At 36.9% G+C, this 242,438-nt stretch overlaps 1 protein-coding gene and 1 long non-coding RNA gene across 2 annotated transcripts; both read right to left on the bottom strand.

The window, feature by feature from the left end:
* Positions 1-56,576: 56,576 nt before the first annotated feature.
* LOC148835194 (uncharacterized) lies at positions 56,577-59,575 on the bottom strand. Its single transcript, XR_016091084.1, has 3 exons — positions 59,554-59,575; positions 59,363-59,462; positions 56,577-56,635 (listed from the first exon to the last, which is right to left on the bottom strand). It is a non-coding gene; the product is annotated as an uncharacterized LOC148835194 (long non-coding RNA).
* Positions 59,576-62,466: 2,891 nt separating this feature from the next.
* tafa1b (TAFA chemokine like family member 1b) lies at positions 62,467-222,684 on the bottom strand. Its single transcript, XM_088915798.1, has 4 exons — positions 222,642-222,684; positions 219,071-219,208; positions 83,221-83,361; positions 62,467-62,681 (listed from the first exon to the last, which is right to left on the bottom strand). Exons 1-4 carry the CDS (start codon positions 222,682-222,684, stop codon positions 62,467-62,469), a joined length of 537 nt encoding a protein of 178 aa, XP_088771924.1.
* Positions 222,685-242,438: the final 19,754 nt, after the last annotated feature.

Raw genomic sequence — 242,438 nt, 5'->3', positions numbered from 1 at the left:
GAACACTTGGATTTCAGCTTTCTGAGCTACAAAGGCTTGTATTTGTAACCAAGGGAGCACACATGCATTTTGAAACAAATTATTGTTAAATTGCTCTTGTGCGTCAAGTTGTACCATGAAATGTTTTGAGAAAGTCATTTTGCAGTTCTAATTAAGGTTGCAGATAGGACCATAGCAAATATTAAGAATTCATGTAAGATATTTGCACTAGTTGAAAATGTTTTCAGATTTTTTTTTTAATTTTAGCTATTTCATGTCCTTTTGCTGTTAATGTTATTATATCAAATTAAAAAAAAACATTTTATAAGATATTTGTTTCAGATGTCTGGGTAGAAATGTTGTTTTTTCCATCTTTTTATGTTAGTAAATCATGGTTGTTAAGCAACCAAAAAAAGTGTGGGAGCCTGTTTTTTTCTACTTTACAACTACTGTAAATGTTTCTTTTTAGCAGTTCCAGTCCCAGTTTTACATAGTGCTTACTTTCAGCAAACATATCCACCCCTCATTTAAAAAATAAATACATTGCATATCTGCTTACCTAAACCATGCTGTGAATATTTTCAGTTTTGGAACCTGAATTAGGAATGCAAGCTTTTCAATCATCTGTTTAAAATCTTTCCAGCAAAACATGGTTGATGATGATGATGATGATCCCAGTGTGATTTTCCATCCATCCATTTACTAACTGCATCTTCCAATTAAGGGTTGTGAGGGAGCTGGAGCCTATCCCAGCAAGCAACAGGCAGAAGGCAGGGTACACCCTGCATGAGGTGTCTTTGGACTGTGGGAGGAAACCCTTCCAGAAAGAGGGAGAACATACAAACTCCACACAGACAGCATCCCAGGCCCAGAACGGAACCCAGGCTACCAGTGCTGTGAGGCAGCAAGGCTAGCCACTGCACTACTGTGCCAGTCCAGTATGAGTTTAACAAGATTTATAAATACATTACAAAGTAGAAAACCGAACTAAAACCTCTTGGTGTTTTATTTCATCCCGAGGAAGCTATTTTCCTCTCTGTGCCGAGTTTGTTTAGTTTTGCCATCTGTGTGTTAGCACTGTCGAAACCTTCAGATTTGATCCTCATGATGATGAATAATAGGCTTCCTAATTTGAATATGATCATACGTAATGAATGGAATAAATATTTAATTCTTCGTTTTTCTTGGTAGCACTTTTGGGAATAAGGCATTCATACTCGACAGCAATCTTACTTTTCAAATTAAGCATGCAATTCATCAATTGTATGAATTGGTTTATACTGCACCAGGCTTTTAAAATATCTGTTATTTAATTTACACCCTCTTATTATATTACACTTTGTAAAGAATTGTTAAATTACATTTAATATGAATTAAGTTTTAGGGTGACACAGTGGTACCATTGCTGGGGCCCTGGGTTCAATTTCTGGGGTGCCATCTCTGTGGAGTTTGTATGACCTCCCTGTGTTCACAGGGATTTCCTCCGGGTGCTCTGGTCTCCTCCCTTAGTCCAATGACATACAGTACTGGTAGTTTAATTGGCTTCTGGGTAAATGTGCCCTAGTGTGAGTGTGTGTTTATGTACAATATGTGTGTGCTTTGTGATGGACTGGCATTCAGTCCAGGGTGTATCACACCTTGCACCTGATGCTTTCCCGGGATAGGCTCTAGGCCACTGGATAAGTGGTTCTTGAAAGTGATTATAATTAATTATTTTAAAATTAAAATCACTGTACCGAGCTTGCAGTCTTTTAAAAGTAAAAATTTAGCTGGTCGGGAAGGTCTCTGAAATGGTAGGGAAATTAAATGCGAATAAATGGCTTTGAAGAAGACCAAAAAAAATTGTTGAATCATTTAACCTTCCCCCCCCCATAAAAGGTTGGGGAAAGTGTATACCAAAATCTGTAATTATTATGTAAAAGGTCTGTGTATAAATGCAGAAAGTACAGAGAGAACATGTCATATAGCTCAGTCATTGTGCCTTCAACCAAACCAGAGAGTTCATTCGCTGAAATGGCAAGAGGGCTCTTCAAACCCGCTGCTTTGTGAACTGTGATAAATCTATGGCTGGTGTGTTTTCTCTGCGAAGCTGGGCCCACTGGGGACGCCACTGATACCGGCAGCTCAAAACTCTCATTACTGAAACTCGATTCTGCTATTGGTCTCCAGAGATGAATGGCATCTTTTCAGACCCCTGCTTTCCTTAACATTTGCAGCTCGAATCCTCATTCTCCAGTGGTCTTCCAGAAACATAGATGCCAAATGCCTCATGCCTTTATACACCACTGCATTTTTCATAATATTTTGATTTGTGCTATCTAAAATGATATGTGTCATGCAGTTTCTATGTCCAGTCCTCTTTCTCTGGGGCTATTTATCACAGAAACAAAATTAATTTGTAATTATGTAAAGGTCAAAATACCCTGTAAATAAAATTCAGTTATTTTGGGCCAGTAATTTAAAATGTACATAAAAATGTCTGGACTGCTGCAACATTGGCAGATTTTATTCAGAATATTATAAATATTCTGACAACTTCATAACTTAGTATTAGCTAAAGTCATGGGTGGTTACCACAGAAATGTATGTAGTAATTATATCCTGGTTTTTGGCTACATACAGTATAATTCAGCTTTCAGTAATGCAAAAAGAGTTGGCTCTCAATGAACTGACACGGATGTTGAACTCCGGCTGCAGCATTGTTGTGTAGGTTTGGAGAGCAGCAGTTATCTCTGGGGAGAAATGACAGGGGCGAACCTGGTGCCCTGTGTCATCCTACAAGAATCTAAATTGGAGAATAAATGTTATAAGTCAATTCAAGACTAGTCCTTCATGTCTGAGGGTTATTAGAAGATAGCTGAGCTTTCAGAAACTTAAAGGAAAATTGGATATCCTAGATTGTCACTTGTTTCAGTGTGTTCAGCTTGAAACTGGACATTCGTATCACCTGTATAGTCTACTACTTCACTCTGGAAGCTGCAGTTTTCCACCAATGCATTGATCTGTAGAACTAACACTTAAGATGCCGCTGTACTACAGTATGTAGAGTTTGCCAGCTAGAGCGATTCGGGCATTTAATAAAAGCATAGTGCAGAAATCAAACGAGCTTGACCTAAAAGAGCTCCCCTGACTGAAGACATTAAAAGGGTCACAGAAATGGGTGCCCTGAGTGGCGCGACCAGTGAAGACACTATCCCAGGTGCGTGTTTAGCTTTGTGATTGTGGCTCCAAACTGGGATAATGTTATAAGCTGACTATGATTGAGGTTCCTGAAGCAATGGTGTAAATTGACTGAGAGCCACTAAGAACAGAGAAGTATTAGTCATCCAGGCCTCCCATGACTCTTAGTAACACTGTGATCTCTGCGGCCTCCCAGTGCTCTTTCTGAAGGATTCTTTTTTTTTCCTTCAGTCATCGCAGACCCTTTGCTATGTGATGTGTTAAAAAATCAGAAGTTTGAAGGTGGGCGAGTTGGAGGAGTTGGCCTATACATGTACTTCCTCATTCTCCTGTGTGCAAGGTAGACCCTGTACCTGGGTGGAGCGGTGGCTCTGTGACTAAGGATCTGTGCCTGTGGCTGAAAGGTTGCTGGTTCAAATCCTACAGCTGGCAGAGGCATCCTACTCTGTTAGGCCCCTGAGCAAGGCCCTTAACCCCAACTGCTCCAGGGGCACTGTACAATGGCTGACCCTGTGCTCTGACCCCAAGCTTCTCTCAGTCTGTGTGCCTCATGGAGAGCAAGTTGGGGTATGTGAAAAAGACAAATTCCTAATGCAAGAAATTGTATATGGCTAATAAAGTGGTCTTATATAGTACAGGTGCAGGGACAGGAAAAAACAATAGGACTTCAGTGCTGATGATTACTGTGCAAAGCAGTCTGCTGGGCTCTTCTGATGTGTGCAGCTTCCTCATGCTTTTTGACATTTTTTATTTTGGGGTCACCATGTTAGCTTGCCCAAATGTGCACAGCCTTGCTGTGGTTTTAAGCCAGCTGTTGGTAGAATGCACTTCTAAGGTTGAAAAGCTGACTGTGAAGGCCGGCTGATCTCTGTCAGCTTTTCAACCTTAGAAGTGCATTCTTCTAAGGTTGTGGAGGATCTCAGTCTAGACTATTGATAAAAGCAATGAAAATGAGTCCAAGAAGATTCAAGATTCAAGATTACATTTGATCTGTCCAAGTTCCTCCTTGCCATTTGCAAAGTCTCTGCCAGTTTGTGCAAAAGAATTTACAAAGACCCCAAAGAGTAAGTGATTCATTGATGTTTTTGAGCCTTGACTAACTTTCCATTCTTGCAAAGTTCTTGCACTGCATGGGGTAGCTGGACACTAGACCAGCTACTCCATGCAGTGGTAGGATTACATTCACAGGACTTCAGGGTAATGATGATGAGGTTTTCCCAGCTTTTTCACTCTTGATCTGAATCAAGAAACCTGAACCTTTGTGATCAGGATACCAGGGTCATCAAGAGGAGACCATAGCAGAAGACAACTGCGACCAGCCAGCCATGTCATATGTCAAAATAAGTTACTAAACTTCAAAAATGTTTGCTACAGGTAAGAATTATTTTTTAACTTCCTTATTGCACAAACAAATGATGCTTTGATGTGATTAAACATCAAAATAAGAAATTATTTTGATTAATTTTATAAATGGCCTGCCAATAATATTTCTTCTTCAGGTCAGCGGCCATTTTATCCCACCTGATGCAGCAGTGTCAGTCATCCTTAAACTCTGAAAGGTTACTAGCGGCCATCTCAGTTTCTCCAAACAGCCTCCAAACAGCACAAAATTCCAAGAATAAAGGACCACAGCAGTGACTTGGGAAAAAAGGGAAGATAAATACAAGTAATTTGTCATGCACACAAACTTACAGGAAATGTGTTGGAGTACATACCATTTCTTCATGTAAAGGCTACAACCTCACACAGTATTTGCCAACTAGCTACAGTTTCACAAGAAGGAAAGTAGCACATCCCCAGCAGTCTGCCCAGTGGCTGAGCAGGGCTGTGTGTCAGTGCAACTAGGATTATACCAGTGCAATACAGGATATATACAGTAGTACCCAATACCAACATTATTATGTTTTCATTTTTGATTTCACCCTGTAAAAACATACAATTACCTGTATCCTGATTCTGAGATCTGTACTGTGCTGTGGTTTTGTTTAACATCTGTTTAAATTATTTGTTTAAATCTGTTAGATCTGTGTTGCCTTTCTTTTGCGCATCTGAATAGCTGTGATGAGATGTTAATCATAGTGGACACCAAATAAATACTGCTGAAGGCATTTTAGCTTACGTTGAAAAATGTTTCACCATTGTGTCGTCAAAAAGAGACATGACAAAACCAAAGTAAAACATAAAAAAGTTTTAAAAAAAGTTTTGCTTCAATTTAAGAGTGTCTTTATCATGAAGCGTTTCCCATTAGTTATGTCACAGTACAAAAATCCATTGCAATCCTTGGCATTTTGTAGAATCCTGATCTATTAGGTTTGGGGAGAAAAAAATGGCACATTGTGTCATCTTTTGTTGGAATCAATTTGTATTTCCTACAGCAAACCTCAAACATAATTGAAATGTGCATTGGTAGCAAATTGAAAGTGGAATTGAATAAACATATCAGTCATATAAAATGACAAACATTTTGCGTTTCTGCCTGGCCTACTGAAATATATTCTTATTTCAATGCTGTGCTTCTCATTTTCAGAGAATATCTTGGAAGACAGTCCAGCTCTGGCAGGTCAGGGTATAAACAGTTTGTGTAACCTACAGTATCATCATTACTCAGCGTTTGTCTTTTTTGCATGGAAGGATTTATTTTTGCTAAACCTTAACATTATGCAATATCACTCAGAGCAACAAAAAACTCAATTACTCAAGCTGCTTTAAAAACAGGGGAAACATTTCCAGCGCCATTGTATATCTCTGTTTCCCAGAAGCCACTAGCAGCCTAATTATTTAGTTTATTGTTTTAACATGTATTTCAATATTGTCATGGCACCTTATTAAATAATACACTCAGCTCACCTTTAGTAATGGTCCAAAGATTAATTATATTATTCATGCTTACTGCACGGCAGAAAAAATAAAGGCAAACAATCAAAAGCTTTTAATATTAATTTGTTCTTTCTGTGCAGAGTGATATTGACGTAGGACCAGCTAAACATTCATTATGCAGCTATTCTCGGAGCTGCTGCAGAGTACGCAGTCAAAGTCTGTTATCTCCCAAAAGTAATTAGTTACTAGAAGCTCTATTGACCTGAATGATTGTTTGAGTAGCCAGAAACATTAGCATGGCATCCTCCTCAGAGCTCGGGAGGCAGTGAAGGTGCCAATGTGACCACCGCTGATAAAAGAGTTCATGAGATTTACACCCCCATTCCATCCCCCACCCCCCCAACAAAAGCATATTTACGAAGCATGGATGCTATGGCAGGAGAAACACATAAATATTAACATGACTCCATTAGCATGTCCAATAAGATTTGCCAGAAACCTGAAAATCATTTATTACAGCTGTTTGCAGAAAACAATTAAACTAATTTAAAATTCATTAAAAACTAGAAACAGGCCTAGCATGGCTGCGATATTCATCATTACATTTATTAGAGACGATCAGGTTTCAGACCAGGCTCATGGCCAGGCATGGTTGTAGGCTATGGAACATGGAGTTCAGAACAAATTAATTTTCCTGGATAGCTCGAATCACTGATTCAGTTATTTCTGCTCATATATATATATAATGATTCAGCCTGCTTTTTTTCAGTTATTGTAAAATATGTATTCTAAGACCAAAAATCTTCAATCTTATATTACCTCTTCAGTGTTGATCAATGAAGCTTTAAGGCAGTTCTTGGTAGAATGAAGCACTTTCACTCTAACGCTCTGTTAGCTAGATTCTGATGATTTCATTCTAAATGTAATTAATTCATTCATTAAGCAGATGCCTTTGTGTTCTCGCAAACTAGCACCTGCACGTGTCAATGGTGAACACTGCTTGATAGTACTGAGTGATCATTTTCATCCCATACTGCGGCATTTGTTCCCTGTCAGTGGCTTCCAGGATGACCCCATACCCTTTGGCTTGCTGACGATTTAATTATCTATATGTTGTGGCCTTCTCAGTCACCAGATTAGAATGCAAATGGTTGAGGGGATAATCTGGAATGATGACGGAGACAGTGTTTTCCATTTTCATCAACCGTCTATGAGCTGATTGACTTTATCATGGAAAAATGGTACCACATCCCTCCTGATGAATTCCAGACACTAGTAAACTCAATTTCAATTTGCATAAAAGCTATACTAACCACACTTTTTGGCCCGTTAAATGATTTAAGATTAGTGTTTCCATATTTTGTTCACAACCTATATATGAGAGGACCCACTCCATCCACCACTATAGTACTCAATTAATGTAGAACTTCAGTGAGGCTAGACTATTCAAGCCCAGAGTGGAATGTAGCCAGAACCCTGGATTGACAGCACCTCATAGAGCTCAGCGCCCTCTCTTACCATATTGGGACATTGGTTTGGAAATTCTGGCCCATTGAGAAGAGCGGCACCTACTTGTCTGTCTCCACAAGTTACAGCATTTCTAATGGTTATCAATTCATACTGCACTGGCACCTTCCTATAATGTGTCTGTCAATACGGTATCAACTGGTTTGAATCTTTACATCTACAGCCAAATGATCCTGTTGTGTTATTAAGAAAAGTTCCTGTGGGAATTCAATTATCCTTTTTTTGCAAGCATTTGATTCCACTTTTTATCTTCTATGGGCTATAGAAATTAACAATAATTACTAAACATATTGACACCCTAGTAAAAATAAGGCACTCACTTCTAACCAGTGGCATTCTTTGAGGACCGGGTTAACTGTATTATATGGTGTCTTTTCTCTCTCATATTACTAACGCAATATAACTGTATTAAACACCTTGATTTGGTTAACGAGAGCTTAATTTCAGCAACCCCTCACAGAGATGCAAATCAAAATAAGAATGATACTGCAGTATGGAAACAACTGTGTCTCGTTACATACAGTATATATCTGACTGTTGATCCCTTCTTATTTAAAAGTACAAGGATTTAAATTAAAAAAGCAAAGCCCAATGAAGTAAGAGTTTGAGTATATTATGGAATAAATGTCTTTGAGGAATGAGTCTTTTGCAGGCAAAACAGATGAAACAATCCTGTATATACAATTATAAACCGTTGCATAGACCATACCTTGAGAGAGTATCCCAGATGGCATGACTTGTACTGACACTCATAAATAAATATGAAAAGCTTTATATTGCCCTGTCATTCAACATAGCCTCCTGGCTTTTATAATTTTTTAGTAACATTTGCTGAGCATTTCTAATTTGAGGAAATGTGATTTACTGTCATAATATATTAGTGTCAAATGTGTAATATACCCAACATTAAGAAAAACACATCCTGAGGCAAAAACACTTTAAAATTGAGAAAACAGAAACAAAACACATACAGAACACAGATTTATACTAATAAATGCTAATAGTTTTAACAACCCATTTCATGTGTTGGTTAAGGCACACCGGAGTAATAGCTGGAAAGGATTTGGGAGCTATTTTTACCTAAATGCAGATGTCTGTGACACAAGCCGGGAGAGAGCAGAGGCAACATAAAATTGCAAAAATGCCAAACAGTATCAACAAGAAAACAGAATGACATTTAAAAGTGAATCCAGAGTAAGTCAGCTTCCATTCCAAACCCTGCATGAGAAAAAAAAGTGCTCTTTGTGGCACTGTTATCCCTGGTGCAGAAACAAAACTATTTGTAGTGATACAGGTCTCATAGTGTATGAAGAGACCGTGACAATGCTGTCCATTCTTCGGGACTCTAAAGTAAAAAGCCAACTTTTTGGTGAAGCAGATTAAATGCTTATGCAGGCTGTGTTGGATTTGGCACTCAGCCTCTGGAGCTGGAGGGAGTTGGTGTCTTATATCTGGGGGTCTGACTGCAAGTGCTACTGTACAATAGAAGATGAGAAGGTCTTCACATCGTCTCACATACTGGTTTTTAATGCCTGTTAAGTTAAATTTTTCAGGACTTTAGAAATTAATGATTTAATGGCAACATATCCAATCTGCTGAATGGGGACTCTCCATCCATAAGCAAATGTTTACCATTTGATAACAAAATGGTTAAAAGATTCTTATGCAGATGTGATAATTTGGTAAAGCCCAGGCTGTATTCACACCAAAAAAATGAAGAACAAAGAATAAATTAAGGTCACCTTCCTTAAACTGTTTCATGTTTAGACTTAAAACCTTCTTCTTTGGAAAGGCCTTTACTTAACTGCTTCTGTTATATACCCGTTTGCTACTACCATATTCAGTACGCCCATGCGCTATCTCCTTTCATTGCATATTTTCTTTGTGTATATCTTGGATTGTTTTGTTGTTGTTGTCGTTCTGTAAAGTGCTTTGAGAAGTCACCTTTAAAGACACTTTAAAATAAAGTTTGTTATTAAAATAAAAGTGAGTGCATAAGACATTTATAATCCAATTGTTTTGCAACAATTGTAGAATGTAATGTTTATATTTATTTCCTCATTAATACTACTGCAAATTCAATTTCTCTAACAGAGACTACACCATTGCTTCAGCTCTGGTCTGACTGGTGTTTATTTCAGCTCAGAGCGTAACAATTACAGTGTCTTGTTACATACAGTACATATCTGACTGTTGATCACTTTTTATTTAAAAGTACAAGGATTAAAATTTAAAAAGCAAACCCCAATGAAGTAAGAGTTTGAGTGCATTATGGAATAAATATCTTTGCGGTTATGAGGCTTTTGCAGGCAAAACAGAAGAAACAATAAATATGTCCTGTATATACAATCATAAACCATTGCATAGACATTGCAATAAAGTTTTTTATTAAAATAAAAGAGTGCATACAACATATCTAATCCAAATGTTTTGCAATTATTGTAGAATGTATTGATAATATTTATTTCCTCATTAATACTACTGCAAATTCAATTTCACGAACAGAGACTGCACCAATGCTTCAGCTCTGGTCTGACTGGTGTTTATTTCAGCTCAGAGCATGAAAACTACAGTGTCTTGTTACACAGAGTACGTATTTATAAAAAGTGTTATAAGACAATTTTCCTGTATTAATATTCCACCAACAGTGTGTAATACTGTAACCTAAAACTGCATTTGTGGTATAATAAAGTGTGGTGGCGAACACACTGGTGTTCACAGATTCATGTGAGTTTAACCTGTGTTTGTATTACAGTGGAGGGGCGGGGGGGGTGCATTTGTTTTCCTGGGCTTACCAATGGCTTTGTCCAGGCCGTACTGTTTTGAAACATTTTGGTAGGGCAGTGTATGAAACGCTCAATGGTTTCAGGGCTCAGTCACAGTGCTACTGACTTTTCTGTGGGAGGTCAATGTACCCATACCTGTTAACATATTTATACTTGACCTTCTGTGCTGAGGATACACTCATGACAGATGTCCTGTCAAAGTACATCTCTCGGTGCAAATACTCCCACAGATGTTATCAGATAGAGATCCAAAGGGAAACAAACATTTTAACTTGCTGTGTTACCTTGTAAATAGGAACTTTTTAACAAAAGACTGAGGTAAATTATTTATGGTTTGTAACCAGATCTTGCTTTGAGGGATTCGTAGGCATTGATTCTGGCTGTGAGAAACAAAATGCAGTGGGCTCACTTTTCCTGTGGAGAAATGTTATTCATCTGCCTCGTATTTTTTTTTACTTTTCTTTTCTCTCAGCTGTCTCACCAAGACTTCATAGCAGCCACAAACTAACCTGGCACAGAAATGAGCAGCCAGTGAACGATAGAAAAACAAAAGAGCAGATGGTACAAGAGAGAAAAGAAAACCCCTGAGCCAACCAGACCTTTATGTAGGCATTCCAAGCAGCCACGTCTCTGACACCTAGAGCAGACACTAAGAAAACGGATTTTCCTGCGGGCTTTGTCGAATCCAGCAAAGAAGTCTGAAGCTCTATTTAAGAGAATAAAAAGCACGATTAATTTTTGACAGGATCTATTTGGGAGGAATACACAGTTTTTGCTTTTTGTAGAAAAAAAAGACTAGAAAAAAAGGATACTTTGCCGACATGAGACAACGTTGCCAAATTTTAGTAAGCAGTATTGAAAACAAACAAAAATATATTCATATTGAAAATACAGGCCTTACAAGGCAGTGAATGTTCATTTCTGTGACCGGAAGCAGATACATACAATCAAAATGAAAGACTAGATACAGTATATTAATTTACATTATACTGTTTCTACTTACTTGACTTAGTTTCAGTGTGCTCTTTTTTTACAGTTTTTTATGTGTTTCGAATGTTACTTCTGTAAGAGAGTTATTACTGTAAGTATGTGCAGAACCATCTACTCAGCAAAATCCTGGTGAAGAAACCCAGGCCATCCCTTTCAACACTCTGTCTAGTTTTGGAGAAAGCAGCCATCCTTAACAGAGATCAAAGCATGGGCAAATAACATGGTTATTTTGCCTTTCAGCAGGTAGTCACTATGAAGTCATTCATGCTGTTACTGAATGAATATCAAGACATGATCCATTTTCTTAGATCAGGGTCATCTTTAAAAATCTTTAGCAATCATCAGTGTATGAGTCGGACCCCTGTTTGGCCTCTGGCCTATTATTGTGCTTTCTACATGACAAAATGCACTGAGTGAGCTGAAAATACCATTCTTTAAACATCTACTAAAAAAAATCTACCAAAAAAAGGAAAAAAATAATGGTACTGTACATCATGATGGATGAAGTATAGTAATGCCGTGAAATTGATATTCAAGAAATTAACAGCCTGAAGTTCTTTTTCTTTTCCACAGTAACAGAAGTTGTAAAACTTGTATAGTTTCATTATGTTACTGGTCTTGAAAAAGAACATTAACCAAGGTACTGTATGATGTTTTATATATTCCATTAAATGTAGTTTATGAGTAACGTCTCAATTATAAAGGATTTTCACATTTACTGTGCCTCTAAGATTTTCCCCTATTATTTAACATATTGCTACACTTTAGCACTTTTTTGGAAATGTATTGCTACTGTGATCCTCGTCGTTTTTGCAGAATTTACCATTTTGTAGCTGAGAGCCATGTCCTCTGGTGTGTCACCTGGCCATCAGTTTTAATGTGGCACGACACCCGTCTAAGATAATTTGTGTAACCTCTATATCTAAGGTCTCAAAAATATCTTCAATTTAAGCACTGGAAATCAGTGTCACCAGTCCGCTACATCAACATAATGAGATGTCATAAAAGGTCCAGAACTCAGGCTATAAGAAAAGCACTCAGCTGCAAATTTCGGAGCTATCTTCTTCAAGTTGTGATGCGACATCATCATCACATGAGGACTTGGCTCCACAATCAACATTATTAGGGTTATACACATGGTAGATAAAGCATTCTTTCAATGGCTTGTGACCTGCTAAATCTGAAGCTGTAGCAGAGATATTGAGATATAACAATTTCATACACACTGGGAGAAAAAACACAGGAAACGTTAAACATGTTAAGACTAAATTTTTAATGATTGGCAGGCCATTATACAGTACTGTAAGTATCCTAATCTACGGAAAACATTTAAGAAATTCCAGTTCTCTGCCTTTTATTTTTGGTATATTTTTATTTCAAATGCAACAGTCAATTTATAGAAAATATTATATGCAGTCTTAAAATACTTTGGGATACCTGTTGTATATGTCTGTTCTGAATATTTTGAAGGCAAACATAAATCTTTAGTTTAAGTATTTTTCAAAAAGTATAGTTGGGTCACACATTTGTTTCAGTAGTTTGTAGGTTTCATACTCTAGGTTTCACACTTCACAAGTCTTTGAGCGGGGTTGAGTACTGAGAATTAAAAATGGCCTGTGGTATGTCAATTATTTTTCAGGAAAAGCCAGGCATTGTAATAGAAAAAACTACACATGCTCCATAAATCATAACCTTATTGCTATTTCACCTATTTATGACATACTGTATTTCATATTTTATTCATATTCAGTGGTGAATTTAGGTTACTAATTTAGCAAGACTGTTGATTCTTCTTCTCCAAAGATGATGCACAAAGGATCTTTATCGAAAAATGAGTGTGTCCAGCTTAAATTTAGGTGAAAAAGTGAAATAAAAAATTAAAAATGGACAATAGACTTCTTGTGTTATGGTGATAATATACAGTTTACAGTAACTAGGCCTGTTATATTGTTAATGAAATGCATTAGCTAAATAAAATATGTGTTAATTTATAATTAACATTTCCATCCTCAATCATTGGGTATTCATCCCCAGTCAGTTTATTTTCATATATAAACTGTATATTAATCTGATAAGTACCTGTTGCCAAAATTAGGTGCACACCTAGAGTGAAGTCTAAAAAGAAAGTAACAACCTAGTGCAAGAAGGTACTAAAATCACACTTGTCCCATATGCAAAGGCAACATACAGTTTATTGCAAAAAAACGTCACATTGTATTAGTTTTTGTTTTCCTCTGGATAAGTTCAGATTGCTTGTATGGGAAACAGGCCAAAGGACTTTTTTGAATAATATTCAGAAAGGTGTCATTGCCAGCCGAACTTTAACTGATAGTCATGCACTCTGCACCTTAGGTGAGCTTTTCAACTGTGAGGATTGTGATGGAGATTAGGTTTTTGCTGAGGAAGGGTCTGATGAGGAGGTGCGATTTCCTTATGTTTTCAGATCATGTACAGTAAGTGTTCATTTATGAGACTGAGACGAAGCATGCCCCTAGTGTTCTCACCGTGAATAATTTAAATTAAAACTAGAGGGCTTGCTGAAAGGTAACTGACATTGGTTTAATTAAAAGCCAGTGCTTTCTATATTACCTCGACTTTGAATTCCTCTGTGACGTGTGAGAACACACTGAGCTCTTCATTCTATATGTAATTAGACTTGGTAATCTAGCTGTCCTGTTTGCTTGGTAAACCCTGCTAATGATAAATGCAGTTGACTTATGGAGTCCTGACTGTACTTCAAACAGTGCTACTGGATGTAGTCCATATCAATTAGCCAGGGTGTAGCAATACATCATTCAGTTGCTGCAGTTTCACGGTTGCTTTCGACAGAAGCTTGTTTTTAGTGCAACCACTGGATGTCTCTACCTTCATTCATAAGAATGTTATGAAAAGTAACCAGTTTGCTTTCTTTTCATTCGTTGCTCACAGAAATGAAAGAGATTAAGTATTTAATTTTGTAGAATGCAATGCAGTTTTCCTTCTGGAAATTGTCAGCTCCCATCTGCAGGCTTTATAGGGCAACAAACCGATTCTAGAAAAGAGATTTAATCTTTGCAAACAGGGACTGAAGAAGCTGTTCTGCTGAAGTTCTGCCTATATGTGCTATTGATTTAAGATATGAAATCCAGTTCTCTAGTTCACACGCAATTGGTTCTTAAGGGACAGCCACATTTGAGCATATTTCTGAGCTGTTACACCCAAATTCACACACAGCAAATTCCAATTATACAGACTCATTTATATTTTGTTTGGAAAAATGCCTGACATATGACATTCAATCCGTTTCTGTCCTGTCCTCCATGCCAGCTTCACACAGCATTTGACCAGATGCTCAGAGTTCCTCATAATGCCAGTTGTCTAAGGAGCTTAAAGAGTTGTTCATTAGAGTCCAGGTATGCTGAATCTCAGAGTTTTTTTAATTCGAGTTTTTCAATCTCACTGCAGTACAGAATGACAAAGATGGAAATAAAATTGCTTCCAGACATGAATATCACTTGATAACAAGACAATGAAGGTCTTTTCTGGGCCTGATATCTACAGATATCTACATGAGCTTTGACTGTCTCCTGATGAAAAGCTGTGGAATTAAGTTAAGACCTGATTTTTCAATGATGTGACCAGGACACCTGTACCATCTCCAAATCAAATTTGAAAAAGTCGCTGGAGCCATCATATAAAGAGACCTTATGGAAATGTGCAATATGCTTTATAGAAGCCAAAGAAGTGCTTATGAATTGCTGCTCTCTGTTTTACAGAACAGAATCAATCTTAATTTTCTCTGCTGCTTTCACATTCACTTTTGTGTTCCTTGTATAAAGTATATGTTTTATGCATTAAGATTGAAAGTGTTATGTTCAGTTCTGACAAAAAGAAAAATGGTCCACCATAATCAAAAATGTAATTTAACAATGAATGAGTTAAATTTCTATTATAAATTAAGTCTATTGGAGCAGCATTTCAAAATGCTTCCAAATACAAATATAACATTCATTCTAGAGATACATATGCATGTTATATGTTATACTGTACATGTGTTGGTTTCTATAACTCAGTATTTTACAATGGCCTTTATTGTGAGTTCATCATTCTTGAATAATTGTTTAAGTGCTAAAAGCTTTCAATGTAATTGTAATTTTCTTTAAAACCCAAACATAAAGCACACTGTTCACTCATGGTGTTAGTGTTCATATTAAATGTTTGCATACTGTTAACAAGTAAAAACATCTGAAGCAAAGCTGAGGAAAGAAACCAAATGGAAAGGAAGCTGAGCAGTTTGTGTTCTGTGAGAATGCTATTGCAGTTTTGCACATTGGCAATTTAACAATGTAATGTTTGCTCCCAAGAAAAATAAAATCTTCAGAAAAGGCTAACAACTTTCTATGCAAACGTTTGAGCTTAACTTATGCAATAGCTGTTTTGTGATTTAATTTGTTTTTCTTTGTTAACAATCAACATTAACAAAACTCTGACAGGGGTATTGTACATCCATATATTTAAAAACAAGCCCTGTGTACTCTCAGAAGACACATTTCGACTTGAACTCTATTGCAATAATTAAACATCAGCTTCTTTTTCTGTTCTTTGTTCATAAAGATGTGCAAAAAAATGGCAATATAGCATATAGAAGAGGGTTTTTCTATTGCAACAAACTAGAGACTATAAAAAGAAAACATAATTAGAATTTTGGGGTTGGAATTGGATTAAATGAATTTAACAGTTGTTTAGATCCATCCATTTTATTAACCACTTCATCTAATTTAGATTCATGGGGGAGCAGTGCAAGGGTGCAAGGCAGGATATACCCTGGATAGGACAGCAGTCCATTGCAGGTCAGACACACACACTCATACTGTACCTAAGACCAATCTTCCCTTTGGAATGTGGGAAAAATAAATGTCAGCGATAAAGGGAGACTACACATTAACCATCCATATAATTATTAATTAAGGAGAGGTTTAACTAGGCACATGAGCACTGAGCTGATATTGTATAAGAAGCAGAATGAAATGTATCTAAATAACCTTCTTCCTGTGTTTAGTCACTAAAACTACAAATGTAATAAAGGAATATATACATATATAACATACATAAGTGAATGTAAATTATGTCCAACGTTTTTAACTCAAGTCTGACCTGTGAATTGGGAGAGTAAGTCTAGTAACAATGTAAAGCCCAGATTTTAATTTAATTCACAGTATTTGTTCTCCACAATCAAACATTATATCTGCCCTCATTTTTTGCCTCTCTCTTTTCCTGTCCTGTATTTGCAGTAGTGTGTACACATAAGGAAATTGCTTTCCAAGAACTCCCAGCTGGAAACAGGAGCTCTGAATGTAACACCATATCCAGCTCTCACTTTTGCTAGATATTTTAACACAATTAACTTTTTCTGCAAAGGCCGTCTCTGGAGGATTCCATTTTGTAATAAGCTCATCTGCACAAAAGAGGTTATTAGGCCCATCATTTGGTTCCTAGACCAAAGGACATCAGGGTACTGCATTCAACAACATGGCTAGGCACCTTGTTCTATACTTCTACATCTGTTTGAATATTAAAGTGCCTTCTCTTCACAGTTCTGAATGCAACTACACCTTAGCTTTCCTGTGTGCTTGCTTATTCATTTTTCACAGTTGATCCTGAAGAAAACTGCTGGGTTGACTTTGTCGGTGTCTTGGAGGATTTTGAATACTTGAATAAAGTACAGCTGAAAATCTAGTTTGATTGAATGGACTTGTGAGGATGTGAAAACCAGGATGTTCCATTTCTAAATTGCGTTATGATATCAGGACAAAAAAGTTTTGTGTGACAAATCTAGAGTAAATGGGCTGGTTAAAAAGTCATCTTGTAGTATTTTTCCGCTTGTTACATTTATGAATCACATACTGTACAGAATTAACTGTCGCTACATTTCCTAGTGTTTTGTTTTTGAGAAAGTTCACTCTTCACATTCATTTTTCATAGGTGTGTAAACATGCACCACCATTCTGCCTTTGTTTAGATGTATTTTGATGGAAATTAAAATAATAACTGAGAAGATGAATAGAAATACTTAATGATAATGGCTTTTGTAGTTTTTACTTACATGACAATGAAGTTTGTAAAACATTTGCTTTAATGACAGTTATTTCATCTTTGCACTCTGAATAGCAAACTCTGATATTGTTACTAGTGTGCAATTAAAAGGTGTGTTACTCTAGTAGCTACAGAAATATTTATTCTTTATCTATGTCTTTCTGATAAGGTATTTCCTAATGTAAATTCTTCAGCTCATGATAAAAACTTCAGAATTCATCATCATTCATCATCTAACAATCTCTAAAATCCGTGTTTAAAAATGAATGTTAATTATATTTTCTACTAAAGTGTGAATGCAATTAATTTAATTTAAAATTTATTTTGTGCCTTAAGAACACAACAATTAACCATATACTGTATCCTCTGCTTTGAATACTTGATTTATTATCACAATACCTGACTAAAAAGCAACCAGTAGACATTGTGTTGGACACAGATGCAAATACTTTATTACTTTATTAATGTCTAATGAGCAGTAAATACAGTACATTTGCAATTTGTGGTAATAACTACCTTATAATGCTTTGTTTGCTAGGTATGAATAATTTATTAGGAGCTTGTTACTAACAGGTAAGTGGGTAATACTTGCTAAATAGCCAGGTGAGGCTTCAAAGAAAATGTTATCCGTCATACAGAACTTTTATGTAGGTCCGTATCAATGCCTGAAGTTTGCAATATTTATTAGCTATGAGAAGTATTGTTAATTCCCTACTAGTGGATGATCATACTGAAAGGGAAGACCTTTTCAAATTATGAGGAATGTGCTTTCAATGTCTATACCCCATAGCATGGTAGCAATTGAGAAGGAACAGATTTCACAATTAACCTTTAAAGGAATTATAATGGCATGCCAGTTTTTAACAACACTGCCAAGGACTGTCAGGATATTTATGAGACACAAAACACCAGGGAGGATTAAATGTTTTATTAAAAACTTAACTGAATGTATGTCACTCAGAAACTATGACTTGAGTGTCTGTTACTGGTTAATAAAAACAACTCAGATAAAAAGAGGTTATGAGAAGAATCAATTTGCTTTAGATTAAGACTGGAAGATTCATTAGTGACAGCTTAATTACAAACTATCAGGTTGATAATTACATTACAAATTATTAATACACTTAAATCTAACAATATAAGTATTGGGAATTTAACAGTGACCTGGTTGTTTATCTATGTACTACTGAGATCAGTTTAGGAATGTGACACAGAGAAGCTAATTTTTTATCATTAAAAAATAATTTTTCAATTACTGTTTTGCTATTGCAGTAAAATTAAGAATGATCCTCATTTTATGTTAATTCAGTAATGGTGTGATGCAAGTTGTATTCTGCTTAATTGCATTTGCGTTTTCCTATGATACCTGTTGAAGATGTTGCAGAATTTGAGAATAAAAACAAACAAAAATACTGTGTTCAAATAATAGAAAGAGGCATAAAAGCTTGTATTATTTATTTTAGTTCCCAGTATTTCAGTCTTGAAGACTTACACTACATCTTGTTTAGCATTGAATATTTTCTTGGTTGATATTGTAGCATACTTGTAGGTCATCATAGGGATAAGCCTTGGGGCTTTATGAGTTCTGATCAACCTAAAATGTGTTGAAGTAAAGGTTTATTCCTTGCTGAAAAGAGAAGAAAATAAATTACGTCTGTGGAGATACCCGAAGAAGGCTCCACAGCCGAAATGTTGTTTCTTTCTTCTCTTTTCAGCTCCTGATGTCATTTCCTCACCTAAAACATTGTAAATACTTTAGGTAAACTTTATCTCACATATGTCTTTTTGCATCTCATCTTCACCCCATCTCGTCTTTGACAGCTGCCCCTTGGACACTCCTCAGTCTGCATGGAGCTTCTAGCTTCTTTGTCCTATGACCAGGAGTTTAGCCCCCATCCAAGCAGGTTAAGTCAAATTTTCTTGTGACTAAAACACTCCAAAAACCGTGCAGTACATTTAAATCCTTGGTGTTAATCTTTCTAGTGAATACGATAATTACTGAAAGAACAGCGTTAGAGAACCCCAAGAAGTGCGGATGATTTTTTTAACAAAAGATACATAACAAAGATTTGTTATTAAGAGAGAAAAATCTTAAGGGTTTGATAAATCAATGGTCATTTTTATATGGCACTCATGTCACTTTATTACAATTGTTACAACATTAGTTACTATGAATGTATTTATTGATTTACTCTAATTATCTTGCCATTTTATTTTTACAAAAGTTTAATTATGCACTGTATTCCTAGACTGAATCATTGACCTTTATGAATATACATTCATATTACATCTTTGCTATATCTTTTAAGATTAGGTTTCTGAAAACTTAAAAGACTGGGCCTCCATGTTGCAATGAGTCCGCGATTAAACACATTCGCTTACAAAATTATTCACACCCTTGCACCATTTCCATATTTTGCCTCTTTAATGCTTGCAGTAACAACACTTTGATGCAGCAATTAATATTTGTTACCTGTATATACAGCTCACAACCTATTCAACACATTCAAAGAAAAAAAAATCAAGTAATTAAAATAGAATTAATATGAAAGAAAAATGAACGTCATGATTGTATTGTTTGAAAGTATATAAAATACTTTTAAATAAAATATTTTATTAAAGACACTTTGCTGTGGCAAACCTAAAGTAATTTGGGTGAACAAAAGTACCTTATGAACCACACAATTAGTTGACAATTAGCACAAAAGGTTTTGTGTTCAATAACGTGACTCTCTGTAAGATCCCTCACTCTAGAGAAATATTCAACCATGAAGACCAAGGCACTTTCAGAACAGTTCAGGGATAAAGTTGTACTGTATAAAGGTGGATTGTGAGAAGGGTATAAACACCTCTCAAAAGACTTAATATCTGGTGGACGTCACCCTAACAAACTGTCCTACCAAACTGGGAAGCTTGGAAAGGAGGAAACTGGTTAGAGATGTCACTGTGAGGCCAAGAGTGACTTTACAAATGTCCAATCCCACATGGGATTTGCAACAAAGTGATGCTATAAATACGTGACAAACAATTCGATTCTGTGGTCAGATAACGCCAATTTGTCTTATCTGGTCTAAAGTCAAAGCACTAGATCAAACACAAACCCAACAATGCATGACTCAGTCAGTCCAGGCTCCTGTGAAGTGTAGTTCAGTACTCTCTGCAGACGGTATAATCCGGAAGTAAGTGGAGAAGGACAACAGTGGAAGGTACAGCAGGATTAGGACGGGTTGACAAACGGGGGGGTGTGACGACGGCAAACAAGTTCAGACAGTACAAGCAGAAAATCGGGGCGCAGTCAAAAGTCCAAAACTGGGTGATCCATCCAAGACAAGACAAACAAGGTTAAAATCCAGAACGGGATCCGGAACAGGAACAGGGAATAAAACCAAGGTAGCGAGGCCAGGCATTCCGAGCCCCAGACTCAGATGATCAGGATGCCGTGATGAAGCCAGTGCTGTCGGGTCTCTCCTGGACCCCCTGGTACGTGGGCTTCTGGGCGTTGGTCTTCCAATGCTGAATAGCGAGAGTGCCAGGCTTAACTTGTGGCAGACTAAACGGGGGCAGGTGCACACAATCAACTAAAATACGAAAGGGACGGAGCGCCCTTAAGAGGAGGAATGACAATCATGACAGTCAGCACCATTCCTTCTTTCAAGCATGTTGGGGCAGTATTGTTATAGTCCTTCTCATCAGCAGGGAACTGGGAAGCTTGTCAAGCCTGATGGGAACAAAGTAGTTTTCTGTCCAGCTGGACTCTCGATGATCAAGCTTCAGTGGACAGTTTAACAGCTTCTGCTACCTGTTCAGGTGCCGATACTTTAAAGATACCTGAAAAGCCTGTCAGACCTTCCAGGACCAGGATGGGAAACCTCTGTAATCACACATGATAAATCTCATTAACCCATAACTTACTTCCTTTACATTTTGTATTTATTCTGTATAGGAATTTGCTCAATCAAGCCACCTAGATGCTTTGACTTGCTCACCAGCCAGATTTTAACTTTGTTTAGACTATTTTTAACAGTTTAAGGTTCTTGTAACAGTTTGGTTGCAAATTAGCTTACTCATACAGTATATAAACTTGTGTCACACTCTGCTTCTCAGGACAGTAGGTTATAATTTACTGTAAACGTTTTTATGGTACACACACAGAGCAGGGATGAGTTTTTATTTTTTGCTGTGCAGTTTTAGTCAAATCTGCACTTAGTAAGCCGAGATGAGCTTCGGTTTTTTCAGTCTTTTTAAATTTTCTTGCAGTATCAAGATGTAGTTATTTAGGTGTTAAGAAAAAGTAGCGAGGACCCTATGCGGAAAACCAGGGCGATCTCCAAAGGCGTAGTCGATACAACAATCCGAGGTCCGAAAGCCGGAGGTAGACAAGCCGGTGCACAAGTACAAAAAACAGAAACGTAGCCGTAAGCCGTAAAGCCGAGAGTCAAAACCAGAACGAGAACTAAAGTACCAAAACTAAAACCAATAGACGTACTGTAGTCGAGAACAAACCAAGCAGTAAGTATTAGCGAGAATCACATTCGCTCTAGCCAGGAAAAACCGAAATACTGAGCACAGGGGAGAGTGTGAAGCAGCATTAAATAGGCTGGGGGTAAATGGGCTAATTGCGAACTGTGTTGGAATGCGAGGTGGAATGACGAGTCCTCCGGGGGCGTGGGGTAACACTAGGGGCTTGTTGTTACAGGTATTGTGGATTGGGCTTTTTAATTGAATTATTATTATCAATGAACTCTTGGAGACACTTGTGTTGAACTTTTGCTGCATGAAACCTGGCAGCATTGATATGAATAGGTGACTGTATGACAGCACTCAGGTGTGCAACGGGTTTAAAGTTCCTCTTGCTAAGTATGGTACTTGCTAAACTACTTACAGATTTTCCTTTCTTCTATATCTTTTAGCAGTTAATTTAGAATGACCTATAAATCCTGATGGGATCTCAATAAGGTCATGTCTTCCGTAAGGTGCTGTTCCAGACATAACTGTAAGAGAAGTGAAGTGAAGCAGTACTGTATTTATATTGTGGCGCCATCTGCTGGTGTCATACAATACAAGACACCGACTAGGGTACTGAACCCTTCGGATATGTTGAGAACCGATAATTTGGCCTTAAATCCAGTAGAAATCAGTAGTAAAAAGTGTCCCACGACCATCCTGTTTGCCAACCAACCCATGTTTCCTATTCTGTTCTGTGTTGGTATTTGAGCAAGCCCTAAGCTGCTGTCTGTATTCTCAGTCTTGTGCAGTGAGGTCACCTTGCAGAGGTCTCCAGTGTCTGTGCACCACAGTGATGTGGAGCTTTCCAGCCCCCTTGGAGTGACAGAATGAGCTGCACCCATGGAGGTGGATAGGTTGAGGCTGGGCCATATATCGCCACAGGAAGCTGCAGGTCACTCTTCGTGCCCCGAGATTGGAACAAGCAAAGAGGAAACATGGCTAAGGGCAACCCTTAAACATTCTAGTCTCTGCATTTTGCTTTTGCTAACTTAGTTTTCTGCTGGGGCTCACCAGCAAACTAGCATTATATGAGAATCATCATCTTGTCATTCCCAATCAAATTTTTTTTTTTGGGGGGGGAGATGTTAACAAATACTGCTGTCTTCAATGAATGAATATAACTTGGACATTTTGCATAGATAATGTAAGATATATAATTCAGTTTTACAGAAGAAGATTTTATATGAATCCAGTGCTGCATACCTGCTTTGGATTAGATCAATGTTGAGAAAGGTTTCTGTTTAATGCTCCATGAAGTTGTAGTTATTGTGTATCACATAATGCAATGTCTAGCGAAAGGTCTTTGCTGAAAAACATTTATAGCAGTCAAGCATACTATTTAAATGCTTTTCAGCCAGATGCTAGCTCTTTGCATGTTTGTAGCTATTTGTGGCTGCAAATCAAATTCATTTTTCTTCTAAAGAAGGTTTTTCACAAAGATCTCAAAGTGTTCGGGATCACATGGAATCACACTGGTATCACTGCAGCAACAAATTACCTGAGCAGATTAAAAGTCCTGCAGATATACAGCTTTTGAAAGCAGATAATGGCTATTCAGTTTGAATTTAACAGAATATTTTGTTTAAATACAATAGTGAATCTCTTAATTTTAGTTTGCCATGAAATAGTACTGGTTTTATATTTACTGTGCTATGTGCAATATTTCACTTACTATTAATACTGTTTTATAATAACATTACCATAGGCATATATAATGTGTAGCACTGCAAAATACACAAAACTTTAGTCATCTATAATATCTTGAAGTACACTTAAAGGAATCTTATTACTTTAATTGCTGCAGTTCTGTGACACTTTCCCTTTTTACTTAATCTTTAATCACCATTAATTCTGCTAAATATGTCAGAAGCTAATTGAAATTTGCCATTATTTTGCAGACTGACAGGCAATATTTAAACTGTGTTTTATTTAGGTGAACATTATGTGCTTGGCAGGTGCAATGTATATAGCAGCTCAGAGACAAGAAGACTAATTTATAGTTATTAACTAGAATAATAGTATTTAAGCCCACAGAGTATTGTACAGCGGTCTCTCACAGATCCCATATGACCTCATTTAAGCAATGTCATGAGTCGGAACAGATCACTATCAAGTCTGTCACGCTTGTCATAACTCTGTACATAAATGAAAGACATTGCATCCCCAGAGGAAGGCCTAGAAAAAAAGTGTAATTTAATGGAGTTCAGGATCTGTGTAGACTCCTGGAGTTTGCATACATTAACATTACAACTGTAAGTAAGAGGGAACCTGCTGGCTGGGTTTCATTTAGAACACAAATGAAGCATTTGGTCTGTGGGCTACTGGCTATTGGATGTACATTTAAAAATGTGAATTAAATCTCTGAAATAAATGGAAGTGCCAAGGAATGTACAATTCATTCCTTAAATGAAGAGTAGACAGCAGGAAATGATGAGAAGGAAGAGTTGTTCACATGATAGTGTTGCCAGAATATGTGGCTCTTGTTTGTCATCTGAACATCTTACAGCTTTGGTAAAGGATAGTACAGTTTCATAACACTGGATTTGAATTACACCGAGATCCAAAATGCTTGAAGGAAATCTTCATTAGTTTGGAGTGTAAAAGAAAAGGTACATCCAGGGCATTTACCAAGGTCTTTACTCAACAATGTATTTTCAAATTTTGCCAACTTATAAACATAGCTGTTTTAAAGCAATGTGAAACTTGAGTGGTGAAAACTAATCACTTATCATGCAACACTTTCTAGAGATAAGATACATGTGTATGAAAGAAGTTTGAATGATGCCTCATATCTTCTGTTGACAAAAGCAAATATCTTCTCTGTCAACCTTTCAGGCCATGGTACAGCATATTCAATATTCCATTATAGCTTGCAATATTTTTGCCTATTCTCCTGTGATTCTAGCAGTTTATATTTTCACGCTCTGGTAAAATTATTAGTTCTGCAAGATATCCACTAAACTACATTCCTAAAATGTTTTTCTGATGCAGTGTTAAGGGAATATTCTACTATTAGTAAACCATTTTCCACAGTCTAAAACTGTAGCAAATTTCTGTACTAGAACACTTTCACTAATGTTTTTTTTTTACTTAATAGTATTTAATAGTCAAGTCAGAACAAAGTATTATGCCATTATGTTTAGTTCACAGTGCCTTCTGTTTTCAGGTTTGTGATATTTCTATTAGTGCTGTTTTAAACAACAAGTTGACATCTTTATTTTAGTTTCAAAATGGGAACAATATCTTAAAGAAATACAAATAGATCAAGAACACTATCAGTACAGGCAAGTGTACTGTATATCTACTACAGTACATCCATATGTAGAACTTTTACTCCTACATGAACCCTCCAGAGAATTATGCAACAGTAACAAAGGCCTAACAAGTCTGAAAAAAATGGAATTTTTCAGCTCTGTGAGCTATGTCTACTAGCACCCCCATCTTCCAGTGTTATCCTCACAAATATTCACTGCATCTGTGAGGTGGTCCAATGCTAGTCATCTTCATGAATCCTTGGGTCGCAACAAGAAGGGGTGAATCTAGAACAGAAACAAAGTATATTTTTCAGAAATCAAGGAGATTTTAGTAATCTGTCATCTAAAATATTCTGGAGGTATTTGTGGGGACATTTCTTACTTCTATAATATTGAATATTAAGGTTGCAGGTGTACTCAGCTTTGCCTCGCTGTTCTCTAATGAATAAGAGATTATGTTGCTGCACAATACAAAATTGTTTTCTAGGGTGTGTCCCTTATGGAGGTTCAGTGTTTCTTGTAACATGCAATTGTGCTCACATTGTTTCTTGCACCACAGAATGAGCAAGAATTTTTTAGCCCCTGCCTCAAGAAGGCAGCCATTCTCATACACAGTGGGTGTAGAAAGTAATGACCTCTATTGTATGTTGTTGTTTGCTGGAAAACTTAATTTATATAGGCTAAAAAATAAATCAGTATAAATCAGTTATAAATAAAAACCCTAAAAATCTTCCTCTGAAAAGAATTCAGCCCTATAGCATTAATACTCTTGCCTTCAGAATTTGCACAATATGTTGATTGGAATCTACCTGTGTGCAAAGTTATTAAGCATTCAGATTGAAAATACATGTCTTTGTAAGGTTAAATACACCTGTCTGTGTGAGTACCTACCATTGCACATTACACAACAAAGCAATATGAACACAAAGAACTTCCACAACAACTAAGGAACAGAGTTGTGGATAGACACAACTCAGGTGAGGCATATAAAAAAAAATCAAAGGCACAAGGAGCACTGTTCAATTATAAGGAAGTGAAGGACACATAAAACTATTCGGAATTTTCAACAACGTGGTCGTCCTCCAAAACTCAGCAGCTGGGCAAGACGGACATTGGACAGCGAAACAGTCAAGAGGCCAAAAACCACCCTCGAAGACCTACAATGCCTCATAACTGAGATGAGAGAAACCGTGAGTCAACAATTGCTCAGGTAATCTACAAATTTAGGCTGTATGTTAGACTGGCGAAAAGGAAGCCATATTTGAAAAACGCTTATGTGAAGTCCCATCTTGAATGTAATGTAGGAGTCTCTGAAATGTTGTGGAAAAATATTTTGTGGACTGATGAGTCAAAAATTGAGTTATAGTATTTGGCCTTAATGCTAAGAGTTATTTCTGGCTAAAGAAGAGCACTGCTCATCACTCACAAAATACCATCCATGAAATATGGTGGCAGCAGCATAATGTTGTTGGTTGCCTTTCACTGGCAGGAATCTTAGCTGTGTCAAAATAGAGGGCAGAATGGATTAATGAAATATTGGCAGGTCATGGAGAAAAACCCGGATCAGTCTGCAAAGACCTGAAACTGGGACAGAGATTCATATTTAAACAGGACAGTAACCCCGAATACTAAGCCAAAGCAACCCTTGAGCAGCTTAAAAAGAAGGTGGAAGCCCTTGAGTGGCCTAGTCAAAGTGCCTCACTAGCCTGCAACAGCTGGAGTAATTTTGCAAAGAGTGGGTGAAAATGAAACCTGCAAGATGTGAAAAGCTGGTTAAAATATGCCGCAAAAGAGGCTGTAATTACTGCAAAAGTCTGAGCAAGTACATATTACAGTAAATGCTTATGGTGTCAGGGGGGTGAATACCTGTTCATGCTCTATTTTTAATAAAATTTGCTTTTATAATAAGTATTGTTACTGTATGTCCATTCAAAATGTTAAGTATGTTTGTTAATCCTACAAAAAATCCAGTTTTGAAGCTGTAACACAGCAAAATGTTGTCCGGGGGGGGGGGGGTCAATACTTTCAACACCCGCTGTAGCTCATTCCATTCCCTCACCAGAAGACCTGTTTCTGGTTTGTTATTTGTTTTTGCTTAAAGGGTATACTGTACAGAAATATCTGTTGCCCAGTCCACACAATTTTGTTCTGTTTTGCAGAGTGGTCTAAATAAGCTGCAAAATCACTTATTAAAATGAAAGCAGATGGCACAATAGGAAAGAGCTGCATGGAAGAAATTAAAGATAGTAATAGAACCAGTCCAGTGTATGAAATACAAACCTGATAACCTTTTAGGTACAGTATATTCCCCCACTTGTGAACACTGGCTATATTTCATCCAAACACTAAGCGAATTACTTAAATATTTGTCCTTAAGTCTAGAATTTAATGTACTGTACCTCAGTAATGCTAGGAGATCTTCCATTTATCTCATTCCTTCCTGAGGATCCTGTTTGTCAGGTTGATTTTGTCTGTTCACATGGAATGACAGCAGCCGAAAGCTTGGGAGAAATTAGAATCGTTTATTGTGATGTGGAGATTTGGCGTAACCCGCTTGGCTGAGGGCCAACCTCCCGGCCGTTGGACGGGGAGGATAGGACCCCCAAAAGAACCAAGCGGGACCCCCAGTCACCAGTGCAGAAAAACAAAAACAAAAGATTATTGGGCCAATTCAGCTGAGGAGAGAAAGTGCCTGCTTGAGGATACCGGGGTTAGTTTTAATGTATGCATGGTAAGCCTCGGAGGATCAACGGCCGAGTTGCTTGATGAGATACTCGGGTATGCCCTGGCGAGCAGTGGAGGATGCGGCCCCTGATCTAAAGGAGTGCCCGGAGAATTGTTTAGGAGGGTATCATGATGCGGCCCTTCTCATTTGCGAACAGAGGGGCAGTAGGCGAAGCTCCGGCAGAGGTGCGAAGATATGCGTAATGGGATAGAGGCTCGTAAGGGCTTATGTAGGAACAGAGTTTGGAATAATAGGTGAGAGTGGCGGATCTGAGTTGGTTGGTTTTGCTTTTCTTGAGATAGAAGGTCAGCGTCTCGGAAGGTAAGATGGAGATGTTGGATAAGCAGGGTTGAGGAGAAGGATCGAAGGATGTGGAATTAGCGGTAATTTCGGAGCGCCTTAGGAAGATAAAGAAGGCTAACAAGAATAAAGATTCAAGAGGGCGGACGACCCAGGGTGAGTGGTAACCTGACCTGACAACGTTGAGGCAGGATTCAAGGATGTCTGAGGTAAGTGGTGCGCGTAGGTTCGGAAGTGGTTTTCAAGCCACTGAAAGCCTTTAAGGAGAGTAATTTGAGGGTGGATAAGGGATGGATAGATTGTGCCGAAAAGGAGTGGATGCCGCACAGGTATACTTTGGCGGTGGATGCTCGTACCTTGAGTGAGTTTCTACGATAGCGAACGAAGGACGATACGGTGAGAATGTCGAAAGAACGGAATCTTGTTCGCGGAGAGGTGGAAGGATTGAAAGCCCTTCCAGGCAGTGCAGGAAGAGTTGAGAGTTCGAGGGGCGATCCCTAAGAGGATAGTTTGCTGGGCCAGCTGGAGATAGCGATGGAAAGGATGATTCAGAGGAACGTGAGTTCCGAATAGGGAGGTACTGTGCACGGGTTCAGTCTTGCATCTGGTGCCAAGTTCCTGAATTGAAAGCGAGAGAGAGAGTCAGCTATCTCATTAAGGTGGCCTGGAATGTGAGCAGCTACGCGGATGAATTGATGTGTGAGAGAAATCCATTTAAGGCAGCAGAGGAATTTCATGATGGATTGGGATGAAGACCTTCCTTTGTTGGTTATATGAACTACTGCATGGATGGCCGAATGGATGAGGACGTTTTTTTGTTTCCAATTGTGGCCCCAAAGAGAAGCAGCAACGACAATTGGAAATATTTCTAACAAGGCCGATGACTGGTTGGCGAGAGGGATTGGAAAGAAATCAGGAGGCCAAGGGGCCGCGAACCATTTGGCCTTTGTAATAGCCTCCGGAACCGACTGAGGGGGCTGCGTCTGTGAAAAGCTGGATATCCTCAGTGTCAGAGAGGAGGTCATCGTAGAAAAGAGATATGCCATTCAAGTTGGCCAAGAGAAGCTGCCAAAGCCTGAGCTCGGATTTGCAGTTGGCTGAAGGGCTTACGTGGTGGTAAAGAGAGGGCACGGAAGAGGCGAGGTCGAGAAGGTAGACCGTCCTTGAGGGATGATACGCATGGCGTAATTGAGGTGGCCGAGCGGAGAGAGAAGTTCCCTCTTGTGCGAAGTTTGGCGGAAGAATAGATAGAGATATACATCTGGATCCTGTCGATTTTGTCGCGAGGCAGGGAAGCGGAGAAATTGATGGAATTGAGGGTGATCCCAAGGAATTGGATTATATGAGAGGGGCCAGTTGTTTTGTCCATGGCAAGGGGTACCCCTAGTTTCCTAAAAACGGAAAGAAGTGTGGTGGAGGCTCTTGCAGGTGGGGTGTGAGGAAAGTCTATGGTAAGGAAATCGTTGAGAAGGTGGACGAGAAAAGGAAGATTATAGTTATTCGAGGGGATCCGGCCGAGAGCTTCGGCTAAGGTACCGAAAATGTTTTGGGATACTCCTACGTCCGAAGGTAAGGCGGACTGCGAAGAACTTGTTCCGCCAATGAACTCCGAAGAGGTGCCAGAGGTCTGGGTCAGGAGGCATAACTTTAACGGTGCTGGAGATGTTGGCCTTAGCGAGCCAGGCGCCCAGACGGACCGCTATGCCGATGGGATTGATGTGGTATGCAGGGAATGGGGAAGAGTCAAGTGGGCCAATCATGAAATCATTCTCGACTTTGGATGCTAGCAAGGAATCAACGGACTAGGGATCGGCGGTGGCAGATTGCAAATTTTTGCAAAAGACGAAGGAAGAAGGAAGTGTGCACGAGCCTGGTGAGAATCCGAAGGAAAGGCCGTCGAGTAAGATGTGGGTGGAAGAGGGGTCGGGGTGACGGAGCAGGCCGAAAGCAAGAGCGGGGATGTCGATTGGGGTAGACGGAAAAGCCAGAAGTCTTTTGGGAACGCTGAAGGTGGAGCGAGCATGGAAGGGCCGGCGGGGGCAGGCAGAGCGAGCATGAGCTTCGCCGCAGAAGCTGCGAATGTGAAGGAAGCGACGAAGGGGAGAGGTACGTGTAGAGGAATTGAAGATGTTGGAAATTTGTTGGCCTCTGATCATCACGATGGGGCGACCGCGAACATCTTTGGACCGGGAAGGTTTGAAGAAGACCTGGCGGGAGAATAGATGCTGTGGGGGAGAAGGGGTGGAGTCAGGGTTGGGCTTGCGGATGGTATCTGGGCAAAGATTTGATGAATGTGTCCGAGAGGAACAGAAGTCGCAGGAAAGGGCTTGGACATCGGTGAAAGTGCGGCAGTAAAGCTCAATGTCGAGGGCTCCCCAGTAGGTGCGCTGGTTCCGTTGGAGTAGGCGGGCAGCGGCCTCGGCCAAGAACTGCTTATGGTAATCGTAGAACAGGGAGCCCTCGAAAAGGACAGATCGGGGATGCTGTGCATGTAATCGTCGAGTTCCTGACGACGTTGGGGAAAGGCGGAGCACGTGGTGTCGCAGAAAATGCTGAAAGCCAATCAGAAGTCGGAAATTCGAAGGACTGAAGCAGAGTGAGGGTCAGCAGATTTGAGAGTAACGGAAATCGAGCCGCAGTCGACTGTTCTAGAATCAGAGTTGTAAGTGGAGGAAGAGAGAAGGTGAGCTAGATTGACGTCCGCACCTCAGAATTTGCTGCCGGAGTGAAAAGGGAATGGGAGGAGGACTAAACGTTAGTGTGTTAGGAGGAGCTGGGAGAGGAACGGCTGTTCGGAGAGGAAAGTCCTTAGTAAAGGGGAGATTGGAATCCAGGGCCGAAGGCATGGGATGACGGATGCCGTGTTGGACACCGGGGAAGGGAGAAGATGAGGAGAGAAGAAGAGCGGAAAGCAGGTTGTGGTAGGAGGGGTTTGACGGATCTGGGGCCTGAAGCTCAGTGGCTTGGGATATGGAAGCCGAAGACTGTTGAGGAATTGAAGCGGGGGCGAAGGCTGCGTTAGGGACTGAGGAGGCTGCCGAGTCGTTTTGGACGCCAGGGGGTGGGGGAGGGTAAGGGCTGCTGGCTGAGCTGGGAGTCGTTTACTAGCTGGCCTTCGGGCCGTGGAGACAGCAGCATGGGCCAAAAGAAAAGAAACCAGGGCCGAAGGCACCAAGCTGGCGGAGCTTGAGCCGTGTTGGACGCCGGAGGTAGAGACAGAGGAGAGTGCAGAAATTAGATTAAGCGGAGAAGGGGAGGGAGGGGCGTGAGCCTGTGGCCTTAGACTCGGCAGCAAGGGGGCAGGAGGCTGGGTGGAAGAGGCTAGGTGCAGTTGTTCAGCAGAGGAATGGATTGCTTGGAAGAAGAGACAGACACGGATATATCAGGACAAGACAAGACAGAAGATGCGACAGGAAGAGGCGCGGGTGGCCTCGGGGTCCTCACGTTGGGATGAGTGGCGGCGGCGCGGGTGATGTCATCAGAGGGCGCCGGGGGAAGCTGGGGAGTTGATGTTTCCTTGTGTAGACTGCGGTTAAGTACAGGGAAAACAGAGCTTTTTTTTTTTGGAAGCGTTTCTTTTAAAATGGACGCCATGTTTTCGAAGTATCCTCTGGAGGCTTGCTACGGTCCGGTTGGAAATCGCGAGAGATGATCCAGGAGAAGGGGGGGCCGATGTGCATGAAGCGCGGCGGCAGGGACATCCTCGAGAGAAGCAGGGGTTATTTGGAGATTTTGCCGTGGAGGAACGGGAAGGCTGGGTTTGTAATGAGAGAGGGACTACGACGGCGGAATGCAGTCTTCGGCGAGGAGTTGGATCTTGTGAGGACTGGCTGGGAGATGAGCGGCACTGATGCGGCACGGCGGCTGAAGGAGGCGATGAGACGGAGGTGAGGGGAGCTGTGGGGGGACCCAGTGGGCAAAAGACGTATAATATACGTCTATTAAACGCATACCTTAGACGTCTAAATGTGGTCTACAATTCGTCTAGAATGAAATTCTAATATACGTCTAAAGTTATACGTCAATTATACGTCTATGTTTAGATGTTCATTATACATAAATGGTTGGAGTTCTATTATACGGATAAATTTAGAGGACTATTATACATATATGGTTGGAGTTCCGGATAACTTTAGAGGACTATTATACGGATAACTTTAGAGGTCTATTATACGTATATGGTTAGAGGTCTATTATACGGATAACTTTAGATGTCTATTATACGGATAACTTTAGACGTCTATTATACGTATATGGTTAGAGGTCTATTATACGGATAACTTTAGACGTCTATTATACGTATATGGTTAGAGGTCTATTATACGGATAACTTTAGAGGTCTATTATACGTATATGGGTAGAGGTCTATTATACATCAAAGATAGGTTTTATAGGTGTAGAAACAAGTAAACCAAGCCAATGATTTGGTTTAGAAATTTATTCTGAAAATACACATTCACACCTGAAAAATTAAATTATACATTGTATGCAATCAATCAACAATCAACATATGGGCAGTAATCATAAAAAAAACACAACTAGTCTTAAACTTCAACTACAAATTCTGGTAACATCAATATACAGTATAGTAATGACAAACACAAACTAATTACATTAACACACTATCTAACTCAAAACCACATTTTGATTCAAATATAAATTTTAAAATGTACAACTTATATATTTCCAAAAAAAACAAATATTACAATGGAAGTTAAGACGATTTTTGTCCACCATTTGCAAACCCTGTCTAATTGTCCTAACAGGACCAGAAACCTATTATTTTCAGTGTCCAGATCTCCTGGCCCCCTGCCTTGCATATGCATTCTTCAAGTAACGCATTGCGTGCTCCTTTATATCTTTTTCTTTCGATGTAGGGTGGGACTTCAGCACTGCAGCTAGGAGAAAATTATATAATATTACTACTCAAATAAATGATGGTTAATATCTTCTTGAGTATAATCTAAAAAATGAACCATTAAGGTTTACTAAGCTCAAAGCTGAAATAAACGGATAAAATTAGAGAAACGGCAAAACGATTTTGTGTAATCTTCCCCTTCACACTATTTTTATGTGCCATTTTTTGCTTATTAACATACTATTTTAATCAAAATAATATTAAGTAAGATCTGTATGTATTCATTATTATTATTATTATTATTATTATTATTATTATATACTTACTCGTCAAAAGAGGATTGCTGAGATATTTGCGGATATACTTCTACGTTTGAAAAACGTGTCCAAAATGGCGACCAACGAATACTAGCAATGCATTGTGGTATATAACCGGAAAATATGCTGGGTTAGATATTTTCTCAACGTATGCGTTTATTAATGTTGTCGATATTATGGTTGAAATTTAACATTGATAATACATCGCGGCTATGTGCCCCCTGCTATGTGCTGATGTGCAATTTTAACGCATACAGTTAGTAAGGATCGGTCACTGTTATTATATACAGTATAATGACATTATGGAAAAGGATTGGGAACAGGCCTGGCGTCACGGGGGGAGGAGTGTCGTCCCTTCAGTTTTGGGCCAAAGGATTTACTTAACTTAACTTCCGCCCTAAAAAAATAGTTGTACTTTGTCAATGGTCAGACAACACTAAATGACACTAACAGTCACTCGGACTGTTTGATGGGCAGGAGGGCTATCCGTCCAGGAACTGCACATATCAGTGTCGTTATTGAGTGTCAACATTACGATCCTGTTTGCTCAGTTGGACCGATTCCTTGCAGTAGTTTATCATTATACTTAAAATCGTTATATAACTAGGACTAGTTATAGCAGTCTGTGCTTTCTGTTGGTTTTACAACATTTTTTTCTTAACGATTCAGAACGTCCATGTAGCTGCAAAAATGAACGCTTATGGTACTTTTCGCTCCAGGCAATACAAACCGTGAGAGTGACGAAAAATGTGAAACTGAACTTCATCGCAAATACCAGATTGCTAGTCGTCTTCTATCATGAAGCACTAACCAATGGCATAGCTGCGAGATTTCATTTGGGTAGCTGCACCGTACAGCTCCGTTTCAACCGAAATATCACCCCCCCTCAGAATTTCAGACGCCCCCCTACAGATTTTTCCCCGGGCACCGCGCACTGATCGGGGGACGGGGTGTCCAGGAAATGGTATCAACTTTTCCCAAGAAAATAAAAATAGAAACTCTATAGGCACTCAAACATTTTAGTGTTTTTTTTCAGGCAGGTGGCAAGACCCCCTCCGCAAAACCCATGTATGCCAAGCTGTGGGCATTGATTCGTCGAATATACGTATATATACGTCGCCTCGACGTATAATCAACGTCGAATTGCAACCGTAAAATCGACGACATGAATAAACGCATATATAACGTCGAAAACACATCTAACACAGTGCCTGAGGCTTTTTACAGTATGTATCGTGTGTGCCGCAACTAGGAGTATACGGCACTGTGCACAGTGTACGAAGTAAATTATTTTCGCAGTAATTAATTTATTATATTTACTATATTTATTATACACATGTAAATTAATTACTGCGAAAATAATTTACTTCGTACACTGTGCACAGTGCCGTATACTCCTAGTTGCGGCACACACGATACATACTGTAAAAAGCCTCAGGCACTGTGTTAGATGTGTTTTCGACGTTATATATGCGTTTATTCATGTCGTCGATTTTACGGTTGCAATTCGACGTTGATTATACGTCGAGGCGACGTATATATACGTATATTCGACGAATCAATGCCCACTGGGGAGGACTGGACGAGAAGGGTAGGAGAGTCTCCTGCGCTGCAGAAAAGGTCTTCATCGGAGCGGCAGATTTGTAGATCCATGAGAAGGGAGCACGGATTCGAGCTAGGCAAAAACAAACCATGCAGAAAACGAACGAGGAAGAGGAGAGGGTGACGTTTGATATTTATGGAGACCGGTTGCTTACGTCAGGATTAGTGAGAATTGCAGCAGCTGTGTCGAATGAGCGCGGCTGCCTTCATTCCTCCCGAACTTTCATTAAAAACTCCATTAAATTGTCAACAATTGTGTGTCTGGTCATTCAGTATACACACAAAAGAATGAGTAAATACACTTGGTCAAGAAATCTGTGGTCTGTGACAAAAGCTACATGAATATGAATGTGGTACAAAGACTGTTGTACCAGCATCATGCTCTGCAGGGACTTCAGCATTTCCAGGATTAGAAATAAATGTATGTACTGTATATGACATTTTGCATTACTTTAATAAGGTTAAATGTATTTGAGGACTGCACACTTTCCTGATTGCCAGATTCTATACTTTTGTGTCACATATCAAATTAACCAGACCTGTGATTAATCTTCATACAAGGCAGTATCCAAAAGAGTTGACACATTATTAATTTACTTAATTAAATCTCTTATTAGATGTTGGAGTCATCCCCGATAATTACGTGTTCTCTGACTCTAAGACGTCTAAGTCACTGTGCAAATTGTTTGTGCAAACGGAATGGTATTAAAAGGATTAAATGCATTGTACTCTTTTAATGTCATTAGCGTCATGCAAAGAAATTGCTTTTATACACCTTGTATTAACCTTAATTCCAAACTGTCATTTTTTAGATAATCTGTTACTCTTTATTCAACACATGCCAGGTTTACAAAGTGAAATGCACTGCCTGATCATGAATAGCTAAGAGTTTATATTGGTAAAAGATTAAAAGCACTTTACCTAAACTTCACGAAGTTATGAGAAGAAATATGACCAATTTTTAACTTTGAGACACAAAATTCTTAGCCTATGGGATATGACAAACCTGCTCATTGCAGAACATTGATAAAGCCAGCTTCTGTATTATTTAATAATTAATGGACACATATGATTTAATTAATATTTGTCAGGGCTAGTTTAAGAATCAAGGAACTTCTTGGATCCAACTATTGAAATGACTTGGAATGAAAAGTGAATATTACAGTAGCCCTTTTGTATCAATCTGCAGACAGCATTACATTTTTTAAATGCAAGACACCAGCTTAGTTTACTGCCTCTTATTTTAACTGTCCAAAATGCATCTAAGAGATGGTGATCAAGCTCTGTGTAATCTTAGCAGTTTCTAGACATTGACAACAGCCGGTTTAAATAAGCAGGATCTGCACATTAAGAGCATCTTTCTCTGTTTAAAATGATCTATTTAAAATCAAACTAACTTTAAAATATAATGTAATGTCTTCTCTATAAAAATAGCTACTTTTCAATAAGAAGTCTGAACCAACTAGTTTCAAGGTTGTTCAAATGTTACAGTTCTTTTTCAAAGTTTATTTCTTTCCATTGAAAGCAAAGAACACAGAAGCTCTTTCATTTATGATAGACCTAAAGATCACTAAAAATCCACTATAAGACTTTATTACTGTATGTTAAAACCAACTTGTAATCATCACGCCATGGTTATCTGTGGTGCAGTGCCGTGGGCGGTCTGACAGGCAGAAATCCAAGCTCAGGACTTCGGGCTTCTCTGTGTAATTCCGAGGAGAGTCAATGGAGAAGGTACGCAGGTGGACAGGCTAGTTGTGAAGGCCTGTCCGGGGACTGGGCAGATGGACTGACTGGAACAGGGCTGCCCAGGAAACAGATCGGCTGTCAGGTGAATCTGTGTGTATAACTATGTGCAGGATTATCAAAAGTAAGGTCGATCACTAGACAGCACTCAGTAGCTCAGTATCAGAGCACTGGTCTTGCAGTGAATTAAACCTTAAATTTGATTGTTACTTGGTAGCTTGATTAGAAGATTGACTGCCTGATGATTGTCAAAGGGACAGGGAAGCAGCCTGATCATGTCCTCATGGGCTTGGATTAAACTAGGCAGTTCCACTACCACTACCTGTGATTGCCATGGAGTGAGGGTTACCAGCTTTCTGACAGAGGATGGCGATCCTCTCCTGTCATTATCCGGTCTCCAGGAGTTTGGCCCACATGATCCGCCAATCTCCCTCCAGGTCTCAGGTGGCTCTGTTAGCGGCAGGAATGTTCACTTGAGATGTGCTGCCATGGTAGATTTGCTTTCCATTCCTCTAGGGCCATCTTTAGTGCCAGAAGTTCACATTGGTCAACATCATAATTGTGCTTTTCAGGGGACAATTTCCGGGAATTTCAGTTTCTGTAGTGTTGGGACAGGACTGCACCAACTCCCACATTGATATGTCCACTTCAACTTCAAAAAGGTGTCACGCATTCTACTTCTGTCCTGTTCTTAGTTCCCTGTGATTATTCATTTCTTTCCGGTGTGTCTTTTGTGTAGCCTATTTACTTCCTGTGTCTGTTCTGCTCCTGGCTCAGCATTGAGAGTACGGATGTCCTGAGACCCGCCTAGCACCAGATCACTCCTGTCCGTGGCCTGAGGGCATAGGTTCCTTTCCAACATCGTCTGACCCCCTGAGCCTGGGCTAATCCCTGTGTTGCCCCTTTTGCCAATACGCATAGGGTCTTACTGCTCTCCTTGTCATTCCACGGCTTGCCCTTCCGATATCAGTGACAAAAGGCTGAGTAAAATCTGGGTAGCAAAGAATTAGAGCTGAAGTACCTCGGTCAGAGGGGAAGGAGGATGTCTCCATAGCAAATTTCATTCTGCACTGGGTCAGAAATCCCTTGCAGCCATCAAGGTTGCTAGAGTACAGGAGTGGAGGGCGGATCTGCAGATCTAACTAGGCACATGCCACGGGTTGAGGATATGGTAAGTCTGCCAGGATGGTGACCTGAGGCATGGGAGCCTGAAGGTATGTACTGTAGGTGCTGACAGGGAGGAAACTCCATACATCATGTCCTACATCTCTTGCAGGACTCCCCACAACATGGCTCTGCTTGCCTCTTGTTGAGCCGCTCCTAGCCTGGGCATTACAGTAATGAAATTCAGTAATATCAGTTCACGATGATCAAGGCAGATCATTGTGAGCAATTCATTTTCATTCACTCATCAGTGTCATTGTCATAAAAATCAGGAGGCAGTACAATGAAGAATATGAGTTTGGTCTACTTCAATTATACCAATGTTCTCCTGTACTCCAGTTGACCATTGTATAAAACATACAGAATTAGTTGATACAGAAAAATGTATGGATCTTTGGAGAGCCCCAGTTCACTTTACTAAGCAGATGTTATCCAGTTCTTTAACAGCCTTACAAGTGAGATTGTAAAATCATTCATGCTTAAAACATGTGCTTATTCTATATACTGTAATTAATTAGCCTTTTAATTAGTAATATGTTAGTACACATGCACACACTTGCTGTCAATAAGCAAACTGAGTACTGCTTATCACACCACCACCACTTTAATAATTCTATATTAATTTGAGAAAAAGAACAATTTATGTCTATTGTATTACTGCCTGTGCTGACATTTTGAATTGGCTGAAGGGAAAGTTGTCCTTTTTCTCACAAAATGTAACATTGATCAACTATTTTCTGCTAATATAGTTATTTGAAATTGTCAAGGACGTCCAAAAGCACTAACCGTGGAGAGCAGGAGAGCAGATAAAGACCCATATGCGTAGCGGCGGAACGGGAAAAAGACCCGGGCTCGTTAGTGCAAAGAGTTCAGGAGTGCCGTATAGAAACCTATGCCCTCAGGTAGCGGACGTGGGGCAGCCTGGTGCTAGGCAGGTCTCAGGAAATCCGAACGTCAATGCTGAGCAAGGGCAGAGTGCAAGAGCCGGAAATATATAGCCCAAGGGAAAGAGAGGGACCAGAAGGCCAGCCAGGCAGGAAACTAGGGACAGGACAGAGTAGGAGCGCCCTCTGGCTGCAGAGGGCATGACAGAAATTGAATCTCCATTTTACCTCAATTTGTAAAATGGACAGGAACAAAACACGTTTCAACGAGTTATTTGTGAATTAATGTATGCTATCCAGCTAACTCTTATCCACAAAATGAGTCATAGCTCTTTGGCATTGCAATATATCAATCTAGCAAGTTTTTGAAAGCACTTGACTATGGTAAGTCTGTGTTACAGTATGTGTAGATCCTTCATTAGTGAACTATTCAATATTTGCTAGTTTGTTTGTGCCCTTGTACAGTAGGTTTAATAAGCATGCCATCCTTTCTGAGGAAAAAAATATTTTTAATCTTTTAATAAAAAAGTATTAAACTTTTTCAGCTATGAGAAGCCTTTCTTAAGTTCTTATTAATCTGGAGAAACCATTTTCTAAGGCGAAGATAAGGTGTAATTCAAATAGTGAGCTAGACAACCTGTCTACAAGGATGGGGCTGTCAGAATCTCCTCTCCTCATTTAATGAACAGGGCAAGATTAGAGTTTGACATCCTCCTGACTTTCTGTTTTGAAATGTAAGTGATAAAAGGAATTGTTAAACAGAAGTAAATATAATTTCATAGCATATAATTAGCACACTGCATTTGGTCTCATCACATGCACGTTGGTAGACCTTACCTTTGTCACTCCAGTACCTTATCATTCTCTCACACTTTTCGCCCTTTCAAATTGCAGTCCTACCAAAAATCCTTCTCCAAGTCAGGATGGAAGCAGCTTTCTCTCCTTCTCAAACAAGCACTTCTTTCCTATCCACAGAAAACAGATACCTCCCTATCCCAGCGACAATGTCCCTCTTTGAGTCCCATCTTTCAGATGTAGTCAACCCCTTCATGGAAGTCTGGAACAACCACAGTTGCTTCCTCCCACCCCAGCTTCTCTCTTCCCATTTGTCTTTTCCATAATCCACAATCCCTCCACTCTCTTCCTCACTCAGTTTCTGCTTAAATGCCCAACTCACTGCATCTTTAACTTGAACCTACTGTATCTTCATTCCTTTGCCTGTTGCCCTTTTCTCTGTTCCTAAATTAGCATCTATAAGCAGTCACAGTTGACTTTTCTCCCCATCCACTGGTGTCCTACTGGTGCAGTGTCTGACTTTGACTCTCCATCCCCAATCACTCGACAAGCTTCCACCCACACTTCTATCTCAAGTGCACAAACTTCTGCAAAGTAGTAAATCACTAGCAGCTCCTAATTTACTTCCACTGTTGACCTTGGCTTCTCTTTCCAGTTGGGACAACATCTTCGGCTACCAACTGCAATTTCACCTGTTTTGCTGTCTCTACTGTCACTTGTGCACTGAATTGCATTCCATTGTCTGTACTATACACGGTTCTTATTCACTCCACACTACAGAGTATATTCTCTTATAGGTGTGTCTATGAAACTTTGCATATACAAACTGACACAACAAAAAAACCTCACCTAACAATAGCTCTTTCTTTTACGTAATCTGTAGTTTGGGATTTGGTTAATCTTTTTTGTGTTTTTTAGACCTTTGAGTTAATGCCAAGCACTAAAATATTCAGAACAATATCTCTTTATATTAATCATCTCATTATGTTAATTAGAAATAAAATTTGATTGAAAAACTGAAGTGGAACTGTTAAACAAATGTTCAGGAGGATGTGACATTGTAATCTTGTAGTATGAGTCATACTTTCTCTGTTTTAAGTATAAATACTCACCTGCTGAGCCCCCTTAGGCACATCTGTTCTAGCACCCATCTCTCCACCCCATCTTCACCCTTGCAGATGCCATCCTCTTTCATTCCTATAAGTAAGGGGGGTTTGTCAGTCTAGAATTTAAAGCCAGGGATGTCATAACCTCAGCCAGGTGAGGTAAGGTCAAACACTAGAATATTCAGTATGCTATCCCTTTATATTCATCATCTCATAACACCATACTACTGAATCAGTTCCTGGAGCATGACTGCTGTTTATTTATTTGCAAAAAAAAACAGACTTATTGCTTTGAATTGTGTATATAAAAAAGGAGACCTAATACAAGAACTAAAAGCATCAATTCCTTACTATTATGACACACAAATCAGAACACCAAATTAAAAAAATAACTTTTTAAAATCTGTTGTGCTTTGTGTGCACATTAAAAGCAAAGTAAATATTGCCTCTTGAAGTCTTTTTGTAACTATAATTTTTAAATGTAGTGTATTCACTCCTTAACTGTGAACTGCACTCAATTTCTGCAATGAACCCATAGCAAATCTAGATAAATAAAAGGAAGTAGATCCAAAACGTTTTGTGTCCATTACTTTTTCTCCTTTTTTAGATAAAAAGTATCCAAGCCTAAGACACGAAAACATTTGAGTATTCATAATAGGTTTGCTTTGAAGTCATTGAAGTGTTGGTACATCGGTCACATGATTGCGCTGAGGAAAAAAAAAACCATAAAGGCCTTTTGCTTCATCAGTTTGGCTTCTGTTCTCCTTCAGTGTTACCACTGAGCTGGCAGCTAATGACCCAAGGCACAGGATTTCTTCAAATATATCTGGACAGATACAATAGAAATAATGAACAATGCGGTTGTCTTTCTCAGAAACTAACAACATTGTTTCTTGCAAGGAAAAAACGTGATACTGTACAAAGGGAGTAATTAAATTACTTTTCCCGCACAAAATGAAGCATAAAAAATCAATCATGATATTTAAAGCTGCTCTGCCATTGAAGTAATTATAATAATTGCAAAAACGTGTTTTTAATCAGGTCAGATCTACTTGAAAAAAATTGTAACATTAATTACATGTTTAGACCTAGACTGAAGAACAGAACAGGAAAATGCGTTTGTTCATTCTAAAGTATTCATGAAAGTTTTTTTTATGATTCAACACACTGTCTACCATTGAACCCTAAATATTTTATCTGTCACTAGTTCTAAAGATAATTTAATAACACAAAAATCTAAGAACCAAATTGGATTGTTGAAGGGGAAATATTAAAGTTGAGATTAAATAAAAAAAAACTAAACATGCTGAAAGTTTCTGGTGCATTTTTTTTTGATTGGAGTAAATACCGATTAAAATGTTTGAATGCTTAAACATAATGGAGAAAGGTTCAGCGCGTTGGTTTTTGGGAGTCCCAGCATGAAGCCACCATCAGAGAGAAGGCTTGAGGGTGACTGAGCTTTCAAGGTTAAATATTACCTTCCTCAAGAGAGAAGATTGCTAATACAAAGCTCACAGAAAACTAAGAAAAAAACAGGGAAAGGCATTTCTTTGAGATTGATGTTGAAACACTTTTCTCTACCATCCCCTAGAAAGCTTTTGCATGGAATTTTTTATTTAAAAGTTTGATTTTTATGGAGACTTTTACCTTAGTTTCATATAAACATATGGCCCTGCCTGCTCAACATACATCTGAAGAGGAAATCGTATCCTCAAAAAGATGTGTGAGTTCCTCGCTTGCTGATGACACCACATGTGATTGGGTTATTTTATATTCAGGAAAACATAATCAGAAGGTTTCAATTGCATTCCTATGACTTTTTAGATTGTTTGAACTGGATTCCCTGTTAGAAGTATGCATGGTTTTAGATATGGAAAACCCTGTCTGGTCTATCCAAAACAGTAAGTGGCTCAGCAAGTCAGTTTTTCTTTTGTGTTTCTTATTTGAATGAAATTTCTGTTAGCCAGAGTTTCAGGGGACCAATCTATCTGTTTAGTTTAGTCATTCTTTTTTGACCATTTCTTTCTCTTTTGTCAATTATTTTTTTTTAATTCCCAGTAGATTTGGATTAGCTATGAACCCTGCAACTGCACAAAGGGGATGTATTGGTGCCAAATTCCAATCCACCAGCCTTAGAGCCATTAATTTTTTTTTTTAACCCAGGCACCACGGCCTCTGGGGTACCCAAGGTTCAGCACTGATTGAAGAAGTGCCATGTCCCTCACTGATGGCACTACATGGCTGCATGTGCCCAGGATGCCACAGGCATCTCTGAGAGCCAGGAGAGTCCTGACATAACTAATGCCTCCTACCCTCAGTGCTCAGGGGAATCCCTGTCACATTTGTCTCTAGTGACTTAATCTAGGCTCGAATCCATGATCGTAGAGCTCTGCCTACACTCAAGCATTTACCTTTCCAGATCAGCCTATCAAAAGGCCATTTTTTTTCTTTTTTATGGTTGAGCAGCTATTGTAAAACATCATATAATATGACCATGTGGCTCCAATATTGACAACTCTCCACTGGTTGCCAGTCTGATACAGAACAGTTTTTAATGTTCCCCATATTATCTATGAAGCAAAGCTCTAAGAGGGCCAGTCTTACCTGCTTGATTGTCCTTCTAATCAAATACACAACAGGATGCCAACTATCTTGAAATCCCAGATTCTTAAAAATCACATAGGATGTCGAGGACTTAGCTGGCAGGCCACTTAATCTTAGACCGATACCAGCCCATTTAAAAGAAGCCCTGTCTCAAACTTAATATACTGTATAAAAAGTCATTGCATTTTGACATTTTTAATTTTTCTTCTAATAATTGATCCTTTTTTTCTTCATTTATTCATGGTATGAATTTTGTTTTTTTGCACTGTTTTGTCCAATATTCAACAGAAAATTGTTTAAAAGCCTTGCTTGCTGTCCTAAAATGAGTATATTCTGAATATATAATACATTGTGAATGGCTTTAGTCCTTAAAATATTTAAAGCGCTGTTGTTCATGAGGTTGTGCACCATATTCTCTGTTTCTGTCTTCTTGGTTTCATAGGACTGGTTCATTTTCCTCATAATGCACCTTTGTAGAATATTTATTTAGTATGAATTTTAAATGTGAATTTCATTGCAAAATGACTTTAAAATAAAACTTATGTAAACATTTAGCATTGGCTATATGACATGAATCTTCTTCAAAATTAGGTCCTGCACAAACAGTTAAGATCACAATAGAAAGTGACAACGATTATACACCACTGATACTTGGAGATTGTTATAGCAATGGAAAAAATGCAGAAACTAGTTATCTGAACAGTTTTAAAACAGTATGGTTTAACTGAAGTACTGAATTTCCAATATGAAGTAGTTCTGAACTATGAAAAAGACAGTTCAGGTACGCAAACTTTGATTTCCTGAACAGAATTATTTTTTATTGTAGACTTTTCTTTCAGGTCCTTTCTGAGATTCAGGTTCTTTGTGAAATTGTAGTGATTGCTCTGTTCAGCTGCCAGTTACTAAGCATGGAAATGATAAGCTAGATCTATATGGAAGTACGACTCAAGAAGGCCTTTTGGGTAGCTATCGGTTTTTAAATAAACTAACACTGACATGCCTGTTCCCAGATGCTTAGTGAAAGCAGGATTGTGTTCAGTTTGCTTTTCACTCCATTAAGTAGCAAGGTATGTCCCAGTGTGGAGAGGAGGAGAAAAAGAACAACAAAACACATTGTATGTATACATTTAGATGATTGTTTACTAGCTGTAAAATTACTAGCTGTAATTTTAAGGGTGTACTGTATACTGTATATACAGTACTGTTTTTGATGTTGAATAGTTGAATACAATCAGAGGGCAAAATGAATTGTGACTTAAAATGGATTAATAGGTGTTTGATTTAAAAAAATACTGTTCTAGCCCTTGTGCAAAAAATCTATGTTTTTTTTAAATTTTGCATTCCAAGTTAAAAAAAAAATCTCATTTTTTCAGACCACATAGCTCAGAGTTATGTGTGTACTGTACAGTATGTGTGTGGGAAGGAGATCTGTTTATAATTTCCATAAAACCGAAACAATGAGAAACAATGTTCCTAGCATTATTTTGTCTGGTCATTCCAGCTTGTCTGGATACTTTTAATGGGCAGATAAATTAGATTCAATGTTGACCACAGTGATTTGCCGTTTTACCTGAGTTCCAGTCTTTTCTGTCAGTTTAAAATGACAATTACTGTATACCATGTGCCTTACCTTATCACCACATTTCATACCAAAGCACTTTACAGAAACTGACGCAGACTGCATCAACGGGATAGGGTACGCGATCCAAATATTTCTGTGATCTGTTCATGAGAGGATACAGACTCTGCCTTTTGATTTTTGTTCTTGAGCTGTAATTTAAAGAGATTTGATTATTCTTTTTGAAGAACACAGTACAAAAAGTGTTTCACATTGTGGAATATGACAGCATTAGGATGCTGGTGGCTTGCCAGTCTGAGACAACCTTGGATTCATTCATAAAGCTTTACTCTTTGTAATTATTTTAATATACAGTACCAAAACAAAACTTCGCCTCAGCCTTATTATACATGTAGTATACTGTAAGTAACACCATTGTTTTTGAACAAAAACAGGTTGTTCTTCAAATTGTTCCATTCATCTAGTTTTTTTGCAGTTCTTACATCTTAGTTCTATGATGATAGAGTGTTGTGTATTGTATGTTTGCTGAAATACTTTGATTGGGGTAGTGCTTTTTTTTTGTATCATGTGGTATCGCAGCTGGGGATTGTAATGAAGCACCTGCATGTACTGTACCTGTGACTAGTAAAGTAGTGAGTTACACATTCATGTGAAATGTCTCTCATAAAAAATGAAGGGAAAGGCTTAATGAGCAAAGTATATATTAGGAAGTTACAGTAAATGACAATGTTCCTCTCTTTACCTGTATGAGCTCATTCCAATTAAAATCTGAACTCGGCAAAACAAAACTACTTCAAAATGTGAATTATTGGAAAGTGTTTGCATTTAAAACAAGAATCACCTGCTGTGAATTGTATCACATTCACTGTTCTGCAAGAATTGCCTGTAGTTGTTCAATGGTTTTTGGTTCACACTGGTTTGACATGTGCCACTAAAATAAAAAAAGAGATGTATACACTGCTTGTCACTGGGCTCTGAATGAAACTTACAAACAGAAACTTACTTACTAACAGACAGGCCTGCGGACCATCCTGGACTTATAAAAGCATGAAAGATGCCAAGTAGGGATTCAGGGTTGTGGGTCAGTGTAGTCTACCACCATCAGACACACCTCCATGTCTCTAGCAGGTTGATAATGGTTCAGCCAATGTTACTGAACTTTTTGATTGGGAAGCAGTTGTTTTTCCTCAGGAATACAGGAATGTCCCAGGACTTCCAAGGCACTTCAGTGATCTACTTCTGGTGTCCTCTCCAGTAAGATGAGTCACAGTTGATCAACATGTTCTGTGTTATTAGTTCTCCAAATGAGATGAGGCTAATTACAAGCAATTACAGTCATGTTTCATACATTAGCACCACTAAAGAAAGACATGTTGTGCTTCATTAAAGCCGGCCAGAGCATTTTAGAACAAGCGTACCAATGTCATTGCAAATTAAGATTGTCTGGGAGCCAAAGTCTTTGACATTTCATTTGGCTAAACTAATTATTTTTTGTTTTTAGCATTTTAGGTTATTGCAAATTTTAGGTATAGTCTAAAATGTTTTGAAATATATATCCAAATTCACCATGCTTTTTAGGTGTAGATGAAACAAGTTCTGCTCATGAGAAATAAGTTTTACCACAATACTTTTTCATAATCACAACAGTACTCATGGTTTTTGCAATGGTTGACTAGCTATTGAAAATGGATTCTGCTGATCTTGATGTTGCTTTGCATATGCCTTCTTTTTATTCTTACAATTTCAATATTTTGCAATGCTAAGGCAGTTTGCAATCAATGTGTCAATAAACAGTAAAATACATTAAAAAATCTTTTGCAATTGGACAGATGGAGCAGGAAGTGGTGAGCTGCAGAACTAGAGGAATATCTGCTGGGAAGTATCACAGGGAAATGCGGGAAAGGCATATCGCCTCCCTTGTAAGATGGAATTGAAATATAGCAGTTGAGGAAAAGCAGCTACAGTCCGATAACAACTTTTGATGAACCTGAGGTTCTGCCCCCAGAGACATTTGAAAAGCACCCAGTTTATCCATGAGCACATGACTCTGTTGTCGTCTGGCCTCCCTCACAACTCTCCCTCGCACACCAAGTGTCTCTCCACCCAGCTGGGCATTCAGTTGTGAATTTTTCACTTTAGTGTGCATGTGTGATTGTAAGGGTTCTTTTAAGTACTGTACAGTATATCTGGTTCTTTTGTTTTTTCTGTATCATTTGTGCTATGATAGTTTAATTACGAATATCACTGATTGGCACAAGTGGGGGAAAGGCAGTGTTTGGGGACTATTTTAACTTGAGCTATGCCTAAAACGGCTGTGTTCTTGTTGGGTATAGTGTGCTTTTTTCCCCTCTCTTTTTAAGGTCAAACAGCAGACAGTGATCCTAACAGAAACAAGTGATCCTCAATTCCAAAACACCTGTCAATTACTACACAGTCAAAGACAACACATTATCTGTGTGGGGATGTTGAGCCGGCTGTCTGTTTTACTTTTGTGTCTCTTTTGTGAATCTTTATTTTTATGTTCATTTCTTTAAATAGAGAGATGGGGATAAATACTTAATTGTTATTGCTAGAGGAATTAAAACTGCAGTTACATACTTTATCTGTCTTGTGCTGCTGGTCTGTGGGTGCACTGGTGGTTCTGTGTGTCAGCCAGTGAGGGGTTGTAGCACCTTAGAAATTGCTACTGTAGGTGGTGTAGGCGGCTACAATTCTGACAGGGTGGGCACTATTTTAACACAATCATGGCCTCTGAGCACAAGATGAGTGAATAATACGAAAATTGGCAGAAATAGCAAGAAATGTGATGAGCTTAGATAAGAAAAGTGTTCGATGGACCTGCATGTGGAGAGTCTTGTGCTGTGGTGGGTAGGTCAACGGGTGTAAATGAGTCAACCAAAAGTACAATAAGAAAAAGTAAGGAGTCGTTCACCAAAAGTACAATAAGAAAAAGTAAGGAGTTGTTCAAGGACAGTGTTGCGGGTGGAACTCGTCACACATTCCCCCAGACTGAAAAATCAAGCAAAGACCAGAGTTGGTAAAAAAGCCATGTTCAGTACACTCAACGTTTGTGAGTCAGGAGAAGTGAATGATTTAATGTGTTAAATGATATAAAATAATATACCGTAGAAGTCATGATATAGAACTTATTAATATAAAAGTTTGGTTAGCCATTGATACATATTGAACCATGGAAACCTAGCCCCTTATTTCTAGATGATCTACTGTAGTTGCCGTTAGCCTCCCAAATTCTTGATGGGTGAAGTCCTGTTTACTGTCAGAGACCAGCTGCTGGTTGCTGTGACCCTCACCAGGAATAAACTGCTTTCAGATAATGAATAGATGGATGCACAATTATTATTGTTTTATGGAAGTATGAATGCAATGCAAACCTGGAGTATATTAGGTAATATTATTAGCAACCTCCCCCCAAATGTCATTGTTCTTGAGGAAGCGTCTGGGTGCTGTCATAAATTTTATCTAATATATTATAATAGATTTTCTAATTGTGGATTGGAAATTGTTGAAAATGAATGTATTTTGTATGCTTGTGATTCAAATAGCAGCTGAAAAAAAAATCCAATACCTTCAATTTACTTATCCATTCTCACGTGTCACACTTACTTTCCTCTGCTGTATCCTACTGTATGTGACAATGCAAACAACTTACTTTTCATCACTGCAGTTTCTGGCACATGTGAGGAGACCCAAAAAACTCTCCAGAGCATAGATGTGCTTATACAGTAGAAGTTTCTAAGAGCCCTGCTCTGGAGCTCTTCTACTGAGCCTAAGAGATTTGGCTAATTGAGTATGAGATGGACTAGAATGAAAAGGGTGTTTTTTATGCTGAATTTTCTCTTCAAACAGTGTGGAGCCCACCTCACAGCATGTGCCCTCTGTGCTGCATAAAAATGATTCGATGAAAAGCCTTGGCCTTGAGCTCCCAAAGAATCTTGTTAGGACACACCACTTCATGACCTTGTGAAGAACTGAAGAAACTTGATTTTTAAACTTTGTTTTGGGCACAGTCTTTGAAATTTCCCCACACGTCTTTTATTTTTGTTATTTGAATAGCATCCACTGAGCCTGTTACACTCCCAGCAGAATGATGAACCGTATGCAATTGCGGGAATCAAAGACTGATTTTCAAGTGGAAAACCTATTTTTTTTCACGACAATGTCACACGCATCTAGTGGAATGCGTTCTGCAATTGAGAGCCACTCTATTTCATGAAAAAAAAAGAAGATGTGGAGTATCTTCCTTTCTGCTACCAGAATAAAAGGGCACTAGAACTGCCAGTATATAGTAAGTGGAAGTCACACATCTTTTGTTCCATAAATGAATAATGTTCCTGCCTACAGTATATATTGGGGAAGAAAAAAAAGATGTATTAAATGATGAAAAGACACAGGTACTGTATATATTGAGGATATAATCAAATATTATCACAGATAACTGCACTTACTATATGTAGTACTAATAATAGATTAGTAATAACTAATAATAGATCTGACACATACTCTATGTGCATTTATGGGAGTTTAAATTTGAAACATGGGGAAACAAAGTCACTAGTTTAAAATGTTGTCAGGAATTCATCTAAATGTTCATAATATTGAGCATTAATGAGCAAATAGTTAAGAGTACTGTAACTAGGTAAATTAATGATCCAGAATCTGTTATTAGACATGGGGCACCCTTGTTAAATTCAATGCAAAATCATTGCAGAAAATAATTAGAAACCCAGCAAGTATATTAATATATTACCTACATTTTTCAGCTTGGAAATGTCACAGTTCAGAATAAGCTAAAATACTTAAATCTCCCACAAATGACGTTTCTGAAGAAATAGAGTTTTACAGTTGGAGAGTATTTGAGCAATTTTGCATGGATGAGCAAAGCGTACAAATAGCATAGAGCAGACTATGCTTTATGTTATTCCTCAATAGCAATTCATCAATGTTTATTGAGGAGTTTAGGCACAAGAAGCTTTGGCTTAATGTAGTTGGTATGGGTCAGCCACCTGGCTGAAGGCTGAGACAATTAGGACCCCTGTGCGGATGGAGGAGTTAACCAAGGGAAGCTGCACATGTGGAGATGGGGTGGAGGAGGCATGAAGAAAGACCAATGCGAGCAAGAGAGGTTTACTGTGTTTATAGATTCTCGAGAATGTACAGTAGATGTAGAATTCATGGAGTTAGAGTAGAAGAGGTGAGGGATGCCTTGATTGTTGCCATTCCACCCGAGCTCTCATTTTAAATTCCATGTGTTCAGCTATGAAATAAAAGTTTCTAGTTGCAATTGTGTTGTCTTCTCTAGAATGAGGCTTTGTTTTCCATGTTAAAAAAAACAGAACAAAAGAGAAGGTTAGTATAGTTTACATTCACTAACATACCCTTAAGAAATAATTGAAATATTTGTATTTCTTAAGTGAAAAACATTGAGTCTTTAAACTGTTTCATTTTAACACCGCATTACTTTTATTGTGATCTTTGTCCATAAAGAGCCTGAATCAAATGTGAGGACGTAAAAAAAATGCTCATTCTACTTCCAAATTACTCAAGAAAGGTTACAAATGCAAGATGGCTATTTGGCACACCTAATGAAGGGTTAAGGCCTTAAAGGCTCAGCTATTTAAATGTATATACAGTAAGGGGTTCTTATGTATTTTACTGATTGCATTTCAAGTTCAAATTGAAAGGAAAATGCTTAATTAATACTATAAACTCTATCTGGGGGCTGTTTTGGAATGGAGACATTAAAAAGAGTACTTCAAATTCCTAGCAAGCTAGCAGAGGTGTTGGCAGTAATGATCATGAAACTGATCCTTGATAAGACAGCAGTCATCAAGGGGAAATCTTTGTGTTGTTTCGGTGGTGCCTATCTGGAATCTTCAAAGACCCCCAAGAGATCACTTGATCTTAGGCTGAGATCAATTGCCCAAGGCAACTAGTTCATAGTGATGTCTCAATCCTTTTGGAAGCCTGAGGAACTAGTGAAAAGTGCAGTTCAATCCACACATGATTAACATGATCCATGTCTCACTGTGGTGGGACTGGGCTGCATTCCCATTGGAATATATTTGCCAAACTGTTCTTGGTGCACACAAGTCCCAACACATTGTATGTTTTAGCCATTGTATTAGAGATGCTGATTTATATATTTGTCAGGTGAAAAACTCAAACTTGCGAATGCTCTGGAGTTGTTGTGATGTAATTATTCAGTAGTAATGCCACATTTTATCCCAGGAAGTTTGCTTTCTGTCAAGAAATTGGGCCTTTGCTTTGGTAGAGTAGTTAAATTATAAAAGCATTCCTTAAAACCTTTGGGATTGTGGGTTTATTGCAGCTACTGTTCTTTTTCCTTTGGTTTCGTGCATTTAAGAATTGCACCCCAGCAGTACACTAAAGGTCAGGAACGTCAGGGGATTTGGGCAGTGATGTTAAAATATATCTTGTGCTCTGTGAGCTTTAGTGTTGCAACCATCAAAGTTCATCTGTAAAGAAGTGTTACACATTTTAGAATGACTATTCATGCATAGACGATCTTTAAAGTTTATGTGCTTTGTAATAAGCATCATAAATTGCTGAATTGAACTTGGAGGTCTTTTAAACAGCACAATTACTATAACAAGGGACATAAGTTTGTTTCTAAATAATATGGGAGTTTCTGGCAGTAAACATGGTAATGCATTCTCTGGAAGAAAAGAACAGGAGAACAGCAACAATTGTATATATAAAAAAACCTTTTTTATTCTGGTAAGGCTGTATATCTAATGGAGGTTTCTGAAGATGTTGGCTATTGTTTTTTTCTCAGTACCACTTTCTCATCTTGTATTTATGTTAGTAAAATCTACCAACCAACAAAACAAAGACAATATAACATCTGCTATCAATGTCAGATGCTAAAAAAAGGAAAATCAAAAATTAATTTTTGAAGAGGCCCAGGCTTTGATGCAGTCTAGTTCAGAATGAAGAATGTTTTTGTGTTTTGTGAGATTTATCTCAGCTGTGTTTTATGTCCAGAGATAATACAATGTGGAAAGAGAACCCCCTCTGGTGTTAAAACACTTCACTTGTCAACAAATAAAAGCTATGAGTTATATCCAGTTGTAGTTTTAAAGCTTCTCTGGGCCAAAACAAATGCTGGAAAACCATCCAATACAAAGAGAAGAAATTCCTCTCACAATGTTCACTCTGGATCCAGAGCTGATTAATAGTAAAACTGTCCTTTGGGCATTGTGAAGAATTCTGGTATCTCCTTCTTGTGACTTCATGAATTGGATGAAGGTTTTGAAATTTTATATACAGAATATTTAAATACAAAGAGAGCTCCCATGAAACACACAGACCATGCCAACAGATAACTAAAGATATACTGACATTGTTTTTTTTCCAGTTTATTGGCAGAACTTGCCTGCCTTATTCCTGCAAAAAAGGCAACTTTTTCCTTGTTTTTGTTTCTTTTTCAAATCATCCAAAATGGACAGCTAAACCACTATAATGCACTGAAGATGTATGGCATGTTTAAGCAAAGCCAGCATGCTGATGTTGCATGATGGGCCAGGGTAGAGGCAGAAGGCTCTATTTCTTAAGTGTTTCCATGTTGATTTCCATAACCTCTATGTGCAGAAGATCCAGGTATGATCCAGTTTGACCTTTTGATGATCCTTTTTTATATTGAAGGCTCAACATCTGGAACATACATTTTTAAAAATATGTGATGATTGTACATCCTTGGAATAGATGTTGTATGTGTTTTAAACGAAAAAACGTTTCCATATTGCAAATGCCACACAAGATCTATAAATGCCACTAGCATGAGATGAAGTCACCAGTTCAGGACCCATTGAGCAAAATGGTCAAGTCTTGTTTTTAAAATCCTTGGCACCTTCTTTCCTCCTCAGAACAAATGCAAGTCTTTGTCTTGAATATCATCCTTTAGATCACAGCATGAAGCATAATCCATTCCTGTCCCCATGTAGGCATGGTTTTGTCCATCTTATGGAAGAGTTCGTGTTTGTTTTCTTTGAAAAAGCTTTGTTAGGTCCTGGGATGAATCTGAAAAAGATTTAAAAAAAACACTTAGATCAAAATGCAAAGGTATGCTCCATTTTGACTTAATGAGAATCACAACCAGAGGAATGCTTTTATTTTGTATTTCAGAACAAGGAAATCTTTTCAGCAGAACTATCCAAAATTCATCCCCTAACTGCCTTCTGTTGTAGTTACTAAAACAGAAACATTGCCTTTTAATGAATAACAAACATATCTAGTGCTCAGGGAGAATAAAAATGTTTAAACACGCAGTCCTGGAGCTCTTACAGTCTTGAATCATTGTGGCACTCTGTTTATTTTTATCACATAAACAAGACTGCCCTCAGGAAAACTGTACCCATTGAAACATTAGAAATCACACGAACTGTTCATGACCCTTTTGTTTTCCAAGTAATGTGTATATTTTTAACTTAATGTTGGAAGGGCTTTCAATTTTAAATCATTTTAACATATCACTTCAGAATTACCAATTTATTCCAGGTTTGGATTAAACAGTTGTTTCATTTCAGTACAGGAGAAAAGATGCATGCTTCCTTGTGAAAAGTGCTCTTGTCAGAACTGTCTGCCATAAGAACATCAGGCATGTTCTAAATAAGGGCTTATTTCTAGTTGTTTCAATGCTAGAAGCTAATTAATACAAACATCTTCTACTTGAAAGAAACAAGGGTACAAGTTCCTGGAAGCAGGGTATCATGGCTAAGCTCTTTCCAGACTACTACAACCCTAAAAAAGTGTAAAAAAGTCTCTCCTGTTTGCACTTTTAAATGCACTTCCCTGTTGTGTCCTACTGTATGTGTGTATAGCACACCCAACAGTTAAAACCAAGTGGAGGAGTTATGCAGCTTTCATTGGCAACAGTGCAAACTCATAGGTGCCAGTCAAGTACTACAAGACATTTGTGCACAGATAGCTGGCAAATCCCTTTACTGCTGTCTAGGGCTGTAGCCCAAACATAAACCAGAGATGTTTGGACTATTTTGTAACTTGTCTGCAAAACAAAAAGGCATCTGCTGGGCAAATACATACGAATAATATGGAGCTTAGCCTGCACTCTGTGTGATTTAACTTATATTGAACCATGCTTAACAAATCAAGAGAATATTCCTTGAATGAAACTGAGGTTATAACCACACATACTGTATAAAAACAAGACAGATTTCATAGCAGTTATGGCTGCTGAAAGGGGGCCTAAACTACAGTTAGAGATGTCTTTTTAAAAAAATATAGGGTTTAATATTGCTCACACATTTTATGGTAACAAATGAATAAGAAAGTAATGATGAGTGCCAGTTATATAAGAATATTGTATTACTTAAATAATACAATATTGTAAATGTATTACTTGAATAAATGGGTTTACAAAATGCAATATTCTAAAGAAAATGTTTTATTACAAATACAAGGATTGTAATCTCCAAAGAATACTTGCTTTAATTTATTTTTTCAAGTTTTGGATCTTTTCTTCTGGTTAGTACTGATTGGAGAGCTGTCATGTAAGAATGGCAATGAATTCTTGTATGGACATTTGTGATTTGACAGAGTAATGGTGAAAGTTTACTACATGTGTCACTTCCATTGCCTAACCCAGCAAGCGACAGACACATCAGAACAAAATACTATTTTTGAAACATGAGAATTTAAAACAAATTTTATTAATTTTTGTTGTGCTTTTTTACCTTATTTTAAATTACATTCATACATTTTTAAATATATGAGAATGATCGATGAAACTGTTCAAGATGTCGCCTAAGCCAAAGAAACAACATGCCAAAAAATGTATTGTACAACATGCTCTGAATGAGGGGCTGGAAATGCTTTGATACAGTATGTGTGCGTACGTACGTATATATACTGTACAAACACATCAACATTATTTGATTTATTTATTAGCCTTTCTGGAGAACTGACTGCATTTTTCATTTTTCTAAATCCTATTAGGCCAAATTAGACTCTATATTAATAACAGTTTATATTTCATATCTTAAAATTATATCTTATATAATTGTTTAGTCAATTAATTTATCTCTTTAATCCTATAATAAATGGTTCAAATCAAAACTCACACAAATAATCATATTAAATCAAATATTGAAAAGCAAACAATTCTGAAAAAAAAACACCTTCCCTTAAATGGATTCTGTTACTGTTGCCTAACCTTCATTGGTCCTGATGACAAATAAAGATGTCTTCTTGTGATAAAAGTGCAATTTTTCTGCATCACAACCTATGGTGCTATGCATATACTGATGCTAATTAAAATGACCCCTGTGGGTACATGAAACACTTTTAGCATATTTCTGACAATGTTGCATGTTCCCTCTTAATAAACAGCTAGGTATGCTTAGACTAGTCCACAGGGACTCTAATGTGAGGATTAATAAGAATGCCAAGGCCTAATCACTACTCCCAGGGAAATGTCAAACTCAACACATCTTACGGTTGAAACGAAAGAGACAACACATCCATTTACAGTCAAAAATAAGCAGGAACATGTCACACAGAGGGACAAGTCTGGACAAAGATAAATTTGTGCCACTGCTGTCCTTTTATGTTGTCATCACTGAAGACTGTGAGCAAGATGTGTTTTGATGGACAATATAATGAATTTGCAAGCTCATTTTTGCCTCTGCTGCTGTCCTAGGATCTATTCTTTTATTATTTCATTGTGTTGTAATTTCATTTTACATGACAAATACTGGGTGAAATTTGCATTCATAGTTCATTGGATAGGAGAAAAAGGACTAGCACTTGAGATTAAAAGAAGTACAGGATGAGATAGACTGGTCCTTAAATTCAGCTTGAAGGTGCTTGAGAAAGCCGAACTGCACATAAATTCTTTAATTTTTTATTTTACAGAGGAACAGTTTCCCCGACTTCTAAATAGAACTTGGCACTGCATGAGTTTGGGGCATCCTTTGTTTTTATTTTTGCTTCCTTTACTGGGACAGTATAAAGATGATCACGATCTTTAGTGTAGAAGAAAACTCCAGACAGTCAGATGCACCAAGTTTATTTAATGTGAATAGCTTACACAGAGAATAGCAAGTCAACAAACAGGCAGTGTACTGTAAGAAAGGTGTTTTCTCATCTTTAGTTTGCCAGGTGAATTGATTCTGACTGTGTATGTATTCAGGTTCCTCAGGTTTGCTTGTCAAGTAAAACTACATAGTCCTGATGTTTGTTAACAAACCATTTTTGCTCTGAAAACCAATAGCAGACGCCTATCTTAAATTCAAGGGGAACAGTCCCTTATGTTATCCTAATAGAAAACATGTAGCTTTTAAAAGAGAATTTACAGAATGTACAGAATTTGTGAAAGTCTTGTAATAGTCAAAAGTCAAAATAAGAATAAAGGGTTATTTTCAAATGCACCAATGGACAATTTACGGTTTTGAGATTGAATTTGTTTTAAAATACTTCTCAGAGATCAAACATATTTTTTACCTATGACAGTGGGATTCAAAATGTAGTCACTGGACACAGTTTAAGATCTCCTATTTTTATACTGTAAGACATTGTATTCAATTTTTAATTTATCAAATGTCTGCTTATAACAGACCTATTTTCCATTGCCAAGAAATATAGCATAGGCAATGTTTGTATGGGGCTGTGGTTTCGACATAAGATAAACAAAAATGAGGAAATTAACAATCTATTATTTAGCCACTGAAGAAGATCATGAAGATCTTGGATGGGCTTTTGATAGAAGGTATCAGCTGAGATCACTGGGACATCTCAAAATTAAGCTTGTCCCTGTATGGTGACATAGGCAAGGAAGTTCCCTCTCTGAAAGACATAAAGAAAGACAGAGAAAGACAAGGCCGTCAGGTGCTTGTTTTGAGGGTGCTAACTCAAATGCCAAAATAAAGTTTCGATTAAAAAAAAATTACTGTTGCTTTTCAGAGCAAAGTACTGTAGTTAGGTAGCCATGGAAAACTAGAGGATAATTTGATCTACAATTCATATACAAAAAATACTAAAGACAAAAGATTTTGGGCCTCCAATAAACCATGATCAATCTTGTGAGAAATCTTCAAGTGCTTTCCAAATGCGTTATATATTTAGACTGTTTAATATGAAAAATTCTTAGAGGAATGTGACTTTTGAAATGAATGATAAGTTGATAATATTTACATAAATTAAACCATCAGTCTATTTTCTTAGACAAATGGTACTTACACTTACGCCTCTGATAAATGAGGTCTGGGGGTTGTGTGAATGTCCTAAGGGTTTTGTCGGCAGGAAAGAACACCATGAAAGACTGAAATTTCATATTCACGAAGGAGGCAAATTGCTAAGAGATACCATCTAGACAAATGGTTCCATTTTCTAGAAAGCCATCTTCCTACAAACCCCTGAATTAATTAAAAATGCATGGATTAAATGTGATGGAATATGACCCTGAAGATCTGCAAGGCAGAGTTGACAAGATTGAGGAACAATTATTTTACGTTGCCAGTGGCTCGTTTCTGTTTTTGTACTTCAGTTTGTACAGGAAGAAGTATTTTAGTGTACTTCTGAACCTGCACCAGGACCACTGCCAGCATCTGATAATGTCACCAGAACAGAAGGATAAGCATAGCCTTCCCATGAGTCTTAATCCAACCATAGGCTTACATGAAGAGTAAGCATGTCAGAGATTAAGAGATTATAGGATTTGCGGATATCTCCACACATAAAAGATCAGACTGTTATGTTGTCTGCCAGACAGAACAAGCAACACTAGCAATCATCTCCTTGAAAACAAGACGTGTAAAAAAATCAGCCAAACAAAAGGACTAAGTCACATGGAGCTTTTGTTGGTCTGCTGGCCTGGGTGATATAACAACCTATGATCAATGGTCACTTGGATATGTTGCAGGATCATTTAGAAAGCATTTCAGCTGATGCTTTCTGCTGTGTAGATCTCAACATGTGAGCTGTAAAATCAAACTGAAATATAAATGAGTTGAAAATTTCTACTTAAAAAATAGATCTTACCAATAAACAAACCATTCTATCATTCCTACTTAATACAGTATGTGGAAGCTATGACAGTATCATTCTTAAAATCTATATTGTGTGCAACTAGAACTCTGAACAGTGCTGGAAGGATGATAAGCTAAGCTATAACCTGTAACTATGCATGTACTGTATAGCCTGTACTGTATATGCACCTGTATGGCTCTATATCATATTAGACAACAAATTACTGTAGTTTAGAATCAAGGAGATGACTTTCTTCATGTTTCAAGAGTGATTCACATTTTAAGGATAATGAACAGTGTCCTCTTTAATTTGTGCTAACTCAGAAATCGCAGATCCTAGAATTGTATGCTTTTGCTGAAGTTTTTAGATACATATTGGAAAGCCAGTGAAAACCACAAAGCTTCTTTAAGTGGCATCCTTGAATGTTAATGAAATCTAACATTATTGAGATGTTGGGTTTTGCAGTGCAGTCTAGTTGTTTTTTCTTGACTTTCTTCCAAAACCTGGACAGTAAGGGTTTAGGTTTCTATCTCCTGACTACTAGATAGCCAAGCATTCATTTGGGATCAAGAGTCTGATTATAGATTGATGGATTATTGACCTTCAGTGAATGGCTGTTCAGTGTGCTGTTCTGGTTCTGGTCCTAATGCAGCTTTTGCAGATTAAGCTTTTTGTGCCACAGGGGTTAAGCATCAGTGGAGGGCAGAATCAAAGCACTAGCCTTGAGTCATGTTTGCCTTCCCTGCAGGAGCGCCACAAGGTTCAACTCAAAGTTGGCTAAAGCTTTATGGCACAGAGATCTCCATCTGGACCTGTTCAAGGTGGGGGGATGTTAAGATCCCAGATTTGGTGATCAATTTTATACATGTACAGTATGTCCTGTATTTGGCCACCAGGATATCCCTACATCTGTTTGTTGAGAGGGTCTCTGTGAACCTTGTACACACTTTTATTGCAGAAAATGCAATATTTTATAAGGTGGACATTTAGAACTGGTTTGAACTGGATTGGAAGAATGCTGGCCACATGGGCTACCATGTAATTCTATGCTGTTTTTATGGGAATGTTGTGCCACGAACCTAAGTAACCAATTGTATTAAAATATGTTATCTTTAGCAAATAGGGAGGTACAGTAGGTAGATGGGTGTGATTTTTTTATAACACTGCCAATCTTGTAAGCACAGGGAGCATGATAGCTAGAAAAATACTGTATGTAAGGACTGTTCTAGTTTAATTACTTTGAGAAAAATACACCGAGCATCTCTGTGTGTTTCGCTCCCATGCGCATGAAATGTCTTTTAAGGGGAAGGGGGAAAAATGTCTCCAACATGATCAATAGAACTGAAAGCTGATACAATACATGAATGATGAGCCACGTTTCTTGGCAATAGAAACTTTAAATACAGGTACTGTAAGTACTGTGTATAAAATGTAGGTATGCCGAAATGTCATTACGATTTGTTATTATTTACCATTGAAAATGTAGCACCAGCTGTGATTCTGACGATGAAAGGAAAGATAAAATGTACTGTCTGCCAAACTAACCTTTAAGGAAACAAATGTAATGCCGCACCTCTATTTTGCAGGATTTAAGGTCTTCTGTGTTTTGCCTCCAGAGCTAAAAAGATGAATACGGCTGGGTGTTCTGAAAAGAAAAGTCATGGAGAAATTAAATTCTTTATTGCTCCTGTCAAAGTTTTTTTTTTCCTGCCCTATTGACCAAAAATTTGATTTACCTGCTGTGTAGGCAAAATTGATGTGCTTCTATTTTGTGTGCTTGGTTTAAAAAGGAGGGAAAAAGAAAAGCATGATGTTGAATGCAAGTTAAGATCTGAGGCAGGGTTTGAAAATAACATCTACTACAATAGTAGCAAACACAAAAATGCAAAGATGGGTACTATCTTTTAGATGCTAGGGTTATAATTTAAAATCTTACCTTAGAACGCAGAAATTTGGAATCATCCAGTCAACTTCTTTTCACTCTAGCTGGGCTTGGGAAAGTACACAACCAGGAAGAAAATACTTTCCAAAATCATGATAAGTATCCTTTGCCTCTTAGAATTTGTAGTTGGGAAAGAAATCGACAGCTGCACTTTTAGAGATGCTTTTGCTTTTAAATGGTCTAATCTCACTTCAGATGTGAAGGTCTTGTGTCCCCTTGTGTTCTTCCAATGGAAGTTGTTACAGTTATTTAATAAAATGATTAATTCTGTCACCATAGCATGTCGTTCTGTGCCAGCATAGGGCTTAGCATATGTTTATATGAACTTCTACTGTGAGTAACTACAGTAAATCTAATGTATATACTTTGATAAGTAACTGATATCACTGTGGTTTCAAAAAGACACTTTGTTTAATAGTGTTGTTCAGAAAACATTCTTATTTTCATTAGTTATTTCTTTGTTTTCCTTTACGTGTACAACCTGTATAAAGGATTTATAAAGCTTGCTGATTTGATAATTAATTTCTTGGACAGTTTTTAGGCACACATCAATATCATTTGCTCCACTCCTTAGTGACACAGGAAATACATACGCTAGGAATAGTCAGTAATCATGCTTTGTGTGTCCTCAGCTTTTTAAATAGTGTCAAAGCCTTGTGGCTCTGTGATTTTAGTTTCATATTTACGTTTTAGTATTAAATTTGTTTTCAAAACAGAAACAAAAATTACTGTATATTCAAAGTTGCACTTGCAGTACTTTAATGAAGACCACATCTCAAATAAGGATAGGAGCCCCAAAGAATGAAAAGCTGCTGCTTTCCCAGTTAACTTTGTCTGCAGTAGACCATGACATCACCCTCTTTAAAGGAGACAGAGATTGGGATAGTTGAGATGGCAGTCAAGGCTTCAATACAAAATTATCCAAATGTATTATAAAATAAGTCTGCTCACGGAATCTCCAGATCATTTACACTGGGGATATTCTCATTAGCTAGTGTAGTAGGTAATGATCATGCAAATAGCTACTATTCTAGTCTTTCTGAACTGACGTTGTAGTCTGGAATATGTTTCCATTAGGCAGCATGGGTCGAAAGCAAATCACTGCTTATGTCAGTAAAAGAAAACCTGTGTTGAGATATTTTCTGAAGTATTTCAGTACAAATGCAGCCTCAGAAAAAAAAGAATCTGTACCCGTTCTTGCTATTGGCGGAGTGCAGGTGTATTAGGTTTTCGAATCCCTAAAGATTTGTCTGGTTTGGGAACAATACCTCTCAGTTGCTTTTCTTTAGAACAATACTAACTGTGGTGGATGAAAAGATTAATCTTGAATTTATTTAAAAAAACAAAGAGTCTTTGCTATAGAAAGGATATTTTACGATGTTATGCACTTTTACAGAATTAAGATGGCTTTTTAAAATAATTTTTTATTATAATTCACCTACATTAAGTATCCCACTATTAATAGAAGTAATTGTTGGCCTATACAGTATGTACATTTCTTGTATATTTCAGAATAAATATGACCACCATACAGTTTAGGTAAACAGCAGTTTTTGTATACAATGGATAGCAATTAAAAAACACAGTGACTTGGAACTAAGACATTAAAAGCAGCTTTTAGGTGAAGTTATATTTTTAATGAAGTATATTTACTGCATAATAGTATTTACAGTACATTATGCAGTAATTCACACGTATGGTTAAAAGAGAAGGTTGCAGTGTGCAGTTTTCAGTGTTGTAGCTGTTATGGATTATTTTGTGGTACATAAATATTTCAATGTGGCCAAATGAAAGGAAGAATAGTCTTCCCAACCAGTTGTACCAAATCAAACCACTTTCAAAGAGAGGAAAACTGGTGCCTGAAGCACAGCATCAATAAGAAGTAGGAGGAAGAACAGATAATTATTGTATTAAAAGGTAGATCTTTGTGTTTATTGCACTACAGCTTTGGGGATTGGTAATACTACAGTACATGATGACTTTTTTTTGGGGGGGTTGGCAAAAATGACTTAATTTTGAAGGAACGCATTCATGGTGACTTTTGTTTGAACTAGAGAGCTTGAGTTTAAAAGTGGCAAAAGTGCCACTTTCCATTTAAACAATACTGTATATCAGTATCACTTTTTTCACTCACTGTATAATCTTAAATATTTCAGAGTGTTAAAAACAATAAATCAATCTTAGGTAAAATGCTAGTTTTAGTTGTAACATAAGATTTGCTCAGTACTATACTGTATATTCTAAAATATTTTAAATTAAAATGATGATAGGTCCTTCTGTGTCTGGACCTTTCTTATGATACACTGATAACGGTGCCTTTCTCTATTATCAGATAGTGCCTCTATGATGAGAACAGCAACATGCTGGGAGGCAGTTAAGAAGGATCTCCTCTAGTACTTTCCAAACGCTAGATAGCACGAATGCTGTAGACAGTTTTTGCTTGTTTTCAGAGAATATATATATGTCCTTATCCTTATCCTCATTAGCTCTGTATTACCACCATTTGAATATAGTAGAAAGCATTTTGCATATTTAACAGATACTAATGAACCCATATTCTTATTTTAAGATATATTTACTAACTTACTTCTTATGCTTTAAAGCTTGTCTTATACAGTATTATTATTATTATTATTATTATTATTATTATTATTATTATTATTATTATTATAACATACAGTGTCATAATTCACCCTTTATTTTTGGATTAGACCAGTGTTATCACAGTGCTATTAACACCATTGTTAAACAGTTTTACTTTTTTGCGATGTAAAGGTGGAAAGTTTGGAATGCTCACCCTTGTGGTCTTGATTTTGTTCCCAGATGAGCACATCCAGCCTGAATTATCAGGTAATGTCTTGCACTCCTCGCCTTCCAGACAGGGTTCCATCTCACACCACCACTTTCCGATCACTATGGATGCTGCAGGGGATGAAGAAAAGAAAGTCAAAGCTTAGCTAATGAGTTCCCTGCCCACCTACGCTTTCAGCTTACAATCTTTCATTATTTCGGCAATCTATTATTGTTGCATCTTTATGCACAGTGTTTCGTGTACCTGTGTTTGCGTTTATCCCTTTAAACTTACCTTAGTCTGATTCTGTTCCCCAGTTTAATACACTGCTAAATACAAGGAGAGCTGCCTTTCCTTTACCATCTCAGCTGCTGAGTGCTCTGTCTTGTCAATTCCTCAAGCGCAGTTTACAGGTGATGGCTAGCACTTATCATTTCAGTCCTGCAGTTTAATAACAGATATACTGTACATGTACTGTATGCTGTTGGCCATTTATTTTCACCAGTTGGTGAACAAGACATTCCGAGGATATTCTTTTCAACAAAAGTGATATGGATGCTATGAACGATGATCACCATTGCAATATTTATTCTACATATTATAGATTATACATAATTATGGTTAGTAATGATTAAAACACTATCCTATATCCAGAGGGCAATGAATAAGTTAGTAAACTATTAAGCCATGTTAATTAAATTTTAACGAGTGCTCCAGTGTTGTGATTGGGGACACAATGCTGTAGGAGATGCCATTCTTCATGTTAAATCAAAGTCCAGACTTGGTCATTAAAGATCCCATGACACTGTTTGTAAGAGTAGGGGTGATAACCCCAGCGTCCTGGCTAAATTCTGTTCTGAGTTTACACAATCTGGCTAGCAAGGGCTTAATTAACTTTACGGATCTTTGATTACATTTGGTTAACAAATTTGTAGCACATGCCATTAGGTGTACAGTAGGCTTGGGCTGGACGGAATAAAGAGCCAAAAAAAGATTTATGTATGTTCTGTGTATGAACCTCTACATGTTACATTTCATGTAATATTAAATCAGGTCAGGAAGTGGCACTTATTGTTGTAAATTAAAGAAAAATTGTCAGTACAGAACATATCTCTATGACTGTAAACTAAATAACTATCTTTTTTACACATCAAACATTGGCCTGTAATGTTGTTAATTAAAGGAAATTAATATGAAAGCCAGTGCAGAACAGAATATATTTATATGACTGTATCCTGAATGATTAAAACACTTACTGATATTATGTAACACTGGTCTACTGAAAAAGGAAAATCTTGCAGCTATCTTTTCAGTTTTTGCTGTGAACTTTCATACCTTTATCATTTTTCTGAAAGAGTAGAGTTTATCTTGTTCTGTACTGTTCATTAACTTTGAACTTTGTTATCACAGCAGCTATCGCTGCTAATTATCTTTGGCGGAATCCTTATGTTATGACTCAACAGAAAATGTAAAATACCGATTTTTTTTCATATGTCTGATGGTTCCTTCTGTACCACATGAGATTGAAGTTCGGTGATGTGTTCCGCTGCCTCACTGTGAGATGGCTTTCAGATGCATCACATTACTCTGCTTCGCACAAGAGAAAATTGCTATAAATAAAATTTAAATAGGGAGCACATTTCAGATGCTGCCGGTGAAAAAGACTTTGTCAGCTTAATGAAAAGATATCAATTTTCTTCGCTTTATTCAATAAATTGTGGTTCATTTCTAAATGGAGTAGATTAAAAGAAAGTTCAGATTCCCAGTGAGATGCTTTTGACACAGAGGGAGTCTTCTGATGAGAGATGCACCACAGAGCTACTGAAAAAAAACCTTTTAGTCAACAGAAAGGGATATAACTGCAAAAGAGTTTTGTGACCTTAGGATTACCTATTGCTTTAAAAGCAGAAAGTAACACTTTATAAAGTGAAGTACCATCTTTATGCATTTTTACAAGTTGCTGTGGTTTTCTGGGCAGATTACAAGTTCATTGGGTCAAGAGATGTCTACAATTTAATTTACGTGGTTCTCAAAGTCCTTTAAGCTGGTGCCTTTGAGCTTTTATTTTCTAAAGGCTTCTGCACCTGATCTTCTTTCCTATTATAGATAACACCTCCCCCATCCCCCAGGTAATTCAACTGGACATATACTGCATTTTCAAAAATATTGTTTTTCTAGGAAGGTATGTAGTTCTCAAATTCCCAGATAAAATCAGTACAAAATTAATTTTCATAAGTGTGAATGTAATACTGTGGTATGCACACTCCTTGTAGTTGTTTTATTAATAGTCTTGCTTTGTGTAGGGTTAACACTGTTTCAATCAAGATTTTTACTCAAATGTATACAGTATATAGGACATCCAAGAACGGTCTCTTCTTTACTTAACAGAAAGGAGAGCAGAATAAAAGAATATGTGTGAAAGGAGAAATTAAAAGGAATATGTGTGAAAGGACACTTGTGGTGTCAGTTTTCCCGCCTAAAAGAAAAAAAAAACATTTTAAAAGCTAAATGTATAAAATAACTGTTGTGTCTGAAAAACCTACCGTACATATCTAGCATTGATACTATCTTCTTTATTCTTCCTCAGAAGCAAAAATACTGTATATTCTTGCTGTTAAACTCAGAATTTATGTACTTAAAACCCCTAAGGCAGGCTGAAAAAAAGAGTTCAGGAGACAGGGATTTGAAGGTTAAATACCCAATATTTTTAAAAGAGTAATGTGGAAATCTTATGCTGACTGATCTTTTCCATTCATATTCTAATAACTGACTTTTCTACAAGGGAAAAGAATATGTAAAGAAATATATCCTGAGAGTATAACAGTGATTTTCAGTGATATGAAAATAATGTATCAGATATGTATGTATTAGAGAATGTAATTACCGTACTGTATATACATCTGAAAATAAAACTCTATCAGGCACTCTTTGACAATATATACTGTAGTTGAAACACACATGTAGCAGATGTGTTTTAAAACAGCTTACTTTAATTATAATTTCAATTGTAATTCATCTTGCTTCTTTGGTTATGTTTGGTTTGGGATTTTTATATAAGATATGCTTCCAAGATCTATTTGCTTAAATATATCTTTTCATTGTGGCAGGTTGCAGACAAACCAGGGATCAATGAGAACATGCTGTAAACAATACTTTCCTAATCCTTGTGTAATTGCCCCAGCAAACCGTGGGTTATTAAAATCTTTTATTCTGTTTGGCTTTTGATGGAAAACCAGACTATTTTGTGATTGAAATAACAAGAAGTTTAAATATCCTCCCCCACTCCTTCTTTTTGTCTTTTCATCTCTTGAGAGCAAATGAAAAACATGTTCCTTAGGTTGTCTTAATAGGCAGCCCAGAGAGATGAAGCACATTAGTCATCCTTGGCCTTCTGTTGCTCTTCAGATTCCCCAAGCCACAATACAATACATAAAGAGCAGACAGCAGTCAATTCAGGGTTCCTCACTGCAGCTATGGAGCTGTTCACCTCAGAGTCAGAATGTCAATCGGTAGAAGAAAGTAATTACAGCACATTCCTCGCTGCTAATTATGGCTTTTTCAAAATGCAGCTTTGCAAAGTATGTACTGTATGCAGCATTGCTTTACAGCCTAAATAAGATCTAAATTACTGTGCTGTGTGTAATGAAAATATGCAGTGTTTAATTACTTTAATCAGAATTCATTTCATTCAATTTTTTTTCCAAAATAATTACAGCACACATTTTTTGTTGTTAGCGAAAACAAGGTAATGTCTAAATCAGTAACCAGATAATTGTTGAATCTGCAAGTAGTAAAAATAGACAAATCTTAAAAATGACATGCTACGATGCCTAATAGAGGTAGAACAGGCTAGCAATGAAAACTCTAGCTTATAGCTGATGCATGACAGTGGCAATAATCGTTCATTCTTGCTCTGTCTTTGTCAGGGAATCAAGGTGTTTATTTGATAGAAACCTTGAGTGTTAAGCAGTGGCCAGGTTTCTAACAGAAGCCTCAAAGCCAGCTTAATTTTCTCGCCACCTGAGCAGATTCAATCTTTGAGAGTTGCCATTTGTTTCTGACACTGGTACCATGTTCTTATATCGCCCTACACTAACATCTAACCTCTTGACAACAGCCCTGGCCTACTCTTGCTTTGAGAGGTAGAAACCTGAACTTCTAGCCATAAACTTAAAATAAATTACTGTAAGGCTAGATCTAATTTAGCAGGGGAACTCTGTGTCTACTGATGCACATCTTTAAGCGGCATAATACCGGGTTAATACATTTTGTAAGAAATACATTAGAAGTAGAGGTGATGTTATCTGTCTTCAGTCTCCCAGTTGATATTGTAGCATGGTAATGCACAGGGGCTGTTTTCTATTTACCCATTTTTATTTTTTTGAAAAAGAAGCAAGGAACTTCTTTTTCATTACAATCCTGAGATGGATTTATATTCAACACTTTGAATGTGGCTTTCCTTTCTAAATTGAAAATTGTAAAGTATTACTTGGAAAGAGAAATCAATCTTTAGGGGGAAAAAAGGAAGGAGTATAGATTAAAAAGTCAGATCTCCAAAGATTTTGAAATATGAGGAGCCTGACTTTGCATGTAAGATTAATGATATGCATTGAGAGCTGCATCACCTCTTCCTCAATGCAGATCCTGTCACAAGAAAAACAACACTCATGTATTCACACATCGAACGACAAAAACGTGATATTAAACACATTGATTTATATATATATGTGTATGTTTAGGATGTTTTTTTAATTTATGCCTTTTTGTTATATTTGATATTTTCCTATACAAAGCATTTTCATCTCCTGCATTTCCCCAGAAATAAAAAAAAGAAAAGGACCTCTACAGTCTAAGACTGTATGCCTAAGGCCAAAAGGCTTTATTTTTAGTGAGTGATGAAAGGCAGCTATAATGAATTCTTAAGTTTATTAGCACTACAGAGTGTGAGAAGGACATGAAGGTCAGGAATGAGAGATATATTTATTTCATTGACTATCCCTTGCGGTTGAGGATAATAGTCATCAATGAACTGGAAGGTCACTAATAAGACCAATACAGGATCCGTGTACTTTCCAGGTTGAGCAGGTATTGTCTCAGTATATATCTGGCCTTGTACTGCATAATCAGGTCACACTGAACTTTTCATGGCTTTCTCACGGCTTACTCATTCTGACTTCCATTTGACGTTTTGACTCATTCCCTGGCTTTCAAAGAGCTGGGCATCTTTCCCAGATATTCTTCCTCTATCAGGTTCAGTGAGGGGCCGTAGTCTCCAAGGAGTTTATATCAATATTGCGTTTCTTCATCATTGCTTTTACCATATTTTGAAAATGTTTCTTCTGACCTCCTCTGGAGTGACTGTCTTGGCTCAGCTGGGAGAAAAGGAAGGCTGACGATTGGAATACATGAGCAACATGAAGAGTAGATGGTGAATTAGCTGTTAGGGAGAGAACGTTGATGCATTTGTCTGCCTACATGACATAAAAATATACTGCAGACTTGCATTGGTGATATGACCTTTCAAATGCTGAAGGATATTTTTCACCCCTTTACGGCAACGTTGTAACGATGACTGCACAACAGACCATCGGTTTGGCTTCGATTTTAATGCTGTGATCCTCAAATCCCCACTTCCTTAGAAGGACAAAGGCTGAATCTGTCAGATTTCAGGTGATGCTGGACATCGTCATCAACATCAGCCTTCTATGAAAGAAGACACTCGTGAATCTGAATCGATGGCACCAGTTTGTGTGAATTTTGAGCTTGCTGATGGGAGAGGACATGGTCTTCTGAATGTTAAATGTACAGTAAGTCCCACCTATACTGTGTGTTGACAATTGTCTGGAGATCAGTTTCTGTCAATGCTCATAATGTAGTATCATCAGCATGCTGGAGTTTGAAGATTGGAACTGTTGAGGATTAAATTATTTACCATTTCATAAATCATCAGAAAGCTTAGTCGCCCACTCATGTTCCCTGTTTTTTTTTTCTGTCAAACCTGAAAAACTAAACTCCCATCACATGCAATTCCCACTTTGGCAGTCTTAAGAGTGTGGCCAATGTCTCATGCAATGTACTAAGCAAAACTTTATTTACTCTGCAAAGCAATTGTACTGTATATATACATTTTAATTTGTTCATTTTAAAATGATGACCTTGCCAAATTCTGTGATACATGTACCCCGTATAAATGTATGAAGGCACTCAAATTGAGCAATTCTGCTCTATACAGTAGCTTCGTTCACATCGGCATTTTGACCTCTTCTCACATGAATTTCTATGCTACCTTTATAAGAAACTTTATTTTGTGTGTTTCATACTTTTGGGAGTCGTCTTTCCACGTTTATTGAAGTTTAAACTTTTGAATGTTCATCTTAACCTGACAGTTAACATGTCGGTTTTCCATTAGTGGGCTAGAATTAAATAACATCTTCAGGCTTTGTGCACCATCTATTGATTGATACCAATAGAAATTAAGAGAGGAAAACAATTAGGTTTAAAATTTAATGGCTTCCCACAGCTGTTAATTTACTGTTTGACCCAATCAATGTATCTCACTAGATAATGGCAAACTCTTTTTATATTCTTGCAGCTGTTTCGTTTTACATCAGTGTCTCACCAGCAATCAAACCAAACCATTATCTGCTCATTAGAATTGCTTAAAGATCACCATCCGCCCACTTGTAAAACTTAAGTTTGTCTTATTTTGAACAAAGTAATTGTAAACTAAATTGCAGGGGTTTTTCACTCTTTTTGAATTAATCAGGTTGCACTTCTAAAATTAATTTGTCTTATTTTCACTGAAAAATCTAAATTTTGCAGACTTAAGTAGTACAATAGTCATTTTGTGTGGACATAGTAGCTCAGTAGTAACTGACCAATCAAATGGGATTAAATCTTAATTTTGGAAACATGAGGGAAACTTTTTCATGCACTTTTGAAGAATGGTAATATTGCTCTAAGTCTGAAAATATACAAGATATATACAAATATTATAAAGATTATACAAATATTACAGATGTCCTGAATTAAAGTGCAGATTTGAATCTGATTCATTGAATAGGTTCTGATTTTTGTAACCAGCTGCAAACTGCCTCCCACATGTTCATTGGGATCCTGAAAATAATTTACCTAATTCTTACCCAACCCAAATGAAAAGGGGAAAAATCTTTCTAACCTGAATTTTCTTTTAGAGCATTATAAGAAAGCCATGTTGAGTAAATACAAATTTGAGGTGCCTGATTAAAAAGTATTAAATAGATCTGTACTATATACTGTATACTGTACATTGACATAATCTTACTAGATTCTGTCATTTAAAAAGCAGGTGGTCAAGTTTCCTGTAGCATAATACAGTGTGAGACACTTGTACATAAACATGTACTATACAATTATTTCATTTTTAGAAACCATCAGCTCAGACTAACTTTAGAAAAAAATCATTTTTAACAACTACAGTAAGTGACTCTGGGTGACTGCTGGGGCTTAAGCTCCAGTGCGATGTACCAGTGTGAATTTGAAGCTCTAATATAGGGAAAACAGACCATGGGACCATGAAACCAATGGATCTGAATGATAACCACTTCATCAACTCAGCAATATTCCTTTGAAGAACAGTTTGCTAAAAAAAACTACTGCAGTTAATAAAATGAGCTAATCATATTAGGAAATTTCCTAAGACACTCTTATAGTGCTTCTTTAATGAAATTTAATCTCTGCACTGGGTTGGCAGTTAAAAGAGTCAACCAAATTAATAGCCATAATGCTTTGTTCGGCTTTCCATAGTGCAGCGTGTAAAATATAATATATGGTTGTAGTTAGCAGGGATTTTAAAAACACATTTCTTTGTAGGTTTATGACAATTATGGTGTACAGTATTTTTTCAAATTGTAAATTTGAATTATATTCAAGCAGATAAGGAATGTACGTAAGTAGTTTTACAAAAGTCTAGTATTATACAGTATCTGAGTCCTTCAGTAATTAATCAATGTTTTTTTTAACCAAGATTGTCCATTTGAACCTTGAAAAGAAATATTAATTTAATATTTCTTCTCCCACTGATATAATTTTGCTCCATTGGAGCTGAGAGGCTCCTAAACTAAATGGGGCGTGAAAGTTTTTTCTGAATAGATTAAATGAAGTAAATAATCGTATTTAAGAACAAATTACAATCAACAGAAGACATTTACCAATGGGTGCCCCATTGATGAGAAATGACTCATTGATTTTTTTGAACTGTTAATGAACTAAATGGAGAATTAAACAAATGTGTTCAAATTTATGTTCATGCTTATTTCATTATATTTTCATCAATGCTTGTTTTTTGACAGTGTGAGCAAGAAACAAAACTGTTTAATGGATGTTTTGAACACCTCCAGCTCAGAACTACTCCAGCACCTACCTTGTGCAAAACAGTTATTTACAATACTAGCTCTCCAATGACCTGTACTTGTGCCTAGAAAGGGATGTCAATGGGTTCAGTGTGACATCTTCCTCTTTGTATACAGTATCTCAAACTTACAGAAAGGCAGAGAATGAAGTTTCTAACTATAGGTGATGCTTTTAAACCAGTAAAGGTACAGTAGCTCATGCCCTTATATCACAGGGTATTTCTTTAGCCATGAGGGAAAGAGCAATGATGAATGAGCAGTCTGAAGTGGTACAAATGCTCTCTTCAGGGAAAATGCGAGATTCATTTCGTAGCACCTACTGTTTGGCACTTTCACTAAAGTTACTGGCTTAGTAATGGTCTCTTCATAAATGTGGTGTAAAAAACCAGTCCTTCACAAAGCAATCCTCCTTTCCTTTCTTTTGTTTTTTTTGCCTAAGATCTTAGTCCATAGAAATCTCTGTGGACTCGTGATAAATGTGATCCTGTAAAGCTATTCAACACACTGCAGAGAAATTCTGCAAGTGCAAGTTATTGTATGCAAATCATTGAAAAGCACCATAACTGTGTCCACTTTAGCTAAGAAACTGCAGACTCTTAAAATCAGGACAGCAGAACAGAGGTTCAAACAAATGAAGATGGTTTTATAGATAGTGTTGAATCTTTGTTTTAAATATTAAAAAATAAAGGTAAAAAGGTATACTGTAAAAACATAAAGTTTACAAACAAGAGGAGGCAATGTTGCCCAAGGTTGCTTGTGCAATATTCCCACAATGCTTTCCATAAAGATATGCCTCCAATTTTGGGTTGGAAATGCACTTCAACAGAGTTTCCACGGGTTTCTGTTTCACTGCTCATTCTGAAGAAATCTGTTGCATTGACTTTATCAATGACTTAGAGGATTTTGAATAATGGGATCACATCACCTCATTGTCTTCTCTGTTCAGGACTGAAAAGATTCAGTTCTTTCAGTGTAGGACATTCCTATGAGTTCTGGAATGTATCCGACGGTCCCTGGTGCGAGTGTGTGCGTTTGTGTCTGCCCTGTGATGGGCTCCCTTTTGCCCATTGTTTACCAGAATAGGCTTCGGCTCTCCCCCGACCTGTATTGGATAAAGTGGCTAGAAAAAGGATGGATGGTCTGCAAACTAAAAGAGGAATGAAGAATATAACCAGTATGGCTACAGCAACTCAATCACTTGCGTGTGGTGCTTCCTGTGTCCATATTGATAAGAAATAAACTGTAGAAAGTAATGAATAGATGAGTAGAGCTCATTAGTATTTTTAGGATTTAATCCTGGGACAAAGTTTTATGTTTCTAAACATGCTAAGCACCAAACAGCATATTTGGACCAATGCTTATTTAAGTATTCAAAGGTTATCTTTATAAATCTTAACACATTGCATATTTAAAGTTATATACTACTGTACTGTGTAATGTAAGGATTTTGACCCCCCAGGATCGCTTTTGCTATCATCTGCTCCAATACTGATGCTTTGAAAAGGCAATTAAGCGTGAAGTGAAATTCCCATAAGTTAAACAAAATGTCAATCTTTTTAAAACCTGTCAATCTATCTGGTACTCTGAACATACCGAGTGTAAAATATTTTCATTACATGAGGCTATGTTTGTTAAGTAAAAAAGTACAGTTAAAGAAAAAATTCTCTACCTTGTCAAAACTATTTCCACCAGGAATACTGATGGACTGGTTAAGATTTCCTTGGCCTTTTTACTGTAAATAGTTCCATTACCATATCCCTCACATAATATTCTGAATGATATCATGCCAGTAAAAGAGAAACAAATTAAACACGAGAAACAGTCAGTTAAAGTTGAATGAAATCGTTATAATCGATACACTGATGAGTGTAGAAATGAGAAACATTATGACTGACTAGATCCTTGTCAGTCATAACTGATCTTTGAACTTTGATCCACAAAGGCTAGAAGAACTGTAAACCTCTCTCCCAAAGAGAGGTAAGAGTTACACAGACATAGCCACAAAAACATTTGGCAATGAATGAAGTAGGCCTGGTGATTCTCAAGCGAAGAGAAGAGATTCCCCAACACCAGAGACAAGGCCATAAATTTGGAGTCACTGCTTTGCAAGGAATGCAAGGAAGGACTTTTGCTAAGCTTCAGTTTCATGAAACTGTGCAACCATACCTTAAATTCATCCATATATATTAACCCCATGTACTACAAACACCATTTTTTACCTTTCTGTTGATATAAAATGAAGAAATCACGTGGTCATACTCAAAACAAACATAACCAGCTGCATTAAAACTCAAGAAACAAGGCATATCTGTGCAAATGCCCATAGATATCACTTGTTTGGTCTTGAATTAAAAAAACTATTTATAATAAGACAGATGAAACAGTCAGAATTCTGATTACAACAAGCATTATTGAAAGGATTTGGAATTATTCTGATCCATCCACATTGATTAAGGGTCTAGGTTTGGAAAACTGAGTCACCCCTCTAGTGGTGAAATAGCAAATCAGACTTTTGATCCATTAAAATAGCATCCTTCATTCTGTAATGATAAAAGACTGCATGAAGTACTGAATGTGTTGCCACATTATATACTTCATTCCCTTACAAAAGGTTAAACCCAAAATATTCCATTAAAATACAATATAAGACACCATAATTATTTCATGAACAAGAGGGCTATGCTTGTTTGGTATCCAATGAATAGGCAAAACATGAAGTTCAGAAATCTAATTATCAAACTTGTTTGTATTACACAGAAGAAGTTATGAGTTTTTATAAATACTGGACATTTTATCCTGTCTCTTCTGTACTGAAGGAGAGCTATGCAAATCTCAGATTTGAATTGGCCAACTAGAACCCTGTCAGACAAGATGTTTGAATGTCTTTGTTTGAGGTTAATAAATGGAGCAAGCCAAGAACCACAATTTAGAAGTTACCGTAGGACCATGACCACAGAAGTTAGGTCCGGAAAGCCTTGAAGAATTGGAAGAAGTTAGGCCCAAGAGGACTGGACATCAAGACCCAAAGAAGCCAGCACACCAAGGAGAAGAAATAGCAAAGAGCTGAACTGGACCAGGGACGCAAAGTCTGATATGTTGCTCCACCCTCTTCAGCCAGCAACCCATCTACTTGAGCTCCATCGCCATGCCAGATCAGCTTCAGAGCAGGGTCACAGCACTCCCCACCTTAACAAATTCTCCACAGAATCCAAGATAAAGCAATAGGGACACACCAAGCTTTACTAGTTTGCACTTTTCCTAAATAAATACTTTGCATTTACTTTGTGCTTGGGTTCAATACTTGAGAGTAAAAGGTTTACCTTGATAAGGATTTAATGTAAACCTGTTGCCTGTGTTCGAAAGTGCTTACAACAAGGTCTAAGGTTTAGTCACAAGTGCTATTCTCCCAAAATATGTTCATGATTGACTGGAGGTTTAGGTAACCCTCCTAAACATCTATTTCACAACTGTTTAGGCTGATAGTGAAGTATTATTGTAGGAAGCAGAAGATAATTCATATAGTATCATGGATTTTCTAAAATTCTTAAGGGTTCTTATATCATGTGTATAAGAAGCTACACAGTGCTGAACAGTCAGTGTACAGTATAATTGAAATCCACTTTGCATGTCAAAACTAAATGAAGGTAAAGTTTCTAACAGTCTGTAATACTTGTTAATAGTTTAATATCAATTTCTAAAATGCTCTGAATTCTAATATTTTTGGAGGGGGTGTGATGCTTTCTACAATGTCTTTTCTGTTGTGTTTTTTTGTTTTGTTAAATAAAACTCAATAAACTGAAAGTAATTTCAAACCTGAAATACTAAATATTGGACAAAAGGTTTTGTAGTAAGTGATGAAGAAGTATTTTGACTTAGTTTTCCCTAACAGAAGACAACTACTGTATGAATGTACAATGTATCCACACTGTATGTGAATGTTTTTTTTGTATTTTCTAACTTTAAATAAAACATGTCCTCTTTTTAAAATGTCCCATAACCACAATAAATGTATGAACAGCTGGAAAATCTGTAAATTTACAATACAGTCATATAAAGTAGGAAACAATTACTAATGAGAATCAGTTGTTAGCATCAAGCACCATCTGAGGATTGAATCTGCATTTTTCATTTGCCTGGGGTTTAAATGGATATACAGATAGACACGTGTACACTACAGTGCCATAACTACCCGTGCAACATGATATTTGGAATAACTGAAACAGGAGGCTGTATTCAGAACACTGCCTTAAGAAATGTCTTTGTAGTGGAAATTTTAGAAAATGAGCACACTCCAGAGACATTGTTTTGAATAAATCTTTTGTGTAAGTCCAAAAAGAAAATTGTGTACAGATGAGAACTAAAAGGCAATCAAATGTACACCCCTTCTCCTGTAATGCTGTTTTTCTACATAGAAAAAAAGGCTTTTCTGGGATTGCTACATTTGTATATACAGAATGTAAAGTGTCACTGTTTTAGAGCAGACAGACACAACAGTATACTTGTGGGTACTGTCATGAAAAAAAATGGAAAGAGCGTCATACAAGAGATTTTTCTATTGATTTGGTGTTTATGTATCAGATCATTGTATTTATAGGAATGTTTTCAATTTTCAAAGAACGTAAAATTCTAGTGGCTGTAGATGTACAGTACACAATGACAACAGTTGATAACCTCTTAGCTGTATTTTGTGGTTTTAGGTAGTTGATTTTAGCTGACTCACATTTCATCAATAATAGAAGATTAAGACAGCATATTTCTGAAATTAATTAAAGCCAGCATTATCTAAGATTCGATGGTTACATTGAACATTTGTGGATCAGCTTTTCTATATAACACATTTAATCTTTTCTGCTATCTTCCCTGAATTTATTTTTTATATGGCTGTTTTGTGAAATAAATCCTGATTATGAATAATTCAGCAATTTTCGGTATAATATCTAAGAAATTTGGATTTATATCCCTGTCACCCAGTTAGTTCCACACAACATTTTTCACTGGATTCTATCAAATAAAGCTTGACAACTTGTCATCTATGGCACTAATAGCCTCAGGCTGAACATTAGGATTTTTTTTCCATCAGTTGCTATCACCTACCTCTGGAAGGTACTATAAAACGTGGGTTTTTGTAACTTGTGTAGAGAATCCTGGGTGGTAAATGGAGGCTATCCTTACCATATTCTGTTCATAAACTGGTTGTGATAGGATACTGGTTGTGTTAAAAATGATGTTCTATAATAACAGCTATTATAGACATTTGTTGCTTCTGACAGAATTGGGACATGTTTTCTCCTTGTCAAAGGTAATAATCAATAGCTGCAGAATGTTAATTAGCTTGACACTTAAACACTGGTTTCAACACAAGTGCCCCATTTAGCTACACCATTAAATCTTATGTCATTTAATTTTAAAAACAAATGCTTGCATTAAAAAAAAACAATAAAATAAGATTTTAAGTTGGTTTGTGGCCTTTCTTTCTACCAACACTCACAACTTAGAAAGACTTACTGTAACTATATAATATTTTGTGCGTACATTTTTACAATTGTTAATGTTAGTCAAGTTACCTGTTCTGGGAAATTGCACCGTTCGACAAATATAGTCGTCCACATTCGCTGCTTTGAAAAATGTGGATCTCTGGCATTGTTTCCAGCAGTGGAGCAGGAGGATGAGGCCCATAGATTTTCCCAGGAGTGTGAAATAATTCTCCAGGCTGGCTCGTTACTCATAAAGACAGAGCATTAATAATGTTGGACCTGAATATTGCTGCTTATCTAGGCCGTAGCGGAACTAGAGGGATGAGTAGCTGACTCTTTGGATTTAAAACCACTTTTTGTTTTTCCTGAAGTGTGCAAAATCTAAAGAAAAAAAATAAAAAAGTAAAGATGCTTGTAATAATTACTAAGTCCGTAAATTAAAATAAAATAAGTACAATGTAATAGAACTTGTCTATTTTGTATACATTTTAAATGGCTGTCTGTATTTATTTTTGGGGGGGGGGGTAGGTGGGAAGATTTTATTTTATGTGTGAATAATTGAAATAAATGTGTCGATACTAAGAGGATAGTGTGCTTATTGAATCATTTTAAAATATTCATGTGATACGTATCTGTACTCTTTGTTAACAATCAAGACATGTTACTCATATGTTGCATCCAAATTTATCTTTAAGCTCTGAAATCTTCTTTATCAGTCTCTCTGATATATACTTTTGGATATAACTGTGTTTCAAAGTATGCTACTACATCTATTACAAAAATCTGGAAACAGGGAAAAGTAAGATGTCACGGATGTCGGAAGGGATGAACCGTGGAGCGGCAGGAGAGCGGAAAAAGACCCATATGCGTAGCGGCGGAACGGGGGATTAGCCCGGGCTCAGCAGTTCAGGAGTCGTATAGAAACCAATGCCCTCAGGCAGCGGACATGGGGCGACCTGGATGCTATGTGGGTTTCAGGACATCCAAACGTCAATGCTGAGCGAAGGTGAATCAGAGACCCGGAAATATATAGCCCCAGAGAGAGACACCAGAAGGACAGCAAAGCACAGGAAACTAGGGACAGGACAGAGTAGGAGCGCCCTCTGGCTTTAGAGGGTGTGACACAAGATTTGAAATAGCTGCATTATGTTACAATTTACATGATTTGTGTTACTTTGAAAAGAATGTAGAACTGGTGTATACACTTCGTAAAGGACTACTTGCGTAACTCGTGTAATTTGTAATTTGAGCTGTTGAGGTTATTTCACTGTGGTTAATGATAATAATTATTAGCCCATAATAATATTAGCCCATATTAACCCATTATTACCATTATATTCTTATTTCAAGCACAAAAAGTGTTTGATCTTTTTTAAATAAACGTTTTACATTTCTCAATTGCGTCTGTCAAAATCAAGGCCAAATTGCGTTATTCAGAAGTATCAACATTCAAGAACTAGATATTGTATACTGAACAATGTTATGTATTGTGTAGTATATTCTTAAATAGACTTATTCATTTTGGAGTTTTTTAATTTCGTATTTTAGGAATCAGTCTGTGAGATAACTTTAGAATGTGTGGAAAATTTTTCAGGCTGTGTGGATCACATTGCAACCTAATATCTCTAGAGTCCTGTGTTCACTTCCATGAGCTCCAGTGTCCCCCTATTGCGAAAAATACATACTGTACCGGTACTTGCGAACTACTGTTTGACTGGTCACAGCCCCACTTTTTGCCCCATGATCCACTCAGAATGGGTTCTGATCTGTTGCAAAACTCATCAGAATAAAAGTGACTCATAATGGGTGGTGAATGGGTTTGATCCATCTCACTCATTTCTTGTGTCTGACACTTAAATGAAACTGACAGTACTGAGCTGCAAAGCTGAAGGAGGTGTTTGCCAATCTTTAGCATTTCTAATACTGTTAAAATGTTTCTTCATGCAGGAACAGCTCCTGTAGAATGTCATGATGTCTCTGTGTCTTGTGCTGCACATGTGATGCTTTAGAAATGTCCCTCTTCAGACTCTTTTCTGTCTTTAGGACAAGCTGCAAAGTTTCAGAAATGATAGCAGTGAGCTAGATACCCTATAAAGGGCCGTTGGAATATACAGTATAAACTGAAAAGGCAAGAATTTTTCACATTTGAAATGATTATATGACCTCTTAAGAAACCTTCAGGATTAGCTGTATATTGCACTTGGATCACTTGAATTACAGGATGAGACAGAGACTTTGGGTTGAATGACCTTGTGCTCAGTTGTTCTATCCTTGTGATCCTCTCTCTTGGTCTTGCAGAGCTATAGAGTTTATGTATATAAAGCCTGCAGGGCTGAACCACTCTGTGAGGATCACTGTTCTAGGCTGTTCCTGTGCTTAGCAAATGTAGCTGCTGAATGTCAAAGGTTAGGCTCATTCCTCCACTGTTTCTTTCCAGACTGCCCTCCCTGAAGGCTCTAGCCTTTTTGACTTGGCAGTTACTTTGTTTTTTTGGAAACCTTTTAGTTGAAGAATCAGCTCTTTGATTCTCAGTAGTTATTTTGAGCTGCCTGTACATCTGATGATGACTTCTGCCAGCTTCCCAGTTTTCATAATGATGCCACCTGTGACTGCTGGATTCTTGACAAGATGGTGTTTATCCTTATTCTGTTGTGATATCACTGAATTGTTATTGTTTCTAAAAGTGTTATTATGATCTTTGCAGGTGAGCCAAATATAACCTGTGCGGTTAGCATTTGATTTTGATCCAATTTGACACCATTGCATTTCTTGGTATTTAACTCAAAAATAAAGGTATTTAAAAATCATTTTGGCAACATCAAATAAATATACCTATAAGTAGCACATTGTTGTTGCGTACTTCTAAATCATTTGCAAGTCCATTTTCCACAATGTTTTTAGATCACCTGTAATTTTTAACCCTCTTTTCTGTTGTGGTGTGACTGGTCTTTCAATGTTCAATGTCTATTATGGTGATGTCATTCCACAGGACTCAGGAACTTTCAATGTCACAGCAAGGAGCTGGCATTCTGGGACAGAAGGTCTACTCATGATTTCTCTTAATTGCTACACAGGCAGAGATAGATCACGTCACTGAAAATGTCTTTCATAATGTTTATGCAGCATGACTGAATGCAACTTTGTTTTCATATCAACATAAGAGGCTGACACCTAAGACCAGTTACACAAGTTTTTTCATTCTTTAAAACGTTTAGTGAGGATCAATCTTGAACCGATCCTGAAGTGGTGGTTTATAAAGCTTTGCAGGCAGCTTCTCTCTATACTGTTCGTTTGGAAAAGACAGCCAATACGTAACCAGAACCAGGGCACAGACCCAGTCAATAAGTTGTAATTCAATAGTTTGGGTCAGAAATATGAGGCAGGATGGACCATCCGCATCAGGGAGGATGGTTCAGGAACTGGGTTTAGAAGAAAAAAAAATACAGAAGCTGCCTGCTGAAGTTATTTTTGAAAATACTGTATTTAGGTAATGTAAATTAAGATGGTTATTCTTTACTGGAGGATGAACAGGAACACTTCTATCTATGGAGTTCAGTGGTATCTCATTTTATTTGTGTCCAGCCACCTTATGGACTATCAGTATTGTGATAACTGTGGCAAAACCTTGTCTATGTCTTCCTGATGACACCATGTTTACAGCATGAAATGTACACATTTCACAATCATGAAAAAATACAGCTCCACAACATAAAAAGGTAAAAAAGGACATAGAATCTTGAGACAGAGTGGGAAGTGACATTATAAAAACGTTTTTACATTGTAGAATACCAATATGTCATTTTCAGATTTTTGAAACATTATGTTTAAATACTAAATTTTAAATACTACCACATAAGATAACTCTTTCTTATTAACACTGGTACAGTATACTGTGTAGCTTGTTTGCTTATTCTGGTGCTCATGTTAAGAAACCTCACATTCTGACATCACTTTCAAATACTGTGTGTGCAGTGTCCTTATAGTGTTAAACAATGGCTGGTTGAATGTGTCCTCACCAGACTTTGGCCCTTTTATATTTCTCAATTCTTATGAAAAAACACACAAACCGCACATGGTACTGTAACATATTGGGTGTATTGTACCACTTTAAGAAGTGTCCTACATAATTTGGCCAGAATGTTCTAGAAAGTGCAAAATGTACAGAAGTCTGTTGAAGTTTTTTTTTGTAATCAACGTGGCAAACACATACAGTACATTTGTTCTTTCTCAACTGTATGAAAGTAAAACAATATGACAGTTAATAACAGTTTAATTTCCTTAACCACTTCATTCAATTCAGGGTTGTGGTGGAACCCAGGTCTACCCTGGTATATTATTATTTATATTCTTTATTAATACGCAGAGTTTTATTGTGAATTGTTGTGTTCATCCCTTTCAGAGCAGGGTATTTTCTCCTCCTACAAACACTTCAAATGCGTTGGTTACTTCTTTCATCACTCGGCTCACAGGTTGCCAGTAGGAGTGAAGGTATATGCCAGTGCAATGTCCTCTAGGTATTCCCACTTTTTTCCCACTCAAGAAGGTAAGATTTTAGAGTGCAACATCTCATGAGAAGTAGTTTTTCTTCCTTTTTTAAGTGTTCTTTTTTTGTTGTTTGAACAGCAGGAGGGTCATTCTCTTGAGTAAAGAGGTCAGCACTTTTTCAGTTGTGAAAATTGCTGCTTATCCTACTCCTCGGACTACATTGCTCCCTGCTGATCAGTTCTGGGTCCTGACAGGCGCTGTGGAACTCACATTTTGTTTAACCCCTTTAATTCCAATTATTTTCCCCTTAAACCTTAAACCACCAGAGATTCTTAGATTCTAATTTCTCTTTAGCATATGTACAGTATGTTCATCTTTCCTTTGGTTCAATAATTATGAGAAGAGGATATTAATATAGTTAATATTGACATACAGATGTAATGTGGTTTAGTTCATACATTCAGGGCAAGCTCTTGACTTTTCTAATAAGCTTAATTTACATTACATTTTTTTATTAAAATACACAATGAAAGGGCCCTTCAATGTTATAAATAGTGTTCCGTAATACTTGATTAAGTTTCAGCTAATTTAAAGCTCTTTAACTTTTAAAATCCAACCTAATTAATGCCGTTGATCTTTTACAGTAAGTATAATTCAGTGTGGCTGATTGAATCTTTGCTGAGTAGAATTATGTGTGTAACTTCGAAAGTGGTATCTTCAAGTAAGTGTCCCAAAAGCCCCGAAAATAGAAGTTACATTCTAGCAAGAAGTACATTTAATAACAGAACAAGAGTTATATAATGAAGATTTTTTTGGGGGGGTGAAACCACAATGCAGTATTGCGAAAGTGTACATCTCTAAAAAAGAGTTGATTTTTTTTTAGTCACGAAATTATAGTACATTGTCTTTACTGTATATCTGTGTGTCTGTGTGTAAAAAGACAGTAACATCAAAATATTTGTTCAGCCATGATCATGATCAAGTGCCAAATACAGAGCACACAGTACAGTGCCATACAAAAGTATTCACCCTCCTTGGACATTTTCACATTTTATTGTGTTACAGCATGGAACCATAAGAATTTTTGCCACTTATCAACACAGATTTCAGAACAAATACACCTGTGTCTGGGAGCTTCCCCACTTAGTTAGTGCATGTCCAAGGAAACACTATACCATGAAGACCAAGGAACATTTCAAGCACAACTGAGACAAGGTTCTTGAAAAATACCAGTCAGGGCAAGGATATAAGAAGATTTCTAAGGCATTTAATATACTGTACCTTGAAGCACAGTGAAGTCTATCATTAAAAATCCAGGTGTATTTATTCTGAAATCACGTGAAACACCTCAACTGCACACAGATGGACTCCAGTGAAGAAATTACGTGACTTGGAGAAGAGAGTTTGTTGCTTCAGAGGTAAGTTAGGTGTGTCAAAGCAAGGGAGTGAATACTTAGGCATTCAATTATTTTCTGTTTTTTATTTTTAACTAATTTAGTAAAAAAATTTTTTCACTTTGACATTAAAGAGTACTTTGTGCTGATGAGTGGCAAAAATGCTCAGTTAAATACATCATGGTTCCATGCTGTAACGCAATAAAATGTGAAAAAGTCCAAGGGGGGTAAATACTTTTGCAAGGCACTGTATGTGGCTGTCCAAAGCAACCCCTTCACATTGAATTATGAGTTGGGCCTTAAAGCCTTAAAGGTCTTTGAATATTTTTAGTCCCTACCCATCTCATTCTTGCAGTAGGACCACCTTCAGTTGGGGCTGTGATGACGGTAGTGATGTGCAATATTGAACTGCACGCCTCAGTGAAGGTGGGGATCCCAATGAAGACATCACCCAGGAGATAAATGGCCACACAGATGTGTCAGTGGCAGTGGGCACTGTAGTTTGTGTGTTACAAGCTCACAGTTAACTTGGCAGCCACCTGAACATGTGGATGCAAAGAGACTGCTACAGTGGTCTTAAACCCACTAAAAGTTTAATTTGAACTTGAATCGGAACTCTGGAGTAATACAGTCCATCCTGCAGTGTTTTGCTTTTGATGGGAGACAATGAGGCCTGGCCCACTGTGATATGTTGCATTTGACCTGCTACATATTTAGCTGTTGGTTGTTTTAATTATTTTAGGTTTGATTTTGATGTTGGTTTACTGTACATTATTAATACATTATCTGCTATTGTGTTTGGTTTCATTTTGTTTTGCATACAAGACCATCTTCCTTTAATCAAAAACAAATATACCAGAAGACAAAAACGACAGGCACGACAGACAACTATTTCCATCTTATTTATAATGAAAAAAAAATACTTGCCATCAACACACGAAGGCTTGTTTCTTGTCGTTCCAGCTACTTTCCCAGGTAGACAGGAGCACTTTACTGTCTGTGACCTTTCCTCGATTCGATTCTTGTTACAACACCTGTGTGCTGCAATAACTTCACACGTCCCTCCTTCTGTCAACAGAGAGAAAAGAGTTTGCCAGGGCTTTGAAACAGACTGAGTCAAGAACTCCAGGGTGATGCAGGAAAGCACAATTTTAATGAGCACAATGGGCACACAAGAGCTTTTGGAGTCAATGGTTGTGTGAGAATGTAAAAAGCTACTTTTAGGATTTCTCTTTACTTTGCATTTCTTTAAATGTCATTGCTTTACATCAGAAACAAAATAAGTGGATAGCAATTCCTCCTCATGACTGAACTTGACAAACCATAGGTAAAGAGGATATTCTTTTGAATAGGTTCCAGATTTAAAAACAAAAGCCATCACTGTTCACCTTGCAATGCAGATTAGCAAATAAGAAAGGTGTCCTTTCTGGAAGTCACACTAATCTGTTTCTGGTGGGGTGGCCTGAAAGGTTCATTTAAGGGAGCAGTCATCTGAGCTGTCCCTTATGCAGCATGTGGGCTCTGCACTGATACAAAGGAGTAATTGAACGACACTCACAGATCTCTGAAGTAAGATCTGAGATAGAGAGCAATTAGCTGCACTACCTTCTATTATGACACCATTATTCTAAATCACTTCTGAAGTTTCAAGCATCTCAATTGTGCATCTGAGTATATTTTAAATAACCATTACAGAAAGAGGTTACACGATTGTCACAAGAAGAAAAAAACAAAACAAACATCTGACAGCTTCTGAAAACACTGGGGAAAAAAACAATGCTTCTTTGGCATGTTGTCCTGTCCACGGTTTAGTAAAATAACTACAAGCAAACAGGGGAGTGAAGGGAAATCAACACAAAGTGCTTAGAGAGACAGGGAGATTGTGAGATTCATCAAGAAGAACAGGCAGAAGCCTCCTGGAGCCTGGTCTGTTGCTTTGAAAAATGACAGTGGGATTGGAGTGTCCCCTCATACAATTATAAGGCATAAAGCTAATTTTGCTGGCAGGGATGCTAGAAAGGAGCCTTATATCACCACATTTCTCAAGTAGGCAAGGGAAAACCTTTCATCTTAGCTTGTCAGCCATCTTCTCATCTAACAATTAAACTCGAACCATCTGACCAAATAACTTTGCTACAATTATGTCACTGTGTTCGTAGATAAATTAATCCTATTCTAACACTGTTTTAAGTTTAATAAAGACTTATCCTGTTATTTTGTGCATGACCTAATATACAGTGCCAGTTTGCGAGCAACTAATTCAGCTTAAAATCAATAAGAAGCCATAATGAAGATGGACTAAAACGAAGCAAAAAAAAAAACTAAATTGCAAATATGGCATACATTTATGGCACAATTTTCAAAAAGTGTCATTTTAATTTTTGATTCAGATAGGGCAAATTTACATCCTTATTTTCAGAAATTATTAATCACACTAAAGAAATTTCCATTACCTTCATTTTTAAACTTTTGCAGTAAGAAAGAGCACTTTAAGGAGATTTTATTACAATTGAACTTGCCAGTTTTTATTGGGAGAAGGAAACATTTTGGATTTGTAAAGATATGATTGGTTTTCATAGTTCTATTAATTTTTATTTTGTTTCTTATATAAATATATTGTATAAAGGAAACCATTTAATTTAAGAAAACAATGTTTCCATTACTAAAGGCACAATGTAATCCAAGGAATAAAGAAATGGAAATTTAAAATTCAAGGTGTTAATAGTGCATGCTTTGAAAGCCCTGTGAATTAGGTGACTGACTACTCTTGGTGTTCTTGAGGAATATTTTAAAACTGCTTTTCCAATTGTGCTGTTTTATGTTTAGTAATACCACTGCTGCAAAAGTTGTAGAAATCCTCATGTTTCTGTCAAGCAGTCTATAGAACTGAATACATTGTTCTCTTCCACTCTTAGATGAAGTGTGAATATAAAACCACAGCAATCCCAGAGCAATCTTATCTGGCAGCACTTAATATTACAGAATGAATGAGCATAGAACATGACAGCACCCTGAGCCCATATTCATAATAGGAGCTTTAAGGTAAGATAATACAAGAAGTGGCACTTGCATTGTCTATGGTTTTTGGAGTCCCTTAATTACGTTTTGCTATTTATGTAACATTCTTTGCTATGAATTTAACATTTATTGCTCTACATAATACACATCTATCTCCTAAGTGGCATCGTGTCTCCTATTCCCCTGTTTTCCTAATTTAACCTGCATTTATAGTTGTAATGAGTCTAGGTTATTTATTTCCTTCATGTCCTCACTTTCTAATTGCTGTACTGAAATACATTCTTCCCTAGTGCCAAGGGACATCATTCTTAATCACAGCTAGAGTATCCCAGTTTAAACTCGCTTGAAGCTCAGTGCTTGCCTTTTCCTGACTATTTTTAATAACGCGACTGGGAAACATCCTTGGATGTGGTACCACAGTTCACCCCATTAATGCTGTTTGCAGCCACTCACCACTCTTATCAGCTGAACTCAAGGTTATTTGCTTCTTTTCCCTTTCATATCAAGACAGTTTTTTAGTTGCCGAAGAATGTGATATCATTATAGTGACACATTGCATGAATTGAAATTAATATTTATATGCATATTAAACAGGTTTATATTTGGTTTGAACGAAAGTTGATAGCTAAAAAGTCGATATTTCATTTGGAACTTGGATAGGCTCTCTGCTGCATTGTGCCCTTTATATTCTTTTAGCTCTTGCACATTTCCAGGCTTGTACTTAAAAAAATACAGGATTCAACATTCCAAGAAAAGCTTTGTCCTTTCATGTTGGCTTCGGTACTCAGAGAATTAACAATGTAACATCGGAAACACAAACAGCAGGCCTGATTTGTGGTAGACATTGCAAAATCACCGACTGTGATTCAGGAAAGAAAACATGACTTTTTCCATTGTCATTGATGACAATTTAATAGTATTTGGCTCTGCTGAGTTACACAAAGCATCCTGCAGCATTGAGGGTGGCTGTTTATCAAAATGATAAACAAGCTTTCATTTCCTCCCTGGCTGCCTATATGTGCTTTGAAAGTCTAAGGTCACATAGAAGTCGCTTATTCTGGCCACCAGGCAGATATAAAACCACCATGACCATCTGTGCCTGAAATGAGCCTGACTTAATGGACCCTCCTCATGATTGGTCAGCCATAATGAATAGGTTTGTGCTTGAATGCATGGGAAAATGGGCATTTGGTTATAACATTATCTACACTTTGTTCACATAATGATTTTTGATAAATAAGAAGAACAGGCTTTTTTCAGAACGTGTGCATGGAATTCATTGCTTTCCTATAGAGGGGGAGGCAGCATTAAGAAGATTAAGAAATAATGGAATTAATTATTTTGGGACCTTAGAGTTTTTCCATACCTGCTAAATTTGGAAGGATTCTAATGTCTAATAACAGTAATTGTGTTTAAACAGTTAATCTCAATGTCTGCTGAGGTTTTCTAAAATATAAAAATGTATAAAACCAGTATGTGAAGAGGCTAAGGGTCCAGTGATTCAGATGAAGTGCTTGTTATTTTTTCACACCCTGTCTCAGCCAGTCACTCACCGCATGTCACCTTGATCAAGTAACTTAACCTCTTTGTGATTCTTCTGTGCTCCTTCAGATGCAAGGGCTTATAGTAAATGACTTGATTATGCAAAGCTCAGACTCTAGTCTCTCTGTAAGCCACTTTAGATGAAGACATCAACTAATAATAAATGTTATTTTGTGCACTTTGATCTTTTGATGATATTCATATGGACACTATAATACAAAAATGTAATAGAATACAGAAGATCAGAGTAATAAATTCAAATAATAGAATTATCTCATGGCGTGAAGGTCATTTATTTGGTTCAGAGCTTTAAGATGTACTGTTCTGTTTAATTTATTTTTTTTCTAAATATACTCTAACGTTTATTTGAGCTGAGTGAGCAAAGGCGATCTTTCATGAAGTTAAGGATTTCACTTAATTATGATGGTTTAGAAATGTATTCAGTTCTCTGCAGTCAACTCACAGCACTAATACTAGATGTGAACTCTGAAGCCCAAAAGAAATTTGATTAATCATGAGCATAGATAGAGCATTTGATCTCACAACACTACACAGAACTTGCTGAACTCACTTCAGTAAGGCCCACTTAACATTAATTTCAGTGAAATTGGTTGGGAAACCAAGTAAAGTCTGACATCCAGTATGGTATACATTGTTGTTTACCTAGAGATAGAATTAACAAATAATTTCATAGTTTGTACATAGTTCAATGTATTTTACTTCAAATTTCGTGATTCTTGATAACACAACAAAACTAAAGATACAGTATGACCCACAATGAACCTTGAAAACCTGTGACATTTCTGTAACAGAACTTGCTAAATTGTTCCATTTTTCTTTCCCAGAGGAATAAACCTCTGAAGACCCTTCCTTACTTATCTGAAGCAATAGCAATGTCACACACTTAATTTAAACAGCCCCCTTTGTGCATCGGCATTAGGAAACCAACTTGTCCAAGAATGAATTAGAGTCTCCCCAGAGCAGTTTTGTCATTTAAAAACTAATAACACCTGGGAAGAATCTGCATAATGAGTAAGATTGCAGCAGCAGTGTCGAATGTCTAGTACTTTTTCTGCAACTGAAATAGCCCCCTTCAGCATGACTGTCTTTGTATTACGATAACAAAGTACAAGCTTTCAAATAAAATTGATTATTACTTCCTGCTAGGACACTACTTTGCAATAACTAATAATGAAGCTAAACATGATGCATTGCCTCCTCTCCCAATATGACTTAGATTTGTTCTTTCTATGCTAGCATGATTGCAGTCTCTAAGCAGGATGGCAAATTACCTGCAAGATGAAAGTCCTACAGTATATATATATAATACATATCCAAAGGCTCTGGATACATTGGTCTCTGAATATTTTGACTGTTGGTGTTCAGTATTTGCGTTCACATAGCTGACACCTGCTGTTATTGAATGAAGATTCTGAAAAGCTTTTGTAATAATATACATGATAAGACAAAGTATGCAAAACTAAGATTGTGTTGGGGATGTTGTTGAGAAGATGCACCAGTAGTGATTGAATCAGTAGTTATAAAAGCTGGTGTTTGTACAGCTGGTAGCACTAATTCTGAAACTTGTAGCATTATAAACAGGAGTTTCACCTCCTCACCTGATGTTCTACAATTAACATTCCCTGCATTTTACGTAAGATATTTTCATTCACCTTTATTCTTTTATTCTTTTCAGACATATTAGTTTTAAGGAATGTGACATCAATGTTAAATGAGATGAAATAATTTAGCAAATTATTAATGACACATCAAAGTTTTAAAGTGTAGGCGCTTGGTGGAGGAGAGAACTATCTGAGGTCTATTTCAGGTCTATCTGAGGAAGTTATTAATATTAATTCTGAAAGTTGCATTTACCCAGAACCCACACATTACATACAACCAAAAGAATACAAGAAAATTGTCACTTGGAAGTTCTACCAAAAAGCCTTTGAGAATTATGAAAGTACTGTACACTGAAATATAATGGAAAAATAAGGGTTTCCTGAAAATGACATAGGGCTAGATACTACTTGACATTTATTTCTGAATGTCAAAATCTCTTAGCAGTAGGTGCTGAATAGGCAAGACGTCATATTCTGGTGAAAGCAAATGCAAAAAATATCTGTATCAGAGACTCTGGCTAGTTACAAAGGCTAGAACATGTGTATACAGTAAACAGTATGTGTAAATTTTAAAGACGCTCTCTACAAAGCCAATAAAGGGGAGAAAGAGAATCAGATCCCTAACCAGAATGGAAAATGTTCAGATCACCAAACTCAACCTGAAACTGACACATAAAACATAAAACCCAACGTATTCCTTGTCGTATCTGAAATAAAGCTACAGATGTAATCCAGATTCAAACATGATCATAAATATTATTTCAGTAGCATTAATGTGACATTTGAAGGTGGCATTTCACACTAGAATGTGCGAAATCACTGTTAAACCATTGTTTTAATACATTTGATTTAAAAATGGTAAAAAAGAAAATAAAATGGCTGGGAAGCGAAAATGTGTTTCTGCCACTGGGCCCACCTTGCTCATTTTGAGGCTCGCATCTTAGTGATCTAGGAATTTTTTCTCTTTCCAAAAGGATCCTGATGAGGAGGCTTCAAGCACAGGAACTGGGAGTTACTGTAGATCTGGATCCCCAGCCCTCCTAAAGAAATATCTCCTGTTTTCTCTCTGTAATGGCCCTAAACTTAATTTCCATTTGCCATTCATGTGTTACTGACAATTTTGGTCCCCTGGTTAGACTTCATCAATGCCTTTACTGACTAATGATATTTAATTCAACCGAATATCTGAATGACATTGTCATTCAATATCTATGCCAGCCTAGAAAGATTCAGTTCCTTTAGTCTGCCTGAATATGGCATTCCTTATGACTCTGGAATATTATTGCTTGCTCCGCTTCATACTGTCTGTAGAGCAGCGATATCTTGCTTGTACTGTAACATGGTGACCAAAGTGGAACTCGGTACCGCAGTGAAGGTCTAACAAACACATTGTGTCATTTTAACATGACTCCAAATAAATCCACACTCTCAACAATATGTTCAAGCATTGTACTTGTTTGCCTTTTTATCACTTCTCTACACTGTCTAGTTGAATAAAAACATGAGACAACATAAACATTTAGATGTTGATTCTTCCAGTGCAGTGTTATTACGATCATTGCAACACCATGTTTGTGTCCTTTGTGAATTTGACATTTTCGTTCACTGTTCCAGAGTTTAGAATCCTTTATAGATCTACTGTATATTAAGAATAGCCGTAGTCCTTGAACTGATCCTTGTGGTACTAATCACTTCACCCCATTGTGAGGTAACTCTCAGTATCATTATCTTAGTTTTCTGCCTCTAGTTCTTTATATACTGTATGTGCAGACATTAACATGGATTCCTGCAGCATTAAATTTGAGGAGTAGTCTTTCATGTGGCATCTTCTACACTAATAACTTGCTCAAAGAAATTTAATAGGTTACTTAGGCATGCTCTACTTCCTCTACATCCATGCTGACTAGCTCCTAGAATGTGCAGTAATTTTTAATTTAAATGTGCTTGTCTAATTTGTTACATTTTTTACATAGAGTAAGTTGTAATTTGCCTAAAACTATCTGGTCTATAATTTCCTGGCTCTGTTTCATATCTTTTATTAGCACATGTGGAATTTTCCAATGGGTGCGTGACTCCTGTCCTAAGTGTTATTTGAAATATTTTTGCAACTGTTTTATGAATAACTTTCTTCATTGAGCACAAGTGAGTAAATATTTTATAGTCCAGGTGATTTATTTGTTGGTTCATTGTTTTGAACTGAATGGGACTGACTGTTTACCTGTAGTATATTATTAATTTCCTTCTTTGTGAATGACTATGTAAAGTAATCACTGGAAATGTCTGACATTCCCTTCTCATCCTTCATATGGATCGGGTTACATCCCACAAAACACTTTACTTCTTCCCTCACTGATCTTTTGCTATTGCTATATTAAAAAAGCCCTTGAAATTAGTTTTGTGCTCATCCAGCTATATTTCTTTCTGTCTTTTTGAAGTTTTTCTTGACTTGTGTTTGCAGCTCAGTGTACTCTTTGTGCTTTGCTATATCCAGGTCCCTTTTGTATTCTCAGTAAAGAGTTTTCTTCCTGTTTATGTGCATCTGTAGTGATCTTTTAAACAATTTAGGCCAATGTCTTCAACATTGCGGTTTGTTCAATTCTACTATGATGTTTTCGTGTGCTTCTGTTTCTTTAAGTGATCTGCTACAAAATCAAGTTTAGACTGTAATCATAATGTGGCTTCACTGAGGGGATGAAATACGATGAAATGTACTTTAGTTTAAAATAATTTATGTTTTATTTAGGTTTTGCAATATTTCTTTTGTTTAAACTAACTGCTTTGCCAAAGAAATACATTTTTATGCATATTAAGCAATTATGTATTTCTGAACCATAAACCATTGTTTGATGCACATCTTTTTAATTTTGAGCTTGGAATTACAAAATATTGCAAAAGCAAGAGTTTCCCACAGAAGCACTGAAGTAGACAGTGTCCTGATTGCAAGGCAATAAGGGGCAAAAATGGAATAATGCTACAAACTTCCACATGCTGCACCCCAGAGATCCCTGTATATACTGTATAGCCCATTTATTATTTATTTCCCCAAAACCCAAAAGCAATATTTAAAGTAATCTCTAAATAATGTACTATAACTGTAATCAGATCACTGGTTATAATGTGAGTGCTTCAGTTGTAATGGATTTATCATTACCAAGATTTTCAGTTGCCTTCCTGTACTCGTTACGACGCATGAATGTGTTAAAGCAATTTTTCTGCAAACCCCTTGTGCTATTTTGTTCTCCATGGATGTATAAAAGACAAAGTATTTTTTAATTTGTTAGATAAAGGACCACTGTTTAAGGAATCAGTAATCTTTTTTACTTAGGTTTGAAATGAACTCTAAAGCCAATTAAAATTCTTCACTAAAGAGAAACAGTTGCAAAGAATAGAAAGGCTGACTGGTGGATAGCACTTCATCTTTTTATTAAAGAGAATATCATTTACATGAATTCTAACTATATATCACAGAGGCTCCAAACCTAGTGATATTTAGCCTATTTAGCACTCCGAAACTGTTCTTCAATGGTGTATTAATTACATTTTAAATGTGGAATATGGTAACACGATTAAGGATTAAGGACCTAAAAGAAACATATTTCATTGAAATATAATTGAAATGAGGAGCACACAAGCCTAGTCTCATTCTCTTAATGATTTTTTAAAAAAAGTTTTAACACTGTGTTACATGTACTGTATGATCAGACCCTTAATCTGAAATGTTTTTTCAGCTACCTGAACACTTCAGCCACACAGCTGAATCAAGTCAAACTCATTGCACCAAAAGACTAGTCTGTTGATGGGGGGAGTTAAAGTCATCTGATGTTCAGAATACAAGAACACAACAGGCAACTGATCATTGCAAGTCTTGTCTCACCTGTCTTGTATTTGAGATGCTGGTCCCTTGACATGAGGCATTGGAATACTCTTTTGAGAAGCCACAGAGGAGACATCATGGCTACAGGCCCGTTAGGGACAGCAGGTTTCTGTTAAAGTTTGTATTAAATATTCTTCACATTCATATTCTACTTAGATGGGAAATGAGATCAAATAAAACTGCGTCACTAGCCTCAAAACAAAAGATGAGTCTCTCAGGAGTGTTCAAAACCCTTGGTCCTTTGGCATAGCATTTTTGATGCCTCATTGTGACAGGGACAGTGGTACTGTGACCCAGATCAGGAAAGCCATTGTCAAAAGTCATTGTAAAGATTAGAGGAGAACAGTACGACAGGCCTCACAGTGACATCACTTCTCAGGACTCCCAAGAGAACTCATGACATGGGCCTGGCCTTTAGATATCATGGTTTTTGTAATTGACATTGCTCAGAGATCCAAGACAGTGATTTGAATCTGACCATCAAGCTACATATGCTATGTCGTTTCACTTAATAGTACCCAGTCCTACCTTACACCCATCTGTTGCACATAAAAGACCATCATACAGTATCTGCTGTTAACAATGAACTAGAGCTGGTACTATGAATCAAGGATGAAATTCACTTTTGAGTTTACAGAACACATTTACTCCTTCCTGACAACCTTTATGTACAGTATGATTAATAAATACATTTAAAAAATAAATGGTTTTCACTGGGGAAAACAGAAAATTCACATTCTTTAGTTCTTCTATCCTGTCTTTATTAAAAGAGCAATCTCTCCTCAAGCATAAAATTTAGGTATTTACATATAAATCAGATATTTATGAATCTGTGCATTTGTATCTGTAACTTAGTGAATGTTAATCACATCGGGTGTCACTTTTATTTCAACAAGCTGTTTTTCAAACAGCTAAGGACAGTGCATAGAATAAGGAAGTAGCACATTTGGAACTTGCTAAGTATACCATTGAGCTTAAACAAGTTCAAAATTACATTCCTGCGTGCTGTCTAATGATTTGTGTTTTCACCCTTTGGCATTAGTGAATTTGGAAACTGCTGGGTCCACACTTTTTAAATCTCTGTAGTTTTGACAGGAAGGCAATTACACTGTACAAGCTTCTGTCACAATAGTAATAACATTTGCTCCTGATACACTTCCCTCACCAGAATTAAAAGAAATGAAATTTATGCAGACATTGGTGATTGGTAATTATCAAGTGCCTCCGCAGCAAGTGGCTTTGAGAGACTCTCAGCTTGGCCACAGCCATTAGATCATAATGTATTGAAAGATAAACAAACACAAGGGTCAGGCCAACTCGCATAAATAATTTGAGCACATCTTATCATAAACAGCTTAATTATACTTGAGACAGGTGAAAATTGCATTTTCCATATCACACTTTAACTCTGGGTTCATTAATATTTACATGTGAAGTTGAGAACTTATTCACTCCCTCTGTATTGTCCAGATCTGTTTTTTTCTGTGTTGTCCAGTCCTTAATATTTATCTTTTTTAAATTCTGCTTCTGTTCAGAAAATCATGCATGTTTGTTTTTTCAGAAAATGTGTGGAAAATCATGTATCCACACACTGTGGTGAAAATTCTGAAAAGGTTTTTTTTTTCTTTTAGAAATGTACTTTTACCCTGGAAAAAGGGCCCCAACCTTAAGAATTTCCTGATTTAATTAGATTGAATAGTGCTGACTTGTTCTGCTTTGTCCTCTGATTGTGCAGGAATAGGATTTAACAAACTTCACCTTGCTCTCTGTGCTTCAGTTGGCTTGGCAACATCCATGAAAAAAAGGAGGTTTTAGAAAACTAAACACTGAAGAAGGCGCTCTGTTTTCAGTGTCACTAGGTAGAGTTTACAACACAGGTGACAAGCTATGCTTACAGTTTAGTCTGATTCATGGCGTATTCCCAAAGGTATTCAGACGATCGATAATATTTCCATTTCTATCCATGGCCATATTTTTTCCCCATCCACTTCTCTCAACAAGTGCACTTCAGCCTGTTAGGAGATGTTTAGCTTCTGTAGCATACATTACAGTAGGTGCCAGTCTTTCAAAATTATTGGGTGTGCTCATCTTCAAATGGATTTACATTAACAAAACATTTCTCTACTTCCTTTGGACTTTAACACAAATATTTATTATAAATGAAGACTTTATTAAGTCAGAATGTGTTAAGGAGAACGTGATCCTACTGCTATTGAAGTTATTTACGGCTTTTTCAGTATCCGGTGAAACTGAATCTCCATGAACATGGAGCACTGAAATGCATTTTGTTCTCCTTAGCAGAAATTAGTCTACGCAATTCTTTACATATCATTATGCACCTTATTTTGTTAAAACCTTTGTGGTAACAGATTTAGTAATTTTAATAAAACCTTTTGGTGGTTTGCTTTTACAACCTTTCCATCACATGATGAAATTTATTGAATCAATTTACAGTATTTAGTAAGCATGAGATAAGAGTGGTTGGAAGAACATTGCAAAACTGCCAAGCTGCTGCCTGCTTTTTGCCTGTATAACTCCATCAAACTGTGTGTTGTTGACCTCTTCCAAGTGTGTAAAAGTGAGAAATAGTTTGTCCTAAATTAAGACATGGTTTGCATTTCTGAGGTGCATTGAACCCAAAAAATGCAAATTCAGACTGCTGAAATCTAGAACTCCATGTTTTTTTGACAGATGGACATACTGATCTTGAGAGCTGGTGCCATATGCTACAGATTCATAGAATCTTGCTCCTTCACTAAGCTACTTTTGGAAAACTTCATAGTTCACGTTAATTTATTTAAGAAAAAGTGGTTCAGTAATTGAGGTATACAGTTTGCTGCAAGTCAGGCCCAGGAAACCTCTGAATCAGCATTATCACTTGTTTTAATAGTAGCGGATTTGTACAGAGCACATATATTAGAAGAAAATGAACTGCAACTTTAAACCATGGTAAATGTCACAAATAAGCAAAAAATAAAACAAATAAAACAAGCACACAATCCAAGTACTAGATTTTGCCAAGCAGGAGCCAGCTCCCCCCCCTTAATACATTTTCCTCTTAGGGTACACTCAGCAGAATCGAGTAAGAAAAGCATTTTCTTAAAAAAAGTATTTTCATACAAAACTGCTGTATTGTTTTGTTTGGAAAAGCTCCCTCCTGTTTATTAAATCCAATTCAAGCTCTAATATCCCCTGGGGGGATATTTGGGGGGGGGGGATTTGTTTTATATCTAACACAACAATTCAAGAAAAAAAACATCACTAACAATGAATTTGTGTTTGTGTTTTCAGTTTATGTACTATACAGTATATTAATTACTCAAAGTAACCTGGAGTACAAGTTAAAAGTACTCATACTGTAAGTATAATTTAGTACAATACCTACGTACCTTGTCTTTAATTTTGAAAGAATTATGAAGATAAATGACAACTATAAAGATAAAGACCTGTCAACACATGAAATTGTTTAAGAAAGTTTTGCTTGTATCATGCATTTTAGAAGTCAAAAAGTTGTGTTCCTATTTTGAAACATTTAAATTCTAAAGTGCTGTTATGTTGACTTGAATGACATTATTGTTGAGTTTATGGTAACTCAGAGTTAAACACAAAATCAATAAAACCAGAAAATAAGTTCAGAAAAAAGCCTTAATAGCTTATTCTAAGTGCATGATGCATCAAAGCAAATTAGGGAAATATGGAAAGGTTCTCTGCTACTATAAATGCGTCATTAATGATTTTCGATATTAGGCTTGCAAAGAGAGTTAGCTCATTACAAAAATATGAAGAAAGAAGTTTCCAGATTCATTCTTATAATTATCTCAGATAATGTTTAAATGTAGTACAGAGAGAGCATATGGATTCCAAATGAACCAACATATCTTTCAGACTGTTAGGTCCCACGTATTACATTATTCTGCAGTATATTGTCAACCACAATTCATTTTCTGTAAACATTCTTTCATTAGGCTGTAATATAATTTACCAGAACAAACAGAATGAGTAAAAAGGAGAATTGCAGTGCAGAATATTTTTTAACCCACAAAACACAATTAAAATATGTCTGGATTATACAAATGCAATCATTGAGGTATTATACAAAAGGACTATATACAGTACCAGTATATACAGTATCAGTTTGTATAACTGAGGCAATTAAAGACCATTAAACTAATTAAAGACTAAAGCACCATTAAAACTTCTTCACCTGGCTTGAACCCAATTAAAGATTCAAAGAGCAGGGCTGTAATTAACACTAAAAACCAGGAATGGAATTTGTCATTATATACATACAGTCATAATAACACTTTTGCAGTTTTCCATGTTAATGCCTACAGTGTTTTTATGCTGTTTTGTTTTGCCTAGGGCAATGCTAGCATTTCTCTTCCACCTTGCACTGGTCTTTGTTTTTCATTTGGTTATTTTGGTGTAGGGACACAATTGAGGCTGTAACTTTTATAAATGCATTGTAAGTATTCCAGTATAATGATGCCTGCTAAGAAAATAATTATCAGCAACTTTCTAGAAGTAGAGCAAGACAGCATTTACACCTCTTACAGGACTAACCCACACACCAGTCTGTCTAGTATCTAATTACTGTTTTTTACTCTTGTGTTTCAGGATTACCTGAAATATGTGCAATATTATTATTCTCATGTCAGCGCTTTGCTTCTTTGCCAAACACGTACTTGTCCTTGCCCTCATATTTGTGTTACAGATTCCTTTAAAATGTACAAAGAAGAAGAGGTCATTTCACCCATCTTATATAGTTTTTTCTCACCCTGAGTTATTGATAGAGAGGTGAATTTATTCCAGTTTGCTTGAAGAAAAAGGTGCTGTCAGTGTCACCTTAGCATATCCAGTTTCTTAATATTTTAGCTGACTCAGACCTAACAGCTTAGCAAAGAGTCGTATCTAAAAAGGGACTCCCTCAGTTGGTGAAACATAAGTGATACATAATGACACAGAGCCCAATAAACCCCCTTGGAATCATTTAAAGGCACACTAGAATACCCTGAGACTTTAAATGAGTCATTTGCCAAGATTTGAAGCTTTTCCAGATAACTGAAATCTCTATTGTTTTGGGGAATTAAAGGTTGACTTAAAACAAGATGGACCAAAAAGCAATTTTAGTTCAGTCAATGGCCTTGATTTATCACAGACAAACAAACTGTTAAATACACAAAAACACTCCTAAAAAGAAGCCTGCATGGTGATTTAGAAATCCTCCAAAGTGTCCTTGTGTTGAAAATTTCCTTGTCTTTATGAATGAGGCAATTTATTTTCTTCCATAAACAGGATGCTCAAATACCCTTTGATATTATTGTAAACAAATGCTTCTGCATGATCTGCATTGTTGAGTTTCTGGCAGCTTCTTGCTAAATTGTTCCTATGCCCTTGGTTTCATTAGTTTGAAATGATGATTGCCCTGTACTGTACCTGTGTACTGTATGTAACGTATTACCTGAAAGTAGCTACAGTGTTTTTTCACTTGGATAAATCAAAATTAAAATGGTATTGTTGAAATCCCTGACATTACTATTCATGTAAAAGATAAACATCATCATTTTTTAACAGCTTATTCCTGGTGAGGGTCACAGTGGTGACATGGTGAGCAGAGTAGACCAAGTACCCTCTCCCCAGTAACAGTCTCCAGTTCCTCCTGGGTGTTTCCAGACCAGCAGAGACAGAGAGATATAATTCTCCCAGTGTGTCCTGGGGGCTGCCCTAGGGTCTCTTCCCAGTGGGTCATGCCTGGTACACCTTCAGCAGAAGGAACATCATCAGATGCATGAGCCAACTGTCACGGATGTCGGAAGGGATGAACCGTGAAATGGCAGGAGAGCTGAAAAAGACCCATACAGTATGCGTAGCAGGAGAATGGGGGATTAGCCCAGGCTCAGCAGTTCAGGAGTCGTATAAAAACCAATGCCCTCAGGCAGCAGACGTGGGGCAACCTGGATGCTAGGCGGGTCTCAGGACATCTGAACGTCAGTGCGAAGGTGAATCAGAGACCCGGCAATATACAGCCTCAGAGAGAGAGACACCAGAAGGACAGCAAAGCACGGGAAACTAGGGACAGGACAGAGTAGGTGCCCTCTGGCTGCAGAGTGCATGACACCAACCTTAACAGGCTGTTCTCTATCCAGAGAAGCAGAGGCTCTACTCCAAGGTCCTCAGGACTGCCAGGCTTCTCACCATGTCACAGACAGTAAGCCCAGCAACACTAAGGAGAAACCTCATGTCTCATTTCTGCCATTCTTTCAGTCTTTCAGTCATGTATGGTACATTGACTGGAAAACCAGGAGCTTCATCTGAAAACTCAGCTCCAGCTTCAACACCACCAAAATCGGGATTACTATAGCTGCTGCACCAATCTGCTGGTCAATTTCACAATCTCCTCTATCCCCACTCAAAGACTCCAAGGTACTTAACATCCTCCCCCTGGGGAAGCTGTTCCCCCCTCACCTGGAGAGAGCAATCCACTCTTTTCTGGGGGAGAACCATGACCTCAGATTGGGAGGTCCTGATCCTCATTCCAACCATGTGACACTCAGCTGTGAACCACTCCAACAGAGATGCAGCCCTTATGTATGCAAACTGGATACACTCCAAACCTCAGCTGCATCTTAATATCCTTTCCCTGAAAATCACGAACAGGAGAGGAGACAAGACGTGTCCTTGGCAGAGTTCGACATCCACCTGGAAAAGGCTCGACTTGAAGGCTGAGAATGTGGGCACAATTCTCACTCCAAAAATACATTCTTTATATACCAGTAATGTACATATTTCTGAGACTTTCATCATCTGACTTTACACCTACTCTATAGTCTATACTTTCTAAACGTGAGGCTGTTGCTTTGGCTTCTGGAAGAGTTACATGGGATTAACTTCTTAATCCCGAATTTAAAATTCTCAAATTGAAGTCTTAATCCATTACACTGTATGATGTGGAGACATGAAAGAAGGCAATGCTTACTCATGCAGACTACTGGTTCTGACATTTGTACTTTAAAAAAACAATGAATATTTTATAAATGTATATATATATAAAGCCTCAAAGGAAACCCACAAAATGGGCTTCACAAAATAATTATCAGGAGGATGACAGAATCCTTTTTGTATTAGGTGCACTGACATTTAGTCAAATAGACATGATAAAATATGATGAAATATACATAGTAAATGCATTATGCTGATTAACATTGGTCATCAATAAATTTGATCAACAGGGGTTCTCCCCAGCCGGCCGCCATTGGATATAATGCAATCAGCACATCTGCAATGCATGCTTTGTGTTATAGGATTGTCTCATTCCTGTCTTAGAGCATGGACAAGTTCTCTTTAATGGTCTCTGAGCCCTACAGTACATATCATCCCAGCTCATCCCACAAATGTTCAGTGGATCTCACATCTGGAGAACAAGGCATAACTGTCCTATTCTCATCTCACCAAGAAGCTGTTGTTACTTGAGTAGTACAGTATGTGGACATGTGTTGTGTCACATCACGCTGCAGAAAGGGCAGAAAGTGAGGCTCAAGGACTTGATCAATATAATACCATACAGTTAGGCTGCTGTTAATCACTACTAGTTGAGTTATGTAGCAAATTGCCACACATGCCCAGTCAGTGTCATACTCCCTGATGTCCAACAAGAAGGTATAAACAAAACATTGGTTCATCATGAAAGAGGACTTAGTTCTAATGAGGTGAGTCCACCTGAGATGTTCTAACATACAATAATTGTGGCATGAAGTTGTTGTTATCTTGATAATTGGGGAGGATTGATTCATTTCTGTTTTTCTTTCTGTCTTGATTTTCACCAGGGTTGACATTCAACAGATTAAATCACCTCATCATCTGTACCCAATCAAGTCTCTCACTAATGAGGTGATTTAGTTCTTATGCAACAGTCAAAGTCACTGAAGTGTATCACGGTGAGTCATGAATCAGGTTGTCAAGAGTTTTGAATGATCAATTAATCAAAATGATGCCAAAAGCTTTAATCAATATCCAAAATCTGTACACATTATAAGGCTCTTTTCATACTCAGTTTATAATTTACACTATGGATATAAACCTTTGCTTTCAAAGCACAAAAAACTGTTGACTTAGGTCAATGTGACAAAATTCAAGTTTTATTTAATTTCCGATTTACAGTATATAGACATCGGACAATTCACTGCTAAGTTGACGTGTATGTATTGTACTGTATCTTGCATTGTAATTGACAAAGATATGACTTACCGTAATTAATTAAGAAGGTATATGTTAAGATATTTTAATGGAACTTAGAATCATTATTAGGCACTTTGCTTCTAAAAATTCAAAATCAACAGTAATAATAACATAATCTGACATTTTTTTACCGTAGTGTGGCCAGTATTTCCAACTACTTTTTTAACTAGTATAACAGCCATTCAAATTCACAGTTTTAGTTGACAACGGTTTTTTAATCATTTTGTCAATGAACACATAGCAATGTTAAGCTATTGTGTTCCACTTTGAGTAATTTTAGTGGGTCTTTCTGTAAAAACATCTTAGATAACAGGAAGAAGACACCCAATAATATAAGACAAAAGGCAGAGGCATGTCAAGTGATAGGATTTTTTTTAAAAAAAGGTCAGATTCCAAGTATGAGTTTAACAGTGTCTTCTTAACTCCCTGGGGAACAGTAGTTACAGGAAACTACAGAACAAACAGACAAAGAAGAAGCTGCAGTCTTACACAAAGAACCTGAGGATTGATGAGGCATGCCTATGAATCTTCAAGGAAAGACTTGAGCTCTACTGGCTGTACAGTTCTGTACAGTACAGTTAAAAAAAAATTAGGTCCACTGACGTGGCAGCTCCTACGATGCCGTTCATTGCTGCATTTCCAAAACAAATTCTAAATTTAACTCATTTTAAGGGTGACAATATGTTACACAAAATAAGAGAGACATTAGCCACACTAACCCTGGATTTTCAGAATCCATTGTTCCCAGACCTTATTTGTGTGCTATTGTGTTACATGTATTAATACTGTACAGTATTAACTACAGTAGTTAGGTGTTATGCTAGGGTTGTGCATCATTTGCTAAACCCTTGTATGCCATTTTTGATCCAATTCAGCGTTGCCAGAGCCTATCCCAGCGAGCAAAGCAGGGCACACACAGACCTACACACAGTCACACCAGGCCCAGTTTTCCCAGTAGCAATTTAACCTACTAGTATGTCTTTGAGTTGTGGGTGGTAACTGTAGCACCTGCCAAAAATGCACACAAACAAGGGAGAACATAGAAACTCTACTCGGATAGCACCCCAGGTCTGGAATTTAACCCAGGGCCCCAGTGTTGTAAGGCAGCAATGCAAAACACTGCACCACCATGCTGCCCCATTTCTGAACATTACTGGTACCAAAAGTTTTGTATTTAGTTATTATAAATGCTGTAATTGTTTTAGCTTTTCAACAATTGTACTGTATAATGGAATTAGAAATTAAATTCACGTACTGTATATTTAACAGGTTATAGAGTTGATAGAACAATATATAGTAATAGTAATAGTATAGTAATATACAGTATAGTAATAATAACTGCTAATTATTGATCAGTAACCAATTTATGTTTGATTTTACAGTATATACAAAAGTGCCTTTTAAAGCAATCATCTCATCTTGCTTGAATAATTCCTTTTGCTAACAAAATACTGAGGTACAACATTCTGGTGTTGTAATAGCTATACATGAAAAATGCTTAATTGAACATATTTATGAGTGCAAGTTAAAGTTTGATTAATTAATTTAGAAAAATAATTGAAGCGAAAACCACAGGACATACTATTTCCTAAGGCTTAAGCTTGGGAACACCATATTAACCCTTGATACATTGATACAGAGTTCCTTTTCCTTTGTACAGTATTATGCAGCTGTAGGTTTTGTGTTTAAGGAGTATGAGAATAAATATCATAGGTGAAAAGATTTGACAAATTTCAGTCTTTCATAAATCTTATACAGACATGAAGTATAGTGAAGATTATTAGTAAATTCTGAAAGGAACTTGTCTGTAGATATCCTTAAGATAACACCAGAGCACTATGAAACAGGTATCTCAGCTCATGGGAGGTGCTGTACATTTGCTGACGAATATTTGCTTGGAGCTTGTTGTTTGTCACGAAAACTGTTATCAGGTCCCTAGCAATTGGGGCTCCTCAGCATTGTAATTGGAAACAAAATATTGTAAAAAGAGCACTGTGGGAATTTCCTTTTCAAGATTAAAGTTTGGCTTGCTGGGATAGGCTTCGGCTCCCCCGCGACCCTGAATTGGATGAAGCTGTTAGAGAATGGATGGAGGGATAGATTAACGTTTGACTTTTCTGCTGACATTCAAATTATTTTCTCATTTGCTGTTTACAAGCATCCGTAAATGAGAGCCTCTTTTTAAAATTCATTCATCAACTGACAGTGCATGGATGTTGTTAAATTTCAGAATCATTATTACTATATCTCTTATATTTTTCATTTATTTTTATTTCAACAAATATGGATATCGTATATACTGTATTTCCCTGATTCAACAACAATATTATAAAAACTCTATTTAACACTTAATTTCTGTCCTATGTAGATCTTGTCAGTCATTGATATATCATTTTACATGAATTTCACTGTTTGGTTAGAATTTTTCCTTGATGCATTCTAAAATGAATATTGATGGCAACCAATAGCTTTTATAGTCATAAGCACATAAAAATATAATAAAGGTTGAACACAAGAGAAGGCTATTTGACTTATTTTGATAGTTTAGTAGCTAAATAAGTCAAGAATTGTGTCCAGCTGTTTCTTGAAGGAGCACAAAACTTGAGCCTCAACTTTTTGGCTGGGAAACCTGTGCCACTTAACCCACAATTGAGTATTTGAATTCTTTCTTATACTTAATCCTGTAGTTTTCACACATGACCCTATGTCCTTGTTTCACTACTGAGTACGAAATAGCCACTTGTCCTAACTCCATCAGTACTCCTCAATACTTGATATAGAGGTGTTTTGTCTACAGCACTCAGAATTTATATACAGTACTGTACTAGAATCAAATTTCCTCTAAATCTTCTTTGTTCTAGACTGAAGAGATTAAACTCTTTTCTGTACATTACATGAATCTCCCTAGATACCAAAGACCATTCTTATTGCTCTCCTTTAGACTAAAGCTACAATATCAGTTTAAAGCTTTGGAGTGAAACATTAAACACAAGCTAAACAATGTCTTATTGGTGCTTTGTGAATGCTGAGCACAATTTCCTTTCATTTAAATTCCACACTTTTTTGCTATATAACCATTCAGTTGGTTTGCTCTTTATTGCTTCCAAATATTTGTCTTGTCGAGGGCATAGAAAATCTACATTAAACCCCAGATCCCTTTCATGTAGATCCCTGCAGCTCAGAATCACCTACAGAATACAATATTTATACTGTAGTGTATGTTCCTTCTTCTTGTATGGATTACTTGAATTGGACAGTGTTGGATTTAATTCTTTCTCAGTGATCCTTAAGATAATACGATTCTTCCTGTTTGTTAACTAATTATTGATTTTTATGCATAAATTAGCTTGGATTTCTTTTATTATGTCTAAACGTACTGTATCATGTTGCATGCTTTGGTTCTATCAACAGTCATTGTTGCTTGTTCAAACAATTCTTAACTTATATGGCTAAATACACATTGGCTATGTCTTTAAATATCTTTGTTTTGCAAGTATTGTCCTAGTTTAAGCCTGACTAAAAAACTTCTGTTTTGAACAGAAAACTTGAACAATAACAGATGTAAGAGTTTTTAGTCTATAGTTTCCTATAGTTTCCGTTTATTTCCACATTTTTGAATTGGTGTTACATTTGCCAATTTTCCAACCTACAGTTACAGTACAGCTCCCATTGTAAGTGAGAGATAAAATCTGCTTGCCAGTAGTCTATCTAGTAACATTCATTTCCTTAAGTATGACTGGAGAAATACCATTAGGCTTGTGGTGATTAATTAGCCCATGAAAGTGTAAGGAGTTTTGGAGTGGTTAAAAGGTCAGAATAGGGCTACTGAAGTTTGAGGCCTTGAGGGCAACAGTCCAGCAGGTTCTGTACAGTATGTCTCTTTAAAACCATCCACGATTTCAGACCCTGGCAGGAGGGTTAAACGGCTCCAGCTAAGCCTTGATTGAGCTAATTTACCTCTCTCCTTGAGATCTGGTGGTGTTGATAACTGATCTCACACAACAGGACCTTGGGTCATATCTGTGTAGAACGTTATTGTTCTCCACGTCTTTGCTTGTGTTTCATCCAGGTACTCCGGCTTCATCCCATGGTCCAAAGACCTACTGGTAGATTAATTGGCTTCTGGGAAACATTGGCAGTGCTGTGAATGTCTGAATCAGTTTCCGTGTATGCTCTGTGATGGACTGATATCCTGTCTTCATTGCTTCATTTCAAGCTTTATTGTCCCCCAGGGGAAATTTGTTTTATGGCACAGTCAAACACAACACCATGACTTGACGAGATTGGCACCAGCAGCCCTGTATTGGATGAAGCTGTTAGAAAATGGATGGATGCAAATTTTCTGTCTGCATGCAGAAGATTTCTAAAAGTTCTACAAGTGAATTGCTGTGGTTTGAGTGAACTGCGTGAGGCTTTAGTTGTGCATGTGTCATGATCGCAAACCCCTCCTCTTAAGGGTGCTCTAGCCCTTCCTTGTTTGTTATTTATCTCCCTCACCTGCTCACTGTTCCAGCCCCTTTTCAGTTCCCCCTTAAAAGCCAGATGCTGACGCTATTCCGGGCTCTGCATTGGTTCCCGCATCAAGCGAGCCCGGGACCTGGATGCGCCTGGCCCTGTTTAGCTTTTAGTTTCTGTTCCTGTTCCAGTTCCCATTTCCCCTGCCGGTCCCGACCCGGTTCTGTTTTTTTAATCGTTTGTCTCGGATGGATCGCCTGGCCTTGGACTTTTTCTCTGTTTTGGATTTCCCTTTTGACTCATCCCTGGATTGTTTGCCTCGGCCACACCTCCCCCGACCACCGGCACTTCATGGACACGCCCCCCTGTTTCCATTCCCGTATCCTGCATGCCTTTTTCCCCAGTGTGCCCTGGATTGTGTCATCTGCACAGGGTCCAGAAAGAACTCATCTTGACAGCATGAACACTCCAAACTATTGCACTTGAATTACAGAAGGGCTTTCTGAGAGTTCTAAATAGCACCACAGATATGTCTGTTATGATTGTCTGTAAAGAATCTAAGTGAACATTTCCATGGTCATTTTGTTTAGAAAAAAAATGTATGGGTCATGACAAATGTTCTGATTCTATGATATGCTGGTCATGACAATGCTACTTTTCAGGAGTATTAAATATATGTGATTAAAAAAAATATGAGGTAGGTTAGTACATCTACAGTAGCTATCTAGTATCTAGACTAGGATTAGTAACCTTTTTTATACTGTTGATTTAATGACATTTTGAATAGAATGAAAATATTTTTTCCCACAACAATATTTTCAGAATGCATCAAAATGCAAGGTGAACGAGACAAAGCTAGGTTTTATCAACTATTAATATGTAATCATTAATTTAATCATCTTTCTTATCAGATTTACAAGAAAATCCAGTATCCTAAAAATAAATGCAGTTTGACGATCAATAGATAACAAAAAGTTATAGGAAGCCAAGTTGCAATGTTCTTTAGATAAGAGAAGGTTTTTGTTGATATCAGTATAGATAATATCATCAGACCTCTTTGTAGATGTATTGTTTTTTTTTGTTACTTTGAGGTCTAGATTAAAGTGCTGTAATTTACTTTTTATTATAATTACTCAGCATTTTCCAAATGTACTCACAACATTTTCCAATGGCAATAAATGTAATAGGTAATATATGACAAAAAAAAAGCAATTTGCATTGGTAAAAAAAGAGAATTGCATAGTATGTTGATACTGTATGTTGTTTCTACCACGGGTAAGGACAAGCAGATTGTGATGGAAAATATTGTACAGTGTAAACTTCATTCAGATACCTTGAGAGAAAGAAATATAGAATGCCATCTAGAACGTTAAAAAAAAAGTTAAAAGCAGTATTTTACAGGTGATTACTGAACTGCTCTCCAGATATGTTCCTGCATAGAACGCTGTTTTGACTATTACTCTTTTTTTAGACATCAAGACATCATCAGACTCCCTGGTTTTTGGGAAATGACTGAAAAAGGTTTCAGGAGCATAATGAAACTTTCTTCAAAGGACAATGTAAAAAGGAATGTAATTATTTTAAAAATATGCAGAAAGCAACCTACTTTTAGCCTTGGATATAAGAAAATGCTCAATAAGGTACTATAAATGATTTTCAGGGATGGTATTTTCTGCAACTTCATTGTGTCTAAAAGCTGTGTGAAGCAAATAAAATGTAAGGTAGTAGAGAGATTTCTTTTCCTTGGTACAATGGGTCTTTATGGTTTATCACGGTAAGTTAATTCTGGTGAAATTGTAGACTCACAGATAAAGATGCTCAGTGTTTTTTTTTAACAAAGAAGCCAGCTTACAATGTGATTTCAATATTTTTTAAATATACTATTTACCAGTGTGTTAGTAGGGTAGCCATCATGAACCTAAACTACAAAAAACAATATATTTCCTTCTCTAAATAGAGTTGAAGGATTACATATTACAGTACATTACAGTATGATACTTTCACATATAATATGCATAAAGCCCTAAACAACTCTTGTGATCTTGACACAGATAAGGACACCACTGACTTGTAGAGGTTTGCCCTGTGTTTTTTTTCCTGTATGATGTATTCCATAGTGGAATGTATGGAGTGTTGGGGTAAAGAAATTCTAAAATGTATCATATTTGGGATGGACTGTTAAGCTATCCTGTGTCACTTCATTGCATTTCTACTTTGACCAACAGAGTGCCTGTCTCACTCCTTTAAAAGCATAAGGGGATCTCTGGCAATTCATAATTTAAGAGGCATAATGCCTCCTTTGCCATTTATTCATTCTAAATTATGTATGCATTTAAAATCCATATACAATGTATTAAGGAATGCTCCATCTTATAAATAAACAACTCATTTACTGCAAAAGAACAAAACAACAGGGATTGGGATCACATAATAACCCTCAATTTGTGATTGAAGCTAATTAGCTCTGATCTTCTTATACACATTATGTGTGTTTTTTCCGCAGTATTTATAGCAACAAGTTAGATTCCAAATGCTGTCTGCAAAGCACATCTATTATTTACACCTAATCTTTCCTCGTAGAATCTGTTGCAGTCTAGAAGGGTCATTTTTAAACAGCTATAATAATTTGTTTTCTAATGCTTTGCATACATCATTACTGCAAACAGTCGAGTTTACATTCTGCTTGAGTTGCAACAGTTTGGTAATTGCAAGTTTTCATTTCATATTCCATTGCTCATCTACAGTATATAGTTAAAGATCGATCCATCTGCTCAAGGGATTTCCTCTGTAAAATAAAATAATGATCAATCACTGATAAAACAGCTTACACAAGTATACAAAAGGAAGCTGAAACACAAGGAAAATTCAAAGTGCTTGCATAGTAAATATTTTAAAATATGTTTTTTATAATTTAATGTTATTGTACTACACTTGTGTATCTAGAAATCTAAAACTAATTTACTGAACAGATATGAAAGAAATCAACATAAAACCTTTATGTTTGCTCTTGATACTTAAGAAATGAAATTGTTTTTTGAGTTTCTGCGTTCCACATCTTGCGAAAAAGTCAAAGCTTAAGTGAAGAGGAAAATGTAAGGTTCTGATGGAACAGCTCTTGGTTTTCATCAAGAGCTGTCTTTGCTCAAAAGACTGTATAGAATTGCAAGCAAACTATTAATTTCAGCATTTTAAATACTTTAAAAGACATGCTGTGCCTTTAAGGACAATGTTGGTGATAGACTATTATTATTATAGTTTAAACAGCCAACTGTTTATACGGTATATATTTGGAAAAAAGGTTACATTAAACCCAAGCATCAATGCTTCTTTTGCTATTCTGCTCTTTCATAAATCCCCACAGAATGACACTTCTTACTTCCTTGCAGTTATATAGCACTTTTCATTTCAAAAGATATCAAAGCACTTTTATTTAGGAATAAGCCCACTTCATTCACTTCATCTGAAGGGCAGCCCCCACCTACTGTAGGTGATGCTAAACAGCCATTATTTTCTAGCAACCCTACTACAACAGCAGATCAGGAATAGAAAGCCAAGAATGTACCATCCTGGAGAGGAAGTTAGTAAGGGCACTGGCATTAGTCATTTCTACTCTTTTGAACTGTGTCATAGGAGCATTACTCACCAACTAGTCAAGACTTCATTTTAGCTTCTCATCTGAAGGATAGCACCTTCTATAGTACAGTGTGCAAAACCACTTGCAGCAGCAACCCAGTTTTAATTAGAGGGATGCAAAACCACTGCTGACCAGACCTAATCTGGCTTGTCTACTGAGATCTGGCAAAATTAGGCTATAATGTGAAAATCCTGTGGCAAATTTAGCACAGTAAGTGATATTTAATTTCAGCTGCTCTAATTTTGTATTTTATTAAGGCTTGCAAATTGTATATTTATTTTTTTGGTCTAAAAGGAACCTTCAACTTGTGTTGAAATGAAGGCTGCTCATTATTCTATATTTTTAAGGGTTGGTTATCCCTGAATATATTAAAAGACACAAGGTATACCATTTCCATTTACTTCTAAGAGCTATTATTTCTTCCAAGAGCTATAAAACAGACACAGTAAGACCACAGTTAAGGAAATAATTTATGACTAAATCCTCCAGTCTTCAGTATTTCCATTTAAATTGTGTTAAAATATGCTCAATTCAAATTGCTATGTTGACTTGACTAGAATATGCATGCCCATGACCATTGTTATCTCAGTGAACTTCCTAATCACATTGAATTTATTCTTTTAAGTTTGGCTGGCGTGGATTTTTCAGTGTGCAAATAGCTAAGGCACAAAAGAATGTTTGCTAACCATCTGAGGAAACCATTAGGCATACTTCATTTATTTAATTAGCCTTCAATTCGTTCTCTCAAGGGGCATTGACTGCCTGCTTTTTATGAGTTCCCATAATCCTTTATTTTCACATTTCCACAAGTAACAAAGCACGTGACCATGAAAAAAATACTGAGATCAAAGTAACTTGATATGTATTCTTTATCTTCTCTATCAGAGAATGTCTCAAAACTGCTTTGAGAGTTAAGAATGATGAAGCTCTCCCTAAACTATATACTCCTTTATCCTGGTACTAAGCTCTTGTACAGTAGGTATGGTGAGGAAAACCATACAGTATGTACTCTCTTGAATGTGGAAGACTCCTGGGACTCAACAAGCAATATTTTGAAACCATACCACACATCACTAACCTCTCAAGGTGTAAAAGTGTTCAGATGTTTCATTACAGATACCAAGTTTTATTACTTTAGTGCCACAAATTGAATGAAACATTTTATTTTTGGCCAAAATATAAGACAAAAATAGAATGTTTCAGATATACTGTATCATTAACACTAGAAGTTTGAATGTGAGTTACAGTACATGATTGAATATTACAGTGCCAATATGTGTAAAATGCAAATAGCTTCTTTCAGGTAATGCTGTTGTCAGTGAACTGGTTCCACACTTCAGATTTAAGGGCAAATTCATCTTTCTGAAATGCTTAAATCAAGGTTTGAAGATTTGAGGATTTCTGCAAAATGGACTGCCCCATTGTTTCAGAAAAGAGGCACATCCCCATGTACATAACCAAAAGATTCTAAATGGTTTGCTTCGAAAGCCATACATGCTGTAAACATATAGAACAGCTATAAATGTATCCACCTCTTCCAATAAACTGATTAAATCACATACAGTATATCACTCAGGCAAAGAGCAAAGACTAATCTAATTACAGCTAAACATATTGTGAACTGGCAAACAAATATAATCAAATATAATGAAAAAAACAATTGTTTCCTGCAGGGCAGTCAATTTGACCACAGCCAAGAATTTTAAATATAATATATCTCCTTTATTTCTGCACTCTTGTGTTTCTGGCTTTGTGAGAATATTTGCTGCATATGCACAGAAAGATACTTGAGCTCTGCGAGTGTCACATGAAGAGAAAAGATTGAATTCTACAAAAATACCAAACAAAGACAGTCACAACATATTTTGCATGGCTTCTAATGTTAACAGATAAATAGTGGCTGTTTTTATCCAAAGTAAGATTCTATTCACTAGTTTTTGTAGCTCCAGCTACAGACTCACTTACAGTACAATGGTACTTTGTGCAAGAAGGCTAACTTGCTCAGGCACCTAACATTTAAGACCCTATTAGACTTACTGTATAGCCTGAGTGAACAACTTTGGCATGTCAGTGAATGCTGTACAAAATTCAAAGAGCATAATAATGATTGGAGTGAAAATTGAAATTGAAATTCAATTAAAATGTGATGATGTTTGTGCTAATGTAATCTGATAGTACTTGCTGAAAATGTATTTATCAGTGGCACATAATTCCTATTGTTATCTGGATCTACAAAATATGTGACTTTTGCAGCCTCTTATGTGCTATACATTTACCTTTGTTTGAGATTTGGTACTTTACTAAGTTAGCTGCAACTTTGACTTTTTGGTCTAGGATCAATAGGAAAAAAATATATAAAACTACATTGTTTTTTCTCTATTGTTTTTGATGCTGTATTTTTCTCCCACACACTCTGGTGATTCACTGCATGGTTGCATATAATTGATAGTCATTTTCTGTTTTTAAAGCATAAAATATTCCAAGGTGGCTACTATGTTCACTTTCCTAACAGCAGTGGTAGTACAGGAATACAATAGTTTGTATCTGCAAACTTCTGGCATTTTATGTCTTAATGGTTGCTTGTATTGCACATGGTGTATGATTCTGTGTTGTTTCAAATGGGGGAACTCATGCAAATAGACAATTTGATTTTGTTCCTTTAGATCAATTATGCTATTCGTTTCACAGGCATGACCAGAAAAAAATCCTATAGGACAACAATGTGGTGCCAACTTCCCTGCCCACTGGGCGAAGTCAAAGATTCAGGGGATTTCTGAGAAAGAAAAAAGCCATTTTGTACAAATGAGACAGAGTATTAAAAATCTTGTCTGTGAAAGTCCCTGTTGGTAGTCATCCAGTTATTCTATGGGGAAGATGATACAGAATCTACAGTGTGTTAAAGTTAAGAGTGAATGCGTTAGAGTGTTGTGCATTACACATCAAGGAAACAATAATTGTCTTTGTGAATCACTGGTTGGCTTAATATTTGGATTGTTTATTAGCAGGTCGTTAATCCCAAGGTAGTTTTAAAAGTATTTAAAAATCACTAAAAAACAAATAAGAAATGTCATAAGGGAAAATATCAGTGGGAGAAAAGTGCTTAAGCGCTAGACAAAAATGTGTGGAGTGATACCAGATTGCTTCCTCTGTATATTTCCCAACTGCAAGCTTAGAAGAGTTTTGTTCAGTAGTTCTTTCCTTTGCTCAGAAAAGTTCATAAGTACATCAAATAGCAAACTAAGCAAAAAAGAACAATAAAGAATCATTTCAGCAATTCTTTGTGGAATAGAAGAAATAAAAGAAAAATTCAGATGCACCACTGTTCTCCACTCGACTGAACCACTTGACAATGTGATCTGTGCTTGAACATTACAGATACCTATGAAATGTTGTTTATTTGCTTGTCTGAAATAAACAAAAAACAAATTGCACCCCAAAACTGGATATTCTCACTTTTGAAGAAAAAAAATCTTGAGTGAGTTATCAAACAAAACTAACAATAAATATATATAGAGTAGCTTGTATTTGCAGAGTACATCTACTGTATCAATAGTGAATACATATTAGTATTATTAGTATTAGTATCAGTATCTGTATTAGTATTGGAACAGATTCTGTACTGACTATATTATGTTTCCGTGACTAAATCTAAACAATGATAAAAATGACAGTTAGGGGTACAGACTCCACAGAACTGAAAAGACACAAGTCAGATTTCCCCCCAATCTTTAATTATTCCAGCAATTGGGATTAGTTGTATCCTCTACTTGAAGTATCTCAAATCCATTTTTTGATTATGGAGTGGGTAAGTACTGAAGATGGGAATTATCTGACAAGGAAATACAGATATAATGTGCAGATTTGTAAAAACTGGAATATGCTTTATTTATACTTGGGCATTCGACTAAAAAAAATGCATTGTAGTTTAAATTTAGATGGTGGTTAAAAACCTGCAAATTACACATATTTGTACAGGATATGTACTGGTTTTTCTTTGAGAGACATCATACTTCACATTGTCTTGGATCAATATTAGATATGGTATTCAGCAGTTTATGGAACAACCTAATTGTCACGATTGTAATCCCTCCTCTTAAGGGCGCCTAGGCTCTTTATCTTGCTACTCTGGGCTCTGCATTGGAAGACGGACGCCCAGAGGCCCACCTACCATAAAGTCACCCTACGTCCGCGGCTTGAGGGCATAGGCCTCCTGTCGGCGTCCTGACCCAGCTGAGTCTGGGGCTTGGAACGCCTGGCTTCATCATCCTGTTTTTATTCGCCTTGGCTACGCCCCACGAGCACCAGTTCACCATCGTAACAACCCCCCCCCCCCCCCCGTCAACCCCTGATTGTCGTCGTCTCCTCCCTGTCGTCCTTTTCCATTTACTTCTGGATTATACTGTCTGCATAGGGTCCAGTACTACACATCACGGGAACCTGGACTGGCTCCTGTTACAGTAATTAAAATTAAGAATAAGGGGTACATTAACAGTTATAGCAAGATCAATAGTTTGGCTAGATCCTAGTGAATGTGTGAGAGAGATGAATATGTATAAAGTATTTGGCTAGACAGGGAAAGGCAGGCTGGATAGGCTGCCCAACCCAGCCTCACTGTTGCGAGGACTGTGCTATGGAGTTTATTGCAAGGGAGTAGGAGTAGATGGATACATACAGTATGTAGATGAGCGGAAGTGGGCAAGATTAGGATCTAACCTTCCTTCCGAATTTCTGTTATAATGTCTGTTGTACAGTAACTCTATGTAACAGTATGTTTTGAATTCATAATTTGAACTTGAATGCCAGAGATACAACCCTAAAAAATGTCTCAATAATTATTAATTACTGAAAAGTCCTGACATCAAAGTCCCAAGTGTGTCCAGGAGCAGATAAGCAATCATTCATACTGATGTATGGTAGTTGAGTGGATTGATAAAGCCTTCCTCTTTAGAAATAACAATCTATCATGAGATTTTTCAGAATTGCTACTACAGGTGGTAGACAAAAGGATTCCTGTAATTTGTACCACAAAGCAAGAGAAAACTATAACATTATATAGCAGTCTGTTGACAATTAGCACTGATGCACTTCACTTCGTAGGCCATCTTTCAAAGCAAATTAGCAACACAGATATTCTGACTCCAGCCTCCTTGATTGTTACGTTCGTGAAGCAGCTCATTAGAAGGCACTTCTTTCTCACAGGATTTTCCTTTTGAAAAAGGTAAGAAATAATTGCAAATCTTGCGCTCTGTCGTGTTCATTCAGCTCTGCTGGGCTTTTGGATTGCTTCTCATTATGCAAAACCAACAGCCTTCAACAGCCTCAGTTAGTACACTTCCATGCGGGTTAACTACAGTAAGTACAGCGATGGTCCATCTTCACCGCTGAAACAGAGAAACAAATGCACGTACTACAACCTCCATTACTGAGGGAACAGACTATGTTCATGTTGAGTTTCAAGCAGAAGCGCAGCCATACCTTTCAAATGATCTATAGTTAAACAAATACGTTATTATTACTTCATTTTTTTCTGATTTACAAAACATTGTTTTTTGTTTACCTTGTAATCACTTGTCTACACTGAAGAAAATGATGAGACTACATAAACTTTTAGATATTGATTTTTCAGACCAGTACCACCCATTTGATATTAAAATACTTTATATGTTCTTTGTTCCTAAATGTAATACCTTGTCCATCCGTCCACTTTTTAACCGTGTCATCCAATTCAGGTTTGTGGGGGAGCCAGAGCCTATGCCGGCATGCAACAGGTACAAGGCAAGATACACCCTGGACAGGACACCAGTCCATCACAGGGCAAACACAGACACAAACACACACACTCCTCACACCAAGGCCAATTTTCACAATTAATCACAAATAATTTCTACCAATAAATCTGCAATTAATCTTGCAGTTTTGGCCTGGGAGGAAACTGGAGCAAGTGAAGAAAAAACATAAAAGCCACAATGATAGCACCCCGAGCCTGGAATTGAACCCATGTCCCCAGCAGTGCTAACCAGTGCATCACTGAGCTGCCCTGGTTTACCAGCCATGAATAGAAATTCAGGTTTCCAGTATGTGTCTTTCAATAGGGCAAATTCAGAACAGCAGCTCCTACAATTGCCCACAGACTCAGTGAATGATGTGTTTGTCCACTGTTTTTGTTTTGAAGGGCAGTCCATTAAGCGTTTCATTTTTCCATCAGCATGGTTTATTTTTCACTCCTATGTTTCATCAACATCTTCCAGAATGAAATGAAAACATGATTAATAATAAACATCTGTTGCATCCACGTAAATCCAGTTATAATACTGCACTTGACGGGTAGGAACAGTGCTGACAGATGGCTTTTCAGAACTACCCTGGTATAAAGCACTTACTGTTAATAATCGTTTGAGGATGAGGCTGTTTTACTTACTCATTTATTCTTGCAATCAAAAATTTTGTTATTCTACTGCAGAATATTTTTCTTAGGCTCTCTTACACAGGGAAAAATAAATGATTTGACTGAACCCAGGTTACATTATCTTTTTAGTGTCACAAAACTAAAGGTCCATCTCTTTTATCATGCACGTACTCTCTGAACAGTTCCTCCTCAGAAATATAATTAATCATCCTCTGTCATGCTTTTATAATACCTTCTGCTCTCCTGAGCTGCCTTCTTCTATTCCTCCTTTCATTCATATTCCTTTGACCTTCTTCTTTTCTCTATTCAAGCAGACCTCAGGTGGATTTCAGCAGACTACTCCAAAAATGACTCGATATTGTTAAACCTATTTGTCAACCACATTATCAGCTCAGAACACAAGATTTCTGCATATGTTGTGCACTAGCAGAACAGCTTCTATCACAGACGCTAAACTGTCTGGCATCACTCATTTTGTTGACAAAAAATTAAATACTGAAGATACCGTAAATAATAACAGTCAGGTGACGGTGATTTCTCAGGAGCACGAGAGACTGACAAACATGATTTGCATACTGTGCTTCCAGCTGTTTCAATAGAAACTGTTTGCTGTAGTTCATTAGAGTGATTTGGTTTGTCAGGCTCCTACCTTGGGTGAAAGTATAGAAGCAGATTACTCTCATCTTTAGACTCTATTACAGTAATATGAAATTCATCAAAATGTTGGATGGCCCAAATTATTTGTTAATTTAATCATCCTTTTTAATGGTATAGATTAAATAACACCACATTAAAATAGGTCATTAATGACATGATACCCAAGGTTTTAATCACAAAATTATTGATACATTTTAACTGACTCAGTGAAGATGTATGAGTACCCTAGAGCTATAGAAAACTTTAATTAAGCTGCAGTGTTAGATAAGAGCTTCAGGAAACCATTAGGAGGTTATTTTACTTTGCTTGCAAACTACCAAGCAACTGTTTTTCTTGCTATTACTACAGTATATGATGTTTGGGCAAAAAAAAAACTATTTAATTGAATACAGTCTCATTATTCATCATTATCTCATTATATTTTGTATTAAAATGTTATAGTTATACAGTTATATTTGTATGGCTTATTGCCTCTACTGTAAAAGTATTACATATTGTGTACAGTATATTTAAAATACTGTATGCAGATTAGAATGTAAGAAAACCGTAGTGATACTGTAGGTGGTTGATAAATAAAATTACTTGTTTTATGACAAGATTTAATGTGTATATCAAATTTGAAAGCTTTTTGAAATACAGTACATGGTAATTCAAATATACTTTGATCACTTTATCTGACATTCTACTGTATGTATTTGTTATTGCCTCTGACTAGCATTATAACTTAAGTATTCCGATAAGTTAGATAATTTGGCAGATGTGTTCTAGCTTTACAAGATATTAATCCAATTTGATTTTTTCCACTTGAAAAAGCTGAAAAAAATTATTTTGATATCCATTCTCTTATTTTTTCTGCAGTGGTGCAGATAAATATTACAAATGAATCTGCATTTTAAAAACAACTCTTAAAACCCAACTTTTTTTGCTTATGGATATCCAACTAAAAAAATCAAGCTCCTTTTGGGTACAAAGAATTAAACTCAGAAAATCATTTTAGATGCCAGACAGGTGTGAAGAGATTATCTGCAGTGTTCTGGAAATGGCTGAAAGAAGGCAATGTGTTAATAATGTGCTCCATAAACTTTCACATCAAGGAAATAATTTAATACCTATTGCATTTGGGAATAGTTAGTTTGTATCTTCACATTATTTGCACCCATTAATATGAAATAATCAGCATTTAAAATGTAATTTGTAAAGAGAGAAACTATCATAGACTTACTTAATCCGAACATCTAGTTTTCAAGAGACTGATCTAATACAGCTCTCACAAACAACAGGCTGAGCTAGAACAGTGGTTGAACAGTAGTTTTCATGGATGTTTTGCAGAAAACTGATTTGAATTTCCCCACAAATTGTTAGAGCGTATTAAAGAAAACAGAAAACACATGACATTTACTTTATCAAATCCAGAAATACTTAGTGCTCCAAATATTGTTTATTTTTGGTCGTCAATATGATCATACTGTATGCAAGCAGCTCTACAGAAGATAAACTTCACAATGTGCAGGGGTAAAGAGTATAATAAAACAGAACAGAAAGCAGAGGCAAGGCAAAATATCAGACCATGATCAATATGTACAAATTAATGTGACATGTTAAGTTTTTGCTGTTCAAAAAAGTAACTATGAGCACAAGATAATGAGTTCTTAAATAAATTACAATGGAAGCTTTTCAGTGGTTATTTCCCAGTGTCTTTTTTAAACAATTTTATTCTGCATAATTACTTTGTGGGCAGCTCAGTGGCATAGAGTTTAGTATTGCTGCATTGCAGTTGGGTTCAATTTCTGACCTGGGGTGCTATCTGTGTGGAGTTTGCAGGCTCATTCCATGTTTGTGTGGGTTTCTTCTGGGTGCTCCTGTTTCTTCCCACAATCCAAAGTACTGGTGTATTAATTGGCGTCTGAGAAAACTGTCCCTGGTGTGAATGTGTGTATCTGTGTACTGTATGTGTCTGTGTATGCCCTGCGATGGCCTGGCATCTTGTCCAGCATGTATCATGTCTTGAACCCATTGCTTGTTGGGATATGCTGTCTGCCATGCATCCATGAATTGGAGGAACTGGATAGCAAATGAAAGAAATATTAATTAATTTGTGAGGAAAGTTAGATATTGTACCGTATAAACATGCCTACACACAAACAGATGAACAGACACACATTTTTAGATGTGTTTGAACTGTAGCTTAATGTGTTTGGTGTGGATTGGTCTGTTTCAGAGCGTTGTTAGCTGTAAAGCTGTTAGCTGCCACTTTAAAACATGGCAAATGTGACTGAATTGATATGTGGTCACTCTAGTTAATGTTAATGTTGCATTTACAAGCAGTCTTCAAGTGTCTAATGTTGGAAAATGCTTAAGATCAATTTACTTAAACACAAATCAACAGAAGTAGGAGTCTGAAGGACTAGTTACTACACTCCTCGGCTAATAATGCCATATTTTACTGCACTCTTCCATGAAGGCAAACCTATGTATTCATTAAGGAAGCTGCATTCATTGCCTTAGGGCATAAACTGTAGTGGCTACATTTGCTAGCTAATGAGCTGTGTCGATGAGTTTTAAACTATAGTAGAAGTGGCCAAGGTCGAGTTCATATTATGTTGTTAACCCTTTTGGCGATAATGTGGTTATGAATTGTAATTGTCTGCTAATTTGAACTGCTAGCAAATAAACGAACCCCATTTGTGCCTCGCCCTGCAAATGTCTTTTATCGTGTGAAGAAAAATTTCATGATTGTTTTAAGCATTAAAAATAATTGTTTTTCGGATTAATTTTTTCTTTGTTATTATCCTGCATTTAGAAAATCCTTCATAATGTCACAAACAAAATACAGTAACACTTAAAGCATCAAACACTTAAGAAATCATTTATATGCACTGAATAAAGTTTTTTTTCAAAGCTTTCTAGGCTAATTGCATGTTAATAATGGATTTGTAGCTCTTATTCTGGAGTCAGAAATATTTGTATCCAAGTAAGGACCTACTGGCTGATTGTAAATACCTCAGAAACAAAGCAAGCATCCAAAGTGCGCTGTTTATGTCTCAAATATTCTTTAGTATTTTTAGTTCTCAACAAGTTGCAGGTATATAAAGCACAATCCATAGGCTCATTAGCAGCTAAACAAATACTTGTGGACCTTTTAAGTGATATTCATATGTAAATGAATAATGATGGTTTAAAATACAAAAGTATAAAAGCGTTTGTAACAATCTTAGCTTCATTACAATTAGGGACTGAGCATTGAACATACATCTTTATCTTTTTCCTACCGTACATTGTGCTGGAAATGTAAAACCAATGAAGAGTGACTTGCAAAACTATACTTCAAATCAGTGCTCTAACCTTCTTCTCACCCTCTATCCAATTAAAGAGCCTGACCTCAGAAGGTTTATGTTTTTTTCTTCCAGGGATTCGGAAGGCGAAACTAGGACAGGGCCTGGTACTGGCTGAGCACGCTGAGTGTCAGTGGAAAAAAGAGAATAATTAGAATTTTACTTGCTTGGACCTTTCTACATTAAGACCACGTTAAACATTTAATCATGTAGTACTACAGTATGTTCTGCAAAACCATTGCCAGGTTTCCCATATTTTGCCTCTCATACTACTCAATAAAATTAATTAGGAAGTGTCTGAAAACAATTAGCCAAATATTCTTTAGATACTATTTTTGTGAAAGTGTTCCAATTCAGACATGGTGGAGAGATCCACGTTCTATAGAGCCTGAATGCTCTTCGTGCATACAAGTGGTGACCCCCAAAGTTTACACCATCAATTTTACTAAAGTGAATGGCATCTGTAAAACAGTGTACCCCCAAAAATATTTAAAAGCATTAAAAATGTGTGTGGTTTTATATTTTCTGTGCTTGGGGCAAGATGCCACCTTAAGCCTGCTTGAGGGCCCGAGATACAGCCTTCCACACAGTCTTGGTTTCTCAACACTAATGTGCAACATTTAATGCAAATTCCTGAGACATCACTAAAACAAACTAGGAGTAATTATAACTGGACTATTTAAACTGGTTTTACACACAAAATTGTATGATGTTTTAGATCGAGAAGACCCTTATAGTTAAATATACAGTATATAAATAAATATACTGTTTTCATACAAAACACCACAGTAAAAAGTCAGATAAAGATGTGATATGATGGCACTGGCAAGTCTGGCAGTATAAATACAGTATATTGCTGTGGTAAGAGAAAATATGACTGCTAACTCCAGGCAACACAGAAGGAATAAACTCGTATACTAGTTTACAGGGTACAACCGAAAGACCAACCCAAAGTATTCTATATGCAGTTATATTGTTTGATATTTAATGACAATGTCGTTACAAACTCAACAACTATTTTGTCAAGCTCCTCATTATTTTGGCACATCAAGCAACATGGAAAAACATGATCATGCATCTTGATTTTGTCAAGCAAAGCTTCACTTTAGGATAACTTTTAATTAATAGTTGGTATTATTTTCTCCATGAGAATGGTGGGTGGCCTGCTCATGCCATTCCAGTTGTCACTTTACGCATTTAAAAGACTTGATTTCCTGCTGTTTTTTGGGGTTGTGTGTGTGATTCTCATCTCAGATTCTATGTTGCAAGTTGAGCGATGTTTCCATTATGACAGTTAAATTTCTGTAACCTGCAATTACACCCACACCTTTGTGCTAAGGTTTCCTGAGGAACAACAGAAGAGAGACAGTAAAGAATGGATAACACAAGTCTAGTACATGTGCAAATTGTATTGAGTACATTGCTTGCTGTAGAAAAAAAGGTTTGTGGTTTATCACATAGACTTTAGAAGGTATAGGTCATGAAGAATAAATGACTAGCTCAACCAAATGGTGAGGATATATATAAATCAGAGTGGTAAACACCTGTATAATACTTGAACTGCAACTGACAGGACACCACATAAACAATATATACAGTACTTTGAATCTGCAGTAAGCCTTTAACAGTATCCACAACAATTAAATAAAATCTACTACGTATTTAACTAATTAAGCCTCACATATAAGAAAAAAATCACATTGCCTGAACTGCTGCTGCCTTAAGTACTGCATCTTAACTCATTATTATGTGAATAATAACTCTCTTAATTATTTTTAACATACAGCACAAAGTTCACAAATGAGCATTAAAACTTACCATGGAAATGTCTAACCCTTATTTTACAGCATTATCTAATAATTAATTAAAAGCAAATGAGGTATTCCTTTGACTTATGTGCAGAGAAAATATAACCATAATATTAAAGAGATTTTAACTGCTAGGCAGGATGGTAATTAAAAAGCTGTCAAAGTGTGTTATGTTACCTGGTATGCTGTGTGCAGAGAATCTTTGCTATCCACTCAAAGATGGACTAAAGTTAATATGCAGCTTAAGTCATGAAAGGTTCAAAAGGTACAATTTAATTATTGCACCGTAAATTCCTAATTTTCAATTATTATGGCACAGGGGAGCTAACCTTGAGCAAGGGCGCCCAGAAGGCCTACTTCTCCCTGAAAGAAGTCAAAAATGAACCTTTCACAGCTTCTGTGTCTAAGCTGTTGATCTGCATGTCACCTTCACTCTATTACAGTATATACAGTACACATTAATGTCACTTTGTAGTGTGTAAATGCCATCCTTAGAGTTATGTACTGTACAACCATCCAGAAAGGCAAACATATGATGCTAATGCCAGATTACACAGCAATACAATAGTTTAACACAAAAAACATGCCAGGTACTGTAATTAGCATTATGAACTAGTTCATCTTCTTTTGCGTTTTTTAGACAAAATAAGCATTTTACATTTATAGTGTTTTGTATTTGCAGCTGCAAGAAAGATTGAAATTTGTATCAGCCATTGTTATAGTGATTTTACAGTATTTCGTTCAGTTTATAACTTGGATCCTTGCATTTACTGTATTTTGATTAATGGCTTCATGAAGTTAGGAAGAAATAAAAAAAGTAAATAGATCTGTGTTAAATAAGTATCAGTTAAAGACGATTACCATTCTTTTTAGTTCTACACTGTAACAAGCATCTTGAAAATAATGATGTGTGCTTGATCATAGAATTCAACACCTGTGTTTTGAAGGAATATCTCTTATTCACTTATGGTCAGCTCGGCAGGTTAGAAATACCAGAGTTTCACTATACAGGACCTTACAAGAGAAATGTGAAGTACAAAAAAGATATAACCTGCTGGACGCTTGACGTTGATTAAAACATGAATTGTAGGTTTGCCAAGTGCAAATGTAATGGAATTATGTAAATTGCATGTTTCTGTTTCTAAAACTCATACTGTATTTCAAACCCTGTTTTTTTTTTACAACTGTCAAGCTCTACTTTTAAAGGTAAGCAGCACAAAGGATAGATTTAAAATGCCTGGGCTTGAACAGCATGATTAGTGTACATGCATTTTGTAAAGTGTGGAGGGGGCCTATTTTGTCTACAATACCTATAGAAATAAAGTCACTCTTAATATAATCAATCAGAAAAAAAATATACAGTGTGTCAATCATCTGTCTAATGAGGTCATTTAAAGCAGATTTTCTTTTCCATGGCACAATGAAAAAAAAGGTATACTACTACTTCATAGTCCCCAGAAATCATGGAATATTCCATGTGCAGGGACATCCTTTCTACTTTGGTTAAAATGTGTTACTCCAGTACAACACACTGTTCTCTGATATTTTGGTTGGACAACATACCCGTATAATAGTGTTACTTGGGCTGCTTGTCCATCTCAAACAGAGTTTAAGTGAAAAGTCAGCTACTGAGAGATAGAAGAGAGCAGAAAAAAATCTATCAACAAATATGTCTCTCAAATTAAATTGAAGTGTTTATGAAGTCCACAAATAAGACAGATGGATTAAGGTTACAGAAGCTTTAGTTCGTTCTGCAAATGAAAGATGATTTGTGTGGTAAAATGACTGACACACAATTATATCAAGAACATCGCTGTTGTACTTTAAAAAGGTTGTTTTTAGTTGTGTATTTTTCTCATGCATGTAAGTATTCTTTCATCTATTCATTACACACAGAATCTTGGAAAAGCTTTGAAATCATGGTGACCGTTAGCCCATAGAAAAGTGGAATTTTTCTGTAATTGTGCTACTTCTTAACAGGGGCTTTTTCACAGATAATTTGCAATTTTATCTCGTATCCACTGTAATGTACAGTACTTTATGAATACTAAGTGTGTTGATGGACATGGGACTGCTTGTGTTATGTTTTAAGCACAGGACCTTGAAGTCATTTATGTCACACTACGGTACCTCCACAAAGGAGCCATGGTAGCTCAGGCAGGAAAGTCATCTAGCTCCTGACCTGAAAGTCTCAGGTTCAATCCCATGTAGGGCCAAGTGATGTAGCTTGCTCTAATTCCTTCCTGATAGCTCCCAGGTCCACTCAGCCCGCTTTCGAAATGAGTACTGGGGGATAATAGGCCAGCTGGAGCCTCCACCTCCAGTGTCAGGTGGTCAAGAAAAATGGTGGTCATTGCTCCCCATTCCCCATGGGCCTTTATGGCCTGGAAAGGGACCTACAGTACATCCAGAGGGCAAAGAACATGGTGAAAGACAGCCCCCTTTGTGGTGGTTTCAACTTGAGTTTGTTATCTTTTTAACCCTGGGTTCAATTCTGTATTTAGTTTCTGTATGGAGTTTATATGTTCTCCCTGTGTTTACATCTGGGTGCTCTTCTTTTCTCCCACAGTCCAAAGATATACTGGTAGGTTTAATTAGTTCCTGGGAAAATTGACCCTGGTGTGAGTGTGTGTACAGTATGGCTGTGACTGTCTGCCCTGTCCAGGGTCTACCCTGCCTTGCACATGTTGCTTGCCAGGACAGGCTCCAGCTCCCCCCCCAGCCCTGTACTGGATAGAGTGGTTAGAAAATAAGTACAACAAAAATGGTGGTCAGTAAAACAGTATTTGGAAAATAACATTTCTTTCTGAGACAAGCTGCTGCTGTGCTATTGCAGCAAATGTTTCATCCAGATCAGGTGCTCTATAAATTGCATCACTCACGCTAATGTGGCCTAACCTGCTTAATGGGAAATTCTGAGAGAACCTGAATGCTGTTGTGCCCATCTGGAATGTTTTACTAGTCTTTATTAATTCAAGGTAATTAACAGTAAAGCCAGAAAGGATGTTTAGGAAAACTCCAGAGAGCTAAAGGGAAGACAATTCAAAGGAAATTGTTAAAGTGCAATTAAATGTAATAGCCTCAACCTAGTTGAAAGAAGAGGGCACACTGGAAAATTGCCTTTCAGCTCTTCTTTGAAAGATTTCTTAGAGACTGGGGAAGTCCTCTGGTGATTTCAGTCAGAATCGCATTTAGAAACGATCTGAAAAACATTAATGTGGAGGTGCTGTAAGAGCATGATTTCAGAATTATTATTTCCTTATTTATAGGTTCTGAGCAATTTTTGTGTAAATGAGTATCATGATCATAACAACAGAATTTAATGTAAATAAAAAGTGTAGATAAATTTGGTTTATTGGATATCCCCATATTTGGTTTCAGAAAACACAAAATATATTCTCAATTTCAGGAAACAACTAATACTGTACATTTAACTTTTGTAATTATTTTGAAAATAAGTAAAAAATGGTGAATAATCTTTCCAGTGTCACTTTAGAAAAAGAAGTGAGGAATTTGCCACAATTTTCTTTTTAAAATAAAAATACACACTTAAAACCAAATACTAGGAAAAAGCCTTTTTTAGCGCAGTGTTTATGTGCAGCTTGATTTATTTCATACTGGCCTTGCTTTCTGAGAGAGGAGCAGAAGTCACTTTAACACAAATTTATTCCTTTCAAGCATCTCTTTGCACTTGTCACTTGTCACTTCACAAAAATGTCAGCCAATAATTGAGAACCTTTACCCTTCTCAATTAGAATGATAAACCTATTCATCCAATTTCAATCACTTCTTTCAATAAGGTTGAGGTAAGCCAGAGTCTAACCTGGCAGACAATGGGGCACAACAGGATACTACTGTACAGTATAAACCCATATTTGAATTATGTGTTATTTTGTATCATTTCATGTTGACACATTTATTTGTGTTCAGGTAGACACACAGTATGTAACCAGCCTTCAAAACCCTCATTGCATCACATTTGGGAGAAATAAGAAAGTACAGTAGTTTTGGTAAATGTAAATTAGTATGCTATTCCCCATTAATTTTTACTTTCCTTACATTCTTCAAGCTACAGACACATGGGTATTATTGCTTCTATGCATTAATCTGTGTATGATGAAAAATTCTTAAAGCCAGAGTCTGAATCCTGATTGTCTAAGGATATATGGTACATCTTTGAATCACGAAAAGTTCATGCAAGCTGGAACTGGAATATTTCAATAGGGATATTGCTTCTCTATATGGATGAAGTACCCTTGGATGCTAGTAATTACAAACCAATTTTCATACACTGTGTTGCCAGCAAGATCTCTGATAAGGCCATGCATCAGCTCAGCAGAAATCTGAGCATTTCATCTTTAAGTGACAGCCTGTCTAGTGTCTCTCCTTCTGAGTTCTGGGGGATGTTTTTTAAAAGCTGAAGTTAAGGCTTTATCTTAGTCTCAGGACTGAGATAGTATTGCAAGAAAAAAAGCAAATATATTAAAGTAAAAAAAAAGAAGAAGCAGAATAAAGAACAATTAAAAAAAATCCAATTTTTCTGCATTTCATAAAAAAAAGATTCGACTTTTTATTGTGTTGATGCAACATATTCTGACAGGTGACTTTCAGTGTACTGTATCTTGCATTCTCATATGGAAGAAATCCTGCTGTGTTTGCCACAGTAGGGGTGCAGCTCTGTTAGTACTCTTTTGTAACTGTCTTCTGGTTTCTCAGTTGGTCTTCCTTCACACATTCCCTGCCGGAGGTGGCAGGGAAAGTGTTGTACTCTATGGATCTGACTAGCACCCATTCTCATCCTCTCCCTACTCAACAAAGATCAGAAGACCAGAAGAAGAATCTGTGATTGGGGAACTCTATAGGTCACAGCTTGGATGAATCATTTATTCAGCTACAGCTGGGCAACCTGCTAATCACAAGTGAGATAAAACAATACATTTAAAAACGTGTTATAATTCCTTATTCTGTGATGCTGAAGAAAATAACAATGCCTTCTCTGTAATAATGTGAGAATATAAAGCTTTGAATACCACTTGCAGCACAAAGCACTTGAACTGAAGCAATAAGATGCAAAGGACAAATGAAATGTCTTCAGAGCAGAGTATTTAGGTCTAGTGGACCTAAATAGTCTATGACCTTTATCAGTCTCATTTTTAAGAAAACTTGTGTGATCATAAGAATAAATTTTGCTCTTAATGCCAACTATCTCTTTGGAAATGAGAAATTATTGGGACCTAATTAAAATTGTGAGATACAGTATTACACGTAGAGATTTATTTTTATTATTTTATTATTCACATATTTTCTCATGTGAAAGGAAGGATAGTAGAGATACAGTATGACCGATATGCTATATCAAGGATGGTGGACATTGTTTTTGGTTTGGAAATGGTACTGAATATAACAATATTGTATGCAACAATAATGTTGTAACTCCCTGTTTTGCCACATAGCAAACAATTGTCACAGTACTTTTGTCAGGATTGTAATCCCTCCCCCTTAAGGGCGCTCCGGCTCTTTCACTTCCGTGTTGATTTTGTGCACCTGCTCCCTGTTCCTGCCTCCCTACTTAAGCCAGACGCTCACTCTGTTATGGGCTCTGCATTGGTTCCCGTACCAAGAGTCCGGGATCTGTAGCATCTGGTCCTGTTCCCCCCGAACCTCCACCGGATCCCGCTCCGGTTTTTAATCCCGTTTCTCTTCGTCTCTGATGGACCGTCCTGCTCTGGACATTTGCCTCATTTGGATTTCCCTTTGGACTTCCTTTTGGACAGTTTACCTTGGATTCACCCCCCAGAACACCTGTGCACCTTGGACACGCCCTCCGTTTTCATTCCCGACTCCTGCATGCTGTTTCCCCCCGTGTTTTCCTCACTCTACCACGGATTGAGTCGTATACATAGGGTCCCGAAAGAACACTTTTGTTACAACCTATTAATAATTAATATTTACTAAAATAAAATATTTTACTATACTAGCTAATTAGATGAGTGATACATCCATGTACTGTAAAAGTTTTTTTTTCAAATATTAACTGGAATGGCTTGTATGGAACATGTTTCTTAAATTGGAGATTGTCATGCCAAAAAAAACAACAACAATACAGCACAGAAGAACTTGGAACCATGAAGACTGTAACTATAATGACTTTATTACTTTCCATTATTATTTTATTTATTTAGCATTATTTTGAAAATAATGCTGAGTAATGGGAATGGCTAAGATCACTTTTATGGTTTACAGTCCTGAGTGAGCAGTGCAATGGTGTCTTAAGGTATTGTGACTACGGTGTTAAACACCATACAGTTTGTTCCCTGTACTTAGATTGTGGAGGCACATACAGTATACTGTAAAGAAATATAATATGAATATGAAACAAGATAAAAAATCTTTCTCACACTCCCCTTTTAAATTATCCATCCTTCCATACATCCATTTCTAACCACTTTATCCAGTACAGGGCCTTGGAACCTAACCTGACAAGCAATGAGTGCAAAGCAGGGTACACCCTGTATGGGATACCAGTCCATCATAGGGCACACACGGACACAAAAACACAGACATGCATACAGTCACACCAGAGCCAGTTTTCCCAGAAGCCAATTTACCTTCTATGTCTTTGGACCGTGGGAAGAAACTGAAGCATCTGGATGATACTCACACAAACACAGGGAGAACATATAAGCTCCATGCAGATAGCATCTCAGGTCTGGAACTGAATGCAGGGCCCCTGTGCAGCAAGGCAGCAATGCTAACCACTCTGCCACCCTCCCTTTTAAGTAGTTTTTAAGTGATAAAACTAGGAAATCAATTAAACTCACTTGGAAGAAGAGTTAAAGAGACCCAGAATTCCATTGTGACAGTAATATGAAGAGTATAATTAGTTAAATTTTTCTTATGGAAATGTGAAGATTTTTCTGTAAAGCCTTAAAAAGTGCAGTAGTTTGACATGTACAGTAAGAGATTCTAAGTGTGAACAACATTGTTTCATTTTTCTGCCAGAGCTTTGAAGTCCAGTACTTTATCATGATTTATCGTGTATGGATCGCAGTGCATGAAATAAATATATCCCTCTTAATCTGGTTCTTCTTAGCAAATTTGATTTTGCTGAATTTCATTTATATTTGAATGTTTGATTAGCATGACTTTACTGTATACTTGATGCCAGCTCACTTTTTAATGCGAGTCTCCTGGATGTCAGAAAAAACAGTTAAGCATTATTGTAGCTTATTATATCCTAGATTTAGCTGGAAATTAGAAAAGCAAGGCACATTCATATATTAAGACCTGAATGGCCTTCACAGACCAGACTTTCAATCAATTACAATAAATTATTTGTAATCAAAAATAAAAATCTTAATCATTTGCCACCCATTCGATAGCTCTGTTTAAAAGAATGTTTTAGTTTTAGTTTTAGAAAAAGAAATGTAACTATAGAGTTGTTAGTTTGCTATAATTATGCAGAAATTCAAGGAACTTTCTATTAAAAAGTGTTATGTAAAAAAAATAATCCACCAGTAAGTTTTAATGAATTGTCAGTTGAGTAAAAGCACACTCCTTATGATTTTTAAAATTGAATTCAATAATACAAAAATTGGGCATACATTTCCTTGTGAAATATGAAACTTCAAGATGGAAAAATGACCAAAAATGGTTGCTGCAATTAACATTGGTGCATTTAACTTTGGAGGCATAGTGTGGAGCCTAAACGTCACACATTTCTGAATTCTAATCAAAATACTGAAACTTGTTTGCCGAAATACCCAGAATGGTTTAGCAGTTACAAAGATTAAAGCAGGGAAACATACATTACTGCAGGGAAAATAAACATTAGTTATGTGTAAAAACAACTTCATGTAGCACTAAAAGGGTTTTTAGATATAATGGTTTTATCAATATTATGAATGCATAATAAAGGTTTTCCGAGCTAATTATTGACAAACCCAGTGGCAACAAACGACTGCAATAAAAAGGGATCGCAGTCTGTAATTTTTATGCAAGAACTAAATTAATATGTCAATTATTTGGCGGCTGTGTAAGACAAAAGTTATTTTCTCTTTTTTTTTTACAGAGGAGACGAATGCATGCGCTTGAAGAAGCTGCCTTGGGTGGATTTTCAGAAGATGATTTGGTTCATCGGATTGCTTAACCACAACAGATATAGATGAACAATGGTCAGAGGTACCTGCAAGGGCAGCTTGCAGAAACAATCAGGGGAAAACCATCCATCTTTAATCTCAGTGGAAGATGAAACTGTTATACCAGCAAAGGTTACCCCTGGATTGCCTCACAGTGGTAAGTATTGCAGGAGTGGGCTGGCTGCCTTTCTCAACTGACTTGACCATGAACAAACACCTCAAAGGCATGCTGCAGAGACAGTTATTTCTCCCACTTCATCACGAGGAACCACAAGGAAGATGAAACTGTGGGTTTGAAATATTAGCAGCCCTTTTGTCAATGTACAGTACAATCAAATCTATGGATCAACAGGCCCACTGTTCAGGCTTTACAGAAGAATATGATATAAGTAAAGGAAGGTTTTTCTGTTGTACAGCACAACTGCAGCACACCAGTGGTGGGACTAATGGTGTAGATGCTGCACATTCTAAATATTACACATCTTCAGAGGAAAAGAATGTTGTGAAACCAGGACTTTCATTGCCTGTCGTGAAAGAGGCTTAATGACACATTGTGGTTTCGAAGACAAGGAGTTACTTGTATTTTCTACTTTTGGGACAAACAAAATTGCTTGTTTCTTTGACGAATATGATTCTTGGTGACAAGCTGCTGGATGTACTATACTGTATGTGCTCAATACATTTTTAAGTTGAAATAAGATTTTTTTTATGTTTGAAGATGCCACCATCTTCATGGAGAAGTACAAATGGCTCATCTGTCTTACTTGTGTTGGATAGTAGACCTTTTAAAAGATTCAGCATAATAAATGATCGTTACAGTAGGTTCCTGAATTGTTTAGCTATGTATTAAAAGATGTAGAAACTTTTACAGTCCAACTACACTGTCACTACTATTAGTGGAACCTGGAGTTGTGCAGTGATTTTGAGCATACTGTACTGTTGTCAAAAGGATTTCTACTGTATCAATTACCACACCAAATACACACCAGAATCTCTCAGTTACTAGCCTAGTGTGTGTAACAGACTTCATTGTGGCTGAATAGCAGAATGTCAAGATGAATGTAAGGAACCTGCTTTTTAAGTCTTGATTTCATTATAAAATACTGCTTATATTGCTGAAGTATTGTACAGTATATGGAAATTTGCAGTTCTCATATGTCTGTCATTGAGTTAATAAGAAATACTTTGAGTAAAACGCAGTCACATTTAGTTACACCATGTTGCATGAGATCGTCAGATTCTTTTACAAGGATAATAAGCTTTGTATTGGCCATAAACACATTTCTCCAGAGAATGGCTACAGGGAGGTTTTGTAATAAAGAAAGAGAAGTGTGCAGTGCTGTTTGAGGGGAATGTATAACTGAATGCTGTTTAGGAAGTCATAACTTTTCCTGATAACACGCTAAGCTTTTTTCTGTGTTTAATGACATTGTGAAATTAATTAGGCAGTTGCTTGCCCTCCGTAGTCAGTCTGGCTTATAGTACTTTTCTTCCCTTTGGGCATTTAAAAAAATACCTAAGACTCATCAGTGCCTAAGGGAATGTGAACAAAAATATCATTCTGCCTTAATTACAACAGCACTTTCTGTCCTGCCTGTGGAAAGCATATGGCTTTTTGTAATGCGGAGTATTACATGAAATATTTTGTGAACCAAATTTTAAGTGATTTGTGCTGACTTGTTTGGAAACAAGTGACATTGTACATGATCTTTGACCACCCATTAACAGAACTTAAATGCCCTTCAGTTCTAAAATTGATTTTACATTTAGTTATTTTACATTTTTGTGATTTTTTTTTCTAAACAGTACGTATTATTACACTGCGGAATTAAAACACATTATGTCAGTGTGTAACATGGCATTTAAAGTGCACGGTCCTGTATGTCAAAACTTAAGTGACAGCAAAACAAAGACAAGATGTCTTTAACTTGACTCTTTAACACTGCCTAAATTTTCACATAATTTTTCATAGGAAAAAAACATCAGAAAGAAAATTTATTTATATTGACACTTGTGATGATGCTGTGAAACCTGTTTCATGTGAAGGATAAGTAACTGGCAATAACCACAAAGCACAGTGCAGGAAAAGAGAATTGAGTCCCACCTCTATGCATAACAGGATCCAGCAGAGCAGGCAAGAACATCTCATTCTGAGCTAAAAGTGGAATAGGATTTTGTAGATATAGCTGTTCTACTCCTCACTATTACAGTCTATTTGTAAAGCTAACCCAGGGGACATAATTAAATGAGTAACAGACCCTTCCCCAGAGGTGCTTAGGGTTTAGAGACACTATGCTGACTGACTGACTTTGCTGGTTGCCTCCTGAATCTTCAACTAGCCTCCCACATGTCAAGGTGCTGTATTAACAAAATTTATTACATTTTACCTATAAACATTTCCTCTAAGCTCACTCCAGCAAGCAATCGCATGTTACTACTCATAAATATTGGGCTCAGCTTAGTGAGAGATGAAAAGGTCCTTAAGGGCTGACTTGGCCTCATTGCTTTGTTAGTGCTTAAAATATCTAAATCATTTTCCAAGGGATTTACAGTTCTCTTGGTGAAGCAGAGCTGTGGGGCAACATGTTGTTAACCCAGGTGTGTGGCTGAAGGGGCAGTACTAAAGACCTCTCTCTGGATTAAAAATGAATCACTGTGCTTTCTGCAAAGTTTTGACACAAAGTATACAGCTTAATGGTTACCTTGCAGACTAAGCCTTGACACATTAGAACAGCACGCACACATTTTGTGTTTTGTTTTTTGCAGTTAACTCTTCTGTCAATTAACCAAACTGTTTTAAAATGTTGTCAGAACATGTCCTTAACCCTAAATACTTGAAAATATTTTACAAATAAATGCATAATTATATGTAATTACTATTCCTACCTTAGCTACTCTTTCAAAATAGTTTTATCCTGTTAATGCTTGCTCCCTATTTTAGGATGGTTTTCTTAGTTCCTTTTCCAGGTTAACAAATCCTGTGTTTGAAATGCCTTCTGTTTTCTTTAAATAAATAAGTCAATCTAGCTGTGAATATGCTTAAAGCACTATCTTACCAGTGCCTATTGTATTTATGTACTTTAATTTTTAAAGGGAAAAGTATTGTGGAGTTTTGATGACATTTAGACAGTGCCATTATTTTCATTCCAGGAACACAGTAAGGTGTAAGTCAGCACAACAAAGGATTCTAATCATTCTCCTGTGTCTGGGAAGGTGAGGAGCAGAGTGATTTTGGATTGTCCATTTGCTTTGATCATGCACGATGATATTGGAGTCTTAATTACAGTTCTGAGTGAGTCCGGGAATCAGGGGGACATGGGTTTTCTTGCAGACGGGGGTTTTGCTATTTCAAAATCAGAAAGACATGGTAGCCTTTATGAAGGCTTAATGAAGAATATTGCAGCTTTACTGTATGCAGAGTATTAAAAGCATATTTTTATAATATGGTGTTTATATAAAACTATGAAAGAAGGTTTCATTACTCTGAGACTAACTGCTGTTGTTCAGGAAGAATATGTCATAAATTAAAAACAAACAAATGTATTCTACTAATAGTGTCTAAAACAAAGGAGAAACATTTTAACTGTTAAAATTCTGTTTATTATTAAACGATTACAGAATCAATATTTGAGTTACTGTAGATTTGTACACAACATGCTTTTTTGAAAAAAAAAAGCTAATTGCTGGTGTCATTTTTAGACTGAAAGTTAAAAAAAGTCCTTTTTTCTAAGGTACAGAAGAGTGCAATGGTGTGAACACCAGAGAAAACAGTGTACTGGTGTCTCCAGGTGTTTCTGATCATTAGCTTCAGGTCAAGAGAGCTGTATTGAAGGAGGCCTCCAGGAGTTTACAGGTGTAGACCAACTCTCATACTGTATGCCAAACCTAGATACTGTTGATTATTACTCTACAAACACATCTGCTAGTGATGCTTTTGAAGTCAAGTTGAATTCTCTTCAGGGCTTTAAATCTGTAGTCTTCAGAATTAAATGATGATACCCACAGGTTTTGCAGTGATTTGATTGTGAGAGACCTTGAAAGCAATGCATCCTTAGTTAAATTCAGTTGATGTATATTCTATTTACTCTTTGGGCAATGCTGTTATGCAGTCTTGAAATACAGGCAGGATTCAAAGTAAAAAACAGTCTGTGGGTTTGGTCGATGTTCTTGGGAAGCAGCTGACCTCCATCTTTTTTTCCCCAAGTAATTTCTCAACTTTTCTAAAAAGCCTGATGTGTCTGTTTCACTACATTTTCGTAAAGGTTCTAAAGGGATTTGGCTGTTCCGTCGCGGAAGGCCAGTGTTACCATGGCACCCAATGTGTGAAAACCCAGAACAGGTCGCGCTGGAGGTACATGTTGACAGGTGGAGAATTTCTGCATCAATTTCTCCCTGAAGCTCGTGTGTCCTAACGTCAGTGGAGCAATCAGTTCTTTTGCATTGCATTTATATTCCAAGTCTCCAGCCTGTCTTTTTCGCCTTGCTGATCTGAAACTGCTGAAGTCCATGGTCAGGAATTCCCAGCAGAGACTGGCACATCGTGGAATTGTCTAGCTGGCACAAGGAGGGGAGACCACGGATTTCACTTACACCCTGAAGTACCTTTAGAGTAAAGCTTTCTAATCCTGGTTTTTAAGACCCAAGTGTTGGTTAATTTTCATTCCAGCTGAACCCTCCATTTCTTGAGCCCCGAATGCAACCTTTTTAATTCTACCTTTTTAAATGGAATTTTTTCAGTTTAAAAAACAAATTTATAACCAGCTAGAAAGCCCCACATTTGTAAGATACAAAACAAATACATGTAACATTTTATAACATAAAGCATTAGCTTTTAGAACCAAACACTCAATTTTCTTTTTATGATTAATATCCTGTCCTGTTACTGTAGCTGTATGCTGTTTTGGAGTTTGATGTTCATTAATGATGAAGAAATATAGAAAAGTCTAAAGAGGTCACAGTTACAGTGCTTGTAGCAGAGTGACGTCACTCTTGGGACACTGTGTGCAACATACTTTAGCACACATTATGTAATGCACCATATCCTCCCAGAAATTATATAAGACATACTGTATCTACTTTACAATTTCAAAAAGAATACTACTGATAGTACTGTAATTACTATTATTTTATTAGCTCTAGATATAGGTCATACATTTCTTACTGTACAGTATATACTGTATATAATGAAGGAGTAACAAAGGAGTAGGTTCTAGGCAGGAGTTATTCACATGCTGCATCCTACTGTATGTCCTGAGAATAGTAGCAATTTCCCCTGGCGTCAGACAAGTTCTATGATAAACTCCTCAGAAGCTCTTTAATGCCACTTAAACTCTCAATAAATGTACATGCCTTGTGTCTGACTACCATGTAGCATGTGAAGTGTAAAAATATAGCACTATTAAATTAAAAAGCTAAAACATTTTTTAACTGAAGCAGTAAAATAAATTACCTCTTAGTTCGCAACTTGGCCAATATCTAATGATTATTCTTGAGGCTAATCCTCTTCTAGTAAAACACATTCTGGCCAATTTTAAATTGATTTGCATATTCTTATGAGCTGATAAAATCTTTAAAATACATGTTGGCTGAAAAATAATGGACTGCACCATAATAATTTTAATGTAAAATGTATTGCAGCTGAAGCCTATTGAGAGTGATCATTTCTGTCAGGCTGTATAATAGTAGAATTTTTATCGTTTTCTGGAAGAGACCCTATATCTTTCAAAACTGAACACTGGATCACAATTATTCAATTAGACAGTGCTGGCTATTTTATGTGATTTTGGTTTCATTTTGCCTAACTTCGACACGATGGCTGTGTGCTTTCCCAGTAATATACTATTACGCAAGTCTAGATGGTCTAAAGATAGATGAATTCCCTTTTCCTTTCCCTTCATTACTTTTGTGATATATTGTTTCCTGGTTGAAAAAAACTACTGATTGTGAGACACAGCTCTCATCTTCTTTTGCAAAACCAAATTTGTTGTGAGAGACAAGTAATTCATTACAGGGATGTGTTTTTTTTTGCGCCATGCTCTAGCATGGCTGACTTGCTTCTTGGCGGTGTGGCTTGCACTTCTTGTATCCAGAGTCTCAGAAAGGTTCCTCTATTTGTAACATCATGCAGACTTGCGCTTAGGTCTGGCTAGCCTCCAGCTGCATTAATTTGACATTCTCTGATCAATCAAGCTGTCTCATTACAAGCCTCTGCCTGCCTTGTCATAGCAGGGCAACACTGACAAGCGTAAGAAATGAACATTGCAGAAGGTCACCTTCAGAAAATCTTAAACTTAATTGTTGCAGACCCACTGCTAAGCCCAGGGGTTATCCACAATTTTCCTAGGTGTCTTTCTCTATTTTACATGGAAAGTGAATTATTACATAGAGGCTCCTGCAGTTCACAGATGGAACTGCGCATAAGGATTTATTCAAGAATGACCCTAAGTAATTGTCATGGGTGTTAACGTTAGGGAAAGGTATTTCATTCTTAATCCATCTCTGATAGAAGGGGTGGGGAATCACAAATTGGCCCCGACACACACTTCAAGGCACTTCAACAAAAGGTGCATTCAAAAGCCCTACCTCAATTGAATCATTGCACCATTCTTGATTCTTCATACTGTCTGTTTTTGATTCAGTAACGTCATGGCAATTTTAGAGCCCTGCAGGCTGTGTGTTTTTGAGTGTGTGATTACAGCATAGCATACTGCAAATGTAATTCAAAACCATCTCTCTTTGACGTGCCTATTGGTTATAAAAATCAAGTAGTGTCTCAAACTTTTTACATGCAAGAGCTTCAGGAAATCTGCTTATCATTCTTATTTGACTCGCAAAGCTTAATTCTGTTTATGTGTATCCCCTGTTTGTGTTTTTGTTTTGATTTTCTGTCCTTTAACAATGTAAAGAAATGCATTACCTCACTACCATTGCTTGTTTAGATTACACTCCTACAACAGCGCCTATCCACTTTCAAGTGTCTTAAACCAGGAAAGCAGCTTACATTTAATATCAGCCTCCCTTGGTGGGGGAATTTATTCCATTTGCCTGCAGCTCCATTAGAAGTACTGAGCTTGTAGCTGATGTCTGTATATTCAAGGCACTAAAAGCTCAAAAGGGGAGAAAAGTAAGAAACACAATGAAGCAGGATGGATAGCTGGGTTCTCCAGTGACTTAAACTCTCAGAAAGTCTCTGCACTTACAGAGGCAGAGATGTCTATATCACAGTTATTAATAAATCCATTAATTCTGTATCTGAGTCATTCTTTTGATCTCTTGGAAAAAGAGGCATTCAGAGTCCTGTTAGGGCTCAGTTCCACGAACCACACAACTGTGCCTTACTAACACAAGGTCATTGACTGATCATTTAATAATGATGTAAAATTCTGCTATAGTACTGATCACAATTAATGCAGATGAGGATTCATTGAAATGTTTGAGAATTACTTTGCACTTACCCATTTTCATTATTTTGCCATTTTACTTTAACTAGTTTATTTATACAGCTACTGTATGTGTGCTGGTGGCACAGTGGTTTACATTGCTGCCTTGCAGTGCTGGGACCCTGGGTTCAATTTTTGCTCTCTGTTTGTATGTTCTCCTCGTGTTCATGTGGGTTTCCTCATGTGGGTGTTGCAGTTTCCTTCCACAGTCCAAAAAGCATACTGGCAGGTTAATTGGCTTCTTGAAAAACTGGCTCTGGTGTGAGTGTGTGTATGTCTGCCCTGTGATGGACTGGAGAGTCCTGCCTTGCTCCCTACTGCAGCTCCCCCCTAACTCTGATTTAGAGCAACCAGTTAGAAAATGGATGGATTGATTCCAGTGTGATATGGGTGTCACGATCGTCATCCCTCCTTTTAATGGTGCTTTCCTATTTTAGTTCATTATCTGCACCTTGTTATTATTTAAAGCCTGTCGCTCCAGCGATTCCCCACTCAGCATTGGAAGTTGGACGCCCGGAAGCCCACCTACCAGCGAGTCCTGGAAAGACCCGACAGCATAGACTTCATCACGGTGTTCTGACCCGCTGAGTCCGGAGCTCGGAGCGCCTGGCCTCGTTACTATTTTTATCCTCCTGGTTCCCTGTCTCTGTTCCTGTTCCAGTTTTAATCTTGTCTGTCTCGGATTGGATTTCCTGGCTGTGCCCCGGTTTCTCTTTTGGACTACCTTAGGACTTGTTCCCTTGCACCACGCCCCCAGAGCACCAGATCACAGCTGTCATCCCATGCTGCTCCTGCTGTGTTTCCCTCAAAGTCTTTTTCCAGTCACTTCCGGATTATATCGTCTGCATAGGGTCCAAAACACGCACTACTCGGGAGTCAGGACCGGCTCCCATGACAATGGATGTACTTGGCCCTTGGGTGTCACAGATGTGTTTTACCTGGGACTTGAACTCATAACCTTCCAGTTATGATTCTAGAACAGTAACCACTGCTCCACACTACAGTCCTAAAATGGCTTTTCAACATCAATCTCAACATTGACTGTACCACATCCTACAGTATATGTCACGCCCGACATCCCTCCCCTAGAGGGCGCTCCACTACGCTCGTTAATGTTCCTGTGATTGTTGCTAAGCTCTCCAGATGTACCCTGTTATGTGTATTATTTAAAGACTAGCTCCTCCAGTCCTCAGGGCTCAACAGTAGGGTAAGGATGTCATGAGGCCCGCCTAGCACCAGGAAACCCTACATCCATCTCTTGAGGGCATAGGCCTCATCCCCGACACCACCCGTTTCCTGAGCCCGTGTCTGGAGGATCTCGCCCCTTGGACCTCCATCTTTTGCCCATGTTCATGTTTTCCCCCTTCCCAGGTATGTTAACCTTGTTGCGTCCCAGGATGGATAACTTGTTGATGAACTTCTTGACTGTGCCCTGACCTGACCTGCCTTTGGACCTGTTTGGATTTGGATGCCATTCCTCATCTCCCCTGTTCACTGTCTCACGGACTGTCACTATTAAACCCCTGTGTGTTCTCCCATACCATGCCTCCTTACCACATCGCATAGGGTCTACTGCAAGACACAGACTTCTGTCCTTGGATCGTAATAGTATACAATGGATCTAGAGCTCAATTGCCAGCATACGCCTTTATAAGTGTTTAGAAAAAAATTACCGCTGGAAACTAAGCTAAAGAGGATACAAATTAATACTAGTGTTAATGTGTGGTAACTATAATTCTGTTATAATGCACACATCCTTTAGCTGGCTTTTAGGTCCTTACCAGAAAAGGTAATTAAAGTTTTGTAAATATCCATCCATCCACTTTCTAATTTCTTTATTCAATACAGGCTTGAGTGGAGGCTGGAACCTATCCTGGCAAGTAATGGGCACAAGGTAGGATTACTTTACATCCTGGACAAGACGCCAGTCCATTGCAAGGCAGACACAGACAAACTCACACCAGGGCCAATGTTCCCAGAAGCCAGTTAACTTACTGTGTGTCTTAGGACTGTGGGAGGAAACCCACACAAATACAGCAAGAACATCTAAACTTCACACAGATACTGTAGCACCCCAGGAATTAAAACCCAGAGCCCCAGTACTATATGACAACAACGTCACCGTTCTGCCTATTTAGTAAACCTATTTAATTTCGGTTGAATAATAGTAAAAATGTAAAGTAAGGCATCTATTACAGGCACGCAAACAAGTACTGTACAATAACAAAAATGTAATTATAAAACTAATCAGGCTGCACTGATTTTTTCTTACATTTATTTTAATTTAGATCAAGGGTCATGCTTGGGCAGTCCTTAGGCTGTCAGTGGCCCTTTTTGTGGTCAGCCCAAGCAAATGGTGAAATCATGTGCACATGCTGCAGGAATCCTTATAATACGCTTTTATGTTTCTCGCTGATAAAGCTAAGAGGTTGTGGAAAATTAGCTTCTGATGTGAGTTAAGCATGTACTTTACTGTATTTCTTCATTAGAAATTCTTTGTGAATCTTAAAAGCGCTATGCTGTCTAATTTAGAGAGTCTAGGGAATGCCTTTTGGCTATGTTGTATGTTGTCTTGGCTCTAGAAATTGATAAGACGTGGGAAAAATATTTATTTCAGGATGTTCGGATGACACGTCCGTACCGTGTTACTTAATTCCATTATCTCTGCATGCGCTAGCTTGCTGAGCTCCTGACGATGGAGCACTACAGAAAGGCTGCCCCTCATCTTGGTCTGCCATCTCGTGTGCATTTATCGATGTAGGTACAGTAAGTTACATTTATTCAATCTCCTGGTTTTCCTTATAGCTGTGCTCTAATTAACTTGATTATTTATGTGATTTATTAATTAGATCTAATCCATTATTTTCATCTGCTTAAATCTTGTGGATTTATGTTACTTGGGAAGTAAGTATACAGTTTACTGTATACTCAAGTATACAGTAATAGCTGAATTAGAGTTATACTCTAGAATTAAGAGCTACAAATTCCATTGATAAATTCTTTATAACCCATATTATGTTAACGTACCAGGAATGCATGACAATGATTAATTGCATGCTTATTAACAAAATATAATCATTTTGCATATGTAAGTGTATTTTAAATGTAAATACTTGCTTGGTAAGCATTTTTATAAAGTTCATGTGCAATCCTTAAAATTAAGTGCTAACAAAATCACTGAAAGACTAATTGAATTATTATTATTATTATTATTATTATTATTATTTTAATGGTCAACATACTGTAAACTGTTATTGTTTCATTAACAATTTCAATACCTTTAATTAAGTTATTGACCCCAGTGACTGGAGTCATTGGGGAACTGTGTTGAGTTCATATAAGACAGCAGTGTGTAATGGTGTTTAGGACTCTAGACTTGTTACTGCAAGGCTGTAGATTCACCTTGATCCAGGTATTTCAATCAATTCGGTTCAGCAAAATGCGTGGCTCTTTAAATAGGTACAAGCGTAAGCTGTTTTAGATTTTAACACTGTCCACCTAAATTAATAATTATTAATTAATAATTACATGCAAAAGACCTCAATTTGATGAATATGGTTAATAGTATCAAACACCAGATTCTGACATCTATTCTGCTACGTTATTTCTACAACAAGTACTGTAAACATGGCATGAAAAACAATTCAGTTAAAAACTGTCTTGCACTAGCGCAGAAAATATGTTTGCTAGAATGTTTTTGGGTGAAAGGCCTAAGATTTGTCTATGTAATGTTAATTAATGAAACATTGTTTAAGTTCTTTCAGCTTTTGCAAATAATAACAGTTACTTCATATGACTTTAACTAATAACTAATATTACTACAGTAAAATTGAACATATTATATATATCAATTTAAAGCTGGCATTTAACCATTGTTCTATAGTGGGGTGTGGGCTGGACTCTGAGTGCAGGAGAATGTCCTCAAGCACTGATTCTAAATTTATGTCACTGTCTCCAATTTCCATCCCCTGTTGATATGCTGGACATCTGCCATGACCTTTTGGTAAGGTCTTATACTCCAGAAAATGTCCTACAAATGTCAGTTTCTTTATGATTTTCCTTTGAAATCCCCCATAAATCTGCATTAATTTACAACCGTGAAAAGTCGTATGAAAAGTGTGAAGTACTGTACCAACTATTATAAATCTATACAAGTTTTAAACTGTATAATAAAGTGCAACTGAAATGTCATTATTGCTCTTAGTTTTGTCCTTGCTAATGGTTTTATTAATCTTGTACAGAGGAATCCACTAGAAGTAAACAAGGTGCCCAGCTTGCAGTTATTTTTATTGCCCTATCAAGCTCTAAGATCATTATGCTTAGCCTGTATTTTTTATGTATTATATCCACTCAGCAAATGTGTGTTGGCAAAGGTTTATGTTAGCTAGAAACTGTTCTGTTTGAAAAATAATCAAAATGCTTTCTGCTTGGGCTCATTTTGGCTTTGAGTATAAAAATACTGACGTGCTTAGCAATGCCAGATAATATTGTAATTAGAGAAATTCAAGGGTTTAAGACTCAGTTTTACATGCTCATACATTCAATTGCACATTCACATTTCTCATTATCTCATTTCAGAAAAAAATGTTTGTGCTGTAGGTTCACTACAGTATACTACTATGTACTGTAATAACAACACAGCTGCTACTACAAGCAGCAACAGCAAAGAGAAAAAGACCAGAAGAATGTATAGCTCTAACACCCAGTCACACTGATTCACTATTTTTGTGATTTTTGAAGACATGAGGGAAATATTTGAGACTTCTTAGGTTTGTGAAGAAAAGTCAATACACACTTCATGGACTGCCAAGATAGAAAGTGCCTGTCATTTGTAACTGGGAAGAAAAATGATGGCCTTCTGTTGTCAAAATGATGGAAGTGTCTCACGTTTAAAGTAGGATAGCACATATTAATTACATTTTTAGCCAGTCTCAGATTATTAGCTACCTGTTTCTTCTGAAACACAAACAACTGCACACAACAAAACCCTACACCGGGACTGGGCATTTATAAGACTATAAGACTAAGACTTATTCCTTTGTCTACATTTTTATTATCCTGCCAACATTTATGTGTCTTGAACATCTACTGTATGTCAAGGAACCAAATCATTTGAAATAAACTAAAAAAACAAATATACCATTTTGAAAGCTCACAATCTATCCAAACCACATACCGCATATCAAAGGAAGACGTTGGAGACAATCTGTTATTGAAGCCATTGAAGCAAACAGCTTAAGTAATAATGTATCTATTTTCTAACCTCTTCTTCCATTTCAGGGTTTGCGGGGGAACGGGACCTGTGCTGGCAAACAGTAGGCAGAAGACAGGGAACAGCCTGGAAGGGACGCCAGTCCATCACATGGCAGACACAGACATAAACCCTGACACACACACACTCACATGAGGGCCATTCTTCCCAGAAGCCAATGAACTTACTACTGTGGTTTTGGACAGTGGGAGGAAACTGGAGCACTTGGAGGAAACCCAGTTAATGAACATAGAGAGAACATACAAACTCCACACTGATGGCATCCCTGGTCTACAATTGAATCCAGAGTGGCAGGGCTACAAGTGTGACCATCGCGGTTCCGCGCGGCCTTGTGCCCCCGCCGGCTCGTCCCACAACACCTGGGGCATGAACCCGGGTCTCCAGTGTAACGCAACAGGGAACCAACCGCATGAGCTAAAGGAGACCTTCCTCAGCCCAGATGGTGGAGGTTCCTGCTACGCGCAGGGAGGGGAGTGATGTCACCATGTCCAAACTAGCTCCGTTACACAAGGCAACAATGCCACACATTGCATCTCCCACAACAACAACAACAATAATAATAATAATAATAATAATAATAATTTATAGTATCTACTGCAGTTGTTTGGTCAGTGAGACTGCATGTACTGTATATGTTATTCAAAGCCAGAAAGAATCGCTAAGATACAACAATGTCTATCAGTCTAAGACTGAAGAAGATGGGATTAGGGGACTTTATCAACAGACGGTTCTCATAGTAGGAGAGGATAGCCAACACGCACAGCAGTCAGGAGGGAGATGGTACAGCATATGTGGTGGCCTGCATATACTAACTCAAGGTCACGAGTGCAATCAGAGGCAGACAGAAGCTAAAACAGAAGGAAAAAAATGTCTGTGGGAATACAGATTCAGCGGGTGAAGAAGCAAAAAAGTTGAAGGAAAGAACAATGTCAAAGAATAAACTTGACTTTTTAAAGAGCAGGTGTTGCATTTCATTAATAGGTGCGAGCAACTTGTGAAAAAGTTATTTCGCACTTCCGTATAATGTAAGCTAGTGGATCATAGGACGGGACAGAATGCTTAAAAATGGTAATAAACGATTATATCTGTACAGTGCCCATAGAAAGTCCACACCCCCCTTTGACTTTTTCACATTTTATTGTATTACAGCATGGAACCATGATGCATTTAACTGAGAATTTTTGCCACTCATCAACACAATGTACTCTATAATGTCAAAGTGAAAACAAATCCAGACATTTTACTAAGTTAATTTAAAATATAAAACAGAAAATAATTGAAAGCATAAGTATTCACCCCCCCCCCCAGAGTTCATACTTGGTAGGACCGCCTTTGGCATCAATTACAGCTGTGAGTCTCTTTGGGTAAGTCTCTATCAGCGTTACACATCTTGACACTGAATTATTTGACCCTCCTTCTTGGTAAAATTGCTCAAGCTCCATCAAGTTGGATGGGGACTGTTTGTGAACAGCAATTTTTAAGTCATTCCACAGATGCTTAATTGGATTGAGGTCTGGGCTTTGACTGGGCCACTCCAGGACTTTTTGGTTTTAAGCCACTCCAGTGTGGCACTGTATCTCTCTCTAAGATAAATGTTAAATTCCTCCACTATTTTTAGTCTGTTAGCAAACTGCTCTCAGAAAATCAGGTTCTTCAGGATAATTTGGTTATCTTACTGAAAAGCGTCCAAAGAGAACACATGAGGAGCCACAACCAGCCATTTTTGTCTTTATTCAATTTGACAGACACGGCCTTACGCAGATTAATGTTTGGTAGAGTCAGTAGCATAAGTCTGAGAACTGGCCTCAAAGATCCTGTCTCTGAGACAGCAGGTCATGTTGTCTTCATGGTCAGTATACTGTATGTGGGACTCAGGTCCAGTGCTCCTAAGTATAGACTGCCTTCGGCAGAAAACAATTGAGCTGCTCTCTCCTTCTCTTTCTGTTCCACATTGTTAGTTGATGATATTTTGACATTAGCTGTCAGGAAGCCGGAGGCCACTTCACATAATCTTTCACAACTTGTCCTTGGACCTCTAATTTAAACCCTTCTACGGTACATGCAGATTTTTAGCATATACTATTAAACATGTATAATGAGCTGTTCAAAGTTCTTTAGCTTTATGTTTTTCTTTTCAAAAACTGTCTTGGTATTTTTTCAATGACTGCTTCAATAAAGATGTCCAAAGTCAGATTTGTGCATTTTTCTCTACACTGTATGAGGGTCCTTTCCTCTTAAGGTCTCTAATGTATTGAATTTTTCAAATTATTTTAAAAACATATTTCCAATGTACATTTATATTCAAGTTTATCATGAATGGGTTACTTTAGGGCATTTTTTTATTTTTAATGGAACTGCACAGTAAAAAGCAGGGTAAAATATTACTCAGGTATCACTTAGCTGTTTTTTTATTTTCTAGATGGCTCATGCTTTTTATGATTTCTGATTCCATTACAAAACTTGAACTGATCTCATCAGAATGCTTTCTACAGCCCTGGCCATGTCTTGCTTGCATTTTTTCCCCTATTGTGTCATTAAAGATTTTTGTTTTTCTTTTTGACACATTACTGTCCATGAAAATAGTTTCTGAGTAAACTATCCAGTGTTGTTTCATGTTCTTTTGATAATCTTCCCATATTTGTGATCTTCCCACGCTCGGTTTTTCTCGGTTCCATCCATTATCTGCTATCTACATGTTTGCTGTGGTCTTCCCTGTCGTATCTCTACACTTCTGTTGTGATATCTTCCCCTGTTGCTTTTATTTGCTGTCCCTCGCCTCCTTCCTGATGCATTGCTCTTCCATTGATCTATTTCATCCAAGGACTACCATAACTGTTTCATGTACTGGGCTTGCAAATGGCTTCTTTAAGCCATTGCTCCAGTCCAGTGCTATTCACTGTCTTTTTTCCCCTACATATGCTTTTTCTTTCCAGTTAAATAATAGTGTCTACTTTCTATCAGAAGCAAACAAACATATCAATAAAAAATCAAACCAGTGGACTTAATTCAGCATGCCTGTGACCTTAAAATGAACACCAGGTCAGGGTGGCAGTCTTTACTAATGTATGCTTTAAACTAGAAAGATTTCTAAAATACATGCGGTAATTATGCGTGAATCATTGGTCAAAATTAGCCATACCATGCTCCTAAGCTCTAATAAAGGCAAAACAACTGTCTGTGGCTGTCGTTGAAAAGAAATGTATCTCCTCTAGCTATGTGATTGAACAAAGAACTGATTAATATTCATTGCATAAGTTGTATTCATCTACTGTAAGTATCCGTCTGTCTTTCCATATAAATATTTTTAGTGGAAGTTGAACTGCAATGTAAAAATAAATGGCTAAAGAAGGGGTGTGTTTTGTGGATGCTTTGAGACAAATGTCTGTCTCCAGCTATACAGAAATTTTCCTGTCAATCCACCTAAAAGTAACACCTTTCTATTCAATTCTTTCATCTTCAAATCATATTACCAAAGCTAAAAGAAAGACCATAGGATATTAATAGAGGGTAGAAGAGGAAACAGTCATTAACATTGCTTTTGCATTATGAATGCTACTGTGAGTTCTGGATGAAACAAATCATTACAGAGTTTTAATGGGACTCCTGAAACCCTGCAGAAAGTGCTAGTTTATCATCTGCTATCAATACACCTTCAGACACATTCTTCTCTGAAGTACAATACCCATTCTCAGTAAAACATTAGGTTTGTATTTAAGTTCCTGATTTAAGATGAAAAAATGTAGTTACTTACAGTACATACCCATGTTAACTACAGTACATGCCTTTTTACCCACGGTTTTTCACTAACATACCACTGCATTGAGTGTAGCGAACAGTACAGTATATACAGTAGCAAGACTCCCTCGTCATTTAAATTGTTTAAATTGGGAGCTCATGCTTTCAAAGGGTTAGGCCTTCAAGCATCTTAACTGAAAGCTAAACTTTTCGGCTTACTGAAAGGCAACTGTGAATTGACATTAATGGTGGAGAAATACCATTTGACTAATGAAAAAACTCTGCCTTTGACAAATAAAAGTAACAATGCATTTATTATAATATATGCCTCACAACTATGTTCTTTTTGACATTTAATTTATATATACCTGTCGATTTGTATGGTCACAAAATAACTTATCAAAAGATCTTACATCAGGCAAAGAGCAAATATAAAATAACTATTGGTTCTGGCCATGAAATGATTCAGGACTATGAGAAAACCTGACCCCTTCTTTTTAATTTTGTCAAACCTGATTGCTTTGTGGGACAATGGGAAAGGATGGCCTTCTGGAGGCTGACAGATCAGACTCTTTCCTATCAATCAAATGTTCTGTACTGTAATTTAAATTCTATAGGGGTCATGACACACATAGGAAAGCAAAAGACAAATACATTTTATCTTCTGCTCCTTGATTCCCAAACAACAGGGTGAGAGAATTGCTCTCCTGTTCTAACTTAACCATCAAACATCATTTTGCAAGCAGCGTGGTATCACGGTATCACAGTATCACAGCTTGAGGCTCCTTGGTTTGATCCTGAAAATGATGCCTGTCTGTATAGGGTTTCCATGTTCTTCCAGTGTTTTGCATGAATACTTGCCAGGTGCAATGGATTCCTCCCACTTCTCAAAGTTGTGTTGCCTTGTTTGGATTATCTGTTTTATTATAAATGAACCCTTTTCCCCATGGCTCTGTGATGGACTGCCGTCCATTCTAGATACAATGTGCATGCACTTTACTAATGATATGTCATATATATGTACTGTGCTGAACATAGACATATACTGTATGGACAGATGGATGCACGGATGGACCAGCAGACAGAGAGGACCTGTCTTTGCTGAATTCTGTGTTACTGATATTATATATACAGTACATGATGTGCTGTATATAGACATATATGGACAAATGTACTGTACTGTATATACAGAAGGATGGGTAGACAGAGGGTCAGTCTGTGCTGAATGCTGTGTTCCTGTTATTACTGTATGTATACTTACTGTACGTAGAGATACAGTATATGAACAGATGGATGTACAGAAGGATGGGTAGACAGAGAGGGCCATTCTGTACTGGATGCTATGAAATTCAAGGATGTACATATTCTTGCTCTGATTAACACATCACTCTCTTACGCATACTAATTACAGTAAAAAAGGATGTAAAAAGTGTTTTTCCAGTAGATAAGAAGATTTAAGATTTACACTATGAGCCATTTCAACAATTCCTTCACTTTCTGTGGAACAATCGCATTTTACAGTTTCATTCTCAGCATCTGCTCAAGCAGCTGCATGGAGCTGCACAGACGTCTTTGATTAATGAGATGAAAGAATAGCAGTTTTTCTGGATGTTGGTTAAAGGCCACTGATAAAGATATACAGTATATGGATGATGATGGTGGTAGTGGAGATAATAGCAATGCTCTTAAGCAGAAAAGAAGTATTTGAATCTATCAGTAATGTACAGTAAGTACATTTCAGAAATGTAAGGTGTGGAGAATAGCCTGTACTGTGTTGTATTATTTGGCAAAAGCACCATGAAAGGCTTCTGCAATTTTCTTCACTGCAGTATTCAACAATATAGAATTTTTTACTTAATCTGCTTAATTATTTATTCTCCATTAGCATTAAGCAATACAAGGGAAGTGACCTAATTTCTAGCTTTTCTAAAGGCAAATGCTCAGCCAAGGAACCATTCTGGGCAAGTTGCCCTCTCACTGACAAGAGCTGGGTCTAGTTTCAAGGTACATGTGTGCTGTACCTACCTACTGTATGAATTCCTTGAAGCCCTTGATTTGTAAAGATCCACCACTGAAGTAAATCACCCACAACACAGAAGTTCAAGTATGGAAATGTAAATTGCTTTTCAATTTCATTAAGGAGAAGCTATAGAAAGGCCAGTTTGTACAAGCCTAAAATAGAACATACTGTAGATTGGAGATCTGGATTAACACCCAATTGGACCTTTAACGACCAAGACAGGATCTTGGTTTAATGTGCCACTCCAAAAACACCACCTCCTACAGGTACGGTGTCCCCAGTGACCATAATGGGGCATTGGTCAAGAAATTTTGGCCAGAGGGAAGAGTGCCATCTACTTGTTCAACAACACTATAATCTGGTTTCCTTAGCGGTCTCCCATGATAAAACTGACCAAGCCCTTAATCTTTTAATGGTGGTTGTAAACCAAAGCTTAGCTCATCTGGCAGGTCTACACACTGAACCGCTACTCGTTGCAGGGCACACACCAATGGTCATTCTGGGGGAGACTTAGAGACGCCAGCTGAACAGGTCAATATTTTAATGGGTAGAAACTGGCGCACCTGTACAAAACCATAAGGGCGCAAGGGGTACATGCAAACTCCCCTCAGAAGCTGCTCAGGCTTGAATCAAACTCAGAACCATAGAGCTAATTGCCAGGCCACCATGCCATTCACAAGTTCTATCTATTTTAATTTTTAATGGAAATAAGCTGTCATCAAACATTAAATAAAAAATAAAATTATATAATATGAAATTATGCGTGGGATAATTTTGCTCCTTCAGCTCTGTTTGTGTAGGATTTTGCCAATATGCCTTTTTGGCTTCTAAAGAGGAAAAAGGGAGACAGCAATTTTTACATTTGCAGCTTGGTGTATAGAATTAGTGTGGAGTTCATAAAACTTCAATAGAAAAAAAACACAGAATTTTAAAAAAGCTTTGAGAAATACAAGTACTGTAGAGTGTGTATCAGTAGCAATACCTATAGTAAAACTGAAAGCTTCTTTTATCCCTGGATGTATAAATTCTGAATCAGTTCAAGTAATTGCTGTAGAAATATATCTCTATAATGCCTTACAAAACATGCTGCCCTAAAGTAGCAGAGTTACTTGTATCTTACTTATTTTTTAGATTTGCTGGTTAAAATCCACTTATCTCGGCAGACCTATTTGCTTTTAAACTTCCTAATCAAAGGTCAATTGTCAATTGTTCTGATCTTACATAGTGTGATAAATGGGCTCTATAGCTCTGGTGGTGTGATAAATGTGCACACTAGTACTACAGAGGGAACCTTGACAACAGGGAAGGCAATCTCCATGCTTCCACACTGAGAAACTGCAGAGGCACATTAAGGGATATACACAGCAAACAGAAAACATTAGGATCTCCCACCTGTAGACATGCTGGGTCTCTATGAGTAGCATGGACAGGTTGATCTGCATCAGACCTGTGTTCTACAAGGCTACAAGGTGCTGAAATAGTTGTAGCCCAGTCTCATTCCAGTCTTCTCCTGGGATCACCTGCAGTTGTGGTTCTGATGAGGGTAATGGTATTTGTGATTGAACTCTACTGCATCTGCCACTGTCTTTACCTGTTTACAAAAGGATTAAGATGTGGGAGTCGTTCTGGTCAGATAAGGTTAATGGTTAATGCTCCTCAAGCCACACATTGCATGTCTCCAAAGTTGACTCTTCTGAGAGATTTTGGCATTTTGACCCAGTGAGTCTATAGTATATACTGTAGTACTATTGTAAATTAAAAAAACTAGGTACTGTGGTGTTTTTTTTTTACTGTGCTATTTATCTGAAATACTGTATGAATTTGTTGACATTATTTCAATGTGTTATCTAGTAGAGTACTATACTGTACATAAATAAGTGCTTGGAACAAAAGTTACTACGTGATTTAAGATTAATTAAAAATATTTGCTTTTTTCATTCTCTCTAGCATATTTCCTTGACAGACTAGTCACCTGGAAGTACTGTACATGGTACAGAACTGTTTGTCTGTGACAGCTTCATCCATATGCTTAGTAGAGAATATTAAATATAATGGGTAATTTATTTGTTTAATATAAACGTCTTTATTTTTTAGACAATTCACAATAAATTCAATGCTACAGAAATAGCATACTTACAAATTGTCCTATGGGTACCATAAAATGAGAACATCATACTGCTTTCCTCATCCTTAGAAGAAGCCAGAGACTAAGTTAATTAATTTAGCTCTGAATGTATCTATTCAACCTGTTTTTTCTTTTTATATACTGTATCACCAATACATTCAGTGCATTTCTAATACAAGAATCGGAGCAGAGGTGGAGTACTTTTTTGTTCTGTGTGGCTTCACTCTTCTGAGAATTAAAGTAATCTCAAAAACAAGATTGGTATATTTTCCAGAAGTGCTGCACAAATGGTCCTGATGTACATATGTCTAATGCACGTCTCCGGCTCTTTGATAATCTGTAGTCTGTTTGTGAGCTTTACAGAAACTGTTAACTATAATCACTGCAAGCTATTGCCAAGACAGCAAGTATCTGTACAGGTTCTACTAAAGGCCAATACCAGAATGAGGAATAGATACAACAGAGCAGCATCACTGGGTAGCTGTCTTAGTCGGGATATTGACTGCTCATTGAAATTATTAGACTGTATTAATTATTAGATGTTATATATTATTATAGTATATATTAAAATTATTATATAGTCATCTGAAGCCTGGTTAAAGTTTTCCCTTGTGGTTAGTCTAAAAATTACAATTATTGCTTAAAGTTCAACCAAACATAAATCCAATAATTATATTCCCACTGACAAATAATTTGAAGATGCCTTTTACAGGAAGACAAGAGTCAGAGGAGAGAGAGTAAACATGGCATCCTTCATCTGCTGTAGGAAAACTGCTAAAGCTAGGCTTACCAGGCCATGTGGAACTCAACCACAACCACTATTCCACTACAACAGAATGACACAAGAAGAAAGTGCCAGGCAAGGTCAGGCCATTAAGAAAACATTTGCGTTCTTGATGTTTAACAATCAAGAACCTTAAAAAGAATGTGATAGTATGGCAGATTTTCTTTAAAAACCACCTCTCTTCAGTTCCAAATCTACTTGTGGTTAATTAATTGTGTCTCCTGGACCTAATGTCATCATCATCATTTACCAAACCACTTTATACCATACAGTGTCACGGGAAGACTGAGCCTACCCGGCAAGCAGCAAGTACAAGGCAGGGTACACCCTGGACAGGACGGCAGTCCATTGTAGGGCAGGTGCAAGCCAATCATACATGGGGACAATTTGGAGGCCACAGTAAAGGACGAGGGGGGAAATTTGGCCTGGACACTGGGACAACTCCCTAATTTTATGAAGAAATGCCTGGGGATCTTTAATGACCAATGAAAGTCAGGACCTCGGTTTAACATCTCATCCGAAAGACGGTGCCCACTACAGTATAGTGTCCCCACCATTAGGACCCACACAGACTGCAGAACCCCCACTGGTCCCACTAGCACCACTTTCAGCAACAACCATAGCTTCCCAGGAGGACTCCCATCCAGGTACTGACCAGGCTCAACCCTGCTTGGCTTCAGTGGGTATCCAGTTGAGAGCTGCAGGGTATGTCCTGAACCTAATGTTTAGTATTTAATTGCACTTTCATATAGTATTGTTTGCAGAACAGGGCGCTGATCTGCAGACATATTGGTATTTTATTGCTCAGAGGTCTGAAGAGATCTAGGCTTACTCATAGTTTTGCAATTGCAAAGAGTTTGTGACTTTAAAACTTAGGACAGGGACATTCATTTTTAGTTCAAAGTGAGCTGTTGAAGGCAAAGTGCTAACTTTTAAGCTGTTTGAGCAGACAACTAATGCATTTAAGAAATATGTTCAATGTATAATGCCTGTAATTTCTCCCAATATAACATTTAATGTGACATTTGTTCACATGGGTGGGCTGCAATAATTATTAAAGCTTCAGTGCACTGGAGTGCTGATATTACATGTGCTGTCACTCAGACTTAATAAACAGTACAATTTCTGTCTAATGATATCAAAGATTTCTTTTAAAGAAAAAAAAACAAAATCTAGCACTTCGGTGATACATGAGAAATATCTTGCTTAAATTACAGCTGATTGTATGTCTTGTTCAGAAAAGCTAATTTCCTCTTCCTGTCAAGAGTTGTTCTAAACTACTGATGACAATGCCTCTCAAAATGTTTAAAATAAAGAAAGAATGTCTATTTGTGATATCATAGTGAGGGATATAATTTAAGGGACTGAAAGCAGTTAAGAACAGTGAAATGCATCACTTCTGACAACATTTGAATCAGGCTGAAATACCTTTCAGCTGCAAAATGAGTGTTATTCTGGTTATATTCTTTAAACAGTTATGCAATATTCATGATTTGCTTTTCATGATTTAGATGATTTGTAGTTCAATTTAAATTCAGAATGAATTTCGTTTTGCACTGTCACATTAATGATAAAGACACAACAGCAAACGTATTGTTTTCACTTGAGATATCTCAAGTACAAGCAAAGCACATAAAGTATTAGTAAAAAAAATGAACATTGTAACAGAGAAGAGACCATACCATATGCATATACAAACCAAATGTACAGTTTTCAACTGGAGAATAATTCTTACAGTATATCTGTGCTGCAGGGATAAGTCGAAAGAAGGGATTTAGCAGGAGGATTCTCTAGCATTTTCAACATATAAGAACATACTTTTTAGCTTAAGCAGAATACAAAGGACATAAAATGAACTAGCACCAGAAAAGGGAAAAAAATAAGTTCATGTAAAGGGTATAAAGATCTTTAAAAATAACTGTGATCCTCAGGCAAAGATTGACTTATAACTTTGGGGAAAATAAAGCATTCAATAGAAATAAAGAATCCTTAACTCTATAAAAGCTTCACTGCATTTCTGAGTAGCCTTTGTTGAAAATGTACTTTTTTTGCTTAATGTCAAACACTCTGTTACCTTTCTCTCTATCCATTTTATTGCTACCGACTGCCTAAAGTACTCTGAGGTGTGAAACTGTTTTTTTTTTGCAAATTGTGAAAGATAAAGCTGTAGAAAGACATATTTTAAACAAAGTAACTTTCAAGGTCAAAACACTTGCAGAAATAAATACTAGTGCTAAAAGCTGAACAAATTTTACCCAGTAACTAACTGCTAATAATGTGTGAAAAGTATTAGAAAGTATTGTAGGCTATTAAAACAGCCGCAGGGTGCTTATAATAAGCTTGTCTGTCAGTATATGCTGTAGTGTTTTATTTGGTTGGAATTCTTGAAATCGAGAAAATTACAGACCTCCCCCAAACTGTTGACCTACCCAAAGTCAACCTTGTATGTGTTGGTTCTGCTAATGCTGGGCATCTTCTCTGGAGGATAAAATCCTGATGAACTCCTACAGTGTATATACAGTAATTTGCCATAGGTAAGTGAGAGCAGCAGGAATTCTTTTGCACAATTTTTATTTTGAAGAGCAATTTGATTTGTTTTACAGAATGTGAAGGAGTAAACCAAACCAAATCACTGCTGGAAAAGTAAACGTGCACTGCTCTACAGTTACTGTTTTCCCCTGAACAGGGAAAGCAGAATATGAAATGATCAGCATCATTTAGTGAAGCGTGTGCTATTATAAAGCCCATCTTGATGTTCCTTATAATTACAGGAGTCAGTCATATCTCAAGTGATGCCACCTTTGTTCCCAAAATAGGAGGAAAAACACGAAAGACTTAGTTTAAAATTCCCTTAGGGAGAAATGTATACATTGGGGAATAAGGTTTCACTGATTAGACTGTCATAAATCTATCCTTTATAATGTGACTCCATTAGATAAACCATCCTAAACATACATTGGATACATCCCTGTCTGCCTTCTGCTATTTGCATCCAGTTTTCCTATGAGGAAAACAGGCACAAAGAGCTTGTTTCCTAATGAAATATGAGTGCAGCTGACAAGATTGAGAGGAGAAGATTCCATCTGTTTCAGACATGCTCTTCACAGATCTGTGGCTTGAAATTGAACTGGGTGTGTTATATTGCTTGCTTACAAATCTATTCAGATTTGTTTTACTTCCATTTATATTCATCTCCATGTTTGTCGCAGATCGCTGGGCCAACATACTGTAGGTTACAAAATACTATTTGCTACAGTTTAGGGCCCCTCAGAGACCGGAGCATGAGGAGTCTACATTGGGCTAATCATTATACATCATAAAGTTTACACATCTTTTACAAACTATCTGTCTTTTATAGTTGTGAGGCTCATTGCTCATTTTCCATGTTTTCTTGTAATTACAGGAAAATAGCAATGAAAACACTTTCCATCCACGTTTTAATCATACATTCCAGCTCTAGCAATTTACCCCAACCTTTTACCGCAAGAGCTGCTCTTCTTTGAGAATTTATATGATGCCTGTTTGAGACATTAGTGCAACTACTGTAAGTTATGATTGAAGAAGATTTATAGGGAATTTGTGTAGTGGTGATGCTTTATTTGAACATGGTCTTATACAGACAGTGTAAAAACCTGAGGCTATCTTAGAACTGAATAATAGCATTGGTACATTTTATACCCATTTATTCAGATGACATAACTTGTACTGTTTACCAGTAATCATGAGCTATGGCACCAACTCTCATGCTATCCCTAATCAAAATACTGTACATTATGACCTCAAAGGAATAAGTAAAGGTTTATTCTATGCTGAAAAGAGAAGAAAAGTAACACAACTTTTTGTCTGAAGAAGGCTCCATAGCCGAAATGTCATGTTTCTTTTCTTCTCTTTTACTTGTTCCTTTGCAGTCTACGCATGCTGACGGAGCTACTGTACCTACTTACTGTACATTATGACCTCTAATATGACAAATATTATTTTAGCGAACACATACAGTATGTACCTGTTATTACTTTGGTAAGAATATTTAGAAAGAATTATGAAAGTAATTATAGCATTACATTAAGCCTCTATGGGTTAGTAAAGTGCATCAAGCACATGGTGTTGTAAGAACTGGCCAGTTTTAGTTTTAAGAGAAGAAATGACTGCCTGATTCTTTCAGAACCCTAGAAAATTTCACTCTCACAAAATGATAAAGGTTACAAAAGCACAGACAAAAAATGAGTTTAATTTTTTTCTTTGATGATTTGTTAGAAATTAAAATGTTACATGGCTGTGTTTTCTTCATCAAAAACATTGCTTAATGATCTGTAATGTCATTCATTAATAAATAATAAATATTCATTGAGTTTATGATCTACAATGTCTACTCTCCTCATGTTTTCTTTACAACTCCCTAATATGCTTTAAAATACTAAACTCTGCATTTATCCATATTTCCATTAATAGGTGTACTTAATGGTCTGTAATGTTTTTAGCTTTCTTATATTATGTATAGAAATCCCTGATATATGGCTTTATCCTGCACAATTTTGTTGGATGCACAGATAACATATAAACTTGTGTGGAATAGCATAGCAAAGCAAATGTCCTGAGTTTCACTTGAATGTTATGATTCTAGTATGGTAAGCATTACATTTACATATGATTATCCCTCTGTAATGAAGCCTGTCATAAACTGACTGCTTCAGAGAGTAGTAAACCTGTAATTTTACTAAAAGGGTGATCAATATCAATAAGACAAGGTAGGCTCCCACTGGTGCCCAATAAGTTGCACACAAACACAATCAATAGATTTCAGATGGAAAGCTGGGGACATTGTAAAACTCATTTTTCTCCAGCTGCAGCTGAGGTCGACTGGAAAGGAGCTTGATGTAATTACAAGCTCCTCTTAATAACACCAGTACTAGAGAAAGCTTCTTGTTGTTTTCATGTATTTACAAGGAGTGGCTGGGTTGACTTTGGGCAAACATAATTTTTCTTATTTTTTTGGTATTATTATTTATTATTTATCATTTTCCCTTTCCTTAAATGTGTGTGATTATTATTTTGAGTGGCTCTATGAAAGCCATGGTGGTGATGAGCTAGAGTTTAATAATGGTGATTAAAACATGAGAAAGATATTCACTGTTGTCAATCAGGCATGGGCTGTGACATGAAAATCCTTCTGATTTGATTTGGTGTGTGAAATTGTGATACCTATGCCAACTAGTTGCTAACGGTGCTAAAGGGTGGTTCTAGAGCAACTGATTTTTTTTCAGAGGTAATAATTTTGTTTTTTTTATGTTGAATCAACGAGATATAAAAAATATATCTGTAAAATATAGCCTCTACTTCACAGATCATTTTAAATTTAATACAATCATATATACAGTAATAGTGCTGAACTAAAAAAATACATAAAATTGCTGTTTCATTTTGACCCTAAAACAGTAGGATACCACTTTTCAGTAATGAAATATTATAACATTTAAAATCACCAACCTTTTACCAGGAAATAAGGTGAACAGAACAATAAAATACAAGTAAAAAAATAAATTATGCTTAATGTTTTTATGTGTATGCATTTTTAGATATATGGTGCAGGTAGATCAACAGTAAGTATACTGTAGTTTTATATTTTTTTCTCTCCCTCTAGCTGTACCCTTGAGAAACCACTAATTTACAGTTGTCACCCTACTGAGTCCAGATGTACTGTATGTTAGCATCACTTTAGCTACAATCAGGTAGAACAGCTTCCCTAGTCTTTTGCCCTGTACAGGTTGTTAAATCCAGTGACAGACATTACTGTATGTTCATATTTTGTTGTCCTGTAAATATCCTGTACGCAACTGTTGTTATAAGAAGCCTTGCCACTTCTTTTGTTCCCTGTGTGGCATAATTCAGCCTCCCTCTGCCTTTGTGATGTAAACCACCTGCTGCTTCCAAATGTCCCTTTAACTGCCTCTTCAGAAAGCAGTAACAGCAAGACACATCATACAAAATGACATCTCTGAGCAATCCATTTAAATACTTTAACAGTCCATGAAATAATCAGCAAAGAAGTAAACACATTTATTCTGAACATATGAGTCACAAATGGGACAGCTCGCAGTTAGAGCCCCTTGGTTTTAAAAGGTTTGACTGTGTCAGGGACTCAGCTTTGTATTGAGTGATGAGCAGGATCAAAATCCAGTGCTGGCATGAGGATTGATTAAAGCTGAGCTTCCAGGACAGGATTCTGGGATGTCCTTGTAAAAGACTCATCGGAGCAAAAATATTTTAAGGTGATAATCAATAAAGTTTGAAATAAAAAAAATGTTCAGCTACGTGGATGGCAGGTGTTATTTTTAAAGCCAAGACAGACCTTGACAAAATGTCCTCTAAATAAATCATGAGCTAATATGTGTGAACAGAACCACTGCTTTCAAAATGGATATGAGTGAAATGTTTTCTTAACCCATGAAGGACTGAAATTCATTTTGGAAATGGTCTATGAACACATAGTCAGAACATATCCTGGCAGAGACCCTTATTGCAGTAAATGTGCAGTAAAAGAGGAAAATGATGCTCCAATTAAATCAGACACTCCTGTTTCTTTGCTGGGCTTTGAATTTGATGACTGGGTTGTCCATTTGTACTGTATTTGCTGGACCTCCAGTTACCAAGCAAGAAGGATAGAGTTTTTTCCATTTGATGAAAAAATCCTAATCAATTTAATAAATTCTAAAATCACAAGGATATTATGGAGTGCTGCATGCTTTTTTGGCACTTTTAGATTTTCTTTTAAGTACCTCCAGCTACTGTACCTTTCATCTTACTAGACTGTTAAGATATGCATGATCTTTCTACCTTGCTTCTCTTTTATCAACAACAACAAATGGAAAAATAACCTGATCAAGTAAAGTATTTTTTTTTGCCCTCTCAATAATTAACGATTAATTGTTACAGTAGTGCCTGACTGAATGACTTCACACACTTAAGAAACTGGCAAAAAAAGAATGCTTGGACACTTGGTTACTATTAATATGCATCACACTTGTCAGCTCACCAGAGACAATATTAAGCACCATAACAAATCATGATGTGCTATAGTGCATGATAATGCACACCCTCCCGTTTATTATCTTCCAGTTTTATGACATTGCTCTTCAACATTTGGACCTAATTAGGGACTCAAGATGCTCCATTACTAATTAATGGAGTCCGATTAATGATCATTAACCTTTGCTCTGCCTCATGCATTCCATGGACAAAGCAGGATGCCAGCAGTCCTGGGAAAATGTTTAGAGTCAGTCTCGTGTGACATTCATGGAGCGTTCCAAAGTGCCAGCGCCATAATTTGCAGTTCAGCTGTCATATGGTTTTGTGGCTCTGATGTGTGATTCCTCAGCAGGTGTTTACAGCATGTTGACAAACAGAAAGAGTTGTAAAATCCCACATATTGTTGTGTTTGCTGTTGCAGTTCTATCAGTTAAATTACTCTAAAAGCCTAAATATTTAGTGCTTGGGTATCATCAGATAATCTTCAATTTACTATCTTATTGATGGTACATAATCTATTTGAAAATAAAAGTGCTTTTCCAATCAGCTTTTTCCATCAACATCAATTCAATCCCTTCACACACACACAAGCAACCCTTAAAGAAAATAAAAAATATTTTGGACACATCTCAGTATATAACAGAGATGTACAGAATTATCATTTTACTATTCAGAAAGTGTTTTCCAGGAGGATAGCTACTGTACAGTATATGCTCTCAGTCCTGGCACTTCTGGGATACCAGGATATGGCTCACAGAAATCGGATGGATATTTTCTGGGGCAGAGTGAGAGAGGTGTTCACTGAGATAATTAAAAAGAATGAAGAAGAGCTCCAAGAATTTTATGGATTCAACAATAATTTGTAGAAAAAAAAATGATTCACATGACCAGAGCAGAAAATAATTTGTCATACTTTTCTATGTTTTTTGGTTCAGTTTGTTGGTTTGACACTAAAGCATACAAGTACTTGAATCTGATTTTTAATTGATATTGTAACTAGAGTGCCCTGACAGTTAAACAATAAGTAAACCAATACATACCCTATCACCACAATATATCAATATATATACTGTTCACAAAAAGTTTTAAAAAATCTTTTTTTTTGCATTAGTAAAAAAATCTCAATTTCCAGCCCTCAGAAGGGTCAAAAAGCAGAGAAGACACAGTCTAAAACAAGCAAGTCACTTATTAAAATTAACCTGACACTTAAACAGTGAGCAATCTGAATGGTATAATTTATGGAAATTCTTTGAATTTCTTACTTTTTACTCCTAGTTCAGTTACTTCTTTTTTCACATAACACATAACATGAATTTCAATAAAGCATTGCTTCAGTTCCATTGCTGCAAGCTCAGAGAGAAATGAGAAAAACTGTCGCCCAGCTTCAATACTAAAGTGAAGTATTAACTATTAACACAACATGTCGTGGTAGATCTGAATTTCTCCTTTGAAAAGCTGTACAGCATTAGTAAGAAGATGTTTAACCTTTTTCCTCTTTTTTGTGTCCGGCAAATTCCTTGAGAATGATTCACTTAATAAAGTAATGCTATCAGGGCAAGTTGAAAGCATTTTATAACTTACCCTGTAAAAAAAATGAAGTTTAACATAATATCTGAATAGTATAGATAACGTTAACTTAAGTTGCCATTTCCATCTCACCATAGAGAATTGGATTAGATGTTAAGAAATGGTATGTTTAAAATGTGAATTATTTTAAATATGTGCATATCTAGAAATAGAAGTTGTGTGAAATGGATTATGTCTTGCAGTTGCTTCTGATGAAACAAGAAATAATAAAAAATAAAATACTTCGGATAATGAATGGTGACCTTTGATGGACTCAATGACATATTCTAGCTAAAGCCATTTCTCCATTTTATGGTAATTTAGATGTGAATAAGCTGGATGCATTACTACTGTATGATATTCTCAGTGTAGTCGGAGATCTTTTCAACTGGTACTGTATATCATCAAGTGCAAACATTCTCACTGTTGAAACTGCTGCAGTTATATGCAGAACAAATTATTCAACAACCCCTGTCTTATTTTAGTTTTTGTTTTTAAAAAGTAATATAACTAATACATATATAAATACAATATATAAATACTGGTATAAATACAGTGCATACAGTGTACCTGAATATATAATAAAAAATAGAAACAGAATAAGACATTTGAATACAAAAATACAATATTTTCTATTTGTTTAGAAAAATATTTGTGGGAGCTTGCCTGTGCTGATCAAATTAAGCAAACTAAACTCAGTGAAATACAAATCTAAAAATCACACAACAGTGCTATCACATTAGTGAAACAATGCAGCAGACAAGTGTTTGAAATGGCTTTTAGGAGCAAAATGAACAAGAGCTCTTCCTTCTCCCTGATTTTGAGATTAATTAAATTGTTGTATTGTTTGCTTCACAATCCATCCATCTATTTCCTAACCTCCTTCTTCAATCCAGGGTCACAGGGGAGCCAATCTCATCCAGCAATGGGTACAAGGTGGGATACACCCTGGACAGGATGCCAGTTCATCAAAGGGCACACACTCTCAGACCAGGGCCAGTTTTCCCAGAAGCCAATTAACCTATCACTATGTTTTTTGGTCTGTGGAAAGAAACTTACTCCTGTAAGAAAGCTATGTGAACACAAGGAGAACATACAAACTCCACATAGATAGCATTGTAGGAATTGAACCCAGGGCCCCAGTACCTTGAGGCAGCAATACTAACTACTGTGCCACATCACTGAGCCACCATGCTTCGCAAACAGTTCTTTCAAATATTTTTAAGAACTTTAAAGGCAATTGCAATTATCCTCAACCTGTATTCTGAGACTTCTCCCTTATCAGAGAAGGAGTGACGTACTGTACACACTTTAACATCTTTCAACACTGAGACTTTTGCTAGGCAAGTCTGCTGTATGGCACATTTTTATTTTGGTGTCCTCTTATCTTAGGTCAACAGAGATTCTTTGAGGGCAGTATCATTCTAGTATTAAAAAAAACAGGCAAGTGACAAAATGAAAAATATGTCTCTCTCTACCTCAGCTTAGCTGTCGGGGAAAAGGCACTTTATCAAAATGAGTGGCAAAGGTTAAGGCAAGTTACAAAGACAGGTGCATCTGATAGCAAAAATATGACTCCACATATATTAATGTCACCTTAATCAAATTAACACAGCCATAAATGCTGCTGTTTAAAATGAATGTCAGATGAAGTAAAGTGGTTTGTAAAGGTCTTGGGACAGGTGTAATGCTCAATTTGTCTCTCACCATCAGAGTCTGGGACCAATTTCAAAGGTTTTTGCACAGGAAGTGTGCTACAGATCCCACCTGATCCATGATATATTTCAGACTAATAACACAGGCTTTTACAGTTGCCTATTTATAGATAGACAATCCCAAGTCTACAGACTGAATTTAATACCTCACTTGTAAAAGGCCAGTGGATGGTTTTCTCTTATTATAGTAAGTTGACACTAACAGAGTATATGCCACCCCAGTGACGCCTGTTTCTTTATCTGAGCTCTCATCTGTTTCATTGCGTCTGTAATGTAAGCAATTATTAAATGTATCAGATTTTTTTCTTTTCATTTTCAATCCCTAAAAATATGGAAAATTTCCAGTCACTTGTAAAACTGTAGAAGGCGTCTGAAATTACCATCCATCTGAAAACAATGTGATATTAAAAGATTTAATTATGTGGGCTGAATTAGTTCAATTAAGGACAGCCAGTTCTCTTGCGGAAAAATTCAGGAGACACAGCATTAGGAAGTCCTTCATTATACCATCATATTGCTGTGAGTAGTCAGAGAGCATCTGTCGTTGTTTAATGGATTTGCTTTGAATAGGAAAAAATGAGTTAAGGAATGAAAAAAAAATCAGAAAGAAAAGTTACACTAATACAGTTTCCATATCTGCCAACATTAAAGGGAGATTCCATCCAAAAAAAGAGGCTGATACCCACGCAACATAGCAACAACAAAATCTTGTGACACTGCCCAAGCATGAGAATCATATACTGTACTCTAGGAATATACTGTACCATATGAGCATGGTATACTGTAGGATAATGGGAAAAATATTATGAAGGGGGTTTCAAAGTTTGTGCAATACAGGGAAACATCAATGGGAATTATATTGCTGGGCAGCATAAACAGAAGGGAATTATTGTGTACACACCCTACATCCTTAGACAAGATGATGAAACAAACAAGATGATGACTACAGAACAGCAGCACCTGCTCGTAAGGTAATGTCCAGAAGTGCCACAGAGATTGACTGAATCCATCATTTCTGGTCATTGCCCCAAGCCTCAAAACCTGAATATGGACCAACCACTGTATTAGTATCCATTTATTATAATGTAATAAGACTGTGAATGCAAATTACCTGTACCTTGGCATCAGGGGTATAATAAAAGACTTGTTATCCATTTTATTTCTTAATCATTTGGAGATGGCTCGATAATACAATATATGAGTCTTTTTTTCCTACAAGGGAAATTTAGTGTAATTTTATACTGTAGGCTCTATATTACACTCACTCACACACACAATGTATTTTATTCACTTTAATTCTTTTCAAAGTTTAATTACAGCATTCTCAGTTGCTGAGGAAAGCAGATACAGCACATAGCTCTTTGTCCTGAGGCAAAAACACAGATGGGCTTGGAGAAAGTACATTCGATTCCAACAATGAAAAGCTACATGTTTCATTGTCTCCGTTTTGTTGATATAATCAGGGTGTCGTTATGAGCTTTTACACAGGCCTTTCAAATAATGTACCGATACTAAATTCCATACAGAAAGCCACGTTAGGAACTGCTCTTAAAATAAATGAAACTATTACCTTCATACAGCTATTGTGCTGCATATTGCCTAATATAAGATAATTGTTTGATCAGCAAGCTAAATTGAGCATATAGGTGGAATTAGAGGCAATTTTAGGGATCTCAACTTGCCATTCAAATTCTCCAGCTACTGCTTTCTCTTTAGTTTCTCTCCTGTGCCACGGTAATTACGATTCCAGAGAAACTATGCTAGTCGCTAAATGCATCACTCTAGCACAATCAAAGTCACTGGAGCATGAGATATTGAAAACTTAAAATTTTATAGAAGTTTAGCTATTAAATGTTTGAAAGCATCACCCTTCAAAAGCTATCTGTTCAAAACACCCCCTGGTGCTCTCCCAGTTTTCCTGACTAGCAATTTGTATGCATGTGAAACTCAACACTGATGAAAGTTGGCTAACATCAGGAGAAATGCATGCTGGCAGTAAGCTGTGAGTTCCCTGTGTTTATAACACATCCTTTACAGACCAGGAATTGAAAAACATACAAAGCCCAAGATTTTGATGCTCCTGTGTGTCTAAGGGTCCGTTTTGTTTTGTTATACTGGATTTTAGTAAAATACTAATACAGTAGTATTCAGAAAACATACAGTAGTATTCCACTATAGGTGCACTCAATACTTACTGTATGATTGCTGAACAGTTGCTGAACATCAAATACAGTACAAATCAGTTTTTAGATGAGCATAAATTAAAACATTATTCTCCAGTTGAATTGAAAAGTAAGGCTCATACTGTAGAAGTCTCAGGTACAAGAATTATAGTTAAACGTGTATTCTGACGTCAGCTCTTGTACACCTGCCACAGATACTGTAGGTAGAAGAGCATCAGTGAGCTCTGGCTCTTCTTCCTCCTTGCTTTTTAATGTATTGTTATCTTAAGTATATAGTATTAATGTGCTAGAAAATCTCACAAACCTTCAAGGTGTGCATTTAAAGTTCACTTGTTTTCAAAAAGCAGCTATCATCGCGCAGGAAATCTCCCACTTTTGTGTTTTATGAAAGCTGTCAGGTGTGCAGTCACACAAAGTGCACACAAAAGAAATCATCTTTAAGAAGCATTTTCAGAAGTCACATCCACTGTAGGAGCTTGTGATACATGGCACATGGATGTCTAAGCGAAAAAAGAACCCCATACACACAGCACTAGATTTAACATAATGAATCAACTGAAATCTATGAAAAGGCTAATAATATAAAGTGCACTGTCAGCAGGAGGATTTTGAAATAAAAGATGTCCCAGCAGCTCAATTACACTCAACAATATCAGCAATAATGCTCTGTGGGAGGTCTATATGGCCTACTGTATATGGCACTGTGAACTGTAGAGACTCTGGTGTTATCACTCAGCTTTTGTGACTTAGTATCTAAGTCTAAAGATTGATTCAGTTAACTGCACAGTACAACAGTCGTTTAATGAAGAATTAAGGAAGGAAATAAGGAAGGAGGCAATAATATTCAGATACTTTGTACTGCAATCCATACTGTGTAATATAGTTTGAATAAACTGTATTTGCACTCAGAGCAAGGACCTCCTAAGTCCAGTCTAAGAGGTGAAAATAAAGTACATTACATGAATGTTTTTCATTAGTCTTCTGACATCATGTATTTCAGATAGCATTTAGTTTAAATACCCAATGCTGGATTTCACTACAATTTCATGGAGAGAAAATGAAAAGTTATTTTTAGCTTAAATGAGGGCTTAAGTTAATTACTGTTACTAACAACCCTGGTGATCTTATATTCTGTTCTGATTAGAAGGTTTCCCCCTCGTAACATGCCTTAAATGACAAACAGTTCTGTGTTCACTAATTAGAGTGAATCTACAGTATTGCTGAATGAGCAGTCTGATATACAGTACAGTATGACATTTGCTAGACCTCTTCAAAATTAGGGATGCATAATTACTCTTATCATTAGGTGGGGTATTGTTGTCAGCTCCATTATGTGATCACAGTACAATTGACCTAATTATTTACTCCAACACTCCTATATTTTGTGTATCAACAGAAGTGGTACTCATAGTATACTCTACATAAAACATATGCGTTTTTCAACTCTTTTTGTGGAAAAATGTCAGCAATTGTTTTTTTAGTGTTAGAATTCTGATAGCAAACATCGTTAACAAAAAGATTCCATATATAATCCTGTTCTGTTTTGTGGAAATTGTCCATTTCTGTTTTATCTCTGGGAGGGGACTGTGGTGGTGGGGGTGGGTTAAAACAGCCTCTACAATTTATCATTTGGCATAATAATGTCACAGAGCTGCCTGCTCTTCTTTTAGCTACAGAGCGAGACAGGCAATGACTGCTCTGTCTTACCCAGGTGGGTGCTGCTCTTCAGCAGGAGGTGATGTGGGTCCACTACTATGTGTAAAGCACTTTGAGATATTAAAATACTGTAGAAAAAGCTCCATAGAAATTCAAACAATTAGTACTATGTTACTGTACTCCTATAGTAATAATTGTGGTGGAATGTGGTAGAATTAACCACAGTGCAACCAGGGCATCCAGCTCATGCAGAAGGCACTGTTGCTCCCTTTTTGTGCAGCAAATGGACCAAAAGTGAGAAATTATCAGGGAAAATAAGTCATGTTTATCTGATTTATTTTGTCTCTAATTAGTACAGAAGCTTATTAGCCTACCGAAAAAAAAATGTTGTGTATGTAAACAAGATGGTATTGCATTTCCCTGAACTTCCTGTTGTCATGAAGCGTTCTTTCAGGACCCTATGCAGACAACACAATCCGGGGAAAAAGCGAAGAAAACACTGGGGAAAAAGGCATGCAAGGGGCTGGAAGGAAAACAGGGGGCGTGTCCATGGTGCGCTGGTGTTCGGGGGAGGTGTGGCCAATGCAAACAAATCCAGGAGTGTAGAAAATGTCCAAGATCGGGTAATCCATCCTGACAGACAAACAGAGTTAAAAGCAGGAGTGGGATTTGGCAGAGGGTCGGGGCAATAAAAGGGGGTGACAGGACCTGACGCTCCCTAATCCCGGACTCAGTAGGTCAGGACGCTGTGACGAAGCCTATGCTGTCGAGTCACTCCTAGATTCGCGGGTAGACGGGCTTCCGGACGTCTACAGTATCTTCCAAAGCTAAGCCCCAATAGGCAGGAACGTCTGGCTTTTATAGCACGGGGGGCAAGAACAGGAGGCAGGTGCAGGGGATCAGTACAGAACAAGGAAGAGCTGGAGCGTCCTTAAGAGGAGCGGTTTACGATCGTGACACTCGTGGCCAGTCTGCCTCAGTGAAATAACATAATAACCTCTAAATCCTATGATGAATTATTACTGGAGCGCAGTATAATGTACATGTTAAACGACCATAGGCACATGAAAAGTGTTCTAGTCTGTTCTAGTCTTTATATGATGAACACGAAACTTGGAATTCAATGGAGTCTCTATATTTATAAGACCACTTGTTAGTCTCATATGTTATTTAAATATACTGTAGCAGGGGAATTCAGTCAAGATTATTTGATTTATTTTGCTTCTACCTACAGTAGCATCTTACCGCATTATTTTATTTTTTCTGAACCTTTTGCTTCTGCAACTGTTGGGCTCACATAACTTACTGTATTAATATACTGTATTTACTTAAACACAATATACTGTTCTAATTAGTTACTGTATATACCTGCTTATTAGTATAACTTATACTGGGGCATGATTATAACACCCTTCTAACTCAAAACATCAGAATAATCAACAACTACAAAGGTCATTTTAAAAATGAAAATCCAGTTATCTGCTTTTTGTCTGTGGTGGTGCTGAATGCCAGGTAATGTACTATATGTGGCACACGCACTGCAAAAACAAAAGAAGGAAAAAGAGAAATGTAAGAGCACAAAATTGTTTGAGTCCAAGGCCAAATACCATTGATTTTTATAAACATGAGGTTGAGGCCCTCACCTTAAACTGTCAAAAGAGTTAGTGTAGCCCAAAGGCTCTAAGAAATAGCACAGTATTACAACATCAGCTGGTAGTTTTGATAAATTTGCAGAACTGGAAATACTGCAGCTCAGAAAAAGACATTTTGAGTTGCATGTGAACAAATCTTTGTCAACCCACAAAGCAATAATACTATTAATATTAATACAAATGTTTTATTAGAAATGGCATGGCAGCTTTGATACTGCAAATCCTTTTCATCATGTTACATTTTTAGTCTACAGTATATCCTTTTATAGTGCTAACAGGTTTATGATCATTTTGTTGGGTTTTTTTAAACCTCAAGCAGTAAATACACTTTTGTTTTTATTTATTCAGGTTCCTGCTGCCTTTTATATATGATTCTGTATATATGATTAGCATATTTATATCAGTCCGAAATATTAATGAATAAGTAAATTCAATATAAAGAGGAATACCTTTAAAGCATGGCTATGCCGCACTGATGATCCATATTATTAACTGTCTGTGTCTGCTTACTGTAAAGTGGAACAGAATTACAATACTCTTTTTAATGGTTCTGGTTTCTAATGATGAATACCAGTAAGCGTGAATAAATACTGTATATGCCTTTATTATCTTAGAATAAACACCCTTCAATGTTAGGGTGGGAGTTAAGCGCAGCAATCTATATGAATTTTGGGTATGAATATTAACCAGTTCTTCATCCAATCACAATACTACAGCATACTGGATTGTCTTTTGACTTCTCATTCTGCTTAATTGTGCATATCAGTCTGCTCACATGATTCATTGTATCTATGATTTCCTTCCTGTCTGTTTGTCTAAAAGACATCTGTTTTATCTGTGTTGTCTTCCACAATTTCTAAAATGAAAACTGTAAAAATGTACAGTTAAATATTCATGTGTAAATGCTACCTTGGAAGTATACTGTAACAAATAAAAGCCCAATGAAAAGGCAAAAATGTTGGTATGTGCAAAAAATATCACCTTCCATTTAATTTGGTCTGTGGCCTGTGATGTGAACCAAAACTAGAAGTACTAAAATGTGAAACTGTGAAGGTCAACTAGTATATTATGTAGTTTAATATTGAGGCTCCAGGAAATGACCTCTGTTGTCTTTTTATTCAAGAGAATAAATATGTAACTATAATAAATGTATTATATCCTGGCACAAAAAACATGACAGGGATCGTATATGTGACACAACTTCATGCTCCCAACAAAGGGAATTTTCTGATGTGAGTAGTGAAGCGTTTATAATGAGGAGATTTGTGTCACCAAACACATATTTTTTCTTATTGCACATTGTGTGGATTAGTGTTCATGTTGCCTGAGGCTGAGATTTAGTGTAAACATTGCCTGACCCAAGCAACAATTCTTTTCTTACCTTTGGAAATGGCTTGTTCTGCCATCTGTCTTATCAGTAGACAGACAGCAGAACACCATGCACTTGTTTATCTTGTTTTTTTTTAAATCTACTGTATGGTTTTCTTCGTAATATTTTCCACAATAAAGCAATTGAAAATGAGATGCATATAAATAAGTAAAATGAAAATCTAACTGAACAGACATTAGCCAAATACAAGATATTGCATTGCTCATAAGAAGCATGTTGGTTCAGACAGGTCAGTCCTTTAAAATCAGGAAATAATAAGACCTAGTTAAATAAGACACAATTTAAGCTGATTCAATGATTCACCCTGTCATTCATAAATTGAAACTTGACAGCTTAAAGTCACTAATAAAGAGAGGATCATATTAGCCCAAACCTGTTGATTTATAGCAGATATGAAGCTGTTCCTTTGTATGCATTCAAATCTGTTCAGAGCTGTAAGAATTTAGATAATCTGTAGCAAAATGCTGATGCTGGCACATATATATACACATACACATATTATACACATATTGTTCTATGGCAGTGTTACTCAAGTCACACTCCAGTGTTAACTCTAAGTGGCCTGCTGTCACTGCTGTGCCTCTCAATATATGCATTTGTCTTCTACCAAAACTGCCTCTTCTAACATTTCAGTTCATGTGAAAGGGCCTGCAGTATTTAGCAGAAGGTAAGTAGGTGGATATCATCTTTGCGAATGCTGTCTTCTCTGTACCAAGATTTAATGAGGAAAGAAATGGTACTCTAGGAAATGTTAATGTACTGTACCACTTCAGCAGCAGAGGGTTACAAATATACAGCTTGAAAGACAGACAAATCGATCTTATTGCTCATCATGTGGAAAAGTGTTTGTGTTGCCAGAGGCTGAGATGTAGCCGAAACATTGCCTGACCCAAGCATCATTTCTTTTCTAACCTTTGGAAATGTCCTGTTTCATGGGTCATTGTGCACATACTGAGAATCAGAAGAAGCTTCTGATTCATACTGTACATACGCTCTATGTGTGTACATTTCAGAAAAATAAAGTAAATTGATTTAGGCTATTGATTTATTTGATTAACGGATCATTCACGTCTGACTGTGTCAGTCTTGACTGCACTCGTGTAACTCAAGCACTAAAGCACTTCATTAGTGAGAAACATGATTGGACACAGGTGATAAGGTGATTTAACCTGCTGAATCCCTAGCCTGGTGAAAATCAAGAATAATCAAGGAATGAATATGCCTTGCTAATAAGAGAACAATGCCTTTTTGTAATCTGTTAACAAACCTTCTGAGGTGGACGTAACAGCAGTGGGTCCAAGTCCCCTGCCTTTGTGTCCGTGATGGGCAGTGAGTACCCTTCAGGGAGTGTGGTACAGACATGCAGAACAATAGTGTTATGAGACAGAAGGGTGGGGGAGGTTAAGGTTAAAATATAATCACCCTCTGACACCACTTTACCATATAAGACCACTCGCCCCCTTTTGTTAAGATGTAAAAAGATCACTTGTACTGACATGGTTTCTTTCTTCTTGGCACAGAGAGGCGGCAGAAGAATGAACAAGGAAGCAAACCTCTCGGACAAATTTTATTTACAGCTCAGCATAAACACACAGACTACTATTGTGTTGAATAAAATGTCAGACACCTGCTGCAAAAAGATCGCCATGAAGACTTTGTTGAATGTGTTTCCGTTACAGATGATATGGTTTGAAGTATACTGTATGTATAGCATATATTATACAGTTTATAACTGAAAAGCCATGACTAACAGGGTGCAGAAGAATAATGTGAGTTTACACAGAGCAGTAGAATTGCCTTTGTAGCATTGTTAGCATTGGCTAAATTTTAAAGGTTAAAGTATATGCCTCCCAAATGTGCTCTTTCTCAAAGTGAATTAGAATGGTGTCATATCAGTTTAGTGACTTTACAATTATTCATGTTGAGTTCCTGTTTTGGTCACATTATTACAACAGCAGAAAAAAGGAATTTGATGAAACAGGCATAACTCATTTGTCACTTCATCCCCAAACTACAGCCAACAGATAAAAGTATTTTTTGTTTTTTCCCAACACACCAAATCCCTGAGGCAATACTGTACATTGTATGATTTCCCTAATTGGTATTCATCAAGTCATTTCCTGTGGTACCAATAATTCCTTGAATTTAGTGTTGTACTTTAAATGAAATGAGTGTATGTAAACACGTATTTACTGTAGCCATAGGGAGCTTTGCACTGGGAACATGAATTTTCCTCTAAATTTTTAAATATGTAACTCATAATACAACAACTATTTCCAGGGCTAGAATAATTAAATACTAATTAATGAGAAGCTTTGTTTGCCCTTAAATACCATTAAATAACCCTTTCTCTGCAAGAATGGCTCTTATGAAATATGATGAATAATTTAAAACGAAACATGACACAGAATCAGTGGTGAATACAGTAGCTTAGATTTATTTTTCAATTCTAAAAAAGTGTATCTTAAAAGTTGTGCTAGTTAAAACTTCATATTATCAATGTGTATCTGATAGATGCTTAAAGCTTAAAAGGATCTTGTCTCTTGTCTTTCAGTGATCTTATCCTTCTCCGTACCTGTTTGCATTTGCTTATTCTAAATATGAATCTTCATTCAAGAGAAAAAAAGATTATTTTACGTTCATCCACAGAAAGACATCTTTGGTTAGTAATTACAAATGTATCCTCTCCTAAGAGTTTGAAAGAAAATGAAACACAAACTGTTAAGTCAGATGCTTATTCTTCTTTTTTTACTTTCCCATTTTATGAAGCACTTTGGAATTTTTTTCTTTAATGCTTGAACACAAATGCAGTTTTGTTGTTTAATTTAATATGCATTAACAAAATATCAGCTCTGTGACATCTTTAACATCACTTATTCATGACAAAACATCTGAAGTGGCAAAGTCACTGCCAGGAAAAGCATAGAGGAATTTAAAATTTCAAAATTCCAGCCAAATTGTAAGGTAAAAAATTGATATTCACCCCTGTACTAAGGACAAAATGTAAAAAGTCTTGTACATAATCCATTGAAGCAAAGGAAGCATTTTAATGACACCCCCCCAATTTGTCATTAATGACCAATGACAAATAATCCCTCCTTGCATTTCAAATATGTTCTCCTTGAACATACTGTACAGACACATGAATTCTGCATTTCTAAAGTAACTGGTCTAATTCTCATTTACACAGATGTTCCTTCTAATGAAAAGTCAGAGGTTGTCTTCTTTTTTGGCATTACTGGAGACAACCAAATCATGACAACAAATTATTTTAAAAGAGCACAACAAGAATTGTTGTAATTCTCTAGTGTTGCCATTTTCTAAGCTGGCAGCAAATACCAACACACACATCCATTCTGTATACAATATAACAAGGTTCAGTAGCACTGAGCTTGTTATGGAAGATGGCATCACAATCTTGGAACTTGGATAGAACTGAATCTCCCATGTCAGGACATCTGGTCTTGCGGTGTAACAGAATTCACCACTGTCTGGGGAGAGTTATTGTGTGGCGTTGAGAAGCTAGAGGTGCAGCTGTAATTGAATTCCAGCAGGGGTAGAGATGCACTCATCACACACACATAAAGAGGTACTCAAGACATTTAAATATTAATCCAAATACTTCTCAGCCTCCAGACAACCTTTGTTAGAACCACAGCTGATAACTAAATCTGTCTCAGCTGTGATTTATTTTAACATTCATTATTCTTCTCTTTATTAATTTGAAGTATCTTAACATTTGAGATAAATCTTTCCAATGAAATACAACAGGAGAAAAAGAGCATCTAACATCATGTACTGTATGGAACAAACTAAGATTCTCTATAACCTGTTCTTTTGGGTAGGTTTGTTGGTAGTCACGTATCATTTATGGCTCAACAGGACAGAAGTAAAATGTTAAGATCTAACTTTAAATGCTATGAATGGATTATACTCCATTGGGGTGGAGTGGTGACAGTGTGGCTAAGGATCTGTGCCTGTGGCTGGAAGGTTGCTGGTTCAAATCCTGCAGCTGGCAGAGGAATCCTACTCCACTGGGCTCCTGAGCAAGGCCCTTAACCCCAACTGCTCCAGGGGTGCCATACAATGGCAGACCCTTTGCTCTGACCCCAGGCTCTCTCCCTGTCTCTGTGTCTCATGGAGAGCAAGCTGGGGTATGCAAAAGATAATTCCTAATGCAAGAAATTGTAAAGGGTTAATAAAGTGATGTTGTTGTTATTATTATAATGTTTTCTTCATAACAATTAAAGAGAAACTGGTGTGCTGAGTAATTAAACTTTTTATATAAATTGCAAAATGCTGCACCCTTGCTAGACTGCCAGTATGTTTCACAGTTGAAATGAACTGCTATTAACTTCATGGAGTTACAGTACATGCAATACAAGGCATTAAGTGCAATGATAATTAAATATCTAATACCAAAATCACAAAAAATAGGCTTTTACTGAAAATGTTTTATTTATTTCAAAGCATGAATTGAATCCCGACCATTCACAAAGTTTACAAAGTAAAATGGCTTCCTTTAGAAATGTATCAGAATGAAATGTAACAAACGGTCAGAATTCTGCCTTAACAACATGTTAGACAAAGTCAACACAATAGGTTTGTAGGAGAGCTTTTTGATCCATGCGGTCAGATGAAATAAAATCCCTCTCCTAACCATAATTTAAGAATATTCCCAGCTGCCGGACCTCGTAGATCAGAGCTCAACCCTGACTGGAGGGAAGCTTTTAATTTCTGCAGCCATCCGTCTCCCTGGTGTTTCCATGAATCGAAGCTAACCTTGTTTATCTTGCCAATGGACCAACAAATCTGAATGAGCTTTATTGTTTGCCAAACTGGTTTAGCTAATGAAATGTCCATGCTATGCCTCAGATCAAAATTGTGCTCTAGTCCTCCATATCACCTTGCAAGTGGCAAAGCCATCATTGTGGAATCACTTTAGTTTTTTGCCAGCAGGCTGAGTAACACCAGCTGCACTGCTGTACAACCAAACAACTTCTTCTGCCTTGTTCCAGCCATTCAGCATACCTGTTGTCTTCAGTTATGGGTGCATCACTGCCCAATGTCTAGTTGTATTAAGGCGCTGCATTTTTATTCCCATCAAGCATTTAGAATATGACATCCCTACTCTGTTTCAGGTATTCTCAGCTTGGGTGCATTAAATTACTTAACAGCTTCTTCATAATGAACTTCTTGATCCCACAATTAACACCAAATGTAGTGTAATACGGAATGTAGTCTCATCTCTTACTAGGAGATGAGAAGTTTATTAACTTGGTTAAATATGGTGATGCAATAGGACTGGCACACCAGCTTCTGACAGAACAGCTAAAGACCGAACTTTTACCTATGCTGTACGCAATAAAGAATAACAAGTGAAATACCTAATAATGGCAACACATTTTCTACAGGACTACCATACTCAATTCAGTCAATGGCTAACTGGGGGTTTGATTGACAATCCAGAGTGTCTGAGGAATCAAAATAATGTACAGTATATCCCAGCATCATGCACTGGGAGAAGTTGCTTCATTCCATTCCATCATACCATTTTTATTGTTTTATTGTCATGTCTTTGCAGTAGAAACTGACCACAGCTGGCTAATTGGAAATGTTAGCCCTTTCCTTACCTGCACTACAATAAAATCTACTGTAACTGTCCAGCTAGAACCAGGAATTCCTTTTATCTGCTGTGGTTACTTTATAAATGTTCCTGCAGCAGTTTGTAATATTCTGTTAAGTGTCCCAATCCAAAAAAATCTGATTAAAATCCCTGTGGCACTTTTATCGATGTTTAGATGATTTAGATGGCCTTGTGTCAGTTATTTCCATTACTTTTTTTTCTATCATGTTGTTCAATTGCACAAGTGGGAAAAAATAAACGTATTCTTTATTTTAGTTGAGAAATCAATACACTAATAAAAAAAGCAGTATTCAGTCTTTCGGGTCATTAATTTAGTAGAAAATGAATTCTACTTAGATGTCACTGGATTTTATTTTTTCAAAGAAAGCCAGCAGGCTTTCTTTGAACCACGACTGTTTTTCATTACATACCCAGTTCTATCACTGAACGACTTTTCAAAACCATAAAAGAAAGAAAAACATAAAAAACCTGACACTGGAACTATTGCTTCTGTTTTGCAGTAACCAAAATTTTAAATGAATTGAAACAAAGCATTGAGCATTTTTTACATTCATCTATTTTCTAATTGCTGTTCGGCTTCCAATGCAGGATCGCAGCCTCACTGCACAGGACCCTGGGTTCAGTTCAAGACCTGGGATGCTACAGTATCTGCATGGAGTTTGTATGTTCTGCCCATGTTTGTGGGGGTTTCCTCCCAGTGCTCCAGTTCCCTTCCACAGTCCAAACACACACTGGTAGGTTAATTCGCTTCTGGGAAAACTGGCCCTGAGTGTACAGTATGCATGTTTGTGTGTGCCATGTATTGGACTGGCAGGCTGTCTAGCATGTACAGTATCCCACTTTGTGCCCATTGTGTGCTGGGATAGGCTCCGATTCCACTGGACGTAGTGGTTAGAAAATGGGCGTACAGTATAAAATACTTTAATGTACAGTATAACAGTAGAGTAAACGTTTCTGCAGAATTGTTTTCTGTATTTTGTGTTGTGTTTCACAGGTACTGTACACTGTTAAAAGGATATGCTGTGCAGAAATCAGACCCCTTGTTCTATAATAAACTATGGTTTTCTGATAGCAGATAATAGGATGTATATTTCAGGGTGTTGGCCATAAGGCTGATCAATACCCCTGCTGAGTCCTGAATTCAAACAATAATGATTTAAGGAAATAAATGTAATGTCATATATTTTTCTTTTTACTTTCTAATATGTACTGAATTTTCAGTACTTAGAAGTTGATGTAATTACCTGATCTCCTTACCAATGTCAGAATTCGTCTCATTTTACAGTACCAAGCCATTATTACCATGGCATGGCTTGGCATTTTCTATTATAGCTTGACAGCTTACCTATAGCATATTAAAACATTAATAGTTTCTTTTCTTTCATCGTTTTTCTCACCATTCCAAAGCCTGTTTCACAAAATGTTTTCTCCTCACAAAGTTCTCTGCTCTGGAGAGACATTTTCTCTGAGGAATTAATTAAAAAACGTATTTATAGGAGACATTTCCTGCAAAGAGATGCTTTGTGGGCTCTCTTTCTTCATGTGCAAACATTAAAATATACATTATTGGAATGAGCATTTGTGTGCTCACTGTGACAGACTATAGTGTAAATTTGTGGGAGGGGGTTAGCTTTTCCCTCATTTTGTGGTTGTAGTAGAAAGAACTTGTCAGAAAAGACTGGAACTACATTTCCCAGTGGGCAAAGGTATAATTGGGGCCAACTGTAGGCCCTCTGTAGGGTTAATCGAGCACAGGCATTGTCAAAAAAGTACTGTACTGAGTGTGAATAAGGCTGTGGCAGACAGGTGCAAAGAGTTTGTTGTTTTAGATTAAGTAGTTATACCAAACATTGGGTGCCTTTGACAAACTAATAGCATTAAGTTAAAAAAAACACTTTTTATTGAATAAGAATATTATTCTGAGGAACAAAGACGGGAAGTATATTTTCCCTTTTCTGGGATTCAAATGTATGTGAAAGTAAAGTTTTGTCTGCAAAAGAAGGAGTTTTTATTTTAGTGATAAGGAAGCACTGAAGGTACTGTAGGTCCTCCATTTTGCACTAGCAGAGCACATCCTCACCCTATATGCTAGAGGACAAGCCAGGAAAAGCTCAGCTGTGGTGACCAGCAATCCCCGAAGGTCTCACAGTGCATAAGCATTCTGACTTGTATGAAGTGTAAGCAGTCATCTGTACGCATACTGTAAAGGTCTACCCTTTATTCAAGGTTATTCACTCATTCATTTTTTGAACTGCACTATAGTTTAGGGTATTAATGGGGTTATTAAAAGCAATTATTTTCTCTAGAAAAACTTTTTTATTAACTGTTCATCTAATGCTGAATCTAGCCAGTTCAATAGTTTAAAAGAGAGGGTCCTATTTCATACACAGTCCATAAACTTGTGACTGAATAAGCTGGATGGGCTTAACAGTGGAAAAGTTTTTTCCAATTAAATTACAATAGGTTCCATTGCAAAACATTTAAGAATTTATAACATTTTATTATGTATCACAATTCGTCACAATCCCTAAAGATTTCCACCTCCTTTTTATTTCAACCTTAATTTTTCCATTTTTCATGAGGTAGGTGGTGGGTAATGTGTACTCTCTCTCTCAATAAACACGTTCATTTGAGACTCTTTCAGTCCCATACTTTCGCTCCCCTCTTTCAATGGAAAACAGGTTCATATAATCAATAATTGCTGCAGTCACTCATAACATTTAGTTATTCAACAAGTTCAGTGGATTCCAATGTGATTTCTTTGTGAAAAATCTGTAGGACTTGTTTAATGTCGCCCTACATCTGAAGGAAATTATGCTTTAAAATTCCACATGCTGGAGTGGTGTAAAGATGTGGCTTCTTGCTGTCCTCTTTCCTTTAAAGTATGCTCTGTACTCTGTGACCTTGCACTCTCCTTGCAATGTCAGAATTCCATTGGTATCAACTTAATATCTGCCTTTGTGAATCTGTGAATCAGAGATTTGCAAAGGAATCAGTGGAGGTACAGCAATCAGTGAGGCAATCCCTCTGCAATATTTGGCCTGTTACCTTAAAAAAAACATCCTGGATCCTATGTTATAAAAAATCTCCCTTGCTTCCTATATGAAAACTCTGTAAGTGCCAAATTTATTTTTGGTATGTAGACCTCGATGTTCAAGATGGCTCTATAGCTCAGCGGAAATTCTGTAATCCTGCATGTGAAAATACTGTATATTGCGTACAGTATAGTGTATCTGTTATTTTAACGAACTGTACTGTAAGTACAAGGACCAAATTCTCACCATTCATGACAATTTTAGAGGTCGCAAGCTGGTACAACTCTTAGGTGGAACACCATAACTGTAATTCATTCTACATAGCCTTTTGAATGTCATGGTTTATTGTGTCCTGCTTTATTAAATTTATACTTGGCTTTGTTCTATATTTTTGCTTTCATCTAACTACAGGATATTTGGCTGCTGCTTGGTTTTTATCTTGAAATATGGCACAGAACAGGAACCTTAAAGGGTAAAAGTTTCAATGTGCATTTTAATGCAATTCATTTCATTTACTAGATTTCTAATGATTTGTTGAGGCATATCATCAAAATATACCAACACGGTGCAGCAGTAGGGTGCTTTGGAGACCCCATTTATTTAGTATTAGGTAACCTCTAAATATCCTTTGACTGCTTGAAACTTTTTGATTGCTCACCAATTTCTATGGCTAATGGACTTTTTGTGTAGCAACTTTTTCTTCACAACTGTTAAAGCTGTGGGGAAGGTGAGATGGCTCCAGATAACTGCCTGAAACTTCAGGAGCTACCCAGTGTGTTTATTAAAGCATGTAGATCTTCCTGTTGAATGTTTCTGCTGCTAACAGCTGGCAAAGCCGGGGGATCAACACAGCATAATTAATTAAGCTGTGGGCTATGTAAACTCATTTTTTTTTCAAATACATATATTCCTCATTGCAGACCGAGGAACACAATAAAATCTTCCTTGTTTTTATTGTCACTTATCTGCACCGTTCAGCAAAGAAATATTCTAAACATCCATAAACTTTCCTGATGTAAGTCAGGTCTGGTAATTAATTGATGATAATGTCTTAAAACCTCAGGTTTGAGTAGTGTTTAATTGCAAAATGGGAATTGCTAGACCACAATAGCACCCACTTTTTTGGGATGGGTTTTACATTACATAAAATAGTAGGCAGGATCATAATACAGTACAGAAATAAGTCAGCACAACTTATTTCTATTCTCATTACTCTGGAACTCTGGATTTAAAAATTTGTCATGCAATCCAGTTGCTAGCTTTTCTGCAAGTGACGTATCGAGTTTCTTCTTTATGCTTTTGATGCTCAGTGCTGTTAACCAGGAGGATTTGTTTCAGATCTTATATTGACATAGAATCCTGTGTGCTCTGGCCCTATGGCTGATGTGCTCTAGGATAATTAATCCCTGCGACTCATATACCCTGGTGATTTATTTCAACTACTGTATGTATTTCCTAATATTTAGAATGTCAGCGTTTTTAGCTTGCGTGATAATTCGGAGGGGAAGATGCAAGTCCCAAGCTGCAATCTTCTAAACTGAATGTACAGGTACTGTAACTTCAGAAGACCTGCAGCTGCAGCTTTTAAACTACAAACTTCTGAGCTCATATCCCCAGGTCTCCTCATGCAGAGCTGCAGCAATGATCCCCCACTGCTAAAAACAACACACACACACACACAATCTCTTTGCTCCCTGCAAGTTGTTTAGCTAAATAGTCATGTTTTGTTAGGATCACTTTTCTGCATCAGGGGAAAGGTAAACTATTACATGCATTTACATTTGTTACCATGACTCCCAGTGACGTCACATCAATTCCTTCACCAGGTTCTTTTATGGAACATCTCTTAAGTATAAATAAGTAAAAAAAACAGCAAAATCTAGACAAGTGCTCTTCTCTGTATGTTTTGTTTTCCGCATATAATAAAGGAGAGAAAGCAGGTATAATAGTTATGGAAGCAAGGCTTGTCTCTCACTGCAAAGGAGCAAATTGTTAATATTTGTATACTGGCAGAGGTGTTTTGGTCATTTTAAGGCTCTTAAAAGTGGTTTACTTCTGCAGAGTTGTTGATTAAATACTGTAGGTCCTTAATGGTTCTTTTCAGGGAATGTTGGATTGAAGCAAGCCGCTTTCAGACGTAATCATCAAAGAGGATTCATTAGATAGAGGGTGACTAATTCTTTTGTTCCAGCAGTTACAGTACATGGTTATCTTCTTGCAAAGCCACAGAAATGCTGCAAACTGGAAAAATATTGCTCTTAAGCAGCAAGACAACTGATTTAAATAAGGAAAGCCCAGTTTACAAGATAACATAAAACAGATTTTGGTTATAATTCTTGACTTAGAATGATTTAGAATGGACTGCGGTGGACTGGAGACCCATCATACTGTAGGTGTACCCAGTGCCTCGTACCCAGTGCTTCTCTGGACAGGCTCCAGGTCACCATGACTCTGAACTGGATAGGTAGTTATTGGAAGTAATGGTGATAGGATAAGACATAGAATTTCTCAGGAATCAGACCATAGTATTAATGATGGTTATTTTTTCACTTGTTTGTATTGCATTGTAAAGAATGTGCAGTTTAAATTTCAAAATTGCAAGAAGATGATTCAAAATATTCAACATATGCTGTATTTATCAATATCAGGATACAAAGATAAAATGTGGAAAAAGAGACCAAAAGCTTGTGTAACAGTTTATGCTGTAGACAGTTTCTTGCTCTGGGAAAAACCAAAACAAACAAAAGGAAAACTTGTATGGATTTAATTAGGGCAAAAACAAACACTCCCTTCAGCAGGGAAACTGATTTGGATTCTGACAATGTTGTAGTTATTAACATCCTTAATAGCAAATGCTCCTATCTGTTCAAACTACAGGAGTTGACAGTGTATCGTCTCATGGTGTCTGATGAATTGCTTTAAAATGAGATTCAGTGCAATGTTTCTAAACTCAGCCTAATCAGGAGAATGTATTATGGTTACTGTTATAAGTGTTTCATATGACAAGCTGAAAGATATAAAATAACTAAAGATTTCTGATCTCCCTATGTTACAACTGCAGAAAATGCTTAATAAAGTAAATCACCCTCACTACATCAAACTGCCTCCCCAACTGCTTGCTCCTTTCAGGGTATAGCAGAGGCTAGAATGAAAAATGACTGTGTCTAAATATGTCTAAATTTATGCTGCAAAGAGTCATCACCCATTTCTGCAGTGAAGTAGATAGGGAATGTATTAAGACACAATACAGGTAACATGCTAAAAGAGAAACGCAGAAATCAAATGTAATTAATGCTGATATGACATTAAACAGGAAGAAATTCAGAGCCTTAATTATAGGTTTCCACGCTTTTGATTTTATAAAAGTAGTATGCATAGCCACATGAATGCGAAGTCTCATTAAATGTGAAATGTGTTGTATTCACATCAGACGAATTAGAGACTGAATACAAGTTAGCCTTAACATTTCACATTGTGTTATATATTCTCTGATTAGGAAGAGGGAAAATATTTGCATGTTTGAATGCAGTACTTTTCAACTTTCTGTTTTATTTTTTTTGTTATTTTGAATTTAAAAAGACACGCAGAGAAACCCTGCATTTTATTGTTCATTGTTCAATCCTGCCTACTGTGTGCAATCTAGAAAAAAAGGTGAAAGACAATTTAGTCAGAAGTCAGAAATTAACTTCCTTGATATTTCTCAATTAAGTAGAATTAGAATGTTTCCTCTTGTATATGTACTTTTTTATCTCAGAATAAAATTATTCCTAAAATCATGGGGAAAATATTTTACTGAATAGTTGGCAGTATAATTTTTTTTACAAAGTCACCAGTGAGAAATAAGTGCATACTTATACAGAATATGAAGTTAGACATTCAGCTTGTTAGGAATTAAGTCATCAATTGGAAACATGAAATGCAAGGCTTACATGTATGACTTCCTTTAATCATTATGAGTCTTTATTTCTCCAGAGGATTATCTTTAAAGGACAAAATATGTTTATTAGATGGGCTCTATTAAAAAGTCAAGTCTAATGTCTAAAAAGATTTGTAATCCTTTTAAAAACCTACTTGTAGGAACAGTGTTGTTCCAAAACATGCATCTACAGTACTGTACATATGTCTGGTTATAAAGATCTTGAGAAATCATTATATGTAATTTATATACTGTAATTATTATGATCGAATTATTAATTATTATAAAATAATTACAATTAATTAATATTGTATGCATATTATTATATAACAAAATACCTTGCTAAAGAGAAAGTCCTGCAAATATCTTTGTTGATGATGATGATGATAATTATTTTTATTATTTAAATTTCCTGTAAATCATTCCTTAACAGTCACAGAACTGCAAATTGCATAAAACATTCTTCTTATAAACACCTACAGTAAATAACCAACTGCATAACTGTAAATGAAAACATTCTGCTTTTCTCACTCTTGGGTATCTTTCCTGTCTGAACAAGGATCTGAATCTGCCTGAACCAGGACAAGAGTGATTGAGGTGTCTGCGACAAGTATACAAGCTAAGGGTTTTTTTTTTTTCTACGTCAGCATATTAACAAAGGCACTGCACATTTAATTGTAATGGTGGAAGACATTTATTTACTACTTTCAGCAATAGTGCTTTGTTTGCTTTGAGTAAATGGACACCACTGTCATATTCTCCTCCCTTTCTGTTGTTAATAGACAGTGCCAGAGAGGCAGCTGAGCACTGTAGTACAATTACCCTGCGTTTAGAAAGACATTAGCTGAAGCTGCATGTTAGATGTGTTTCTAAAAGCTTTCAAGGCAAATTCTGTTTAGAGATCAATATCGTAACCTTATGTTACTTGGTTACAACAGCATGATGCCTGTATACTGTATGTATTACAACACTTAATTGTCCTCTTTTTCATATCTGCCCACTCTGTGGTCTGGGGTCAGACATAAGATAGAGTATTGTTTGTATTAACCTGGTTGTATGAAGGTACTGTATCTACAGTGTCTTGTTCATAAATTTTTACCATGGCCTGTAAATCGTGCATACGGGGTTGACCTTATTGCAAAGCTGTGACAAGCCTCCCTGGGTCATGAGGACTCAGCACATGAAAACTCACGCTGGAACAAAGTACTGTGCAAGGAGTCTTTATTCAGCATCAGACTTCCTCAGCTGCACATAAACTTGCTCTTCAAATAACCCAGGACCAGTTAACACGGCTCACCCTTTACATCCAAGCAGACCTAATTCCACCCATGTGAGAACATTTGCTAAACCTTTACCAAATATCTTTTTGGTAATTATTTAATTCATTCCACCTCAAGCGTCACTATTTCTAAATATTAGAGGCCTCTATGGAGATCTACAATCCTGACTACAGCTGGCCTGCCACAAACGTTTTACCCAAAAGGAGAACGCGGAAGCTTGATATGCTTCCATGCAAAAACAAGAGCCAGCCTTAAATTGCAGTATGGAATTGGGACAAACATTAATCCATTTCCAGTAAAATCTGCATACTTAAAAGGCTGTGGTGCAGCAGAGACTAACCTGATTGGTCACCAGGAGAGACTACACTCCTGCGATGCTCAGTATTTTTTTGGTTTGGGTACTGAAACCTCCATATTTAGTCTAAACATTCCAAATGGAGGAGTTAAACTCAAAATATCCAACAAACGGGCAGGCGTTGTGTGTTGAAAAGTGTTTGCTCTGTTTTACTACGTTGGTAATGATGCCATGACCACATACTACATTACTTGTGTAAACACAGGTAGACTAAATTAAACTGACAGGATAGTAGAGTTGTTAATGATGCTACATATTTTTAGTTTGTGAAAAAGCTTAGATATCAAAATACAATATTCAGTAGCACTTGACCTTAGAAGCTGCACATAATGCAATGAATACATAGAGAACAAAATTAACTGTTAAGTATGCACTTATATATGTGGTTCAAGTACTGTAGGACGCTGCGTCAGCATGTGTAGGCAGCAAAGAAACAGGTAACAGGTTTATTCCATGCTGAAAAGAAAAGAAAGGAAACACAACGTTTCGGCTGTGGAGCCTTCTTCACATGTGACCTCAACCCTGAAGAAGGCTCCATAGCCGAAACGTTGTGTTTCCTTTCTTTTCTTCTTAGCATGGAATAAACCCGTTACCTGTTCCTTTGCATTTATATACAGTACAGTATGTGTACAACCTAACAATTTTAATAACCATAGAATTAACCATTAGTAGGGCTCAGTTTTGATCGAGTTATTAATGCTTTATTAAAGTTCTTAATCTATTACACATTCTAAAGAATTCACAGAAGGATGTTTGCAGCCCCTTAAGTATTAATCCATTGCAGGTTATTTGCATTAAAACATGGTTTCCTCTTGTGATATGAATTCCAGTTAGTGAGACCACTGCAGTAGAAGGTCCATTAGAATCCACTTGTCCTAGTGTGAGTGATAGAGTACCAGAGCCCATTCCAGAGCCTTTGGAGAAAACCCACATGAATACTGGGAGAACATGTAGACTCCCTACAGGAGGCACCCAATTACGAACCAAGGGTCCAACAGCTATAAACAGCAGTGCTAAGCACCACGCCACCATGCTGCCCTCAGTGAGAACAATTCCTCTAATTTAGTTAAATTCAATGTTCTGTGTTGTTGAACTACCCCTATGAAGCTGTTTAATTTGACCTTCACGTTACAGTTATTTACATATCTCTCTACTCTAAAACTAACATTTTCTCTCAAAACATTAAGTCCAAATCTTATGCATTGCTTACATGCTAATTATTTTATTAAAAGACTTGCTAATAGCAATAATAAATTTTATGTGCCTGCCCCCATGGCTATTTCTATATGAAGCCTATTTATTTAATCGCAAAGATCTTGAATTGAGGGCAAGAGCTGGTCCCACTTACATTCATTTGTGAGTACCATCCGAGCATGACTAATTCATACGGTCTCTGTCAGAATGAGAACCTCAGCCAGCTCATTGAGTCCTTGCAGGTTTAAGATACTTTCCCTTTCACTGTTAATCTATTCTGTCTGCCTTCCAAATTTCAAAAACATCACTGCAACAGAGAATATTCATTTCCTTTTACATTAAGGGACATTATGCATAAAGGGCATGTTTACAAAGACCAGAACTAGAGCAGTGGAAATAACTTTATTCATAGACCAAAGGTAGTAAAAGCCTACATATAATCACACATTGAACTCAGCTGAGCCTTCAAAGGAAGAGAGAAAGATAAAGGTTTGGTGTTGAAAGGATGTATACAACTGATTCAGTCAATTGTATACTGTAAGAACAGTTATATAGAAAAAATATCCAGTTATTCAGTGGACACTCAAAAGCAAGACGGGGATTAAGTCATACCCTATACATCAAACACTGCTGGGTCAATTACAGAAGGACTTCAGTTTTACATCTTATCCGAAGGACAGAGAACATGGGGGTTAAGTAACTTGCTCAGGGCAGCACACTGGCAGTTCCAGGGATTGAAATAGGAACATCCTGGTAATAATCTCTTTATCCGGAGCTGTGAGATCACATTGCTTCCTATACAGTACATCTGATTTCTATAAGAGCAGGATGGAGTATTATTTCATAGTTTCTTGTTTTAGATGTATATTGGCAGACAGTGTAATCAGCAGGACACACATAATCCATTTTACTTTATTTGCATTGGACTAATTATATGAGAGCCTATCAGACACAATGAAGTGCACATTTTCGTTCTCTTCTCCATCTCATGAATTAGGGTCAAACACTTTTGTCTGGATAACAGAGTGCTAACTGTTTTCATTCATTCCATCACATTAAGTATGGATTTTGATTGAGTGCAGCAATCTCAATGGAAAATCCTGGTGAGCAATATTGTATGGTGGTGTGTTATTTACAGCCACCTCTATATATTGATTTTAGCTCTTGTTCTCTCTTGGGTGGTTTGGGTTACTAATGATTCCCACAGTTATATTCCCACAATCCAAAAAGTCTGTCAAAAAGGGAAAATGTGCTATGTACAGTATATGGGATATACCGTACTCATATGGAGTAGAATCAGATGTTCAAGATTTCTTTGTGTTGATTTCAACTTCCAGACTACAATTTTTAAAATGCCAAGCTGATCGATTTAAATTCCACAAATAAGCTTGTTACCTCCACCATAGTGCTCACTTTTCATTATAGGAGAACCTAAATAGGTATTATAATTGCTTCTTTTTGAAAACTGCTGCCTGTATTGATGATGGTGTTAGGGAAAAGATATCCAGTATTTTTCCATTTCTTCATTAAAATTCAGCTGCAGTTAGTGTTAAAAGATCCAAAAGACGTACAGTCCTTTGGCACTGAAGCATTATGAAATTAATATGAGCTTCTGAATCTTTGGCTTCATTTTTTGCTCATTTTACAAAAAAGCATTTTTTTTAATTGGTAAAATGATGTACAATACAGCTAAGAACAATGGCAGAACTAATCCTGTCATCTTTTCATAAAAAGTACATTGTTAGTCACATTGATGATGGTGAAGACTAATTTATGTGTAGACAATAATTAGAATTAAATAATGATACACAATATAGCAATAGATTATATGTTATTGAATATACAATTAATCCATGAGGTCTGTTAAACTGACACTTTCTTCTTGTTCAATTAAAAAAAATAGATAAGCCAATTTTGCATGTTCATATATCTAGTAAAATTGTGCAGCACTTAATTACTGATGAAAGGACAAATGTAAGGAGTGCAATATGGTGTAATTTTTCAGACTAAAAAGAATAACTGCATATACTGTACAATATACCTGTTTTTAATCAAGTATTTCATGGACATTTCCTTGTTTATTGCCATAGCAATGCCGGCTCATGTTCAGAACAGGAGTTTTGAGTAAAATAAAAGCAAGAGGAAGAAAAGAGTCTGTGTATAGAGAGGTTAGCCACTATTTCTTTTTAAAGATAATAGTGTCTTTGAAGAACATTTAAAAAGGGAACATACTCAATTGCACATGAAGTGCTTCTTGTAACAAAGGGAATAACATTCCTCCACGTACGGTATACAGTACAGCACTGAATGGTCAATTTCTACCTAAAGGACATACTGTATGAGTTTATCCCATTCTGGTTGATTCTGGCCTTTATACTCCACCAAAGACCAGGCTCCTCAGAATGGAGTGATAGAGCTTTTTTGTGTGCAGCCCCATGTCTGTGAAACTTGCATCCCACATCCATTCCAGACTCTGCAACTGTCAGGTTTTAAACCCGACTTAAAAGATCTTTTAATCTTTTCACTGTAAATGTTCAATTTAACTTTAAATTGACTCTGTAAAACCAAGAGTACAGTGTGTTTGTTTTTTTTTTTACTTCTGATATGGAATGTGGAATGTTTTAGAAATCAGATAATGCTTTGAGTTCCTTGGAAAGTGCTTGGGTCTTCATCATCTTAGAGAATGACCCTCTGAAATTGGTATACTGCAGGTAAAGTTTCGCACAAGCGAGTGAAAAGCCCACATGTCTACATAAAAGAGGTACCAAATTACTCCATTGCTTGGAATAAAGTGTAATTTTCCCCACTGAAGTCAACCCTTTGATTTGCCAACTTTACATTCCCTGACCAAAGAAAGAGAACTGCTGAGTGCTAGCTATCCAGATTTTCAAATTAAGCTAAAACCAATCTCCTAACTTTGTCAGGATGCAGGATGACCCAGTTTCTACGCTCTAAAGGTTCACCATACTTTAGCTGGGCCAGTATTCTTTTACTGTATGTTCCTGTAATTGCGGTCGTCATTATTCTCAATATTATCGGGAGGTGCACTGCACATGCTTCTATGATTGCTTTTATAAGAAAAGGGGGGATGTTTCTTTTCATTGAGGATTGGAGCTGGAGAACAAGTGGCTCCCCCAGGAGAAGTCTGGTAAAGCTGAAGGCCTGGAGATGTCGTCAGAGCTGCTCATTGCTGTGCTGGAGCAGAGTGAGGTTGGCAGGCTCCAGATGTAGAGTGGCCTGGAGCCCTGGCTGCATGTCTCTTTCAATAGCTGCTGCCGAAGAGCAGGAATGTCTTAAGGAAAGGATTAAGGGACATTATTGGGGGGAGCAGAGATGGGGGTAGGAAAAGGTCTAAAAAAGAATAATATGACCCCAGGAGAAAAACTTACATAAAGCTATTAAACTGTCAGATGCTTGGATCATGCACGCAGGAAGATAACCTTTGTTTGCAGGCTGATGAAAAACCATTCCAAAAGAGTCTCTGTACACCAGGTTCATTCAGCAGAAAATGTGGTTTCAGGCAGGGAGTTTGAATGCCACACAAGTCCACTTTCTGAAAGAAGGTCAAATTTACGATACCTATATCAAAGTTCTTGAGAAATCCTGAAAATCTTTTTTGTTTTCACCAAGGTGAACTTTAAACTTTTCTGGGCAAATCTGTTGACCATTTACTTCTACACACACATTACTATTGGTTCAAGTTATATGAAAGATCTGTGTGAAGTCTTTGTATTATGCACAGTATCTCAATTAAGATCACATGGACAAAAGTGCTGTTTTCATCCTAATACAACACAGCTAATAATATGATTGAAAAAATATCTGTTTGTTGTGATTGCTTTCTTTCAAAGCCTGGCTTTCCTTTAGCCAGCGACAATAATGTCTGGTAGCTGACAGGGTTTATTTGTCAGTATAAGTCATTATCAACATAATATACTGGATCTGTCTTCATTAGTCACTGTGAGATGTAGAGTGTTGGAGATAAAAAGCACTCTCCTTCACTAAAAAAAATATCTATGACCTGTGATGTCGATATGTTCTCTAGAATTTGACCTTTCCCTCACAATGGCACTGATACAAGACATTGGCAAAAGATTGTGATGGTATTGAACACCAGATAATGAATTTTTCCTGGCTGAAAATATAACATTTAGCAGCACCTTTAAAATTCACTAGTTAGAGGTACTAAAGATAAAGGTATGTTTAAATAAAGTAAAACCTGGAAATGGCATCTTCCAGCATAGGACTAAGGAAAAATCCACTCCAAATAGTATAGACCTAGTTTATTAATAGCTTTTTATTGTTGACTTCACTATACAGTATAATTAGTGAGGTAGAAAGTGGCACTGCTTTTATCACAGGCTCGCTGTTCTCATTGAATTGCAATACGGGTTTAAAAACATCCCTCTAAAAGATGAGGGGTCATCTGGGAAACAAAGGTGAGCTATTTTGAAAGTCATTAGCCTGATTAAGATATTTATTAGGTACCGTAGATGGTATTGGTTAGAATTGCAAATATCCAGAGTTGCTAATGACAGAAAATGAAAAGCCCTTAACAATGTTCCATTAAGTTCTCAGTATGGTATTACTTGTGGCTAAATAATATCGGCATTAAATTCTAGCTAAAAGCCTCACTCTATTCTTCCAGGAGCAGTATGTCTCTCCAGTGAAAGGACCATACTGTGTGTCATAGAAACAGCTTGATGTTGGTAAACTCAGCCCAGGATTCCCAGACCTGTTCATCAGTCAATGCCAGCTGCCCTCAGCTATGACTGGAGCTGGGAGATGGCTTTGGGGTCATGCATTAGTCAGAGACCTGGCAGTACAGTATGTCACTCGGCCATGTTTCCTCAGAGAGGCAGAAACAAATATGATCGTGCCATGACCTTCAGTCCCTCCGTGGAGAAAACTTATGCTCTGTCTCCCATACTGTACATGTAAGAGCAGTATAAAGTAAGCGTTTACTTATTTTTACATGTTTCCTACTGCAGATTCAGATCATTTTATTTGCTAAGTGACACAAAATGGCCCAGAAATGTGCCCTGATGTTGTCAACCTGTCAAGTCAAATATTACATTATGGAAATAGATGACAATGTCACACATATGTTTCAAACACATTGTATAAGCTCTAATGTGACACAGTCTGTGTGACTGCCAATAAAATTGTTCTTGAAAACAATTAATTTCTCCTTTTGTAGATCTATTGCATTTGCTAGAAGCTGAAAGAAATGGCTGACAGATCTGCAGCACTAAACCTAAGTTTTATTTGCAGCTCATGCAGAAGGCAGCAGGGTGCATAGGGCTCTGGACTCCTGATCAGAGGCTCGTGAGTGTACAGTAAATCCCAGATTAGATGCTGCTGCTGTAGCCTTGAATGAGACACTTTACTCCTGTTGCACTAGTGAAAGCACTGCTCTAAATAATGGGTACTCTAGGTTGTCATTGTAAATGAGGATTTCTTCTAAATTGACTTCCCCAGTTAAATACCAGAAGTAAAACAGTAAAGCGCCACTATAGATTGCAAATCACACCTGACGAAGGCCTAACATACAGTACTGTAGTAAATCTTGTGTAATTTCTTGTTCGGTTTTTGGCGTGGAATTAACCTTAACTTGTTCATTCGTGGCTGACACAGATCCCTGCTCGGATCTTGATAATATATCCCAGCCTAATGAATCACATATGAAAGTTAGAAGAAAAACTGAAGGCTGGCAATACGACGTGGATGTCAGGTATCCTCAGGATGAGCTGTGTAGGTGTATACAGTATGTACTGTAGTGAAGCAAACAGCAGCATACAGGCGAAATGCAAACTGCAATACAACAGAACTTCAGTCCACCCTGGGGGACACATCAACTGCACAGGGCTTCACATAATGGTACTTGCTGCTAGTTTTGATTTCAGCTAATTACATTTAAGCAGATGTCCAAAGGGATGCCTCAGAGGAAGCACGTGTAATGCAAACACCAAGTCACTTCTGTAATGAGCACAATAATACAGTGAAGCAATTTTTCTGTCTTCGGTAATATACTGTTTTGTTGTTGTAGTTCAATTCCCTTCGCATTCAAAACGAATACATTTCAAGGAACACTAACTTTCACTTATGCTGTGTATCTCACTGTACTCCCCCTCCTGATCTTATATCTACTGTATATACTGAACATATACACTTGATAGATGTACTTGTAGCATTACATAATTCTAATGCTTGCTTTGATATGTTTAATGTGCAAATGTATTTCTCATATTTGTTTTTAATTATAGATTTAATGCTAGGCTATGCTCGGTAAATATTTTTTCCTATCTGCTCACAAACAGAGACAGAATCTTTTGAGTAATAGCAGTGGATTTGCAAATATATTCATAAATTGTACTGTATATTCTTACATTTTAATGCCTGTGCTTCCTCTGTATGCAAAACTATGAAATTCCTGGGGAGGCTGAAATTTTAAGCTTTTTTTTTCTTTTTTATGTTGATGAACCAATTACAAAAAAGGTATGACTGGTAGGTAATATAATACAATTTATGAGTCACAGAGTGATAGAAATGCATTAATATTTTACAGATCTTAGCAACCCAGAAGCATTAAACTGATTCTTCTGCATATAACATCTCAAAGCCTCATCTCAAAGACTTTAATTGCTGTCTAAGGAATCGCAGAAGGAGATCTTAGGAAGACCCCATTTACTGCAGGAGTTACAGCGTGGACACAAGTGGTCCCCCTAGCGTAATTAAATCATATATTTGAATACTGTGTCTACAGTACGTTTCCTAGAACTAAACAGTGACAAGGAACTTTCCTCATTACGTTACACATTTTTACCCTTAACAGCATCATCTGTCTTAATAGCTTGTTAACAGCCTGTAAGTGTACCACAGGCAAATCCTGAGGTATTCTGTGGGAGATTAAAGCAGAAGAAATTTCAAAGAGGTGCACGTTCTCTCCATGTTTGTAAGAAGGTGGCACTCAGCTGGATGATACAAAATATCGATAACAAATTGAGGGCAAAACGAAAAAACGGGCCAAACTTTGCCCCTGTCCCCAGTTAGAAATTTTAAACCCGGTGGTCAGCAGGTGCTTTTACATTGCTAATGTTTGGTCTTCATCTTGACCTTCTTGTTCCTACTTAGGAGAAACTAATCACCAATGTGTTGAGCCAGCCTGGGACTTCAGTTTTCTTTTGAGTTAAAGAAACATTTCTTTGAAACACCCATGGCTTGAAGAAGTTAAGTCACAGCTTTGCAAATATGCTTTGTTGACCCATACTTCTGATTAAAAATGACTCACAGACTCTACTGCATCTGTATAAATCAGGGATGGGCATCACCAGTTCTCAAGGACACTGCTGGTTTTATTGAGATTTTCTAATTAACAACTTATTTAGGGAGAAACTTACTAATCTAATTTACTGTACCCGTAAAGGGTGTTACAGTCTTTTTGTGCTCTTTTCCAATTTATAAATAGGATTTACTGGCACTGTTGTTGCATTTCTTTGATAGAAGGCAATACAATCAAAACACCTCTTTCCCTTAACTGGATACTGTACACTAAAAGTGATTCTTACCAGCAAAGAAAATACCATGTTCTCAGTTGCTGCTGCTAACACTTTAGGCTTGTTAAAGGAACAGCAATTCAATGTTTTATTCAATTTTCAAGGGATACAGTCTGGCCAGAAATTTTTTATGTGTCAATTTAATGACATATCTGTCAGCGAAAGAACAATATTTTAGTGAGATTGGATTGCAATTTCCATTTCTGATGGTAAAGTAAGGAAGGTACAGGTCAACTTTACAGGTATAGTTAAGGTTTTTGGCAGGGGAGAGGACATTTATAAATTTCTTTCAATTAGATTTTGTAGACCAGTATCCTTTTTTTTTCTGATCATAAAACCTGACACAACCTTAAGTTGAACAAGCAAAACAAAACAACTTTGGATCTTTATCAGCTATTCAGAGAAACAAAGATCTAAATCTTGTGAAGCTCTATACTTCCTTTGCTTGAAACATTGCCCTATATTTTCTTGTTACTGGATCATCTTAGAAATCTGTGGATTACGTTCTGGGATAAGTCTGTTGTCATTTTATGTTTCTTAAGCTTTCAGGTACACAATTTTCTGCTGAATTCTATGCATCAACGTTTGATTTGGCAAGTGTGTGTTTCCATTTTTGTGCAGCATGGTGGCAGTCGTTAGCACTGCTGCATCACAGTGGTGGGGACCTGGGTTCAAAACAGGACCTGGGGTGCTATCTGTGTGGAGTTTGTATGTTTGCATTGGGTTCCTTTGGGTTTTCTGTTTCTGACAGTCCTACTGGTAGGTTAATTGGCTTCTGGGAAATTTGGCCTTGGTGTGAGTGTGTGTGTTTCTGTGTACCCTGGACTCCATTGTGTATCCTGCCTTGTGCACGTTGCTTGGCAACCCTGCGAGCTGTATCGGATAAAGCAGTTAAAAAATGGATGGATGGAAGGGTGTTTTCTATTTCCCCATTATTGATCAGTTTCATAATATTGCTTATAATTGTTATCTTAAAATGCCACCACTGTTTACCTTTCATAATGAGTATCAAGTGTTAGGCTGTCCAAAGCCACATTGCTTGTTTTTTTGTCACAGACGTTGTTTTCTACTTCTAGTTTTCTACTTCTTTCTACATCCTGTAGCTTTCCTTTCAGTTTCACAACCAGGGGAGATCCATACCTAGTCCTCTCATTGACATTCAGGTATGACTGACTCATGGTAAAAGGCTGTTTGATATAGTTCAGAAATAAATTATATTTGTGTTTTTTTTACTTTTCATAAAATGTGTAAGATGCTACTTTTTCTTATCCATGTTTACTACAGTATAGCCAAAATGTAAAATTAAGATATCATTTGTGTATTCCTTTCCAGTAAATAAGGATAATTAAGCAAGTTAATATGTATTTTTTAATATGTATTATCTTGGCACTGATTGTATCAAATGTTTTCTCTGGCTTGCTATGCACATGGCGTTAATACAGTAAGTTCACCCCGTGTTTGCGTAGGTTTCCTACAGGATCTCAGGATCTCTGCCACAAAACTGTCTTCTGTGTGCAGGTCTGTGTCTGTGTGTGCCCTGTTTGTGTCTAGGGTATATCCCACCTTACTCCTGTTACTTGTCAGGTTAGGCTCTGGCTCCTCCAAGCCTCGGAATTGGATGAAGCAGTTTGAAAATGGATGGATGTATTCTCTCTTTTGCTTCAGATTATCTGCCTGTTCATTTCCATAAGCTGTTATCACTGCACACCTTACTGTCAGCTGCATCATCAGATTCGGATGCTCTTTTGCATACTGATTCGTATTGGTCGCTTGACACATGCTGGTAAGTTTCCGTCACTGTTAACATGACAGTACAACGTGACCCTCACATTATTTTTTTTTTAAATTTCACCATGTGGTGTTGTAGGCTGGCCTGATCCTTTCTTGACCAAGACCTGCTTTAAATTAGCTAAAGTCACAGTCTGAGTGATAACACAACAACAGGACAACAAATCTATTCATAGTCATTGCAAATACACCATATTCATGTTCCCCTTTAAAATATGAGTTTGTTTTGTTTCACTGTTCAGTATATCCTATGTATATTTATGAAAAAATATAAATGTTACCTATGCTCTGCTTACTGGTTTTAGTTTTATCTTCAAAGGATTTTTCTTTAACGCAAACTAGCATTAAGTGTAGCTTTTTCAAAGTCTGTGCCCAACATTTCATTCAACTCAGCCCAGGTAAATGCTTCCATAAATGGCATTTCTATGTTTCATAAGCTATAATACGATCTGTCATTAGACTTCTCAGAAGGCCTCCTTTCCTGCTGAATCATCTAAACTGTCTGTCAAAGACATTTAAGATGTATTTTATCACTTCCTGGAACTTCATACTTCTGAAAAAAATCTCCCTGGGACAAATTGCAAGAAAATTTCAAGGTCCTATTGCAAGAAAAAGAACTGTTGTTTCGAATTGTGTTGGATCTTTAGTGGCTGCCTTTTCAACAACTGACTGGCAGTGAAAGTCCATGGTTTTCAAACTCTCCTACTCAGGTACTGAGGAAAGATGTCTTCCTGGATTAAGCAGCCACTGGATTTGATTTGTACCTTTAATGCAATCGGGGGCTCTCTTCTGAAGAGACCTACCTACAGTATTTTTCCATATAATTCAGTAATAAAATGCGAGTGAATAATTCTTCAGATTGAACAGTGAAATATGAATCACTGGACACAAGTGGAAACTAAGGAGAAAGGTATTTAAAACCAAAAGCAGTTGCCCAACAGGTGTGTGGAATACTCTATTCTTTCGGGAAATGGTTGTATGAGTTCTTAACTACCAAACGTTTTAGATGGGCCAAGTGGCCTCCTCTTGTTGTTTCTTGCATCAGTGCTCATTCCCTGTCTATGTTGTCCCACATGTTCTCATGATTGGGACAACATAGATAGGGGATGAGCACTGCTGCCTTACAGTTCTTGCATCCTGAGTTTGATTTCAGACTGGGGTGCGTTCTGTGTGGAGTTTGCATGCTCCCCCAATGTACAGTATGCCTGTATTTTTACCAGATACTGTACTTCTGTTTCCTCCCACAGTCCAAACACGCTCTCCTGCTCTCCAGGTTTGTCCTCTCTTAATGGCACTTTATATGTGTGTGCTCCCAGCAGTAGACCCTTATTTCATCCAGATTGTAGCCCTGTCTTGCACCCTGTGTCTTTCAGATTGGGCTCCAGCTCACTGCAACTTGTGAGTGGTCACTGAAAATGGATGGATGGGTGGAATGCAATTAAAAAGGGATAGCTAAAAATCAAGATGATTCATGATCCGTGTACTCTGGACAAGGGATGATTCGCACATGTAGAATCTGAAGAGGCTGGGTAGTTCAAAAGCTAATATGATATTGCGGGACTAGCTGTTACTCACTTGAACCACAGTCACACCCCCATCGCACGCACAAACTCCCACACCACACATACTGTGTACGGAATGAGAGACAGAATGCAGAATTGGAAAAACCTCTTTGTTTCAATATACTTTCATAATGTTTTTTGTGGAGGACCTTTTTATCTGTTTCTCAGCTGGCGGTGTTTGACATTTAAAATGCCATTGATTTCCCACCATAAAAAGAAGCAAAGCAAACACTGAAATAAAAAAGGCTTTCAAAAGCAGGCACATGCAGGGCTGCAAGCTGCAATAGCTGGTGGAAGTGGTCATACCATCCTTTTAAACTCAGCCTTGCTGTCTCACAGATAAGACAGTTCCCTCAGTGGAAACTCTGCGTCCGTTTGGAGACGTGCACTCATCCAAATGCAGAAAGTGATCTTGTGATTAGAAATGTGGAAAACTGTGGCATCATATGAGTAATTCATTCATAGGCAGGGTAGGAAAGGCAAACAGCATCCAGACAAAATGTCTTGTCTGTAACAGGGAGGCTGTGGTGTCAAGATTAAAAAATTATGCAAAGATAAAAGGCTCATCATGAATAGACAGAACAAATGCATTTTGCATTACTTTGTGGATTACTTAGACACCAGCTGATTAAAAAATAATAGCATGGAGTTCGGATATGGTAACACGCACACAAGACAAGTGAACGGAGCTGAACCAAATGCCTTGAAGAGAGTAGAACATCATGCAGGACTGCAAGTCCAAAAAGAGGTGCCAAGACTACATCTACACAGCACAGCAGTTTTACCTCTGCTGTTCAGACAGAAGGCTGTAGATTTGTCCTAGTAGGTGGACACCTGAAGGTCCACGGCCAAAACGTTGTGTTTTCTTTCTTCTTTTTTTCAGCTTGGAATAATCCTATTACTTGTTTCTTTGCAGCCTATGCATGCTGATGCAGCTACCAACCTGAACTACGATTTGTCCTAGTAGTTTGCTATAGAATTGTGCATTGTGATGCTATTGCACAACAAGTGCATTTTAAGGGATATTGTGCAAAGTCAAGGAAAATGTTTTAAAAAAATCAAATAAAATACGTTTTCAGTATAACAAGTTTTTTTAAGCAATTATGTTTCTGAAGACTTTGTGAGGATAGAAATTCCTTTACAATTATGATATATTTTCATATATTCAATATACAGTTAACACAATGATTTTTAAAGGATGCAGTTTTGTATTAAAGGTAAACAAGAGTTCACCCCATCATTTACAGTGAAGACCATGAAACAAGCCAAGTTTATAAAACAAAAGGAGAAGCCAGAAAAGGTACCTTGTTTTTTTTTCTTTTGTAATAAGTCATAGGAAAAGAAAATTGCACTCTATTGGCCTTTAACAGGGTGTAGTCATTTGACTGCATCTCAGGCTACATGCTTCTCAAACCAGACACACTTTCAACTCCCCTGACAGTAACTGACACTTGACAGCTGGACAGATTCTCTATCTGAGTCTAGGAAATGAACAATGCCCTCAATAACTGCAGGTGTCTTTTATTGTAAATGACAGTAACAATTTACCATTTTGTTGTGCCACATCTGCGAGCATAGATTCAACATTTAACAGCGAAATTGTCAGGAAAAAAGCACTACCTTAACATTGTTTATGCTGCCTCTGATAGCTTTCTGTCATTTTGCCTTACTAAAGTAAGTGGTATAATACTTAAGCTCTCTCGAAACGATACACAAACCCCAAATCAGCATAAAACTGTTTTGTTTTCAATTCACTGTGATTTGGTCTAATCAACAACATGATACTCTACTTACCAATAGTATTTTCCACAGTGAAGACTATCTCTACCTACCTTCTTTGTGAGCTCCAAAGAAACTACACATTAGTAATATTTCATGGGTCTAACTGGATCAGTATATGACAACTATTCTATCTATGCTGAAGAATGGAATACATGTGAATACATTGTACTCTCTCTGAGGGAATTACAGCAATTAATGGACTGTAATCATTAATAAGCCCTTGCTGAGCACACCTTCAGATATTCATAAAATTGATTACTAACTAAAATTACTAAAAAATAATGAATAATAAAACTGCTGATATAAAGTAGATTGATATCAATTTAATACTCTTCAGGAACATATGTCTATCATTAGGAATGCCAATTCCAAAGCTTTTAACTTTTTAAAGATATAATCAATATCATCTAGGTTTTCTTTTATCTAGAATATATAGTCACTAATTTTGGTTTCTTTTATCAGATTGTGAAAGAGTTGTCTTTCATTTCTGTAATATGACAGTGCCACTCTTAAGGAATCAGTTTTTTCATTCTTTCTCCTTTGCTATTGCTAAATTAGTTTGAGACTCTCAGGGCCAAGTACTAAGTACATGACACTTTCTCTTGGCTAGAAAGCCTTGCTGGGTCTGGTAAATGTTACAGATTATAATCATCCTGGAAACCAGGGCATCTGTCCAAGGGTTCTTTGGCTGACATTATAACTATGTTCTTGGAGACAATAAAATGAGTTTTTAACTCTGTATTTTCTTTTTTTTTTCCTGGACTGGAAGGTGACAAAAATACTAATGCTAGGATGCCACTAACATACAGATTGCAGATCACATTCACTCTCTCTTTAATGGAGAACGTAAAGGAGGTAACCTCAGTATTTTCTGTACCTCCTTAAACCCAATATTTTTATTATATACTACTTTCAAAGGATACTGCAAAAATTTTCAAATTCTCTCCTACAAACCTCTAGTGACAGAGTGCCCTGTTGCTTTACTCTGACACTGGAATTCTGTGCTGAGGTTATTGGAGTCAGTTTCTTTGTTTTAAACAACTTAATATTATTATATGCTATGGAACATTTTATTGGATTTCTATAGTGGATATATTCACAGATTCTCTTCTGGTATTTCTAGGAGTTTGGGATAAGTGTGACACAAAACTGAAGGTGGCTCTTCATCAAATACAAGACAGTTTGGCCATAAAAATTCATGGTCACCAATAAAACTGACTGTAATCTAATTACCATGTTTCATATTGCATCCAGGTGTAAAATTTTCATTGTTTTACAGCATTTTAAACAAGAACACAAATGTTAAACTCCCTTTTGTTTTCATCATTTATTCCTAATTGTGTGTTACCATGTACTACTCGATCAAAATATTTTACATTGTGCAGGCAAGTATGGAAGGCATTCAGATTATTTAATTTCTTTCTTCAGAAATTTCTTTCAGCGCTTCAAAGAATTTGTACACTTCAACCACTTTTAGCCTTTGTTCCGCTTCACTCTTGGCTGTGCTCCATTTATTTTCAAATGAACCCGTGAAACAACCAAATTACGCAATTTCTCTGTACGATTTGTGGCCGTCTCCGCTTTAAAAACTCAACCCAACCTGCAGCTGGATCTGTTTAAGCTGTACAAAGTGTCACACAAAATGTCTTTGAAACAGAGGTGTGGGTGTTGATGTATGAGAATGAGTGAAAAGTTCTATTCTCTTGACTCCAGCCCGCTCATACTACACCCACCCACACAGTCCAGCAGCCAATCATGTAACTGTGGATGTAAAAAATACAATTGGGAGTTTTTTCTGTCCTTCACTCTGCTTATCTTTTCAAAGAACTTAAATACTCTTTATGGCCTGTTTAGCAGGAACTATCTACTGTATGCCTTAGGATCCTATAGTTTACAGAAGTGTGGCGAAAACGATACCATCATTCTCATTTACAGCATTTGAACATTTAGACATTTTTGCCTGTATAAGAGTCTAGGTTCCTTTGTGTATCAACACTCAATATTTATAAAGCCTCCTTTTTTCAGAAATCTATGTTCAGCAGAGCTGTATGAGGTTTCAATGTTATAATAGGAGAACAAGCCCATCTATTCCAGTGACTGGCGTCTCAAGCGCTTGGAGATTGCAGGATCCTCTGGTTTATGTTGTAATTTTATAACCTTTAAGTGTCACCACCTTGTACCCTGATTTTAGGAGATATCAGAAGTTAATCAAGGCAGGGCATTGTCCCATCCCTGTACCTGATACCTCCTTTGGAAAACCAAAGTGGCACTGTAAAGAGGGCAGTGCCAGAAGATACTGTACCTGTATATGACACTCTTCCTTCTGGTCCTAAATGTCCAAATCCATTCTGATGGGTTTTAATGATCCAGTATGGTGACACTGCGGAGTTGAAGCCCTTCCATTGAGACATTAAACCAAAGTCCTGGCTATTTGAGATGCTGCTCTCTCTTTGTTAGGACAAAGGTGTTAACCGCAGTGTCCTGGATGAATTTATCTATAGACTCGCACAATTTGACCTCACGTTTCTCTTTAATTCTAATAAAAACTAAAATGCCAAGTAAAACTAATATTACTCATTTACAACTAAAATAACACCAGGCTTGTATATATACTGCATACAGGTATATGTTATATACATAACATATATTGTGTATATACTTGTACATGCATACTCTGTATACATATATATACTGTATTATCGTACTGTATACTGGATAGTATTAATCATCTGCAATACCATGCAAAAGTATTGAGAATGATGTCCCATTTGTTGAAATTACAATGATGTGGAAACATTTAAAATAGTATTTTATTCAAAAATTGAATGCTGAAAACTAAGAAACCTAAGACAACTAAAGGTATGATACCATACAGTAAATATTAACTAAAAAAAAGGGTGAAGGAGAAAAAAAATGAAAAATATTGATTGCATAAATATTCAGACCCATGAATTATATCTGCAATATTTTCACTTTACCATCATTGTGCAAAGGCTTGGTACAAGGTTTGGTGGATTTAAACTTTTGGTGGAAATCAACGTCTTGGTAGATATGCTTAAGCTCTTTCAAGTTACCCAGGGGTCTCTTATGGACAGCAGTTATCAAGTCTTTCCACAGATTCTCAATAGGATTCAAATCAGAATTTTGACTGGGCGACTCTAGGACATTCCCTTATTTATCCTTAAGTCACTCCAGTGAACTTTGTGCTTTGGGTCCTGATGAAGGTTGAATTTCTATCCTAGTTTTCGGTCTCAAGCAGGTTTTCCTCTAAGGCTGGCCAGTACCTTGCTCATCAGACATAAGCTTCTCAGTTCTTAGTGATGAGATAGAGAACTATAACATAATGTAACAACCACATTGCTTGATGGTAGAGATGGTGTTAACTGAGTGATGCACTAGGCTGGGTTTGCATTAGATGTATCGCTTAGACCAAAAAGTTCCATTTGTCTGACCACAAATCTCTTTGCCACATGTTTTCCTCATCAATTAATTCTCTGTTGCAGACTCCACATGGGATTTGAGATGGGTTTTCCACTATGCCATACAGGCCAGCTTTATGGATGGCTAAGATATTGTTAACTATTGTTAATACTGTATATTGTTTTTTTCCCTTCTCAGTTATTGAACTCTGTACCTCTTTCAAAGTTGTTGCTGGCCTAGCAGGAGCATCCCTAACCAGTTTCCACCTCAGTTAAGAGGGACAGCCAGATCTAGGCGGTGTCCTAGTCATAATGATCAACTTCATCAACTTCCCCATGTTCAATTAGATATTAACACTCTGGAAAAATTTGTATTCCCTTCTTCCAATCTCCAGCCTTTACATAATTTTATCCCTGAGTTGTTTAGAAAGCTGTTTCTTCCTGGTTGAATCTTTGTTTAAAATTCTCTATTATTAATAACCACTAATATTACACACAGAGGCCACTAAACTAAATGTGTGGTTCATTTATATGAGTTTAGGTTTGCCACAGCAAAGTTTTGAAAAGTAATGTAATCATGACTACTAATTTTTATTTTATATTAATTATCCATTGACTTTTTTGTTTTGTTTTTTTTGCCTTGAATGTGTAGAGTAGGTTGTGTACTATTGTAATAATGTATTAACAAACAACAATTGCTACTTCAAAGTGTCATGACTGCAGACTTTAAAGTAACAAAATATGAAAGCTGTCCAATAATCTAAATACTTTGGAAGACACTGAACGTCATTACAAACTGTCTATTAAAATGATTCATAGATTTGAAATTAATATAGAATATATAATTACAACAGGTGCTCTTTATGTCTGGGTAGGTCTTTTTTGTATGTTTATCAGGACAGCTGTCTTGAAAAGCAGAGCATTGTCTTCAGTCCCAGAAGAACTACTGCCTCGTAGCCTGATGTCAGCTCTCTGAAGCTAAGTAAGGTAGGGCCTGATCAGAATGGGATAGGAGACCTGTAGATAAACAGGTTACTCTTGCAAGTGGTGCTGGTGGACAGACAGCGGAAGGTCTTCTACTGCATCAGCATTTGCAAACCAGTAAACAAGTATAGTGACCGGGAGCACTGTGCTCTAAGAGGTGTAGTTTGGATGAGACATTAAATCGAATTTCTGACTGCTTGGCCATTAAAGATCTCATGGTGCTGTTCATAAAAATAAGCATGTTAATTCTGGTGTCTTGGCTAAATCCCGCTCTGTGATTGCACAATCTGTCCTTCTTGAAAGCTCCCCATTAAACTGGTAAGTAAATTTCTTATCTCCACCTGATCTGTTGTGTAGTGGAAGTCTGGCTTAATGGCATGCAATGGCTGACATCCAGGTGGGGACTAAAATTCGTGGGGGAGGTGAATTGGGTCCTCCCCTATATGTTATGTACTTTACAATCCTTTGGGACAGTGTAAAGTACTGTATAAATGTAATTATTCAAGCAGAGATATGTTAAAGCCTGTGTTTTGTGTGTTTTTAAGGTCCTATTCAAGTGGAAATTGTAATTACCAGGTATTTTGTAAATGATGGATGGATTTGCCCATCAGTTCTTCCTGAACAGACAAATCTCTTGAAAATGGCATGGTTTTCTAAATTCGTTTTTCAAAACGAAACATTTTAAAGTTAGTTGTTAGCTGTTATTCTGTAAATTACCTGCTCTATCACACATTAAGTCAGTTTAAGCAAGGGGTAAAGCTTTAGTGTATTTTACCAATTTGAAAATCACGCTCCCACTAGCTCACCCGAATTCACTGAGTGTTTTAATCAGGATGAAAAAGAGTGCAGTATGTTTATGTTTGTCTGTTTATGACAGACAGGGATTGTACATTCATGTTGCTTTTCGACACCATTTGCTTCCCCATATGCTTCAAAGTACTTGTAATGTATTTAGTTTCTACAGAAACATGCTCTCAGGCTCAAAGCACTGTAAGCCAGATAATGCAGCAGCTACTGTAAGTATTCCCTTTCTTCAGATTTCTTTATAGATTTGAATTTAATTTTGGACAGGCTGATTGAGTCCAAGTGTCAGTTGAATTCTAGGAGACAGTGGTGATGTACTGTATCACATGTTTCTAACAGTGTTTGGCAATATTCTGAAGTCTGAATGTCATCCTGTATTTTGCTGAGTGTGATGCTTGCTGTCATGAATTGAACGACCTGGTGAAGTGTTCTATCAACGCTTGTGTTATATCCTGAAACATAAACTGTTGAGTAAATGTTAATTAAGCAGTACATAAACTCAGTACATAAAGGAACAGTTTTCTCATAAAACTCTCTTGTTGTTGAATTATTTTTAAGGGGCTAAACATGTTTCATATTGCTAGCAGGGTTTCTCAGACTATTATGTTTCAATGAAATATTAATGCACACTCATTTGTCATCTTTTAATTAGAATTATGATCCGTGGGATGCCTATACCACCACTCAAATGTTAATTAGCTCATAATTTATGATAAACATTCCTTTATGTAACATAGGGCACAATCTGATTTAACTGCAGAAAGAAAACGTCTTCTGTCGTGTTTCCCTCTGTTTATTATTAGCTAACAAAACTAAACAACACTTCAATATGAATAACCAGCAGTGACAAAGGCTCACAAAATTGCTAGAGAGAATACTGTTATAATTAGATATATTCTAAGACAATAACCTGGCATTTGCTTATTATAGAGGTGTATATCCACTCTGCATAATTGCATTAGATCAATTTACACATCGGTTCTTTTTTAAATAATTGTGCAATACGTACAGTAATAAACATTTATTTTTAGGAAGAAATAAATGCTTCATTTAATTAATAACGTATTAAAAAAACAGTCTGGGTTTCCTACCATTTTCTACCCCCCAACTCCTTTGAAAAGCAAACTGTTTCTTGAAGAAAACAGTTTTTAAAGCATTATCAGCTAAGACTGTGATCACAGCGCCACTATAAAAGTAGTTTTATGTTGCACCATTAAATACCTAATATCATGATTTAGCTCTAGAGGGCTGTCTTTTTTATTACGTGCATGTTTTTTTTCTGCCAGCAAAGATTAGTCTCTGTCTGTTGCTCAGGGTTAAAGTTGTAATCTTTTATCTGAAAATAAAAGGACATTTTTCCCATTAAAAACCTTCTAAATATGTCTTCTGATGTCTTTTTCAATACAATAGTAAGTGTGATGTGTTTGCATATACTGTATACAGTAGATATTTACAGTATACTGTACATACATACATGCAGTATGTGGTTGTATGCACATTAACATATACATGTAGAAACAGATATTTAAATTTCAAATTATAAAGCAAATACAGGGTCTTGGGGGAGCTGGAGCCTACCTGAACAAGGAATGGGTGCAAGGCCGGACAGAATGCCAGTACATCACAGGGCACACAAAGACAGAGACACACACACAAACTAACACCAGGGCCAATTTTCCCAGAAACCAAGTAACGTATAAGTATGACTTTGGATTCTTGGAGGAAACCAGAATTCTTCAGGAAACATGAGGGCAACCCATGCGAACACAGGGAGGACGAACAAACTCCTTACAGATAGAGCCCCAGGGTCTGAAATTGAATCCAGGGTTCCAGCTCCACAAGTCAGCGATGCTAACCACTATGCTGCTTGAAAATGGCACACACAGATGCAAACACACACACTCACACCAGGGTGTTTTCCTTTTTTAAGCTACTGGTATTTCTTTGGGCTGTGGGGGGGAAAGGAAACCCATGTATTCATGGGGAGAACATACAAATCCCATGGAGAGAGCACCAAAAGGAATTGATCCCAGAGCCCCACCTCTACAGGACAGTAATGTTGACTATCGCACCACCATGTTACCCCTCTGTCTTATTACTCATTGCAAAAAGACGTACAGCGTTTTGAGAAAACCAAATCTCATATTAACAAGTTGATCTGAGCTAACTTTGCCATCTGGTGAAAAATGATGTACAGTAACTGTACTACAGCAGAGCCCAGCTACCCAGCTACCCAGTGCCTTGACAGAAGAAGAGAGTAATAGTTTCTTCAGGTTGGGATTGCTTTAGACTGCATGTGAAATGCATAGCCAGCCAGTCCCGACAGAGGAATGCTGGTGAGTGGCTGGTATTGTCCATGCGCTTGCACGAGTACTCTGAGCTCAGTTTACCTCTGCAAACATGAGCAGCACCAGGTAGAGCATGCTTAAGTAATTCTGCAAGAAAGTGGAAGAGTGAAGAATCCCAATGGATGATTATGTTATGCTCTCAGGTAATCCCCATTTAGAATAGGTTTATAAGCCACTATAATGTACATTACTGAAATCAGTGTAGCTACAAAGAAGGAAAAGTTCCATCTTAGTGTCATGGAGTGGTGTGACATCCAATAGAAGCCATACTGTATACTGTATGAAGCTCTGTTTTTTGTATATTTCAGTGAACACAGTATCCTTGTGCGCTGACCTGGTGAAGATTCTTTCATGCACTTTAGAAAATTCCACCTGCACAAACCAAACCTAAGGGAAAAACAGGACTCTTAATCGATTGGGCCTGAACTTTGTCAGGATGCTTATTGCCAGGCCTAAAGTTAAATGGACCGGGATCCATTTCATGATTTTTGAGCTTTGTGCTCCTGTGTGTTTGTCTCTGGGGAAATCTGAAGTCATAAGTATACAGTTGCAAACTTCACAGTTTTGGCTTAGGAAGCTAAATTCCAGTCTGATGGTCTGACATCTCAGCATGTCTGGATGCATGGATATCAGTTGATTTACAGTATAAAAGCTGAATACTGTATGTGAACATAGGTTACTTTGTTCAGTTGTACTGTAATTACAGTAAGTGGTAACATTTTACAAATGCGTTCAGGTCTGCTTTAACACTGACATTACTGAACACTGATATTTTTGGCAAACAGTACTTCAAAGACTTATTAAAATGCATATTTTTTCACTGCATGTGGATCACCAAGTCCCCAGACTGTTTCAAACAGTGTTGCTTGATCTGTTAATTGCACTATGGATATCCGTGCACGTGTGGATGGTGTTCCATTATATGATAGTTTTCTTAAAGCAGTTGATGAAGTTTTCATAAACAAGTAATATTCCTGACAGGTATTCTTTTAACCTATCCATGCTTGGCAGCAGTACTTTAATAGAATGCACACCATCTGTCTCCTGGCACATGGCCTTGCTGATAAAGGTTGGTTATTATGGTGTGCACACTAATGTGTTGGCCAGTGGCAGCTGCAAATATCTGATCCAGGCTTTCTGAGAGCTGGGATTTGATTTTGCAATTGTGTTTGAAACATAAAAAACAGATAGTGGTCATCTTCAAGCCAATAGAACCAATGTCCAGACCATTCTGGCTTTTGCTCAAGTTTTGCTGTTAGATTAAAACAGTCACAAATTGCACGCAACTGTGAGAATAACAGGAATTTTGTAGTGTTTCTCATTTTTAGACGAAAAAAGTTATTAATAGTATTTTTATTAAAATGATGATGTTCAGGTTATCACTGGTCACAGCTGGTGAAGGCAGAAATCTATTATGAGAATGAATATTAATGAGCTCTTGCTCTTTCACGATGCTGAGGGGGTGGAACTGTCTAAAGAGACTTCCTTTTTCACCATTTGCTATCTTTGTACAGTATAAATGCAAACGGTGGAATTACTAGTCTCTTTATATCTTGTGAAATGGCAAGTGCAAATTAATATTCATACCCCATAATCCACAGCAACTGAACCTATCTAGACTACATACAGTATGCATGCTTGATGACTGCTTAGTTAAAACCTACTTCATTACAATTCATATAACACCTGAGAATGAAGATGAAGAGCCCTTATCTGTGGATTTAATACGATTTTCATTGTATCACAACTCAAGCGCTACTAAAGCCAATTCCACTGTGCCACAATTCTTAACAACCACTGCCATAAAATCCATTTTTTACAAAAAGATTTGAAATATTAAAAGGATGCATTTCTCTCCATTATTGCCCTGAATTGAGCTATTGGATTGGAAGAAGGCGTTTCACCTTTCCCATTCAACACACCGAGCATTTTAGGTACAATTGAGCAAGAAAAAAAATAGGTTTATTTACATGCACATGGATCAATAAACATGTTCTTCATTCCCTTTGAATTTTTTTAACTATATGCAAGTTTATATTCTCAGTGTCTGGTTTTATCTTGCATCCAGTGTGCATACTCAATCCAGAGCTATAAAGGATGCTATCAAGACCAATCCATGATCAAAGTTAAGCTAACCTAATCTGGCAAACGATACTGCACTGGGGGGAGTGTGCTGAGGCATACCTGCCTTTGTTGCCAAATCCTATGTGCCAGTGAGCTAGACAACAGCATGCAGCGTCTGATAAACAGTAAAACAAGTAATGAAATCCTGTCAAGAATTATGCCTTTGAAATGAATAAAAAATGCTATCGTCTCAAATGAGCTCAGCTGTTGTTGAGTCTCCCTCCTACCACTCCTACTCCACTCTGGTATTTACTTGACAACAACCTTCACATTATTATAAATTGTCACAACCTTTGAGCATAACCCCACGAGCCCATACCTATTTGTATTATACATGACATTTCTAATTTACTTGGAAGTTAGAAAAATTGAGCTAGCGATAGGTTACACAGCCCTGTCCAAAATCTGTGTAAAATTCTCATTAGTGTACTAAAGAAATCTGAAAAGGAGCTGGAACCCTTAACAATAGACAGTGAATAATGCTGAAAACAGGGCTAATCTAACATAGCGTTTTAGAGGACTATGACACTTCTTTCAAAAGCACATTGTCATTTCCCTGAATGAATCATTTAAAAAACAGGAATTGATTCTTTCATATTTTTAGACATAACAGACTCTTGGTGAAAGCGAAGGAGCCAGTCCTTTGTTGGTCTATGAAATTATTAAAGTAAAAGATGCTTGGTGGAGAGAAACTACAATTATTGAAAAAAAGGTCAGAGTTTCTGCAACGGTGATTTAAAATTAAGGTATATTCATCCAGAAACTGGAAGGTATATCTAGATTTTGTATTCTGTATATATAGATTTTGAGTCTATAACTAAAATAAACTTAAAGGAACCAAAAGACCTTTTGGTGGTAATGGCTAATCCTTAAAATGAGCATTGTGTCACTGCAAGTTTTGAAATAGTTATCTAAACAATCAATGAATATGAATAATGTACAACGTGATTTCAACCTTCATTTTGTTTACAGACATCTGGCAAATGAAACGTTAAGCATGAAATAAAGGAAAGAAAGATACTACAGTATGGCCTTTTCAAATTCAGGAAGATTCCAATTGGAAGACATTTGCTAAAGTTTTCTGTTCTATTCACCGAATATTCATCCTTACTGAACATTACAGTTTAAATCAAAACTTTGGCCCAGGAACAAATAATGACAAACTTTATATTTGATGGTAGGAAAGACAGAGGCTAATGTGTCAGTAGAAGGATGTAACGGGTTTAGTGTCATCTGCTTCAAATATAAATTATACAGTGCAGCGAAAAGGTTTTGAACCCACAACATAATCCATTCATCCATTTTCTAATCACATCATCCAGTTAAGGATCACGGGGAGCCGGAGCATATCTCGGCAAGCAATGTGGTGCAAAAGTGTATAAATAAGTGGGTAACAAGTGCTGAAGTACTTAGTATCGGCAGCCATGTCCTACTTAACGGGCAGTTAAACATTCTGAATTTAGTCTTCACCATACAGGTAGTGGAAACATGTCATGCCACTGTTAAAGGAGATTTTAGAGGACCTCAGAAAAAGACTAATTGATGCTTATTAGTCTGGAGACTAATCATTTGAAAGCATTTGGGTTGCCACCCAGATGCCATTGTGCAAATATCTGCAAAATAGGAAAGACCATGGTAATGCTATCCAAGACTACTTGTCCAGCCACAGTCTTCCCAAGAGCAACCTGAAAATCATTCAGGACGTGGCAAAGAATCCCAGAATATCATCTAAGGATCTGCAGGTCTCTCTCATTGTTGCTAATGTCTGAGTTCATGCCTCAACCATCAGTAAAATACTAAAGGAGAATGGTTTTCAGGGGAGGATAGCCAGGAAGAAACCATTGCTCTCTGAAAGAACACTGAAGCTTGTTTCAAGTTTGCTGCAGAGCACCTGGACAATCAAGAAGACTATTGCAAGAATATTCTCTGGACAAATCAGTCAGAGGTTGAACAAACTGGTCACAATGAGAAATGTTTTGTGTGGGGAAAAGCAAACATTCTGGTTTTCAAACTCTTTGTGACCATTGAAAATGGTAGTGGGAGCACCACGGTTTGGGACCACTTTATTGCCTCAGGACCTGAACTGCTTATCATCGTTGACAGTACCATGAGTATATGAACACTTTATCATGCCATCCAGCTGAAGGTGAACTGAAAGAGGGTAAATGTAGTAAGAAAATGATTTTAAACATGCAGACAGTTCTACAACAGAATGGTAGAAATGGAAATTCCAGGCTTAAAATGCTTATGAAATTCCAGGCTTATTGAAATGTAATTCCAGGATTTGAAGTGAGCTTCTTGCACAATGCGATGGTCAAATGTCACCAAGTTAAAGATGTTTTGTAAGAAAGAATGGTCCAAAATTCATAACCCCCCCCCCAAAAAAAACAACAACACTGAATAGCAGTTGCAGAAAACGCATTGTTAAACGCACTGCTGCTCAAAGATGTGTCACCAGTTACATAAGAGAATCTAAGGGTTCACATACTTATTCACATGAAGCTATTTACTGTCAGATCATTTTGTTAATTACTGTAAGTGACATTTCATAGAAACTAATTTTCTAAAATTGTGGTGTCTTAAATGGTGTCAGGGACTTTCTTTTTTAAAAAAGAAACGTCTCGGAGATTGTACAGATGTCAAATTGTAAAGCGCAGTTTGCAGCTCGGTTCCATTTTTGTGAGCAGACCATCAGTTTTGATGATGAATGGATCTGTTGTTTTTTTTAGGATTGGAGGTTTGATTTCATTTCTCCTTTTGCTGTAAAGGTGTGATAAACGCTCCTTTGTACAAAAAGCTATTTTTTGAAAAATAAGTAGTGGAAAATATTGCTTTGCCTCATAGAAATAAGGATTTTATTTTTTCCCAAAATTAATCAATGTACTTTTGAGGAAACGATTGGTAGAAATGCAAAACCAATTATATTGTGTTGATGTAGCCAAAAATAATCAATTTGAACTATGCATAATATTAATTCTTTATATTTGTATACTGTTGCACCCTTCACTCCAGCAGATCTTGCAACACACAGACATCCAACAGTTCCTCAAACTGCAGATTTGTACATATGACACACAAGGTTTGTGGTCTTTGTTTCCTACATGTGGCATAAAGTGCTGTCTTCCACGGAGCTTTAGCTCTAAATCATATAAGCCATCAAATAATGCTTTCTGTTTCTGACTCGATAGCATAAATTGCCAGAAGCATAACTGTAAGAGATGGTATGCTCAATGAACCAACCCAGAGGGACTGGACCTGTTGGTCTCCTTAGTTTCAGATATAAATTCTTTATTCACCTTTCCTTAGCAAACACATTTGATTTCACTGTGAAAAACAGTAACTTTATTTTGGTTTCTTTTCAGCATCACCAAGCAGACTGGAGCCATACAGTACAGTACCATAAATAAATACCTAATGAAGCAAATCAATGTGAGCTTGTGTAATATCAAGGAAAATTGTAATAACTTAAAAACTCTCAGGATGTATGAAATAAGATGCCTGTTTAAAAGGCAAGTTCAGATAGTTAAGATGTTGTTGAGTAAGTTAAGATGTTAACAGAAATTAAGCTAGAGATAGCAAGGGAAATTTTTTGTGCTTCTTTATTGACAGAAGAGGATGAACACCACTTCCAACAATAGCTTCTAATAGCGGTTGACAGATAATGGTTCTTTGTCATTCCTCTGTCCTAAGGGAATGGCATAGAAAATCACACTTTCAAAAAAGGTAAATTACAGAGTGTGTATTATTGTGTCAAATAGTTCTTATGCCAGAGTTTTTAACCTTTACTGTAACACCTAGGCAGTCAGCATGTACTCTTGGGTCCTGTGGGCTCTGTAGATACAGTATACTCTCTGGCCTTATTAAACCCAAGTTAGGCTCTGTGTTGATCTTGATATCAACACTACAATATTTGTTTATACCAACTAGGAAGCAGAGGTCTGGCAATCTATGATGCTCCTGTGTATTTCTTTGACAAAAATTTAGAGATAGAAGGGTTTTTGTGAGGGAAAATATCCAGTGGTGCCATCGTAACAAACAAGGCTTTCCTGTGTTAAACCTTATTATCCTACATGGAATGTGGGTTTTCAGGAATAAAGCTTTAAACTCTGAATAGAGACTTTCATGCTAAATTGCTCCCTAAAGCAGTTTTTTGATTAGAATACTTGGTGTTATTTCTATTGCAGCAGCAAGAGAATCTTGAAGACTGGTTCAAAAGAACTCAGAGCCAAAGCAATGCAATGAACATTTCTTGCCAAAAGACAGACTAATTACTTGAAATGTCCTTTCGAAAGCTTTGCTGGCAGAATTCACTCTTTTCTATGCAATCTAGCCAAGACTGAAACTTTCCATATTTGACAGACTTCCTGTATAAGACTCCTATTTACATCCGTCTATTTTCTAACCTCTTTATTCAATACAAGGTCTCAGGATACCTGGAGTCTATCAAAGCAAGCAAAAGGTGGGATACACCCTGGATGGGACTCCAGTCCCTTGCAGAACACACACAGGGACACACGCACTCACACCAGGGTGAATTTTCCCAGAGGCCAATTAACTCTATGTGTTTGGACTGTGGGAGGAAACTGGAGCTCCCACAGGAAACTCATACGAACATGGAGAGAACATGCAAACTCCACACAGATAGCACCCCAGGTACAGAATTAAACCCAGGGCCCCAGTGCTGTGAGGGTGCTGTGCCGCCCTACTATTTACATTTACTGTACAGGACATAGCAAAATAGTTAAAACATACACAACACAAAATATAGAAAACATTTGGTTGTAAACCTTGAATTCAAATATGAATATTTACCTGGTAGCTTTAAGATCATAAGGAAGGATTCATGTGAGGGTACCCCCTTTGGATTGTTTAGTAAATAATTGATCCACGAATCTCATTCAGCCCTTTCCTGAAAGAAGTCAATGTAACAGCTTCAACCACGTGGCTGTGTAGCTTGTTCCATGCATATACTGCTTTGTGTACAGGAGTGCCTCCTGTTCACTGTTCCTGTTCACATGCTTGTAGTTTCCACTTGTGTCCTCTAGTTGGTGTTTCACTTTCCTTTATACAGTATGTTACGTGTACGAGTAAGTTGAGCAAGATGTTTAGTTCTGGGAAAAATATAATTCCAAACCTTAGCCAATACTGTATGTGAGATGCACATTTAACAGTGTCTCGTCTCTGGATTCCCTATCTGCTGTAATAATGAGACACTGTAGACAAGACAAACTGAGTTCGAATCTTTCAATTAAAATGCCCCCCCCGAAGCCACTTCAAACATAAAACAAGTAATCATTTGAATCATTGTCTTTAACATGATGAAAGACACTCAAGGAAAAATGAGTTTTAACCATTTCACTTCCAAAACACTTTCTGAAGTTTGAGGGAAACAACACTTTGTAAATATTTTTTTAAACTGTGAATAAATGACAGACAAATCAAAATGTAAAAATTTATAGCAAATACATTCTATCTTATTTATAAAGGTTTAGTAGTATTGCCTAATTTCAGTAATGTATGGTCATAGTTTTAATGCTTTCATTTTTACAACAGCTGAAGCTGCATATATATATATATTTCATTGCATTATGTGATTTATGAGAGAGAGGTTCAAAACCAAAGGGAAAGAGTATGGAGAAGTACAAATGAGCACTATAAATATTTTACGAGTATACCTTGAACAAGGTGCTGAGGGAAATCAATAGACACCCAAGGCAATACTTCAATTTTTCTATGAATTGTTCCATCTGTTTTGGTTGGTAGGCTTTTCAATTAAAACTATTCTGAAGTTGTACTGAGAATAAAATATTGTGTATACCCTGTAGTGCATTTTATATATACATAGAAAGAATAAACATAATTGCAAATAGACCATCCTGAACTCAAATATTTGTCCCAGCACAAAACGCACCAGTTACTTCCTATCATATGGTGGACTTTCACATTTTCAGTTCAAATAGAAATTAAGTTAAACTGTATTACATTAATTTTGTTTTCTTTAATGGTAAACCATTTCTGATGATTTTCTCTAGAACAAGAAAGTTTGAAACAATAACACTAGGAGTTACCACTCTATATTAGTTTGCAAAAATGTGGTCTGAATTGAAATTTGACTTTCTGTGGTCAATGATATTGATCTACAGTACATCTGCAGTGTCTTAATTTCAAGATTAGTTCAGAGTCTAAGCTCTTGTGGTCTATAGTGCTTGGTTTTCTGATTTGTGGGAATAAAATAGGGCACCGTCTGGACAAGACCCAGTCCATTGCAAGGTAGACACACACACAAAAACACCACCATGCACACACTCACACCTAGGGCCAATATTCTCAGAAGCCAATTAACCTACCTGTACACTATGCTTTTAATAATAATAATTGCTTACACTTGTATAATGCTTTTTCTGGACACTTCACTCAAAGCACTTTACAGGTAATGGGAACTCCCCTCCACCACCACCACCAATGTGCAGCATCCACCTGGATGCTGTGGGAGGAAACCAGAGCATCCAGAGAGAAACCACACAACACAAGGAGAACATGCAAACTCCAATCATATAGCACCTCAGGTCTGGAATTGAACACAGGGCTCCAGCGCTGTAAGTCAGCAATGTTAACCACTGTGCCACCCATACCGCAATTTTTTACATTATAAAAGAAAAACAATTAAATGTATTTAAACAACACATGGCTTGTACATGTTGCAAAGACATAGAAATTTATATTGACTTCTACACTGGGTTATAAATGCATTTAGAAAGGCTCTTTCAATACACAAATTACATGTTTGTCTTCTAGATAATCAATACTCAAACTTCAGTCCACACTGGAATTTGTTCTATGAACGCAGCTTGAAGCACCTTCAACATTCCATCACAGAAGTGCTATTTGTGCTCTTTTCAAAAGAAAAAACAAAACCTTTAAGCTGGGAGTTTGTTTTTCTTTTAACAAAAACAACATTTCCCAGGAAATGACAGTTTAAATTTAAGGCTTTAAAAATCCCAAGGTGCTTGGAATTCTTTTAGGATCATTTATCTTGCAGCTGTAGTGCTAAGATAGGTAAATCTTTAAGGTAAAGTATTTAATGATATTTTTTAAAAGCATGCTAACACTACAGGCAAGATATTAACTTCTTATTGAGTTTTAAACCATTGCCAGAAACATGTGAGATAAACAGTAGTTATAACCAGTAGTTATAAGCATAACCTACTTTTTTATGTCAAGAATGTGATGTGTCAGGTGTATATCATTAAATTAAATTACATCCTAATAAAGAAATTCTACATGTTCTATCTTATGTAGTTACACATTTCACTTACTGTATAATAAATAGAAGGAATGTATTCCTTAAGATTTTAATTATCTGTTGTGTTGCAACTATGACTCTGCAAACTGCAATACCTTTTAAGTGTTTAGAAGAAAGCATGTAACACAATTCTCATGCTCCAATTTATAGATACTATACAGTAGTTAAAAAAGGCTTTTTTTTATAAGTCAGCAGTTTTTGTGTTTTAAGAAAAATATATAAAATATAGATGGTACAGATCCATGCCATAAATAGTACCCTAATAGGATTCTTCATCTTTTCCAATGACTGATTCTACTATCGCAGAGACATTTAAGTGCATTAATCCATGACAAATTGTTTCATCTGATCCATGACAAATTGTCTGAATGCCAGATAGAGTGGAGGAGATCGAAATGTGTGAGAAAATCGTGTACAGCACAGAAATGATCATCACTTTATTGTACAGTTTTAAAAGGTTGCTTTGATTAGCTCAAAGGGCAAATGGAACAAGAAACCTGACTGAAGTTTTTTTGTGTCCCTATGGTTTTGTTCATAATTGAAAGAAAAAGCATTTCAAGCTTCTAGAACTACAGTACATCATTTAGTATCCAATACACTTAGAGATTGGTTTGATTTTTCTATAAAAAATAGCCCAAAAAACTCTAATAGAGCTTATTAATTGCGATGAAAAAACAAATCTGTTTGTGTCATTTGTTAAAAAATAATAGGTACATTTTTATAGTCATCTCACTTAATCAACCATTCATTATCATAATTGATTGTTTATTTATTAACATATTTTGAAAAATTGCTGAAAAACAAGTGCCTGTGAAACAGCTTTGCCAACAGGATAAACTGTTTTTATCCAATTAACTAAACTCTGATTTGTTTCCATTAATACAAGTGAGCATAATCTAATTTAATTTGTTTTGAATGCCACTTCTGTTATAATTAGTTCCAACAAATAAAATGGGTTTTAAATTAGTCTGATTTATAACAACAGTGTAGTTATTTTTGTGGCAACACAGATTGTTGTGGTTCTAGTTTTTTAAGCATCATGTATAGCTATTAACACGTTGAGTATAACAAAAAGCTAAGGCAGATAAGACCAACCACAAACTGTATCTAATGTACAATTCATTTGTCTGAAATACAGTATACAAAAAAGATTAGGCTCAGATAATGCATAGTATATTGAATCAAGAACAGGGTATTTCTGTGCATACAGTATATGCTAGAGAATTCAACCATAGCAGAACTGTCAATTCCAAATGGTTTCTTATCTGTGGAAACAGACTTTACATAAAAAATCCTAATATATTCTTGGTGAAAAATTGTGGGTGACGTGCTGCATAGGATCTTGTCTGCATATTTTCTGTACATATTGTTTGAGTGAGAAGACAAAGAAAAAAGATGGCCAAGAAAAAAAATGTTTGTCCGATTACTTAAAACACAAAATACAAAGACTCAATTCTGTCTTTACTATGCATTGGAAGGACAAATTACTGTAGAATGGTTGTACACAGACGTCACTGTGTTTTTCAATGCTTGACACTCTTTACAAGATGCTGCTCCAAAACAATACTTTTACTTGCAACTCTTTGCTTTTGAGAGTTGAGATCCAAAGTTTTAGCCAAAGATTTGTATAAATGTCATTACTTTAGACAACTTTCCCTCTGCAGTTAACCTCTTTGTCTGTGTTGAAGGCAGCTATCAGCACCATGGACAGCAACACTGACATGCATGAAATACTGTACAGTTAAACAATTATGCCAGTTCTCAAATGCTTTACCAGAAAAGACAGCCTAATTCTTGGGAAAATAAGTCAGTGTATGACAGTGTAGCACCAAATCCTATCCATAGTAATTTGTAATCATTTACAGTAAGTAGTTTAATAAAGTGCAAGCTCTTTTCATGTTATTTTGGGTAGGGTTTATTGGGAGGTTGTGTGGTATATTTTACAAATAACCCACATTATTGCCATGTCATCTGCTTTTGAAAAATAATGATTGATTCTTAAAATTCTTAAAATTTACCAAAACCTTTTTTTCTGAAATTAACGGTAGTATAGATACTAGTAGTATAGCATACAAAATTCTCAGTAGTCTTAAGTATGGAGCTTGATATAAGGGCATCTTTTCACTGAAGCACAGGAAGTTGGCTATTCTGAACATACCCAACTACAGATGATTAAATCATGTTGGCATTCCTCTATTAACATAATAATTGGTCCTCAGGGGGTGCTAGCATTATTGCTATTTTTTGAAGGAGATGAACAGTACACACTTGATCAATAAAGTCACCCACTTTAATTTAAATGTGCAATAATTTAAATATACAAAGTCACTTAATATACCGCCCTTTTTCTATTTAACATTTGTAAATCTCAGCATTTCATGTACTTAATGTGTTCGACAAAGCAGCAGATTGATTGCAGGTCCTCATAATCTGAATTCTCTGCCGTAAAATTATTCACTCTGCTTTAATCCTGAGTCACTGGCTTCAATCAGGAGATCAATGGACTATCACTAGCACCCACCTAACAGTGCAAATCATGGCCTGTCCACTCTAATACCCTAGCCAATTCAACAACTGCTAAACTTTCAACATAAGAAATGTCTCACTGTCAGATATGCATACAGTCACCTCCGTTTATATTAGCTTGTAATGTATTAGATTCATCTTAAACCCAATCAAACCAGCCCCAATACCTTAACTGGACAGGACATATAACACAGCTAGGAAGAAAGGAAGGAAGTAATTTTCATATGTTATACCATTTTAGGATTGATATTTAAATCGGTAAAGACGTTTTAGATGTTTTTGCTTTTGAAAGGCATCTACTGGTCTCTATTGCTATTACTAGTATAGATGATAATAATAGTAATAATAATAATTGCTTACACTTATATAGCGCTTTTCTGAACACTCCACTCAAAGCGCTTTACAGGTAATGGGGATCCCCTCAACCACCACCAATGTGCAGTATCCACCTGAATGATGCGACGGCAGCCATGGTGCGCCAGAATGCATTATAATGATAATATTGTACAATGCCTTGACATCTCTTATGAAGCAATCATGATAAAAGCATACTGTATGTGCTAATGCAAAATGCCACAACAGGTAAGCTTAAATTGTTAATAACATTATTAATAGCATCTTAATGAATGCCATGTATTGTGTGTCATTTCAACAATTTCAACATTTCAACAATAGCAGATTTTTAAATAAAATATGTGCATGAGCAATATGTAAAATACATTGCAGTCAACTTCAGTTCTGTTCTGAAAATAAACACTGATCCTAGAGATATACCCATTCAATCAGAACATGTCTATATTTTTAAGAAAAATAGACAACAGTGCTGAATTTAGTTAAAAAATAAACAGGTCAGTTGTTTGAAATGCACTCATGTTCATATTTAGTGGATACATGAGCTGTTGCATTCGATTCTGTTACTCTTTTGAACAGAAGAGGATAGCTCTTGTACTGTACCTCAGTGATTAAGAATCTAGAACGTTATAGGGAAGATGTTCAGAATATGGCCATTAGATGGAATTACGTCCATGTTTTTCCACAGAATAGTTATCGGGCTGCATTTCAGGGGAAATCATTAAATATTGATAGCCCTGTAGATGAGTGTTTTGACCCTGTGTAACTAACTCAGGTACAATCTGAAAATCTCAGCACAGGTTTTCTCTGAAAAGTCCTCATTGGCTTTCAATAGGCAGGTGCAGAGTGATGTGAATGAGACTTGCGTCATGTCAAATTCTGCTCATCTGTCAATGTAGTGGATTATTTCTTGAGAGACTAGAATTGGCTGCTTGGAATCAGAACACCATCAATCTTACTAGTGCAGGGTGCAGGGAACCTGCCTGGCAGAGGCTCATGGGAGAAAGCAGTGCTGTTTCGGAGCAGGTGATGAAGCAGCTGTAAAACCTTTACTCAATCTGTATCACAGACCTGACTAAAATATTTGTCATTTTTTAACATTGTTTTTCACATATTTAGTATGCACACAGTGTCTGATCTACAGTACTCCTGTTTCATAATGCAGGCAATTTTTCAAACTTGAAATTTGATCTTTTTCCACCCCTTCCCCCACTTTATTTTGTGGTTTGTCTCATTTCTTGTTCTTATCATTATTATTGCTTTTGAGTAGCTTTGGGAGCTTGAAAGTGAAGTTCTCACTCTTTCTCGAATTGTTTATAAAATTAAGACCTAACTGTAGGTCTAACAGGAATTATGTTCTAAAATTTTAGGAATTGAACACATTGTCTCCAGCATGTGAAGAGCAAAAAAATACTAGAAGGCCTTTGAAATGGAAGAATACCCTCAAATTTTAAAAAAAAATGTTACAGTAATTAAAATATTTATCACAGCATTTCAATTCTGGAAGAGTAGTTCTGGTTAGATCAGTTAACAAAACTGGAACTGACTCAAATTGCTTTTAGCTTTATCTTTGAAGAAATATAGAGCCCACAGATGGATGCTTCACAACAAAAGGTACATGGAAAATACCCAGGCTTTTTCCTGCAAGTAAAGAGATGATACTTCACCTCATTCTGGCTGCTTATATGGGGACCATCAACCCAAATACTTGCCTTTTATCCGGGTAGTTGCAATTGTATCTTAAGATCCTGATGAAACATCTTATTAATGAGATGGGACAGTATATTTTCTTCCCCTATTTCAAATATATTCTGAAAAGGATTAGCTTTCTTAGAATGTAAGCTTAACTTATTTCTCCTTTTGCAGTCGTGCCTGTATGTACAGTAGGCTCTGAGACCCAGTTTTTTCCTTGGGAGTCTTGTCTGGTTATTTTTTGTCCTTAACAACTAGCTTTCAGCCTTCATTTGCATTAATGGAAATAAATAGTACTAATCTATAAACTGTCTAGTTTTTGAGCTCCTTGAGGTTGAATTCTGTTTAGCTGGCCTTTTGCATAATGCAAAAGACACTGACTGTAGGGCATACAGTTTCATGTACAGTGCTGGCACCAAAAGCTTCCAAGCATGAAAGGCCTGGAAGCGCAATTTTAATTTTTTTCATTCTGTTTCTCTTCTCACACCCCTATCTCTGCTAAGAACCATCAGTAAGACTATTGTGCTTCCATTTAAATGGCAGGCTTATAACTCAGTGCTTAAACTACATAGTGCTTTTTGGCCTACATAATACCTTTCTGTAGCAGGTCTATTCTGAAATTTCTTTATTTTGTGCATGGTATATAACAGATATTTGTATGGTAATGGAAATGTCCTGCAGATAGTTTTACTCAGAAAAAAAAAACCTCTGTATATGACTATGCACATCTAATACAATAAGGATAGCAAAAACAGACTGTGGACATTTCATTGATGTTGTAACTAAAACTTAGACATTAATGTTGAGCATGTTTTAAGATTGTTTAAGATAACCCATTTCCCACTGGAGTAACAAAGCAGCTTGGAATGGCTTATTGTGCATCACAAGCGTATATCATTTAATTTTTACACTGTTGATTAAATTAAGCCAACCAAACCAGAATTGTTATCTCTTTGGACTTCCATTTCTATCTGGTTCCAGTTTAATCACTTTTCCATTACAGTAAGACGAGAATGTTCTTTCCAGCTATACAACAGTAACACTTAATGGAAGCTCTTTACTGAAGTCTGGGAGGAATAAAGAAAACCAAGTCACTATTGCCCAGCTGCTCCAAATTGTAACAGATCACCAATGTCATTTTTCAAAAGCGTTTTTGTGTATATCTTACACAAATCCCCTTTTTCGCATTTTGTCTCCTGCATCCCATCTTAACCTGTTTAGCTGCCCATGGTTCTCTTCACTCTGCGGGTGCCTCACCCTTCTGGTCCTCTGGCCAGTGGGGTGGACCTCAGTTAAACAGGTAAAACCGAATCTCACTATCTCCTCAAAGATATCTAATTTTTAGGTGTTGTTATCCCTCTTGAAGATGTATTATTCTTTTCAGAATTCTCAACTTCTCCATTCATTGAGTTTGGGGTTGGATAAATGACTGCCCTCTTACTAGCGAGTGCGGGATTGTTTTAAATTATGAATAAAATAAAATGATTGATCTAATCTGCTCTCGGTACAGACAAAAACCTTACGCATCCTCTAAAGGGAAAGGGAAAAGTGTGAAGTTATTTTTCCAAGCACTCTTAAAAGATATCAAAGCGGAGACAAAGCTTGAAATGACAGCTCCATTCTTATCAAGGTCCAAATGTGTAAATGTTTGTTCAACATGTGGAAAATGGAAATATTTTCTTTTTTTAAGACAGGGTGTCGAAGTTCAAAAGAAATGTTTAGAGAGTAGAGAAACCACAAGCAAGAAGGCATTGGTGATCATTGATATGGCACAAAGAAATGGGGGTGACTGAGGAAAAAGAGAGTAGAATAAAAAAATATGTACTGTACCTAGGATCTGGATGGCACTCCTACCTGGCCTGGGTAGGTGGTGCTGCTGTATGGTGTCGTAAAAGCTCGCTTGACAGAGCAGCATGGCTCCTGCACTAATCCACATACACAGGAACCAGGACATTGCAGGGTAATTCTCTAAAAGGATTAAAAAAATCAATACTGATGAATATGCTGCTAATAATACATACATACGCACATCAAGTTTGTCCACCAGTTATCTGTGGCAACTACAGTATCTTGTTTGAAATGAGAGCTAGTATATTTATGAAACCAAATGTTTCAAAGTTAGCCCGGATCAAGTGTACAGTATGTGGCACAAGGCTTCAGAAAACTTCAGTCATTTATTACGATTTGAAGACTTAACATGAGTGTCAGTCCAGGAGGATCATTTTGTATTCAGCGCAAAGTAAAAAGAAGATCAGAAAAAAATGAAATGGTGCCTTTGAAATTTTTTAGCAAAATTGCTCAAAAAGATACATAAGAATTTATGAATGTGGCCCAGTGGTCACTATCTTTCACATACTGTACAGTAAGTCTCTGATATTGCACTTACAGTTTTTGTAATTAAAGAGCCTATTTTACAGTCTCTTTACTCTCAGTATAAATGACTGATTATGGATTCTGCAATGCAATGCTTCATTTTTAATATGGTAGAGATCGTTTAGAAATATAAAATTTCATAGCTAAAGATGAAATGTGCTACGTATACTTATTTTGAGTAATCTGTTAGGGTTATGTGCGTCAGTACATACAGACTTATTTTATGAAAATGCTCATGAAGTGGGTGAAAAACCTTAAAAATGCTAATACTTTTACTAGCTGTTTGGTACTAAGAGCAGAATAAATGCCACAGACTGATATGTCATACAGTACATAGATACTGTCTTTGTGGAAGACAGCTGCTGAAATGTTGAAATATTAATCCTTTTTCCATTTCATTATTTTAAGGACATCTCTATGCCACAAAATTAGCATGGTGTTGTCAAATCAATTATTTTCGTGACAATGCAGCTGCTTATTTAGTACTGTATATGAAATGCATATCAAAACTCCTACACACATTCGATAATTAACTTGTTTTCTGTAAAGATGGAATTAATTGGGTGAATAGTGTTAATGTATTACCCACTCAACTCAATGAAGTGTCTCTTATTGAGGTGATAAAGAACATAAGTCTAGTCCTCATTCTGAGACCGTTTTTGCTCAGCATCTATTTTAATTAAAAAATGTGGTGTCCTCAGTCATGTTTATCGCTGAATCCGATGGTGACAAAAGTGGAATTATGTCTTGCACAAGTTGTCCCTGACCTATCACAGTTTGCATTTTTAATACTATTACAGTATATAAACATTTCCATTGTATTTTAAGATTACCAGTGTTAAATTGATACATACTATAAAATTAGTCTTTTTTTAAAGAAAAATCACCAATGTGATGCATTTCTGTTTTTAATATTATAACTCGGATTTAAACTTCTGACATGTTAAACCTCTGTCATTTCTCTAATTTTTTATAATGTTTTGCATTATTAGCAGTACTTTTTGCATTCTTAAGGGAACAGAGTTTTGCAGAGCATGTTGGTGTTACATTTTTCAGTAATTGTACATGTGTAACGGCAGAATCTACTTTAAAACAAAGTAACTCTTTACTGGAGAGAACAAGGACAACAATGCAGTTTAAAAATCAATAAACTCTACTGAACACTTGCCATTCACTTTCAGCGATGATGAGCCAACGTTTTTTTTTTAAAAGAAGTGATCTTGAATGAGTGGGTCAATTACGAGCCATAAACATCATCCTGTGACAAAGCACTCTCATTTTGTGAAGCACAGCATTGAATTAGAAAAGAATCTCCGTATACCCTCACATGACATTGAAACTACTATGTATGAATATGCACGGTCTAAAATTAAGCATATAATTATTAAAAGCTCATAGTAATCCCCCCTGAAACACTAAATCCTTTCAGTGCTACAGTTTTGTGGAAATGCATATGATTCCCTAAGGAGCTCTTTCAGTGCATTGCATTTCTCACTGGCAAACTGCCTTCATCATGAAAAACTACCTTTCTCTTCCCAATGAAAAAATTAAATTTTGCATTTTTTATATCTGTCCAACCGCGGACTGACCATTTGTTTAATTGTATTTTTATTTAAGTGTTTAACTGCACGGTGATCTGTATTTCCGAAGTATGAAATAACAAGCAAAGAATCAGACCTGATTTGCATTTCAAAAAGATAGCCATGTGTTTACAGGGTCGTGCATAGGAAAGGACAGCTAAATTATTTCCTAAGTTATGCTCCATGTAATTTGAACTGTTCAGACAGCGATGCGATGTTGACACTCATCAAAATAAACACACACCATTTGATTGTTTTTTTTATAAATTCCTAGTTAAGTGGCATGTCTTGTGTCGGTTTTGCAAATTTGCAGATCTATTTAATGGTCCATTTTGTTCCTGTTCTGCCACCTAATTAGTACATTGATTTATCTTTCTGTGCTCATTACACAAATTGCAATGACGTCTGTTTTTTTTTATGGAGGTCTCATTTTTCACGTGCTGTTTGTCCAGCGCAAAAGCAATTGTTCCTCTTCACTTTGATCATTGTTCTTTCATCTCAGTCTGAAAATAAATCTATATTGCCTACTCTTTTTGCCACATTTTATATTGTGAAAACATGAAAGAAAGATCATATAATATACCTTTAAAAACAGAAACAATATTCCTAAGCTGATGTTTTGGTATGAAAACTGTTGGCCACATAAGCTTTCAATCTTTAATTAAGTATGAACTACCGATGTTGTCCAAACCAGAAAAATTAATGTTCAACTAAATACATTTGAAAAATATCTGATGACTTTAAAAAAGAAATAGATTCAGTTATATTTTGTTTGCTCTTAAAGTATCTCTGTTCTAAGTATTTGGCATAAGAATGAACAGAAAGTATTGATTAGGAACTTTTTTAGTTGAAACTAGTTTTCCTAAAGGTAACAAACATAAGTATAACGAATTAAGAAAACAAACTTAAAAAGTCACAACTACTGGCCTGTAGCAGGATGTTCTCAAAAATGTATTATGTCAGTAGAAGAGAAAGAAGGGACATTTTTTATTAAGCCTTTTAGTGAAACAATAAAATTGAGAAAATTGGGTCTTGAGCCTCATATAACTCCTTAGAGTAACTTTCGCATTTCCTTACCTTGCATTTCTACAGTATATTGAAACAAAAGAAAATAATCGGTTCCTCATTAAATAGTCTCCTTTAACGCTGTCCTCTTTAAAGTACAGATTTCAACAATGCTAAATCCTATCAGATCCCCCTTGTGTTTCTTACTGGTGTTGAGATGTCACAATCATAACTAAATCTCTTCGGCATTGTACAGTACTTCATTTAGATCAAGGGGATAATGACCAGTTTTAGATAGGTCAAAGATTAGAGCTTGTTTTGAATCCTAACACTTAACCACTTAACCCTGGCAACCTAGACATGCAGTTCCAATTATTAGCTGAAAAGATTTACACCCTAAATGAGCTTAAAAAGACTCAAATCGCGGAGACCAAAGCTCTTACCTGAGTAATCCAGCCAGTAGCAAAGAGCCCTATTAGTGTTCATCCAAAAGATTTAACACATTGTCTTAAATCCATCCATTCCACGGCAGGGATTCCGATAAGTTCCTAGAATAATCTACGCAAACAAGGATTAGGAAAAACTCTTTTGTCCCCCTCTTCTCTTCAGCTCCAATCCTGCGTGCAGAGTGAATGAAATATCAGTGCTGAGATGCACTGTCAGAAAGTAGCCTGGATTTAAGGGGTGGAAACCTTGTCATTTCACCTTTAAATCATCTCACAGCGTCACCTCTTTACCAGAGGGGACCCTTGAAGTGATCTTGAGTTAATTTGCAGCCTCACATTTACTTAAAGACGAGGATCAATCCCTGTTTAATGACAGACCAGCCTTCCCTTCAGTTCATTCCTCCCATTGAAAAAGCTGCTTTAAGCACCAGCTCTATCTCCTTTAGAATGTACTAAGTAGTGTGTGTATTTCAATAGACCCTTACTGGAGCGGTATCACATGTCTTAAAGCTAGACTGCCCACTATTACAGAGCAACTACATTGTATAATGAACCTTAGTTATTAACCCTTTGACAAAATCAGCAGGAATGATGCGGAACACATTAAGGAGGGCACACGGAGGGGGTGTGAGAAGAGGCAGAGGGGTGGGGGGGGGGGGGTGTCTCTACAGTACATACTAAAAATGCCTTGCTGTTTCACTGCAATGTAAAGATCTGACTTGAGCAACGTTAATTAAACAGAGTCAATATGCTTTCAGTGCAAGGATGAAATTCATAAAAAATGCAGCGGGCTATTGTTCTACCCATTGTACCTTAATGCCTCTTTGTTTTAATGCAGAATTCTTGTGTCTATATAATATCTCTTTAGCAAAGTTCCTTTGGTGATGCTAGAGAAAAAAAAAGAGAATGGCAAACATTCCCTCTATTTTTTGTAACAGATTTGAGCCACTACTACACTATAAATCACAGTGTTGTTTCTTTTCTTTTTTAATGGACAACAAAGGGGAGATTGCACCAAATCTAGATCACTTCCACTACCTTACCTGTATGTATTCACTTGGAGTACCATTATATTACGAGGCAGTAAATTCAGATTATTCATCCTGACATTAGGAATGCAAAATAAAACAGATCACCTTACAGTATGGCTCATATCACTGAATCCCCTAGAAAAAATATTTGCTGAATGAGTAATGAAGGTAAATTTAGTATAAAAGTGAGAAATTTGCCTGTTCTTTTTTTGTTTCTGAAGGTGGTTGAGTGGGTTGGGGAGGCTTCTCAATGGAAAAGGCACCTAAATGCTTGTTTCACAAGCAGCGTTGTGCATGTGAAAAAAATACCCTGCATTTTGTTTTAAAGCTTTTATTTGACTTGCATGGTTATGTTTTTTATGGAGTTCTGAGCTATAAAATAGGTGTGGCAAACATACTGCCGCAAATAGCTGGAGCATATTTATTATTCTCTCAATATTTTCATATAAAAGGAAGGAGGCAAAGGTTGTTTTTGCAGCTCACATTTGTGAGATGAAGTAGTGCCTATTGTCACGGTCTCTTTGCTAAGGAGTAAAACACGAGTTTTGGCTAAAACCTTTTGTTCTAGTAAGTAATGTTCTATCTGAACCAACATGATACAAAAACCTGGGTGGTGGGATATTGATCTCTGCTGGGTTTCACTGCACCTGAGCTCTGTATTACATAATTAATTAATTGCTTAACTAATCAGCTCCTAAGCTGTTGGAAATTTCAGGTTACCTATGGATTTTTCAAAGATAATGTGAACTAGGCTACTGTCATGAAGCGTCTTTCAGGACCCCATGCAGACAGCACAATCCGGAAGGGAGTGAGAAAACATGGGGAAAAAAGACTAGGATAGGGGCTGGAAGGGAACAGGGGGCGTGTCCAAGGTGTGCTGGTGTTCAGGGTGGGATGGGGGGGTGACCAGGGCAAACAAGTCCAAAGGGAGTCCATGAGAATAACCCGAGTAAGCCAATGTCCAAAGCCAGGTGATCCATCCTGACACAGATAAAGGAAGTTAAAAGCCGGAACGGGATCCGGCAAAAGGTTGGGGGAATAAAAGGGGGGTAATGGGGCCAGGAGCTCCCAGTCCTGGACCCAGATGGTCAGGACGCTGTTGTGAAGCCTATGCTGTCGAGTCACTCCTGGACTCGCAGGTAGGCGGGCTTCCGGGCGTCCATCTTCCAAAGCTGAGCCCAGATTGGCAGGAACGTCTGCTTTTATAGGGCAGGTGCAGGAGATCAAGAACAGACAAGGAAGGGCTGGAGTGTCCTTAAGAGGAGGGGTTTATAATCGTGACAGCAACTTCTTGTGTGATTAGTATGCATTTACTATTTTAGCTTATGAATTTTTAGCTTATGAATTGTTCTCAAGGTGACATACTTACTGACTTGCCCTGAGAGATTCTGACCTGTCCACACATACTGTATACAGTGCCCTGTACAGTACCTTATTAAATGGAGTAACTGTCCGTATTGAATGAGGACATCATCATTTTAGGAAAACATAAATACAATGAGTGATACAAGGATTTGTAAGGAAGCAAGATGAATGATAAAAATAATTAAAATGTTTATGGCCAGTAAGGCCTCAAATTATGACTCTTTTAAAGATATTATTTTTATTCTTTTTGACCAAATCATTATATTAAAATGTTTTATATCAATTTACAGAAACTATTTTTCATTCAATTCACTTAATATTTTTCATTCTTTCACTAATGGTATTATAACATATTAAAAACCAGAGATTTCAGTTGATATTAATTAACCTATAGGTCATTCTATCAGACAAAGCTCTTAATAACTTTATTAAAAAAAGAGATTTGTAATGGGAAAACTCTAATCTTTTATATAAATAGTCATATATTTCAATAAGACAGGATCACTGCCCCACACACATAATATTTAGTCACTTTTGTCATGGTTATATATAGATTATCTTTTTATTTATTTTTCTTTGCATAGTAGAATTAATTTTAATGGTTCTTTTTCTTTTTTTCTCGGGGAAAATGATATCTGTGGGCAATGAGGTTGTATATACAGTATTAGCACCCTGGGTTTGAGTCCTTCTCATACAAAGAGTTAATTTTAAGGAGGCTTTCAGCAATGTGTGTCAAAATTAGATACCTTTAAGGCTGCACTGCCTGTCACAGTGTGTTCCAGAAATGGTCCTCTGTACAGCCCAGTATGGGGTCTCAAAGGAAAACTTACAATAGGAGAGCTTCCAACTGCTTGGTCTCATTCAAGTGTGCCTTTTGCAAAAGCAACAGTCTCTAATTACCTCTCCCCTGCTTGCTGTTTTGAAGTTCGTCAGGTTCTGTCTGAATTTTATTAGTCTGATTGACTTATTGATTTATGGATTTATCATGGCTTTGGAGTTGTACCACACGTGGTGAAATCAAATTGAAAAAAAAAAGGTTATGGAATTTTTCTCTCTTTTTCTCTCTGTCTCTCGTCTCTGGGGCCGTTCACATTTTCAAACAGCTGTCACCATAGTTTGCGCCAAGATGAATTAGAAAACTGGGACCACCAACAGCCACAGATTCTATTGTGTGCACCCTGTGAAACAACAGCAAGCTTTGCTGGAGACTCATTTGAGAGCAATAATCCAAACTCGATGCTTAACTCTGTGTTCTGTAACCATATTAAGGGAAACCTTTGTGGCTAATATTTGCCTGCACGAATACTTCCTCTCTGCACCTTGGGGTCATTATATAGTAACAGATCCTGTGTCCAAATGAAAAGAGAAAAAGTCCATTTTAAAAATGGTACTGTTATACTAATTGATGAGTAATTGTGAAGTCTTATGGTTGGAGTGAGGAAATGGCACTATACTAAAACACATCAGAAACCACAATTACACAGTATGTTTAAACTTGATTCACACATTCCTGCAGCAATAAACGGTCAACTAATCTTTATCTAATCTCTCCATTTAGTTACAGATTTCTGCATTCCACGTTTCCCCTGGAATTTGTTTTTTTAAGAGAATTTGTAACCCAGATTTACATCTGTTTAGCCCCCTTTTCACCAGTCCTTCCCCATTCTCAAATTTTCTTTAGTCTTCTCATCTCCCTCATGTCTCATATTTCTGCTCTTTCCTTTACATACCAGAAAAAGACACAGCAGCTGAAATGTAGTGTTTTGTCTCTTTTGTTTTTTCTTTTCTGAGAGGTATTTAATTCTACTCATGTCTTTCCCATAAATTTGATTGGAGAGATATATTTGTCTAGTCACTATTATTATTATTATTGTTATTATTATGATTATTATTATTATTATTATTATTATGCCTATTAATAATAATAATAATAATAATAGTAATGATCTATAAAGCTCAGCAGTAACCAATATGCACCAAATGAACACCATGTATTTTTTTTTTAATTTAGAGCATTGTAATTAAATACAGTAAGATAAGTTAAGTATTTTAAGTTGCAGGTATGATAAGTTGCTAACAAATCCAAATGCGTGGGTTAACGGAGTCATAATTGCAAATTAATCTATACCTAAAGAATCTGTCAAATGAATCTAAATTTCATTTTCCTCATGTGTCTGTAAATATGATTACTTGATATAAAAGTCAATATTTATAATACCTTTAGGTGGTTGTTAATTGCACATTATTACTGGGGAGTAATATAAAGCATTATTTATTTAAAAGTAGACAGCATTGAAGGCTTGTGCTAATTAACATTTATACCCTGACGGGGCTGGTTTCTTTGTCTTTGGTTTAATTGACAATCGAGTCTAGAGTCTAGAGGAGAATCTCCAGTGACTACAGAGGACAGGAGTACTAGGGGGCTTTCTCTTTCCCACTCAGACTGGTTCATTTCACAAAGAACTAGAGGAGGGCTGACAGTGGTGCACAGAGGAGGAAAAATCAACACATTCCTTTGCTGTACCTTTGTGGCTTTGGAAATGAATTACCAGTACAAAATCCATCTTAAAAGTGGGTCAAAGCAGGTTAGTTAGTAAGAGCTGTGATTTGAGGATGCTTGCATCTGAGATTCCCTGTTAATCTCAATGGAAGCAATGACATCGAAACGTGTGAAAATCTGCCTTTAAACCGCTATGCTCTGAGTCTACATTTCAGTGTATGAGAGATGAATTTGTTTACTCTTTGTTCAATATTTTACTTGAATGGTCAAACCAACACACTATAAATCATACTACTGAAGCTGCTTGCACAAAAAGGAGGAGCCAGAATATGAAAGAATAACTATTAAAATTAATTTCCCTTGATTGGACCAGATATTGCGTTTTTGAAATAATGTCTCCAGTCAAACAAAAGAAGTTTCAGTTAAAGCAAAGGAATGCAATGAATTGCAAGCACGGGGAAAATATGATATTGTACTAAGAGAGAAATTGAAAGGAATATTGCAGTAGAGGATAAAATAAATAAAATGTTCTTCAGAACTACAACAGAAAATGAACCATCAAGCATGAAGCAAAACATACTGTATCTGAACCCTAAGAAACTTCTTAAGAATGACAGGGAAGTGGATGATATACCAAATGAGTATTTCACTCAGGTGTTCACTAGGGAAGAAGTCAAAAACATATCTCAAGCAGTGGAAGGACAAAGTTCTGTATTAAGTAGTATTAGCATAGAAGAGGGGAAAGTAATCCAGCCTACTCAGCAATCACTCAGTATTAAAAACTCCCCAGGGCCTGCTGGTATCTTACCAGATGTACTCAAGAAAATAAGATGTTATTCAGAAGACATTGACACAACTCTTTCAACAGTTGCTTAACCTATGGACTGGAGAATTGCTCATGTACTGCCCATCCACCCAGTACATTAGCAATTAACAAGAAATTAATTAACAAGAAAGTCTGACTTATTTTACATGGTAGGTTATGGAAACAAATATTAGAACAAAACTAGATGATCACTAACTGTATATAGAAATCACATACTTACTGGCAAGGGAAAAAAAAAGATTAATTCCATGCTGAAACACAGAAAGTAGAAATGCAATGTTTCTGTTTCTGAGCTTTCCTTGGGTGTGTAGGAATGGGTTTTGAAAACATACAGTAGATCTTGCCTAACCAACTTTTTAGAGTTACATGAACAAGCAACAACAATGATGGACAAACACAAAGCATATGATATGTGTATTTAAATTTTTAGTAGGCTTTTTGCTGAAGTTACTCATAAAAAGATTAATTCTCAAATTAAAGGTGGTAGAGAAACATACAAGGAAAAATGAGAATTTGGATGGAAAACTGGTTAATAACAAGAAAACAGAATATAAAAATAAGGAATGATTACTCAACCAGGTGATATAAGTGATATAATAAGTGAAATACCAAAGGATTGTTTTCTAACACAACTCAGCTTCTTAATTTATACCAATGAGATTCTGTTGAAGTTAGTAAACTACCCAAGTTTGCAGATGAACCCAAACCCAAATTGTCTGTAGGAGGATTAGCACCTACAGTAACACTATGGAAGCAGCAGTTCAAATTAAAAATCTAAAAGGTTAGCTAAAAAGATTAGTTTAAGCTAAAAATTCAATATTGTGCAAATACCTGACAGAGAACCTTCCATGTAGACAAGTGCAATGTTTTACATACAAGAAAAAATAAACTATAAATACAAAATGAGAAACACCCCAAATTACTTTGGAGTTACTGTGGAACAGGATACTTACTGTATGAAAAGGACTAAGATGTTTATGTTGGCGCATCATCTTCTAAACTGTGGGGTCCTAAAGAAAAGTTAGAAATGCAAATCAGGTGGTGTTATGTTAAAATTGTACAACACGCTAATAAAACTTCATTTAAAATGTTGGTTACCTAAATACAGAAAAAAGATATTGCTTTAAGGGGGATCCAGATACAAGTATTTAAAAAATCCTCAAAAACACCCACAAAGTATTAGAAAAGTACTATATAGATATTCAAGTGTTTTTGACTTATCATATGGCCAATAAATGAAATTCCTTCATTAGTGAAACAAATGCTTAAAAATGGGTGATAAGGTGATTTAACTTGTTGGAAAAAAAAACACAGAAAGGAGGAAATACTGTATACCTGAGTTATCCAGAGAACAATACTTTAGAGCCTAAGTCTAGGTCTAAGTCAATGTACTGTTGACTGCCATATGGGAAATTTTGCAGTCAGCAGATTCTAACCTGCCAAGATGTCAAAGACACTGATTATCAGTGAGAGGTCATGGTCTGGGAGATCACGAGTCATTGGCATTTCACCAAGATCAATGGAGAGGTCCAATTGTGTTGGTATGGATAGGCGTGTCTAGTGGCTACAGACCTTTAGTGATTGATGTCTACCTGACTTCACAATGCTACCTTGATCATGTCCTGGCTTTCCTGCAGCACATTGACTGTTATTTGGTGGATGAGATGTTATGGGGTATCTAGGACTGAGCAAATACTTGTCCAGGTTCAGACCCCGGGCACATAAGGCCCCATGTTGATCAATCCTAGTCACTTGAAAATTGAATCAGCATAATGAATGTACTGTACAGTCATATGTCACATCTGTCATTAACAGGACAGTTCACCTCTTACAAATAAATGTTTTTTCTGATGATAACTTTTTTGGAAATGTGTTACACTAATTGTTATGCCCCACAAACCAGAGCTCTCAGCCCTAGAAAAGAGGGTGCAGTCCCATGAGGAGTCGAATTCCAACTGGGGCTACAGTATATGGACTCTCTCAAGCCAATTATCCCAATTACCCCTCTTTCATCCAATTGAGTGTTTCAATCATCAGTCCAATATACTTAAACACTGCTCTGCCACTGATTTGGTGATCTGTCATTGAATACCTGTAGACCATAGTACTGCGCTCAGCAATATTAACATGTGTCACCAAAGGAAACTCTGAGATAATCCACCCTAAAGATTCCTAGTCTGTCCTGAACCTGTTCTCCCTATCAGTAACCAGTCTCCTACATACTGTAACAGACCAGTGGTACGGATCCCCACAAGATTCCTGTACGATGCCGCAACCCCCTTGTCTGCATCTGCCCTGAAACCTGCACTCGTCTTCAATCCTGTCAGATCCTAAGTGCCATCTTTTTCTCACTATCTTCTCCTGTCTTCATCCTGCCTCATCCATCTTCATCAGCTTCCTGTCCATTTCCGCTATTTCTGCCAGCCTCCAACTTACTCAGAGCTCCCATGAGCTTTTGCACTTGGATTTTCCAGCCTGTCTCCATAAACAAGCTGTATTGTAACACGTATATATTTTGATACTCATATACAGTATACAAATCACTTATAAGACATTTGAGTGTGAAGCTCAACCTGGAGAAGGCTCAACAGCCGAAACATTGTGTTTCTCCTTTCTATTTTTCACCATAGAATTTACCTTCACTCGTTCCTATATCATTCATACTGTATGTGTGTGTGTTTATGAATATGTTCTAAATACTGTGTGGAAATTGCTCTACCAGGTTGTTTCGCAAAAAGAAATTGGTTTAAAGAATTTTAGAAAAGTATGCTCATGGTTGCCAGTCTGAATTAGGGATTAAATGAAGAAGCAAAGAGAATTGCAATAATTTAAGATGAGTAAATTCAGAAGAACTTTGTTCCACTGTATATTTTACTGTATTTTGCCATCCTTTAAAACATAAAGACTTTTAGTCTACCACTGAGGCCCTCTCTCACACAAATGTTTTGTGCTAGAGGTAAAATAGAAAGTTAATAATGGTAATTAAAGAGTTGCCAATCGGTGCATTTAAGATTTGCTGGCTTTATAATTTTGGTTTCACTGAGAAAATGATATGGATCAGTGACAGAGATAAATCGAAATCACATGAAAGAAAGATTCTGAGGAGTACTAACATACAGTATTTACACCAGCCATTGTGGATTAATTGGTGCATGTGGTTTTTTAAGTGACGCCAAGTATGTGATCTCCTTTGTCTTCTTTAGACACCAAAGAGGTGCTATTAGAAATTTTGTTTTTGATGTGAACAGAGTCTGGTGTAAATCAATTTCAGTCCACCTGGTGTTTCATGTAGAATGACCCTGATGCAATGATTGTGTCCAGACAATGGCATTGAAATTATTTTATTCTTGTCTGTCACATACTGTATATGCCATTAAATGCAATTAAAGCTTCACTGTCTCAGTGTGCTGTCAGAAAACACTGGCATAAATGTTAAAGAAATTATCAAAACATGTTAGTATTGTCATGTTAAGGCTGAAGGAGGCTATTATTGACAGAGAAGAAATCACAGGTGGTAAAAGTTGTGTATTATATGAACTATTTGTCCTGACACTGACTTATCCTGAAATATTTGTCCAGACACTAAGCACTTTTAAAATTAAATTAAACTAAAACACACACTGCAGGTCAAAGAATGTTACCCAAGACCACGTGTCTTCTCTTAATATTCCATGAAAAATTTCATTTTGGAGAAATAAACTGACAATTGCTTAAAAGACAAAGATTTATTACAAAAAAGCTATAGACAAAACCCCAAAGCACACAAACTACTATTTACAACTGGAGTGAGATCTAGAGCCTGGCACATTACTTTAAGCCCTCCTCACTAAATCTCTAATACTGACAACCATTCCACAATCAGAAATAGACATAGATCATTATAAGGGAAAGTGAGACAGCTTTCATTAGATATCTAATCTTCCACTGGTGAACCTGGCCTTTAAACTGATGCTAACAAGGAGAAAATCTTTTGTTTTCTATGAAAAATGTGTTTAAAAAACAAGAGTAACAAATTGTGCATGGTAACAGAAAACCTTTCATATTTACAAAAATCTGAAAAAATATATTATCTTTCCCTAAATATAGACACTTCAGGGCTCAGTACTTGATTGGTTTTGATTCGTCAAAGAGGAAACAAGAGGTGAAGATTATAAAACTTTCTCACTTCTCCTCTCCTTCTATATTGTCTTCTACTATTTTTACTCCCATCTTCCTTTTGACTTTGGATTTGACAATTGTAAATATACCATGGACAATTGAGCTACAGTGAATCTATCAATTTCAGCCTTGTACATTGTTGAGCCATCTGGTCTCCACTGAGCTGGGTTCTACTTATCTACAGTAGCTGCAGTAGATATCCCTGAGTTTCCAGGCCTATCATACTCAATCGGTATCTGTCATGATCATCATCGCTCCTATAGAGGGCGCTCCTACCCTTTTGTATTTTAGTTTCGTTATTACGTGCAACTGCCCCCTGTTTGCCGATTACTATTTAAGTGTGGCACTTCCATAGCTCTTGGCTCAGCCTCTGGAAGACGGACACCCAGAAGCCCACCTACCAGTGGGTCCAGAAGTGACCCAACAGCATAGGCTTCAGAACGGCGTCCTGACCATCTGTGTCCGGGGTTTGGAGCGCCATGCCTCGTTATCTTTTTAACCTCTGTGTTCCTGATTGTGTTCCCACTTCCCGGGGATTTTAATCATCCTTGTCTTGGATGGACCTCCCCATTTTGGATTCTGGACTGCGCCCTGGTTTCCCTTTTTGGACTGTGTTGGACTTGCTCACCTGCGCCACGCCCCCCTGTCTGTCATCCCATCCTGTTCCTGTTTCCCCTGATGTCCTACTGCAGTCACTTCCGGATTATACTGTCTGCATAGGGTCCTAGACAACACATTCGGGAGTCAGAACTGGCTCTGTTACAGTATCCTGTCCATCAGCCAGAATGACAATAAGCATAATCATCCTACATATTCATATTCTGTCCAACAACCAACAATATGTTTTGCTATCAGATAAGGTTACTTCTATGTTACTATTTTCTTTTCACAAAAACATCTGAGGTATATATGAGGGTTTTTTTTTAAATCAAGAGATACCATATTTTGGAAGAGAAAGGAGCTCGAGTGCAGAGGAACAGAGCAAAAGATCTTCACTATCTCCAGGAAATTTACAATGCTCTGCTAGGATCCCAGAGGAATCACAGGGAAATTGACTCTTAGTTGCTTTTCAATACATCCCCTCCTGACACTGATGGTCTGGTATTTAGATGGCTACATCAGAGGTTCTTTTTTAAAATCAATTATTTAAGATTAATCTAGGAAGCTGTCTATTTATCATCCCTAATTGTAACATTCATCGATTGTTTCACTACTATGTTCTGTTTTAGTCCAAAAAAGTTATTAGTTTTTGGAACATAAGTAAATTATTTTATATCCTAGGTGGAAAACTCTATCATTATACTTTAATTCATTTATTTGAACATTGTTTTGTAATGTCCTCCACATATTATATCTCAATTTATGTATCTCTTTTTTATAAAAGGCAGTTTCTATTCCACTACTTGCAAAGTTTGAAGGAGAAGATATAAGTTCATTACTTACAAAAATAAAACTTCAGCTCTATTAGAAGGGCTTCGTTCAAGATTATAACCCACTTCTTGACTGTGGAGTGCCCAAACAGAGTCAATGCTCAAATACCATCTTAGAGAATTCCACAGGTGCTGTGGAGACTTTTTAATGTAATTGTCATGATTGTAGTTCCTCCTCCTTAAGGGCACTTTGGCTCTTCCTTGTTTGCCTTATTCCCCACACCTGCCCCTTATTCCAGTCTCCTTCCTGTTTCCCTTTAACTGCCAGACGCAGTCGCCAATCATGGCTCTGCATCCGATTCCCGAATCCTGCGAGCCCGGGACCTGGATTCGTCTGGCTCCATTATGCTTTTAACTTTCTGCTCCTGTTCCTGTTCCTGCTCCCCCGGCCGGTCCCGACCCGGCACCTGTTTTTAATCTCTTGTTTTGGATGGATCACCAGGCCATGGACTTTTGCTTTCGTTTGGATTCTCCTTTGGACTTCTTCTAGGATTATTTGCGTCGGCCACACCACCCCGGATCACCAGCACTCCATGGACATGCCCCCCTGTCTTTTTCCCCATCTCCTGCATGACTTTTCCCCCCGTGTTTTCTCACTATTCTGGATTGTGTCGTCCACATAGGGTCAGAAAAGAACGCTTTCGTTACAGTAGCATTCTCATTTAAAAGCCTAAAACATTTGCCTAATGTACATTTTTCTTTCTTTCAAAATTCATGGGCTTTCCATAAATTCTGACAAGTTTCAATAAAAAAACATACTAAATTGGTTCTACATGTACAGGTAGTGTACAGTGTATGTACTGTAACTGTAATGTACAGTACACCGTACAGTAATTTTTAATGACATTGGAGATCCACAGTACTACATACAGTATATATACCTGTACACCAATATTTGCTATTACCAAGTAGATCAATCTTTAAATTAGACCAGGAAGGTGTGCATATCAACCAGAAATATCCACTGCCAGACTATGTATGGCACATAATGAATGGAAACACAGATGTTAGTTAGATGAACAAAAACCCATAAATACATTAACCTTTTGCAATGTTTAGCTCTCCAAGCTGTTGTTTACAGTGTTTCACAAAGCCAAACATGTTTTCTTGCCTTGCTGTTTGTAATAACTGTCAGAGAATGTTAAAAATATTGTCTTTTGTTTTGTGTGTAAATCTCTCTCCAGAAGTTAATGTGCATGGTAGTGTCAGTATTCCAGTCGTAGTAGAGTGATTTTTTCCCTCCTCTGTAGAATATTGTTGTGCATAACTTGAAAAGCATATTGCTTCACTAAATTTATATGACACGAGAGACGTAAGAAACTAATACAGTATATGCTTTACCTTTTCTGTATGTAATGGTGACGAGCTGTGCGTAAATCCTTCTTCCTAGAAAAGTCATTTAGGCAGGACTATGGCAAATGCTTATTTCTGGCCCGTTTTCCTCTGCTTTGGGAAAGCTGTACTCTGGATGCTGTCTGAACTGTTAAATCATACCATGAAAAGACCGATTGACAATTTGCATCCAGCTCTTAGTCCATCAGCAGGACATTATTAAATCCAGTGAGCCAGAACCCATTAGGACTACACTCACGTATGAAACAATGTATGGACGGGCTTGTACCCAATTTCATGTGCTTCTATAGGACTATAAATATTCATTGTAACTGAAAGTTATCGAGGGGAGAAAAAGAGAGCCAAAGAAGCCATTTCCCTTACTTTGTAGGCAGCATCTGTTGGGAAGTTATTCATAGATTGCTGTAGGGCTTGCAGTGCACTGAGCTTGTGGAAAAAGATGCCATTGCAAGTAAATTGGCCAAAACTGCAGTGGTGAGGCTATTAAATTTGATTCAGTGACAGACAGGGAGTGCTCTGGCAAGGGGCTGTTTTATGTCTTGTTTTATCGCTGGGACACAGAAGTTGCCTCCGGCCACAGATACACACAGTTCAGATTTGAGATGCAAAGTTTTAAATTTATTAGGTCTAATCAGTGAATACAAAACCTGAACAGGAATGTGCTTGCATAGAGCTGCATGAATGGATTAAGGGAGTTATGAAGTGAATATTGGAGAAGTTGATTTCCTTGATTCACAGGTTAAGAGCAATGTCACAGCTCCCAATCAGCTATGGTCTCAATGGAATCAATACTTGATAATGCTGAAAGAGAAAGAGGGAATGGGAGGGAATAAAACAGATAAAAAGACAGCCCTTCACTAACAGTAACTGGTGATTATTCCACTAATTCCATGTTTTTTTAATTCTTCCTTCTCTAAATTTTGTGGTGGTATTTATTTCCTTTAAATGTAAAATATATTTAATATTTTTTCTTGAATTAAAAAATGTACATAAATCATAGCTGCATTTTTGCTTCATATTACTATTTATCCTGTCATTTGCTATGCATTTTTTATTGTGTTTTTATTCTTTGTTCTTATTTTAGATAAGCATTTTTGCATAAATTATTAATGCATTTTTCTGCTTTAATAATGGGCCAGTACGATGCTGTACAGTCATTTCCAGCTCTTTTAAAAAAAATTTAATTAGTATTTTGAACAGAAAAATAATAATGATGAAAAAACGTCAAAATGTCACTGTTCCCTCATATTCACTAGCACAGTGTTTGTAAGACTTTAAAACTTAAACCATTTTTCATTGCATATTTATTTTCAATTAAATCTGCTTTTAAACCAACTGAATCACTGCAAAGCTTTTAAATCTTAGTACTGAAGAAAGATTAAATCAATAGTTTACTTTCAAGTAGAAAAGAAACATTAATTTTGCAGTGCTATTTTAAGTAATGAAAGGTCAATTAATAAAAGTCACATGACATAAAAATAAACCTTAACTATATTATGGCAGTAGCAATGTGGCGCCTACAATAATGAAAATACAAGTTAACTGCATTATGTCTGTTTATTCTTTGAAAACCTAATGTATCTGGTGCCGATGACTAAAAGCATCATGTCATTAAAAAGAATTATGGTTAAAATTCTTTAAATGACTGCTGAATCTTCTGAAATGAGAGAGTGAGTCTTTAATTTACTTTGTGTTTTTAATGTCTTGGGATCATTAATGGGAGATACCTGACCAGTTTGTTGAACATGACCATTAGACTGGCTCCAACAAACGAGTTCTTTTCTTCCCAATTTTCTGCTATTTGAAGCTTGAAATAGAGTTAGTTAGTTCTCATGTTTCAACTGAGGAAGATTAAGTTATGAATGTTCCAATTAAAGCCTGGAGTAGCTTGAAATCTTAGAAGAATAACAATGCTGGAAGTCTACAGTTTTCATGCAAAGCTAATACATCTTTTTCAGTTCCTGTGAATAAGAGAGCAGAGGACAATGTTTCTATCAAAGCCATGTACATTTAATGGTTTTATAATGCATTTTTAAAAAGGACAAAGAGAGGTCAATACTTTATTCTAATTAATTAAGGAATAAATACATTTCTTTTTAGAGAATAAAGACTAAATTAAGACAATCGTTTAGAAGATGTTAAATGTATGCTTGAAATGTAGACTAATACTGAGAACTCTGTTTCATGATTAATGTACTGTGTTTCTAAGAGTACACGACTTCTGATATCTTCTTCCATGATAGAGTTGCTGGCATCTGTCTGAACATATGGTTAGTACTCTCTTCATAATATCTTTTTTTACTTGGCATTAAATGCATGTTTTTCATCGTTGTTCTGAGTTATGTCGCTAAATCAGAGGTGCTCCACCTGCAACCCTTCCAATCCATCCCATTACAGAATTGTGCTAAAACCTGCTGCTTCAGGATTTAATTGATGTTTAGCAGGAATGATGGAATGGCGAGAGCCCTAGACTGAAAAGAGGATTGAAAGAGCCACACGCTGAGCCAGCTCTCAATATTTCTCAGGTAGAAAAAGCTCCCTAAATTACACTTGAAATGTGTAGAGAAGAGAAGCAGACATGAACCCTGAACCTTCCTGTTCCATTGTGGGAACTCGAAGATTGAAGTGGAGTGTCACCCAGGAAGACTCCTGGGACAGGGCACAAGGAGAGATTGTTATGACTTGAACTTAGAACCCGAAGATGACAAACAAGGCCCTTAATTCTGCCAAATGGCTAGTCCTACTTTTGATGAGATCAGATATCTATTGTTAGAAGGCAGGATTTCAAAAAAAGAAAACATTTCTCTTTCTTGTCAAACTTCAGCGTGGTGTTCAGGTATTAGGGGTTAAACTCAATTTTCACTCCATTGTTGAGTGGAAATGAAATTCAAAATTTCCAAAGTGCAGGCAGACTTTATACCTGATGTTGCATTAGACAACCCAAGAGATTTCCCCTACGTGCAGCTCCACCTTGACAGGTATACAAATGTTTGTTCATGGTCCCTAGATTTGCCACAAATGAAGAAGACAAAGAAAAATCACTTTCAATCTCTCATTAAGTCTTGTTTCCTGACCAACACATTAAGAAGTACATTTATTTGACACTTGGGCTTTAATGGAATGAGTTACTCTAAGTCTTTAACAGTTTAAGTGGTTTTAAAATTTAAAGCAACACTAAAGCCTTTTACTGCAATTGTTTCCTGCTAGACAAATAATCGTTAGAAGATTACTGTTGCTTTATTAACTTAAGTGGGAAAATTACAAGCTTTTAAATTAATGCACCTGCTCCTGGATCATGATCAAAATGTCACCTTTGAATGCTTTAGTGGTTCAGCTAAGGCTGTATCTTTTTGTTCTAAGGAAACACTAAAGTAATTTTACTTACTTTCACTTGTGATGTGCAATTATGTACAGGCCACTTGGTTTGAAAATTCAGATATTGTCTTAATTGTTTCCACTGAACCTTTAAACAACTATTCACACATTGTAGGCAGTAAAGCATGCTTCAGAATGATTTGTATCAGTATTTGCATTTTCATGTTTAGTACCAGGTGGCACAGTGGCGCAGAGGTTAGCATTGCTGTTTCTCAGTGCTGGATCCAATTTCTGGGGTGCTATCTGCATGGTTTGTATGTTCTTCTTGTGATCACCTGGGTTTCCTCTGGGTGCTCAGGTTTCTTCCCACAGTCCAAAGACATGCTGGTAGGTTACTTAGCTTCTGGGTAAATTGGCCCTGATGGACCGATGTCCTGTCCAGGGTTTATTCTGCCTTGCTCTTGTGGTCTGCCAGAAAAGGCTCCAGTTCCACTGTGACCCTGTATTGGAGATAACAGTCAGAACATGGTTGGTTGGATGTTTAGTACTTGAATTGTAGCACAAAGTCTAAAACATATTATAAATTAAATCACCTTACAAGCCCAACAAAACAAAAAGAAAATCAGACAAGAAGCTCACCCCTCCAAAAAGTCCACAAGACAAAAGCATGCCGATATAATGACCTTGTAAAGAAAAAAAACAATACAATTTATTAAGCAACTTTTGTTGATGAAAATATTTACAAAAATACAGTTTTTATTAATTTAAAAAAATAATTCAGTTGAGTCTTACAGTCTTATAATATGCATCCACGTGACGTACACCTGTCCGAATTCATTCATCTTTACAAAAACGTTATTTAGAAAGTGTTCTTTCTGCTTCTAGGATTAGATTCTTTTCATGCCTGAAAATGTAACGGCAAAGTATATATTTGGACAATTATAGTTTCAAATATGCAGTTAGTATAATACAGTATACAGTATATTCAAAGTGCATTTTAATTTTTCTAACTGTTTTTGCTCCAGCATATCAGATTGCTTTTTCCAAATTTTGCACATATGGCAATTGATTTCTAAAATGAGAGGTACTTGTTTTTTAAATCGTCAGTATGATCTGAGAAAAATACTAACTTTTCATAATGGTGTAACTAAAATGAATTAATTGAATGTTCAAAAGTAAACAGATCTATGACTAGATCTTGAGAGGTATTGTGAACAATACAATACAATACAAGGCAAATCTATATCAATTATCAGAATTTTCAAGCAGAGAGGATTGCATTTTCCCTCTCGCACTTCAAAAATCAAACTCTCCAATCTTCCAAACTCTGTATTGATTCTTTATTTTAACAGAAAAAGCACAGTACTTCTTTGTGAACATGAAAGGTGTTGATTGGGCGTCAACTGTAACACATTTACTGAGTTTGAGGGTCCTGGATGCAGGGAACTGTACTTGCCCCAATTTCTACATTTACTCCTTCACCCTAAAGCCATTTTCTGCCTGCTTGGAATCATGCTACACAGATAAAACTCCATTGATTGAAAACACTCTGCAAGCAGGGAGACAAATGAAATGCACTCACAACAGGTAATTCCAGAGGTTATGGGGTTAATATACTGTAGTTTTATCTCAGATACTGAAACACAACTGTTTTTTTCCCTCTCTCCAACCATAATGCTACTGCATTGTTTTTCTTTTTCTGGAAATAAAAAATAAATTCAATTCAAATTCTGATCACCACAGCGCTTATTAGTGATGGTTGACAATAAAATAGCCAATTTCAAAACTAAAAGTGTTTCTGTGGCTGTAAAGCCCCTTAAGCCCAATCTAGAAAGTGGACACAATGTAAAGGCGACAGAGAATTGACATTTCCATTAAATGGAGAAATGGCCTAACATCTCGATGATGTTTTCTTGTTTGAATAGTGAGGCCTCTAGCAACATGCTGGAGAAGGTTATATCAATCTGTCTTGGGAATACAAAAGATCTGATCTGAGAATGACCCCCCCTGGATATTGTGGAAATGTTTCTGACTATATTCCTGCCATATTCAATGTGATGTCCTGTAGAAAGAAATAATTCCTTTTAGGGACTAAATTTACAAACCTGCATTGAAATCACTGTTACCAAAACCATGACAGGTTAAAAAAAACAACAAAATTATATTGTGGCATTATTTCTAAAATAAATAAGTGTCTTCTTCCCAAAATATTTGTGAATGTGTAACTAGGACAGGCCTACAGTTAAATATTGTTGAGGCTGTAAGGGCCTATTAGAAAAAGAACTATTGCTGCTCATTGCATTGTGCAGTAGTTCATATTACTGATCAGAAATGTTGCATCAATCTGCCTATACAGAATAATGTCTAAGGGAAAATTCTGCCAGCTCAATTTCTTTGAAATGTTAATTTTTTAAGTCTGTAATTGTCATAAAGGATAAAACAATATTTACATATGTCTAACTCATATAATGGTCTTTTATAGTTACTTAATATCCTTATCATCCTCTTATTATAATACATTTAATAGAACAAAAAAGCATAATATAACTCTGCAAATAGGATTCATTCCATTTATAGCTTCTAGAATTTTCTTATCATGATTTAGGTGTCCTGTAAATGAATGTGATTTTCACAGCAAATTCATATTCTTTATATAGATTTCTAAGACTAAGTTGTGTTGAAATCAAATTGTTCTTAATGAAGGTGTTACATTCTCTATTACAGTTGTAATAGTGTCGGGTTCGAAAGGTTACTGCCTGAACACCGGCAGAGCGCTTCTTATCCTGGGTCAGGGAGTGAGCGGTGTGCCGGTGTGTAGTCGTCTGGTAGGGCGATCCTTCTTCGTTATACGAGACGGGGATTTTTCACTAAAGCATAGGCTAATCCTTCTGAAGCTGTTTCGCAAGTGCTCTGGTTCTAAGCTTGAATGATGTCTGTGACCACGTGGGGATCTCAAATAGCAAACCTGATGAGCCTCAAGTGCGGAGGCGCGGAGTAGGGAGTGCAGTGGGAGGTGTGCTCCACTGTCACACAGTGTGACATAAAAACACTAATCTCAGACCTGACAAAGGTAGGAAACTTGGTAAAGTGATACTTGTTTCAGCAAAATTGCTGGAGTATTCAAGAAGCTGGTAATTTATTTTCTTTTATGAAACCGTGGCAGCATGTTAATGTTTCTATCTTAAAATAGCACCAAGGAAAATGGAATATTTTTTAGAGGTTAGAGGAGAAATATTAGTTCTATGTTGAATTTTACATTGAAATCAGGCTACGTCCTAAAAACAGAACCATACTGTATATCTTATTTGCTTTGTCAAAGCTGTCTAGTATGCATTGTTAAACAAGAAAGGACTGTACTTTTCCCTTTTTCAAGAATCTGTTTAACAGTTACATTTCCAAAGATAGCACACAAGTCCCATGATTTTACAGGCAGCCATCAATATTTGCTTTGTCTAATGTGTGACATACTGTACAGTACAGTACTGTATATGATCCATAAAAATTAAATTTAATTACACCAGAGGCAAACGTACAGTACTTGAGGCGTTGCCATAAGCTGAATTGAAAGAACAAATATTGTTTTCACATATTTGGCTTTTGTGGGTATTGTGTCATTATTTTCTTCCTGGATTGCCAGTTGTATGTGCTGGAATGACACATGTCTCATTTAGAATGCATGGTTCAATCTCATCTCAACCAGCAGAATTAGTTGTCTTCCAAAATGTTGAATTGTCTCAAGGCCTTTCCATTTTGATCGCATATACAGTACGTTATTTACATTGCTAGGGTATATTCAAATCCTCTTTTATTTTTGGC

Source organism: Atractosteus spatula, chromosome 5, assembly GCF_055471065.1.
Source record: "Atractosteus spatula isolate fAtrSpa1 chromosome 5, fAtrSpa1.hap1, whole genome shotgun sequence".
NCBI lineage: Eukaryota > Metazoa > Chordata > Actinopteri > Semionotiformes > Lepisosteidae > Atractosteus > Atractosteus spatula.
This window is presented reverse-complemented; position numbering and strand designations above follow the sequence as displayed.

Coding starts and splice junctions, on each gene's coding strand:
- tafa1b (XM_088915798.1), bottom strand. CDS start 222,684: ATGAACACTAATAGGGCTCTTTGCTACTGGCTGGATTACTCAG. Junction 219,209..222,641: donor CTACTGGCTGGATTACTCAG/GTAAGAGCTTTG, acceptor TAATCCTTTTAG/AGAATTACCCTGCAATGTCC. Junction 62,682..83,220: donor CAAGCCTTCGTGTGTTGATG/GCAAGTATTTTT, acceptor CATCCCCTGCAG/CATCCATAGTGATCGGAAAG.